Source organism: Puma concolor, chromosome B1 (genome assembly GCF_028749965.1).
Source record: "Puma concolor isolate L17-30 chromosome B1, mPumCon1.1.hap2, whole genome shotgun sequence".
NCBI lineage: Eukaryota > Metazoa > Chordata > Mammalia > Carnivora > Felidae > Puma > Puma concolor.
In genome coordinates this window covers 44,361,938-44,650,295 of record NC_141670.1, presented here as the reverse complement: position 1 = coordinate 44,650,295, position 288,358 = coordinate 44,361,938, and the positions used below count along the sequence as shown (strand labels likewise).

Genomic DNA, 288,358 nt, shown 5'->3' with positions numbered 1-288,358 from the left:
GGGCTTCTAATTCACAGCAATAGTTGTCTTGTGCTTTGAGCCCAGCTTTGTGTGTTGGGTTATTTTCAAAAATGTTTTATTCATTATGGCTTTGTGGCTAGAGGAGAGAATTCAACGCTCCATTTTTTAAAAATGGAGATATAATTGACATACATTACATTAGTTTCAGGTATACAACATAATGATTCAATATTTGTATATGTTGTGAAATGGTCATGATGATAAGCTTAGTTAATTAACATTTATCACCACACAGTTACAAATATTTTCTTCTTGTGATAAGAACTTTTAAGATTTACTCCCTCAGCAACTTTCAAATAGACAATACAATATTATTTTTTACATAATTTTTTATAAGTTTATTTTATTAAAAAATTTTTTAAATTTATTTTTCTAACGTTTATTTTTGAGAGACAGAGAGAGAGGGGGGAAGGGGCAGAGAGAGAGGGAGACACAGAATTTGAAGCAGGCACCAGGCTCTGAGCTGTCAGCACAGAGCCTGACGCGGGGCTTGAACTCACAGACCGTGAGATCATGACCTGAGCCGAAGTCGGATGCCTAACTGACTGAGCCACCCAGGCACCCCATCTAAGTTTACTTATTTTTGAGAGAGACAGAGACAGCATGAGCAGGGGAGGAACAGAGAGAGAGAGGGAGAGAGAAAATCCCAAATAGGCCCCACACTGTCAGCACAGAGCCTGATTTGGGACTTGAACTCACAAAACCATGAGATCATGACCTGAGCTGAAACCAAGAGCCAGACACTTAACTGACTGAGCCACCCAGAGGCCCCGACAATACAGTATTATTAACTATAGTCACCATGCTGTACATTCCACTCCCAGTACTTGTCTTGTAACTGGAATTTTGTACCTTCTGACCTCCTTCCCCTATTTATCCTACCCCTCCCTCTGGCAGCCACCAATCTGTTGTCTGTATCTATGAGTCTGGTTTTTTTCAGAATCCACATGTAGGTGAAATCATACAGTATTTGTCTTTCTCCATGTAATTTACTGCAGTTAATAGACTGCCCTCAGGGTCCACCCATGTTGTCACAAACGGCAGGATTTCCTTCTTTTTTATAGCTGAATATATTCCATTGAATATACACCATAACTTCTTTATCCATTCACTCATGGATGGACGCTTAGTTGTTTCCATATCTTGGCTGTTGTAAATAATGCCGCGACGAATATGGGGGTGCAGATATTTTTTCAATTTAGTGTTTTCCTTTCCTTCAGATAAGTACACAGAGGTGGAGCTGATGGATTGTAGGGTAGTTCTCTTTTGAGGAACCTCTATCCTGTTTTCCAAGTGGCTGCACTAACTGCACTATTCCATTTTGACTGGAAACCCAGCAGGACCTGTTTAGGGAACTCTCACTACTGGCTGGAGACCAGAGAAATGGTAGTAGACCAGCTGGGTTGAGTGGATGGGGGGCTTTGCATGCTTACTCACGAACCCAGACTTTGTCCTCTAAGTAGCTGATGATGGAAAACCTCATGCAGGCAAGTGAAATGATGTAGTTTAAAATGTTTATTTATTTATTTATTTTGAGAGAGAGAGAGGCGGGGGGTGGGCAGAGAGAGAAGGAGACAGAAAAGCCCAAGCAGGCTCTGTTCTGTCAGTGCGGAGCCCCATGTGGGGCTCGAACCCATGAACCGGGAGATCGTGAACTGAACTGAAATCAAGAGTCGAACGCTTAACCGACTGAACCGCCCAGATGCCCCCAACACACATGCAGTTTAGAAATACTTCTCTGGCTACACTAGAGAGGATGGGATGAGGAAGAGCCACACAAAGCCAGGGTTACCAGATAAGAGGGAATTCTGATAATGTGGATGAGACATGTCCAAGGCCCTGTGAAAGCCATAGTAGTGAAGGTGGGGAGACTGTAAAGATATGGTTGGGGTATAAATAGGAGATGGTGAATTGGATGGATGTCAAAGGTGATTTTTAGTTTCTGGAAAACAGGTGGAAGGTGGTGCAATTTGTTGAGCTTATGGAATGCAAGGGAAGGGGCAGGTTTATAGGAATTCACTTTATTTCACAATTTTGTTAGTGGCTGGCTCTGCGTGTCTTCTCCCAAGGTTTTGGTCCTATGGATCACCCGACAGACGAGTGTTTTTGAGTCCCTGCTGATGAGTGCTGGAACCTGAGGAGATAGGGATGGCTAGGGTTGAGTTAGTGGATGGGGCTACCTTCAGGCTGGGGCTCTTTAGAAGAGGCATTCTTCTGGGTTCCAGGCAATGTCAGTCCATAGGTTGGCATCTCCTGCTCAGAGGGGGTACCGGTGCCCAGATTCTCCCAAAGCTTGGGCCCCTTTGAGGAAACTAGGGGGTGGGAAGCAGAGAGAGCCAAGTGTATGGGAAATAAATAGAGACACATAGAGAAAGACAGACCCGGGCAGGAAATTCCTGTCTTTCCTTTCTTCTAGTTAGTCAGAATTCAGTTCTGTACTGCCTGACTAGAAACTTTGGCTCTTAAACGTTCTTTATTACCTGGAATCCAGCCTCCTACTGTCGATCTCCCCCACAGAGAGATCCACAGGAGGGGTGGATAATTGGATAAGTCAGTGGCTGGATACAAATGAGTCTGGGAGTTAGGAGGGTAAATGCTGCCTTCTCCACGACCCTGCAGAAGATGTTTGGGAGGTCTACAATGTCTTCCCGCTCCTGCCCCTTCTCTGTCTCTCTCCCTCCTTACCCTCAACGTCTCCCTGAACTTCTAGTCCCCATTAGCTTTCCCGTTAGCCAGCCTGGCTGTGGCAGTCCTTCCCCTGCCCAGACTGTTATCTGACTTTCTGGCAGTCTGAGAAGGTTCCAGAAGCATGTCACTGGAGTCTGGAATTTCCGGAAGAGTCAGCTGAGACCCTGGAAGTTTACTCTGTGGAGGGCCAAGGCACAGAAGGCTGAGTGGGGAATAAGCTGGGACATATCCTTTATCTCTCTAGGCCCCATGCTAAGCTCTTACAGAGACAGATGTCATAGTCTTGTTCATACTCTTATTCTCATTATTTGTTTTAGACAGCCACAGAATAGTAGGATGTTAGGAACTGTGAAATCATAATCCAACTCTTGCATTCCATACATGAGGCTCGCGGAGGTTCAATCACTTGCTCAAGGTCAAACCAGGAACATTTCACTTTGCTCTCCCCCTCCCCACCCTTGGGTCTCAAAGGGCTCAGGGTCAACATAGTGAGCTCTGTAGCAGCTCACCTTTTGCCGGTGGAGATGTTGACAACCTTTGGGGAGGGCTGAGAGCTCTTTGGTCCCACGAGGACAGCGGTATAAGATCTGAGTTTGAGGGTCTCACCAAAGTCTGGGGCCCTCACATTTCTCTGCAGCCATGAGCACAGGATGGGCTGCTTACATTCAGCGGGTCTCACTCCTGCAGGCCCCTGCACCTGGGATTGGAAGAATGAATAGGGACCTTGTTTGGTAGGAATTTCTTCCCTCTGCTGTTTGCTTTGGGTTTTTTCCCTCTCCATTCCTGGCTGCTAACCCAATATTTGGCTTTCTGTGAGCACTAAATATAATTCTTCATTTAACCCCCAGAATCATGGTTTCCTACCTGCTTCCCACGACCGGATCCACAGCCTGGAATGAAAACAGAACCCAAAGGGCATCAGCAACTCAGGGCTGGAGGGGGGTGGGCAGAGGTTCCGGGGAGGGGGAGGAGGAGCAGAGGCAGAGAGAGAGAGGGAGGGAGCCCTCACCCACGCTAGACATCTCTCAGACATCCTGAGAAAGAGAGGGACAGGGGGAGGGAGGCCACTCATTGGGCTCTGTCCTGCTCCCTGCAACCAGGGCCCTGATTCTCTTCTCCCTCCCTAGAGGGAGGCCTGGTCCCCACCCTCAGCACCTCAGGGGACCCCAGCATTCTGGGGATCGGGAATAGTGAGGTGGAGTTTCCCACGCCTCTGGGCCAGAGAAGGCCTGCGGGATGGAGGCCCTCTGCGCACGCTCCCTACCTTCCTGCTCCCCTCACTGTGAACAGTCAAGGCCGCCACACAGCAGGCAAGAGCTAAATCAAACTGGGCAGTGGAAAATTCCCCTCTGGAGCCTCCCGGGAAGAGCTGAAGCAGCTGCTATTGACCTGGGCCTATTAGGCACCTGGCTTTCAGGTCCCCCACCGGCTAAGCCCCCCAGCTGGGGAGGAGGCTGCTGGGCCGGGAGGGAGAGTCAGGAGCCCCGCTCTGGCTCCCCGGCACTGGCCCATGTTAATGACGGTTAAAACTCTCCTCTTAAATCAGAGGCGGTTTTCCAGATTTGGGAGCCCGTGGCGGTACATTCCGTCTCCCTCTGGGTAAGCAGGAAAACAGGAGACAGAGCTTCCTAGCACCTGATTTACAGCCTTGGCGGATTTTTGACACACAAATCACTCTGGAGAGTGAGGCTCAATTATGGCTGTGCAGATGCGGCTGCTGCAGGAGTGCTTCCTGCCTGGAAGGGGAGGGCCAGCGATCCGGTGAGGCCAGGCCGGACCTCGGGGAGTGGGAGCCTCCGCCCTGCCTGAAACACTGTCCACTGACCACTCCCAAGTGTGTCTGGCACCCCAGTGGGCCATGTTGGGGCCTGGAGTTGGCAGAGGATAGGTCAGACAGGGGGCACTTGGTTAAGCAGGCCATTCTGACCTTCCTCTGTCCTCTTGACCTCTTCCTCGCTTGAACTGGATTTCATTTCTTTGTCAGGTGCTGGGCACTGTGGTAGCTGCTGAGAAGGACACAGGACAATAATAATGATAATGATAATAATGCCCTGCTCTTAATGCCATAAGGAAGATGAGACAGGAATGCAAGTGCTGGCAACAAAAGGCAGAATGCAGTTAGTGCCACAAAACGGGTTACGGATAAGGGCCCTGGGGATTCAAAGATCTCTCCCCAGCTGGGTGGGGGGAGAAGGCTTCCCTGGGAGGTGACAGCAATGTTTGTGCCTGGGACAGGAGATTCCCTCCCTACTGAGCTGATGTGGGTTTGTGGGGGGATTTCCTGAGGAACACCCGATCTAGAACTTTCCTCCCTGTTTTCTCTCCACACCCCACCCCCAGCTAAAACTTGCCCAGAGAACCTGTTCCTTTTCACTCTTAGTGAAAGCCAGCTGTCAGGGTCTGCCCTTCTGTCCAGAGCCACGGGGTTTCTTCAAGGCAGACACCAGGCGGGGGTCACCCCTCCACCTGCCCCACTCCCAACACACATGGGCTCAGCTCTCCCTGTAAAGTGAGGAGTGCTTTGGGCATCACTTCAGCTCTTACCTCTCGTGAGAGGGTCTTCCTGCAAGACTTCAGTGGATTTGGCTGACCTAACTGACTAGCTTTGGTTGTGGGGGAGGGAGTCTCCTTATCCACTCCTGCTCCCGGAACTGTGTTCGGGTTCTTTGGCCAGGGTGGTCTGCCACCTGGTGCTGGCTTCCCTGCCACTCCGCCCAACCCCACAAAGGGAAGACTCCCCTCTTGCTCTTCATGGGATGTCGTATGGGTGCAGGTTACATCCCTGGCTGATCTGGGTGCTGGGGACACAAAGATAAAGTAGAAGATCTCCCCGCCTTTGAGGAAGTCACAGCCCATTAACATTTGGATGTTGCTTTCCAGATTACAAAGCACTAGGACTCCTGGGCTGCATCTGGCTTCCTTCACAGGGCTGGGAGGTGGCTTGGGAAGATGCCATTACTACTCTCCGTGTAGAGGCAGGTGATACAAAGCTGAGGTTCTGGGTGGTTGGCCTACATCTTGCCATTAACTGGGCGGGGTGGGGGGTGGGGGATGGGGCTTGCTTTCAAGTGCTACTCTTACTGCTGTGGTCTTGGGTTGTTTTCTCTCCCATAAAAGACCCACCTCACTGGGTTGTTGTAAAGATCAGATATGTGACATAGCATTTTCTGGTACACAGAAGACATACACCATAAGGTTAGTTTCCCTTTCCTGGGCATAGGAGCACATCGTATGATTGTGTGAATCTCCCTGAACATTGATTCAGATGGAAGTTCTTGCTTCCACCTCTCTCCCCTTCCCTTGCTTTGATTCTTTATGAGGCTGAGGGGAGGGAGGAGGGTGCTGCCCACAGGGCAGGAGAGAATTTGGGGCTTTATTAACACGGGAACTGCATCCTTGGTGCAGCCCAGTGGGCAGAGGGCTGGGCAAGCTGGTATCCTGCCCCGCCTGCTGGCAGAGGCAGCTCATGGATTTGGTGACAGACTCCTCCGAAGATATGAATGAAGCAATTGTGCGCTTGGTGTAGAAAAGATTCCAGATAGAGGAGATGTTTTCAATGGCAATATCCCCGAGATGGAGTATTTCACCGAGTCAGCACACAGAGTTATCGGCATCGGCTTCCCTTTGATGGCCCTCTGAGCACTTGTAAGCCTCCGAAGCTGTTCTTGGCACGGATGGACCATGTCTGAAAGCTTTTATTCTCTTGTTCATTTTAATCACCCCTCCTACGTCCTGGGGGGTGGATTCCTAACTCACATTCTTGGACAATAAAAGCAACTAACGGAATCCCCGGTAGGTGAGGTTCCAAACCAGAAAACTGGTTTCCACATAGCTCCAGGGATGACTCTCCTGGCTCAGCATTGGTTTAAGACATATCTGATGACCAGATTAAAAGAGGTCTCTGAGGATTTGAGGGGGCTTTGTGGGAAGAAGCACCTCCCCTTCCCAACCTGCTTATCAGAGTTTAAGGGGACAGGTGAGGGCTGGCTGATGGCAGAGATGGATTTGCTTGGTGAATACTGGAGTTTTAAAAATCTTCCTCTGCAAGTTGGCAGTGAGAGTGGGAGGCCAGAGTGGTGGAGGGCCCACAGAGGGTGTGTGCCCCAGGCTTATCAAATGTGAAGGGCAGCACCTTTGATGCTGATGAGAACACAAAGGGGCAACACTAAGCACGAACCAATCCTGGGGGACAGCCACAGAGCAGAGAATGGGGTGAGGGTGGGGGTGGAGGGTGAGATTTGGAAATTGGAGGAAGGGACAATGCTGGTCTGAAGACTTCAGGAGGAAATTACCTTCTCTTCCAAAGACTTAGAACTCTCTTCAATCTGGCCTTAGAATTCTTTTTTTCTTTTTTTTTTGTTAATGTTTATTTATTTTTGAGAGAGCAAAAGCAGGGGGGGAGGGGCGGAGAGAGGGGGACAGAGGATCCAAAGTGGGCTCTGTGCTGGCAGCAGTGAGCCCAGTATGGTGCTTGAACTCACGAACCATGAACAGCGAGATCACGACCTGAGCCAAAGTCGGACGCTCAACCAACTGAGCCACCCAGGCGCCCCTGGCCTCAGAATTCTTAAGAAGGTACCCTTAAACCTAATTTTCTGGTATTGCCAGAGATTGCCTGGGGATTGCTGTGAGAATGAATAAGCTTGGCAGTGGAGATGACCTTCCCGACCACCGCCCCAAGCCCCATGGCTCTCTAGGTGGCACCATGGCCTGTGGTAGTGTAAGTCAGGCCAGTGCCCTTTCATTGACACCACAGCCAGGCAGGGCACCATGGTGGCCCTTGGGGGGTGGGGAGCGAGGTCAGAAACAGAAACTGTAATTAAATCTTTTTTTACCTACCTTCACCCCCAGCAGGAAGTTATTCTTGGTGCTCAGTGAGGGGGAAGAAGGGGCGGAGTGTGAGCAAAAAAGGTCACTTTTGACCTTGTGGCCTTCCTGGTGATTGGGTGGAGGGGTTTTTAGATTGAAGAAGAGATTCCCCAGAGCATTTTCTGAAAATAACGACCAAGACCTTTGGTTTGACTCTTTCCAGGCTCTATTGCCACTTTGAGGCAGAAGGAAGGCCAGAGCACTGAACATTCATTGGCATTCTCTGGCTACCCCCAGCTGCCTGCTCCTCTCCCCTTGGACATCAGGGTTGAATGTGGACAATACCCTGGAGAGACAAATGTTGTCACACTCCTTGTGTGGGTGGGGGCAGGTGTGGCTGTGGCCGGCCAGGGGCTTGTGTTTTCCAGATTGGTGGCCGTGTTTTGGCCACCGTCTTGGAAACACGCTCCATCCACAGCTCCTCGTCCTCCTCCTCTTCCCCTGCAGTCGGACAAGGGTGGGAAAGCCAGGCCAGAGGACGCTGAGCGAGAAAGCAGAGGGGGAGGATAGGTGTTTTGCCAGGGCTCCCCTTCCTGTCTCTCCTTCCAGGGGCTGTTGGGAAGAGCCATCCGTTCCTCCTGTGTGTTCTCCAACCCCCCCCCCCAACCCCCCAGCCCTGTCCTCCCCCTGCTTCAAACTGAAGCCGAGGCCAAGGAAGCATGGTCAAGAGTGCAGCTTGGTCTGGTCTCCTGCGGAAAGATTCTAGCATCTCCTCTTTGACAACAGCCTAAATGGACAAGGAATACAATGTGGGGTTCGAGATCTGGGAGCAGGGACTGCAAACGCTTCGTCTTCAAGAAGAAAAATGACTGGCCACTCAGGGAGCTGCCTTCAAATGAAGACTCAGGATCCTCTTCTGCATCAGCGGCTCTTTGGGGCAAAATTCTCTTCCACTGGCATTTCTCTCTCTGTTTCTCTGTCTCTGTCAAATCTCCCTCTCATTGGAAGCATCTCTCTTTATTTCCTTCCTCTTGGAGCTCACCCTCTCCCTCCTCCCCACCCCACCTGTGGGGCCAGCTGGAGCTCCAAGCATTTCCCCACGCACGTGCATATTCAATTTCCTTTCGGCAAATAAGAGTTAGTCATCCTGACCGTGGCAGCGTGTGCTGACATCACTGGCATGTCCGCAGAGATGAATGGATGGGCTGGACAGGGGAGGAGACTTCTGGCAGGACCCCTATCCTGAATAGCGGCTGGGGCTGTCCAGCCCTGCCCTCACATTCAGGATGCTTCCCCTCCTCACCCTTCACCTCTATCAGCTCCCCGTTCTGCTGCTGTTTTGTCCTCTTTGATGTTGCTCACCTGTCTTCTTCTCTCCACCCCTTGGCCAGGGGGCCCCCCAGACGCCTGCAACAGCCTGGCCCCGGCTCTGGCAGCCTGCTCCCTTGCTCCTTCACTCCATCCCCAGGCTGAGGCCAGTCAGTGTTTTATGCTTCACTGGGGCCATACCACCTTCTGCTTGGAGGCCTACAAGGCCTCCCACCGTCTTCATGATGATGTCCAAGGGGCTCTGTGTGGCCCGTCTGCAGGGATTTGGTGTCGGCTACAACTCATCATCTCTTGCCCCCTCCACCCAGTGGATTCTGCTTTTCCCCATTGGAGTGTGTTCTCAGCGTTGCCTCCAGATCTCTTTCTGCGAGACCCTCCCGCTGCCGGGCAGACCCCTGCCTCCCAGTGTGCGCAGCGTGCGGGTGTGTGCAGGCACCTACACATACACGTACACTCGTGCACACACATACCATCTAATGCTTATGTGTGGTTTGCCTCCCTTCAGGGACTACAATTTCCAGGAAGAATTTCCAGATGATCCCCAGCCTTCAGGTACTACCATTCCACCTCATACAAAACACACCGGTTCAGTTTAGGTGTCCCTTGATCTCTCTCTTTTTTGCTGCTATTGGCCACTTTCTCCCTTTTGAAAACTCTCATCTGTGATGCCTTCCATTGTGATTGCCCGCACCCCCCCCCAACATCTATTCTTTCTATTTTTCATAAAATGATAATTACCCTGTTGTGGTTTTTTTTTTTTTAAAGTTTTTGTTTTGTTTTGTTTTGTTTTAAATTTTAAGTAATCTCTATGCCCAACATGGGGCTTGAACTTACAACTCTGAGATCAAGCTTTACATGCTTTACTGACTGAGCCAGCCAGGCGCCCCCACCCTGTTTTTTATTTAAGGAATCTACTCCTCTATGTGTTCAGTGGAAAATCAGTTCTGTTCTGTGCTCTGAATCTGGGGAAAATGGTTTTGGCATAAGCTGGTCAGAGCCACAGGAGATGGTTCAGGGGTGGGAATGTGACCAAATTGAACTCAATGAGCTTGGGAACATGTTGTTGGTAGTTTCTGGGTAAGAAGTTTCCTTGCTCTTCTGGGAGATCTCTGGGTGTGTTGGTCTCTTTCTCCTGCACTTAGAGGGGGCAGTATGAAACCTGAAACCTAGGAGTCTGGGCACTTGGCACTGGAAGAAAGCTAATCCTGCAGAAAGCAGAGCTGACAGACTGAAAAGCTGGATCCTTGAAGCCTGTCGAGCAGCTGAATCATACTGAACCTGAAGCCAGTTTACACAGACATTTAAATCACTTTTATTATTTGGGCCAGTTTGAATTGGCTTTTTTGGTTACACACAGGAAAGTCCTAATGCATTTACTTTCTTTCTCCCCTGATTTTTCTTCTCACTGGTCACTCCTTTCAACGTTTCCTGGGTCTCTCTCTTCCTTTCCCATGGATGATGTTCCATGGGGGTTTATCCTTGTTGTCATTTACAAACTGGATGATCTCAGTTACTTGTATGACTTCATTTGCCATTGTCTTCCAAACCTGTAACACCTGAGGTCCAGTTAGGACTGTCTAACAGCTTTCCAGAATCTCTTACATGTCCCGCAAATACTTCAAACTCAACAAGTTCAGAACTGAACTATTCATCATATTCCCCACAATCTTGTTCCTTGTCTGTATTTCTTACCCTTGTTAACAGCTCAACTATCTCCCTGCTGACCAAGCCGGAAGCTGGGTGTCGTCTTCCTTCTTGGATAGCCCCACAAGCACTTAGTCACTGCATCCGGTCCATTCTCCCCGCCTTAAATCTATCCAATCTGCCCCTTCTGTCCTGTCCTAACCTCCACTGCTGTAGTTCACTGTCCATCAGCTCTCACCAGATACAGGTAGGGTTCTCCTACTCTGGCCACTGTCTAAAATGTAAATCTGGGGCACCTGGGTGGCTAAGTGGGTTAAGTGTCAGACTCTTGGTTTCAGCTCAGGTCATGATCTCACGGTTCGTGAGTTCAAGCCCTCTGTCGGGCTCTGTGCTGACAGAGGAGCTCGGAGCCTGCTTAGGATTGTCCCTCTCTCTCTCTCTGTCCCTCTCCCACTCGCACGCACGTGTGCGCGCACGCTCTCTCTCAAAATAAATGAATAAACATTTAAAAATAAATAAATAAAATTCAAACCTGACCATGCCTGCACTCTGCCCAAGGCAGAGGTGTTCTTTCACTTCTAAGCTCCAGCTCTCAGAACCATTGCTGTTCTAGGCCTTCCCATCTTCTGGAAGGTTCTGGGTCTTCTGGCCCTTTTCCCATGGCTCTTCCCCTATCTTTAGCTCTCACCCTCCTCACTCCCGTTTCACCAAACTCTTCTGTTCTTCAGGCTTAGGTCTCCCCTGGAGTTTGCTGCCCCCAGGCTAGCAGGAGACTTCCAGGCTGACGACCCCTTTCTCAGCCCTGTCATGTGGCCCAGTTTTGAGTCTGTAAGCTCTTTGAGGGCTCAGGCATGAACTCGCAGCCCTTTCTACGGTGCCTCACACACAACAGATGACCTATATCCCAGTGTCTGTCCTTATTCCCCACCTCTGGCCATGAGCAAAGGGAGGGTGAATGTGTCTAAAGGGGACCAAGCACTGGGTCTTTAGTAAGTGCTCAGTAGGTGTCCAGCCGAGCCAGTCAATGAACAAATGAATGAATGAGTGAGCTAGGGGCTTGGGCCTTGGAGCTTAGCCCCAGGAGCCTGCTACCTGCAGCACTGCCCTTGCTGTAGCAAGGGGACAACAGCCCCATGCAGCCCTGAGAGGAGCTTCTTCCACAGCTTCTCCTCCTAAGGGCTTCCTGAGGCTGAATTATCCTCCAAAGCTTGGGTCATCGCAGGAGGCGATTCCAGGTTGGAGCAGGAGGGAGAAGGGTGGGGGACCCTGGAGTTCAGCTGGCTGACGGGTGGCAGCAGCAGGTGTGAAGAGGAACCCAGAGGCAGTAACCTCACCCCCAGGTCTATGAGGGAATTCTAGGGGCAGTTAAGACCTCTCTCTGATCCCAAGAATTCCCAGGAGAATCTTTTTTGCTGCTTTTGGGGCAGATGCAGAGAAACTTCCAGGCTACTAGGAAGCACGAGGCAGGCGAGCAGAGGCATGTGCTTAAGAGTCTCTGTCAGCTTTGGGGGCACGTGAGTGGCTCAGTCGGTCAAGCATCTGACTCTTGATTTCGGCTCAGGTCATGATCTCACGGTTTGTGAGTTTGAGCCCCGCATAGGGCTCTGCACTGAGCATGACGCCCACTTGGGATTCTCTCTCTCTTCCTCTCTCTCTGCCTTTCCCCTGCTTGTGCGTGCTCTCTCTCAAAATAAATAAATGAAAAAAAAAAAAAAAAGAGTCTCTGGCTGCTTTTTGCTGCTCTCTCTCTTCCCCCAACCACACTCAAGTGCCTCTGCCCTCATTCTGCCAGGCCCAGCTCTGGCCACCTCCCTCCTGAGGCCTTCCTGGACTGCCAGCACGTGATCCGGGCTTCTGGGGGAGGGCGGCTCCATTCTGCTTTTAGGCAGGTCCTGAGGCCCAGCACTTGAATCCACAAGCCTACAGATTCAGAGTGGGAAGGCAGGTATGGGGAGCCTGCCGCTGATCAGCTGATGCCAGGGCAGCTGCAGCTGGCAAGAGGGCATAGGTTCTGAACTAGGAGTTCTGAATCCTGATGACAACCACTGATAATAACAACCACATGCTGGGAACTCACTATGATGCCTAATCCTCTTTCCAGCAGGCCTTCTTAATGAGGTCTCCTGTTCTGTGGAGCAGTCTGGGATTTCCAGTGAGAGCCTGAGGGCTCCTCGCTCCAGGCCCTCCTCTCCCCCACCTGCCCCCTTCTGCAGTAGGAGGGATCTGGGAGACAGCACAGCACCCTCCCCCACATCCATGCCCTTACCCACTGTGAAACTTGGTTTGTTCCCTCCTTCAGGGGGGGCTCTGCTTTTCCAGTGCACTGGCAGGAAGGGGGATTCAGGGCCCGGGACGGTGTTTAGGACGAGCAGAGCTCAGCAAGCCACAGTTCAGAAGCTGCTTGGAGCAGGTCTGTCTGCTCTGTAGTCTCAGGACAGAGCCTCGGTGACCACACAGGGCCGCTCCCCTCAGAGGCAGTGGCGGCTGGTGTGTTCCTGCCCGGGGCCTATCCTCGGGAGCACCCTGCCTTCCTCCTCCCCTCTCTCCTCCTGCCTTTACCAGGCTCTAAGCACCACCTTTTATGTTCCTGGAAGAAAGCTCACAGAATGACCATTTCCAGGGATATTTGCATTTTATTGGCGCTTCTCAAGCTCTTTAAGAAATGATATTGATCGAATCTGACCGGTTGTTTTGAAGGAGACGAAAAGACAAGAAGGGCTCTCTCTTTCCTCCCTCCTTCCCTTCCTTCCCACTTCCCTTTCTTCCTTCCTTTGTCTTTCCATCCCTCCCTCCCTCCTTCCTTCCAGGGCTTACTTTGGACTAGGCCCCGAGCTTGCCATGGGGATGCAAAGAGGTCTAAGACCTGGCTCTTGCCTTGAAGCCCTCACTCTCACTCCATGCCAGACCCCTTGCTTTAATAAAGGGCTGGTTTTCCCAGAGGAGGAGCGGGGCTTCTGCTGGAAATGAGGTTGGCAGGGATTTCTCTGTTTTTTTAGTTGGGCTCTGAGCCTTACATGGGCTTCCCCTGGGGTAGACTCATTGCTGGCAAACCAGGTCCTAGTCCCCGTTTGCTGTGGCTGAAGGCACCCAGCTGGCACCAATAGTTTCCTTAGGGTTGGCTTTGTTATGGCTCAGATGGCTGGACAGGATTTGTAACTGGATGCCTAGGCCAGGCCTAGTGGATGGACAGAAACGTGTAAATGTGGGGATGAACTACCATCACACTCACTCTGCACACCCAGAGCTGGGGGTGAGGGTGGGGGGGACACTTTCGGACATCCTCCCAGGGACATAGTGACACTTAGCTCTCAGCTCAGTGCTTTCTGGCTTTGGTGACATGGAAAAGGCCAGCAGGCTCCAGCAGTTTCCCTGAGCTGTTGTGGGCTGTGGCGTCTTGTGTTCCGTAGCCTGAGTGGGGCCAGTGAAGCTAGTCTTTTCTCAGGGCCAGCCCTGCCAGCCCTTACAGCCCCCTGCTATCCCTACCCCATCGAGAGCCTGTCTTGTGCTGTATCTTGTTCCTGAAGAATTTTGCTCGCCATTGAGCCACAGGACCACCTAATTGCAGGGCCCGACACACAACGAAAACACAGGGCCTCTCATTAAAAAATTATTAAGAATCTCAAGATGGCAATAGCAGAGCATTAAGCCAGGTGTGGGGCCCTTCTAAGTGCCAGAAAGCCAGCCTGGGCTGTCCAGTATTTCTTCTCAAAGGGACACTTTTGGGCCATCTCAGAAAACAACTCTAAATGAGAAGTTTCAGGCCCTGGTGACAGGTGACAGGGGAGTTAGTCCTGTCTGATACTCCCTAACTGCACCATGGTGAACAGGGACGACCCACTCCAGCTCCCTCCTGAAAGGTAGTTTCCTTGGCTTTTCCTGTCTCCTGTGCTGTGAGTTTGTATGTCAGGGGGCCTGGGAAGGAGGGGGTGATGTGTATGTGCAGGGGGGCACGCGTGTGGGGGCAATCTAAAGAAGGAATGGCCGTGCATACTTGGGGTTTGGTTTTCTGTTAACCTCTGCCCAACCCCGTTCCTTGGGAGGGGGGACACGGCCCTAGGTGCAGTTCCTGTTGTGCAGGTGACCTGCTGCTCCACGTACAGTCTCCTGCTTCCCTCCCCACCCCCCAGGCTGAGGTAGAGCCTCCTCACACACGCAGCTGCTGGGTAGGGAAGACAAATACTGCAGAGTGCCTGGGCGCTCTTGCTGAGAGCAGAGATGGAGGTTTAATGGGCTTGTTACCAGGCACCTGCTGTGCCGCACGTCCCTCTCCCAAGAAGACAGGACATAGAGATAAATTACCTGGCAGAGCTGCCTTCCTGGTGGGAAAAGAAATACCTCGGAGCAGGAAGATGAATTTACAGAACAGGCAGGTCATAGGGTACAGGCAAAGAGTCAGTGGCCCCGATCTAGGGGGAGAAAAGCATTACTCTCAACCATCCAAGACAGCAGTTAATCCAGAAATATCTGCTGCAGGTCTCCTGGGCTGCCAGTGTGGGGGTGGGCGCGGGGGGGGGGGGGGGCGATACGGAAAAGTGTCCGTTATGTTCCTGCCTCCAATGAGTTCACAGTCTAGTTGAAGACACAACACTGACGCCGCCTCTTTGAGGACCAGGGTTGGGGGCTGGGCATCTGGCAGGTCCTGGCACACGGATGGTGCAGGAGAAAGGCTGGCTGTCTGAATGAATGACATTGAAAAAACGGGGCAAACTGTAGCAAGGACAATAAGACATTCTCCAGAATTCAGATAATAAGAATTCGGAAAGAGGTAAGATGACTTCTACTTGGCTGAAGAGGGGGAGCTGCCAGAAGAGCTGGGATTAGAGCTGCAGCTTTTTGCTTTTTAAGGTTTATTTATTTTGAGAGAGACAGAGACAGCATGAGCGGGGAGGGGTAGAGAGAGAGTGAGAGAGAGATAGAATCCCAGGCAGGCTCCGCGCTGCCAGCACAGAGCCCGATGCAGGGCTCGAACTCACGAAGTCGTGAGATCACGACCTGAGCTGAAACCAAGAGTCGGATGCTTAACTGAGCCACCCAAACACCCCTTGGAGCTGCATCTTGATGATTCAGATTGTTGGGGCTGGAGAGAGTGGGGGTGTCAGGCAGTGTGGGGTAGAGATTGAGAGTGGGAGTGTTGGAATTAGGATGACATGGTTTCCAATGCTGGCTCACCTTGGAACAGCTGTGTGGCTTTGGGAAAATCACTTAACCTTTTGCTGAGTCACCGGAACACATTTTGGACCATCACCAAGTGGAACTGTAGTCTTAACGGGCCCCGACTGAAATGCAATTCTCTTTAGATTTGTCCACGATGCCTGTCCGCTCCACCTCTGCCCAAGGCCACCAAGTCCTCCCTGGAGCTCAGCCTGTCACTTCACTTTTCTGAGCTTCATTCTTCCATATGCAAGATGGGGAGAAATAGGACCTACCTCATAGAATGGCTGTGTAAGGATTGCCTAAAATACCCCCAAAAGCACTTAGCAGGATGCTTGGTGTAAAATAGTTGCTTAAGAAATGGTGGCCTCAGATTAACTACGAAGACACAAAGCAGGAAGACACAACATGTGTGAGTGAGAGGCAACAACTTCTGTGTCACTAGGCAAAAATGGGGTTTATTTAGGGGATATAAGGCTTTACATTTTATGATGGGGCTAGACTACGTAGGGGTTTGAAGGCCGGGTTCAGAAAATGAGCTTTTATTGGAGAAGATGACAAAAATTAAGTGGCCTTTTGGAATCTTGGAGTCACACATTTGAATTTTGTCTAAATATGAAAATAACATGAAGTCTTCGGACTGTATCAGCAAAGAGGTCATTAGAAATTGAAAGGGGAAACCCTTGGAATCTTGAACTTTAAAAAATAGCTATTAGAGGGCACCTGGGTGGCTCAGTCAGTTGAGCACTGGACTTCGGCTCAGGTCGTGATCTCCTGGTTTGTGAGTTCAAGCCCCACACCGGGCTCAGTGCTACTGGTGCAGAGCCCGTTGGGGATTCTCTCTGTCTCTCTCTCTGCCTCTCCCCTGCTATCTCTCTCTCAAAAATAAATAAATAAACTTAAAAAAAAAACCCATAGTTTCGCAGATTTGAAGAAAAAAATCTTTGTTCCCTTTTGGTGGGCTTGAAAGGGGACAAATATTAGTAAATGCCTTGAAATAGCTGATTTGAGGGTAAACAGTGTGACAAAGAACAACTGTAGAAGAGATGTCTCAAGGGCTGGCATAATTTATTTCAATATTAATTATAAAAAAGTTATGTTCACTGTAAGTTACTTTTAAAGATTGTTTCCATCCAGCTGACAAATTATGATGAAAGCATTTAGCTTTAGTTTGCACTTAAAATTTGCACACGTTACAAGGATGATATATGTTCCTCCTCCCTCAATCTGCCTCAGGCTCCCCGGAGCCCCTGTGAAGTAGAGGTTGAATGGGTTCTGGACAGTGGCCCTGTCTGCCAGCAATACATGTCAAGAGGGCAGGATTCCACAGGGAAGTAAGGAGGTTCATGTGAAATGGGGTCACTTCCATCTTTACCAGTCCTTGTCTTGGTCATGTATCAAGTATTTAATTGGGACCTTAGTACATGCCCCCACAGAGCTAACGCGATAAAGCTGAAGGAAAAAAAGGGTCCCTGCTCTCAAGAAGCCAGTGACTGCTTCCTTCTAGGACATCAGCAAGAGCTGGTAGTATTAGAGTGGTGATTCACCTAGCAGGGTGTTGCCCAACCCATACATTAAGGATCAAGGGGAGGGAATGGTGGAGCGAGCAAGGATGTCTGTCCTGGAGGTGATGAAGATAGGGAGGTGCATCTTCCCTGCCTGAGAGGCAGTTGCTGTGATTTCTGAGGTGACGATGTGGTCCCCCAAGAATGAGAATGTCTGAGGTAAGGGGCGCCTGAGTGGCTCAGTCATTTAAGCATCTGACTCTTGATTTCAGCTCAGGTCATGATCTCATAGTTCATGAGATCGAGCCCCAAGTGGGGCTCTGTGCTGACAGGGTGGAGTCTGCTTGGGTTCTTTCTCTTCCTGTCTCTCTGCCCCTCCTACTCTCTCAAAGTAAATAAATAAACTTAAAAAAAAAAAAGAGACAGATTGAATATCTGAAGTAAAGTGTGGGGCAGCACCGTGTGGTGGCTAACCAAAAGCAGGACCAACTTGGGTTTGGATCTTGGCTCTGCTGTTTACTAACTGTGTAGTTTTGGGCAAGATACTCAATCTTTTTTCTTTTTTCTTTTTTTTTTTTTAATTTTAACTAGGCTCCACACCCAATGTGGAGCTGGAACTCAAGACCCTGAGATTAAGAGTCTCATGCTCTACCAACTGAGCCAGCCAGGCACCTTGCAAGTTACTTAATCTTTAAACTCAAGTTTCTTCACTTGTTGAGAAAAAAAAAAAAGTAATGACCATGTGAAATCATATAAGTAAAGCACTATGCACAAAGTGAGATTTCTTTAATGGCTTTTTCTGCTCGGTATGATCATACCCATTTTACAGAAAGGGAAACTGAAGCTTAGGGGAAAAAGTGAGGTCTAACTCCAGAGCTTAAGCTCCTGCTTCCATATCAGCCTCCCTCCCAGCCTCCTCATCACACCTACCCTGACTCATCCAGCCCTCCTGACTGTCCAGTCTACCCTTCTGCCCTCTGTATGTAACCACACGCAGTCTTGCCTCATTCCCCCTCCTTCACGTTTTGTGTGAAAGACAAGACTGAACTCCAATGTCCCTGAACGGGACAAAATTACATGCCTAGAGAGAAGAGTTAGGAGGAGTGGGAAGGGAGAGGTGACTCAGGAATGGCAGCTTCTGAAAAGCAGAGGAACAATGGCGTCTCTGGGATTGAAGGTTTGGGAGAAATGGGGCGGCAGTCTGGAGAACCAGTCTGAAGAGCCTTCTGTTAGAGAAAGGAAATTAGGCGCTTTGTTGAACCCTGGGCTGAGGGATTCGGGCCGAGGGCCGAGGGCACAGAGAGGGGGCCTACTCAACTGACCAATGGACAGTTGGAGGTTCTGAAGTGGGGACAAGGCCACAGTGTCGTGATGTCATGTCCCTATCATTAAGGGACCCCAAACTCTAGAGTTACATGAGATATTTGTGTGTGGAATGAGGTGTCAAGAATTTATTATTTTTACTTTTTAAACTTGTAAGGATGTAATTTCCAACCCTGATTTTTTTTTGTCTTAAATGAGGACCTCTGTAGCAAAACAATATAGAAATGTGCTGCCTTTTCAAGGATCCATATATTATTTTCACTAAAGGAAGAGCGTTCAGGAAGTTTGCAAACACCTGCTCCGAAACTGGCCTGCCTGTACTGGTGCTGACAACTCCCTGCTGGAGCAGTTGTGCGGAAGGGAAAGATCACAGCGTGGGGAAGGAGGCCCTTCCACACCGGCAGCCAAGGGGGTGGGGGTGGGGGAGGCTGCTTGAGCCCTTGGTTTGGCTGCAGGAGGGTTGGCTGTCTCCAGGAAGGCGCAGGCAGGTGTGGGCATGGGGTTGATGGCGGCTTAGTGTGGAGCTTGACTTCATTCCTTTCACCTGTGGCATTGTGAGCCTCAGTTTCCTCTTTATTATTTTATTTAAAAAAATTTTTTTAACGTTTATTTATTATTGAGAGAGAGAGACAGAGTATGAGCAGGGGAGGGGCAGAGAGAGGAGGAGACACGGAATCCGAAGCAGGCTCCAGGCTCTGAGCTGTCAGCATAGAGCCCGATGCGGGGCTCCAACTCACAAACCGGGAGATCACGACCTGAGTTGAAGTCGGACTCTGAACCGACTGAGCCACCCAGGCGCCCCCTCTGTTTCCTCTTTAAATGGAGTTAACAGTAACATGCATGAAGCAACTGACACATGGTCTGAATGAGAGTGGATACTCCATAAGCACTTGCTCTCCTCCCTTTTTGAGGGTTCTCTGAGGCCAGTGTCTTTTTTTTTTAATGTATTTATTTATTTTGAAAGCGAGCGAGCGAGAGGACGAGAGAGTGTATGTGTGCTTGCATGTGCACGAGCAGGAGGGGGACAGAGAAAGGAGAGAGAGAATCCCAAGCAGGCTCCATGCTGTCAGCGCAGAACTGTGAGATCATGGCCTGAGCCGAAATCAAGAATCAGATGCTTGACTGAAGAAGCCCCCAAGGCCCCCGAGGCCAATGTCTTTATATGGCAAAACTCTCCTGCCTCCTGATATGCTTGGAAGCCAGTGGATAGTTATTCAAACTGCAAAGCTGCCAGAGTCCTCCTCTGCCAGCTCCTGCTTTCTGACAAGGCCCACCTGGCTAACTTCTGTCTGGGCAGGTGGCCGACGGGGTGAGTTATTTTTAGCGTTCTGCATAGGATGACGTATGTGACTTTCAAGGCCACGTAACCTGCATGGGCGCTTATCAGACATGTGCACACAAATGAAGGGTGCAGTGAAGAAGAAATTTCAATAGGATAGTGCCAGGAAAGGGGTCACCTTCTGTACCAGGCACAGCACAAGTCACGCCCAGCTGGACATGCTGGCTGAGGTGCCAGCCTGTGGGAGTTCACTCTTGAAGGTGTTGCCTTTGCGCGCAGCTCTGGAGCTTTGCACGAACCCTTGTTCCCTATATGTTTTGTCCTTAGGTCCTGGTGAATCCTTACCAATCTTCCCATAGCTTGTCCACGCGGGCTGCCATAGCGCCTCTGTTACAGCCGTTCACAAGCACTGTTGTTTACACACTATTGTCACACACTGTGACAGTCCTCTGCCTCTTAAACCAACCAAGACCTTGCCGAGGCTGGTGCCCTGCTTGACTCTTGTTTGCAGCTCCCAGACGTAGGACAGCATTTGGCACTTGGTGGGTGTTTGCTGAATGAATGAATTATATGCATTTGTCAGGTTTGTGACATTTTCCCTTTCTCTTGATTCCCACAAAGTATTCTATGTTTTTACATTAATTTTTTAAAATGAAAATGAATTCATATTGCTTTTGAGAGTTTCACAGTCACCCGCTGGAGCCGTTGGGGATCTAGGGAATCCAAACTATAAGGATGAGAACCCTTGAGTTAGAAAATGCTCGTCTCCATGTTACCGGCTATCAGTAGGATGCAGGTAACCCAAGTAACACAGTGAAGGAACACAGAGGCCAGGTGGCTGTGTGCCTGGGGCTGACCTACTCCTGACAGAAGTTCCTGCCCTGGGTCACTGGTGGGCTGGCTGGGCCAGGCTTGCACAAAAGAGCTAGCAGCATAATGGGAAAAGCTGTGGCTCTGGGAAGTCAGGGCCAACTCAGTGTCTCCCCTCAGGGTTTGGGCTTTCATTTGGCATGTCAGGCTTCCTCCACCCCGGGCTTGATGAACACTGATTGATTGGATTTGAATGTACAACCAGGTAGAACTGGTATATGTCTTCCTTTCCCGCAAAAGGCTAAGCCTGGTGTATATGCCTCGACTTTCCCACAGGGCCCTCATGGCGAGGCCCTACCGATATCTGAGGGATCAGGGCAGAATGGAGCAGCCGATGGGGTCCCTGGCACCCACTCTGGACAAGTGTGGCACTTCTGCTCTGTTTGCTGAGCTAGAAGGCCATCCTCTGGACTCATGGATTCACTGACTCCATTTCCATTGCCTCTGAGGGATCAGGATTCACTGGGTTTGAATTTCAAAGATGCTGTAAGGAAGATGCCCAGAGAAACAATGAGCACTTGAAGGGGAGGGTGTGCAGATTCTAAGTTTGCTAAGAAAAAGAATAATTAGGCCCTAACTTGGGCTCTGAAGCATCTTCCTTACAAAATCTTGGAGCTTGGGTTTGGTAATCACTAGGGCACCGACAGCTGCGGGGTGAGAAGTTGCCTTCAGCCCTGTCCCTGGATTTTCCTCATTACATCAACAAAATGAGATACCAGAAGCCCTGAGAACATGTTACTTCAGAGGTTGAAATTACAGACTCGTAGCAGGCAAAACGGCTATTTGCGGTAATAACTATTCTAGCCCAGGTTGGAAGAGCCTAGTAAATGTTGCCCTTGTTTGAAATCTTCCCCTGATCCCCACCGCACCACCTCCCCAGTGCTGAACAGGTTGGGAGGCAGAGTAACTATTTTCTGTTTGTTTGTGTTTCAGAGCCAAGTTGTCTGGAACTCTGTCTGGAAGAGCCTCTTCCCCATCCCAGCAAGTGTACCCAGCAATCAGGAGCCACTGTTGGACCCAGCGCTGCCTGGATAAACATTTATAAGATCCGGAGGGATCATTAGCAGAGGGCAGGGGATGTTTCTGTTTGAACCTCCGACAGTCACCGAGGGCCCAACTCTGAACTCCCGCGTTGCCCTTTAACTCGTAGGAATTCAAATGATGCTTTGGGAAGGAAAGAGAACAATTGAAACCAGAGATTCAAGACCTTGTCTCCACCTTGGGATCACCCAGGAGCTTTGAGTAATCCAGTAGCCCAGGCTGCGCTGCAGGGGGTTAAATCAGAACCTCTGGGGTGAAGAGAAGATGGAGGGCAGGGCTCTTCTGCTCCCGCAGGGGGACTGGTTCCTTGTGTTTCTCACGCGATGAGCAGATCTCCATGCTGAGTGAGATTCTGGTTGTGTGTATGCGTGTGTTCTGGCTGGACACCAAGGCTGTTGTTTATTACGTGGAAAGGGGGCGTGGCGTTAGAGGGCAGGGAGGGCGGTGGGGGGCTCCTCAGTATGTTCATCACTATTGCACCCTCCCCACTTCAGCCCAGGCCACTACCTGTGGCCCCCCCCGGCTGCTTGGTGCTGGAGGGAGCTGCGTGTGCCGGCTTGGGGGAGGTCACCGCGGGACACTCGTGTGGACAGGGGCCGGATATTGGGTTATTGTGTGATGGGGCCAGCAGGAAGTCGCAGGCCAAGTGTTGCACTTAAAAAACAATTCTCATCAGGCTGTTCTGGGGTTTAAAGATCGTGTATAACGAGGCCCTGAAACTTCCTCTAATTCAACCAAAGTAGCTGGACTTTTTGGGTAATCTAAGGGATTTTCAGAGAGAATGTTGACCAAATGCAATTTTACTTACCTCCAGACTTTGAAACCTAAACCCTGCATGGCTCTCCCTGCATTCTCTTTATCAGTAGATAGTTAACCATACACCAGTGGCCTTCCTGGAAATCCAGACATTGTCTTCATCTTCTTACATTCGCTCAGCCAGTACCCTGGTCCTCAGGTCTCATGGATGCAGCTCCCCAGTCTTTCCCTGTGTCCTCTGCCCCTGCTTTGGGCCAGTCCTTCATCTCTCTATTACTATCACCTCCTAACTGGCCTCCCGTCTCCAGTCTCATTCCTGCTGCTCCATCACCATTGCACCTTCAGAGCAAATGATCCAGATACACACTGCCATGTAGTCCGCTGCTTCAAATCCATCAGTAGCTCCTTGTTGCTTTCCTAATAAAGCTTAACTGTCTCGGCATGACCTTCAGTGCTCTGATTGCCCAGCACCTTTCCAGTCTCCTCTCCGAGCACATTCCCTTAAGGACCCTATATTTTAAGTACAGAGAACTTTGCTTTTTCATGAACCTTTGAATAGGCTGTTCCCTTTGTCGGGTATTCCTTTCCCTCTCCTTCAAGACTCTTTACTTGTCTCTTAATCAGCCCGTAGTGACCTACCCTCCCCCTCCCCCAGGCTGCATCAGCACCAGTTCACCAAACCCCTCTGCTGTGTGAAGCGCTGTGTCATGAACACTGAACTCCTTGTGTTTCTCCCAACTAGACTGTGAGCATCTTGAGGGCAGGGGCTGGGTCTTTGCATGCTTGATGCCTACACAGTCTGTGGACTAAAGGAGGCCTTTGAATTCAATGCCTGGACTTGCTCCAGTATATCCCTCCCCTTTCTCCTCCTGCTAATTTGAGACCTGGCTCAGATTCATTTGGCCTGGGCAAAACTCTGGGACAGGGGAAGTGTGGCTTGGGCCACCAGCCATCCTTCTCTTCTGCACTTGTTTCTTCTTCTTCTTCTTCTTTTTTTTTTTTTAAATTAAAAAAATTTTTTTATTCTTTATTTTTTGAGAGAGAGATAGCCAGACAGAGTGCAAGGGGGGGGGGGGGGGGAGGAACAGAGAGAGAGGGAGACACAGAATCCAAAGCAGGATCCAGATTCTGAGCTGTCAGCACAGAGCCCGATGCGGGGCCTGAACCCATGAACCACAAGATCATGACCTGAGCTGAAGTTGGACGCTTAACCACCTGAGCCACCCAGGTGCCCCTTGTTTCTTCTTCTTTGAGGCTTCTCTGAACACTCCCAACTCCCTTATTCTTCCATTGTTTCTCTTCAATTCTTTCTCTTTCCATCAAAGTGTGTTCTCAGAAGAAGTATGTTTGTCCTGAAACACAAAGAACTGCTGTTCCCTTCTCCCTGCTTAGTAGTATTTTAGCAGAAAAAAAAGCCATACAAATTAATCTCTAATTGTGGAAAAATCTAGCCACAGGAGGAGGAGACAGAGGAAAAAATTGAGGCTCAGACAGCTTTCGGTGGTGATTTTTTAAAAAGACTGTCGTGCATTCTCTTGTACCAGGGTATGGATCGGAAAAGGTTGGATTTACTCTGTGGTGGAAAGAAGCACAAAGAGGGGAGATATTTTTCTTGGTTTGTCTCCTGCCTCACCCCACACACCTACCTCCCTGTGGGGACTGTACATAGGGACAATGTGTCCTAGGGCTTGCAAGAAGTGCGGGTCATGACAACTAGATCTTTCCATGGAAGGAGCACGGCAATAGGCAAGAAATAAGAAAGCTGGAAGAATGAAAGTAAAACATGAGAATAGAAAGGCACCAGTTGGGCCCTAGCTGGGTGTTGGGGGTGTAGAAGCGAGACACCTGTCATCAGGGAGCAAGCAGAGTAGGAGAAATGGGCACAAGGGAGGTGGGCTACCCATGACCTAGACTGCCAACACCGGGCAGCCTGGGATATGCCTTTAGATTGGCAGGGTCTTGTAAGACTCACCTGGCTGGGGGAGACCATGGTCTGGGCAGGGTTCAGGAATCATGTTCTATAGATGGGTCATAGGAGACCTCTGCTTCCACAGTCTCGGGCTGAACTGTGACCCAAGGCTCCAGAAGCTGAGACTCCTGTGACATGGTGACCATTACCAATTGGTAGCTTGGTGCCCCAGTGGTCTGAGTACTTCCTTTGATATCAGCCACTGAGCAGTTTTCTGGAAGGCAGGGTTCATATCGTTCCTGTACAGAAGTGCAAAGAACATAAAGGATTCACCTTTAGACTTGTGGCCAGTGCCTAGTTGTCTTTGGGCCAGGTCATCTGGGTGGCACGCAGCCACTGGACAAGGTGTTCGGCTTCGGCCACTTCTTGAAAATGCTCATACCTACTTGATCCCTACTCTCTCCCTCGACTGTGGTAGCTGCAATTTCCTCCACCCCATGCAGAGGCTGGAGGCTTAGTGTGGCAAACAGGCAGAGCAGATAGTGGCCACGCAGTTTCAAGGGGTTCTGCAGAGACCCCCTCACTCTCCTCTTCCCCATATTCTCTTATGCTTTGCTTAAACTCCCCAGTTCCTTATTAGGGGAGAATGCAGATAGCCTGACATCCTCTTCAGCCATTTAGCTTCTGTGTGCACTCACCAGGTCCTAACTGGGGCTGTGTTCATCAAAGTGGGGGCAGAGGGTGGAGCGGGGTGGGCAGCAAGCAGCAGCAAGCAGGTGGAAAGGGAGAGGGGGACATTGTGAAGACCAAACACCCCTCCTTTCCAATCAGCCTCTAGCTACAATGATGGTAGTTTCTGAAACCCAGCCAGGATATTTGGGCTGATAAACACTTATGTGCCAATCCCAAGTGTGAGGAGACACTTTTGAAACTGTAGTCTGGGCACTGAAATGTTATTATTTCCAGACTGTTTCAATGGTTTGTGGGGTCAACACGACATTTTGAACTGGAACTATCCTGGAAAACCCAGGCTGCCCAGTGGCTGTCATGTTGGTAGTGAGTGATGGCAGGCCCCATTAGTGATGGCCACGAGCTGACCTTTGTCTAATCCTTTGTTTAGTAAACCTTTAGAAGGTCAGGGGTAGATGTGCCCACCTGGGGTCCGGTCCTGGTCAGCTGGACCCTCCTGTCTGCACAGGCTCAGACTCAGCCGTAACGTGAGCCACTATGGCCCCAAGAGTTCAGTGAAATGCATGAGAATCCAGGAGCTTCTCTGCTCTCATCTTGAGGTCTAATCATAAGTTTTTCTTTTGCGGGAAGGAAAAGAAGAAAAGAGGGGTTGGAAAAAGTGCTGGGTGGGGCGAGTAACCAGCAAAACACAAACACAATGGGAACATACTAACCAGAATCTCTCTGAACCTCTTGGAGAGACTACCAGTGTCTGGTTTTTAGCAAACCACTTGGAAGCCAGCCTTAAGCTTACATTGCTTTTCATGGGGGAAAGTCGGGAATTCTGTAGTTCTCAGATTGAGAAACAATTGGATGGCATATGGGTGTCCTGACATATTGTGAAATGCTCCGTGTTTTTATCTAAATCCCTCTTACCCTTGGAGACCCAGGAGAAGGTCTATATACTCCTTCACACCGTCGCTGACGGATGCCATCTCTTTGCAGAGTCTTGTGAGTTCGTCTCATGCTTGTTGGAAGACCTGGGTCTTATCCACCCTCTTTCTGCCCAGTGATGACTAATGGTGCTATGCAGATACAGCAGGGGCTGAGGAAACTCAGCCGTAGCCTCATTAGCTTCTCTTTAGCTACAGAGGCTCTGATCTTGAAGCCATGAGGGACCTCCCATAGCATGACCCATGTTCCCTTCAGAGCAGAGAGGCTGCGTGATTGGAATCAGGTGGGAGCGGCGCTCTCAAATCCACCTGTGTTTCCCTGTGACCTTGGCAGAGGTACCTTTTCTCTCTACCATGCCCTTCTTGCCCCCCACAGCTCCCTGTACACACATGGACTCTCTCATCTGGGCACAAAATGCTTCCGGTTCTGGGATGAAACATAGGCTGTCCAGGTGCAAATGATTGCTACTTTAGTACTTCAGACATCCTCCCTTTTTCCTTTTAAGTAGTCTTTGAAATTAAACTAAAAGAGAAATATTTGCACAGAGATTTTCCCAAGGCCATTTTTAATACACCTGGTAATCAGCACTGGCTTTCAAAAATATGGCTATTGTTGCATTAAAATTGTTGCATCACTTGACTTAAATCCTTTTGTGAATGTTTCTGATTTTTTTTTATTGAAAAATATTTTCTAATGAGGCAATTTTCTACCCTTTTCATCTGTGGGACAGAGTTACCTCACTGTCACTGTTTATTTATTTATTTTTCAATATTTATTTCTTAAATAAATAGTAGAGAAAGAGCAAGTGAGTGAGGGAAGGGTTGAGAGAGGGAGACACAGAATTCAAAACAGGCTCCAGGCTCCAGGCCCTGTGCTGTAAGCACAGAGCCCCATGTGGGGATTGAACTCACTAACCAAGATCATGACCTGAGTTTGACCAAGATCATGACCAAGATCCAACCTGAAGTTGGACCCTTAACCGACTAAGCCACCCAGGTGCCCTTTCACTGCTTATTTTAATAACAGAAGACTTTGTTGACTATATCCTGCATTTTCTTCTGAGGGCCTTCTTACGATGATTTCTGTATCCAAGAGAAATTTGAGTTTTGAGTTTTCTAGGATGAAACTGAGGCTCTGAGGATGGAGGGGAAGTTGCCGTAAAGGGCTTGCCTCAAATCGCGCAGTGATCAGTCCCAGAGCGGGGAAAAAGACCTCCATCTTCTGAAATCTCCCTTTGCTTCTTAGGAAAGTGACTTTGGGGAAATTATTATGCAAGAGAGACTTACCTTTATTAATCTCACTTTCCTCATCCTAAAATCTTTCTTCTCACCCACCCCACACCATCCTTGGGATATTTGGTAACTGGTAGACCTTGTTGACTTGTCACTTAGCAGTACTTTTCATTTTATCTTTTTCTTTTTAAAAATTTGAGTAGTGCTGCAATGTCCTTTTGGAAAATTAACTCTCCTCCACCGGATTCATGTGATGGTCAATCAGATGCCTTCCTTCCGCTAACCAAGGCGCAGGCACATGAGCTTTGCTAGGCTGGCTGGGTGCTTGTACTTCTGGGTAATATTTTAGTATTTTCATAGAACTTTTATTTAACTGGACTATTTGATACCTTGTTAGTGTTGCCAAACTTAGTAAATAAAAATAAACACTCAATAAAATTTGAATTTCAGGTAAACAACCAGTGCTTTTATTTGTTTATTTTTTTTTTTAAGTTTATTTATTTTGAGAGAGAGCAGGGGAAGGGCAGAGAGAGAGGGAGAAAGAGAGAGAATCCCAAGTAGGCTCCACACATGATTGTAAGATCATGACCTGAGCTGAAGTCAAGAGTTGGATGCTTAACTGACCGAGCCTGGGTACTGCCAACCAGTACTTTTAAAGTATAAGTATGTCTTCAATATTGCATGGGATAGAGTTACAACTAAAAATGTATTCATTGTTTATGTGAAATTCAAATTTAACTGGGCATCCTGTATTTTAATCTTCTAACCCTATCAGTACGCTGAGATGCACCCACTCCTGCAAAAGTTTAGCTGTTGGTCCAGCAGTCAAACGGAGCCCAAGCAACCAAATGTTGCTACCACAGTTTTGTTGTAAGCAGGTCCTAGGTAAGAATAGGGTCTGCATGGAAGCATAGCCCCTTTTAAAGGCTAGATGCAAATTCAAACAAAATAGTTCCCCTTTTGTTAGTAACAAAGAGGCAGGTCAAGGACCCTGTTTATTTGGTTAAGTTTCACAACCAGAGGTGGAAATAATGTAGAGATTTAGAGATGTGTTCCTAGATATGTGGCAAGGGATCTTTAGGAACAAAAGAACCATTAGATGGCAGTTAAAATATTGGTCATTGAGCCAGAACATCATGACTTTTCAGTTTTAGAGCAGCGGTGAATGGGGCTGGGAGAAGTTCAGTGGGGATTAGAAGGGAGAAGGTCTGGAGAACGTGCTGGAGCAGGTTGCTCTGAGCTGTGGGAAAAACCAGAGGTGAAGCCCTTCTGGGGCCAGAGCCTCGCCCAGCATCTCCAGGGAGCTGGGACCTCCAACAGAGGTTCTGGCCATTTGAGCCAGAACTAGGGCCCCAGCATTGATGGATGTTCTCTGCAGGCAAGATTTCATTCATAAGCACTGAGCCACCAGACAGGCCTGGAAGAAGACTCCTCACACAGCCCTTAGATGGCAGACTGCTAACCCCACCGCTTAGCTGGGGCACACTGAGTTCACAGGAGTTTCAATAAATCCTGTAATTGATCATCTTGTGATTTTCACGATTACATTGAACTGTATATTTGGGGGGGGTTAAATGTGTCTGCTTGCTTAATGTCAACATTTATAGTAAGCTCCTCTTTTGGAGATATCTTCAAAACCTCAAAGTGGCTTGGATCTGCCTTGACATCTAGAAAGGCCTACCATCTGGGAGACAGTCCTTGAAAATCCTGTGCCCCCAGCTTTTCCATCTCAAATAGACTCCATTTAAAGCCAGGTATACGTTCCTGGCTAGCTGGGTATGCCTAGAATGGTCTTAGGCCCTTCCCACTGACTCCTCCAAATCTCTGTGCTTGTGAAGTCTGAAATTATGTTCTTAGGCAAGGGAACAAGTCTCAAGGTGAATGGGGGTGGTGAGTAGGAAGTGGAAGACCTGAAAATTGGCACCCAAGTTAGGGTAAAAGTTTTGGCAAAAAAAGGGGAGTTGAACCCAGAACACTGATTCAGTCATAACAGTCACCCTAGGTCATGCAGTGTCAGAGGGAGTACAGACTCTGGAGCCCTGACCCCAGAGGTTGATCCCTGGCTGTCACATTCTAGCTGTGTGACCTAAAGTAAGTTACCTGACCTTTCTGTGCTCTGGTTTTCTCATCAATGAAACGAGGATAATAATAAGATCTTCCTTATAGGTTTGTTATAAAGAATGAAATAACAAATCTATGCAAAATGCTTATGACGCAGATTACACAAGAGTTATGTTAGAGTTAGCTATTAATATTTGGCCCCTACTGTTTGCCTTCAGCTGTTTGCTCATGTATGCCAGTGTAAGGCCACCAGCTGGATGTCTCCCAATTTAGGAAGATTTGGGGGAATTAGTTTCTTTTTCTTAACATGCTCACTTTCAAGTAAAGAACACCATTTCACGGGATTTATTAATTAATTATCTCTAACAAACCGTGGCAAAACACCTTCTGAGGTATTTGCATTATAACAGATCAAGAAAGCCTGGGTTTCAGGAATGCAGTGTTGGGGAATTTTCAGCATCCCTCAAGTGTAGCATCCAGAGACTGGTACTGGAGGGATGGCTGGGGCTGCAGGAGCTTAGAAGACAGGATTTCATGCAGCTGAGTTAAACTGGGGTTCTTGCAGAGGGGAGAACTGTACCACAGCCTAGAGCAGTGGTTCTCAGAGTGTGGTCCCTGGCCCAGCAGCATCACTGTCCCCTGGGAACTTGACAGAAATGCAAACCCTTGGACCCCACTTAGACCTATTTAATTGGAAATTCTGGCAATGGAGACCAGCAACCCATTTTAGCAAGTCCTCTTGGTGATTCTGATGCTTGCTAAAGTTTGAAGACCTCACTGGTCTTTGGGGGTAAGTAAAGCCAAGGTTCGAATAACTGAGGTGAAGTCAGAGCCAAGAGATTGAAGGAGGGTGAGATGAATCTGAGCCAAATCAGAGAATGGAGGTTCTGGGAAATGACTCTGAACACCCATGGCTATTTTCAGCTGGCCTTTATCTTCTGCAGGTGCAGCCTGTGGATGGGTTGGGCTAACTTAAAGGGCCAGAAGAGAAGTGAGTAGTTAGAGAAGCCTTTGCAGGTGTTTTTGTAGGTTATTCAGTTGGCTTTGGTATGACAAGTTGTGGTCTGTCACCTTTTCTGCATTCAAAAGGATTAGGTCATGTCAGTGCTTTTCTGAGATAATTGGCCTTGCTTGAAAATAGTACTATAGAACCAGAATTTTGCCATCAGAAAGGACTTTACAGGTCAGAGTCTAGTGCCCTTCCCCAGTGCAGGAATCAATTCTGTTGTATTCCAGATAAGAGGTCAGGGATCCCCCCAGCCAGCCAGAATTATTTGTATTTGTTGGAAAGTCCTTCCTTGGGATGGCCTAAAGCAACTCTCACCTTGCTTATAATAAATGCTATTACATATGAACTAAAACACTAATGCCTTATATTGGACAGACAGCTGATCCTTGTGACTCTCTGTTCCAGTTCTAATACTGCTGCCTGGAGCTACACAGGGCATGGGTGTTCACTCTTTCATTTGGAGATGCCCATTTTACTTCCATAGTCTCTTCTCCAGGAGAAAATGTTTCCTTCTCTTCCTTACAAAGTTCCTATCATGAAATGCTTTTCAGAGAGAGACCCAAAAGCCTACAAGCAAAATGACTGTGGAGCAGAGCTATGAAGGGATGGTCCAGGCAACCAAATTGTGCATAAAATGGGTGGGGTTAGGTTAGGGTATAGAAGAGAATTGGCAGAGGTCAAAGTAATTCAGGATGGAGCCCATGGGTGCTGGGAGACCACTGGGGAGTTTTTTTTCTGTGGGCCCCAACATGTCTCGTCAAAGCCAGGAGGATATGGGTAGGAGCTGAGCAGGGCCAGCTGGGGTCAGGTTAAAATTACGGTTACTAAACCCCCCAGGTCTTTTGTCCATGGATTGCTGCCAAGCCAGGACAGAGCAATCCTGTGCTTCACAATTGGTATTTTGGACCTAACTGCAGGGCTTTACCTAATCCTTATTAAATTTAATCTTGTTTATTCTAATCAGCTGAAACCATTTGAACCTCATTTCTGGAATGTGTTATCTGTCTCTTTCAACTTTGTGTCATGCATCAAATTTATAAACTGACTTTGATCTCTATTTCTAAAATGCTGACAAAAATGTTGACCAGCAGCCCATTAGAGACTGCTTTGCAAATTGAACCTGTATTAACCATCACAACTGGCTCTGAGCTCTGCAACTAGCTACTTGTCCATTTATTCATTTGTTCATGGGTAAAATGCTATCCAGTGATGATGGTATCTTGTTCTGGATGGACTGGAAGGAGGTGTGTTAGAAATGTCTGTGGCAGTGCTTGCTATTTCCATGGGCCCTTTTAAGGAAATTATTTGCCTTGGGGCAGCAGCAGGCCACAGTATTTTATACCATGAGACCCCACTCCTCCTTCAGTGGTGTCTGACTGGACCTGGCTCAAGAGCAACCAATTCATAGGCTGCTCATGGTCTGTGTGAGTCTTGAGTGAAGAGCTCTGCCTACACAGGGTGAGCTGGTTCAATCAAGTACCAATTCCTGGGGTTTGAATTAAGAATGGTAGAGAAGCAAGGTATTTAACAGGAGGAGCTGAGGCTGACATATTGCCCAGAGAGGCAATAAAATTATTGAAATGGAGGTTATAAAGTATTCGAATAAGCAAAACAGTGAAGAAGATTAGATTTTAATTTGTCAATATGGTGAACTAATGTGACTTGGGAATAGTTTACTACAAAACACCTAAGAATCTTGGATAGGATATAACAGACACCCTTTTAAACACATAACTGAGTGTATAAAAAAGTGAAAGAAACACACAGAGCCAAAACTGAAGAGCAAACTGGAAACCAGACTGGTAAGTATGTGATCAAGAACCATGGCAGCCCTGAGAGGAGAATAGCCTGTTGCCAGACCTGGAAACGGCTACAGGTTGGGTCTGAACCTCCTAGGAGACAAAGCCTGGGGGCTGCGTCACACAGAGGGCTTGCAACTGGGGCTGTTGTCCAAAGCTGGGATCATTTACAGGCTACATTGTTTAGTATAATAATGGACTAAGAAATGTCCACTCATCATCAGAAGGAGCCAATAAAGACACTTGTCTACTTTGGCTTGGGTCTGGATGGGACAAAGTACCCCTTGAGAATTTGTAGTTACAGCCTGTACCTTGCCTGAATTTGGTTCTAATTTATACTATCTGGGTGGTCCAGGAATCCTCAAGTTAAGACATTAATGCTCAAGTGGCCCAAGGCTGATGATACCTCTGGGGAGACTGGCAAAAGCAAACACAAAATCCCACTGGAAGAACACACCCAGATCCTAAGCTTTACAGGATTTCCACAGATGGAGTTCTGTTGAATATGGACTCAAAATTAGAAACTCACAAGGAAACAATCCATCATGAACGTGTGTCAGAGGACATGACTAAGAATTTTGGAAAATGTAACTATTAGAAATTCTTAAAAATGTGTGCTTAAAATGATTAGAGACAAAGTAATAAAAATGCAAGAAAAGAAAAAGATATGACAAATATATAGTAGTCATACAAAATGGAAAATATAGGCACTGAAATTAAAACCTAAACAACAAATTTATACAAAAGAATAAGTACATTGAAAGCTAGAGCTAAAAAAATTATCCAGAACTCATTGCCAAGTGTGAAAGAGATATAAAATATTAAAAAGATGTTAAGAGACAAGGAGGATAGACTAAAAAGTTTCAGTAGATAGTGAACAGAAGTTCTAGGAAGAGAAATAAATAAAAGAATAGAGGGAGAGTCAATATTTAAGGGGGCAATGACTGATAATTTTCCAGAGTTGATGAGAAACATGAATCATAGATTCTTCAATCACATGAGTTCCAGGCAGAATGAAATTAACTCCACAACTAGACACATTACAGTAAAAATGCAGAACTTTGGATACTAACGAGAAGTATTAAAAGCACCCAGAGAAATCCACAAAGGATTATTAACAGATTCCTCAACAGTAATGACAGAAACCTGCAGATCATGCAGTGAAATTTCAGAATCCTGGTAAAATTTTTTATACCTGGCTAAACTATCATTCAGGAGTTAGAGCAAAATAAAAACATTTTCAGAACCAAGACTGGTGATGCTCACACACTCTCACTGAAAGACTTGGATGTACTTCAGAAAGAATAAAATTGAAAACAGAAGGAAGAATTAAGGTGCAAGAAGAAAAAGTGATGGACAAAGAAATTATTAAATGTATACAAAAATCTAAAAAGCATTGATGACATAAAACAATAATAACGATTCACTTGAAGGGTGTAATAAGGGGTCATTACTGGACACGTACATAAAAGGTGGGCAGAAATGACTGCTGTAGAATGCTAAAATCCTAACATTATTTAGGAAAGGGATAGAGATATTGAGGAAGGCAAATATGCATGCCATGGCAGACATGGAAATGTACAAGCTAATGCTTCCTTCTAGAAAAGACTTGCTGCCCAATGCTAGGATACCTGACAGCCTTCTTCCTAGCTCCCTGAGGATCTACCTCAGCTGTCAAGCCAGAGTAATGCTACTCTCAGAACAGCCTCTGAGCATATTTCTCCCTGCTGCGGGGATTCCAGATCCATATTGGACTGGTAGAGACTTTGTCAAACCTGCTTTATGATCTGAGCCACCCCATCCACTGCTGTTGCCTGGTTCTGCTTCTTGCTTCTTCCTTTTCTCTTTCACAGTGCTACTTCCTCCACATCCTCTTGCACATCTAATTCCATCTCAGCATTTTCTGGAGAACCTGAACTTGTGACACATTAAAAATTTTAGAGAACCACTCAAAAAGTAGAAATAAAAAATATAAATTCTAAAACTGTAGAGAGGAAGAACATTAAATTGGTATGGAGGAAAAAAAAATCAGTGAAATAGAAAGACAGTTAACCTGGTAGAAATAAATCTAAATGTATCAGTAATTCATATTAACTATAATTGGATTAGCTTGCCAGTTATAAAACAGATTGCTTTATGGGAAAAAAAAGCAAAATCGTCTGATATGATCATAATAAACCCAACTAAAATATTAGTCTACAGAAAAGTTGAATGTAAAGGACAATACCAGATAAAAGAGCTGGTGTAGCTATATTGATAACTGACAAAATAGGATTCAAGGTAACAAAAAATTATTAGGGTGAAGATACATAACAATAAGGTACAAATTTTTAGAAAAACAACAATTCTGAACATGTATGCATCTATAATCTAGCTTCAAAATATATAAACAAAAATGGATTGACTTAAGAAAATGGTAATTTTATAATAGCAGTGCTAGATTTTTACATTAGTAACAGTATAGAATATTTGGATAATACAATTTTTTTTTTGAGAGGAAGATTGGGCACAAGTGAGCATGGGGCAGAGACAGAGGGAGAGAGAGAGAGAAGTGGGGCTCACCCGAAGTGAAGCTTGAGCTTACCCGACACAGGGCTCATGCTCGCAAACCGTGAAATCATGACCTGAGCCAAAGTCAGATGCTTAACTGATTGAGTCACCCAGGTACCCCTGGATAACACAATTTTAAAGCCTGACCTAATGGACATATATAGAGCCCTGCACCCAACAAAGAACACTTTCTTTTTGAGCCTATGTAAAATCCTTACAAAAATTGATATGTACTTGTATAGAAGGCAAAGAAATCAGCTAGTATCATCATCAGCAGGATCATGTATACTCAGGGAGAAATAGGAATGTGAAGAGTAACTGAGTTTTGTTATTAACACAAATCCTGAGGGGAGATCCATGAACTTTTGCTGGATTTTTTTTTTTTTTTGAGATCTTACCTCTCTTACGTGACTCCTATATACTTACAATAAACCTTCATTACTTGATATAGTCAGAATCAAGTTTCTGTTCTTTCCAACTTAAAGAGGCCATCTAAATCAGGCTGATCCAAAGGGAGTCAAGAACATCTTTCAGGAGGCCCGAGAAGTCATTGTCTCACCCGTGGAAATCAAGCAAGAGAATGCATGTTGGAACTTGTCAAGGAGAAAATCCAATTTCTGAGATATATTCCTCCAAATTCTATACTGTGTATTCCACTGGCAACTGTCTGGTAGAGAGTCCTGGAATATAGTTTCTCATTGGGGTGATACAATCTCATCACTTGTTTCTTTATTTACTATCACTCCTGTCACTCACTCTGCTTTTATCTTACAATCATGGATTTCCAAAACAGGTATAGACTTTCTGGACACAAATATGGTGAACTACTCCTTGATTTATAAAAAGATCTATTTCTTTTCAACAAGCGTATGTTCCTCATTTGTGATGCTGCAAATTTGGGTCTTATCCCATTGTCTTCTTGACTTAAATTGCAGATTCCCTTCTTATGGCCTGTATTCTATCCATGGACATGTGGACGTCTCAGGCCTCTAATTACTTATTTTCTTTTTTATTTTTTTAAAGTTTATTCATCTATTTTGAGGGGGGGGTCAGAGGGAGAGGGGGAGAGAGAGAATCCCAAGCAGCCTCTGCACTGCCAGCACAGAGCCTGACGCAGGGCTCAATCTCACAGTGAGACCATGACCTGAGCCAAAATCAAGTCAGATGCCCAACCAAATGAGTTGTACAGGCACCCCTTAGCTTACATCTTCTGATGGTGTGATTCAATTTACTTTTCCAGTCTCACCTTCTGCTGCTGTATTTCCTTGCATGCATTATGTTTACTTCCTATTCCTGATAGTGCCTAATTATCTCCTACTTTGTTTTCTTGTGTTCTTTTTCCTGGACCACTCTCCCTACCCCTTCTTCACCTGTCAGTTGAAAGTCAATTAATGGGAAAGACCACTCTAAGCATGATACAAAGTCTAGAAGACAGAAAAGATTGAAAAATGCAATTACATGAGGGCTAACACTTTCTATGTGGCCCAAATACCATTAACTAAGTCAAAATATAAACAACAAACAGAGAAGGATATTTTACATCATAAAAAACAGAAAAGGGCTAGTTTCCTCAACATATATGAAACTTCTAGAAATCAATAGACCACAACATAATGTAAAGGAAATGCACAGAAAATTCACAGCAAAGTCCATTTAAATAGCTTTTAAAATCATATGAGAAGATAGTCAATGGCACTTGTAAAAGAAATGCAAAGTCCATTGACATATTATTTCTCACATGTGAGACTGACAAAGATCCAACAGCTTGACTCTTGGTTTTAGAAAAGGTGTAAGGAAGTAGGCACTCTAATACAATGTTGGTGAGAGTATAAATGGTATGATCTCCATGGAACACAATTGACGATACCTGTCAAAATAGTACGTACCTTTTGATCCAGCAATATTTCCTCTTAGTAACATATCCTACAGAAATACCAGTTCATGCATGCAAAGATATATGTGAGAGAACATTAATTGCAGCATTGTTTGTAATAACAAAACATGAAACAACAAATGTATTAATTACCTATCACTTTGTAGAAAACCATTCTGAACTCAGTGGCTTAAACGTTAATTTTTGCTCTCAGGCCAGCGAGTCACCTGGATAGTTCTTTTGTGTCACCTGTGTTCTTTTGAATGACCGCAGTCGGCTGCAGGTCAGTAACCTCTGCTTCTAGGCATTGGCTCACTCATTGCTGGGATGAGAAGGATGACTGGGCATACATCTCTCACCACCTAACAGGCTGGCCCAGGTTTGTTTACATGGTGAGAGTGGTGTTTCAAAAGAATAAGTTCAAATGCATATGGGCTCTTGAGCCCTAGTCTTAAAACTAGCGCAGTGTCATTTCTGCTGCAGTCAACTGGCCAAAGCAAGCCACAGGTCCAGCCCAGAATCAAGAAGTGGGGTAAAGATGGTACCTCTTGCGGCACCTGGGTGGCTCAGTTGGTTAAGCATCTGATTCTTTTTTTTAAATTTTTAATGTTTTTATTTATTTTTTGAGACAGAGAGAGACAGAGCATGAGCAGAGGAGGGGCAGAGAGAGAGGGAGACACAGAATCCAAAGCAGGCTCCAGGTTCCCAGCTGTTAGCACAGAGCCTGATGCGAGGCTTGAACTCAAGGACTGCGAGATCATGACCTGAGCTGAAGTCGGACGCTTAACCAACTGAGCTACCCAGGCACCCCAAGTGTCTGATTCTTGATTTCAGCTTGGGTTAGCTCATGTTTCATGAGTTCAACCCCACATTGGGCTCTGTGTGGACAGTGTGGAGCCTGCTTGGGCTTCTCTCTCTCTCCCTCTCTCTTTGCCCTTCCCCCACTCCTGAGTTTTCTCTCTCTCTGTCTCTTCCTCAAAATAAATTTTCTAAAAAAGATGATACCTCTTAATTTAAAGAACTCAAATTACCTTGCCAAGGAGCATGGATGTAGGGAGAAGTGAAGAATTGTGGCCATTTTTGTATCTAAAACACACACACACACACACACACACACACACACCCCATAAATATCCATCAAATAGAGTCTAGTTAAAACAAAACAAACAAGGAGACAGCCATACAGTGGAATTCTATGCAATCTTTTAAAAGAATAGGCAACTCTGTACATATTGAGATAAAAAAATTCTTCAAGATTTACTGTTAAATGAAAAAAAGCAGAACTGCCTTTATAGTATTCTACTTTTTGCAGATATTTCAAAATGGACATATACAGTTGTGTTTGTAATAATCATAAATCTGTGAAAGGATACAGAAATAATGGCCTTGGGAGAGGGTAATTTGGCAGTTGAGGTCATGGGTGGGAGGAAGTTATATTTCACCCTGTACTCCTTCATATTAATTTTTTTCCTCTAATTTTTAAAAATTATTATACTATAAAATTTGCTTACAGTAAAACCTTGGTTTGCAAGCATAATTCGTTCAGGAAACATGCTTGTAATCCAAAGCACTTGTATATCAAAGCGAATTTCCCCATAAAAAATAACGGAAACTCAGAAGATTCAGTCCACAACCCCAAAATATTCATATAAAAATAATTACAATACTGTAATATAATATAAAATAATAAAGAAAATACAAAATATAAAGAAAAGCAAAAATTTACCTACAGTTACCTTTGAAAACTTTCGTGGCTGGTGTTAGGGAAACGAGAGAGGAGGGTTATTGGCTCAATGGAATTTTTTTCTTTTTGTGCAACTCTAACAAGGAGCTTATCCAATGACATAGAATGAAGCAAAGCATTCTTAAGCTTACTCTTGTATGTAAAAGCAAAGGACTATCCATAGGTGCCCTAAAGTGACAAAAAATACACCAGTGCCAGTTGTGGGCACCTTCCAACGTTCCGAAAACTCACTGATTTCTGTTGAACACTGTGGTCTGAGACCAAGCATTGAAACATGGGAGAGGATCACCCACACCCACAACCCCACATCGAGAGACAGAGAGAGAGAGAAGAACCAACGGCTCAGTTGTGATCATGTGACATTTGGCATCACGTACTACTCATATTGCAAGACATCCCTCCTTTTTCAAGTTACAATTTATTATAACTGCTCATCTTGCAGAACACTTGCGGAACAAGTTATTCGCAGTCCAAGATTTTACTGTACTTCTTTCCTTTTGGTATACAGTGCTGTACATTTTAACACATATAAAATTTGTGTCACCACCACTGTAATTAAGATATGGAACAGTTCCAGCACCCCTCAAAAACTCCCCTGTGCTATTCTTTTATATTCTCATCCTACTTCTAACCCTAACCCCTGGCAGCCACTGATTTGTTCTTGGTCACCACAGTTTTGTCTTTTTCACTTTGACGTTTGTTCTTTGAAATTTACAGAAGACCATGGGGGAAGGGAAGGAGAAAAAAAATACAAACAGATAGGGAGGGAGGCAAACCATAAGAGACTCTTAAATACAGAGAACAAACTGAGGGTTGATGCGGGATGGGGGAGAGGGGAAAGTGGGTGATGGGCACTCAGGAGGGCACTTGTTGCGATGAGCACTGGGTGTTGTATGTAAGCCAATTTGACAATAAATTATATTTAAAAAAACTTAATTTTTTAGAGGTTTTAAGTTTACAGCAAAATTGAGGGGAAGGTACAGAGATTTTTATATACCTCCTGCCCCCAAACATTCATAGCTTCTCTTTTATCAACATCCCCCAGGAGAAAAGAACATTTGTTACAATTGATGAAACTACATGGATGCATCATGCCTGTGCTTTAAGTTATGGTTCACTCTTGGTGTTGTATGTTCTGTGAGTTTGGACAAATGTAAATGACATGTGACCATCTTTATAGTATCATACAGAGTATTTTCACGGCCCTAAAAATCTTCTATGCTCTGCTTATTTATCCCCCTGGCCCCAATCCCTGGCAACCACTGATTTTTTATTGTTTCCTTGGTTTTACCTTTTTCAGAATGTTGGAATGTATGTAGCCTTTACAGGTTGGCTTCTTTCACTTAGAAATAAGGTTCTACCTTATTTCTTTTTAGAGCAGAATATTAGTCCATTGTCTGGATGTACCACAGTTTATCTACTTACCTACTAAGGGACATCTTGGTTGCTTCCAAGTTTTGGCAATTATGAATAAAGATGCTGTAAACATCTATATGTGAGTTTTTGTGTGGAAATAATTTTTTTTTAAGTTTTTTTATTTTGAGAGAGAGCACACATGCAAATGTGGGAGGAGCAGAGAGAGAGAGGGAAAGAGAGAGAATCCCAAGCAGGCTCTACACTGCGGCAGAGCCCAATGAGGGGCTCAAACACATGGACTGTGAAATAGATCATGACCTGAGCCAAAATCAAGAGTTGGATGTTTAACCAACTGAGCCACCCAGGTGCCCTTTGTATGGACATAAATTTCCAACTCCTTTGGGTAAATACCAAGGAGTGCGATTGCTGGATTGTAGGGTAAGAGTATGTTTAGTTTTGTAAGAAACCGTCAAATAGTCTTCCAAAGTGGCAGTACCATTTTGCATTACCACCAGCGTTGAATGAGAGTTCCTACTGCCCCACATCTTTGTCAGCATTCCAGATTTTGGCCTGTCTAATAGATGTGTAGTGGTATCTCAGCGTTGTTTTGTGTTGTTGTTGTTGTTGATGTTTAATCTCATTGCTTTTTAATTTGCATTTCCCTGATGACATATAATGTGGAGCATCTTTTCAAATGATTATTTGTCATCTGTATATCTTCTTTGGTAAGGTGTCTCTTAAGGTCTTAGGCTCTTTTTTTAATTGCGTTGTTTTTTTTGTTTTTGTTTTTGAGTATTTTTTAATGTTTATTTTTGAAAGAGAGAGACAGACAGAGTGAGAGTGGTAGAGGGGCAGAGAGAGAGGGAGACACAGAATCCAAAGCAGGCTCCAGGCTCTGAGCTGTCAGCAAAGAGCCTGACATGGGGCTCAAACTCACGAACCATGAGATCATGACCTGAGCCTAAGTTGGACGCTTAACCTACTGAGCCATCCAGGTGTCCCACGTTTTTTGAGTTTTTTTTTTTTAAGTTTATTTATTTATTTTGAGAAAGAGAGAGACAGGAGACAGGGAGAGAGAGATGGGGGAAGGGCAGAGAGACAGGGAGATAAAGAGAATCCCAAGCAGGTTCCATGCTTTCAGTGCAGAGCCTGACTTGGGGCTCAATCCCATGAACTGTGAGATAACGACCTGAGTCAAAATCAAGAGTCAGGGGGCGCCTGGGTGGCGCAGTCGGTTAAGTGTCCGACTTCAGCCAGGTCACGATCTCGCGGTCCGTGAGTTCGAGCCCCGCGCCAGGCTCTGGGCTGATGGCTCGGAGCCTGTTTCCGATTCTGTGTCTCCCTCTCTCTCTGCCCCTCCCCTGTTCATGCTCTGTCTCTCTCTGTCCCAAGAATAAATAAAAAACGTTTAAAAAAAAAAAAAATCAAGAGTCAGACTCTTAACCATCTGAACTACCCAGGCACTCCTGTTTGTTTTTTATTGTGGAGTTTTGAGTGTTCTTCAGAAATTTTAGAAAACAGTCCCTTACCAGATGTGTCTTTTGCAAATATTTTCTCCCCATCTGTGTCTTGTCTTCTCATACTCTCAACAGTGTCTTTTGCATAGCAGAAAAATTTAATTTTAATGAGTCCAGTTTATTAACTTTTCTTTTATGGATTGTGTCTTTGGTGTTGCATCAAAAGGCATCTCTATACGCAAGGTCATCTAGATTTTCACCAGTATAATTTTCTAGGAGCTTTATAGTTTTGTGTTTTATGTTTAGGTCTGCAATCTATTTTGAGTTAATTTTGTGAGGGGTAGAAGGTCTGTGTCTAGATTCCTTTTTTTTTTTTTTTTTTTTTGCATGTGGATGTCCAGTTGTTCCAACACCCTTCGTTGAAAAGACTATCTTTGCTCTATTGTATTGCTTTTGCTCCTTTGTCAAAGATCAGTTGACTATATTTATGTAGGTCTATTTTTAGCTCTCTGTTCTATTCCATTGATCTATTTATCTATTCTCCCACTGATACTACACTGTCTTGATACCGTAGTTTTATAGTAAGTCATGAAGTTGGGTAAAGTCAGTCTTCCAATTTCTCCTTTGATATTGTGTTGGTTATTCTGAGTCTTTGCTTCTTCATAACAACCTTTAGAATTAGTTTGTTGATATACATAAAATAACTTGTTGGGATTTTTAAGTAAACTCTATACTCAACATGGAGCTCAAACTCATGACTTCAAGATCAAGAGTCACTTGCTCTACTGACTGAGCCAGCCAGGTGGTCCTAACCTGCTGGGATTGTGGTTGGGATTGCATTGAATCTGTAGGTCAAGTTCAGAAGAACTGATATCTTGACAATATTGAGATATGGAATATTTCTCCATTTATTTAGCTCTTGGGTTTTATTCATCAGAGTTTTGTGGTTTTCCTTATATAGGTCTTGAATGTATTTTATTAGATTTATACCTAAGAATTTACACTTGGGGGGGTGACAATGTAAATAAATGGTATTTTGGTCCAATTTCAAGTTCCATTTGGTCATTTCTGGTATATAGGAAAGTAATTGATTTTTGTACATTAACCTTGCATCCTATAATCTTGTTATAATCATTTATTTGTTTCAGGAGTTGTTTTGTTGATTCTTTCAGATTTTCTTTTCTTTTTTCTTTAAAGTTGTTATTTATTTATTTAAATAATCTCTACACCCAACATAGGGCTCAAACTCACAACAGTGAGATCAAGAGTTACACTCCAAATGAGTCAGCCAGGGGTCTCTCTTTCAGATTTTCTAATAGACAATCATGTTATCTGTGAACAAAGGCAGTTTAATGTCTTCCTTCCCAATGTACATACATTTTGTTTTCTTATCTTATCTTATTGCATTAGCTAGAACTTCTATTACAATGTTGAAAAGGAGAGGTGGCAGGGGACATCCATGCCTTGTACCTGATCTTAAGAGGTAAAGCTTAGGATTTCTCACCATTAAGGATTATTCTTTTGGAATTTAAAAAAATGTGTTCATGTATCATCAATTAAAAAATAAAACTTTGACTTCTTTCAAAAATGAAAAGCCATTAAATGAGGAGCAAGAGGCAACATGATTTATGGGAATATTTGGAACAACCATTGTTTTAAGCATCTCAAAATAGAATGCTCTTTATAGGAGCAAGGATCATGCTTTATTTCTGAATGCTCAGTGCCTAACTCAGCATCTGCTACACAGTCGGCACTCAATAAATGTGTCTTAAGTTAAAAAAAAAGAAAATGTTGTTATCCATTGTCCAAATGCTATCTCCTCCCTTAAGCATTTCCTGATTCTCCCAACTAGATTTCTCCTTCCCTTGAAAATCCCATGCCATTAATTTTTATCTTTTATGACCTATATTACAGTCTGCCTTGTTACTTACAGTTGCTCACAGACTTTTTCTAGGTTTTTTTTCCTGGATTTCAAGCTTGAGAGCAGGGGCCCTGACCTACTCATCTTTGTATTCCCAACTGTACCAAACACTATGCCTTACACCACTGGGTTCTTGAGAAATATTTGATGAATTGATTCTAATTGAATCATTAACCACATATTCATGCAAATTTTATTTTGCTGTTCTGACTGCTAGCAGTAAGCAAGCTCTTCCTACTTCCTCTCCCAACACATTTCCATAGTGTAGCATCTATCAGAATGCTTTTTCACACCTGCTCTGGAGGAGTAACAAGCTCAAGAAGTCATTTGCTCATAACATTTTTCCTCACTGGTCTATGTCATTCTAAAAAGCTTGGCTCTGGGGCACCTGGCTGGTTCAGTCAGTGGAGCATGTGACTCTTGACCTCAGGGTCCTGAGTTCAAGCCCCATATTGGGCATAGTGCCCACTCCAAACCAAAAGAAAAAAACAGCAAAAAGGAAAAAAAAAGCTTGGTTCTTTGAAATACATGGTGGAGCTGGCTTCTTGGCAGCCCAGCAGCCCTTACTTGGCTGTGCCTCCTTGGATAAAGTTCCTCGATTTCTGACACCTGCAATCTGAGAAAAGGAGTATTGAGATCCTCTGAGGATGGATGCTGAAAAAGACCTCTTGTGCTGCTCCAGTGTCACTTGGTGTCTGGCTTTGGAGTGATGAGGGCTGGGACCTGCTCTCATTTGGGCACATCTCTGTTGCAGGAAGACAGCTGTCTGAACTTAGGTCCCAAGCACATGACGAAGGACACAGTCTGTCTGGTGGGGGCAGCAGACTGTATGTGACACTTTTACAAGTCAGAGAAACTCACTGATGAGTAGATGGAGGAATCTCAATTTGTTGAAATGTCATCTTGAAGGGGCATGAATTTTATCCCATCACTGCTCTTCTTTATACAGTGTAGACCTTATGTTATGTCCTACTGGTTAGCACATCCCTTAATGACTCTTTAGGTAGGTGCTGTCTTTCCTGTCACTTTGAGTCACTTGCACAGTCTCATTTCAACACTTAAGACACAATCCTGTTTACTTTTCAAAACTTCAATCCTAAGCACAATGCAATGCTTATCTCCTCCCTGCTGCTGGGCTGGCCAGAGTGTTGGCTCCCAGCTGCTTAAAGAATGTGGGGAGGGTGTAGTCTGTGTCTGAGATCCTTCCTCCTTTTCTTTCTTCTAGAAGGGGTTGGGGGGCAGGAAGGGGTAGAAGAGGCAGAGATTTCCTTACCTCAGCAGCCCCATGTCAATGTGGGGAGGTATTCCAGGTCTGTGGCCTCTATCAGGGTGAGGAACATTTTTCAGGAAGGCAGCAGATCTCCCTTTGGGTGCTCCAGTGGAGCACACCCCACTTCTGGTTTTGATGTCCTATTATTCAGCTCTGTGGCTGCCCTGGAGCCCCTGGTTCCTGTCTGTCCACTAACCACATGCTCCTTCATGCACAACCACAGGAATCCCTGGGTTTCCTTTATTTCCTCCGGAAGCCATATAGCCCTAGAATAGATGAGAGACACTCTAGGCTACAATCTCTTCAAGTACAGCTGACACTGGCCAGCCCAGTGAGCCTTCCACTTTCAGAAATCTCTGGTCCAGAAACAGTACACAACAGTACTAGTTAGGGGTTGAATTGTGCCCCCCCACTTCAAAAAATGCATTCAGTCCTAACCTCCAGTACCTCATAATGCCACCTTATTTGGAAATAGGGTCATTGCAGATGTAATTAGTTAAGATGAAATCATACTGGAGTAGCATGGACCCTAATCTAATCTGACTGATGTCCTTACAAGAATATGACCATGGAGGACACAGGGAGAATGCCATGCAATGACAGAGGCAGAGACTGAGACTGAGGTGCTGCCACTATAAGCCAAGGAAGACCAAGGAGTTCTGGCAAAACACCAGAAGCCAGGGAGAGGCAAGGAACGATTCTCCCCTGTAGGGTTCAGAGAGAGCCTGGCGTTGCCAACACCTTGCTTTTGAGCTTCTGATTGCCAGAACTGTGAGACAATAAATATCTGCTGTTTTAAGCCACTCTGTTTGTGGTTCTTTGTTAGGGCGGCTCTAGGAAACTAATATACTATCTGCTCACAAGTGTTTCCAAATGTAAAGGAATATCAAGCACTCTCTTTCGGTCTCTGAAGGTGGAGGGGAACCAAAATGCCATTGCACCATGCTAGTAGGCTCCCAGAATGTTCTCTGAAGAGTCTCTCATCACCCTCCAATCCAATGAGTTCTGCAGCTCAGCCATTATCTAGTAGAGGGGATGGGATGACAGTCTTTCCTTCTTTCAGACATCTCTAACTTTTATGAGTGGTTCTCGTGGAGTCCCCCTCACTCCTCTTTAAGGCACAGACAGGACCTGCATGATTATTGCAGTATTCCTAAGACCAGTGACCCTGCTTCTTATCCTTGGACCCTTCTTACATGAACTGGGTTGGTGGGAGGCAGGCTGGTTTTGACTCCTCATAGCCTGTCCTATGTGACCTGATTGGTAACCCTGAAAATAGAATGTGAGGTTCTAACTGTAATTTGCCTTTCTTGCCCTCACATTGGGTCCTGGCTGTAATCCTGGAAAACCAGAAGGGCCACATTCAACATCTTGTTCCCTCAATAGTGTAGACCCTTCACCTTGCCAAAGGAGTCCTAATGGGCTAGGACATGAGGCTGACTGCTTCTGGTTCTCTATGGTGAGAGAGCAGATGTCTTTATTTTTTTTATTTTTTTTTTTTAAATTTTTTTTTTCAACGTTTATTTATTTTTGGGACAGAGAGAGACAGAGCATGAACGGGGGAGGGGCAGAGAGAGAGGGAGACACAGCATCGGAAACAGGCTCCAGGCTCTGAGCCATCAGGCCAGAGCCCGACGCGGGGCTCGAACTCACGGACCGCGAGATCATGACCTGGCTGAAGTCGGACGCTTAACCGACTGCGCCACCCAGGCGCCCCCAGATGTCTTTATAAGAAGAGAGCGTGTTAAGACAGAGACAATTTCCCAAGATCCAGGTGGCCTCAGAATGACACTCACCTAAGCTACCTCCAGGGAGGGCTGGGTCTCAGGCCATCTCTGAGGGGAAATGGGAATCTCATTACACTTCTCTCCCTGGATCAAAATTTTTTAGTGGGGTAATCCCACTACCATGAATAGCCAGGGCAGAACTGAAAGTGGAAAGGGTCACAATTCAGTGCGAAGCCTGAGATGGGTGTGGAGATGGGCAAAGCCAGGCTTCAAGCCTTGCCTTTCTCCTGGTGGGCAAGGAAAGGAATGTCCCCAGTAGAATCAGTTTTCCACACATGCCTTCCCCAGGTTCCTCTCTGAGGGGCTGCCTTCTTTTCAGAGTGGGGCTAATGGTTTACCTCTCTTGTCTGGTTAACCCTGAAGACCATGGAGATAGATGGTCTATCTATCAATCTAGCTACGAATGGCCTATGGTCTACCCACATCCTGTGGGTGCCAGAGCAGGCTAAGTTGTCTGTTCTGAGGCAATGGGATGTGAGATGACCTTGTCTACATGTCTGCCCCTCATTTCATATCTGGAGGCCCACCTGAAAAGCAGTCAGTTAAGGTTTGGATTTGCTTGACTCTGTGGTTTGTAAGGAACCAACACCCCCACTCCCACCCTGGAACTACCTGGAGAAGAAGGGGATCCTGCTGCCTCAGAACCGGAACCAGAGAGCTGTAGCTGCCCCAGCAGCTCTAGGAAGTGGCCCGAAGAGCTCCCTTGGGCCTTGTGGTCACCCTCTGGTGCCATGCTCGCTTCTCTCTGTGGGTCTCATTTCTGACTAGCTTCCCAATCTTCCCTTTTTGTCTCCATCACACATGAAGGAAGCTAGTCGAATGGGCTGAATTCTTCATTTCGGGCCATCTCAAGGATTGCCAACCAGCCTGTGGGTGGGATGCCCTGGGGTCAGGTGCCCAACTCTGGTCTGATTACAGCCCAGTCTTGGGCAAAGAGAAGCTTGGCCGCTCCCTGGGCCGAGGCAGGCAGAGTGAGCTAACAGGCCAGGGATGTCTTGGCAGTTTGCAGCTGACACATTTAGCTTACGTGTTTACTTCACAGCGATCTGTCTGTGAAGTAAACATGTAAGAAGTAAACATCTCTCCCTAACCTCTCCTTCTCTTCCTAAATCCGCCATCTGGATAGGCTAAGGCTGGAATTTCTCTCAGTGTGAAGTTCCTTAGGGACAAGAGAGGCGATGGGAGGGCGGGGGGGGGGGGGCAATGGGTGCTGGTGGGACATGGGGATTGCTGAACTGGGAGGGGGCGGGCTACAGAAATGATGGTGAGGCCCCGTGGTGACCAACCTAGCTCTTTTTGTCCTGCCTGGAGGGGTGAGGACACAGGAACTTTCATGGTAACAAAGTCCCAGAAATTCCCCTTCCACCCACGCCCGTGAAGTGAATAATCTGAGGCTGTCTTCCCAAGGTGCTGTGTGGAGGCCAGCATTCCCACTTTCTCTTGCTTGGCTCCGGTGCCCCCAGCCCCTTCTCCCATCCTTCTGAAAAGAGGCAGCAGGTGGAAAAATCCAGCAGTGCCCAGTGTGACACCAAGCCTATGCTTAGACTTGGAGACCCCAGGACATTGCAGTGCAGTCTGGGGAAGGGGGTTAAAGGGAACTTTCTGGAAGAAGTCAGGGAATGGGCAGTTCTCATCTGGGACTCAGAGAGGGATCCGTGTCAGAAATCCCTGGAGATTTAAAAAATTACAAAAGATTTCCAACTCTTCTCCCAAGATTCTGATGGTTCCTGGCAGAAGGATGGACAAATGTATTGTGAAAAGCTTCTCTCCAGGGCACTCTGATTCTCTTTCCCACTTCCCACAGGTCTCCCTGAGAACAATTGCTCTACATCTGTCATCTCTGAACTTTTTGATCAGGCATCGCATGGATACAAAAGTGTAAGTAGTATCCTTGATATTTGGATATTTATTTATTTATTTATTTATTTATTCTAAATTAAAGTTTATTTTATTTATCTTGAGATAGAGAGAGCATGCAAATGTGAATGGGGGAGGGGCAGAGAGAAAGGGAGAGAGAGAATCCCAAGCAGGCTCTATGCTCAGTGTGGAGCCCGATGCAGGGCTCAATCCCATGACTGTAAAATCATGACCTAAGCTGAGATCAAAAGTTGGACACTTAACTGACAGAGCCACCCACGCACCCCAATTTTTTTCATTTTAGAGGGAGACAGAGAGTGTGAGTGGGCGAGAGGGGCAGAGTGAGGGAGAGAGGAAATCCCAAGCAGGCTCCACACTCAGCATAGAGCCCAATGTGGGGCTCAATACCGTGACCTTGGGATCATGACCTGAGCTGAAATCAAGAGTTGGACACTCAACTGAGCCACCCAGGCACCCCTGGATATTTATTTTAAAATCATATGCATATGTTTCTCTTATTGTATAGTCATCATAAAGGAAATACAAAAATAGAAATGAACAGAGGGCAAGCTTAAAAATAAATACAAATAGAACTTGTAATATTTTCTCACTGACCCCTAACTCTCCAGGATATGTGTTCTCTTTTTGGAGAATGAACACATTCTGCTGTCCATTCATATTTGTACCCTCCATGTGTAGCTTGGGGCCTAGCATGCAGGAAGTGTTCAAAAAGCACTTTTGTGAAGAATATGAATAACGAATGAATTAGGGCTAGATCTTGACAAATATGAATATCTTTAAAATATGTACATGGGGAGAGGGAGCAAGCTGAGAGCCTTCCTCATAGATTAACATGATTTATTGACCTTTCTTAATAGAAACATTAAAATCAGGCCTTATGGGAGGACATTATGTTTGCGTAATGATTGATTGTTTAGCTAATTAAATTAAATGTATTTATTTATCCCTCATCTCCTAGCATAGTGGACCCATATTCCCACATTCTAGTTGCTTGACCACCTCCTGGAGGGGCCAACCCATTTTGTGAAACGGGTTCTATCAGCAAGACAACTAAGGAGAACAGGGTAGGACTCTGGGGGAAGGGATCCAGTGAGAAGCCTCCCAGGAAAAAGAAGCCCCAAATCTTGGCTATTAGTTAATTAGGTACTGAGTAAAACAGGCTTGAAGGCTGAGTAAAAAGGATTATTACAGGCTCTTAATGGTTGGGAATTGATTTATTAGCACGGCAGCACATTTGCATGCAAAAGTTGGTAATAACCCAGAGTGGGGTTTTGTAAGCAGACAGATGGAGAGTTCAGGGCTGCTGGAATGGCCTCTCTGAGTATTTCTTTGAACTTTAACCTGCTCACCCATTCCAGAGACTTCGTTGGGGGAGGAAAGAGGTACTCACTTTTCCTAGCAGGAGACCATTCTCAAAGATTGCGTTCAGAATGCCACACACTTTACCAACAGAATGCCAAGATCGCCCTTCCTCCTCCCTCATTTTGTAGATAGTAAATGCAACACTTAGATGTTGCTTACTTACAGTTGCCATGCCAGAATGTTCTCAAAATGGTTTACACATACATTGACTTACTTATCTTTTCACACACTGACGTTGTTAATCCTTGCAACAGCATTGGAGGATTATGCTAAGAGTTTCCTTCTTCTCTTTTCTTCAAAAAAAGAACTTTTTTAAATGTTTATTTTTGAGAGAGAGAGACACAGAGAGAGAGAGAAAGAGAGAGAGAGAACAGAGACAGGGTGTGAGCAGGCAAGGGATAGAGAGGGAGACACAGAATCCGAAGCAGGCTCCAGGCTCCGAGTTATCAGCACACCTGATATGGGGCTTGAACTCACAAACTGAGATCATGACCTGAGCTGAAGTTGGGCACATAACCGACTGAGCCACCCAGGTGCCCCTCTTTTCTTTTCTTTTCTTTTTTAATATTTATTTATTTTTGAAAGAGAGAGAGAGAGCTTGGGAGAGAGGCAGAGAGAGAGAGGGAGACAGAGGATCCGAAGCAGGCTCTGTGCTGACAGCACAGAGCCAGAGGTGGGGCTCGAACCCACAAATCCTGAGATGATGACTTGAGCTGAAGTTGGACACTTTACCAACTGAGCTACCCAGGTGCCCCAAGAGTTTCCTTCTTTTAAAGTTGAGGCAACTGAGGCACACAGTGGTTAAGTAACTTGCCCAAGCTCATTAGTGGCTAGTAAGTTGTAGCTCTAGGATTCTAACACCAACAATCTGTCCTCAATGACTTGCCCTCAAACACTGTGTCATCAATGAGGGAGAAGAACTTCTCCTGACTTAAAATGACTTAGTTTGTTTTGGGCTTAGTTCAGTACTTTCCTCCCCACCAGAACCCTGATACCCTAGGCTCCTGCCTCCTAATTTTCTAAATTAATCTGGTCTCCAATCCCTTGTACACACTAAAGTGTAAATGACTGAGAATCCGTTAAATGATGACCCCTCCCTGGGAAACATTTTAGCAGGATCTGGAATGTAAACTGAAAGGGTGAAGCTTTACAGGTGGAATCTGAAGCAGTTTCTGGAATGTTTGCGGTGGGTGGGTATTTGCTTGCCTCAGGGTCACACTCTGCAGACTGGAGGGCAGGCAAGTGCTTCCTCACTTGGTGGGCACAGCCTCCAAGAGGTTGGAGCTGCACAGAACCTCAGCCTCGCCCTCCTCCTGGCTTCAGGTTTGTGTGCATGGGCTCCGCCCGAGCCCCCTGGGAGCACTGCAGAGCAGCCGTTGGCCACCACCAAGTCCATCGTTAGAAAACCTGGTATGAAGTTTATAGCATATTTCACAGTTTAAAAAGTGTGCGTCTGTGTCAATCTTCTCAAACTACTAACCCTCATGGAGCAGGTTGGCTTGGTCTTCCAGCCAACCCTGAAGCTGTCCTGGACATGTGGGGCTTTGCATGGCAGTCCCTGCAGCTGGGATCAAAGGCAGGGGTTGGGGCAAGCTGGCAACAGGAATCGCTCTTGGAAGGTGTGGGGAGAGAACAGAGATCCCACTGAGTGGACTATGGAGATCCAGGTGTCATTACACATGCGGTCCGCAGAGAAGAGCCTTTTGATGGAGTCCTGGGGAGCCCCGAGTTGCAGGTGGGGATCACAGAGACTTCTTAAGCTCCCCCCAGAAGGGAAGCAGGCCCCGCCCTGACTCCACGACTCGTGTGTGGCCTTTATGGGCCGTGACCAATGGCTCAAGGCCTGGGCTGGCAGCCGTCAGCCTTCATCCTAGGCAGGAATTCTAATTAAACTGGGGCTCCTGGGTCTCACTTACAAAGAGCTCGGCACCAGACTCTGCCTTTCAGGCCCCCTCTCACCGTCCTGCTGGTCACACTCTTGAATGCCACCTGCAGGGATACCCAGCTCAGGGATTCCTGGCTTGCCTTCACCATGGGCTGCAGAGGGCGGGAGTCCAAAGCTGGCCCTTGGGGTGGGCGCTGAGCTTTGATTCTAACAGATCTTTAGAGAAAAACATTTGATGGCCTCTCAGATCATTCTGGTCTTTCTCTCGCTGCCCTTCTTGCTATCCTTGCCACTCATGTATTTGTTACGTCCATCTCTTTTCTTCACAGTGGGTCAGATTGGTTTAGGTATTCAGGGATCCAGGGAAATTCAGGGTGGTAGAATCCTCCCATCCAGGCTTCTCCAAGAGGCCCATGCGTGGGGGCTCATTTAGAAGGATCCAACTGAGCACCAGGTGGACCGTGAATCTGCATCAAGGTCCCCGGCGCATGAGAGATGGATGAGGAGTGGAGGGCTTTCCAGAGCAGCTGGGCCTGGAGCTGAATCCCGAGGGATTGGTAGGATTTGTGGAGGCAGAAAGGAAGCCCAAGGGATAAGGAAATAGCTGCCTTGCACATTTTAAATAAAATGGGAGGTTTATCTGCACATTAGAAATCCTTGATTCGCAAACTTCTTTAGTTCTGCTTGTTCCTAAAGGGAAGGAACAGCTGGAGTAACCGGCTCCTTTGCCGAAGTCAGCACTCAGACTGGCCTGTTGCTGCTCATTTCTGCCTTCCAGTGATGTCCGTTTCAGTCTGACCTCAGCAGGATAAAATGAGAATGTGTGCATATGTGGCCGATGATGGTCATGGTGGGGCGCAGGGAGGCAACATCCCCCCGGAGCTTTGACTGAAGTTTTGTCAGCAAATGTTTTACTGTCATCAGTCTGGGGGCCTTCTGTCATCTTCACAATCCCCCACCACCCTAACTGAGCCCATGCCTGGGTCCCCATTTCCATGACCTCCCCTGAGTCCGGTTCATTGGTGAACAGAAATGCTTGGTGAAAAGAGGGTGGAAGGTACGGGGTGAAAGAGGAGATCCAAGGGATACCTGGTGCTGCCTTTTGGGAACAGAAGCTCCCCAGCTTCAGTGGGTCTGCACAAGGTCTGGGCTCCTGGCCGGCTTTTCTGCTGGTCCAGAAGACACCCACACACCCAAACCGCAGGGAATGTGGCTTGCTGACCTTGGCAGGAAGGAGGGCTGACTCGGCCTTTTGCGTAACATAAATACTCAGCACAGCTGCCTATGACCTGCCCATTTCATGTCAAATCCAAGAAGGAAAGACCTGCTGGCCAAACCCTTTACCCCACTGCACCTCAGACCCCAAGGAATTGGGCTCTGCTCAAATTAATAAGCTGGAGCTCCCTACCCCCCCCCAAACTGGCTGCTGGTGGAGGAAAAATCTGGATAAGAAGGACAGTAAGGAAATCCGAGGAGCTGCCTGTTCCAATAGAAAAACAAAAAGTCTGCCCCGATCAATGTTCTTGGGAAGCCTCCTGTTAGGGGAGCTCTGGGCCTTTCTGCCTTGGCTATTGGGGGCTGGGGGAGAGGGAGGAAAGAACAAAGTAATTTAACTGGCGGGGCGCCTGGGTGGCGCAGTCGGTTAAGCGTCCGACTTCAGCCAGGTCACGGTCTCGCGGTCCGTGAGTTCGAGCCCCGCGTCAGGCTCTGGGCTGATGGCTCAGAGCCTGGAGCCTGTTTCCGATTCTGTGTCTCCCTCTCTCTCTGCCCCTCCCCTGTTCATGCTCTGTCTCTCTCCGTCCCAAAAATAAACGTTGAAAAAAAAAAAGTAATTTAACTGGCAAAAGAGGATCTCCTAGTGCTTCTCTTACCCATTCTCAGCACCAATGCCAGGTCCTCATCACCATCCCAATTCCATCCCTGTGATTGACCCCATTCAGTCCCCTGTTCCCAACGTACTGTCAGTACCCCACCCTTACCACCACTGGCAGTGACTCCTTCCTCCCCTCTGCTGGTCTAGGTTCCATGGATACTTCTAGGCCTGCTGGAGTCCCATGACTTCCATGAAGCCTTCTCTCACTCACTGATTCCTCACTTCTTGGAACTCTTGACATCCTGGAGTTAGTCCCACACACGCTGTTAGCACTTAATTTTTTCTCTTATAGTTTCATAAAAATTAGCTCTGTCTTACCAGCTTGTTGTCATCACTTAGAAAGCACAGCTGGGTTGCATACTGGGATGGGCTCAGTAAGTACAGAATTGATAGGTTCTTGGAAAGATGGCAAGTTCTTCCAGCATATGGCCACTGTGGCCATTTTCCAGGGTAAATTGGAAAGAGGGTCTTTGGTCCCGAAATTTGGAGTTGAGGCTCCAGCAGGAAGAATTGAGGTCCTCGATGTATGTGTGCTTTTTGGGTGGGGCTCACCTCAGTTCCAAGGTGGCATTGGCAGCCCTTATGTGAGGGCTGATCAGGAAGTGAGTGGGCAAGATGTTGCCTCAAAATTTTAGGGCCACAGTTTCCTTATCTGTATAAATGGTTTGAGTAGGTTATCTTTAATAACTTACTGCTGTGAACTGAATCATGTCCATCCAAAATTCATGTTGAAGCCCCAACCACCAATGTGACTATCTTTGGAGATAGGGTTTTGGGGAGGTAATTAAGTTTAAGTGAGGTCATAAAGTAGGGTTCTACTCTGATAGTATTAGTGGCCTTTATAAGGATGGAGGAAGGGAGGGAGGGAGAGAAAGAGATACACACACACACACACACACACACACACACACACACACCAAGTAAAGGGTAAAGGTCATGGCATGAGGAGACAATGAGAAAGTAGCTGTCTGCAGGAGGAGAGCTCTCACCAGAAGCTGAACACTGCTGGCTCTTGATCTTTGACTTTTGAGCTCTTGGAACTGTGAAAAATAAATGTCTGTTGTTTAAGTCACCTGGCCTATGGTATTCATTATGCCTAATCCATATAAATCTATATAAATAAAATCCATATGAATTTTATTCACTTACTGATACAATCAATATTTATTGCGTGCTTACTGTGTGCCAGGAACTATTATCTCTACTGGGGTGGTAGTAATGGACAAATAGATAAAAAGCACTTTTTCATGGAGCTTACATTTTAATGTGAGAAAACAGATTTACCAAAGAATAACTGCAATAAATAGTATGTCAAATGTTGATAAATGCTACAGAGAAAAAACTAAGCATAAAAGGAGATAGGAATGCTACAGAAGTATGTTCAGGCAGACACCTGACCTCCTTGAGTTTGTCCAAAAGACCTCACCAAGGAGATAATATTTAAAGACGTGAAGAGGTGAACAAGTAATCCCCATGAATAGCTGAGACTTAGGTTAAAACATATCCATTTTATAAGTAACTGCAATAAATAGTATGTCAAAGGGCTAGTATCCAAAATCTATAAAGAGCTCACCAAACTCTACACCCGAAAAACAAATAATCCAGTGAAGAAATAGGCAGAGAACATGAATAGACACTTCTCTAAAGAAGACATCCAGATGACCAACAGGCACATGAAAAGATGCTCAATGTCGCTCCTCATCAGGGAAATACAAATCAAAACCACACTCAGATACCACCTCACGCCAGTCAGAGTGGCCAAAATGAACAAATCAGGAGACTATAGATGCTGGCGAGGATGTGGAGAAATGGGAACCCTCTTGCACTGTTGGTGGGAATGCAAACTGGTGCAGCCGCTCTGGAAAACAGTGTGGAGGTTCCTCAGAAAATTAAAAATAGATCTACCCTATGACCCAGGAATAGCACTGCTGGGAATTTACCCAAGGGATACAGGAGTGCTGATGCATAGGGGCACTTGTACCCCAATGTTTATAGCAGCACTTTCAACAATAGCCAAATTATGGAAAGAGCCTAAATGTCCATCAACTGATGAATGGATAAAGAAATTGTGGTTTATATACACAATGGAATACTACGTGGCAATGAGAAAGAATGAAATATGGCCTTTTGTAGCAACGTGGATGGAACTGGAGACAGATACTGTATGTTTTCACTCTTATGTGGATCCTGAGAAACTTAACAGAAGACCATGGGGGAGGGGAAGAAAAAAAAAAGGTTAGAGAGGGAGGGAGCCAAAACATAAGAGAGTCTTTGTTAAAAACTGAGAACAAACTGAGGGTTGATGGGGGGTGGGAGGGAGGGGAGGGTGGGTGATGGGTATTGAGGGCACCTGTTGGGATGAGCACTGGGTGTTGTATGAAAACCAACTTGACAATAAATTTCATATTAAAAAAAATAAATAGTATGTCAAATGTTGATAGATGCTATAGAGAAAAAACTAAGCATACAAGGAGATAGGAATGCTACAGAAGTATGTTCAGGCAGACACCTGACCTCTCAAACTATAGTTTGACCATAGTACATAATTAAGGAATCTAGTTGACTGCAAGTTCACCAAGAGTCTTGAGTGGCCTGTGGCTGCTCAAAAAGTTGATGTTGCATTAACAAGAAGTATAGTGGCCAGATAATGGTGGTGATATTACAACTATGTTATGCTATTGTATCAGTTCTGAACACCACATACTTGAGCACTCTAGAAGACCCAACAAAAGTGTTCAGAGACTTGGGAACTATGTCCTTGGGGAGCAGTTAGGGGACCTGGTAATGTTTAATCTACAGAAGAAAAGATTTCTATGACAATGAGAGGGATCTTTTCAAGTATGTGGAGAGTTGCTGGCTGGAAGAAGAGCTTATTGTATGGTGATACTAAATGCAGACCAAGGACCAATAGGTAATAATCCCCAAACCAAGTCAGTGCCAATAATGGAACAGAAATGAGACAGGTGTATTTAAAAGTAGGCTTTGGAGTGTCTCCTAGGGTTGGTAGAGGACGGTAAATCCAGCACAGTGGTTGCTGGAAAGGTAATAAATATGATCACATATCAAACATGCTGTAGGAGAGATGCCTGTGTTGACAGGACAGTGGGACTGATGGCTTTTTGGTCCAGTCAGCTCTAAGAAGTCAATCAGAATGTACATGAAACACTGTGGCATAATGGGAAATTACTAAACTGGAAAAGGGGAGCCTCCTTTCTGCCATTAACCTCTCTGGGTCTCCATTGTCTCCTGTGAAAAATGTGTATAATAACACCTTCTCTGGACTAACAAGGTAATTGCTTGAGGGTCCTTCCCACTCAAAGATCCACTAGGGAGACTGCAGCTTATCACAGACAAGAACCCTTGTAACCCTAAAGGCCATTTGAGAACCGAAGGGATACTTTGTCAATGATTGTGTTCAACAGGAGTTTGGTGACATCCAGTGGGGTTATAGCAGAGGCTAGATGACTTCCCAGGTCTCTTCCAGCACTAGGGATCATCTTTGAGGTGATGACTTGTGCCTCTTTATGCTCCTTGCCCTTTCTTCAGCCACCAGCAGCCACTTTCTGTAAATGTGATTCCATGTTATACCTGAGTAGAAAACTAGAACACAGCACAGAGCCAAGTCCAACTGTAAGAGTCTCCAGATTCTCAACTTGATAGTTGTTACCATTTGCTTCTTGAGTGAAGAGGTGGTTTGCATCTCAGGACCCGGGACTTCCAGTCACTGAAACTTAGAAAGGGTCAGATATCCTGGCAAAGACACCTAGTGAGATGGTGGCTTTGGGGTATGGATATATGACGGATATGGAGCAAACAGGTCCTGAATCAGAAGATGCTTCCCAACAGCACCAAGGGGCTCACTGCTCCTCTTGGGTTCCTTCAGAACTGCTCACACCTCTCTCATCTTCCTATTAACTGCCCGCCTATCTTCCTCTAGAATCTCATCTATATTCTACTCTAGTGGGCATCTTTATGGACCCACAAAATCCTAGCATGTTCCATCTGGAAGGATCTTTTGAGAGTATATAATTCAGTATTTTACCAAATGTCAGTCTTTCACACACCACTTTCACAGTTTTTGACATATCCATATGCCAACTGTTCTATTATTTACTCACAGCTTTATTTAAATTGAGACTTTAAAAATCTTGCATGTTTTTGTATTACCAACATAAATGGAAAACTGGCCTTACTTGCCATTCATTCAAGATAACCACGATGAATATTAACCATTAAAATTAAAAAATGTTTCCCCTGGAACCCATGTAAGATTATCCCCAGTACCTTACCATGTACACTCATATCATACTTTTGCAAACATGGATCTATAGATATCCTCTGACTGAACATTCACTTGAAAATTCATATGGAAACAAAGGCTCAGAGAGGCTTAGTGACTTGTTCAAGTACAGCAGATGATGAATGGCTTGTATGGCCTGTACCCTTGACTCTCAATCAGAGACTCTTGGTACATTCTATCTCATGCCTCTTTAGATGAAGCTGATGGGGGTTAAAGATATTTGCCACTTGTATTAGTCTCCTAGGGCAGCAGTAACAAAGTATCAAAAACTGGGTGGCTTAAAAATGTAGAAATGTTTTTCTCTTACAGTTCTGGAGGCTAGAAGTCCAAAATCAAGGTGATGAGGAGGCCGTGCTCCCTCTGAACCCTCTATGGGGAGGATTATTTCCTGCCTCTTCCAGCTTCTGGTAGCCCCAGATGTTCTTTGGCTTGTGGAATCATAACTCTAATCTCAGGGCACCAGAGTGGCTTAGTCGGTTAAGCATCTGACACTTGATTTTGGCTCAGGTCGTGATCCCACAGTCATGAGACTGAGCCCTATGAGTTGGACTCTGTGCTGGGCAAGGAGCCTGCTTGAGAGTCTCTCTCTCCCTCATTCTGCCCCTCCCCCCTTTCTGAAAACAAAACAAAACGAACCCCCCCCCCCCCCACCAAACCCTCTAATCTCTACTTTGGCTTTACCTGGTATTCCCCCTGTGTATTTATTTCTGTGTCTTTACATGCCCATCCTCTCATAAGGACACTTTATAAGGGCATACTTTACTCCAATATGATCTTATCTTAACTAATTACATCTTCAATGACCCTATTCCAAATAAGGCCCCATTCTGAGCTACTAGGGGGGTTAGAACTTCAAAATGCCTTTTTGAGGGAATACAATTTAATCCTTAACATCATTCCAAAGGGGCTTGAATTTCATAGGGGACATCAAAAGACCCCCAGATACAACAAATAAAATTAAAATTATGGAATTACATACATTGATAAACTAATAACTTTCATTGTAGATTGTGGTGTGCCAGTATCATCTCATTTGATCCTTAGCTCTCTGAAGTAAACAAGTGTGGTAGATCGTTACAGTAATCGTCCCCAGTGAGTCATTCTTCCTGTATCTATGTCTTTGTGTAGCCCCTGTGACAATGATTCTGGGTTTGGCCTTATGACTTGCTTTGGCCAATGGGATATTAGTAAATGTGATGCAAACGTAAGCTTGAAAATTGCTTATGCATTAGGGTTTTGCCTACTCTTGTTGCTGGGAACTCTTATACTATCATGTGAAGAAGCCAGGACCTGTCTATGGAGGATGAGACTTCATAGCACAGAGACAGGTTGTCCCAGTCGAGGGTCCTCCACCAATCAGCCCCCAGCTAATCTGCCAGCTGATGGCAGGTGCATGAGTGACCCCAGGAAGAACAGTAGAAGAACCACCAACTGAACCCAACCCAATGGCTGACTCACAGAATCATGAGCAAACAAAATGGTTGTTTTAAGCCACTAAAGCTTTTGGGTGGTTTGTACTCAACAATGCATAATCGACACACAAGATATTGCTTCTATTTTATAGATGAAGAAACTGACTCTCCAAGGACTTGATTGACTAGCTCATCATGACAAAGACTGGAAAGAAAGAGAAAGTCCCACCTTCTCTGAAGCAAGAACCCAGTGCTATGGGCATTTCTAATCTTCACTGATCAATAATACATGAGACATTGAGAAATTCTAAAAGAAAGGAATAAAGTATTCTAGGGGCTGAGGTCTGACCAAGTGTAAAGAGGTTACAGAGATGAGGCTCTTTTTATCTGGAAAGTCAAGTGTGTGTGAGGTAGGAGAAATACATTCTGCAAAAACATGGTAGAGAGGTAGACATAGGTGTGGTTATGAAATCTGAAAATCATAAAACTGGGGACCAGGAAGACAGCCTCCAAAGCTTTAAAGAGGCAATTTAAGGAGAAATTAAGCATAGGGCTGCTTCCACAGTAAGCATTCAATTATTAGAACTCATTACTTTAAGTGTGGTAAAGGTTTAAAATATAAATGGTTTTATTTATTTATGAATATATATAATCACATTTATTGAGGACATATTTTATGGTAGGCACTGTGCTAGGAGAAAGGGATTCAGAAATTAATAGTACACAGTCAGCTCACTCATATTCCAGCAAAAGACAGACATGTTGTTACTCAATCCACATATGCTGATTGAAGACTACATGTGCTAGAACCTGTACAAGCACTGCAAATAGATTGGTGAGCAAAACAGAAATCACTCCTGCTCTCCTTGAGCCCACAGTTTCTTAAGGAAGGCAGATGTTAGAGAAATAATTAAATTATAACACATTACTAATTAGTCACTAATGAGCATGGTGTTGTAAGAGAAGTACAGGGAGCTTTAGGAATATATAAAAAGGAGTCATTATGTAGTCTGGGGCGTCATAAAAAGAGCTCCCTGAGGGATTTAGGCGCAAGCTGACAACAGGAGGCTGAACAGCAGTGAAGTTGACAGAGAGGGAGGGGGAAGAACATTCATAGAGGGAACATCATGTGACAAAGGGTGGAAGAGAGTTATTTGAGGAACTGAAAGATGTCTAGTACTGGTGTGTTGGAGGGAACAACACTGGTAAGCATGGGCTAGAGCAGGTCCTTCCCTGCCCTGCTCTGCAGACCCAGAGGCTAAACACTAAAAACGGCATCACTGGGCTACCTGGCTGACTTCCAGTTGGGTCTGGGCAATGGAGGCATGAGTAGGAGATCAGAGAACATAGGGGAAAGGAGGCATGACATTTCTTCTCCTACTCTCTCCCTGCTTGGGTGCTAAGGTTCTGGCAGTAGCTTATAACAATAATTCCTGTTGGGTGGCCCCACTTCCACAGCCCCAATTTTATTGATTTTAGTAACACCCTTTGTTCACTCTGCCCATTAAAACCTAGCAATCACAATGCCTTCCTACTTTTGCTAGTCTTGAGTGCCTCAATCTCCCTTTTTGTTCCTGTAACTTTTGTAAACAGTCTCTTTATTAAACTGTCATTAAAATTCCACTTGGGAATTTTTGCTCTGGAGCCTAACTGAAGGGCACACTAAATACTCCGGATTTTGCTGTAAGAGCAATGATAAGATGTTTATGAGATTTTAGCAAAGGAGTAACATGATATTTGTTCCTTAAAATATCTCGGAGTTTCTGCTTCTAGTAAGACAGAGTAAGATCTTACCAGACTGAGTCTTCTATAAAAATCAACTAAAAATCTGGACAAGTAGCAAAAAGAAAAAAAAAAGGCTGCTATGTGAGGCAATAGAGAGTCAACAGAAGCAGACAGACTCTTCAGGGAAATACATTCTCAGAGGAGGGGAGTTTTTCCAAAGTAATTTCTCATTTTTGTGGCTTTTTCCCTGGGGCCAAGTGCAGTGATGTGATGCTGGAGGTGGTAGGGTACTTGTGGAAATGCTGGAATTTTTCTGGGGTGAGAAACCAGGAAATTGAAACCAGAGAAATTGTGGCTGCTGAAGAGAGTGGAGGAATAATGGAAGGAAAAGAGCCAAAAAGAGAATCCCAAATTCTGACAACCCACACGTCTTAATGGCTCTTCAAACCATACATTTACAGAACAGACTGATAGCGATTCAGTTAGAGAAAAAAAAAATACTTGAACAGACACAGGACCTGCCACCCAAGAAACAGAGTTAGTGGTTATTATCAAAGGAAAAAAAAAAAAAAAAAACAGAATCAAGATTTTCCATAACATTCCATAAGCATTTACAATGACCAGGATACAACCCAAATTTATCTGACATACAAAAAATCATGAATGTGGAACACATTCTTGAGAGGAAAGAAAATCTGAAAATGGCCCCAAGATGAGATGACCCAGATATTGGAAGTAGAACAAAAGGATTTAAAAATGGCAATTATAATTATTCTCAATGAAGTAAAAGAAAATATTCTCATGATGAATGAAAAGATAAGAAATCTCAGCTGAGAAAGAGAAATTCTTTAAAAAAAACTGTAAGTGGAAACTTCAGTACTGAAAAATACAATATTAGAAATTAATGGACTTAATACTCCATAGTGTCTATTAATTTGACTTTAATAGTCAAACTGTTAAAAGTCAAAGATAAAGAGTAAATCTTGAAGGCAGCAAAAGAAAAATGACATATTTGCCATTAAAAACCAAGGAAGTTGGAAGAGTAGAGTATCTTTAAATTTTTTTAAATGTTTAGTTTTGAGAGAGAGACAGAGCTCGAGTGGGTGTGGGGCAGAGAGAGAGAGGGAGACACAGAATCTGAAACAGGCTCCAGGCTCTGAGCTGTCAGACACTGGGCTCAAACTTGGAAACAGCAAGATCATGACCTGAGCCAGTCGGTCGCTTAACTGACTGAGCCACCCTGGCGCTCCCAAGAGTAGAGTATCTTTAAAGTACAGAAAGGAAAAACTGTCAACCCAGAATTCACTCCAGTGAAAATATTCTACAAGAATCAAGGTTAGCTCTCCATGCGACTGCTGCCAAGCAGCCCTCATGGACACAAACTGTGTGCAGTCCATCAAGTTGGCCAGGATCACCAAAGTGCTGGGCAGGACCAGCTCACAGGGACAGTGCATGCAGGTGTGTGTGGAGTTCATTGGATGACATGAACCACTCCACCAACTTCGATGTGAAAGGCCCTGTGTGCAAGGGTGACATGCTCACCCTACTGGAGTCAGAGCAAGAGGCTCAGAGGCTGAGCTAAACTTGTGGCTGTGTCCTGCATGTCTGGGTCAACCACTTGGCCCACAGTGATGATCTGTGTTTGTTAATACAGCATTTATATTGTTTAAAAAAAAGCAAATCGGGGCGCCTGTGTGGCGCAGTCGGTTAAGCGTCCGACTTCAGCCAGGTCACGATCTCACGGTCCGTGAGTTCGAGCCCCGCGTCGGGCTCTGGGCTGATGGCTCAGAGCCTGGAGCCTGTTTCCGATTCTGTGTCTCCCTCTCTCTCTGCCCCTCCCCCGTTCATGCTCTGTCTCTCTCTGTCTCAAAAATAAATGTAAAAAAAAAAAAAAAAAAAAGCAAATCAAGGTTAAGTAAAGGTATTTTCAGATGAAAGAGAATTAACCATAAGCAAACATGTACTGTAAGAAATACCAAAGGAAATCTCTTTCTACATATCAACTACAACACAAAGGCTGAGATATGGTGAAGGAATATGGATCAACACAGTTGTGAGGTTTTTGTAATTTGTGTGAAATGGAGCCATGTTTACTGGAAGCATTTTGTAAAAAAAAATTAAGGATGTGTATTATAATTCCTAGGGGAAGCACTAAAAATAATGCAAAGAAGAAAAGCTAAAAAGCCAATAGGAAAATTAAAATTAAATCTTAAAAAAAGTCGAAACAATAAAAAAATAGGAATGGAGGAACAGTAGAACAAAAGAAAACAAAACAAAAACCAGGGGGAACATATAAAAAACAAATCTAAATGTTAGCTCCAAATTCAACCATACCAATAATTACATTAAATACTAATGGATTAAAACACTCCACTTAAAAGGCAGAGATAATCATATTGAAGAAAACAAGATCCAACTATACGTTGTCTACAAGAGACACACTTAATTTTATGTTATATTAAGACACAGATATGTTGAAAGTAAATATGAGCAGTAAGTATAGGAAAGCTGAAGTGTCTATATTAATATCAGAAAAAGGAGAATTAAAGACAAAGAGTATTACTAGAGTCAAAAAGAAACATTTCTCAATGATTAAGTATGGTCATTTCACCATGACTTTACTTGTAAATGTATATATGCCTAATAACAAAGATTCAAGATATATGAAGCAAAATTGATGAAATTAAAAAGAGAAATAGACAATTCCACAGTTGTTGGTGATTTTATCACCTCTCCCCAGCAATTGATAAAATGAAACTAAAAAATTCAGCACAACACTGAAGATTTAAACAACAGTCTTAACCACTTTGAATTGCTATTTGTAGAATATTACACTGAATTGCTAGTAATAGAATAAAAATTGCTATTTATAGATTATACATTCTTTTTCAAGGGCACATGTTGTATTTACCAGGATACATCATAAGCCGGGCCATAAAGCAAGCCTTAAATTTAAAAGATTGACATCATAGCTTTTTGGCTTTTGGCTGGGAGGAGGCAAAGTTGCAACTGTCTTTGGTCGTCTGGAATCTAGGTTCATCCAACACCAGCTGCCTCCACTATGCAAGCCTAAGTTTGACCCTAATGAGATTAAAGTTGTATAAGTGAGGTGTACCAGTGGGGAAGCGATGCCACATCTACCCTGACCCCCAAGATCGGCTCCCTGGGTCTATCTCCGAGAAAGGTTGGTAATGACATCACCAAGGTTACCAGTGATTGGAACTGACCATTCAGAACAGGACAAATCCAGATTGAAGTGGTACTTTCTGCCTCTGCCCTGATTAGCAAAGCTCTCGAGAAACTGCCAAGAGACAGAAAGAAGCAGAAAAACATCAAGCACAGTAGAAATACCACTTTTGATCAGATTGTCAACATTGCCCAACAGATGTGGCACCAATCTTTAGCTAGAGAACTCTCTGAAACCATTAAAGAGATCCTGAGGACTGCCTAGTCTTCGAGCTGCAATGCTGATGGCCGCCACCCTCATGACATCACAGATGACATCAGTAGTGGTGTAGTGGAATGCCCAGCTAGTTAAGAACTACAAAGGAAAAATATTTTAATAGAGGATCATTTAACAACAACACCCCCCCCCAAAAAAAACCCAAACCAGATTGACATCACATAGACTATGTTCTCTGATTATGGTGGGATTAAATTAGAAATCAATAAGATAATTAGGAAAACTCCATGTATTTAGCAACTGAGTACCATACTTCTAAATAATCCATCAATTAAAGAAGAAGTAATAATGGAAATTAGAAGATATTCTGAATTAAATGACAGTGAAAACATAACACATTAGCATTTGTGGGATGTAGCTAAAGCAGTGCTGATTGTAGGACTGGAACAGGGAATATACAAGATGCACCTGGATCATCTTGTGCCAGAGAGTAAGGGAATGCTCAAAAATCAAAAGGATAGGGGCAAGTTCAAGGGATACAGGAGCAACCTAAAAAAGCTCCCATGACCAAAGCTGGTACAATTTGAGCTACAAAACCAATAATGAAGCATAGTATTATAGTTCAAAATATAAAATAAATATCCATGAATGTATATTGATATAAATAAATGACTGAATATATAAATATGGGAGAACAGACAAGTCTTGGTTACAGAGGAATTCTAAATAGATTATGTGAATGCTACTCCCCAGCCCCTTGAGTACAAGCTGTACTTCATGATTTGCTTCTAAAGAGTAAAATATGGAAAGGGATGGGGGGGAGGGGAATAACTTTACAGTGGAGAAAGCTGACAAACACCACCTCAGACAAATGATCAAGATTAACACTGTCATTGATAAGTCATACTGATACATGCCCTTGATATGATGTGATGAGAATGGCACTTCACTTTCATAGTCTTCCTCCCCCGAACCTGTAACATCAGTCTAACCATGAGAATGACAAACTGAGAGAGATAGTCTATAAAATACCTTACAGGTATTCCTTAAAACAGTCAAGGTCATCAAAAACAAGAATCTGAGAAACTGTCACAGCCCAAGAGGACACTAAAGAGACCTAATGACTACATACAATGGAATATCCTGGATGGGATTCTGGAAAATAAAAAGGACATTAGGGAAAATCTTGTGAAGTCCAAAAAAAGTGTTGATTCAGTTAATAGTAATATACTAATGTTGATACCTTAATTATGACATGTAATTGTATACATGAATGTAAAGTATCAACAATAGGGGAAAAGGGGGAGGGGTATATGGAAACTGTGCCATCTTTGCAACTTTTCTGTAAATCTGATAATATTCTAAAATTTAAAATTTATTTAAAAAATTAAGGGGTAGGGTGGCTGAGTGGCTCAGTCCGTTAATCATCTGACTTCAGTTCAAGCCATGATCTCATGGTTCGTGAGTTCAAGTCCCTCATCAGGCTTTGTGCTGACAGCTCAGAGCCTGGAGCCTGCTTCCGATTCTGTGTCTCCCTCTCTCTCTGCCCTCCCCCGCTTCTCTCTCACTTTCTCTCTGTCAAAAATAAATAAACATTAAAAAAAATTTTTTTTTAATTATGGGATGGACCTAGAACAATACATAGAGGGAAATTTATAGGTTTAATGCTTACATCAGAAAAGAAAAAAAAAATCTTAAAATCAATTACCTGAGTTTATCACCTTAGATGTTAGAAAAGGAGAAACTAAACCCAGTGTCAATAGAAGGGAGAAAATAATAAAGACCAGAACTCAATGAAATATAAAGTGAACAAATAAGAAAAGAAAAATGAAAAAGCTGGTTCATTGAAATGATCAATAAAATTTGTAGGGCTCTCATCAGACTGATCAAGACAAAAAAAGACAAGACACAAATTAATAATATGAGGAATGAAAGAGAAAACATTACTATAGACCCTACAGTCATGAAAAGAATAATAAGGGAATATTGTGGACAACTTTATACCCATAGATGTGATACCTAGATGAAAAGGACACATTCCTTGAAAGATCAAAATTGCCAAAACTGATTTGAAAAGAAGTAGAAAACTTTAATAGGCCTATATAAAATAAAGAAATTGAATTCATAGTTAAAACTTCATCCACAAAGATAGCTTCAGGTCCAGATGGCTTCACTAGTGAATTCTATTAAATGTTTAAGGGAAAAAAATAATACTAGCCTCACAAAAATTCTTTAAGAAAATAGAGGAGGAGGGAACCCTTCCCAATTTATTTTATGAGGCTGGTATAACTCTGATTTCAAAACCTGATAAAGACATTACAAAGAGAGAGAGAGAGAGAGAGAGAGAGAGAGCGAGAATGACAGAGGAGTATCCCTCATGAACAGAGACATAAAAATCCTTATTAAAAAATCCTTAAAATATTAGCAAATAGAAACCAATGACATATAAAAAAGGTAATATATCATGACCAAATGAGATTTATTCCAGGAATGTGAGATTGGCTTAACATTTCAAAATCAATATAACTCAACAAATTAACAAAATAAAGTAGGAAAACAATATGATCATTTCAACAGATGCAGAAAAACTTTTGTCACATTAGATACATCAAAAAAAAAAAAACTCAGCAAATTAGGAATAGAAGGGAACTTTCTCAACCGAATTAAAGGGATCTTCTAAAAACCTACATTTTACTCTAAGGTGAAAGGCCCAGTGATTTCTCCCTTAGATTAGGAACAAGGCAAAAATATGTTCTCTCACCATTTGTATTCAGCATCATATCAGAGGTTATAGCCAGTGTAAAACATGCCAATAAAAAGAAATAAAATGCATAAATATTGGACAAGAAGAAGTAAAACTGCCTTTATCTGCAGATAACATAATTGCACATGAGGAAAATTCCAAAGATTCTACAAAAAAGCTACTGGAACTAATAAATGAATTCAGCAAGATCTCAGGATATAAGGTCAATAAACAGAAATTACTCTTATTTTTATATACTAACAATGAACATTTAGAAAATAATTTTTTAAAATCTCCATTTGCAGTAGCATAAAAAATACTTACGAATAGATTTAACAAAAGATGTGCAAGATCTGCACATTGAAATCTAGAAAACGTTGCAAAGGAAGACTTAATTAAATGGATTCCATGTTAATGGATTGCAACATTCAATATGATTAAGATGGCAATTTTCCCCAAATTGACCTAAAGACTCACTGCAATCTTAATGAAAATCCTAGAAAGCATTTTTGAAGAAATTGACATGCTGATGCTAAAATTTATATGAAAAAGACAAAATACATAGAAGAGCCAAAATAATTTTGAAAAAGAAGGGAAAATTGGATCACTTTCATTATGTGATTTTTAAACTTGTCATAACTTACAGTGATCAAGATGTACGGTATTGAAATAAATATAGATAAATCAATGGAACAGACTAGAGAGTCAGAAGTAGAGCTACACTTAGATAGTGAATTGATTTGTTTTAAAAAAAGACTAAAAAGGCTATTTTTTTCTCTTTTTAAAAAATGGACTTTATTTATTGGAGTGGTTTTGGGTTCATAGCATAAGTGAGCGGATAGTACGAAAAGTTCCCATATACGTCCTACTCTGAGAGACATGCAGCCTAACCTACTATCAACATCCCTCACCAGAGTGGTACATTTCTTATAACTGATGATCCTATATTGATCATCATTGTCATCCAAAACCCATAGCTTACATTAGGTTTTACTCTTGGTTGTATACATTCTATAGGTTTTGACATATGTGTGGAAGATATCCAACATGAAGTATCATAAAGAATAGTTGCACTTTCCTAAGGATCATCAATTGATTTTTGACAAAGGTGCCAAGGCAAGGCACTTGGAAAAAAAATAGTCTTTTCAACACATGGCTCTGGGACCACTGAATATCTGTATTTAAAAAAACTAAATCTTGTTCCTTACCTTAAACTATTCAGAAATATTAACTCAAAATGAATCATAGCGTTAAACATGAAATGACAACTAGAAGAAAGCATAAAAAGAGATCTTCACTACATTAGGTTAAGCAAATATTTCATAAAAATCCAGAAAGTACACATCAGTTGATAAAATTAACTTCACAAAATTAAAAACCTTTTGGGGTACCTGGCTGGCTCAGTCGGTAGAGCATGCCACCCTTGATCTTGGGGTTGTGAGTTTGAGCCCCACGTTGGGTGTAGAGATTACTTAAAAATAAAATCTTTAAAAAATTAAATTAAAATTTTTGCCTTTCAAAAGACACAAGTAAGAAAACAAAAAGCAGGTCACTGACTGAGAAAAAATATTTGCAAAGCACACTTATGATTAGGATTTGTACTCAGGATATAGAGAGCTCTTACAACTCAATAAGAAGACAAGCAACCAGTAAAAAATGGGCAGTTTGAACACATACTTTTCAAAAGAAGATATAAGAATGGCCAGCAAATATATGAAAAGATGCATCACTAGTTATGATGTAGATGCTATGGTAAGCCCCTATGAGATATTCCCGCACACCCACTAAAATAGGTCAAGTTCAAAAGACTGCTAAAACCAAGTGTTGGCAAGGATATGGAACAAGTATAACTCTTCCCCAGTGTTAGACGGAATGCAAAATTGTACAGCCACTTTAGAAAATAGTTTGGTAGTATCTTACATTAAACATATACTTACCCTGTGACCTGTCAATCCCACTCCCAGATATTTACCTAAGAGAAATGAAAACATATGTCCACACAAAGACTTGTACCTGAATGTTCATAGAAGCTTTATTCAAAATAATTAAAAATGGAAAAGAAATCAAATGTCCATCTACTGCTGAGTGGATAAACAGATATGCTACTCGCCAATAAAAAGGAATGAAACATGAATACAAGCAACATGAATGAATCTCAAAAACATCGTGCTTAGTGAAAGAAGTCAAAACAAAAGGCTGATGCTGCCCTGTTCCATTTATATGGAATTCTAGAAAAGGCAAAACTGCAGTGACAGAAAACAGACCGCGAGTGTCAGGGGGAAGGGCATTGACAGCAATGGTTGCATGAGAAAAGTCTTCAGGGTGATGGAAACATCTGTATCCTGAGTGTGGTTGTGTTTACAGGACTATATCCGGTTACTACATTTTCATCAAATTTTACACTTAAAATGGATGAATTTCATTGTATAAAATTAGACCTGATTGCAGTGTGCTGAACAGATTGAAAGGAACAAGAGTGGAGGCCAGGAGGCCTGTTGGGAGGCTGAGGTGTCTCCTTTGCCCCCACCTTTCAAACAGCACCCTTTTCCAATTGCTTTGTAGCTGGAGAGTCTGACAGAGCAGACTTGGGGGACCTGCTTATTTTCTAGCTCGCTATGATATGAAGGATCAAATCACCACCACTGCTCTGGCCACCATCTCCATCTCTGGCTGGTTCCCAAGGATGTTATTATTGGGTTAACTGAGATCTTGTCTACAAAGCAATCCCACTTCCATGGAGACCAATATCCACTAAGCCCAAGGAGGTTAAGCGGTTCATCCACTGCAACTTGATTTCTCTAGGCCTCTGGTTTTTTGTCTGCAAAGGGAAGGGCTTAACTACATGACCTGTAAAGACCCCTTGAGCCCTCCTAACAGCTTGTGATTTAAAGTACAATGCAGACTTGATTTGAGTTTTTATTTACAGTCTTCATATGTATGCTCCTCAGCAGGGATGCCCTCTCTTCCTCAGCACCTGATTGCATCTTCCTCAGCCTTCAAGGGCCAGCTAAAGTTTTCCTCGAACCCCATGAAGCCCCTTCTTACTATTCTAAGCCCACCGATCTGGCTCTCCCACTGCAGTTATGGTCTGTTCTGAATAATTTAGCCCTTTCGTGCAGTGTAACACAAACCCTTTTGGCTGTTATTTTATATAAAATATTGGTCTTTTCTCCTCAACCAATTTGCAAAAGCCTTGAGGGTCTTCTATTTCTCAGGCTCTCCCCTTCCCTAACCCCCCTGCTGAACACACACACACACACACACACACACACACACACACACACACACTCTCACACCGAAGCTCACACACTGCTGTGAACTTTGAGCATTAGGTACATATTCAATACAGTCTTGTCTTGTTAGGTTACTGTTGCTCTCAATCGGCTTCTACAGCCTGCTTTTCTTCACTTCTGCTGAATTGCCTGCCTGCCTTCTGGTCTAACACTGGCTGCGCTTGTGCAGGGACCAAACAGGAGACCTGCAGCTGGTTCTCAGAAATCATCAGGAAGCAGAAATTCTATCTGGCTGCCAAGATGCCACCCACTGTCCTTATTGTTCCTAATTTCACTAGAAGTTGACAGTGTGGATACTCAGAAATCTTCCCACCGACAGATGCCTGGCTGAAGGTGGGGGAAGAAGAGACCTAAACGAGAGAATTTTTTCCCATGTTCTCTCAGAGATGATCATTGGCCCGAAAGCATGATTTCTTTTGGACAGAGACCAATTCCTATCTGGTCCTAAGCACATGGGTCCCAGACATATGTAGATCAAGGCTTATTTCCAGGGTTTTATAGAAATAAAACCAATTTACCTTATGTTGAAATGTACGGTCTTGAAAGTCAGCTAGACTTAGGGTCAAGTCCTGGATTTGCCACCTACTTGCTATGTGACTTTGGAAAAATGATAGAGCCTTTCTGTGCCCCAGTTCCTGTATCTTTAAGGTCTATGAGAGACACAGAGAAGATGACACACGTAGGGTGCTTATTTCTGCTCTTTGTGTCACGCCCAGAACGCAAAACTGTTCCCCTTTTCCGACGGGGAGGCCCAGGCTGGGTGTGCCCCGGGAGGGGAGGCTGGTGGGACACACTCTCCAGGGCCCTGCTGGGAAGTGCTGCCTGCAGCTGTGGAATTCGGGGGCGGGTCCTTGCAGGCTTCAAAGGCTCAGCCCTTCCTTTTGAAAGGGGAGTATTTGCAGCTCATTAGCTCTGTGGCAGGGACCACCAACCAAAGCAAATAAGGGCTCTGGCTTAGCCTCCACAGATCCCCAAAGACCTCTGCAGCTTTTTGGAGAAGAGAAGTTTGCTTCCCCTAGATTGGCACAGGACGAGAGGCTGGGTGTAGAACACAAGGGTATGAGCACATAATAAGCAACAGCCCTTGTGCTGGAGACAAAGCTTTAGATGCTGCAGAATAAGCCAGCTTCATTGGCCTAACACAGTGTCCTGCACATCTGGACCCTTCGGGGGCTGTGGGGGAATGCCATTTGATGATGATGTTGGTGCGATAACATCATTCCCCAAAGAACTCTCAGGCGAGATGCACATCAGAGACCAAGACAAATGTCCTCCTGCTGTGCTAACCACACACCACGCAGGGCTGCCCTCCAGATCAGAGCCCTAGAGTGAAGGGGTGGGGCTTCTTGTTGTTTCCAGCACCAGTAGAAACCCTGGGCTGGACCCACAGAGAACCCCACAATCACAGGGCTCCTAGAAGCTCCAGCCCAGGGTTCTGTGTCTGGGCAGGAACGTGTCTAGGTTAACCAAATTGTAATGAGTACACGGAGTTCTGTTTCTCCAGATCTTTTTTTTGGGGGGGGGGAGGGGGTAGGAGAAGGAGGGGAGCTTTCACAAGTGCCCTCACTCAACACCGATGGCATTTTGTAGCTCTTTCTCTGTCCCAGAAGTGTGGATCACAAGCCTCTTAATTTGGCTTCAGGGGATTGGGCTCTACGCTGGCTTCAGAGGGAAAGCAATACACAGTCTTTATCAGGAACATGGAAAGAGCACTTTGCCCCCTTAAACACCTTTCCCTGGGTGGGTGTTGCCTGCAATCATTTTAAAGCCTTTATTCCTGCAATGAGGGAAAATGAAAAGGCAAGTATCTCTAGGTTGACCTAACACAGGGTTTTAAACTCACACAGAAGTACAAATGGTGGAGTTTAAAGATGTTTTCCAAGGGCATGTTTTACTAGGCAGGCAAGAGATGGTTAAGGTACTAGGTTTTAGAGCCTGGATACTTCTGGATAGTTCTACCGGATAGTTCTGCCCAAAGCTTTTACTTAGGGTCATGGAGTAACCAGAATGGCCCTTCTTTATTGGAAGTCAGTGGGGGGTAGATGTGGATTGACTGGCAGAGTCTGGGTGATGCTACGTGGTAGGTGCTTAATACAAATTCTGGATGTATTCCTGCCCACAACAGGCTGACATTCTACTGGACTCTGAAGGACAGACCTTCAGTCTTCTTTGTTCATTGAAGATGCCTAGATGTCCCTAAGGATGCCAACACTCTACCTCATTTAATCAGGAGACTTATGGGGAAGGAGATTAAGGTGGTACTAAGAAAATGACAGTGTTTGGGGGCCGTGAAGAGTCACATTTATTCAGGTACTTGTAAGTGTCAAAGAAGAGGGGTTAAGATGGGATTTGAGCTGGGCAGGGAATTGAGGAGGGTGAAGAACGAAGGAAGTAGAAAGAGGGAAAAGGCAGAAGGAAAATGTTTTTTATTTATGTCTTTATATTTTATTTATTATTACTTTTTTAATGTTTATTTTTGAGAGAAAGCACAAGTGGGGATGGGGCAGAGAGAAAGAGAGAGAGAGAGAGAGAGAGAGAGGCAGAATCCAAAGCAGTCTCCAGGCTCTGAGGTGTCAGCACAGAGCCCAACTCAGGGCTCGAACTCATGAACCGTGAGATCATGACCTGAGCCAAATTTGGATGCTTAACCACCTGAGCCACCCAGTTGCCCCTATGCTTTTGTATTTTAAATGGAAATAAGTGCATGGGGAGAAAAAGAGAGAGAAAGGGGAAAGAGGCAGGGCAGTGCAATACAGAGACTTTCCAGACACTGGCGAATGGGCCTTTTATTCCCCCTCCTCTCTCTGCAGCCAGGAATCTAGATACTTCTTCAGGAACATGCTCCCTTGTACAGCTGGGCGGGTAGATTCCACATGTCACTCCCATATCCTGGCCCTTTTTCTGAGACTGAGACTATATCCTGAAGCTTCTTCTCTTTCTTCTGAGGCTTTACAGCTAGCCAGCAAATAGTTAAGGTTCTCTCACATTTCCTCTCTTCTATTCCTTTCCTTTCCCTCCCCTCCCTGCCACCCATTCGCACTCCCAGCTCCCTCTCCTTTTCCTCCCCCCTCCCCCCCTGACCTCCCTCTTCTCTCCTGGGCAAGTCTGGCCTCCAGGACTGTGCCAAGCAGCCCACAGCTCTGGCAGAGGTGCTGGAGACGACTCAGCCAAGGGGCCCAAACTAATGAATTCAAGACCTGTACGGCTGGCCCACAGAAATTTCGAGGCTTGGGCCTTGCAGGAAAAAGCAGAAAACTGACCCGTTGTCGGGAAGATTTACACCCCAGGGCCCAGCAGGCCCTATTGCATCAGGCAAACAATTACTTGGAAAACTACATTTTGTTGAAACAAAGGACACTCAAAAAAAAAAAAAAAAAAAAAAAGGTTTAATTCCTTGCTGCTGCCTCCCCCAGCTGCAGCTAGTTTTCCCCGAGTCACTGGTTCCTTCCTTATTGTGTCCCTCTCACCACAGAGAAGGGGGGCGGTGCGGTTCGGGGGTTTGGCTGCTTCAAAATCAAATGAGCAGGTCAAAATGCCGCATCTGGAGGACAAGATGCCCCTCTAGGAAGGGGAGCTTGGCAGGAGCAGAAAACCCAAGCCCGGGCCTTGACATGGCTTTGCACCCTTCACCCCTCCAGAGCAAGCGCTTTGGAATTCCCTCCTGCCGGGGTGGGGCGGTGTGGGCAGCGACTCTGAAAGGGAGTTCCCAGCACCAGGGCCTTGCTACGTGATCAGGAACACCGCCTGGCTCCAAAATCCCAACTCCTTAGGGGCAACCACAAAACATAGTCCCCCCAAAGTGGCCGCAAGTCTCGGAGAGCTCTCTGTGGGATCTGATTGCTATTTTCCAGTACTTAAAAGCTATCATTTGGAAGACAGATAGATTTACTCAGTGTGGAGCCAGAGGAGAAAATTAAGGCCAAGAGTGGGAGTTATAAGAAAACAGAGTTAGGGCTCAAGAAAAAGAACAGTTCTGTTGCCGGTGTCATTGGGAGGAGGTGAGTTCTCCAGATCTGGAGGTGTTCAGGCAGAGGGAATTTTGAGATGGGTGTCTCGGTATTCACTATCTCCCCATGTGCCACTGGAAGATAGGGACTCTATTTTGTTTGTCTATATACAGTGTCTGGCATGTACTTGGCAGGTACTCAACGTTTGTTGAATGAATTGATGATTGGACAGAAAGTTGTATTAAGTCGTACCTAAGGTCTTTTCCAACAATGACTCTCTGGGAGTCTCTGAATGTTTTCTCACTTTTCAGAGGCCAGAAATAGAACGAAGTTTGGAATCAGAGAGAGGTAGGTCCACACTCAGAGGTCACTGGTGGCTGTGGTAGGAACAGGTAGGGCTCCTTTCCTATGGCTTAAAACACCAGGCTGGTTCCCAGCAGGGCCCAGGAACCACACAAGGGGCTGAAGCAGTGAGCTCTTTCCTTCTTAGCTTTGAACAGAACTTCTCACAGCACTGAGAGAGAAGCCTGGGGGTCTGTGAGCCCTCTCAACACCACCAAAAGGGAATAACAGCATGGGCTGGGGACAGGGGAAGGGGTACAGATGGACCAGTGCTGTCCCTACTGCCTACTTCCAGCTGAGCCACCTTGCTTTTCTATGTCTGGTATACTGGAGTCTCCTACAATATTTTTTGAAGAAAGGGCTACACGCTGGGAAAGTTGAAAATTGTAGGCCTGTAGGATCCATTCGTTTACTGAGCACCTACTATGTACCAGACATTGCTCTAGGTACTGGGGGTGTGACAGTGAAACAAATGGACAAAAATCCCTGACCTCAGGAGCCTGTATTCTAATGGAGACAGATGAATAGACAGGAAAATAGAGGGTGTTAGAAGATGCTAAGTGCTGTGGAGAAAAATAAAGCAGGGAGAGGGAATAGGGACTGTGGAGAACTGCAATTTTAAATTAGGCAGTAAGACAAAGCCTCAGGGAGGAGGTGACATTTGAGTGAAGACTTGAGGGAGGTGAGCGAGCCATGTGGGAAGTGCATTCCAGGCCAAGGACCAACTGGGACAAAGGCCTGCCTCCTGTGTGGAAGAACAAGGAGGCCAGTGCAGAGGAAGCAGGGTGTGGCAGGCAGCTTTCACGGTGGCTTCCAGTGATCTCTGCCTCCTGGGATTCATGTTTTGTATAATCCACCACCCTTGAGTGTGGGCTGGACCTAGTGATTTGCTTCCAACAAATATAATACACAAAAAAGATGGGGTGTCATTTCCAGGAACAGGTTACCAAAAGACCGCGTGCTTCCTCTTGTTGTCTCATTTGCTTGTTCTGATGGAAGCCACCTGCCATGTTGCGAACTGCCTTATGGAGAGGCCCACGGGACACAGAAGAGAGGGAGGCCCTCAGCCAACAGCCAGTAAGCGGCTGAGGCTCTCAGTCCCATAGCCCACAAGGAACTGAGTCCTGCCAACGAGGTGAGTGAGCTTGGAAGTGGATTCGCCCCGCACTTGAGCCTTGAGATGACCACAGTTCCAGGCAACACCTTGACTGTAGCCCCGTGAGAGACCTAGAGCCTTCAGACGCACCTATGCCACATCCTGCATCCTGACAGGAAACTGAGAGATAATATGTTTCCTTTTTTAAGCCAGTAAGTTTGGGGGTAATTTGTTATGCAGTCATAGGTACCTAATACCTAAGGGGAGGCTAGTAAGACACTTGCTCACAGAGCTAATGGGAGCTCGTTTTGAATTTGTTGGTCATTAAAGCCCTTTGGCATTTCCCTGAGGGAGGTGGGAAGCCATTGGAGGGCTTGAAGGATAAGGAGGGATGTAATCTGACTTAAAAATCTTTAAAAAGGTCATTTTGGTTGTTGCCTGGAGAATATACTTAGAAGAGGGGCAAGTATGGGAGAAGGGAGACCTGTTAGCAGGGAATTGCAGCAATCCAGGTGAGAGACGATCGCTTGGACCATGAAAGGAGCAGTTGAGGTAATGGGAAGTGGTCAGAATTCGAATTTATTCTGAAGGAGAGCCAATAGGATGTGATATGTGAGGGGTGGCTGGGTGGGTGGGTGGGGACTCAAGAAGATTCCAAGTTTTTTGATGGACTAGATGGAAAGATGGAGTTGCCGTTAAATGAGATGGAGAAGACTGGTAGAAGGTCAGGTTTGGGACGGGGAGAATTACAAGTTCATTTTGGGGAAATAAGTTCTCCATGCCTACTGGATATCCAGATGGGGAGATAAGTACACTGTTGGGTATGTAAGTCAAGAGTTCAGGGGAAAGGTAAATTTGGAAGCTATCAGTAAACATATTTCAAGTCATGAGACTGGATGAGATCACGGTGGTATAGAGAGAAAATGAAGAGGTCCACCATATGATCAGCAAGCCCACTTCTGGGTATATACCCAAAAGAATTGAAAGCAGGTTCTGGAAGAGATACTCGCACACCCATGTTCACAGTAGCATTATTTCCAATAGTCAAGAGGCAGAAACAACTCAAGGGGCCATAAATGAATGAATGGATAAATAACATGTGGAAAACACATACAGTGGAATATTATTCAGCCTAAAAAGGGAAGGAGATCTGTCACATGCTACAACATGGGTGAACCTACAGGACATTATGTGAAGTGAAATCAGCCAGTCATAAAAAGACAAATACTGTACAATTCCACATATATGAAGTACCTAAAGTAGTCCAATCCGTAGAGACAGAAGATGGAATGGTGGGTTGCCAGGGGCAGAGATGGGAATGGGGATGTTGTTTAAGGGGTATAGAGTTTCAGATTTGCAAGATGAAGAGAGTACTGGAGACTGCCTGCATAACAATGTGGGTGTAAATGTACTTAACTCTTCACTTAAAAATGATTAAGATGGCAAGCTTTATGCTATATATATTTTACCATAGTTAAAATATTTTCAATGTTACAATAAACAAACACTAGCTTCAAAAAAAAAAAAAAAAAAGGGAGGCGGTCCAAGTCAGAGCCCTGGGGTATGTCAATAGAGGGAGGTCAGGGAGCTGGGGAGGAAGTCAAAAAGCCTGATGATAAGGGGTATCTCATGAGGTAAGAGGAAAACTAGGAGAGGGTGGTATCTGGAAGCCAAGTAAAGAAAGTACCTCAGGGTAAAGGGGGTGACTATGTCAAATGCTCTAGAGGGTCAAGAAAGATAAGCATTGGATTGGACCATGCGAGGGTCATTGGTGACCTTGGCAAGAATAGTGTCAGTGGGACCGTAGAGATGGAAGCCTGAATGAATGGGCTGAGAGGGGCTGAGAGGAGAAGTGGGGACAGTGAGTGCACCTAGCCTTCTAGGAACTTTGCTCCAAAGAGGAGCAGAGAAGTGGGGTCAAGGAGGTTTATCTGTTTTAAGATAGGTGAAATAATAGTATGTTGATACATTGACAGGAATGACACGGTAAAGGAGAAACATTAATGAACAGGAGAGGAAGTGGAAATTCCTGGAGGGATGTCCTTGAGGAGGCAAGGGGGGTGCAATCTAGTGCACAAATCCCTTCCCTGAATGAGCCACCAACTTGCCTGTTTCTGGACTTTTTACTTATGGTGTTTCCTCCACAGGGAATGTTGTCCCTCAGGGACATGTGCCACAGGGCACATCTAGCTCCCACCCTCAAAAGTTCTGTTAAGTGCCACTTTCCTCTCAAAGGCTTCCCTCAATACCCCAAGGAGAGGGAGTTTCTTCCTCACCCCAGCGTTCTTCCTCATGCCTTCCTGACTTCAGTTTCTACCCTGAATTGCTGTGTTACCTCCCCTTCTAGATGGAACACCACCAGGGAAAGATTCCCACCTGATACTTCACCATCGCCACCCTCGTTGCTGACACGTATGGAGAGCTCACCATGTGAGGCACTATGCTAAGTGCACTATCTCCACGAGACTGAAATTTAATTTTACAAAGGAGGCAGCAGAGGCGTGGAATAGCTGGTCTGAGTCACAGAGACAGAGAGTGATTCATAGGGGGATCTTCCAGACTGCACTGGTGCTCTGTACTGTGGCTCAGCACTGCCCCTGCACTCCTCACTCATTTCTGCTGCCCTGGACAGGCCCACAGCAATGCTCAATGACCCCCTCCACTCCATCTACTGAGGATCCAAAGAAAGAAAGGCTGCCCTAGCATTAATGGCTCCACACCTGTCGCTTATTCCTCCTGTCTGAACCCCTTCTATAAAGCAGGGAAAGAACAGAATGCCATAGCCTCGCCGGCTGTGCAAACTGTGGCTCCCAGGGGCCCTGCTGTGTGCAGGGTGTGGGCTGCCAATGCTTTGAGGGGAAGCAGGGGCGGCTCTGGGAGGGACCCTACCTGGCTCAGCCCTGAGAATTCCCCAGGATGAAAAAGTGCCAGAGAAATGCTCTCTGCGGAAGGGGAGGAGGAGCAGGAGGAAGAGGGATGTGGAGGGGGGGACAGAAAAAGAGAATGAGGAAAGAAAGGAGAGAAGGAAGAGAAGGGGGAGAGGGGAGAAAGCAGCTGAGGCAAATAAGGAAAGGGTGGGGTACGAGCTGGGATGGAAGAGGGGAAGAAGGAGGCAGAGTGGGGGGAGACCATTGGCAATTTCTCGGGCCCTTTGTGTGCTCCGGGTGGGAAGCTCCAGCAGGTGTTCACGCCAGTAGGGGTGAGCCTCTCCCTCCCACTGTCCCATCACCTCATTCTGCAGAGTAGGTTTTCCCGGAAGCGGAAGCAGAAAGGGGCTTGCTCCATCCTGTGAGCATGATCATACTGTGCAAGCTGACAGGAGCCAGGCATGGGGCAGAGCTGGGTGTCGGGCCTGTGGAGAGCAAGCTCCGAAAGAGTTGGGGCTGGCCTGGGACAAACTCTTCTCTGCCTCACACAGCCCTGCTTTGCACGGCTTCTTCCCGCATGCGCTCAGTGTAGTTCTAACAGCCATCATGTCTAGCAGTTACCTTTAAAAATTATGAATTGATGCCATTGTGGAGAATGTACTGTTCTGGAACAATTGTTTCTCCCTGGCATCCCACTCGGAGTGACGTGCCTTTTGATAGAAGTACTTTAGGTTGGCTACATGGGCTTCACAGGCTCTTTCCTGAGAGCAGTTTATGGCCGGGGAAAGACGCATTAGGGCACCAGATGGTGGGGAGTGGGAGCACAGTACAGAGTGTAAATCTAGAAGGAGCTGGAGTTGAGTGAGGAGCACATCCATCCTGAAGGCCTCTGGCCCTGTGGACAGCTTGGGTTGCTCTGCAGGCAGGAGCTCTGAGTGCTCCAGGACTCCGATGGCACTTTGTTGCCTTTGTTCTGGTCCAGGAATACCCTGGGGCCTCCTGAAATGGAGACATCCAAGCCCCTTTCTCAGGACTCTGACCTCTTAGGTGTGGGGAGTTGAGGTGGCCAAAGTTCGTCTGAGTTAGGCTCCAAGGGAAAACATCCTGGCTCCACTCTACCCCTGAGCCCATGGCCTAAGGCAGAGAAAGGGCTGGGTTATGTCCTAGGGCAGGGCCCTGCCTTCTACACAGAGGATTCGATTTCAAGCCTGAGCCATTGAGGGAATGCCATGGCAAAAAAGGAGAGTTTGGCAGGTTTTTAAAGTAAAATAATTGGCCATCCATGCCAACAGCTCATTAGCTCAAGCCGGATGCTTCAGTGCAGACAGACTGCCTCGTACCCTGGGCAAAGGGTGCCCTGATTTCTGCTGCCAGCTGGGAAGGGGTGACTACAGATGGGCTTGCCTTGGCAGCTGGCTCCTTATCCAGCCTAGGAGATGAAGTAGATGACCATTCCTCAGGATGATGGGCACCTCAGCACTGAAATGCCTCCAGTTTTCACACTCTTAGCTTCCAACTATCTAGTGGAAACGCAGAAGAAATAGAAAGGGTAAGAGCCCTGGCTGGAGGTTGAGATCCTGACCCCTAAGAGAAGAACAAGCGCCTTAGAAAATGGCTTTATTCATAGCTGGAGGAGATCTCCGGGCAGGGGGCGGGGGGGTGGTCAGGGAAGCCTTGCCATTTGCAAACATGCCTGCCAGGTTGATCTTCTCATCCTTCTCCCTTCCCACTGTAAAGAACTCTGCATTTAGAGTCAGAAGTCCTGTTCTATTTACCAGAAGTGTGACCTTAGGAAGGCCAGTTGGCCTTTCTGAAAGTTAGTTTCCTCATCTTTATTTTGGGATTGGGATTTTATGAGATCATGTGAATGAAAGTGATTTATAAATAATGAATCAATAAATAAGGAATTCATAAGTGTCTGTAGAGTTCAAAGTTAATGAGTGTCATAATGGGGACCTCATAAAATCTGATTAATCAGGTCTGGCTACCAGGAATATTGCATGAGTCAGGAATGGAGAAGACGTCTCTGAGGCTAGTGGTTAGGTCTGTCCTGGAGAGTAGGGCTGTCTCCTGGTGGGATTGGTAGGACCTAGGACTTCAGATAGCTCATTCAGAGTTAGAAGATGTGTCAACACAGGAAGAAGAGACTGTCCAGGGTTTGTTTTTTAACTCCTTGTATTCCAGGGCCTCCACTTTTCCAGTGTAACACTGATCAGAGCATCTAAGGCCTGCTGTGGATGGGTCAACTCTGAGCTCCAGTCTCCAGAGTCATTGGAAGCAGAAAAGAAGAGAGCTCACATCTGGGGGTTGGAGCAACCTTCACTGACAACCCAGCAAATTCCAAAGACTGTAGAGTTTCAAAACATGTATAAAAGCCTAGGTCAATCTCAAGGCCAGATGCTCCTGAATGCCTTGAGCCCAATGCCCCACTGACTCCTGAGGTAGTCAAACCCTGTTAAAGTGCACAGAAGTGCTCGAGATCTGGGGCTTCCACTTTCCTTTAAAGACAAATCATAAAATTAAATTATCTTGTTTTTTATTTTTTAATTGGTCACATGTAAATTCCACGAGAGGCAACTTCTGTCTAAGAATGAAGTTTGGCACTAGGTAGTTACTTAACAAATATTTGTTTAAGTGAATGAAAGGTATGGCCTTCCATCTTGCTTTTTATTTATTCATTTATTTTTAATTTTTTAAAAGTAATTTCTATACCCAGCGTACTTGGGTGGCTCAGTCAGTTGAGCATCTGACTCTTGATGTCGGCTCAGGTCATGATCTCATGGTTTGTGGGATCCAGCTCCATGCTGGGAGCACAAAGCCTGCTTGGGATTCCCTCTCTCTCCTTTCTCTCTGCCCCTCCCTGTGGTCATGTTCTCTCTCAAAATAAATAAATAGACATCAAGAAAAAAAGAATTAAACAAATAAAATCTACATGGAAATGGAAGGGGCTTTGCATAGCAAAAATACTCTCAAAGGAAAAAAGACAAGGTTGGATGAGTTGTATTATCAGATATAAAGACTTATAGATCTAAAATAATCAAATTATTAAAAGATAGACACAGACCGGGGCACCTGGGTGGCTCAGTCGGTTGAGCGTCCAACTTCGGCTCAGGTCATGATCTCACAGCTCGTGAGTTCGAGCCCCACGTCGGGCTCTGGGCTGATGGCTCGGAGCCTGGAGCCTGCTTCTGATTCTGTGTCTCCCTCTCTCTCTGCCCCTAACCCACTCGCATTCTGTCTCTGTATCTCTCAAAAATAAATAAACATTAAAAAAAATTTTTTTAATTAAAAAAGAAAGATAGACACAGACCAATAGAACAGAAGAGAATTCAGAAGTAGACCCAAATATATGCAGTCACCTGGCTTTGGCTTTTGGTGAAGTTATCACTGAAATGTAGTGAGATAATGATGATCTTTGTAATAAATGGTACTAGATTAATTACATGCCCAGCTAGAAAAAATAAACTTGATTCCTACCACACATTATACATAAAAATCAATTCTGGGTCTATCATAGACAAATATGAAGAGTGAAACAATAAAGCTTCTAGAAGATAATATATATGAACATTTTCATGACCTTAGGATATGGAAAGATTTTATAAACAGATCACAAAAAGCACTTGTCAAAAAGGAGAAGAAACTTGGTTAAAATTAAGAATTTTCATTCATTAAAAAACACCATTTAAATAGTGACAAGTTAATATGTTTTTGTATTACATATATCTGATAAGGGATTCATCTTCAAAATATACAAAGAATTGCTACAATTCAATAAGGAAACAAAAAGATGATCCAATAAAAACAGAATTTGGCAAATGACCAGTATGGCTACTTGACAAGAGAGGATCTTTAAGTAGCCAATAAGCATGGGAAAAGGTGCTTACAGGTGAGGCTAAGGTGAGCAGCCCAGATCCTCTCATTCCCCAGCCTCTGGGAGTATTGCCCTCAGCCATGTCCCTCTCTGGGAACTGCCTTTAGCAAAAGAGAACTTTTTCCCCAAAGTCATACTCTTTCCCAGAGACAGCCCACATCCAGTGATTGGTCAGTACTGGGTATGAAGACTTGGTCCCTTGCCTCAAGGCAGGACTACTTGGAGAAGGGTCATGCCAGCTCCAGAGCTGCCCACAGGACCAGCTGACACTTATGGCAATGGGATGTCCCTCTCCATCAAGGTGTTCTCTAATAAACTTCCTGCATATAAATCTCCATCTGGGTCTTTCTCAAGGAACCTGACCTTAGACAGTCCTCAACTTCATCAGTCATCAGGGAAATGCAAATTCAAACCACCAGGTCGCCAAAATGGCTAAAATCAAACTATTGACAATACAAGGTATTGGGGAGAGCGGGAAGCTGTGGGGGTGTAAATTGATACAAGTACTTTGGCAAACTGGGATTATTTCTAGAGTTAAAAATACAGATACCCTATAGCCCATAAACTCCACTCTTGGGTATATACCCAAATGAAATGTGAGCATATGTTCACCAAAAAGACCTGTAGAAGACTATTCATAGCAGCAATATTTGTAATAGCATTTCCCAAACTGGAAATAACACAAATGGTCACCAACGATAAAATGGACAAATGAACTGTGGTATATTTATGCTATGCAATTAAAAAAGAACAAATTACTATGATATCAGATGAAACTAAATATCAAAGATAAAAAAACAGAACAAAAGAGTATGTGCTGGATGATTCCACTTATATGAACTTCAAAGACTGGCTAATTTAATTTATGATGCTAGAGGTCAGAATAGCTGTAATTTTTAGGGGTTGTGGTAATAACTAGGTGGGGGGGGAGAACAAGGGTGCTGGGCTGCTGGTCATTTTCATAACTGCTTTGGGTACTCACTTTGTAAAAATTCACTGGGTTTTAATGTATATGGGTCATGATCTGATTTAAAAAATTAAAGATTTAGTGATAAAGAGAAATTAGCTATCAAGCCACAGCAAGACATAGAAGAAACTGAAATGCATATTGCTAAGTGAAAAGATCCAACCTGAAAAGGCTATAGATGGCATGATTCCATCCCCATGACATTCTAGAAAAGGCAAAACTAGAGACAGTCAGTAGATCAGTGGTTGCCAGGGGTTGGGGTGGGAGGACGGATAAAGAGGTGGTGCACAGATTTTTAGGGCAGTGGAACAATTCTGGGGGTGCCTAGGTGGCTCAGTTGGTTGAGCGTCCAACTTCGGCTCAGGTCATGATCTCACAGCTCATGAGTTCAAGACCCACGTTGGGCTCTGTGCTGACAGCTCAGAGACTGGAGCCTGCTTTGGATTCTGTGTCTCCCGCTCTCTCTTCCCCTCCCCACTCATGCAGTGTCTCCCTCTCTCTCTTTCCCGCTTTCAAAAATAAATAAACTCTTAAAAACAGAAAAGAAACAATTCCTTGTGGCACTGCAATGGTCGATACATGTCATCATACATTTGTTAAAACCCAAGGATCTATAATACCAAGAGTGAAGATATTAATCATAGAGAAAATTGGGTGTGGTGGATAAAAGTATATTAGGGAACTCTGTACTGTCTGCTCAACTTTTCTGTAAACCCCAAACTGGTCAAAAAATAATCAATCAATTAAAAAAAAAAAAAGAGTGAGAAGCCCAAAGAAATAAAGCAATGCTTCATTTTCCACTCGTAAGAAATGGTGGAATATGGATATGAATCCAATCTGTCTCATTTCCATGCTCTGTGTTCTTGCTACCAGTCACTATTCTGGGTTCTCACCCAGGTCTGCCTTCCCCAGGGAAGATACCTGTATTCTGAACCTTCTCTTTGGATATTATGATTCTGCATTCAATTCCAGCGTGTGGGGGTTCTTTTCCCCACACCAAGAAATTCTCAGACACCAGCTGGCATCCGACAATGTAACTTAATTCTGACGTTAGTATCTCACAGTTTATGGCCCAATCCTACAAGACTGCCCTTCTCCTCCTATGTCACCCTTCCATGCCAGTTCCAAGTCCAGAACGCAGAGAAACATTTTACTTACAAGGTTACCAGTTTAGGGGTGCCTGGGCGGCTCAGTCAGTTGAGCGACTGACTTCGGCTCAGGTCATGATCTTACAGCTCTCGAGTTCCAGCCCCAAGTCGGGCTCTGTTCTGACAGCTCAGAGCCTGGAGTCTGCTTTGGATTCTGTGTCCCTCTCTTGCTGTGCCCCTCCCTCACTCATGCTCTGTCTCTCTTTCTCTCAAGAATAAATAAAACATTTAAAAAAATGTAAAAACAAGGTTACCAGTTTATTATAAAAGGATACAACTTAGGAATAGCCAGATGGAAGAGAGGTATAGAGCAAGGTATGGGGAAATAGTCACACAGCTTCCATGCCTTCTCTGGCTGACTGCTCTCCCACCACGTCCAGCTGTTCACCAACTCAGAAACGCTCTGAACCCTGTTCTTTTGAGTTTTTATAGAGACTTCATCATTAGATACAGTTGATTAAATCATTGGCCATCAATGATTGCCCTCAGCCTCTAGTCCCTCTCCCCTCCCAGTGTATGTGGGCGAGGGGGCGGGGTGGGGGTGGGGGGACTGAAAGTTCCAACCCTCTAATCCCACAATTGGCTCCTTTGGCTACCAGCCCCATTCTTAGGTGACTTAAGGTCTTTTCAAACATTACTTCATTAATATAACAAAAGGCCCATTTCAGCTCTCATCACTTAGGCAATTCCAAGGGTTTAAGAACTCTGTGCCAGGGACAGAGAAGACCAAATATGTAATTCCTATTATAAGGCACAACATCATACATATTTATCCTCAAAATGATGAAAAATTAGAAAGCAATGAGAGTTTTGATGAAAAGAAATAGCAGTTGAAGATTGTTCCTCTTCAGGAGATTTTCATTTGAGCCCAAAGGAATGAGGTGGAAGGAATGGACATACCTTGAGACAGGGAGGGAGCCCCCTGCTTCCCCCAGACCTCCCCCTGTCTTAGGCCATTGCTGCTCACTGACCTACACATGTTCAGATATTTAAATGATCTCTACATGCCAGCCTCCCTCCTTCCCTTGCCATCTTAGCAGAAGTTTCTACCTTTGAAGAGAGGAAAGGAATGGAGGCAGTCAGGGTAAGGGGTAGGAATCTGTTTTTTGGCCCCAGAATCACAAGCTTTTGTGGTAGTAGTTATTTGGGATTGATCCCTGGTCATAGCAAAGAGAATGCACTCATTTCTGGATCTTGAAATACACTCAACTGATCATCAGCCAGCATGTAAACTATCTGACATGGTACCTGGCATACAAAGAAATCTCAATAAGTATCAAATTTCCTTTTCTCACTAGGGCGCGGCACTGTTTGAGGCTCTGATGGGGGAACACAAAGAAATACAAGGCACTGACCCAGCCTTTAAAGAGTTTAGTGACGTAGCAACATTCAGCTATGAATCCAACCCAGAAGAACGAAGAAAAAGGCACCCAGGTCCCTCTCCACTGAGCCGTAGCCCCTTTGGAAGTAGAAGTCAGAGGCATCAGTATCAGCTTGCTAAGCCGTCTGCCCTTTTCTTCCCATTCCCCAAGTTTAATCTGTTTAATTATTTCTTCATGTGTGCTCTAGAGAGCCTGTTATTTTTATGGGTCTGTGTCTATTAATTTTTCTTCCCCAACCTTTCCTCTTTCAGCACGACCAGAGCAGTGCAGACAGAGGGCTGGAGTCAGGCTCCAGTGAACAGAGATTACACAGATATATATAGAGATGAGAGGAAGCAAGCAAGAAAATGCGGTTACCTCTGAGGCTGCAGAGAAGCTGTTAAGTGCTGGAGATTTAAAGCTTCATTCGCCTCTATGCTAACTTCAAGCTGTTCTAAGCCCAGTCTCCCAGACGGCAAAACTCAGACCAGCTGCGAGAGAAAGGATATTACTCCCTCTGGAGCCTGAGGTCTGATTTAGAGGGTGCTTAGAAAAGGCAGGCGGGAAGGAAGCAGTAGAACAATCAGAGTTTTATTTCTGGGGAAACTTTCTCTGCTGAAGAGAAGGCTAAGGACACAAGGAAAGCACTCATCAGCCATTTGTCCCAGACACAATGGATTAGATGAGAATTGGGGCCTCAGAGCGGGCAAACCCAGGTTGAAAGGAAGAACTCCTCGCCTACAAGGAGTGATTAGGATGTAGCAGCAAGGCCATCAGAGGGTAGAATACCTCTTGGTAAGATTCGGACAGTCACCTGTCCAGGAGCAAGAGGTGGCACCCAATGACCTCAAAAAGTTTTGTTGGTCTTAAGAGCAAGGCACATTAGTTTTCCAAATGGGACAGGATTGGTGGGGTGGAGTAAGGGTGCCAGCTGCAGGGTTGGGGGACTTAGCTGCCTAGCTTCCCTACTGGAGCAAGTAGAAATAACTCTGAGGATCCTGTAATAGAAAAAAGCCTGAATCTAAGAAAGGAAAGGAACAACAGAGAAGATGCTTTTTGATTTTTTTTAAAGTTTATTTACTTATTTTGAGAGAGACAGAGACAGCACAAGTGGGGGAGGGGCAGAAAGAGAGGGAGAGAGAAACCCAAGCAGGCTCCATGCTGTCAGCTTAGAACCCGATGTGGGGTCGAATTCACGAAACTCGAGATTGTGACCTGAGCTGAAACCGAGAGTCGGACGCTCAACCGACTGAGCCACCCAGATGCCCTGAGAAGGTGCTTTTTAAAGGAGTAGGTGGGCAGGCGTGTCGAAGCAGAGGAGGAGTAAGGATAAAGAGAATTTCCCATCTGTGGGGAAACCCGGAGAATTTCAGAGATCAAACCGAGTAATCTTTCATGCAAGTACAACTGGGACTGAATGTGGGCTTGACAATGAATCCTAAGAGCAGGCTTTGGGATTCTGAGGGGCAACTGCCAGTCAGCCAGTGCCGGGTCCATCCTTGAGTCAGGCGCAGAAGCTTTATATAATGAGGGGTTCTCTGGGACAGCTCTGTGCTGGTGAGCACTCAGGCTTAAGGATCTACAGGCAGGGGCTCCTGGGTTGCCCAGTCAGCTGAGCATCAGACTCTTAATCTCAGCTCAGGTCTTGATGTCTCAATCTCAGGGTCATGAGTTCAAGTCCAGAGTTGGGCTCCACACTGGGCATGTAGCCTACTTAAAAAAAAAAAAAAAAAAGGATCTATAAGGTAGAGGGTTGCTTTTCTTCTCTTCCAAAGGTGTGTGATTGGATAAAAGAGAAAATACTACATTTTCCTCAAAGAAATGTCGGGTCTACAGATCAACATGGAACATCTCTCCTGGAATGAAACCACCATAAGGAAGCAGCTGGGTGTGCACCCAGTAGCCTGCAGACATGCTTCACATCCTGGAGCTGTGCTGGTGGCCTGCATGCAGCATGGGAGTTTCTCAGAAGGGTCCACTGTTGGCAACAAGTTTGAAAGCTTGTTTTGGGAGTTCTCGCTTGGCAGAAAGCCTTTCTAGCCACCAACTCTGTTCTGCTTTCTTCTAGGACTTCTCTATCAGTATTTTGCCTTCCCACCTAAGGGGTGGTTGAGTCAATGGAAAAAATATTTATTGAATCCATTATGTATCCAGCAAGCTTGTGGCCCCTTATGCCGTGCCTACCAGAAAAACAAAGGCCAAATTTGTTGTTAAAATACCAGAAGCAGAGATTTCTGTGCTGGAAACTAGCAACTCCTTCTGATTCTTTGAGATGAAGTCCATTTAAACGGATCCTAAACTACATCCTTCTTTAGAAGTACCTCGGGTCATATCAAAAGTACATTGAGTACAAGATTAAATCAAGTACATATTAATTTTCATACTCTGGACAATGCTCAGCACATGGATGGGACCAACAAAGAATATGCTCCCTGCACCGTCCCTTCAATACACACGTGTAGGAAGACCAGATGCACAAAGACGAGAGTTGCATCTCAAGGTGGTTTGATTCTATGCGGTCAGAGCTGGAATCAAATGAAAGTTAGTTCGGACATCACTCTTCTACTCATCCTACAAAGGGGGAAGCTGCAGTCCAGAGAGGAAATGTGATCTGCCCAAGGTCACAGAGGAAGTCACTGTATGAAAAGTACCAGAGAAATCATGCAGATGGTTAAGACTTTAGAGAAGGGAGGATTTGCATAAGATAAGAAGATATGGCACCCACAATCCCATTTAAAGGTCTTTCAAGGCTCCAAAGGAATCTAACAGCAGAATTGAGGAGAGTATATTTTTTTGAGAAGGGAAGGTCTTCCTGGAACCCCTCAAATTGCTTGATGATGTCAGGCCACCTGAGTAGTTAGCCTGCAGTGCCGAGCACTTTGTTTCCCATGAGAATGGAGGTTTCTGGGCCATGCCATGAGCACAGCAGGGCAATGTGAGAAGAAGTGTCTGTGGAGAGAAAGTGAATTTGCAGAGAGGCATTTTATACAGAAAGCAAGAGGTCCAGTCGAAACAGAAGAGTTCGGGGAGGGAAGGATGGGGCAAGATGCTTAAATATCCACGGCCGGCAAATGGGAGCAGAGGGATGTGAACTTTCCTCTTGATGCCTCTCTGGGTGTAGAGCGAACTCTTCCTGGAAAGCTTAGTTCCTTTCAGCTAAGACAATGATTGCATAACCTTTCATTTTCAGCCAACTAATGGGCTGCATTAAGAGTCCTTTTTATTAGCTTTTTATGAGAGGATGATATAGTCCTGGATCTTTAGTAGTTAGTCAAATTGTCAAGTTGCCCATAAACCAAGACAAATTGGAGGTGGCCATCCTCTCTCCTGAAGGAGCCAGAGATGCCTGGTAATGATTTTTTTTTTTTTTTTTTGAGTGTTCAGACAGGAAGGAGGGTGGCTGAAGATATAGTGGAGGTGAGAAGATTATCCACTAGAGCTGATGTACTTTTAATTCAATAGCCCCAGGGATGGGAGAATTATTCAATTCTGGACTCGCTAGCAAGAGGCCAAAAGCAGAAGCCAGGAGTTACGATTTAATGAAACTTAATTAAGTATCATTTCCATTTGAGGAAGATTTTCTAGGTCATTAATCTGCAATCTTCCTATTGCAATAGATTCCTCTCTGGGAGAAGAGGAGAAAGTTTTTTCTTCCATTTGAAGGAATGGAGCAAAAGCATTTCAGGGATTCAATGCCCAGAGTTTTCTTCTATGAAGGTGTCTTAGAGCCCCATGAGTTCAGGACAGAGTAGGGCTAGGATTTAGCGGTTAGTCAGAAGTGATATGTTGCTTTGGGCTCCAAGGTGGTTTCTGAATGACTTATACAATGTAAGACCTAACAGACCTTAGAGATCAATTAACCTAAGTGTTTCATTCTACAGATGAGAGTCAGAGAGGAAAATGCACCTGCCCACCAGAGCAGAGCAGCCAAAACCCACTGAAACCCTGGGTCTGCTGATTCCTATTCCCTTCTTATCTTGGAACATGGCCCTCCTTAACACGGAAGTTAAACATACTCCTTGGCTAGGTGGCCCTACCAGGGAAGCACACTTTCTTTCTTCTTTGGTAGTCCCCTCCTTCCATCCATCTCCTTTATTTCTAGATCCTACTTATTCTCCCAAATTCTTATCCATGCCAGATAACAATGCTTGAGCGGAGCACTTTGCATCCTTAGCAATGCACAAAGAAGGACAAAACTCAAGAGACTTCATCTGTGGCTGGGACACCTAGCCTTTCCCAACACTTGCCGCAATGGCTCGTCTTGATTCAGAAAATGCTGGACCCTCACAAGGGGTAAATCTTGCTTCTACTCTTGCTTGCTTCCCTTTGCTTTCCACCATGTCATTTATGCATCCATGTTGTTTTGGTGCTGGGCAGGTGAAACACTGAATGATGGAGACCGCTGCCTCCTAACCCCAGAACAGATCCAAAAGTGGTAGAGAAAAGCTTTTCTGATAGGAAATCTATCTCTTCTCAGGAAAGTGGCTCCTTTCTGTCCATTACTGGGAGAAGGACATTGGCCACAACCCACTCTTTTTACAGAGAGAGATTGGAGGGATAAAGAAGGTAAGTGATTGCCCAAGCTCACTAAGCAAGTCTGGGGCACTCTTGGGAATAGGATTCACATCTCCTGACTTGTAATCTTTGTTCTCTTTTTCTAATGCACTTCAGTTTTAAAAATCAATTATCAAATGCGCAGTAGCAGGCAGAACTCCACATTAATGGAATCTCCACTTGATAGATTTCTTCAGGTATTATTATTTCTTATTTACTAGATTTATGCAGTTATCTTTTCAAGACACATTATATATAGACATTGACTCTTGTCATGAAAAGTAAATAGAAGGCAAGGAAATTAAGTGCAAAGAATAGGTGATAAGAAAATACTAATTCAGGGGCATCTGGTGGCTTAGTTGGTTAAGCCTCCGACTTCTGCTCAGGTCATTATCTCATGGTTCGTGAGTTCAAGCCCCGCATCAGGCTGCACCAAGCCCCAAGCCTGCTTGGAATTCTCTCTCCCTCTCCCTCTATCCCTACCCCACTTGCGTTCTCTCTCACAATAAATAAATAAACTTAAAAAAAAAAAAACAGAAAACACTAATTCATGCTTTTATCCGCAGATGTTTATGGAGGGCTTACTATTCTTCAGCACCCAGTGCTGGCTGCTGAAGGAGATATAAGAAAAATGCAAACCACTGTCTTGTCTCCATAGGTTTGTACTTAATTAAAACACACAGAAGGAAAGATAAACTGGAGCCTTGAGTGGTCAGGAAGGGATTCATTGATGAAAATATACTTGAGGTAGACCTTGAAGGGTTAAGAAGTTTTGGATTGGTGTGAAGAGAACAGGGAAAGAAAGAGGGTTCCAGGAAAAAGGCACGTTGGGGTCAGAATAAGCATAATGTATTTCAGCCCTGACTAGAAGTAGTATTTGCCTTGGGAAAGGAATGAAGATAAAATTGAAAAGGTAGGGTAGGGCTAGAGCATTGAATGCCATAAAAAAGAGGGTTATGAGTGGAAGTGGAGGAAGGACTAAGCAATATTTAATTTAAAAGGTCCAGCAAACTGAGATCAAAAGGAAAAAGAAAGAGCCATCTTAGCCCCGCTTAGCCAGGATGAACACAAGATTCAGGCACGCAGTGACGAACGTGACCCAGAGTGTTACACTAGCGACACCCCGGTGCCTGGGGTGGTGGGTAAAGGACTCTTGGGCTCTCGGTGCCCGCGGGCATCACGGAGGGAGGGAGGGCGCCATAAAGCGGTGGCCATTTTCCTGCATGTGTTTGAAATCTGGACTGACAAGACGAGCTGGATAATTTCGCTCAGTTACGTATTGAATTCTCCTCTCTGTGGTACAGGATCCCCTTGAAGCGTGACAGCTGCAATGACTTCCAGATGTTCGCCTCCTCTCTTCTAGCAGACTAGGGTGGATGTGGTAAACTCCACGATGGAAACCAAAAACCCAGCCAGATGTACCATGTCAATGTCAGCAACACACACATCTGGCTTCAATACCGGCAGCGATAACCAGAACAAATGGCTGTTATTCCCGCTGTATTCAGCTTGTCAGCATTCCCCGTTAAAAGGCGGTGGGGGCGGGGACGGACAGGCTTCGGGGAGCCACGTGGCAAGGCCGGCCCAGGAAGGGGGCGCGCGGGCCCCTGGCCCCACGTCCGCGGCCTTGGGAATCCAGGCTAAATATCTGCTTTGCTGGCCTTGGACGAGGAGCCCCGGGAACGAAGGTGGCAGCCGTGGCGGCGTAGCTTTTCCTTCCTTCGAAGAGGGTCTCTGGGCAGGCGGCCTCCAGAAGGGCGGACCTCCGCAGAGCGCGCCCCTGAAGGAGCTGCCCTGCTTGGGGTCGCCGTCTTGGTGGTGGCCGCGACCAGTCCTCCTGGGCCTCCTCGGCCTCCTCGGCCTCCCTGGCTCCCCGGCCTCCCTGCCTCCCAAGCCTCTGGGGTCTCCTCGGCCTCCCTGACCTCCTCAGCCTCCTCAACCTTCCTGGCCTCCCTGGCTCCCAGGCCTCCCCGGCCTCCCTGCCTCCCGAGCCTCTGGAGCCTTCTCCGCCTCCTCAGCCTCCCTGACCTCCCAAACCTCTGGGGCCTTCCCAGCCTCCTCGGCCTCCCTGACTTCCCCAGTCTCCCTGGCTCCCCGGCCTCCCTGCCTCCCAAGCCTCTGGGGCCTCCTGAGCCTCCCAGGCCGGCTCTTTCCTTGCACAGTTGCTATGGGCCAGGGAGTGAGGCCAGAGCACCGACCTGGAGGGAAGTGTTGGAAAAACTTGGCGCGACTTTGAAGAAACCCAAAGTGAACCCAGCTGGGCCTGAGGCCGCGGCCAGGCCCCACGGCTCCTCTCCAGGCGCCCTCGAAGGAAGCTGGGAGCCTAGGTGTCTCACCCGGCTGGGAGAGCAGGCGCCCCAGGACCATGAGCACGGATGGCAGGGATGGGAGTGGCGCCCAGGGCTGCTGAGGGGTGGCGGTGGGGCGGAGGGGGAGCTGTGACCAGAGATCCAGGCAACGCCGCGGGCCCTCCCGCCACAGCTTTACGCAGCTTCGTCTCTCCTGGCGGGTCTCCCTGTCCTGAATCGCGAACTGGACTCACCACAGTAACGCTGCATCAGCAAATCTTAGCCGTTATTATTTCTGCGATCGCAGTTTCCAAATGAAAAAAGTCGGGCAAATGGATGTTCCGAAAGCAGGGCAGAGTTTGGAATCTGGACTTCCTGGGAAGGACGGTACCGTGTCCCCAAGGAGTCCAGGGAGGAGTGAGCCTGGAGCTGCTTCTCTCTACCCATGCTTTTGGGTTTCTGTCCTGGTTCTGAGGCCAACCAGCCGAGTATATATCTTGGTTTTCCTCTTTATAAATTGGTGTGTGTGTGTGTGTGTGTGTGTGTGTGTGTGTGTGTGTGTGTGTGTGTTTTACACCATACAGTTTCTGTGATTCTTAATTGAGACTGTTTACCAACAAAAGTGAACTATATGTTCCACTATTAACTAGTTGTGTAATTATATGTTACTTGCTTCATTTTCCTGAGCCTCAATTTTATCTCCTAAAAAGCTCGCTTGGGGAAATAGAAAATGAAAACTAGCTCTGAAAGGTATGATGTACCATGCATATGCAGGATTTGTTATATATTATTTTTTTGCAACAGGATAAACCAGGGCTCACAGAAATTAAGTGACTTGCTCCAAGGTCCCATCTTGATAAACAAGTGAAGTTTTATTACTTACTTTTGTTTTGCTTGGGTTGACACATAATTAGATTTTAATCAGTCATCTCAGTATGGCTTTCCAGGCCATCCTTCCCTCTGCCTTCAGTTTTAAGGCCAAAGCTGTTTCTTTCAGCTGAGGAAGGAGTCTCCAGTTAGAGCCCAAATCAAAGCAGCTCTGCATAAAGCCACTGGAGTGCTAATTCAGTAGTTTCCCTGGACACCACCCACAGAATTTCCATGGATAATGTTCAGGAGTGAGGTCCCTACCCTGTCTTATTCAATCTCTTCCCTTCTCATTCTCCCTGTCTCTCTTACTTTTGACTTATTCTTTCTCCAAGAATATCATCCTTTTCTTTCCGTTTCTTGTGGAAATTCCTCTCTCTCTCTCTTTTCTATAATTTTCCTAGTTGCTTCCCTTGCATAATTTCCCATTAGAGTCCTCTTGACCTTCTCTTCTGGGTCTCTCTCCATTTTCTAAGTTTAGCTAGCCAGACACACTCTTTCTGTCATCTCACTTTTTTAAAAAATTATTTTATTTTATTTTATTTTATTTTTTACGTTTATTTATTTTGAAAGAGACAGAGACAGTGTGAGAAGGGGAGGGGCAGAGAGAGAGAGAGAGAGAGAGAGAATCCCATGCAGGCTCTGCAATGCCAGCACAGAGCCCGACTTGGGGCTTAAACCCACAAAACCATGAGATCATGACCCAAGCTGAAACCAAGAGTCAGACATCTAACCGACTGAGCCACCCAAGCACCCCCAAATTTATTTCAATCAAAATATTGTTTAAAAGATTTTAAAAGTCCAGTAGTTCTAGTGGGTCTATAACAACACTAACAAGAAAAACAGTGATTCCTTGGCCATTGCTAGTTACCTCCTGACCAGAGGCAATCACCTTAAATGATTATATGTTTCATCTTGGTACTTATGTCTTTATTTATAAATAACATGCTAATTCTGTATTTCTATGTTTATTGATTTTAAGTATTTTGACTTCCTACCACAGAAAGTGAGATCACGTATTGTAGTAACTGAGAACATGGACTTTGGACCATGTCCAAATTAGTGAGTTTGAGAAATGAGTGAGTTTAAATCTCAAGTCCAGGGGCACCCAGGTGGCTCAGTTGGTTAAGTGTCCAACTTCAGCTCAGGTCATGATCTCGTGGTTTGCGGGTTTGAGCCCCGTGTCGGGCTCTATGCTGACAGCTCAGAGCCAGGAGCCTGCTTCAGATGCTGTGTCTCCCTCTCCCTCTGCCCCTCCCCCATTCTCATTCTGCCTCTTACTCTCTGTCAAAAATAAATAAACATTAAAAATAAATAAATAAATCTCAAGTCCAATACTTACTAATTGTGTGATCTTATGCAAATTGCTTAACTGCTATGTGCCTCAGTTTCCTCACGTGTAAGATGGATGATGATAGAATCTACTCACAGAGTGATTATGAGGGTTAAAATGTGAATATCTAATGAGCTTAGAATAATTTATGACACACAATACAACATACACAGCTATATAAATGTTTACCATCATTAAACTGGTCTGCCCACACTTTCTCTCTGCCCATTCTCCCAATATAGTTAGATCACCATTTTGGTTAAATCAATATTAAATATTTACATTCTGATTATGTAATATTATTCCTAGCTAAGCCACATAGATTCCTATAATTATGTAACCTTTCTCATTCAACCTTTTGTTTTCCCTGTAATTAATTTTTTCTATCTTTTTTTTTGTATTCTGTTCAGTTTTCTATGTACCTACTATTAATTTATCTGCAAAATCTCCTGTCAATACATTCAAATGCTGGTATTCTCTTGGTTTTGTTATTTTCCTTGGCGGCCCTTCTGGAACTTCTGCAGTGCTCCTGTTCCCATCTGGCATGCTCTCTCTGTGGCCTGACTCACAGTTTGAGTCTGTGAGTGGGACATTCTGGGATGTCCTTTCCACATCATCCTGGAATCTATCTTTGCTGCTCTTTGGTATTGGAGTCCCTGTTGCCTAGATTATATTTATGGTAGAAACTGCTGGTTATCTTCTCAAATTCATGCTTTCCTTCTTCCATAGTAATAGGTGGCTGCCCAGCTGAAAACTACATTTCCCAACTCACCTTTGAAGCTAAGGGTTACCAGATGAAGCTAAGGGTTACCATTGCCAAGTGAACGCAAGTGAAAGCAATGTAGACCACTTCCAAGCCTTCCCATAAAAACCTCCATACCTTTGGGGCACCTGGGTGGCTCAGTTGGTTAAGCGTCCCACTTTGGCTCGGGTCATGATCTGATGGCTCATTTCACAGTTCATGAGCTCGAGCCCCACATCAGGCTCTCTGCTGTCAGCACAGAGCCTGCTTTGGATCCTCTGCCTCTGTCTCCCTCTCAAAAATAAATAAAAACATTTTAAAAATTAAAAAAAAAAAACAACCTCCACCTCTTTTCCCTCTGGTGACTTAGAACATGGAAGTACCTGCTGTCAAACTTTGATGATTCAGAAAAGGATAATGTCATAAAATAGTTGTTTTCAAACTTCGTCAGAATTACCCAGAAGACTTGTTAAAACAGATTTCTGGGCTCTACCCCCAGAGTTTCTGATCCATTAGACCTGGTGTTGGGACCTGAGAATTTGCATTCTAACAAGTTCTCAAGTGATGCTGGTTAGGAGATTACTCTTTGAGAACCATTGTTCTAAAGGGTGGTAAAGAACCAAGACAGAAGGAATCTGGTTTCCTGAATGACTAAATGGAGCAGAGTTTCCCTGCAGACCTGGAATTTTACCTTAGACTATTATGTGAGAGGAAAAAAATAAGCTTATATCTTTATAAGCAACTAAACTATTTTTGGATCTTCAGATTATATCAGTAAGCTTTTTCATCCTCATTTCTTCTCTTCTTCTTTTCTCTCCTAGTTTTAGCAAAGCACATCCACCAGTAGCTTCCTGAGGAAGGAGGATACATTTCTGAGACTTCAAATGTCTGAAACTGTGTTTTTTCTTATTTTTATTTTTTATTTGAGAGAAGGAGAGAGAGCACAGGGGAGAGAGAACACACAGGGAGAGAGAGCAGGGGAGAAGGGCAGAGGGAGAGAGAGAAAATCCCAAGCAGTCTCCACACTTGGCATGGAGACCAATGTGGGGCTCAGTTCCCGATCCTAGGATCATGACCTGAGCCAAAATCAAGAGTTGGATGCTCAACCAACTGAGCCACCCAGGTGCCCCTGAAACTGTGTTTTTGTATTAGTACACTTTATTTGTAGTTTGGCTGGGTATAGAATTATGGGTTAAAATCATTCCCCTCAGAATTTCTCCATTGTTTTCATTTGTTCTTCTGATTCTCAGTCTTTTTAAGTGACTTGTTTTTCTTTTTAGATTTCTTTTTAGAAACTTTTTAGAAACTTTTAGAAACCTTTTAGAAACCTGATGATATCAAATTGACAGGTGTTGGGTATGCCTTTTCTCATTCACTGTACTGTGTATAACTCTCCTTTAGGTCAGACACAGTATTAATTTCTGAGTGACTTCCTTTCATCCATTTTCTTGGTTCTCTTTTCTAGAAACTCTGTCTCAAAATTTCCTATCCTTTACATCTTCTATAACTTTATTTTAGTTCTACTTTCTGGGAGATTTCCTCAACTTTGTCTTTCAAAAGAAAAGTTGATTTTTTTCTCATATTTAATGACAGTATTTTCCAGTTTTCGAATTAAAAAAATTTTTTTAAATGTTTATTTATTTTTGAGAGAGAGAGAGAGACGGAGTGTGAACAAGGGAGGAGCAGAGAGAGAGGGAGACATAGAATCTGAAGCAGGCTCCAGGCTCTGAGCTGTCAGCACAGAACCCAGCACGGGGCTCGAACTCACAAACCATGAGATTGTGATCTGAGCTGAAGTCAGAAGCTTAACCAACTGAGCCACCCAGTCGCCCCCTGTTTTCTAAATTTTTTTATAGCTTCCTGTTCTTATTTCATGGATGTAATATTCTCTCTCTCTTTTCCTTTTTAGATATTTCCTTCTGCTTCCTGCCCTGTGTTTTCAGAGTTCCTCTTTTTGTTTTTGGTTTGTTGTTTTTTTAATTTTTTAAACGTTTTTATTTATTTTTGAGAGAGAGATAGAGCGTGAACGGGGGAGGGGTGGGGGGGGGACAGAGAATCTGAAGCAGGCTCCAGGCTCTGAGCTGTCAGCACAGAGCCTGATGTGGGGCTCAAACTCATGAATCATGAGATCATGACCTGAGCTGATGTCAGATGTTCAGCCAACTGAGCCACCCAGGCGCAGCAGAGTTCCTCTTTTTGGATAGTTTGTTTTGTTTTGGTGTGTTTCATGTTAGTGGCTCTTCTCAAATGTCTAGAGATCCTTTTCTGCATGGGTAGGGGGGGAGGTTCTTGTCAGTTGTTGAACTTTACCATAGCTTGTTCAGAGAACTGATCTTTCCTTAGGGTCCCTTCCTAATCTTTTCTCTTCGATCTACAAATTGCTTGTAGAAGAATTCTCCAGTCTCCTGTCTGGAGTTGGGAAGAGGGATAGAGAGTGCGTGAGCCTGGAGAACTGAGGAATGGGGATGAGTCTCACTTTGTAGTTGATGTGTCAACTTTTACTGAAATAGGCTCCTCTCATTAAGGTGCCTCACCCTACCCTCTGTAGTGTCTGTTGTTCCTGATCCAGAACCTATCTGGTTCAGCCTCTCTAGAGGGTAAACCTTCTGTCTTCTTTCAAGGTCAAGGAAGGATCTAGAAAGTCTAGCTGCTTCTTTTAAAGCCAGTCATGGATTTTAAGTCATGACATGAATTTTCCTTTCCTCTGATCTACTAAGTCACTCATCACTCATCTGGTCTGCTTTTCAGTTCTCAAAATTTTTACCACATCTTTTGGCTGTTTTCTGTCATCTCCTCTTCAATTCTCTCTTTCGTTGTGGGTTTATGATTTTCTTTTAGTTCTTTATTGTCATTTTAGTGGGTTTCAGAAGGGAGAAGAAATAATAAACATCTGCCCATCTTTTACTTGAAGCTTCTGTTCTTCTAAGTAAAAATGAAACATCAGAATATATTAATCACCCAAATTATATTAGTAATTGTATTAGTGTGGTAGAATTGTATTTTTTTCTTTGCCCTATTTTCTGTAATGTGTTTATATTCTTTTTAGAATGTTTTAATTGCATTTCTTTTGATTCAGTGGTTCTAGTTGTGGGAATTCATCCTAAGGCAACAACCAAAAATGTGTACAAGAAAGCTCTACAGGGCAGTTCCTTGGTGGGTATTTATAATATTGAATATTGGAAACAACCTAATTGTCCAACAATAGGAGACTGGTGAAATATTTTAGAGTACATCCATGTAATGGCATACATGGAAGCCATTAAAAATGATGTTTTGGGAGGCTCATGATGTGTTAAAATGTCCATAATACATTTTATGTTTAAAAGAGATGAACAAAACAGTATGTAAAGTATGCCCTTTTTAAAAAAAAGCGTGTTGTAGCTGGTGAATCTTGTTTTTCCTAGGTTGGGAAAAATGATTTGCAGAGCCAGAGAACATCAGTAAGCACTTGGATTTGAATGCTGCTAAAATTTATAAATAATTTGATTGTGCATAATATCTTACGGCTGTATCTAAATACAATGAAAAATGGAGGATCTAAGAAATAAATGCTTGAAACTCTACACACACACACACACACACACACACACACACACACAGAATAGATGTGACAGTATGCATCCATAAGTAATATGGTTATGATATATGTATATATAATAATGTTTATATTAAATAACATTATTGAGCACTTACTACTTGGTAATGTTCTGAGCCCCCCCATGTGAATTGCCTTAGTTCATTCTCACAAGTATATAAGGTTAATGCTGTTATTATTTTCATTTCACAGGTGAAGAAACTGAGGCCTAGAGAGTCGATGTAATTGACCAGAAGCACATGGAGCCATGATTCACAGTCAGGCCTGCTGACCCCCAAGTCCATCTGCTTAATCATAATCATTATATGCCAAAATCTTAAAAGGTCAGTTACATTTCAAGTGACTTTTATCTTCATTGTGTGTTTGGGGAATGAGGAAGAGGGTAAAGAGATAAGAAGGGATTTGAAAAGGTTGACTTTTGTTGCAATGCTTTCTTTGCAATTAGTCAGTGGAAGACTGCCCCTTTCTCCATTTGTTAGATTCTATTTTGGAGGTCTGGGATTTAAAAAGTTTGTCTCTAATATCTGTTTAGGGACAGTACTTTTTTGTGCTTGTCACTTATCATTAGATGATAAATCGTTTCAGGACACAAGCCATCCACTTTAAGTCAGATTCCGTTAGAAACCAAACCCTGAAGTGCAAGTCAAAACCACAAAAGAAATATCATCTCACACCTCTTAGAATGGCCATCATCAACAAGACAAGAGATAAGTGATGATAAGGATGTGAGGAAAAGGGAAGCCTGTGCACTGGTGCTGGGAAAGTAAATTGTTTCAGCCAGTGTGGGAAACAATATGGAGGTTCCTCCAAAAATTAAAACTAGAACTACCCTATGATCCAGCAATCCCAGTTCCGGGTATAAATCCAAAGGAAATGAAACGACTGTCTTGAAGAAATTCCAGCACCCCCAGGGTCATTGCAGCACTATTCACAACAGCCAACCTATGTCGGAAGCAACCTTCGCATCCACCACCAGATGAATGGATAAAGGATACGTGATAGTGTGCATATGTGATAATGGAATATTGCTCATCCATAAAGATAGGAGATCCTGCCATTTGTGACAACATGGATGGACCTGGAGGGCATAATGCTGAATGGAATAAATCAGAGAAAGGCACATACTGTATAATCTCTCTTATATGTAGAGTCTGAAAAACCCAAACTCACAGAAGCAGAGAGTAGAATGGTGGTTTCCAGGGGCTGAAGGGTGAAGGAAGTGAGGAGATGTTGGTCAAAGGGTACAACTTTTCAGTTATAAGATGAAGAAGTTCTGGGGATCTAAAGTACAATGGTGCGGTGACTATAGCTCCTAGTACTGTGCTGTATACTTGCTGCTCTGACAGGAGAGCCTTAATGTTCTCACCACAACAACAAAACCAAAATGGTAAATATGTCATGTGAAGGTTGTGCGTTAACTAACCTTATTGTGGTAAACACTTCACGCCACAGACGTGCTTCAAATCATCACACTGTACACCTTCTACTTCCACAATGTGATACGTCCATTGTATCTCCTTAAAACTGGGAAAAGAAAAAGAAGAAACCAAATGTTGTTGCGAGAAATCCAAGCAACAAAAAGACGAGCTAGTGCCACTTATTTTGAGCAACAATTTCTGCTGACTGAAGTTCCAGAATAGTAGAATTTGGTCTCTTTTTTTTTTTTTTTTTGTGCTTGTGTTTTTCCATCATACCTAGTGTGGAGTGGTTTATAGGCTCTCAATGAAGGCTGTTGGTCCGCTGACCAGTTGTCCTGGGCAGTAACCCGAGAACCTGTGCTGCTGTTACCGCTTCCCCTCCCTGAGGTTTGTATCTACAGCCTAGGACTCGAGGAGCCAGGTTTACTGCCTTTGTTGCACTATAGTCAAGGACAGGTGCACTCAGGTGTATCTGTAAGATGCCCGTGCCTGTCATCTGCTCCGCAAACACTGTGGGGCCCAGCTGAAGCTGATTAATGGTTCTTCCTGATGTACGGAGCCCCCACCCCCACCACTCCTGTCCTCACCCTGTGCTGCTTGAACTACATCATTAAGATGCAGCAGGTGTTCAATATTGTTTTGCTATGAAACTAAATGGGCTTAAAATGTTCAGAGATAATGCATTCCCATATCAGAGTATTTGTGAAAGAGTAAAGATATTCTGGTTTGGCCCTAGTCCCAATGTACGCTCTTCTCCAGACTCCACACATTAAAAACTGTGATTTTTTTCTTTCTTTTTCTTTTTTTAAAATGTCCCTTCCGCAGTGTTTGCCTCTGATTAATATCCTTGTGCTCTCTGAGACCCCGAAAGTGGTTTAGTTTTGCTAGGACACTTTAACAATATCGTGATTTACGGAGCAATTCATTGGAGCCAGGGGGCAATGTAATATAGCAAAGCATTTTTCACAGGCTTTCTCCCATAGTTACCACAAATGCAAAACCACTGATAGGAAAAGCTGAGGTGCAGACAACACAAGAACTAAGGTGAATTCGCTGAAAGAACAAAAGGCATGGGTTTCCAAAGGCCATTTTGAATAATGAAACATTTAGTAGGGACCCATTAACCCCAGGTAAACCTAAGGCAACTGAAAAGCAGATGGTGGGGAGTTCTTCTCACTGCGATTCCAATGTGAGGTATTGGTGTTGCCACTTAGATACGTCAACTGCAAAATGCATTTGTTTGGTATTACGCTAGCACTGGGCTGAGTACAGCTTTCTTTCCTAGATCACCAACTGTTGTATGATCTAGTGCTAAGGAGCAGAATAGAAAGGAGCAGAGTGAGATCCATATGACTCACTGGTGTGTGCTGATGACATTGTGCGAGGCCAAGTGGCCCTTCTGCTCTGCAGAACAGACATGCTTCCCATTTCAGAGCCGTGTCACAAATCACGGAGAGATTTAAAAGGAAGTTCTGCTTGTTAGTGACCATTTCCTCTGGAAACGTTAGTGCTTGCCTGGCAAACTGCACGCAACAGGCCCAGGCTGTGCAGAAATGAGGCTTCCAACAGCCTCATGAGTTATTGGACAGCTCAGTGCAAGAGAGGCGTGATCACGAGCCCCAGCTAGATGCAGCCGGCAGCCCCCGAGTCTCGGACTGAGAGCCAGTCTTCCTTTTCCAGCTGGGATGAGCAGCTGCCTATGGAGATCTGCTCTGGACTTGACTGATGACTCATCTGACCAAGTTTTTTCCTTGCTGACTCCTCAACTTCCCAGACTATAAAAAGGAGGATTTGAGAAGGGTTTCTGAATCCATCAGTTCAGTAAATAACTCTTGATTAAACAGCTACAATGTGTCCAGCATTGGGCTTGCTACTACTCCTGTTTACAAATAAAAAGAAGACCTATGTTTCCTTCTCATAAGGAGCCTACAATCTGGTTGAGGAAACCATCTAAGTACGATAAGGAAAATGATGAACTCTGCTGAACTGTAAAAGTGTTAAGTCTAAATGCAATGGAAGTTTAGAGGGCTGCCGTTGTATGTTAAGGGAATGGGATGGAAATGCTGGAGGTCAAAATGCAGGCAGCAAAGTTCACACCCTTTCCTACACTGTAATAAGGTGGCAAAAGACAAATGAAGTATAGTGGGTTGCATTGTCTTTCCTTCTGGCTGTTTAACAGGTGCACTATGGGAACTTTCAGTGTGGTAGCCATCCTCCAAGACTGCCCTAGTGACCCCTGCCTTCTGATACTCACTCTTGTGTGGTTCTCTCCATTGTACTAGGGTTGGTCTGCGTGACCAATAGAAAATGGCAGAAATAATGATATACCACTTCTGAGACTAGAATTTAAAAGACACTGTAGGGGCGCCTGGGTGGCTCAGTCGGTTGGGCATCTGACTTCAGCTCAGGTCATGATCTCACAGCTCGTGAGTTCGAGCCCCATGTCGGGCTGTGTGCTGATAGCTCGGAGCCTGGAGCCTGCTTCTGATTCTGTGTCTCCCTCTCTCTCTGCCCCTCCCCCACTTGTGCTCTGTCTCTCTCTGTCTCTCAAAAATGAATAAATGTAAAAAAAAAATTTAAAAGACACTATGGCTTTCATTTTGTCTCTCTAACTGTCTGTCTGTCTCTCTGTCTCATGTGCACTGGGCAAAGCCAGCTTCCATGTCACGAGCATCCCTATGGAGAGGCCTACAGAGCAAGGAATTGGCACTTTTTACAAAGACCCATATGAATGAGCTTGGAAGTGGATCCTCCAGCCTCATTCGAGTCTTCAGATGACTGTAGCCCCTGCCAATGACTTGGCTGCAACCTCATGAGAGACATAGAGCCAGAACTACCGAGGTAAGCTGTTCCTACATTCCTGACCCACAGGAGCTATGTGATATATATATATATATATATATATATATATATATATATATATATGTATATATAGGTTGTTTTAAGCCACTATCCACTGAGACTATCACCTTCTGGGCCAACCCCAGCTCTGTACTTGTCTTCGGCTCAGGCTGTGCTTTGTCCGGGCTCAGGAGAACCAGGAAATCTGACTGCAATGTTCTTCTTCTTGGGACCAAATCTGTACCAGCTATTTCAATTTCAAGGCTGTAAGAACTCCTCTTAATAATTGAATTGGCCTCTGCTCACTGCTCTTGGTTTCAAGGAGTAGCCAAAGCGTCAGTCCCCTGGCTGTGGATACATCACACAGTGCCACTGAGTAAGTACTGTTCAAGCTTGAGTCTTCAGCCTGCGATCGGACAGGACTTGCAGGCTTCCATGTGGCTTGTGAATGCACAGCTGGGAAAAAATCTGCAAAGGAATAGCATTCCCCCAGTTTCCACAGTAGTGGACATGAGAGCATGAGATGCTCATCCAGAGACATTTCAGTGCTTTTTCAGTTAAGAGAAGTCTGAACCAGGAATCATGAAGCTGCCCACAGACAATATGATGAAATCCTGTTGTAAGCAAAGCACTTAGTGAACCCACTGTTTTCTCTCGGCCAAAACTGAGAGCTGATAATGTCCTCACAGTAGCTGGACTACATCAGGGCTTGTCATACTCTTGGGAGGATAGCAAAAACCAAGTTGGGAAAGCCAAGTAGATTGTAGGGGAGGGAGAAGAGCAATGGTTCAGTATCATAAACACTTTGTCCTATGGCAGTTACTGTTTTCTAGCATTCTCTGCCTTGGCCAGTGGCAAGAGTGTACACTCAGTTTTCTAAAGCCATGAGAGAGAATTGTTGTGGAGCACCAACACATCTCCATCCCCTTGTCCAGTCATCATGTCTTATAGAGGACCTTCTATTTGTCTATTCTCCTATTCTCCATTCGCCCTGCAATTGCCTTAGTTTGGACCTTTGTCATTTCTTACCTGGATTATCATAGTCGCTTTTTATTTTTGGTGGTCAGAGTTATTTCTCCAAGATAATCTTCCCACAGTTATCTATCCAAAGATCTGCCAGTGTAATACCTTTGCTCAAAAACATTCAGTGTCTGTTGCCTACAGGATGTAGACTAAACTCTAGAGCACATGAAGGGGCAAAGTTTTAGTTCCATTACTGAAACAGATCAAAATAGGCTTTCTACGTGTAGTATGAATAGCTTGGTTTGAATTCTATTTCCACCATGCATCAAGTTCTCCAAGGCTAAATTGTCTCTTTTGTAGAATGAGATAATAATGCTTGCCTTCTGCAGAGCCCAGCACGCACTAAGCTTGTCACAAATAATTACTGAATCCTTCGATAATTTCTTTCAAGGAAAATCAAAATTTAAATAAAGACTATTACCTTTTTAAAAACCTCAAATGTAATCACCTCTGTGCACCCTGCCTAACTGCTTCCAGAACAGAGGCTCTCAAATGGGACAGTGGTTCTCAAAATTTAGTGTGAATAAGAATCATCTAAGAAAATCCTCAAAAATACATCTTCCTGGGCCTCCCTCCCTGAGATTCTGATTTGGAGGGTCCTGGGATGAGACCTGGGAATCTGCATTTATCACAGCTAGTTATAAGTCTGCATTTGATTCACATAGTCTGTGCACAGCCAGGATGGTCCCTCCACTGTGCACCGATAGCCCATTGGACATACTACTAGAGCGCTTAACTCTGGTTCTTTACGTAGAAAGGAAACTGACCTCAAGTGCCTGGAGTCCTCAGTACCCAGTGCCTGGCACATAACTTGGTGTATAACACTTCCTGAATGAATCACTGTCTCTTAAGCCATGTTTGCAATTGCCAGGAATCAAAAGAGACTCACAGAGCATATCTCAGGGAAGACTGCTCTAGAAATGAGAGGCACTGACTGATGTGGAGTGTGGGAAAAGCCACAGACTGGGCAGCCCCGCTCCTTGCTTGGGTGGGCTTCGCATGTGCTAGAGACAATTTCAGACCCTGCAGGGTGGGGGTAGGTGGCGATGGTGGGAGATCTGGAGAGAGAAGAAGAAGAAGTTTATCGGTAGAAAGAGCCACAGCCCTGAGATACCAAATGAGAGAAAAAGGGAAGCTAAGATGACCATTTAAGGTCAGGAGGTAGAAAGGTCCCCTGGCTTTTCTGAATGCTTCCAAGGAGCCACTCAAGAGCAACATCCCTGCCAGAGAGGCTGGAAGACAAGCTTAGGCAGTGCCGCTGGACTGGGGGTCTGCCAGCACCCGGGGCGGGCCTCCCAGCCAAGCACAGGGGGGGTTTTTTGTGTGCAAGGGAACAAGAACAGCGAATAATCCTGGCTGGCAGGGCACTCCCTGAGGAAGTCAGGAGGCTTGCCTGTTAGTCGCCCTCACTTCCCAGATGCCGGTGTGTTTGTTGGCATTGTGCTCCCATTAATTAAAGGAAGTGTGTGTGCCTTGGGCACTGGTACCCTGGCCCTAAACATCATTCTTTCCAGGGGTCTCCACCACAGTGCCGCCACCGGGAGAATCAATTAGGCTCCCTCCCAAAAGTCAGGCGGCTTTTCCAAGCCCAGAGGTGAAACAGCATCCCCCCGCCCGCTGCAGCTCGGGGCTCACATGTCAGCCCCACGTTTCTCCCCATTCCCAAGGCCTGGCAGGCAGCTCCAGAGCCTGCCTTGGGGGGAAATCTGCCCAAATGAAGAGAAAAATAACTCTTGGGGATGATCCACCAGTCTGTGGATACAGGGGCTACAGGGAATCTGCTTGTGTAATGGGCTGGAGTCTTATAACCCATCTCTGCCACCCTGCTGTACTGTTTTAACTTTATTTGAGCCTGGCCTTATAAACAATATTTTATGAAGCCAGAATAAAGGTGCCCCAAGCAGAGGTGAGCAGGCTTCCCTAGGAGTCAGTAAAAGTTACACCTGAGGCATAACAGTCTTCATTAAAATGCCACCAGGTAGCTTCCAACTGTCCAGTTGGGTCTCGCCTTCCACTGAGGAGCCAAGATGGGGAGCAGACTGGCACACACTGGTGGAGGGGACCCAGAGATGACAGGCTGCGTCAGAGAGGCTCTGAGTGTGTTGAGTGGAACCCTAAGCGATGACAGACACTCAGACCTTTTGCAATTCTTTTTTTGCTTTTAAGTTTATTCATGTATTTTGAGAGAGGGAGAGAGAGGGAGAGGGATAGAGAGAGAGGGAGAGAGAGCACAAGTGCACACAAGTCGGGGAGGGGCAGAGAGATAGAGGGAGAGAGAGAATCCCAAGCAGGCTTCACACTGTCAGTGTGGAACCCCAACTCACAAACCGTGAGGCTTAATCGACTGAGCCACTCAGGTGCCTCAGACCTTTTTCAGTTCCTAAGTATCATCATGGGGAAGTCTGGTCCAACAGTGAGAAGCCTGGTGGACTCAGAGGCTAGCTGCTGGAGAGTTCATCAGGACTCAGCACTGCATCAGCCTATGGCAAATCCTGGGGCCACATCTTCTCTCCTCCCTCCTCTCTCATGGCCTCCACCCTCAAAATGTGCTGATCTTGGGGCACCTGGGAGGCTCAGTCAGTTGAGCATCTGGCTTCGGCTCAGGTCATGATCTCATGGTTTGTGAGTTCAGGCCCCACAGTGCAGAGCCTGCTTCAGATCCTCTGTCCCACTCTCTCTGCCCCTCCCCTGATTGTACTCTCTCTTCAAAAAAAATCTTTTTTTGGAAAAAAAGTATGCTGACATTCACAGAGTCATTACAGAAGATATTCCTGGACACACACACACACACACACACACACACACACACACACTTAAATCTTAATCACTGTCCTATAATGAGAGAAGGATGGTTATCACCAATTTACAGATGAGGGAATTAAGGCAGAGAACGAGAGTAGAGACAGAATTCAATCTCTATTTTTCGGACTCCAAGCACAGCATTCTTTCACTAAACCACATTGTCTCACTGGGCTTCCTGTTCTAATTAACTCATTTACATCAAGTGTTTTGGATTCGGTGTGCTTTAATTTCCAAGAGTATATGCATTTTACAAGTGTGTTCCAAATTCCTCTCTTTTCTTCCTCCAGCAATCTTAACACAGACGAGATGGCTAATAACCGTTAGGAATGGAATAGCAGATGTCACAGGGATATTACTGAGGGAAGGTCAGCCCTAAAATTAAGCCACATAAACAGTTCCTTTGAATAATTCCAACCTTAAAGAGGTGGGGGGGGGGGGGGGGCGGGTGGATAATGTGGAAAAGCAGCCCTGAGGTTGTTTTCAGCTCTCATGATGCTTTTTAACTGGCAAGATTTGACTCTTTCATCTGATTGGACTTTGCAGCCCCTGCTTGAAGTTAACTAAATTAAATGAGTAAGAATGTGAAAGTATGAGAGAAGATGTGCTTTAAACATCCAGATCATCACCAGTTGTCAAGGAAATGTAGAAACTGTGGGGGACGAAGTCACAGACTGGAAATTCTTTCCAGTGGCATGATTCTGCATCTTGGAACCAGGCTGTGGGTAAATACGTGATGAGGCTCTCCACCCCGGGCCGGGTAAGATTCCTGGAAGTGAGGTATACCACGGAACTGCCGAAGCCACGGAGTCAGCTGGGACCACGCGCTCTTAGCCAGCAGAACTGGAGAACGATGGAGGTTCTGCCCAGCCTGGCTGCATACCTTCCTTCCTCTCCTGGGGCTTGTGGGACTGGGCTCTGGTCAGCAGAAGAGTAGGAGCCACCAACATGCTTCTGTGAGGTTTGCCACTGGAGAACAAGGTTGGGTGGGGTGTCGATTACCACCTAAGGAAACACGGTTTGGAAACTGGAGTCCTGTTTGCCAACTCTGCCTCAAACGCAGCCATTGTGCCTGAGAAGCAAAGTAAGGCCCTGTTCATGCTGGGATCAAGGACAACAGTTCCATTGACAGAGCTAAGCTCCATTCCCCCTTGGCTTGGATAAGTTCTCTTTGACCGCCAAGGAAGAGGAGGAAGAGTAAGTGTAGAGCCCTTATCCAGCAGGTTCCTAGCATCTGACCAAACTCTTGGACTTTGGGTAGAAGGAGATGGAAACGGAATCAGTTAAAACAAACAAACAAACAAACAGAAAGAGCATCTTGTAGTAAGATCTTCCAAATTCTCAAAAAGCTCCCAGCACCAAGTGTCCCTTAGAGGAGTTTGTTGTACATAATTCAGAGCCACATGGATTAAATTTCCCTTAAAATATACATCAGTTTGAAAATTAAAGGGAAAGGTGCCCAAGACAAGACATGTTTGGATTTCTGTCAAACTCAGAGCCTTTGGAAAGCAGCTTGGAAGGCAGGATGTGGCTTTTTAGGATTTTGCCTGTCATCTGCCTCTTGCATTTATGTCTGTGCCACACTCAGGCCTATTCTTTCCCCTTCTTCTGGGAGGGACTTTTCATGTCCAATATTGGCGGCTGCATTGTTTTCAGAGCCAGATTGAGGTCACCCTCAGAGTTCCAGGAGTCTCCATACAATTAGCCCTGCTATTCTCAGGTGCTCTGGCCTCACGTCTCCCCTACTCTATCCAGCACTGTAGAATGTCTGAGCAGAAGGGGCATCAGAGACAAATACCCTCCAACTCTGCACTGCAGACAAGGAAGCTGAGGCCCAGAAAGTGACTCGATTCCTTCAAAACCCCTGGGAGGGCCCTTATGTCCCCTCGCCAAAATTCTAATTAGCTTTCCATTCATGTCTCTCCTCCGTAATCCTGTAATCCTTACCCCATTCTCCTCTGCCATGGTTGCCCACCACAGAAACTCCTGGGCTGCCTTTCCTCTCCCACAGACCCATTTCCTTGACTCCCCCCCAACCCCCCACCATTTCTTTTGAGAGAGAGCAAGTAGGGGAGAGGCAGAGAGGGAGAGAATCACAAGCAAGCCCCAATGCGGGGCGTGATTCCACGAACTGTGATGTCATGACCTGAGCCGAAATCAAGAGTCAGGACGGTTAAGTGACTGAGCCACCCAGGCGCCCCTCACTGCTGCTTCTTGCATACCATGTCTTCCTTCTGGAATTGGTTTCCTTCTCCTCCTCCTCCTCCTCTTCCTCCTCCTCCTTCTTCTTCTTTTTTTACTTTGAAAAATACCTTTATTTCACCTTCGATAGTAAATGGCAATTCATCTGGCTATTGAATTTTAGGTTGACAGTTTTTTTTCCCTCAGCACATGGAAGACATTTTCTTTCTCTTCTGGTCTCTTTTGTTGCTATTGAGAAGGATCCTTGCTGTGAGTCTAATTATTGTCCCTTTGTAGGTCGTATGTCTATCTTTCTGGTTACTGTAAGATTTTAATCTTGGATGTTCTGCAGTTTAGTATAGAGTGTCTAGGTATGGATTTATTTTTATTTATCTTCTATGTGATTCTTTCAACAGTTGTTTGAATCTTTTAGCAACATGGGATAATTCCTGTGAACAACAATAACAGCAACATAGGGGTGCCTGGGTGGCTCAGTGGGTTAAGCATCCGACTTTGGCTCAGGTCATGATCTCATGGTTCATGAGTTCTAGCCCTGAGTCAGGCTCTGCACTAACGGTGCAGAGCCTATGTGGGATTATCTCTCTCTCTCTCTCTCTCTCTCTGCCCCTTGCTCACTCTCTCCCTCATTCTCTCAAAAATAAACAAATAAATAAGTAAATAAAAATTTTAAAATGTTAGAAAAAATAGCCACATACATTATATGTTTCTTATGTGCTGTGCTCTACATATGTTATCTCATTTAATTCTCAAACAGGGTCCTATAACCAACCATGGTACAATCAGGAAAACTGGGTCAAAAGAGGTTAAAATATTTGCCCCACTGTAAGACAGTAATTGGCAAGGCTATTTTTGGGACCCAGATATTAGAGTTTGAGTATTGTTTCTTCTTTCTATTGTCTTCTTCTGGTACTCCTATGAGACATATATTGGCTCTTTTCATTCATCCTGTCTCTCAACCTGTTTTTTTTTTGTTTGTTTGTTTGTTAGTTTTTTATCTAATCTCTTTGTCTGTCTCTGGAGCATTCTGGAATATTTCCTCAGATCCCTCCTCCATGTCACTAATTCTCTCTTTTGTGTGTCTAATCTGCTACTTAATGTACCCCTTGCACTTTTAGTTTCAGTAACCATATTTTTCATTTCTAGGAGTTTCCTCTGGCTAATCTGAAATCTTTCTATTCTTTTTAAAATGGTGTCTTGTACTGTTCTTAGGAATATCCTTCTTTGATTTAAAAACCATTTAAAAATACTAGTTTTGTAGTCTCTATTCAACAGTTTGTCTACTATCTAAAGTATTGAGGAGTTTAACCCCTCCTGTTTATTTTGACTGTTGACTCTTGTACATGGTAGATTATTTCTGTTTTTAGAAATTTTTATTGTAGGCAGGGCTTTATTTTTCCTGTGGAATTCTCTGTGGCCTGGAGTGTTGAAGATTAATTCCAGTGATTTAATATTTGCTTCTGCCAGGTATCCTAGGGGTATCACTGGCTAAAGACCAATTTTATGTTAATTTTTTGGCTTGGAGTTTCCTTCTGATGCAGGTAGTAGATATTGGGGCTCTAAACTTGTGCTAGACACATGACTGGGGTTTTGATTTTTCATAGGGGACTGTTCTTTCCCATTTAAAGTCAGGGCAGAGATGAGCTTCCTTGATATCTTTTTGGGTTGCCAGCTTTCCTGAGAGCATCTGAGCTTTACATAGGGGACTCAGTCTAACCCTCATTTCACCCAGGCTTGGGGTGTCATCTCCTGTCCTGCACGGGTGTTAAAGGCCAAGCCCTTCTCCTTTGTTGGGTCAGATCATCTGCCTGGGGCCCCTGCTGCACAAGTTCCAGAATCTGCTGTTCGAGCTATTCCTTTTTTCACTTCATAACCTGGAGATTTCCTTTTCTACCTGTCAAGCTCATCCATGCTTTATTTATTTTAATTTTACTTGTTTAAAAATTGTGGTAAAATACACATGAAATTTACCATCTTAACCATTTTTTTTTTAATTTTTTTTTCAACGTTTATTTTATTTTTGGGACAGAGAGAGACAGAGCATGAACGGGGGAGGGGCAGAGAGAGAGGGAGACACAGAATCGGAAACAGGCTCCAGGCTCCGAGCCATCAGCCCAGAGCCCGACGCGGGGCTCGAACTCCCGGACCGCGAGATCGTGACCTGGCTGAAGTCGGACGCTCAACCGACTGCGCCACCCAGGCGCCCCCATCTTAACCATTTTTAAGTGTATGTTCAGTGGCATTAAGTACATTCACATCACGCAATGGTCACTACCATCCAACCACAGAACTCTTTTCATCTTGCAAAACTGAAGCTCTGTATCCATTAGACAGTATAGCTCTTTATTCCTCCCCTGCTAATCCCTAGCAACAACCATTTTACCTTCTGTCTCTATGAATTTGCCTACATAAGTAAAATCATCTGATATTTGTCCTTTTGTGACTGGCTTACTTCGTTTAGCATGTCTTCAAGGTTTATCCATCTTGTAGCATATGTCAGAATTTTCTTCATTTTTAGCAGGTTAGTATTCCATTGTATGCATGTAGCATTTTGTTTATTCGTTCATCCATCAGTGGACAGTTGGGTTGCCCCATCTTTCGATTATTGTGAATAATGCTGCTAGGAATGTGGGTGTGCAAATATCTCTTCAAGACTCTGCTTTTAATTCTTTTGGGTATATACACAGAAGTGGAATTGCTGGTCATATGGTAATCCTATTTTTAATTTTCTGAGGAGCTGTCATATGTTTCCCACAGTGGCTGTACCATTTTACATTCCTACTGACAGCCCAAGAGTTCCAATTTCTCCACACCCCTGCTAACACTTGTTATTTTCTGTTGTTTTGTTTTTGTTTTTATAGCAGCCATCCTATATAGACATCTTAACGGGTGTGGTACCTCACTGTGGTTTTGGTTTGCATTTCCCTAACGACTAGCTGAGCATTTTTTCATGGGTTTATTGACTATTTGCATATCTTCTTTGGAGAAATGTCTATTGAAGTCATCTGCCCTTCAGGGGCGCCTGGGTGGCGCAGTCGGTTAAGCGTCCGACTTCAGCCAGGTCACGATCTCGCGGTCCGTGAGTTCGAGCCCCGCGTCAGGCTCTGGGCTGATGGCTCCGAGCCTGGAGCCTGTTTCCGATTCTGTGTCTCCCTCTCTCTCTGCCCCTCCCCCGTTCATGCTCTGTCTCTCTCTGTCCCAAAAATAAATAAACGTTGAAAAAAAAAAAAAAGATGAAGTCATCTGCCCTTTTTTTTTTAATGAGGTTGCTGTGTTGTTGCTGTCATACATTTAAAAAGACTTTTATTTTATAAGTCTTTTATTTTGTTATAATTTTTATTATTTTTATTTTATATAATTTTTATATTTTTATTTATAGTTTATATATTTATGTATGATTATTTATATTTTATATTTATTTTATATTTTATATAATTTTTATATATGAATATATAAATATATATTTTATATATTTTTATTTTATTATATTTATTATTTTTATTATTATATTATTATACTTTTATTTTATTTCTAAGTGTTTATATGAGAGGATTTCTATGCTGTTCTATGGCTACTTTGCTGGATCAGGGAGTCTCTAAGATTCCCTTTCTCATGACTTTCACTGTGTCCTCTGCAATTTCCAGTTCCACAGCCAAGAAGTCTCTCTTTTCTGGAATGTGCCTTCTCTGCTTCCTTGTCCTAATAGGCCTGACTTTGCCCTAATGATACCACTGTCCATGAAAGGACATGTCCATGATGATACCACTGTCCATGAAAGGGGACATGAAAGGGTCCCCTCCCACCCTTTCAAAGCACACAGGCATCTCAGGTTCAGGGTTAGAGTTGAGCATTTATTAAAGACATTTAGTCTTCCTCCTCGCTCCAACTTCTGTGTCTGCTAGGCACCCAGCAACCATGGGAGCCTTGGTCTCACCGTGGTGTGAATATAAACCCAACTTTGGAGATAGATATGAGACTTCAAAATTCCATCTCCAAGATCACCATGGTTTCTAATCACTCTGCAGTACATCTTCTCACCAACAAAAAATAATGGGGTAGGAAGCCTACCTTAAGAGGTGGCTGTAAGAATTAAATGAGATAATGTACCTCAGATGTCTAGCCAGTTCCTAGCACGTGTCAGCACTTACGAAGTTTCTTTCTTTTTTTTAACCATTATGAAGTTTATTTCAAGTTCACTTAGCTTCCACTCTACTCTTAATAACTACGTGGCTACAAGTTGGTTTTTATTCTTGTCCAAAACAACTTTCCTCTTGTGAAACTCTGTGACCCTATCTTCATAACCAGTTGTATCAGTTTCCTGTGGCTGCTATAACAAATTACCACCAACCTGGTGGCTTAAAACAACAGAAATTTATTCTTTCAAAGTTCTAGAGGCCAGGGAGCACCTGGGGTGGCTCAGTCCGGTTGAACGTCTGACTTCAGCTGAGGTTCATGGGTTCTAGCCCCGTGTTGGGCTGGCTGCTGTCAGCATGGAATCTGCTTGGGATCTTCTGTTCTCTCTCGCTCTCGCTCTCACTCTTGCTCTCTGCCCCTGCCCTACTCATGGAGTCTCTCTCTCTCTCTCTTTCTCTCAAAAATAAATAAAACATTAAAAAACAAAAACAAACAGGGGCGCGTTGGTGGCTCCATAGGTTAAGCGTCTGACTTCAGCTCAGGTCATGATCTCATAGTTCGTGAGTTTGAGCCCCGCATCGGGCTGTGTGCTGACAGCTCAGAGCCTGGAGCCTGCTTCAGATTCTGTTTCCCTCTCTCCTGCCCCTCCCCCACTTGTGCTCTGTCTCTCTCTCTTTCTCAATAATAAATAAACATTAAAAAAAATCAAATAAAAAAATAAACATCAAAAAACAAAACAAAACAAAAACAAACAAAAAACCTAGAGGCCAGAAGTCCAAAATCAGTGTCACCGAGTGTTGGCAAGGCCACATTTCCATTCCTCTGCATCCTGTAGGGGAGAAGTCTTGCTTTTTCCAGCTTCTGGGGGTTGCCAGCACTTTTGGCCTGTAGTCACATCACTCCAGTCTCTGCCTCTGTGCTTACAGTACCTTCTCCTGTGTGCCAAATCTCCCTCTACAAGGGTACGTGACTGCATTTAGCCCACCTAGATAACCCAGGATAATCTCCCCACCTCAAGATCCTTAATCACATCTGCAAAGTTCCTTTTTAGCCATGTAAGGTAACAATCACAGGTTCCAGGGATTAGGTTGTGGATATAATTTTGGGGGGAGGGGTCACTGTTTAGCCTACCACTTGCCCACTCCCGTACCCACTCCAGCTGAACCTGCTTTTCAACCACATCACATGGTCTAGTCCTTATTCACTTCCTGTACTTATAATGTATCATTGGTCTTCTAGATTCACTCCCTTTCTCTTCACACCTCCTCCTTCACAACTGTGCCCCATTGTTGGTCATTTCTATCACACTTTCCCCGGAACCTTCAATGACCCCACTGCTTTAGCCTTCCGCCATCTTAGTCCTTCTAATCCACCCAAATCGACAGAAGTTGTCAGGTGGGAGTTCTCTTAACTCCTTTCTCTTTCCTCTAAAGTAATGAATGTATTTAGCCTGCCTCTTTCTCCTTATTTTCCTCCCGCCTTCTCTTTATTATTCTTTCTCTCTACTTTGGGGTGTGGACTGTGTTTGGGGGGATGGGATGAGTGGAAGAGAAATGAGGGGAGTCCCAACTACAGACCTGATTGGTGGTAGACTCTAAAACATCTGGGAATATGTTGGTTTGTCTTGGTTTAGCCAACACAACCTTCAAACTGGACTGAGTCAGAGCCAACCTGGGAGAATATGATGGTCAAGTTCTTGTGGCTGGGCATGGGGGTGGGAAGCCATTACCCACTAAAACTAGGGTGGCTGACTACAAAAAGCAGACGGTGCTGTAGACCAATCTGTTTTCTAACAGGTGGTTGGATTTTTCCGGATGTCTTCTAACCTGATTAAATATTTCAGAGGGTGCACAGGGAGGAATCCTGCATTTCTGATCCACTCAGAACAATTTAAACAGTGAAAAATGTAATAATAATCTAGGTTACACATTGAAGTCCTTTGGCCTGATGAATAGAACCTCCTCATACCCTTGAAAGGAGAGACTAGAGTGTTCACATTTGACTCTTCCTGGACCTGAACCAATCAATATAAGCCTGTTGCTGGACTCTCTTCAGGCACCTGCAGCAGTAGTATAGTCCAGTCGACAAGGGTAACATTTTTTCTGAACTTCTGGGGCAGCAAGATTCTTTTAAAGGCTCAAATCCCTTATTACATCTGCCTCTGTTCCTGGCCCACCCCAACCAAGCATACATACAGTAAGTATGACCATTTCCCTGGCCAAAAAAAAAGACCGGTAAGGATGTAGGCCCAGACGTGTGCTTGAGACCATCCACTTGGGTTCTAAGTAAGAATGATTGCTTGCAGAGCCTAGAGACACATCTCAAGGAGGGCTCAACATCCTGTGATAATGAGGTGCAACCCTGATACAAAGCCAAGTTCAGTTTTTAGGTCTTTGCATGGACTCCGAACCCATGCCCCTTCTCCTTCCAGCTTCCTCATTCCTTTCATCTTGGAGGCTGGAGCCGAAGCTGGTTCTAGCACTTGGTGCAGAGGAAGGGAAAGGACCACAGAAAGATGACCCTTCTTTCTCAGACGGGCTGGGAGTTTCCACTAGGCAAACCTGAGCGTGCTCTCGCCTGCTACATCTGGACCCAGGAGTGAATGGCACTTGAAGCCGGAAGGTGGGCTCCAAGATCCTCAGTCAGAACCAATAATGAAAAAAGGACTTTCACGTGGTCTCTTACAGCCCACATCTTGTACTCTTCCTTTATACATGTATACTCTGCCTTCCATGCTATTTCTCATCCCCTAACTTCCTGACTCCTGGACTTGTTTCTTTTTATGATTTCATATTCACTGCTTAGATCAGACGCTTAATACTATTCCTCTAGTCCTAATACTAATAATCCGTGTTTTTTTGTTTTGTTTTTTTTCTGTACCAAGTAATCCTTTTTTCCTGATCCAGCTAACCCAATCTTGGCCAGTACCCTTGCTGGGAGTCACCTATTGTTGACACATGGGATCAGGACGTTGCCAAACTCCTATGACCACTGCCTCCTGGGTACATCCCCCAGATGTGTTCCAGGCATTGTTCTCTCCCCCCAAAACCTGGCTCCCCATCCAATATTCTTTCTCTTTGTTAATAATGTCATTAGTGACGCAGTTATTCAAATCAGAAATCAAAGAGCCATCCTAGACCTCTCTTTTCATTTATCCTCACTTCCAGTTTCTTCTTAATACTACCTCTCCCAAAAGTCTCTCTAGTTTTTCCCTTCCTTTCTCTCTTCAGTCTCTTGTCTTAGTCCAGACTCATCATTTTAACCTAGACTTCCTCACTGGTCTCTCTGACTTCAGTCCTGTCTCATCCCATCATAATGCACCCTCCACAATGCCACTGAATGGTATGCAAAATACAGATGTGACCCTGTCCACCTTAACTTAAAACACTGTAATGCCTCCCCACTGTTGCAGAACACAATCCGAAATCCTTAGCGTGGTAGACAAGATCCTTCATGTTCCGACAGCTGCTTTGTTCTCCTGCCTTATTTCTTGCCATTTTCCCCTGAACACACACAACTGACTGTAGCTTGTGCCCTGAACCCACCATGTGCTTTTACCTTCCCCCTTTGCACATTTCCTTTGCCTTGAATTCTTTCCAACCTTTGCCACCTTTTGTGTCAGGCAAACCTCCAGTAGCCATTTAAAACATCAATCAAGGGGCACCTGGGTGGCTCAGTCGGTTAAGCATTGAACTTCAGCTCAGGTCATGATCTCATGGTTTGTGGGTTCGAGCCCCGCATCGGACTCTGTGCTGACAGCTGAGAGCCTGGAGCCTGCTTCAGTTTCTGTCTCCCTCTCTGTCTGCCCCTCCCCACTCGTACTCTGTCTCTCTCTATATATATAAAAAATAAACATTAAAAAAAAATTAAAAAAAAACCCATCAATCAAATGTCATTTCCTAATCATCAAACTAGCATCATTCATCTTTTGGTGGGAAGGGAGTTATGATGATTTTTCACTTTGTATGTAACATATTTTGTTTGAGTTTTCTTGAAACAATGTATTACTGTTGTTTTTTTTAAGATTTTCTTTTTCATCTTCTCTTTGAAAACTTCACTGCTTTTCTCCTCCAGATAGAATTCATTATGCCCTCTGGTAGTCTTTCAAGGCATAGATTCGTATATTACTTTCATCAGTGATTATAGAAAACTGCTTTTTGTTGTTGTTATTGTTTATTCTGTCTTGTCAGCCAAATTGCAAGCAATTGAGAGACAGGAACCGTGTCTTATTCAGCTTGGTATCTCCAGCACCCAGCATAATACCTGGTACATAGGAAGGGCCCTCAAAATGTTAGTGAAACAGAAATAAATTGCCCAAGTTCACTTAATTAACTGGTCATAGAGTCTAGATTAAAATCCAGGTTTCTAGATTTCCACCCCACTGTTGTTCCCGTTTTGCTACATCACTGTATGTGGCAAAGTGCAATCGCACAGCCATAGTGTCTTAGCAAGGCAGTGTGTATGGAGGAAAAAGTACTTTCCTCATTTGTTAAATGGAAGAATTATCTGTTTGTTTGCTCAGTCTTTATGAGGCCCGAATGGGGCAATACTTGTGAGCAGTCTTGGTAAAATGAGAAGTTGCATATAGAAGAAAGGAATTATTATAAACATGGAGTTCACTACAGCTTTCATCTTTAACAATCAGGTCATAGATTAGAACAAGTGCTTCTGTATTATTCTAAAGCAATCAAAAGAGAATTTATCCTTTATTCGCTGACCCTCAAAGACAATAAGTAATGGATGAGAGGTTTCTTGCATCGTTAGGAGACATTGCCTTTCTGGGTTTGTGCACTATTTTTGTCCATATATCATGCAGGTATATATACATCCATATATCATATATAACTTGTCCTCTGTCTCTTGAAGGTGGTCCACTGTTCACTTCACCCAGGTGTGTAACAGTGTGAGTCCCAGAGATAGACATCAGTGTAGTCAGCAGAGCCACGAATTGCCCCGCTGATTGTGGATTTCCCAAGTCCTTGATGATATAAGATATTGCACTCTTGAAACAACAGAAGGCTCTATACAAGGGACATTCTGTAAACAGGACAAGACCTTAGAAATTAAAAATGAAAGATTTATTAAAAGAGTTGGAAGTTAGAGATGAAGAAATCACCTAGAAAATAAAACAAAAAGACAAAGGATTGGAAAAGAGAAGAGAAAAAAATAAGAAAATTATAAGACAAATCCTTGGGATTCACTGTCTGAATAAGAGGTCTAAAAAGAGAGAACAGGAAATGCAAATCAAAACCACCGTGAGGGACTCCTGGGTGGCTCAGCCGATTAAGCCTCTGACTTTAGCTCAGGTCGTGATTTCCAGATCAGTGAGTTTGAGCCCCACATCAGGCTCTGTGTGATAACTCAGAACCTGGACCCTGCTTCAGATTCTGTGTCTCCCTCTCTCTCTATGCTCCTCCCCCATTCGCAGTCTGTCTCTCTCTCTCTCTCTCTCTCAAAAATAAATAAACATTAAAAAAATTTTTTTAATAAAAAAATTTTAAAGAATTTAAAAAAACACAGTGAGATATCACCTCACACCTGTCAGAATGGCTAATATCAAAAATACAAGGAATGACAAGTATCGGTGAGGATGTGGAGAACAGGGAACCCGTACGTGCTGTCAGTGGGAATGTAAATTGGTGCAGCCACTATGGAAAATGGTATGGAGAGTCTTCAGAAAATAGAGGGGCGCCTGGGTGGCTCAGTTGGTTGGGCCTCCAACTTCGGCTCAGGTCATGATCTCTCAGTTTGTGGGTTCGAGCCCCGCGTCCAGCTCTGTGCTGACTGACGGCTCAGAGCCTGGAGCCTGCTTTGGATTCCGTGTCTCCCTCTCTCTCTGCCCCTTCCCTGCTAGCACTCTATCTCTCTCAAAAACAAATAAACATTAAAAAATGTTTTAAAAATTAAAAATAGAAATACCATATGATCCAGCAATTCCAATTCTGGGTATTTATCCAAAAGAAATAAAATCAATATCTCAAAAAGATATCTGCACTCCTATGTCCATTGCAACATTATGTGCAATAGCCAAGACATGGGAACAACTAACTGTCCATAGATGGGCAAACAGATAAAGAAGATGTGGCATACACATACAATGGAATATTTTTCAGCCATGGGAAAGAAGGAAATCCTGTCATTTGTGACAACATGGATGGACCCTGAGGGCATTATGATGTGATAAGTCAGACAGGGAAAGACAAATACTGTATGATTTCACTTATGTGTGGAATCTGAAAAGAGATTGCTGGTCCCCAGAGGTGGGGATGGGAGATGGGCAAAATGGCTGGAGGTGGTCCAAAGGTATAGACCTCCAGGTATAAGACAAGTCCAGGGGTGCCTGGGTGGCTCAGTCGGCTGAGTGACTCTTAATTTCAGCTCAGGTCATGATCCCAGGGTCTCAGGCCGCATCCAGCCCTGCATTGAGCCCTGCGTCAGGCTCCACGTTCAGCATGGAACCTGCTGAAGATTCTCTCTTTCTCCCTCTGTCCCCTCCCTCACTCTCTCTCTCTCTCTCTCTCTCTCACTCTCTCTGTCTCTCCAAAAGAAAAGAAAAATAAATAAAATAAAAATTTTAAAAATAGTAATAATATAAACAAGTCCTGGGAATATAATGTATAACAGGGTGACTATAACAAAAATTTTAAAAGACAGAGCGAACAGAGTAGTGGGTGGAGGAAATTGTTAATGAAATTACTGCATTTCTCAGACCCTAGGGCTTGTGTTTCTTGATTCAAAAGGCTCACTGAATACCTGGCACAGTGGATGAAAATAAAGGTACACCAAGTACATCGTCATGAAAGTTCAGAATTTTGGGATCAAGGAGAAGGTCCAACAAGCTTTCACATAGAAAGAAAAAAATTTTTTTTTCATGCAAATTATCCAGTATCAGAATGGCACTGGATTTCTCAATAAGAACTAGAAAGTCAGAAGACAATGGAGCAATGCCTTCCAAATTCTGAGGGAAAATTATTTCCAGCCTAAAATTCTATCTCCAGCCAAACTCCAGGAGAGAATCATGAATTTTCAGACAGTCAAGACCTCAAAAGTTTGCTTCTGCGTACTCTTTCCCCAGAAACTCCTGGTGGATAGACTTCACAAAAATAAGGAAGAAAACCAAAAGAGAAGACAAAGAAGACAAAGGATCCGACACAGGGAAAGGTGGGAATCCCCAGGCTGATGGTGGGGGGGATCACCATGAAGCGGCCTGAAGTGGTGGCAGTCCAGATTGTAGGTCCCAAGGCAGTGAGAGTAATTTCCTCAAAACATTAAACCAACTGGGAAGAGAACAATACAGGGAGAGTGTGGGGGTGAACTATAGAGAAGTACCTAGAAGAATGAAGCAAACAGAGACTATCATCATAATGTGAATATTGATACAACCAAATTATAACAGCATTGGGATGATGTCGAGGGGCTGGGCAGTGTGAGTTTTTGCAGTGTGTCTGGTGATATGAAAGAGCTAAATCCTATTTTCCATGGTGGGAAGTCAAGAAACGATTAAAGCCAGGAGCGCCTGGGTGGCTCGGTCGGTTGAGTGTCTGACTTCTGCTCAGGTCATGATCTCACGGTTTGTGAGTTCAAGCCCCACATTGGGGGCTCTCTGCTGTCAGCACAGGACACCCTTTGGATCCTCTGTCTCTCTGCCCCTCCCATGCGTGTGTGCACACTCTCTCAAAATTAATAAACATGAAAAAAAAGAAATGATTAAAGTGGAAAATGAAGGAGAAGCAATATGATCATGCAATTTAGAAATATAAGGGTAAATGTCATATGAACCAGCTCAGATCGTTGAATTTCTTACTTCTGGGAAGTGGGAAATAAGGGAGGTAACGCTTGGCGGGGGCGGGGGGGTGCTGTTGGTTTCGTGTGGTTTGAAATATGCCTTGTAGGATGACAGATCTCTGTCAATGGCTCACATCCCTGCCGCCTCACCTGGGGCTTCTTCGGAAGCCCATACTTGGCCCATACCTCCGAAAGATTTTTACTTAGCTGGTGTGAAGTCTAGACTTCAAGATTTTAAAAACACTTTTCTCCAGATGAGTCTAAATTTCAGACATGTTTGAGAAGGTGTATGTACAACTTTGATAGAAAGTAAAACTAACTTAAGAGAGACTACTGAACAAATACAGCACCTAGGATAGTTCTGGGCACTCTATCCTTCAATATTAATACTCACCAGAGAACTCGAGGAAAAGTTCCAGAAAAGGGTGGTCTGAAACGCTCAAGATAGGCCTCAGTCAAAACAGCCAGAATTTGATGCTTACCAGTCAGAAAAGCACGGAAACCTGAAATTCTTTAGCAGAGGAGAGCCTTTCATTCAGGGTATGCTAAAACAGAATACCTGGGAGATGCCAGAGGATTAACTTTACATGGAGGTGTGAATGGCATGCATTTGATCCTTCCTCCAAAGGGTCAAAGGGCAGAGGTCATGAGAGTAATGAGAGCCTGAGATGGAGATGAAGGGGAGGAGACTTCAGGTGGGGGAGGGGAGGAAAGTGGGGACCGAGACAAAGCCGGTAAACTTCTGCGACTTTTTATCTAATTCCAGACAAACAGCGTCTCCCTCTGCTCTCTTAACAAGCCATGCAAGAAACCAATTTGAGTCTGCACATTAATGAATGGCCCTGACTGGTGGCTTTCTGAAGGGAGAATCTCTGTCCTCTATTCTCTTTTCTGGTCCCTGGGTCAAGGAGAGCTGTGTTGCTCCCCTGGAGGAGGGTGGCTGCCTGCCGCTTTGGGTCACCTTAGAAGAATGGCCTTATTATCCCTGCAGTCACCACTATCTTCCCCGACACATCTACAGGTGTACCCTTTCTTAGGGTGACTCTTTTTCCCTCTGCTCTTGGCCTCCTATGGATACAGGAGCCTGCCTGTTATTCACCGTGCGGTGTATTGTTACCCCCTTTGATTTGCTGCTGTTTGAACCAGATGCTGTCTGTCTTGTAGCATTTAATCCCTTGAAAGGTTGAAGGATGCAATTTATGTGAATGATGGCTCTTTATAAGAAGGCAAAGTCATATTGTGCTTCATGCTTATCTCGAACAGATTTCCCCGTCTCCACTCCCACCCTAAAGGAGAGATTAATGAATCAAGAAGTACATTTTGGTGGCTTTAAACTGCCAGTCTCCTGGGAAATGCCAGCACATTCTAGTGATCACTAGGAGTCTGGAGGCTTCGGTTCCTGCTCTCTCCCTTCTGCACTGAAACACCTCAACAATATCCTGCATCATAAATCTTAGGGAGTACGAAGCCTCTGTCTAGAGAAATGGCACTCTTCTTTGTGGCATTTTAAATGCCTGGAAAGGAGCAGACATAGTCCAGAGAGGTGGCTTTTAAGATAAATTTCTTTGCATTGAATCATTTGTATATTTTGAATCATTTTCCCCCATGTTGACTTCTATTCGAATTTTCCGGTATATTGGGGATGGGGCTGACATAATAAAATCACCCCTCAAATGTTCCATTAGCATTTTTAAAGCCTACAAGAAAACAATAAGAAAAAAAAAAACCCCACTCGGATGAAAGAATCATAGATGTGCAGCTGATAGCTCGCCTGCCATAGGGGTGGAACCCTCAGACCAACAGGAGACAGTTGCTTTTTATTGACTCCTATAGATGCTACCATTGCATCCTCTGAAACGTGAGACATTATTCTATACAGACAGGAGATCATTTCAAATAATCAACATCCAAGAAAAACAGCTTCTACAAATAAGCTTAATGGGGGGGGGGGGGAGAAACACTTAAAACAGTGCCTGGCATTTAGGAAACACTCAATAAACATTTTTACTGGCATACTATTTTAGCACACAGCCACGACATAAAAATGGCCACAGTCCTTTGTCCAGGAAAATGTTGGGTTATGGCTCTGCTCTCAGTTCCCACTCTGTGAGCCCAGACCCCATGCAGGTTGGGAGGATACATGGCTCCTGGTCCAGTTAAAGCGAGAAGGCATTGCCTTAAAAGGAAGGAACCATCCATTCTTGCGGGGGATGGGGGTGGGGGGGGTGTTGGGAAAGCCTGAGCTGTTTCCTGAAGAAACAACCTTCCTCAGTCTCACTCCTGAAAAGAGAGTGGGTGTTCACCAGATGGGCCCAAGGGACGACTTTTCCAGGCAAAGGGAGAAGAGCTTCCCCAGGCAGGAAGGTGCATAAATAGTTAAGAAACAGTGGCAGGAGGGAAGGGCATTTTTCAGGGAGGCAGGACAGAGATGACCCAGAGGAGAAGCAGTAGATCCTGGAGAGCCTAAGGCACTACTTGGAGGAGTCTGGACTTTACTCAGTGGAGCTGCGGGAGGCTTTCCAGCAGCGGGTGTGTTTGCATGTATATTTGGCGTGTGTGGACTCAGTTAAGTCACCATAAACATTAAGCCTGTCTAGAGATTAAGGCACAATTCAGGGAAGAACTGGAGGTTAGGTGGATAGGCTGAATAAAAGAATCACGATCAAAAGGAACCCAATAATCTAGGGACTCGGCAGATGGCAAAGACCAGGAAGGAAGAAATGAAGCATGGGGGAAATCTCCCAGGAAGGGAGAGACAGGTGTGAGAGGGGTAGGACCCGGATACGGCTGAATGCCGAGGAGGCAGAGGAGATAGCTCTTGGTCCCACAGAGCTATCTTGGTCCAAGATAGCTCTGCTCTTGGTCCCACAGATGCCCTGGGGTGCGTCGGGGAGGGGGAGAGCAAGCCTGGTACAAATGCAGACTTCAGAGGCCTGCCCCAGGCCAGAGAATTGACATGTGCACGCCATTTGCAGACGGTCCGTAGGCATGCTAAAGCTTGAGGACTGGCACTCATTTGCGTTGGGGCTCTGAATAGGAAGGAGAAGACACGAGGGGGGCTCTGAAGAGGAAGGAGAGGACTCACACCACCAGCTTGCCAGGCAGGGATGACGCTCAGGCTAGAGGCTGCCAGGACATTGTCTAACCCGGACAAAGCTGGGCTCCACGCACCTGCTCCTGTGGCCTGTGTATGGTCTGTGTCCTGATGAGTTCTCACTTCCGTGGAGCATAGCTTTGTGCTCTTCTGAAAATGGCCACGTTTGTGTGATGAGCAAAGCCCAGGCAGAGGAAAGTTAGCCGAGAGCAAACCTGCAGGAGCTGGGTTGCAGCCATCACACCATTCCTTATTGGCTCTGTGGCTGGGAGCAAATTGCTCGACTTCTCTGAACTTCCAGCTGATAACTTTTTTTTAATTAAAAAAATGTTTATTTATTTTATTTTTGAGAGAGAGAGAGAGAGAGCATGCAAGCAGGGGAGAGGCAGAGAGAGACAGAGAAATCAAAGCAGGCTCCAGGCTCTGAGCTGTCAACCCAAAGCCTGAGGTGGGGCTCAAACTCACGAACGCTGAGATCATGACCTGAGCTGAAGTCGGACGCTTAACTAACTGAGCCACCCAGGTGCCCCTCTGCTGGTAACTTTCCTTTTCCTTTTCTTTTCCTTTTTAAATTTTTAAAAAAAGTTTATTTTTGAGAGAGAGGGAGAGACAGAACGTGATCAGGGGAGGGACAGAGAAAGAGGGAGACACAGAATCTGAAGCAGGCTCCAGGCTCTGAGCTATCAGCACAGAGTCCAATGTGGGGCTCGAACCCATAAACCCTGAGCTCATGGCCTGAGCTGAAGTTGGACACAACTGACTGAGCCACCCGGGTGCCCCTCTGCTAACTTTTCAAAAGAAGACAATGGAATCCACCCCAGCTCCCTCACCCAGCTGTCTGACTATGGGTTGTCTGGTTGTTGGGAGGGTGTCTGAGGGAAGCAAAGATTGTAGTCTGAGCTGGTGGAGAGCAAGACAGACAATGAGGGCAAGAAACTCCAAGTGAGGTGAGAGTTCATAACATTGTAAGATATTCACAGGAGGATTATAAGCATGCAGGAATCGGATGAGCATGAAGAAGGGTCTTGGGAAAGGCCTATATTCTTGGTTTGGGTGGTAGTTAAATGAGGAGTAGTTCGATAAATATAAATAAATGCTTAGGATTTGCACATTTTACTATATGTAAATGATACTTCAATAAAAAAAAAAAAAAACCAGGATGCCTGGGTGGCTCAGTCTGTTGAGCGTCTGACTTGGGCTCAGGTTATGATCTTGCAGTTTGTGAGGTCGAGCTCCTCATTGGGCTTGCTGCTGTCAGCCTGTCAGCGCAGAGCCCATTTCAGACCCTCTGTCCCCCTCTATCTGCCCCTCCCCTCCTTATGCTCTCCCTCCAAATAAATAAATAGTAAAAAACACAAGACAAAACACAAAACAAAGCACAACACAACAAAACCCAAGAAGATAAAAACATCTGAGCAGAGAGTGGTTGGCTCTGTTTCGATCTGAGCCAAGTTTCTATCTCAGCCAAGCCTGAGGACCACAGAAGGTCCGGGCTAGAGCCCCCTTCTTACATCCTTCAGTAATTTCTAGTTGCTTAGAACCTGCTGGCCTCAATGCATTTTGGGAAAGTTTTTGGCGTTTAGAGACAAACAGGATGACCTGAACTGAAGGGAGGGGGAGAGTCAGAAAGACTCAGAACTACAGCTGAAGTAATAATGAAAAACACAGCCATAAGCTAACTAGTGGAAGAACAAATGCCCTGGAACATTCTGGCAGAGGGGCCTAGAATTCTGGAAAGTCGCTCATGAAACGTGTATCAGTTTGCTGATTTGTGCCTTCCGAAAGGAGACGTTTCTCTAGTGAAGTTTCTGAAGACGGATGTGGAAGGGCTACAAGCCTAGCGCCCGGGGCTGTTTATAGCACATTGTTCCCCTTGGCTCCCCAAACAGTGCTCTGTGCTCAGAGCAGGGGTTCTGTCCGTGTGGTTGCCTGGCCGCATCTCAGTGTCCTTAGCTACCCGTAGAAAAACACATCTTTTCTCTCTAAGCCACATGACCTCCTCTGGTGGAACAGAACAGTTACCTAAGAGTTTACAGGACAAACATTACAAACCGCCTCCCTGAGGGGGTGTTAGAATCGTCACTGGTCCAGGCAGGAAGCTTGGAATCTGAGCAGCCACCCTTCCTGCAGAGAACCCTGGGGACAGAGACTCCAGGCCCACGCTCATCTCCGGAGGCCAGAACCCTGCGGAGGAAGAAAGGCAGGGGGAGGGGAACGGGAGGAATCCAGCTCTCTCCAGAAGACAGGAACACAAGAAAATGATCCCACCGCTGTTTCTCCTGGGAGCCACCATAGGGGTAATTTCAAATTCTCCTTTATGGCTGCAATAATTAAGACAATAACTCAAAAGGTTTAGAAAGGCAGCCAACATGAAAAGTCAAGGACCTTAGCCATCCGAATGTTCGCAGTACCTCCCCATGTGTTCCGAGAAAGGGAACTTTTCAAATAAAGCAACAGGAGAGATACTGGATGTGAATGCACAGCAGCCGGTGGGCTGGGTGACAGAGGTGACCTCGGGAGTGGCGCAAAGCCAGCAGTGGCCCCATCAGGAACCTCATGTGCCACAGTTCCGACCCTTTCTCTCCGAACAATAGCTCTCCTTTATGTTAGCCCAGAAACACTGCCACCCCTCTGTCTTTCCAGGACCTCTCAGAGTCCAGGGGCTTCTTCTGGTTCACAAGGGGCTCCCGCCTTTCTCTGGCTAAAGGGCTTAGGTCCTCCTTTATTACTGGAATGTGAATCCCATAATCACTTTGCTCCCGCTGTTGAGTTGGCTGACCTCTGTGAAATGATGGTTTTCATCAGAGAAATACCGTGAGCTGCAATGGTATTCAGAAGGATGTGCTGCCAAGCCGAGGGGAGAAAATTGTTCAGAGACAGTTTACTGATATAAAACCGTCTGGGCCTTATGGGAACAATGGACAAGTTCCTGGTTCCCCACCCACAGGACGGCCAGTGGTGCAGGCTGCAGGCACGTTCCAGTGCAGTTCAAGTGACTCGCTCTGCTTCCTCCCCTTACAGCCTCAACCGGTTCCCATTCTGGAGCTCAACCAACCCTTTCAGCTGCTTCACACACTTGCACACACAGGCACACTACGCACACACACCAACTCTCATGCTTTCCACCCCAGGAAGCCTTCTGGGGTTGCACTAAACATCATTACGTGGCAGCAAACAGATTTTATGGAGATTAACCCCAAGCTGACAGCGTGATGCCTGGAATTTTTGCCTATATGTTCCTGTAGAAATTTCAATTCACCTGATTGCAATAAAGATAAATGGGCTCTACTGTAGTCTTCTGCTTTCTTTTCTGACGTGGTAATGCAGTCTGAGGGCTGGTTTTAAAGTCTTTGGGATAGGACCGATGCCAAAGTGCCCAGTTTTTCCATTTGTCCATGGAGTTGGCTGCCTGCAAAACATGTCTAAAATTATCCCTAATTCCAAGTCCTCTCTACACAATCAACGTCTCCAATATAATAATTCCAAAACCTTTCTTGATTCCTGCTTTTAATAAAGTACATTTACAAAGGATATGAATTCCAGATTTGATTTCAGACTCTGGGGATGTATATTCCTCTTCTGGAACTTGTATATCCGGTCCTGGGATAAAAGAAAAAAAAAAAAGGAAAGAGAGAAAGAGAAAGAGAGGGGGAGAGAGTCCACAGCATAACAAGCATTCCTTATATTTTTGTCTTTTACCCACTGAGCATGGAGGAGAGAGACAGGCTGATACACAGCATCTGGTTAAAGTCAGGTAAGTAACACTCTGGGGGGAAAAGCCTGAAATCAGTTGCCAACCTCTTTCTCTTTCTAATATGTTTTTGCAGATGGATAAAAACTGCAGCCAACAGAGGTTTCAATTTTAGGTGATACTTGGGAGGACAAACAAGAAAGAAAGAAAAAGAAGCACTCTGTTCAATCAATGTCCTATCAGCTCTGTTCCATTTCAAACATTGGCATAATGAAAGGGACATAGAATCATGCCATCCCCGCGTGTACAGCTTCTGAGCATAAATACCTTTCACCATTGTTCCACTGGCTCATTTACTTGGGCATCTCCTGCAGGGTCATGGGAGAGGCTCATGGCCTTACAAGGAGGAGCGTGGGGCTGGGATCAGGAAGTCTAAGTCCTGCTGTGGTTTTGCTACCCAGTTGCCTTTTGGCCATGGAGGAGACGTTTCATTGCTGGACCTTGGTTTCTACATGTGCAAAATAGATATAGCAACATCCGCCTCCCCTGATCCCATGGTCCATATAAGCCTTTTCCTGCTTATAAAGGAGATACTCATGCCAGGGAGCAGAGTCACTGAAGCACTCACCCTACTCTCAGAGTAGAGTACGGAAGACTGCGAAAATGCTCTCATTTTTTCATCGAGCCCCTATCCCACCGTGATGTGGGAAACCAAGTTATTCCAACCTTCTAATCTCAGCCCAATCCCATGCTCTGGAGCAGTCTTCTTCAGATTGCACAGTTTTTGTTTTGTTTTTGGCAAAATTCCCAGAGTTTCTGGTGTCTCTCTCCTTCCCTTCTCTCACCGAGAAGGTGCCTGGGCATATGAGGGGACTTACTGTATTCTCATGGGTGGAGGGGGGCCGGCATGAATCCACATGGTGTTCTCTGGATCTTCACCATGTCTGCTGCAAGGTGGCTTTCCTGGGCTGCTCCCTGGACCGGTGACCACTGATGTGCAGCTTGTCCTAATTCTTGGCATTTGGCCAGGGTTTGCTGCTGAAGACTATGGGTCAGGTAGCTTCTGGTTCATCTCCTGTCTTAGCTGAGTCAGAGCCCAGCCCCTTCCCCTCCCATCCCTTCCCCATGCTTTGGGCCCCTGGGTCTGGTTGTGAGGTCAGGACCTAGGCAGTCTATTTCATATCCTTTGGCCACATGGCCATCTTGCTCTCACCACAGTCATCCCTCTCTGGTATGTTTACCAGCCAGCTTCCAACCAGCATCTGTGCTTCACACCCCCCAGGGGGCACACAGGAGATTCTGAGTTCCTTCCACACCACACAGGAACCGAGGGTAGCTTGGGAAATTAAGTTCTAGCTCTTCCACTGTCTAACCACACAGTATTGCTGAGTTTACTCTGATGTGGCCGCTCCCAGATTGGTGTGGGGAGCCTGTGTTTCCATTCAGTGTTAAATGGGGGAAAGGCCTTGTGTTGATTTTAACTTATCTAACACATCTTTCCTCTGGGCCGCCCAGAGACAGAAAATCAAGACCAATGTGTCTCTCCAGCATCTGTCTCTCTCTTCCTTCTCGTGGTCCTTTGAGACAGAAACAGGCAAGGTTCCTACCTCTACAATTCATCATTCTCCTCTTACCCTAAACTACCTAGCTTCATGGCCTACATATCACAGTCAGATTCAGTACTTGTATACACGGGAGCATTTCTACGATCTGATTCGCATCTACAGACTTGGTTCTTGCTATGCTAAATGGGACCTAAAGAAATTTAGAAAATCTCATTTCATTCTCAACAAAGCCTGGTTTTCACAATTATTATTTCTACAAAAATCCCATTCTGGATTGGGAGAACCTGAATATTCACGTTTTTGCATTCATGCTGTAGAAATCTAAAAATAGACTTAATGTCTCTGACAAAATAAAAGTATATAAATAGTATTCAAAAAATGTTAGCCCTATTTCATCCAGATAACCTTCAGAGCTCCTTCCGACTCAAAAGGATTTAATTCCTAATGGTGCTGGAGAACATAGTTTGGAAAGTATGGCATACTTTTCAAATGTGTACATATATACTAACTTTATTATTATCATTATTATATTTCCAAAGTACTAGTCTCTCACAAATATGCCTTGGGGCAACTTTAACTTTGATGAATGGCCATTTAACATGCTGATTCTGAACAATGCTTAGCAGTATCCAGGAACTTCTCTTCTGGTAAAAACTGTTTCATGAATTAGTTTAAAACATCTGCCTTGAGCGACTTTCCACTCTCTAATGTATTACTTTGGAGATTATAAATCACCTTCCACCTGCTGTGGTCTTTCATTTGGATAACTCATTTTACCCTCACTCCCACCCCTCCATTATCATACCTCCTTAGAGAACAGCTACTGTGACCTGGGAAAGGAATCAGAAAAGGTGGGTTCCTCAGCTGTTCGAGAAGGTAGACAAAAAGACAACTCTACTACAGAAGGTGAATTGGCCTTTTTGTAATTTTCTGACCTTCAGATGAATTTGATGTTGGCATCAAGTATTGGAGAAGTAACCGTCCTAGAACAAGGCCACTGGGTTGTTCATCAGAACCACGAAATCAACCTGGGTTAGTTTGCTTTCTGGTCTGATGCCAATGATTTCTGGTCTGATGCCAATGACTCCACCAAATAAGTTCTATCTCTGAGTCTGGTACTGTTATGCCTGGCAAGGATCATGAAGTTACTTGACCTTGGAAACTTACCGGAAAAGATGAAATTAGTACCGAGACAATTAGAAAACAATATTAAACACCAAACACTGGGGCACCTTCTGTAGGAACAATAGGAGTCCAAGAAGGAAGAGTACTCTGAAGAGATTTCCTAGAAGACTGGAGGGGCGCCTATGCTGGAATAAGCATGAGAAATAACAGATCAAGGAAAAGAAGAGAAAATAACGGATCAAGGAAAAGAACAACGATGACACAGGGATTATATGGACATGTGTTTGGGACTTTGAGGACACCTACTTGACAAGAAGAGAAAGGAGAGAGAATGGATTCATAGGAAAAGTAGACCAGACTGTGGAGGATTTGAAAAACAGCGCTTATGATAGACAACAGGGTGCCATTGTGGTTTTCATAGCATTCGATGTGACAAGGACAGCTGTGCTTTTAGGATGCTCGGAGACAGGTTGGACTCTACTGTGGAAAGTGTTTGAAACTGGGGAGGCCATTGTCTGGTCATTCAACTGGACTATAGGTGGTAGGACAGAAGAGGGCAAAGCAAGTTCTAGACATATACACATTCAGGAAATAGGAATCCCTGATAATTGACTGGATATGAGAACTGAGGGAGAAGGAACTTTATGGTCCTTCAGGATCAGAAATAAGAGGAAAGGTGGTGCCATTGTGAACAAAAAAGTAGCTGATGGGAAAGGAGGGCTCTCATGGGGTGGGAGAGTGGCAGGTGAGGAACCCCATCTAAAAGTAGAGTGGTCCCTCTCTCTCTGCCCCTCCCCCGTTCATGCTCTGTCTCTCACTGTCCCAAAAATAAATAAAAAAAAAAAAACAAAAAAAAAACAAAAAACGTTGAAGAAAAAAAATAAAAGTAGAGTGATTGGTTTCCATTGGTTATTTGTTTTCTTTCTGTTGGTTATTGGTTATGTCCATTGGTTCCAGCTTGGCCCCTCAGCTGTGACAATCAACAAGGACTCAGACGATGTCAAACAACTTGGCAATGTGGGTAGTTCTGTGGACTAGAAACTAGACCTATGGTTCTTCGATCATCAGTTAAAGAAGTCACAAACCTGCCCACCTCACTGGATGGATGTAGGGATGGGAGGCTGCATAGCACTGCAGTTAAGGCTGTGAGGTCATGCTGACTGTTTTCAAATCCTTATTCCACTACTTAGTAGCTGTGTGGTTTGGACAAATTACAAAACCATCTCTGTGCTCAGTTTCCTCATCTATAGCAATGGGCATGACAAGACTTACCTCTAAATGAGAAAAGATATGTTTAGCACTTGATACTCAATACAATGACTCAACTTAGCAATGTGCCATCAAACATTAAATAAGTACTAAACAATTTATAAATTTCTAAGCTTTCAAAGAAGAGGAAGAATTTTTCTTTTTTGAGAGAGAGTGGGATGGATTGGGGAAAGTATCGGACCTAGAATCTTTGTTCTAATCCTACATCCAACATCAATTACTTGTGTTACTCCAGGAAAGCCTTTTAACCTCTGAATCTCAGTTTCCTTGTTCACTTAAATAATAATGCACATCCTACCTACCATACCATTCTGAAAATAAAGGAGATGATTCATGTGAAGTTATTTTGTAAGCTATAAATGTTTTACAAAGGAAAGCCATTAATTAGCTGTTATCATCATTAGTATATCAAAGAACTATGCTTCATTTACATGTGATAGTCAGAATGAATACTCAATTCATTACAAATGCTTTCATCATGTCTGGAAATAGCATTCCATTAAAATCTTATTTGCACAGGTTCCATGATTTAATTGCCTCAGAGGATGTTCAGGAGTCTCCTGAAGAGGAGTGAAGTCTTGGGTTACTTTATATTGGCCTGGGCTTTGGAAATGGGTGGCAGTAACTGAATAGACTCCCTGTTGAGCGTTACGCATTTATTATTTATTTTGGTTAGGGCAACCAACAGCGAGGGGGTGGGATTTGATGGGCTGGAGGGAGACCAGCCTGGTAACTGGTTAAACAGAATTTTCAGTTCTCATCTATCGTTTTAGGAAAATCCTCAGCCTCCCTCATTTCTGATGAATGTCCATTCTGAAATGCATCTCTTCAAAGGCTCCCCATCCCCACTTTCCCCAGCCCAGCAATGCTGAGTCACTCATATGGACGGTTCATATACAAACAAAGCTTTGAAAGGCAGGATAGAAACAAATTCTGACTCGACCTCAAACTGCTCCGGAAGCCCAGGATTCGTGTTCCCATCCTGCACATCAATCTCAGCTCCTGGGGGCTAGCGAGGTGGGAGCAGAGTTCTCGGGCCTGTCAATCAGGTGTGATGCTTTAGGCAGCAAGGACAGCCATTCATTATGTGAGCTTGTCTAGAGTCTGCCTCTTTAGTGTCTCCGTGTTCCTTCACAGAACTTAGTTCTAACAGTGGCCTTGGACCAGAATGAAGCAGAGATTTGAAGTTGACATCACCTTCCTCTGGCATATGAGAAAGACAACCTCCTCTCTCCTTCCTTTCATTGTTTATTTGTGCAGTTTTAATTTTTTGGAGATTGCATTCATTTACTTCTAAGTTCTTTTTAGGTATTGAAAATCCTAATTGCTGCTTGCAAAAAATGGCACAAGCCTCCCAACTTCTGCCGTGAATGTCCATTTGGCAGAGCCTTTGTGCTCCGCCTCGGTCATGGGGCCAATCTGAAATATAGGTATGTTTTCTACACACAGGGTACAACTCACAGCTCCATAAACAGGGACCTGTCCATGGCCTCGTTCCTCCCAGTGTGTGGCAATGATACTAGACGAATGGGCCCCAGCTCTGGCTTAGGCCTTTAGGCTCTGAGCAAGGGGCTTTGCCTGCCACCCAGCTCCCAGAAATCTTTTTTTTAAAATGTTTATTTATTTCTTTTTGAGAGAGAGAGACTGAGAGAGAGTGCACACACAAGTAGGGGAGAGGCAGAGAGAGAGGGGGAGACACAGAACCGAAGCAGGCTCCAGGCTCCGCGCTGGCAAAACAGAGCCCAACTCAGGGCTTGAACTCATGACCTGTGAGATCGTGACCTGAGCCGAAGTCCAATGCTCAAGCTGCTGGAGCCACTCGGGCGTCCCCCTCCCCTACCCCCAGAAATCTTTACATTAGCAGCCTTTGCGAATAAAGCACTCTCAGAGTCCCTGAAAAATAAGTAACTATGGTATATCTCAGAATGTAGGACTTTTTCTTTCACTTCACAGAGTATTGAGGTGAGATTTGGAAATCAGAATTATACACATTTAGTACTGTTGGTATGGATTTATAAGGTAGGGGACCACTAGATAGGTTCTTGCCAATATTTTTCAACTGACACTATTCACCTTTTCCAAATCCTTTATTTAGGCAGAGGGGGAGGTCAGAAACCTGGCTTCTATTCTAAAAGCACAGACATTGGGGTGCCTGGGTGGTTCAGTTGGTTAAGCGTCCGACTTCGGCTCAGGACATGATCTCACGGTTGGTGAGTTTGAGCCCCGCGTCCGGCTCTGTGCTGACAGCTCAGAGCCTGGAGCCTGCTCCAGATTCTGTCTCCCTTTCTCTCTGCCCCTCCCTGGCTCATACTCTGTCTCTGTCTCTCTCAAAGATAAATAAACATTTAAAAAAATTTTTTTAAAGCACAGACATTTTCTTTTTTTTATTCAAAGTGAATTTTATGTATATTATCTGCATATAATTATAAGCAAACAATCTGTTCATTCTTGCGGTTCACATATAATCATATATAAGTTTCTTATCCAGCTTTTGAAAAATCCCAGGATAGTTAACATGCAGTGTTATATTAGTTTCAGGTGCACAATATAGTGACTCAATAATTCTATACATTACTCATGGCTCATCATGATAAGTGTACTCTTAATCCCCTTCACCTATTTCACCCACCCCCCCACCCACCTCCCCTCTGGTAACCATCAGTTTGTTCTCTATAAGTTAAGAGTCTGTTATTTTGGTTTATCTCTTTTTCTCTGATCATTTGTTTTGTTTCTTAAATTCCACATATGAGTGAAATCATACGATATTTGTCTTTCTCTAACTGATTTATGTCACTCAGCATAATATTCTGTAGTTCCATATTGTCACAAATGGCAAGATTTCATTCTTTTAATGGCTGAGAAATAAAATGTTGTGTATATAGACCACCTCTTCTTATCCATTCATCGATCAATGGACACTTGGGCCACTTCCATAGCTTGTTTATCATAAATAATGCTGTAATAAACATGGGGGTGATTATATCTTCTCAAATTAGTGTTTTCATATTCTTTGGGGGTAAATGGTAGTGGAATTACTGGATTGTATGGGAGGTCTATTTTTAAGTTTTTGAAGAATCCCCATACTGTTTTCCACAGTGGCTGTACCAGTTTGCATTCCCACCAAGAGTGCACAAGGTTTCCTTTTTGTCCACATCCTCGCCAACATTTGTTGTTTTTTGTCTTTTTGATAATAGCTATTCTGACAGGTGTGAGGTGATATCTCATTGTGGTTTTGATTTGCATTTCCCTGATGAGGAGTGATGTTGAGCATCTTTTCCTGTGTCTGTTGGCCATCTGGATGTCTTCTTCAGAGAAGTGTCTGTTCATGTCTTCTGCCCACTTTTTAATTGGATTATTTGGGGTCTTTTGATGTTGAGTTGTAAAAGTTCTATATATATTTTGGATACTAACTCTTAATCAGATATGTCATTTGCAAATATTTTCTCCCGTTCCATAGATTGTCTTTTAGTTTTGTTGATTGTTTCTTTTGCTGTGCAGAAGCTTTTTACTTTCATCTAACCTCAATGTTTTAGTTTTGCTTTTGTTTCCCTTGCCTCAGGAGACGTATCTAGAAAAATGTTGTTATGGCCAATGTCAGAGAAATTACTGCCTGTGCTCTCTTCTAGAATATTTATGGTTTCAAGTCTCACATTTACGTCCTTCATCCATTTTATTTTTGTGTATGGTGTAAGGAAGTGGTCCAGTGTCATTCTTTTGCATGTAGCTATACAGGCAATTTCTTTTTTTAAGTGCATTATATTCAAAGTAAAAATATATTTGCACTTATCCCCATTTAAATTCACCACGTGAACATCTAATGTAATTATTTTACAGCAGTGTACCTGGGAATGAAGCTGTGGTTTTCAGTCTTCCAGCTAGCCTTCCCAGCAGAGTGGATTTAGACAGAGGAAGCAGAGTGACTTAAGTAATTTGTAACAAGATCCCATTTCTCTTGCATCAGGAGGCTTTCAGAAAGGGAAACTGCACCTTTTGGATTTTGAAAATAATTACCTTGTAAAAATTAGAAACCCTGAGAGACTTTAGCATAAAAGTTCTGCTAAGTAGCAAAGTATCCAAAAAAAATTGGGTTCTAGGGAACACTTTCGTCTCAGTTTTGCCAGACTCCTGGCCCTGCATTCCCAATGAATTCAGAGAGGCAGGTTTCTACAAAGATAACTTTATACAGAAGTGTAAACACTTGGCAATTCCAGCCCAGGGAATCGTGAGAAGATTAACCCTACATCTTTCCTTCTTTCTTCCAGTTCTAATAAGAAGGCAATCTGGCACCATGAGAAATTAGCCTATGTGCATCATTCTGTTGAATCAACTGAATGCCCCCTCACTTTAGGCTAGTCAGGCAAAAGATAGATGGCAACTGACTTTCCATCATCAGTGATGACAAGCAAGGAAGATTCTCCTCATTCCCTTTCCAAGTTCTTCTCTGTCCAGTGTACTCAACTGTTTGTGGCTTTAGGTGGAGCAGCTGTAGTTTCAAGTTTAGAAATGCAAAGTGTAGCACTGACTCCCCTCACATTATGGTTGTTAACTTATCATTTATGGTGCATTTCAGTGAGCCTTACATGGTGGCTATGTATGTCTTAACTCCCATCTGGATAATTTTGCATAGAACCCAGAAACACTCAGGGTCTATGTAAAACAACAACAACAACAACAAACACAAACAAAAAGCCCTTAAAAAGCAACAACAACAAAAACCCAATACAGACCAGTTACTGGTTCTTATCCTAGTCTAACATCCTGTGCTTCTGCAGTGACCTATGAAGCATCTTTCACTTTCTAGGTAACTAAACAAACGTTACCAACTGACACAGGCTCCGAACCAATGGGGCCAAGGTATGCAGTCAGCTGGAAATGTTTTATATCCATGGGGGTGGGCTGCCATGCTCTCATAACCTGGGTCTGGAGTCTGGTGTGCCTGGGATGAGCACCTCCAGAGACTGTCACTTGCAAGTTCTGCCCTGCATCCAGGCATCCTACAGTAGACTGCAGTGAGTCCAGTCCCCTTGAACTTGGTCATTTGAATTGCTGCACTCCTTTTGTTCTCTTTCTTTCAGCATGGTCTTCCTTGACCTACTCCCAGTGACCCCCAGGTCCTACAAGTGAACTGCATCCTGTTTTCTGTATTACTAATGTTCACAAGATAATTGCATTACTTAGAATAGGCTACGTTGTGCTGTGATAACTGATTAACCTGCAGACCCCAAAGTTGGACACAAACAAGATTTATTTCTTGTATATGTCCGTTGCAAGTCAAGGGTGGGGGTATGTGCGTTGAGAAAACTGCACTCCAGCAATCACTCAAGGATCCAGGCTGATGGAGATCTACCGTCTGTAGCTGCACCATCTAGCATGCATGACTCCTTTGGTCTCAGCAGGGAGAAAGAGACCGGACCTGTCGCCTGCTCCCAAGCTTTCACACTTCAGCCAAGAGGTGATAGATGTCACTGCAGCTAACATCCTATTGACCTAAACCAGTCACATAGCTCTGCCTAACCACAGACGGCTGGGCAGTCTGGTCTTCTATGTGCCTACAGAGGAGAGCCAGATATTGGTGAGGACACTAAGAATATTTATCATAATGCTTATACTTTTTTCAGGCATGAATTATTTATTTACTTAACGTAATGAATAAACGCCGGGCACCACAGAACAGTGAGACGTTTCATAAATCCCAATAAGTGTGCCTCCAGAGCTTCAAGCAGGAATATGCCAAGTTCAGAGTTTGTTTTTTTGGTTTTTTTCTTCCATTGAAGAGGTCAAAGACCAAAAATATTTTGGAGAGTGCTGTTTTAGATAGCCAGGCTCCATGGCAGCAACTAAGAAACCCTGAATAGTGGGACTGTGCCACATTGAAGAGCCTCCAGCTAATTAATCCCGTGGCAGTTCGTGGTTTCATCAACCCGCAGGCGTGCAGATTCCGCCTCAGTCTGCGCTCAGAATTCATCTTTAGCATGGCAGGCTGTGCCAGTTCTGAGTTGCCAGAGTTTAACTTACTGGAACAGAAACCACATCAAAAAGCCAGTCACATGACAGCACCAAGGAACTCAAACCCCAACATCAGAACGCCTTGGCTAGTGCAGAAGTCCTGAAATGTAATGTGTATTCTTCACTGGGAATTCAGAACATGTGGGTCCAGTCTTAAGTATAGCCTACCCTTAAAGTGTTTTTAATTAGGAATTGAGACACTCGGGCGTTAGTGGCCAAAGTTGACCTGGCTATGAGATGAAGACTACATTTTACGTGTCTTCTAGAGAACTTAAGTGACCTGCAGACAGTAGGTATTCAAAAAGGCTTTTCTTTATGACGATAATATGTTGTGTGACTTACGGTAGAAGGGATAAAACCCAGTTGGATTTACACTCCTGGTTCCTTCAAGGACAGAGACACATAGTCAGGTGCTGCCTTCTTGATAATGAGCAGGAAAGGCTGGTCATTTTCAGGATCTGAGAACCACCAGCAAGCTTTCGTTGTTGACAAAACAACAACAGTTTACACAACTTATTGTATGCTTGCTCAGCTCTAAGCACCACCCGAAGAACTTTACAGACATAACCTCACACATTGTCTCAACTACCCACGAGTAAAGGTACAGTTATTATTCTTTTTAGGCAAACGGAGAAAGTGAAGCTTACAAAAATTAAGGCACTTGTCCAAAATCATAAATTGAGGAAGCAGAGCTGGGCTCTAACATAGATCTGTCCAATCGCAAAGTCCATGTACGTTTCAAAACAATTTCCTTTTTTTTTAAAAAATTTTTTTTTCAACGTTTTTTATTTATTTTTGGGACAGAGAGAGACAGAGCATGAACGGGGGAGGGGCAGAGAGAGAGGGAGACACAGAATCGGAAGCAGGCTCCAGGCTCTGAGCCATCAGCCCAGAGCCCGATGCGGGGCTCGAACTCACGGACCGCGAGATCGTGACCTGGCTGAAGTCGGACGCCCAACCGACTGCGCCACCCAGGCGCCCCAAAACAATTTCATTTTAACAACACAACTAATAGCAAAATGTAAACACACAAAAATGGAGAGAGAATGAAAGAAATATCCTTTTCCTCCGCCACCCAGGGGTATTCACTGTCCCGATTTGGGGTACATATACCTTGGACTTTTCTTATTCAGATGTTACTTACAAGCGACTTGAACTTGCTTAGGCTACCCTTGTTCTTGGCCTGTGTCTACCTTCAACATGTTTATGTCAACATTACTGGAATCATCCCCCAAAGAACACAATCCAATACCAAAAAGAACTGCCAAACAGTGAAGATTTTACCAAAGGGTTTGTGACAACCTAGAGGAGAGTCCCCACGGCCCATATAGCAAAATTATCCCCGATTCACACTTTTTTAAAAAAAGTGTATTTATTTACTTATTTATTTATTTAGAGAGCAAGCACGAGAGAGAGTTAGGGAGGGGCAGAGAGAGAGGGAGACAGAGAGGGAGAGACAGAATCCCAAGCAGGATCCATGCTGTCAGCAAAGAGCCCCATGTGGGGCTCGAGCCCACAAACTGAGATCATGACCTGAGTCAAAATCAAGAGTCACTTAACTGACTGAGCCACCCAGGCACCCCCGAATCACTCTTTTAAACTACTCACCTTCTCCGCTTCTGCCACCTTGAGACAACTCTTCCTTTTCTCTTGAGAAATAATTTTTCATTATCTCACTTTTTCTAATTTGCTCCCTTACCCATTGCCCTGTTCAGGAAAACAACATGTTATTCTCAGGATCCTCTTAACGGTAGAGGTTAGAATCATAAATAGTGAAAAATTTTACTCTCGTCTCTCTTACACATATTTTCTTTAAAAAAATGGGTTTATACAGTTTATAACCCACTTTGCTTTCCTTAAGAGTAGGTATGGGAGAAATCTTAAACCTCTGTTTGTGATTATTTTACTTGATTGATGTGAAAGGAAAAGCAGGTGTCAGCCTGTGCATTGGGAAATTTCTGGTAGAATACCGTTACAATCATATCCTTTGAGTCATAAAAGTCACTCTGACTGTATTTCGTTTAAGTTTCAGTATATTTTGCTTTAGAGAATACTGTTGTAATGGACAATTTTTTTTAACTTTCTGTAGTTTTTTAAAATATTTATTTTTGAGAGAGAGAGAGAGAGAGAGAGAGAACAAGCTGGGGAGAGGCGAAAGAGAGGGAGGCCCAGGATCCCAAGCAGGTTCCATGCTGATAGCAGAAAGCCTGACGTGGGGCTCAAGCTCACAAACTGAGATCATGACCTGAGCTGAAGTCAGACCTCAACCAACTGAGCCACCCAGGTGCCCCATAATAGAGAGATTTTTTAAAAGATCATCAAGGGGTGCCTAGATGACTCAGTCGGTTAAGCATCCAACTTTGGCTCAGGTCGTGATCTCATGGTTTGTGAGTTTGAGCCCCATGTTGGGCTCTGTGCCGACAGCTCAGAGCCTGGAGCCTGCTTCAGAATCTGTGACTCCCTCTTTCTCTGCCCCTCCCCCACTCACGCTCAGTCTCTCTCTGTCTCTCAAAAAATAAATAAGTGTTAAAAAACTTTTAAATAAATAAATAATAAAAGGTCATCAAGACCTGACCAGATAAATGTTTTGTTTCTGATGCTAGACAAACCATTTTATTAAGCAAGATAAAGCGGTAGTGCTGATAAAGAGTTAAACTCTATTTTTCTTCACATTGTCCTGCATAAAGTCTTCTTTCTATGCCTTTGGATTAAAAAACCCACTAAGAGAGGGGCACCTGGGTGGCTCAGTCGGTTAAGCGTCTGACTTCAGCTCAAGTCATGATCTTTCAGTTCGTGAGTTCGAGCCCCATGTCGGGCTCTGTGCAGACAGCTCAGAGCCTGGAGCCTGCTTCGGATTCTGTGTCTCCCTCTCTCTCTGCCCCTCCCCCACTCATGCTTTGTCTCTCTCTGTCTCAAAAAATAAGTAAAAACATTAAAAAAAAAAAAAAACACTAAGAGAAAAACCTGAGCCTCATTTCTGGTGAAACAGCTATGAGGAGATGCACCAGTGGGAGCAGAAAAGCTTCTGACAGCCAAGAATTCCTCATGTGAGAGAGCTGAGCTCCAGTCTGGGGGCGGAGCTGCTGGTCCACATTCTGTTTACCTAAATTAGTGGTCTTCACATATTTTTGATCACATACTAGGTGGTGAACTAAAGATGGCCATACAAATACCTAGGGATAAATTTAACCAAGGAGATGAAAGACTTATACTGAAAACGATAAGACATTACTGGAAGAAATTGAAGATGACACGGATAAATAGATATACTGTGCTTAGATTGGAAAAATTAACATTGTTAAAATGTCCATTCTACTAAAAGTAATCTACAGATCCAATATAATCCCTATCAAAACATCCGTAATATTTTTCACAGAACTAGAACAAATAGTCCTAAAATTTGTACGGAACCACAAAAGACTCCAAATAGCCAAAGCAACCTTGAGAAAGAAGAACAAAGCTGGAGGTATCACAGAACCAGATTTCAAACTGTGCTACAAACCTACACTAATCAAAACAGCATGGTACTGAAACAAAAATAGATACATAGATCAGTGGAACAGAGTAGAGAGCCCAGAAATAATCCACACTTATATAGCGACTTAAGCTATGACAAAGGAAGCAAAACATTCAGTGGAGAAAAGGCTCTTCAATAAATGGTGCTGGGAAAACTGGACAGCTAATGCACAGAATGAAACTGGACCGCTTTCTTATGCCATACACAAAAATAAACTCAAAATGGATTAAAGACCTGAATGTGAGACCTGAAACCATAAAACTCCTAAAAGAAAACATAGGCAGTAGTCTCTTGGACATCAGCCTTAGCAAACATATTTATGCGTCTGTCTCCTCAGGCAAGGGAAACAAAAGCAATAGTAAACTATTGGGACTTCATCAAACTGAAAAGCATTTGCACAGCAACAAAAATCATCAACAAAATAAAAAGGCAACCTACTGAATGGGAGAAAAGATTTGCAAATGACACATATGGTAAGGGCTTAGTATCCAAAATATATAAAGAATTCATACAACTCAATACCACTTATTCCACTTTCTCAGTGGAACTGAATAAGCATTTTTCCAAAGAAGACATGCAGATGGACAATGGGTACATGAAAAAATGCTCAACATCACTCATCATCAGGGAAATGCAAATCAAAACCGCAATGAGATATCACCTCACACCTGTCAGAATGGCTAGTACCAAAAAATATGAGAAATAACAAGAGTTGTTGGGAAGGATGTGGAGAAATGGGAATCTTGTACACTATTGGTGGGAATATAAGTGTGGAAAGCAGTATGGAGGCTCCTTAAAAACCTGAAAATAGAAATACTCCATAATTCCACTTCTGGGTATTTACCTAAAGAAAACAAAAGCATTAATTTGAAAGCTATATGCACCCTTATGTTTAGTACAGCATTGTTTATATAATAGCCAAACTATGGAAGCAACCTAAGTGTCCATCCACAGATGAATGGGTAAAGAAGACATATATATACACACACATATACATACAATGGAATATTAATCAGCTGTAAAAAAGAATGAAATCTTGCCATTTATGACAACATGGATGGCCCTACAAGATGTTATGCTAAGTGAAATAAGTCAGACAGAAAAAGACAAATACCACATGACTTCACTTATATGTGGAACCTAAATAACAAAACAAATGAACAAACAAATAAGAAAAACTGAAATAGACTCATAAATACAGAAAACATGCTGGTGGTTGTCAGAGGGAGGTGAGGTGGAGGATGGGTGAAATAAGAGGTACAAATTTCCAATTATAAAACAAATAAGTCAGGGGATGAAAAGTGCAGCATAGAAAATATAGCCAATAATATAATAATTTTTAAGGTAACAGATGGTAATTATACTTATGATAAGCATTTCACAATGTATATGTATAAAGTGCAGAATCACTAGGTTGTATGCCTGAAACTAGTGTAGTATCGTATGTCAACTATGCTTCAATAAAAAGTTTTAAAAAGTAGGGTAACCTGATACTTCATTTAAAAATGGCATCTAAGGGGCACCTGGGTAATTCAGAAGGCTGAGCGTCAGACTTTGGCTCAGGTCATGATCTCACAGTTTGTGAATTTGAGCCCTGTGTCAGGCTCTGTACTAACAGCTCAGAGCCTGGAGCCTGCTTTGGATTCTCTGTCTCTTTCTCTCTCTCTCTCAAAAATAAATAAACATTTTTTTTTAATTTTTTTTCAACGTTTATTTATTTTTGGGACAGAGAGAGACAGAGCATGAACGGGGGAGGGACAGAGAGAGAGGGAGACACAGAATCGGAAACAGGCTCCAGGCTCTGAGCCATCAGCCCAGAGCCTGACGCGGGGCTCGAACTCCTGGACCGCGAGATCATGACCTGGCTGAAGTCAGACGCTTAACCGACTGCGCCACCCAGGCGCCCCTAAATAAACATTTTTTTAAAAAGGCATCTAATTTTAGAAACTAATATTTTCTTGCCATAAAATTGAACTTGTTACATTTTCCATTCTTGGGTGGCAAAACACTTGTTTATAAAGCCAGTCACGAAAAAAAGAGAAAAAAATTAAGATGGCCACAGCTTCTTTCACAGACCACTTACTGAGAGATAGGTTGGTTCTATGCCTCTTCCCTTGAATCTTGAATGGATTCCTGAATAGCTTTTACCAGTAGAATATGATGGAAATGACACTTTGGTATTTTCTTACTCCAGGCCTTAAGAGACTGGCAGCTTCTACCTCCCATCTCTTGAAATATTCCCTCTCAGAAGCCAGATCCCATTCTGTGAGGAGGCCCAAGCAGCCTAATACAGATGCCACATGGAAAAGAACTGAGATGTCCCTTTCCCCTAGCCAACAACCCTGGCTGCACTCCCAACTGATAGCTAGCACCAGCTTGCCAATCATCTTGGAAGCCATCTTGGAAATGGATCTTCTAGATCCAGTTGAGCTATTCTAACTCATGCTGCTTCTTGCAAAGATAAATGTGCTAGGTGAGTCCTTCACAAATATCCAATCCGCAAGACTGAACAAAATAAAATGGTGTTATAAGCCATTCAGTTTCCAGTTTGTTACACAGCAGTAGATACCCAGAACACAACTTTATATCAAAAACATTTAGCAATCGTTGTATACTTATTTGTTACATATTACCCAGTTGTATTATATATATTATAAAACATATCAGAAATAGAAACTAAAAAAGAGTTATCCATAGATAGAAATTCTACAACTTTCTTCTTACAACCCAGTGGTTTGTTTTGAGCATATACACATTTTGGTGACCAGTGGTCTAGAATAGATGATGCATAAGACTCAACTCACTGCCAATAAATAACCTTGCAATACTAGTGAAGTGTTTGAAAACGGACATGGTCCAAGAGGGGATAATTAACCACACATCTATGGAGAACCAAATTTGGCCTAAATAAGAACATCCAAACTGTAAAAAAAAAAGAGGCAACTTTTTCCACTTCTCTATTTCTCCCATTTTAATTAGCACAACCAATAAGTAGATTCTTTTTGTTTTGTTAAAAAAAACATGGGGTTGGGGCGCCTGGGTGGCGCAGTCAGTTAAGCGTCCGACTTCAGCCGGGTCACGATCTCGTGGTCCGTGAGTTCGAGCCCCGCGTCAGGCTCTGGGCTGATGGCTCAGAGCCTGGAGCCTGTTTCCGATTCTGTGTCTCCCTCTCTCTCTGCCCCTCCCCCGTTCATGCTCTGTCTCTCTCTGTCCCAAAAATAAATAAACGTTGAAAAAAAAATTAAAAACAAAAAACAAAAACAAAAAAAACATGGGGTTAAGAGTGAACAATTTATACATATCTTGTTGGGGCCTAGAGAGAATTTAGGTGTACTAGTCCAAAGCCATTCCACAATATGTGAATATTATTCCAGGTCGGCAAATAAAAGTCCACATCATTATTTGAATAAATACATGGTATTCCAATGGGTGGACATACTATTTTGATCCATCACTTGTCATTTGATATCCTGGCTGTTTTCCAACTTCTGGTGATTATAATAGTCATTCTTATAGCTAAATATTTGCATAATCCTTTTTATTTAATTATTTCCCTATTTAATTATTTGGTGATTATAGTAGTCATTCCTATAGCTAAATATTTGCATAATCCTTATTATTTAATTATTTCCTCTAAATTATTTAATAATTTAATTATTATTATTTCATTTAATTATTTTATTTAATTATTTAGGATGCATTCCTAAAGGTGGAATTGTTGATTATTGGCAAATGCTGGTTATGAATAAGCATTGGCAAATTTCTCTCCAGAAAGTTTGCACCAGTTGATACTTTCCCCAACAGTGTCCATTTTCTAGCATCTTCAACAACACTTGGTACTATAATTTCAACTATACTTGGCTCTAAATTTAATATAAAGAGTGCTCTATATGTATACATATGATATGTATTTTATGCATTAAATTTATGCTTTGATTTTAGCTTTTTGCCTATTTGGCCTTTTTATTGTATTAAGGTGCCTCAGATTTTTTTTTTCCTTGGTGTGGAAAGGAATAAAGCATACTATAAATAAACGGTTTTAAAGAGGTAATTTTGAGGGGCGCCTGGATGGCTCAGTTGGTTAAGTGTCCGACTTCAGCTCAGGTCATGATCTCACAGTTCGTGGGTTTGAGCCCCACGTTGGGCTCTGTGCTGACAGCTCAGAGCCTGGAGCCTGCTTCAAATTCTCTCTCTCTCTCTCTCTCTCTGCCCCTCCCCTGCCCCTGCTCACACTCTGTTTTCTTTCTCTCTCAAAAATAAATAGGACGCCTGGGTGGCTTAGTCGGTTGGATGTCCGACTTCAGCTCAGGTCATGATCTCACGGTTCATGAGGTCGAGCTCCGCGTCAGGCTCTGTGCTGACAGCTCGGAACATGGAGCCTGCTTCGGATTCTGTGTCTCCCTCTCTTTCTGCCCCTGCCCTGCTCATGCTTTGTTTCTCTCTCTCAAAGATAAATAAATGTTAAAAAAAAATTTTTTTTAAATAAATAAACATTAAAGAGGTAATTTTGTAATTCTGGGAGAGACAGAAATGGTGGTTTTATTAGTCAACAACTCCTTTCATTTGCAAGTGTCATAGATACAACTGCAATTGGCTTAGGCAGAATAGGAATGATTGGCTCACTGAAGTTTCAGGCGCAGCTGGACTCAGTGGTTCAAATGATAGCAGCGATCTCACCATCTCTCAGCTCTGGTAGCCTCTGCTTGCCTGCATTCTCAGTCAGACTCTTGCTTCATGTAAGCAAGGACCCAGAGAAAGAGAATGCATCTTTCCCAAGAGCTTTAGTGAAAGGCCCAGAGAAGACTGTGATTGGTCATCTTGGGTCATCTTGGTCATACCTGGGCCAATTATGTGACCAGGATAATAGAATTCTCTGGTTGGCCAGGGTTTATAGTTCCCTATCTTCAAATAGGGATTTGGTGGGTTTTACCAGTCAAACTAGACGGATACTACAGAATTGGGGGCTGGGTGATTCCCAAAGGAAGGGATGCTGGGTAGAAAAAAAAGCACATGTCCAGTTGAGCAGATTTGACGGGGTCTGACCAACCCACAGCTCTCTCTGGGTTGTAATGAATGGTGATGGTGATTTGATAGTTCTATCCCATCACAAGGTGTTTCTATCACAAGGTCAAGGAGCCAGAAAACCTGGGATTAGTCCTATCTTTCACTGCTACTTGTGGGAGCTCTCTGAGCTTCAGATATCTTATTTATCAAAGGGAAAGATTAATCCCCACCTTACCTGCCTCAGATGATCCTGGTAAGTCTCAAATGAAATTATGAATGTAACAGTGTTTGCCAAAAATAAAACATCATGCAAATATACCTTGCATACAAATAAAAAAAAAAATAAAACTAGGAAATGGTGTGTGTTCCCAGTGGTAGTTTTGCATGAGAACCCCCTTGAGTAGTCAAATGGAAAAATCAGCGTGTCGTGGATCTGAGGCCTACACCCTCCTTAACCTTGGCTCCATCTAAGCTGCCTGTTTTAATTGTGCTGGAAGTCATACTGAACTGCTGTCCTCAGGAAGCAGGAAAGGGTGGTGGCCATAATCACCACTAAAAGTTGAAAATGGTATTGACATCACACATGCTAGTGTCCTTCTAGGAAAATTTGTATCCTGTCTTTGCTTTCCATCTAATTAACAAGTCTGTGACCTTCCCCAGCACAGGAATGACCCACAGTCCAATGTGAAGCGGCAAGCAGCACCAAAGTGCATCTGGGCAGCCGTGGGCAGCAATCCTGCTGAATCTCAGTTCAGGGCAGGGCCAGAGAAAGAAGCCAGGCATGGAAGCTCTCTGAGAAGCTGAGGTCTTCTGCTTGAAATTTTTGTTTGGAAATAGCCACATGCATGCAGGGAATTATGCATGAGGCCTGTTTTCCACCTAGTTACCCAGGGGAACCTGCGCTAATTGTTCACCAACAACAACACGGAGTAGTTCACGCTCTGAACTGAACAGGTATGCAAGACTTTCACGGATGTCCCTGCTCACACTTGCCAGGATATGGAAGGAGATGGGAAGCCTGGCTGGAAAGTTGCAGCCAGCCTTAGACCAGGGAATGCTCACATGCAGGCAACTATTTGTAGATGGGTGATTTGAGAAATGTACCAACTCCCAAAAGGCAACCCGCTCCCCTTCAAGACCACCAGGTTGCTGTCTAAAATTCCCACAATCCTGACAATTCTTTTAGAGGTATTTCCCTAATATCTGAAGTGGAGTGTTCCTATGAAAACTTTTGTAAGCTGAAGCAAAAGTTGTAAAGCAAAAAACAATTACCATTAGTAATCTTGAACATTCCCAGACCCCAAAAATGACCTGTCTTAGGCTGTTCTGATACCTTAGGACGCATTTAGCTAATGAATGCACAAAATACATGAAGATAAGCACAGATGCTCATAGTTCAAGCTATGGTGGGTTGGTACTGAGACGCTGAGTGTAGTTCCCAGGGAGGGAGTTTGGCGGGGCTGCTCTTGCCGCTCAGGACCCCGTGCGGTCTCTCTAACGGCTTGCTGCAAAATAAACGCTGAACGCTATTTTTTATTTCACTTTCCATTTTTATTCATAAAAGCTAAAATACTCTTTGAATTTCTTTCAGTTAGCAAAAACAGGTCTTTCATAAAAGCAAAGTGGCTTAAGGCAGATTAAAAAAAAAGTTTATTTTGAGAGAAAGAGAGAGCAGGACATGGGCAAGAAAGAGAGGATAGACAAAGTATCCCAAGCAGGCTCCACACTGTTAGCACAAACCCAACGTGGGCTCGATCCCACAAACCATGAGATCAAGGCCTGAGTGGAAATCAAGAGTCAGATGCTTAAACAACTGAGCCACCCAGGTGCCCCGAAGGCAAACTTTCTAAAACCAGGGGATACCTGTATCTCCAAAAAGCCCTCTTAAATGTAAATATAGGGAGACAGTAAGGCAGGTGAGGAAAAAGACTAACAAATCCATTAAATCATTATCTTCCAAGAACAGTAATCTGTGGGGGCCAGAAGGAGGACACGAGGTATTTGAGGGAGATGAAGTCTTGAAGGTCAATTTTGCCTGTCTCTGAGGCTCAGCTCTGCGTATTAAAAAGTATTTAAAATGTATCACCGCAGACGATCACATCTCCACCCACTTGGTCACGTCTGACCTCATGTCTTGATTTAAATAAAGAGGACAAGACAGCAGGCTTCATCTGTCATTTTGACTGCGGATTTTGCTAAATGATTGTTTATATCTCAGTACCCTGTTGGAGACTTCTGAGATTTGAGTTTCCCTGGCTGGAACTGGTTTTCAGTACAAATCTGTAAAAACAAAATCTGCGTTTTGTTGATTTCCAGATGGTATCTGTTAACGTTAACGCTGCTGCTTCGGGAACACTTTTGAGCTTATTTTTCTCTTCCTAAACAAAATGAAGTTCTGGGCCCAAGGGCAGTTTCCCTCCATTTTGTGCTGCTTGGATTCTTAGTAGCCTGTTCTTTTGCTTTTTCTGAGCAATTCTTTTGCCTCTGATTAGTGACTAGAACTCTATTTGCTGACTGTCCAGTCACTGCTTTCATTGGCTGTGGCGCCCCCATTCAGAGAATCTGCATTACTTCATGACATATGGCACAGTGCACACTTTGAAAGCTAAGAACTGGAAAGTTTCTCTTTTGGCAACGTTTCCCCCAGTCGCCCAAGCAATTTCCACATGCAACACTTTCCATACTCATTGAGCACAGAGTTTAGAGGGTTTGAAATAAAAGACTCTCAGGTTTTCAGGCCCGGCCAAAACCAGCCGTGTCCACCAGATGCCAATGGAACTAACCAGTTCAAACAATTTGGTCCGAAGCATCATTCAGTGCAGAGGAATTGAGGGGTCTCCTGTCTCATTACGTGGGTAGCCTTAATAACATATCCCCCCACCCTGTGCCCAGGCTGACATTTAGCCTAGTTATAAAATCAAGCAATGAGACGGTCAGCTTTTGTAACAGTAGGGCTTCTGCTTCTGAAAAGAAATGCCAGCGGAGATGTTGCTGAGAGAAAAGACAAGAATTATCATTGCGATGGGTGTCTCTGGCCAGGGCAGCAGAGTAAAACCTTGGCACTGGGACCTAATGACAGTCACAGACTGTCCTCTGAGGGGCATGCAGCAATGGGAGAGCCAGGTCAACTCACTTGGGAGTGCTTTGAGCTCTGGTCAAGCAAAGAGAGGGCACATGGAGTATTCAACAGCTCCCTACATCACCAGAGAGGCCAATTGGAGCAAGGAGCAAGCCAGAAGACATAGGAAAGTTCGCTGGACCTCCCAGGATGCTGAGGACACATCTGAAGCCCTCCTTCTAGTAAGTCACACAGGCCTCTTCCTCTGTGACCCAGACACTATCTTAGGGTGAGACGGAGAAACAGGAGTATTTTTATCCATGAAAGACTGACCTCTCTACTCAAAGGGACTGTATACATTATTCAAGCTATAAACTAAGTTGGACAGTTACTTTTTCTGCCTTCTAACCAGTGGGTGAGGAGGACTGAGGAGGAAGGCCAGCAAAGTCACAGACAAAATAAACTAATTGTACCTTCTCCCCACAGCCCTGCTGCAATGTGGATTGAGTCTGTCATCCTATGACAAGAAAAGCAGGACGGGGCCCCTCTCTGCTCCTCAGCCTGCACTGTACCTGCACCTTCACCTGGAAACAGAATCCTCTGGGCTTTTGCTCTGGCCCAGATCCTCCCTGTTGATGACTGGCTGGGATTTCACTCCGACCGCTGCTGCAGACGTGGGCTCCTGGGTTCTTCTATCCCTCGTTTATTTGCTGTGACCACACATTTGGTGTTTGCTGGTTTCCCCTCTGCACATTCTCTTCCCAAATCTCGTCCCTTGGGGAGTTCTTTGTTCTCTTCCACTGTTCCAAAGGGGCAGGGCCAGGCCCGCGACTCAGACTGACCCCAAAGCAATGAACGTGGAGACAGAAAGAAATCCTTGAGAAGAGTCTCAAAGCTACATGCATGTGCAAACTGACAAAAGGCAGGCTCCTTCAGGACATCTCATATAGGAGCAGTGTATCTAGAATTAAGCCAACAATAGATCTAAATTTAAGGCCAAGAAAAGAAAAAGGGCCTATTATGTTTCTAATGGCTCCCTGCTAAGGACGGTACCTCCTCCCTAACCTCGGCTCCACTTTATCCCTCTGTGGCACATCAGTCTTCCTTTCTGTTCACATATTTTGTTCCTAAGGACTCTTGATTAATACAAATAGCTAACGCTCATTGAGCACTTACTATGTGCCGGCTCTGTTTACGTGCTTGTCTTATGAAGCCACATAACATCCTCTGAGGTTGAAAAAATACTTAGGATTGGAAAATAAGCAGAGGAAACCGTGGTAGGGGATGTGGAAAGGCAGACGGAAGTTGCTGGGTTGGAATATGAACAAGACACACACTCACACACAATAATGCTGGACTCCCCTCCTTTCTAGCTAATTTCCAGATTTTCTTATTCCTTTTGCTGCCAAAATCCTCCACATTGTGGCCGACACTCAATGCCTTTACCTCCTATTCCCGTAACCACTGACTTCCGCCCCCACAATTCAATTGAAGCTTCTCTTGTCAAGGTCACGACGACTTTCTTCTGGCTAAACACAATGGTTCTCTTCCTTATCCCTCATCCTTTCTGACCCCACAGCAATATTTAACATTGTTAAACATCTACCTCCTGGACTGGCTTCCCTACCTTCTTCTTTCTTGCTGGGTTCCCCAAGCACACCCTGATTGTGGGGAGTCTGTGAGAGCTCCTTTCATGTAGGCATCCCCTCGCTCCTGGTTCCAACTAGCAGGTCTCTGTGTGCCTCCCAAATTTACCTTCCTAGCCCAGACCCTGCCTCCATGCTTCTAGCTCTATGTTCCTCAAATTGTTTCCTCTCCCAAACATGCCCATTTCCACAGTGTGTCCACAGCAAAGGAAAGCCCAAAGCCTACTCCTGCCCCATTTCTCCTCTGCACACCCAGACCCCCATACTGCTACTGCTTCTAAACGCCTCTTTCTCTGAGCCTCCCTCCCCCTCGCTTCTCTCACCCTAGTTCAGACCCGCCCCCCTCTTGCCCCTTGTTACACTGGCCTTCTAGCTAATCTCAGGGCTTCCACCTCTCCTCACCCCATTATTTCCCCAAAACATTTCATTGCAAAGTGATTTTTGTTGCTGCGCCTGGCTCCATCAGTAGAGCATGCAACCCTTGATCTCCCCACGTTGGGTGTAGAGACTACTTTTTTAAAAAGCAGTTTTTGTTCATCAACACCTTAAAATTATTTTTGGTCTAGAGATTCTACTTATAGAAATCTATTCTAAGGAAGTAATCAGAGATATGTGAGAACAAAGACTCACACACAAGCATGTTAAGTGAGAACAACTTAAATGGACAAGGTGGGGGGGATGGCTGGTAAATTGTAATGAGTCTTCTTCCAGGGAACATGGTGCTGCCGCCTCATGGGGCATGTGGGTGGCTCAGTTGGTTGAGCGTCGGACTTCAGCTCAGGTCATGACCTCACAGTTTGTGAGTTCCAGCCCCACACTGGACTTGCTACTGTCAGTGCAGAGCCCGCTTTGGATCCTCTGTTCCCTTCTTTCTCTGCCCCTCCCCCGCTTGTTCTCTCCCTTCTTCTCTCTCTCTCTCTCTCTCTCAAAAATAAACAACAACAACCAAAAAGAAGCATGGTTCATGGGCACCTGGCTGCTCAGAAGAGCATGCTGCTCTTGACCTCAGGGTCGTGAATTGGAGCCCCACATGGGGTGTAAAGGTTACTTACATAAATAAATAAACTTATTTAAAAAAAAGAATCATGCGGGGCGCCTGGGTGGCGCAGTCGGTTAAGCGTCCGACTTCAGCCAGGTCACGATCTCGCGGTCCGTGAGTTCGAGCCCCGCGTCGGGCTCTGGGCTGATGGCTCAGAGCCTGGAGCCTGTTTCTGATTCTGTGTCTCCCTCTCTCTCTGCCCCTCCCCCGTTCATGCTCTGTCTCTCTCTGTCCCAAAAAAATAAATAAAAAAACGTTAAAAAAAAAAAAAAAGAATCATGCTTCAAAAGGATATTGGATGCTATAGGGAAATGTTCATCCTCTATGGTTAAATGAAAAAAGCAGGCCACCGACTGGAACGTACACCATGACCCCATCTCCACCCACTCCCCTCCTTGCTCATTATGTCCCAGCAACGTTCCTCTTCTTTCAGTTCTACTAAGCTCTTTCCTTCCCCAGGGCATTTGCATATGTCAGGAAAAATCATAAAGGACTTTGAAAGGAGAGATAAAAATTCATGGATGTCGTGACTAGCTTACCCATCCTGGTTATCTCTATCTTTCATTTTCTATGAGCTAGTTTACAACTTGGGAAGTTGTGCAAATGATTATTTCCATGTGCTAATAAATTCTGTCCAGGGGAGGGCTAGATTTTTCCTCTACCCACGTTGGCATCTGTTTATGTTTCATTTCAGGGGTACCTGGGTGCTCGGTCAGCTGAATGTCCAACTCTTGATTTCAGCTGAGGCCATGATCCCAGGGTTGTGGGATCAAGCCCCACATCGGGCTCCATGTTGAGTGTGGAGCCTGCTCAAGATTGTCTCTCCTTCTCTCTCTGGCCCTCTCTCTGACTCCAGCACTCTCTCTATAAAATAAAAATATAATATAATATAATATAATATAATATAATAATCTCATTTCAGCATTCCTGATTGATAAGATGGTCCTTTGAATTCTCCTTTGAAACAGTTATAACCGGGGTGCCTGGGTGACTCAGCCAGTTAAGCGTCTGATTCTTGGTTTTGGCTTAGGTCATGATCTCACAGTTTGTGGGATGGAGCCCCACTTTGGGCTCCATGCGGTGCTTTGGATTCTCTCTCTCCCTCTCTCTCTCTCTCTGCCCTTCCCTCCAACCCACGTGCATGTGCACACACTCTCTCCCTCTCAAAATAAATAAACTAAAAAAAAAAAAAAAAGAAACAGTTATAACATCTTAATGGTTCCCTCAATAATTAATGAGTTAAAAAATCTTTGGCACAGGTTCATTTTATATTTGTATGATTTACCTTTTTAAAAACTGCATTCTCTAACACATACCTGCCTCTTATACTCTCTCTCGTACCTTCATCTGTCCAACCTCTGCCCATCCTTCAGCCTCAGTATAAATGTCACATCCGCAGAGAGGCTCCTCTCTTTGAGATCAGGTCTTCCATTATTATTCTCTTATGCATCTGTTCTTTCCTAGTGTTGGTTACAAGTTCATAATTACAAATTCTGTATGTTTACAAATGTCTGGGAGTCAAACTATCTGTGATTTAAATTTTCTTGTGTTTTTCTTTATTTTACGAATTTTCCATAATGAATATGTACACTTTTATAATTTTTAAAATTTTGTCTTTAATCACTACTTTCAAAAGAAAAAAAAGAACCACAGCATATTTACTGTCAATTCCATCTTCTCTTGCCCACCCAGATTGCTCCCCCCCCTTTTTTTTTTTTACAAATGTTTGTTTATTTTTGAGAGAGAGAGAGAGAGAGAGAGAAAGAGTCCATGAATGAGTGGCCAGGGGCAGAGATGGGGACCGAGGATCTGAAGCGGACTCTCTGGAGCCTAATGCGGGGCTCAAATTCACGAGCGATGAGATCATGACCCGAGCCCAAGTCGGATGCTTTAACCCACTGAGCCTCTCAAGCACCTCCACCCAGATTGCTCCCTTACACAAACCCCTGCTGCAATCATATTCTGTTCTACACAATCATACTGACTGGGGCATTCAGTAATAGCATAATGAGCACCTAACTGTGTACAGCACTATTTTAGAAGCTGTGTGTGTGTGTGTGTGTGCGTGTGCGTGCGCACACTTACGCGTGTATATGTGATGAGACCCTAAGAAGGGTAAGTTGTGACTCCTACTGAGGGGTTTATATGTCACAGGGTGATACAGGACAAATTAAATAACAATGTGAGATATTATTTAACGAAGTAGCCACCTCTACATAAATGTTCAGGCTTGAGCTCACTAAGGGCCAGAATGATCACGTGGCCTTCTATTATGGTCTCAGCCTCACATGTCTGTCAGGCTCGTGTGTTGAACTAGAATGCAGGCTCACAGAAGCCAGGACCATTTTGGCATCTTTAATATGACCCACAGGACAGAACACAGCCCAGGCACACGGCAGAGGCTCTTGTCCATTGATTCATCTGTTGTCCATGATGACTGCTAGGTCCGGTCATGGCACTAAGTTTACCTGGGAAATGGAAGTTTTACTGAGAGGCCCTCCCCACCCCAGCAGGGTGTGTGCCTCCCCACCCCAGAGAGTGCTTACTACATACATGTGCAAGTTGTTGCAAAGTTATGTATTTGTGATGGCTTGATTCCTGTTGGGTCTGCTTAAGGAGAAGATGGACAATCATGCAACTGGTGATACAACTGAGAAGTCTGAGCCCTGGTGGGAGGTTTCATGAGCTCCTCCTTGTGTCCTGTCCTGTTCAGAAGCAGCAGTCCAGAGATGGACAGCAAGAGTGCTTCCAGGAAGCGGGGCCTTTGCTGAACCAGAAGCTCGAGACCAACCACCTCCCACACCTGGTCAGGATCTCTATTCTCTGGTCTAGTCACAAGGGTGTCAACTGTTGGAAAACATCATGCTTATGGCTCTAGTTCAGAAACATTGAGGGCAGAGCTCCGTCATCATGCATAACATGAGTCTTCTCGGGGGCCTCCTTGAAAACGTCCCCACTTGCCACGGTGGAACCTCTGGTAGGGAGACAACCCAGGCCACTTCCATGCTTGCATTTGCAGCCTAGCCTGTGACAGAATAAGTGGACCCGGGGAATAGAGATTGGAGAGAGGGTTACTTTTTAATCATAGTGGTCTATTTGGTGCATACCCTGCTTCCCCCAGGTAGCCTTAGAAATATGTTTCTTGGGCACTTGGGTGGCTCAGTCGGTTAAGTGTCAGCTCAGGTTGTGATCTCACAGTTTGTGAGTTTGAGCCCTGCATCGGGTTCTGTGCTGACAGCATGGAGCCTGCTTGGGATTCTCTCTCTCCTTCTCTCTCAGCCTCTCTCTCTCTCTCAAAATAAAGCAGCATGGAGCCTGCTTGGGATTCTCTCTCTCCTTCTCTCTCACGCCCTCTCTCTCTCTCTCAAAATAAATAACCTTAAAAAAAAAAAAAAGAAATATGTTTCTTAATCTTTGACTTCCAACTAGTTTGTCACCTCCTATATCTTTTTTTCCGCTTAAACTCCCTATCTGCACAATCTGATCCTCCTCGTGAAATAAGACACCAAAACTGTAATAGCTCTCCATCTCTCTTTTTCTCTCTCAGTTATGGGGGGCACTTCCCTTTAAGACTGACGTCAAACATCACTATATCATCCCCCAATTCTCTGTGATGTTGCTCTCACAAAAGAGTCTGAGGGAGGGCAGATCAGTGTCTAACCCAGTGTGGCAGGTTCTGGAGGGGCCCCGCTGGGTCAGGACACCAGGCACGGAAGCCAAAGGTGCTGGGTGGCAGCCGAGAAGGGCAGCCAGGGTCCCAAGGAGCAGAATCCAAGGCACAGTTGGAGCCTCAGTGCCCTCCTGTCTCACGAACACTGTGGGTCGCCTCTCTCTGAATGTGAGAGTCTGGAATACAACAAGAGCGGCCAGATGTGAGACAGAATGCCAGGGCCATTGAATTCTCCACTCACAGAGCAGCCTTTCATCCGAGTCCAGGAAAGGATAAAAAATTGTCATGTAAGTTCTGCAACTTGGCTGTGACGATTTCCACGCATGCATGTGGGCCACATTGTTCTGGCTCTCCTGGCAGATCTTTGGCTCTCAGAGTGGTTTGGCACTCAACAGCCCTCGCTGGCTCCCCCATAGGCCTCCCTGTAGCTCTGCTCCGGGGGCCTGTATACCCAAGCGTGATTAAGGCGGCCCAGCTTTCCCCAAAGATGCCTTGGGGGGATTTCAGTCGTTCCAACAGCCTAATTGACTGATCACTTTTATTCCTCCTTTGCTATTGACTTCCTGTTTCCCGCGCCTTCCAGCTTATACGAAGCCATTTGCAGCCACACGATGTTTTAAGATTCTCTTCATTCAGGGAGAGCCAAGAGGCAAAACTGCAGTCTGCCTGCGAAAACAAAAGAAGCGATGGTTCCAGAGAGCTCCGAATCTGCGGAACGTCTGATTCCCCGGTTGCGGGGGTGGCTGCCGACCGCTTTGCCCCGCGATGTGATGATTGCCAGTTATTAAGCCTGTCTGGTGGAGGGGGAGGAACGACTGCAATAAAAGGGAAAGAAATGACTCCCAGGGACCAAGAACAGTGCAGACAAAACAACAACAAAAACAACATCAATAACCCAAGTCCCCTGCACTCCTTTTAGAGTTCATAGCCATGAGGATAAACACCACTTAATCTGCAAATGATTGCCATTGGGAGGCGATAAAAAAAAAAAAAAAAATTAAATGTCGCCGGAAGAAAAGTTTACACGGAAATCTCGAGATCCTACGCAGAGAACATTTGTGAGTTCCTCCTCAGCACCCTCCCGAAGCACAACTCATAACTAGACTCCATGGCATCTCTTCCCCAGGGCGGTTTGGGTTTTGTGTTTTACAATGAGGCAGGGATTCTCAAACCAAGGTGATAGGGTGATGTCACCCCTCCCTTCCTGGGGACATTTGGTGGGGTCTGCAGACACTGTCATCACAACTGTGGGTATGTGTGGTGGCCAGAAGAGGGTTGTGAGTGCTACTGGCAACTCGTGTGCAGAGGCCTGGGGTGCTGTTCAATCTCACAGTGCCCAGAATGGCCCCTCCACAACAAAACATCCTCCAGTTCAACAGGTCAGGATTTTGGAGATTGAGAAACATTGGCAATAAGGTATCTGAAAAGCAAAAAGGAACAGAGATGTATTGGCTTTAACTTCTAAGTTTTTACTTGGAAAAAGATGGGGTAAAGGCAGGGAATCCATTCTTTCTGGAAACACACACAGAGCTAATATCTATGGGACTGGTACTGCAGACTCGGAATGATCAAAAGAATGTCTTGCGGAGCTTCTAAAATCTGGGTGAAGATGAAGACGTGGGCTCTCACTACTTACTACCTTCTAGTTGACCAAAATGAGTCTGATGTCCCTGTGCGTGCAGCCACTGCCCCCTAGGGGAAGAAATGTGCGGGGCTGCTTACTGTGGGTTTATGTTTTTGTTTTTTGTTTTAAAGTTTATTTTGAGAGAGAGAGAGAGAGAGAGAGAAAACGTAGGGGAAGGGCAGAGAAAGAGGGAGAAAGAGAGAGAGAGAGAGAGAATGAATCCCAAGCAGGGTCTATGCTGTCAGCGTGGAGCCTGACGCAGAGCTCGATCTCACGAACCGAGAGATCATGACCTGAGCCAAAACCAAGAGTCCAATGCTTAACCAACTGAGCCACCCAAGTGCCCCTGGGTTTATGTTTGAAGGCAGTGTGTGATAAGCCCTCAAGATCACACTTCTTTGCTCTAGTGGTATACAGGAGAGAACCTTCATTTTATGGATAGGAGTTATGGTTTCAAGCCCCAGTTCTCACACTGACCTCTCAGTCCCAGTCACGCCCTTCGGACTTCCAGGTTTTGGGCACGGACAAAAGGGTAAGTAAGCGTTAAAGCATCACATAAATAAAAGTACACTGCTATTGTACCTCTAGAATTATAAAGTCGGAGATGTTCAATTAACAAATAGTTATGGTGGGCCTATCATTTGCCACACCGTCCTGTAACTGCTGAATCTATAACAGTAGACATACGATAGACTCCATGATTGGGGGAGAAAGAGAATAAACAATCAGCAAATTAGGTACAATGTAATCTCAGAGACTATTAATTGCTATGAAGGAAAGCATCCAAGACAACTGTAAAGAATGACTGGGGTGGGGAGCTGGGCATCCCTGCAGTGAGTCAGGAAGAAAAGCCAGGGAAGGCTTTTCTATGTCTGAAACACAGAGAGAAGTGACCTAGTCCTCCAAGGACTAGTCTTGGAGCGAGGCAGCAGGGGCCCCTGCTCTGGGTCCCCTGCCTGAGCACTCTTTGCACTGTCATTTTTCAACACTGGACCCCAGGGACACACTCTTCCACCTCTGTTCCCACACGCAAACAAGTAGAGACAGGGCGAGCATGGCAGAAATGCTTAGGCAAGAGAAAGGACAAATTAACTGATTTGTTAAAAACTTATCAGATAGCATCAGTGCAGGAGATCGTTGCATAAAGAATTGTTTCCCTGGGTTCTGAATGTCTGTTGTTTTCTTGTTTGTTTATTTGTTTGCTCATCTTTGTGTTTGGGAGATGCTGAGGGATTGGAGCGGTATTTGCAACATTTGCACGTGGTTTGGGAGGAACATTTTGCAATGTTAAATAATTCGTATTTCTCTTAAATTCATATGTATGTTAGTCTAGATGCAAGATGCTGGAAGCATACCAATTCTTCACCCTGACAACCACATGGACATTGAACAGTAATGATGAGAATCATGTTTTTAATAAGGATATTTCATATAATTTGGCTAAATTTTCCAAAAAAGTTCTTCAACCTTATTTAAATAAGTCTAATTTTCAACTTTCATACCCTCTAATTATATTATGCATTTGTTTACTTTTAAATAATTTTGAATGTTTGAAAAATTTTTTCATTTTTTATGTTTATCTTCAGATGTGTTTTTAATGACAATATACTCAAGTTTTCTATATTTTGAGAATAATAAAATTTAAAAAATATTTTCTATCTTTCATCTCAATAGAACAAAATTATTTGAAAATGATTACATCAGTGATTTCACTTAAGTGAAAACAAAAAGTGAGTTTTTCTGGAATAAATATATAATTATGAATAATGTATTTGTCTATTCTGTTACTCATTTAAATATTGCCAAGCAGCCAACAGAACACTCAATATGAGAATAATAATTAAATTCAATTGTCTTTTATAGTTTGCTAATTTACAGTCATAAAAACCATACATTTACACAATTTTTCAATTTTGTTGTTATGAGAGAACATATCTTATGTAACAGTTCTTAGTGCTATGTGGGCCCCATTTCTACCCTTGCCCTGGGCCCCACTAATGCCAGGGCTGCGCCTGTGTATGAAGATCTGGGGGAAGAGGGAATAACACTGAAACAAACAGCAGAATGTTTGACATGTTGGAGGGACAGAAAAGCCAGTGTGGCCACAGCCTGGAAGATGAGGTTGGAGAGGTGGGCAGGGGCCCTGCGATGTGGTGAGGAGTTTGGATCCTCTCTAGCAGAGTGGGAAGCCATTGAAGGGTTTTGCGCTGGAGAAGATGGTTCTGGCTGTTCTTAAAAAGAATGATGTCCGAGGGCACAAGAATAGAGGCAGGCACCCAATTAGAAAGCTGCAGCTTTAGTTCCAGCAAGATGACAGTGACTTTGACCCGAGTTCTCACAGTGAGAAGCGGGTCAGACCAAGGATATACGTGAAGGAAGAGAAGACATGATTTACAAATGGATCGAGTGTTAGACATGGGGGAGGGAGAGAATGATTTTCAGGTCTTTGGTTTGAGCAACGGATGTATGGTGGTGGGATGCCTAGAGAGGGCAGTGGGAGGTGGAGAATAGAACAGAATTTGGAACATAAGTTCTGCTTTTGTACAAGTGCTTACACTACTGAAAATGGAGAGAGGAGGAACTAATCAACTAGGAGAAATTTACTAGTGTACCTTCTTACACCCTGTCAACAGCTTACAGGTAGGTCCCACTGGGGCTTATGCCATCAGCGCTGTCCCACTCCTGTTGCCCATCAACCGTCCCTGCAAGGTTTTGACAGGATAGCTGAGCTGTTACAACTAAATTCCTTTCTGGCCTCGAAATTCTATGATTTTAAGGTGGCACAAAGTGGGACCCAGAAGTATTTGAATTTTAAAGGAAGACTCTTTAAAGACTGAAGAGGAATCAATCTGTAGTGGTTGAAATGTTTGCATGGCAGTCTTCCAGTTGGCCACCGCCCACCTTGCTGGCATCCTTATCTGTGATCCTTGTCTCTGTACATACTCGGGTGCACATTCACATCTATGTCCTGTTTTTAGAACCAGCATGTAAGAAGTGCTTCATGTATCTTTGTTGTATGAACGAGTGATATGAATGCATCAACCAGGATTATTTGCCTTGTTTTTCCCTGTGGGTCTTCTCTTATTTGCCATCCCCCAAATCTGATTGGGTTGGCTATGAGGGAGAAGAGCCCGGGAGGGCTCTTTGCAATGTCGTGCTTTAGTGCTTTAGATACCTGCTTGCATCCCCAAAGCACCCTTGCGGTCACTACTTCAGGTCTACAAGCTCTTACCCAAAATCCAGGTGTGCTTCAGGATTCCAACTGTTTGCAGATTTTAAGAAGCTAATTCTGCATATTCTACCTTTTATTATATCCAAACCCCCAATGAGCAGGGGAAGCACCTTGTAATTAAACATATAAACCCTTTTGGAGCAAAATGTAAGAATATCCACATTAAGTAAGAAAATACATGACTTCAAGTCAAGTCTTGCTGCCAGGTGAGTTATGATATGCTTTTAGTTTTCTGAGTGTAGTAGTTTGGAAATGTGGACAGGAGACTCTGGACCTGGGAAACCCTCACTTTTTGGATGAGGCATATGAGGTTCAGAGAGATGAAGTAATGTGCCCAAGGTCACTGTCGAGACTAGAATACGGCTGCTCTTTGTACTGCATAATTCTGGGCTACTTGTCCTATCTGCTGCCCAATGGAAAGCAGTAAATGGCAGCCACTCCTGGTACTTAGCTGCTGTGGACACTGAAGACCAAGTTTGGAAAGTTTTCTTTCTGGAACAGCAATGCCTCCATCTACTGGACAGATGAAAGAATGACATCTGACCCACAAGGAGAAACGAAGTTCATGATGCGGGTCATGGATTCTAAAGAAGGGCAGCTGAATTGTCTTTCCCTTCTGTATCAGTGCAGATCATATTTCAGGGGGTTAGAAAGATGCTACTACCTTACCCTTACATAATCCATCCTTTAAAATAAAACAACAACAATAATGAAAGCTCATTCACCCAATTGCCGGGAATTATAGAGTGAAAGTACCAGTGTCCGTTCTCAGGACCTCCAGAACACCTTTTCTAAAACATGGCACTCTCTTGCTTCAAACTTTTCGGTGGCTCCCATCAATTTCAGAAGTGATTCCACAGGACTCCTTCTTATGACACCTGCCACTCCAGCCCATTCCCCACACATATGCTCCTTGCCCCATGGGGCCCTTATTGTACCTGTATTTCCCATTATAGAACCCGAACTGCCTACAACATTCTTACTTGCTTGCTTTCTCTGCCAGACTCTTGGTTTCTGTGCCTTTCAGAGTACCCAGAATTAGTAGGAGTTTGATCATTTTTGAGAGACGAAAAAGTAGAGTGAATTTATCTCAAAAGCTTAAGATAATCAAACAGTTGCTTATTAATTAAATGCACACACAGTAATCATACAGTAATTGGTTCCTAAATCTCAGGGTAATTACAATTTTAAAATACTTGCTTGAATACGAATTTTGGTAGAGGAAGGAATGGGACCAGCTTGGGGATATTGGTTTCCCCAAAGAAAGAAGATTGTCAAAGAATCACAATATGCAGAATAATTTGCTCCTACAAGAAATGACTCTTTCCTTGAATCTCCCACATCATCTTTTCTTAGCGTCTTGAACTTCTCAAAATAAAACCTCAAAATGAATTAGCCAAAGAAACAAGAAACTGGACGTGGAATATGGCACTTGGCAAACTGGGGTAGGTTACAAAACAAACAGATACAGTTATTATTTTTTCAGGTACGTGTATTGTGTCTTATTAATCCACCTTATTAGATGTGCAATTCAGTGGTTTTTAGTATATTCACAAAGCTGTGCAACAGTTGCCATCATCAATTTTAGAACATTTCATCATCCCTCCAAGAAACCCTGTACCTTTAACTGTCAACCCCAAGGACCCCCGCTCCACCACCACTTTAGCAACAACTAATTTACTTTCTGTCTCTACAGAATTGCTCGTTTGGGATATTTCATATAAATAAAGTCATATAGTATGCGATGTTTTGTGTCTGATTTCTTTCACTTAGGGTAGTGTATTCAAGGTTCATCCATGTTGAAGCACGTGTTAGTACTTACTTCTTTTCATGACTGAGTAATATTCTATTGTATGGCTCTATCACTTTTGTTTATCCACTCACCAGTTAATGAACATTTGGGTTGTTCTCATCAGCAGCTATAATGCATAATGTTACTGCAAATATTCGTGTACAGGTTTTTGTGTGGACATACGTTTTCAGTTCTCTTGAGTATATACGTAGGAGTAGAATTGCTGCATCCAGTGATACACATATATTTATTTCCTCCCCCTACTAGATTAAAAACATCCCCAGGGCAGAGTTTGAGGTATTTGTCTCCTGACCCAGTACTATGTACGTTGATGTTCATTACATGTTTATTGCCTGGAATGAATAAGTGGATGATATTCGTAATTCTAACAAGGAAGGTGGTAGGGAGTTGGAGGCTAGACAGGCAGCATGAATAAAATGAATCTTTTCAAAAAACTAAAATCATGGGGCGCCTGGGTGGTTCAGTCAGTTAAGCATCCGACTCTTGATTTCGGCTCAAGCCATGATCCCAGAGTCTTAGGATTGAGCCCCTCATTGGGCTCAGTGCTGAGCATGGAGCTTGCTTAGGATCCTCTCTCTCTCTCTCCCCCTCTTCCTTGCTCTTGCTCTTTCAAAAACAACAAAAACAAAAAACCTCAAATCATGAACAATCTTGACACTGACAAGTAAAATTGCAAAATACACTTCTCAGAACCCCAGCATCCCTTCCGTAAAACGAGATCAACAATACCTTACAGAGGTGTCGCGTTAAAATTGTTCTCCATCTGAGGAGGCCTCCAATAGAGCTGGCACGCACACTAAGCACTCCACCAGTGCTCTGTAGCTGGTTAAATTCAGTGTGGTCCCTCACCCACAAACCAATCCACACTTGGGCATTTTGTGAAATACTGTCTAGCTCTAACCTGGAAAAGACTGGATTTTCATCTCAGCTTCAAGCTCTGTCTTTTGCTGCCTATGAGATTGTTATGCCTCTGCCTATATTCATGATATCAAAGCAGTTAGTTTAGCAAGTGGAAAGAGAGGACTAATCTAGTGACTCATGCTCTCAGGATGAGAGCTAGAAATGCCACCCCACCAATTCTGCCTGGCAACATCTCCCCTGTGGTGAGCTGGGCCCAGCAAGCTACACACTCTTCACATGTGGGGAATTAGACTCTTGCCCTCATTTGGGGGCTTGGTCAATCTTTTCAGAACATAGCTTATCTATTGCTTAGATATCACATAGACTCAATTTGTCAGCCTCTTTTCAGAGTGTGATTCTTGAGAACATTTGCGGACAAAGACCAAGTGAGGGAGTTCTATGTTTATTACATATACTATTATGTTAAAATATGTTAAAAAGTAAAATGGGCATCTAGTTAAATACTTTTAATGATGGGCTAAATTTTGTTGATTAGGATTATTTCCACACTAAACCAAGACTGAAATGATAGAATCTGTAAACTTCAGAATATGAATGCATTTCAATTACTTTCAAGTTTAGGTACAAAACTCAAGCTAGAAACAAAAAAAATATATGTATCATTTATGTCAGTCTTGCTTTCCTGACTAGGTACAAATACGTTATCAATACATCAACTCAAAAATCTAAAGACCGCCAGCCTCAGCCTCTTATGTATGCGGTATCATTTTTGTAAATGAAGGAGACTTCTAAAGCATCTGACATTTTCTAAACTCACGAATTGACAAAAAAAAAAATTGTTCTTATCTTGCTTACACGATTAATTTATTACTCACCTCCTTTTAATAACTAGAACAGAGGGGACGTTCTCATTTCCTGTTTGTGAACAAATCCCCAATTAGCACTGTGAGAACTACTGAGTTTTATTGCAAGGGTCAATAAGTACCGTAAAGGTTCCCAATTTGTGGTGGCATCTGACAATTCACAGACGTGCCACCCTCCAGGCGATTACCAACAGCTAAATCACCCCCACCCACCACCTCCAGGAATCACAACCCGTGATCTTGCCGACCCATCTCTGAGGCAAGTTTGTTACTTGGAACTGGACCCCATTTGGGAAAGGTAGCCAATTCCTACGTTACCGTCATAGAAAGACCTAGAACTAAGAGAGGGTCTTGAAGACCAGCATTACTCCTCCTTACCACATGCCAGGCACCCTGCACTGTGGGTGGAGATGGGAGCAGGGAAAAGGTTGACCTAGACCCACAGTTTAAGGACATTTTTGCTGCAATCTTTTACTAGTTGTTGTTGTTTTTCCAGTAGAAAGGAGTAGGAAACAGTCAAGAGGAATATGGGTGTGCATATTTCTTGAAATCCAGACGTTCAGAGAAAAAAAAAATCCATAAAAAATGTCCCTAATACAAAAATTGGCAAAACAAATAGCCCTCTTTTTTTAAACTGAACTTTGTAATAGGAGAAATTCTCTCACAAGGAGAGAGTGTTCCTGAGCCAAGTTTAGGCAGAGGAAAATTTTTCCAGCATGTCAGGAACGAAGCTGACGTTCCATTAAGAAAAAAAAAAAAATGTGCTAGAGGAAAGAGTAAAGGGGAAAAGGCACCAGAATTCAGACGGAGCTTTAAATTCCAGAGAGGGCACAGTTGAGAGCCCACGGAAAAACCCCCTCCGAAGGGAGACTCAGCCCATTTCTCCCTGGACCTCCCAGCCCCAGTGGACATTTCCTGTTCTGCCTCTGGAAATTCAAGCCAAAAATTACAAAACATCCTTTTCCCTCTGACCAAGTGCTTGGTTCGGAGACCGTCCCCTCCCCACGTCCGTGATCTCAGTGCCTGCCTTCCCCTTCCTTCCGCGGAACCCCTCCCTGAGCAGCAGCGCCGGCTTCCCAAGCAGGGTTGATGGATCCGCGGTAGCAGGTGGTGGAAGAGGGAGACAGAAACGACCGTGGGGACCCCAGCCGAAGAGGTAGGAACGGGGGCACCGGACGTTCTTGCGATCCTTTGACATGTATTGAGCCAAAGAGGCACTTGTCCTTTAAGCCTTGGGCTGACGGCGTTCTTTTGCCGGTGGGGGGGTGGGGGTGGACGCACAGCCATAAGGTCAGAAGTTTCTTTCCCTCTCTTTCCAAGTTGAACTTTAATTCCTGGGTTCCTGGAAGCACACGTTTTGTTTGATTTCTGGTATGGAAAGCTCTGTGGCAGAATTCTGAGAGTTCCCTGATTTCTCTGGCTTTGGGGGTTTGTCTTTTCTTCTTCTTCTTCTTCTTCTTCTTCTTCTTCTTCTTCTTCTTCTTCTTCTTCTTCTCCCTGGAATGTCACATTTGTAAATACCTTCAGCTCTGAATAGATCGAGTGGCATTTTCACAGTGGTGAGCTGGGCGCAACCGGCACCCAGGACCTTGACCACGTGCTCTGCCGGCCGGCCGGCAGTGCTATCTCCTTCCCCTGCCCCACCCCCACCACGGGCACACTCCGGAGTGGCTTCTCCAGGCGTGGAAATGTGGCGCAGGCCCCCAGGGAACCTTGAGCACCAGCGCTGCGCGTTTATGGGTCCGCCCAGGTGGCGTTCGAGACCCAGATGAGCGTGGCAGAGGTTACCCGTCCACCCGGGAGGCTGCGTGGGGCCCTTGGCTCTGTCAGGGACGTGCTCCTGGCCGTGCGTCGCCGAAAGCCAGCCTTGGCACCACATGTGCTGACATGGGACCGACACGGAGAGCGCAGCTTGGCTTCTGCCTAAGGAGTAACTCAAAAATTTATGAAGCAGTCATAAATGAAGCATCTCAAATGCCCTCTCTTTGAACTCGTGTGGCTTTTACTTCTCTGTATCTTGCTGAGCCACACACTTGCACTGCTCTCTTACAGGCTGCAAAAATGAGAGTGTGAATTGAACAGACTAGTCATAACCTATTAGCTGGTGATCCCAAGACAGCAACGGTTGCTGGTGCCAGGCACCATTCTAAGGGTGGTGGGTGTCACTGTCGTCCCCTTTACTTACCCATGAGGACACTGAAGGTGCAGAGACAACCAGCACATGGCAGAGGTGGGATCTGCACTGAGGTAGCCTGGGGCCCCGGTCTTTGCTGCCAAGCTCTGAAACCAGGAAGGTGGGGATTTGAATCTTGGTTCCTGCATTGCCTCGTTGGATGACTTTGGACAAGTTCAATGCCCTCAGCCTCAGGTCCCTCATCTGTAAAATGGCGTAGTGATAATCTCCACCTTAGAGAAGAGCTGCGAGCAGTAAAATAGATTTAAAAGATGATTTTATTGAAGCCAGTGAACAATGCAAGCGAGCCCTTCCCAGTCCCTATAGTGTGTGGTATGAATGTGGACAGATCTCTTGCAAATGAAAAGCCTCAGGGTTCTGTGGGTGACAGCAAGGGTGCCTTGTGAGGATCTGTACCTTCCATGAGGGACATTGGACTTTACTTGCCAGTCAGTACAGGACTGTAGCCGCCAGCTCACTGGACTCCAAGCTCCCTAAGGGCAGGGTTCATATAGTATGTCTTTTTATTTCTCTTAAAAAATGTTTCTCGGGGCGCCTGGGTGGCCCAGTTGGTTAAGCGTCTGACTTCGGCTCAGGTTCCGATCTCACGGTTCGTAAGTTCGAGCCCCGTGTCAGGCTCTGTGCTGACAGCTCAGAGCCTGGAGCCTGCTTCGGATTCTGTGCCTCCCTCTCTCTCTGCCCTTTGTCTGCTCACACTCTGTCTCTGTCCCTCAAAAATAAAAATAAAACATTAAAAAAAATTTTTTTAATGCTTCTCAAACTGTGGTCTGAGGTTATCATTGTCTTTCAGAAGGGACACAGGGTCCCTTTGGGGAGGAGTTCAGCCAGAAGCCTCCTCTTCCTACTTCCAACCAAGCACCTCCACCTTTATGGATTTATATGTTGGGGTGCCCAGCTGAAGGAAAGTTTTGAGAACAATTTTGAGAACCGTTAACCTGGAAGAAGTCATGCGTCTGGGCTGAAAATGACTGCTTGTGAGATGGAGTTGATTTCCGGGAGGATTTCTAGCTTCCCTGTCCAAGCTCTCACTTGGCCCTCCCCACTGCCTCCGACTTAGTGATCATCTCCTGCCCTGGGGCACCCAGTGGAGGTGTGTGCCTACCAGGTCTGGAGGTGAACTCTTCCATCTCAGGCAGCCCATCCTCGTGTGCAGGGACAGGCAAGCTTATATTACAACGTGGCCTCCCTCTGAGTCTTTTCTGAATGTGCCCTTCTCAACTCTGTTCCCAGTTATGGACTGCATGATCAATAATCATAATAGTGTTACTGCTCTCTTTTAATGATAACAGCTTACCTACTGAGCCAGGCACTGTGCTAAGCCCATTACACCAATTAGCTCATGTAGTCCCCACAAAAGCCCCCCAATTAGGCAGTTGGGCAGGTCCCTCACTCTGCTGACGAGGCATCTAAAGGTAGAGACATAAAGTGACTTGCTCAAGGGCACCCAGCTGGTTAGGGTTGATGGTGGATTTGGAACCCCATCCTCTGAGTCTGAGCCACACTGCCTTGAATATTTTTGCAGCCCTGTTTGACAGAGGTAAGAGGGATATTGTTGTGTGTTTCGTTCATATTTTGGGCAAAGGATGCCCCAGAGAATAGGCTGGGAGGAACAGAGTGACCAAGGCCAGGACAGAATGTTCCATGGAAGGAAGGGTGCTTCTGTGAAAAAGTGGAATCAGGATTTTTAAGCTATATCCCTGGTAAGCTTTACTTCTTCCCTCAGAGGTGGTGTGGTTTAGTGGGAAAGAACAGCTCTGTAGCCAGACTTCTCGGGTTCAAATCCTAGTACCGCCGTGTATTAGTTAGGTCATCTTAGACAAATTATCAAAATAACGACATCCCATATAGAGGGATGATAATGACAGTATCAATTTCATAGAGATATTATTATGATTAAGTGGTTTAGTCCACATAAAGCATTTAGAACTGTGTCTGGCACGGAGTATGCACTCAGTAAATATGTTATTATGTGTAAAAGAGGTTGTTGGGTTAACTTTAGGTAGCTGGGTGGCCATCTGGAAATAAGTACCTAGTGTTTGAGACTATAAAATGGACACTAACAATTTCAACTGTGAGCTGGGTGGGAGAGGGTTGTTCCTGGACCCCAGCCAAAAAGGACCAGGGTCCCAGCTTAGGACTTACGAGAAAGAATTAAGATGTTCTGTTAGAGATTAAAAAGGTAGAACTAAAGCAGCTAGTCTTTAGGGTTGGCCTTGCCAAATTGGATCCTTTGATTAAATGAAGTATAATTTATTTATCTTTGAAGTTATGGTAATTAGTCCCACCTCTGACCTATTGTTATTTTGAAAAAAAAATTGCTTGTGCTTTCAGTGAGCAAATGCCAATGGCTGAACCACTTGTATTTTTAGAAGAATGGCTTCAGGGTTTCAAGCTGAGATATAAAATTTAAGAGCTAAATATAGCAGATAAAAAGCCAGTAAAGAGATCATGAATTGCAAAAGAATTTTGTGGCTTTTTCAAAGAACAAATCTGTGCAGAGCCTAAGCCTAGATTAAATTTGCAAGGATTTTGAAAGCTATGTGCATCAGTTTGCCAACCTTTACTGGAAGGAAAACTAGGCAAGATATGAATTAATAATTGATATTTATTGAGCACTTACTATGAACCAGGCACTGTGCCAAGTGCTTCATACGCATTTTCTCATTTGCTTAATCCTCAGAACTGCATATCAAGGTACTACTTGTACTTATCCCCAGTTTACAAATGCAGAATGCAAAGTTTAGAGAAGAAAACAATATGTGTAAACACACGCATAGCTGGTAAGTGCTAGGGTTGGCACTAAGTCAGGACCGTCTGGTTTGCGCATGGTGCTTAAATCTCACAGTTTGGTTCTAGTGGATCTAATCCTCCCTGATTTAGGCCATTTCTGTCTGTTTGAAGAGTGCTGTTGGGAAGAAGATGGAGGGAGCAGGAACACCCACAGCATGAGGTCTAGTGAAGCACTTAGGCATTTTGTAGAACAGGAGTCGGAAGATGCAAAGGCAGGCCGGGGCAGGGTGCTGGACGCACAGTAACTGCATCTAAGCAATCACACTCTCAGGCAGGGCCCGGCAAGCAGGTTGCTATCTGAACTTGTTTCCATTCTCTCCAGAGTCCCTGTGTCTAGGGATTCCTCCCTCCTTTTCCTTATTTTAGTTTATTTTTTATTCTTTTAAGTTAATTTATTTTGAGAGAGAGAGGGCAAGCGAGCAGGGGAGGGGCAGAGAGAGGGAGAGGGAGAATCCCAAGCAGGCTTTGCACTGTGCAGACCCTGAGGCGGGGTTTGAACCCACAAACCCATGAGATCATGACCTGAGCAGAAATCAAGAGTTGGACACTTAACTGACTGAGCCACCCAGGTGCCCCTCCTCCCTCCTTCTATGCAAGGATCTCCATCACTTTCTGCAAGACAGAGAAGGTCCCAGCTGCAGCCTCCTACTGAGCCTTGCTTTGCACCTCATACCCTCAGTGTCCTGTATCTAAAATGAATCCTTTTTGTCGTCCATCAGAACTCCCTTTGACCAGTGCTTGACTTTCTTTTTTTTTTTTTTTAATTTTTTTTAACGTTTATTTATTTTTGAGACAGAGCATGAATAGGGGAGGAGCAGAGAGAGGGGGAGACACAGAATCTGAAACAGGCTCCAGACTCTGAGCTGTCAGCACAGAGCCTGACGCGGGGCTCGAACTCACAAACCGTGAGATCATGACCTGAGCCGAAGTCGGACGCTTAACCGACCGAGCCACCCAGGCGCCCCGACCAGTGCTTGACTTTCAGCCAACCACTGGCAAGTGATTAATAAATGAATTGATACGCAGGTTCGGCTCTAATGGGAGACTTAGATCTCACCCTGGCAGTGAGGAGGGGAAGCATTTTGGAGGAGGGAGACCCCCAGGCACCCCCTAACCACATTCCATGGTGGCTATCTGCTCCAACCCTGGAAAGGCAGCCCCTTTCTGAGGGTCTGAGGTCCACAGCGCAAGCTTCTCAGGTGTTCTTGATAGAGAAGCTGCTTATCTGAATTCTCACAAAACATCTTTAGCACCGGCTCAGCCGGGGCAGCTCTAGACAGCAGTGTGACATAGGTGATGCCGTTCCCCAGTGCCCAGGTCCCCCCTCTGTGTGTCCTTTTGTCTTTCCTGGAGGCCCCACTTCCACTTATATCCCTCACACGCAGACTCTTCTTCCTTCCTCACCTCCAACAAGCTCCTCAGGCCCTTAACTCACTGGACAACATTGAAACACATATTCCTCAAGTGCGGGTGTGTGTGCAACAAGAATCAAATTGTTTTGCTGGAAACAAGATGACAATGGAATTTAGGAATTAGCAGTTTGGGGAGGGTTTTTAAGGATTTGGGGATATAAGAGTGTCTGGGTGGCTCAGTCAGTTACGTGTCTGACTTAGACTCAGGGCATGATCTCACTGTTCGTGGGTTCGAGCCCCATGTCGGGCTCCGTGCTGACAGAGCCTGGAGCCTGCTTCGGATTCTGTGCCTCCCTCTGTGTCCACCCCTCCCCTGCTCATGCTCTCGCTCTCTCTCTCTCTCTCTCTCTCAAAAATAAATAAACATTAAAAAAAAAAGGATTTGGGGTATAGGTCCTTGTTAGGCCCCCCCACCCCCAAATCACACACTATAAACCAGTGCTCCTGTGGGGCCCATCAGGAGTTATGGAAGGTCCTAGTTAATGACTATGGGTGGGGTTAAGAGAAGGGAGGAAATCTGTCGTTTGTCCTGGGCCACCCAAGGTGTATGGGGATGGGGGAGGGTGGGTAGTTTGCACCTCCTACACTTGCAGGCCTGGAGGGCTAATGAAGATGTTCCTTGGCCTCATCCTCCCTTTCCAAAAGGAGTTTTCAAAGAGACTAAAGCAGACAGGAGTAGTTGTAAAAGCAGACCTAATACAGAATAAAACATCTCAAGGCAGCAGGGGAAGGCTTGGTATATGTTCCTTGTTCAACGTGGGGCCGTCCTGGACCCTTGGAAGTTTCTGTAGTTTGACTCTCTGGCTAATTATTACCATGTGTGTGGCTGCTGGCAGCCGCCCTGTACTGGGGCTGCCAGGGATGTTGCCAGGCTGGCCTGAGGGCTGCACCAGCTGCCCGGGCCCCTGGAGCTTTCTGGAGGGACAAGCAGACGTGCCCACTGACCACGTCCTGGCCATCGGGTAAGTGGCTTGCCTGTCTCCCCTGCCTCCTCGCCGCACGCCGTTGGCTGCCCTGTTCTAGCACGCCTGTGACATGTGCACATGGTGAGTGAGCACAGCCTGCTCCTTTCCTCCGAGCGGCTCAGTAACCGGCATGCCCCGCACGTGCTTGCATAAATGCGGAGGTGCGTCATGGAAAAGAGGGGCCTGCTGATATCTGAATAAGCAAACAGCTGTCAGGACTCTAGGCATGTGTCAGCGTTAGCCTGCTAAGGGTTTAGTCTGCTTCTAGAATCCAGAGCATCAGGGCTGAAAGGGATCGTAAAGACCTCCTAGTCTACATCCTTCCTTTTGCGGATGAAGAGAAGGAAGCTTAGGGTAGTAGTGACTTGCCCAAGGCCACAGAGCTAAGACCAGTCTGTTAAGTGGATGGTTTTGGGAAGAGATTAAAGTTATGCGGTTGCCATATATTTCCATGTGCCCTTATAAATCCACTCTCCACTCTTCTCCCCTTTTCTCTGTGTGCAGGAGGCTGATGTGAATGGCTCCCTTCCAGTTAGGTGCAGGCAACAGAGGCCACTGGCAGGAAATCAGAGGAAGGGAAGAGAGTGATATGAGGTGCTTATTCCTCTGCCCGTTTGCTGCGGCATTGCTGGGGGCTGACTGTGTCCCCTGACCGAAGGCCACAGCTCCTGTCAGCCCTCTCTCTCCATCCAGCTCTGTCTCCCTCACCCTTTAGGCCTGGAGTGGTGCTGGAGTCTCCTTCATTGTTCAGCTATGTGAAACTACACTCTCTGGAGATCTCTCACACTCTACTCAGACCTTTGATTACAGTCCTTTTGGTTTTTTTTAAGCTTATTTATTTATTCTGAGAGAGAGAGAGCGTGCGTGTGCACAAGATGGGGAGGGGCAGAGAGAGAGAGAGAGAGAGAGAGAAGGAGAATCCCAAGCAGGCCCAGCACTGTCAGTGCAGAGCCCGACGTGGGGCTTGAACTCACAAGCTGAGATCATGACCTGAACCGAAATCAAGAGTCGGAGACTTAATCGACTGAACCACCCAGGCGCTCCTACAGTCCCTTTATCAAACTCTCAAACTGGGCAGTGTCACCTGCCAGGATCCTGACTGATACATGTGGGTGGCTTTATTACAGAAAGAAAAATCTATATGAAAGGAAGGTGAAATTTAGGAAGAGGCTATGTAAGTTTCCTGTGGCTGCTCTAACAGATGGCCACACACTTGGTGGCTTGAAACAACAGAATTTATTCTTTCACCGTTCTGGAGGCCAGAAGTCCAAAATCAGTATCACTGGGTAGATATTGAGATATCAGAAGGGCCACGCTTCTTCAATAGCTTCTGGTGGCTGCCATTCTCCTTAGCTTGTGGCCACATCACTTCAGTATCTGCCTCCGTGGTCGTATTGCCTGTTCCTCTTCTGTGTGTGAAACCTTCTTCTGCTTCCCTTTTTAGAAGGACTCTTGTAATTGCATTTAGGGCCCACCCAGATAATCCAAGATAGTCTATCCATTTCAAAATCTTTCATTACATTTGCAAATAAAATAACATTTTTCTTTTTTTTTTTTTTTAAATTTTTTTTTTCAACGTTTATTTATTTTTTGGGACAGAGAGAGACAGAGCATGAATGGGGGAGGGGCAGAGAGAGAGGGAGACACAGAATCGGAAGCAGGCTCCAGGCTCCGAGCCATCAGCCCAGAGCCCGACGCGGGGCTCGAACTCACGGACCGCGAGATCATGACCTGGCTGAAGTCGGACGCTTAACCGACTGCGCCACCCAGGCGCCCCTAAAATAACATTTTTCTAAATAAGGTCACATTTACAGGTTCCAGGGAGTGGGACCTGATATCTTTGGGGTCATTATTCAGCTTACTACAGAGAGTGATAGAGGCACAGGTGAATTCCTTCAGAACAATTTTTTAAAGATTTTATTTTAGAGCAATTTAAGGTTACAAAAAACATTGAGGGGAAGGCAGAGAGATTTCCTATATGCCTCCTGCCCCTACACATGCATAGCCTCCCCCATTATCAACAATATTCACCAGAATGGTCCATTTTTACCAAAGATGAACCTACATTGACACATCATAATCATACGAAGTCCATAGTTTACCTTATGGTTCATTCTTGGTGTTGTACATTCTATGGGTTTGGACAAATGTATAATGATCTATACCCATCATTATAAACTCATACTGAGTGTTTTCACTGCCCTAAAATCCTCTGTACTATGCCTATTTGTCTTCTCCACATCCCCCTACACTGGCAACCACTGATCTTTTTACTGTCTCCAGAGTTTTGCCTTTTCCAGAATGTCCCATAGTTGGAATTATACAGTATGTAGCCTTATCATTGGCTCCTTTCACTGAATAATATGCATTTAAGGTTCCTCCATGTCTTTTCATGGTTTCACAGCTCATTTATTTTTAGCCCTGAATAATATTCCATTATCTGGATTACCACAATTTATTTATTCATTCACCTACTGAATGACATCTTGGTTGCTTCCAGGCTTTGCCAATTATGAATAAAGATGCTATAAACATCTGTGTGCATTTTTTATGGACATAAGTTTTCAACTCCATTGCATTAATCCCAAGGAGTGAAATTGCTAGAGTGAATGGTAAAAGTATGTTTAGTTTTATGAGAAATTGCCAAACCGTCTTCCAAAGCAGTTGTCCTATTTTGCATTCCTTCTAGCAATGTATGAGAGTTCCCGTTCCTCCACATCTTCACCAGCATTTGGTGTTGTCAGTGTTCCAGATTTTGACCGTTCTAATTGGTGTGCAGTGGTATCTCACTGTTTCAATTTGCATTTCTCTGATGATGTATGATGTGGAGTATCTTGTTTCTCTATTCTATCTTTTTAATTTAAATCCAAGTTAGTTAACCTATAGTAATGATGATTTCAGGAATAGAATTTAGTGATTCATCACTTACATATAACACCCAGTGCTCCTCCCAACAAGTGCCCTCCTTAATGCCCATCACCCATTTAGTCCATCCCACCATCCAACACCCCTCCAGCAGCCCTCAGTTTGTTCTCTGTATTTAAGAGTCTCTTATGGTTTGTTTTCCTCTCTGTTTTTATCTTATTTTTGCTTCCCTTCCCCTATGTTTGCCTTAAATGAACATGCTCATCATGTTTGTTTCTTAAATTCCACATATGAGTGAAATCATATCATATTTGTCTGTGGAGCATCTTTTCAAATGCTTATTTGCCATCTGTATAGCTTCTTTATTGAAATGCCTGTTATAGTCTTTGGCCCATTTTTTAATCAGCTTGTTTCTTTTTTTTTTTTTTTTTAATGTTTATTATTTAGTTTTGAGACAGAGAGAGACAGAGCATGTGCAGGGGAGGGGCAGAGAGAGAGGGAGACACAGAATCTGAAGCAGGCTCCAGGCTCCGAGCTGTCACCACAGAGCCTGACATGGGGTTCGAACTCACAAACCGTGAGATCATGACCCGAGCCGATGTCAGACACTTAACCGACTGAGCCACCCAGGCGCTCCGCTTGTTTCTTTATTGTTCAGTTTTAAGGGTTTTTCGTAAACTTTAGGTAATGAACTTTATCAGATCTGTCCTTTGCATATATTTTCTCTCAGTCTGTGGCTTATCTTCTCATTCTCTTGACAGTGTTTTTCAAACAGAGCAGAAAATTTTTAATTTTAATGAGTCCAAGTTTTTAATAATTTCTTTCATTCATTGTGTCTTTGGTATTGTATCAAAAAGTCATCTCCACACTCAAAGCCATCCATATTTTCTCCTGTATTATTTTTGAGAAGTTTTATAGTTTTGCATTTTACATTTAGGTCTGTGATCCATTTTGAGTCAGTTTTATGAAGGACATTCCAGTTGTCCCTGCACCATTTGTTGGAAAGACTATCTTTGCTCATTGTCTTGCCTTTGCTCCTTTGACTATATGTGTGTGGGCCTATTTCCATGCTCCCTGTTCTGTTCCATTGATTTATTTGTCTGTTCTTTCACCAATAGTGAAAGACAGTACACTGTCTTGAGTGCTGTAGCTTTATAGTAAGTCTTGAAGTTAAGTAGTGTCACTTCTACAACTTTGTTCCTCTCCCTCAAAATCCTGTTGGCTATTCTGGGTCTTTTGCCTCTCCATATAGATATTAGAATCAGTTTGTCAATATCCAAGTGGCTTCCATGGTGTCTCTGCTTATGCATCTCTGCTCTGGTAAGCAGTGACTTTCTGTACTCACCTGTCTGTCTCTCCAATCTTGGGTGCAGTGGTTTGTCCTGTGTCCTTCCCTTTCTTATGGATCAAAGAAGAGTTGTTGATTTTTCAGTCTGTTCAGCTTTTTACTTGCTGTTAGGACAGAGTGGTAACTTCCAAGCCCTCATGCAGTACCAGAAAACTCCAGAACTATTTTAATGGCCCACATTTATTGACAACTCTGTTTTTTTTTTTTTTTTTTTTTAATTTTTTTTTTTTCAACGTTTATTTATTTTTGGGACAGAGAGAGACAGAGCATGAACGGGGGAGGGGCAGAGAGAGAGGGAGACACAGAATCGGAAACAGGCTCCAGGCTCCGAGCCATCAGCCCAGAGCCTGACGCGGGGCTCGAACTCACGGACCGCGAGATCGTGACCTGGCTGAAGTCGGACGCTTAACCGACTGCGCCACCCAGGCGCCCCCAACTCTGTTTGACAAAAGCATTGCTCAGTCATTGGGAGACACATATTGCAGAAGATGCCTTTCAGCCCCTAGACTCTTAATCCCTTATCTTTGGGCCTGGCTGATGGATATTACTGGGACATTCCCTTTCTGAGGCCAGTTGTTCAGTCACCAGGCAAACATTGTGGGAAACAAAATGGTGGCAGATGTGATGGCGACGCAAAAGTTGTGGAAAAGCATAGCCTAGGGACATTTTGTGTGTGGAAATTATTTGACTCAAGGAGTTAAAATCTAGAGCACAAAAACTGAAAGCAATTACCTGGCTCCATCACCTTCTTTTACAGATGAGGAAAATGAGACCTGGAGAGGGGAATTTCCCTACCAACAGCTGGCGAATGACAGATCCAGGACTAAAATAGACTCAGTCTAAGGACTTCTCTACTATTCCACCCTCTCACATTCTTCTCACCCTTCTCACACCTTCTCACCAACTGCCCTCCTTCTGGACAATCTTTGAGTATTCTTTGTGGGATTTCTACCCTGAGTAGTTCCATTTGCTAGAAGTTGATAGGCAGCAGGAATGCACTAGATATTGAGTCTGTTACAACACAGAACAGGAAAACAATGCTGAGAATTGTGGCTTAGATCAGTGCTACTCAGAGTGCCAGTCCACAACAAGATGAAGGGCTGATATCAGAATATAAATCAACACACAGCTTCCTTCATTGAGAAGGTCTTGCTGTGAAAACAAGCCAGCTAACTAAACAGTGTACTTGAGTGATATGCTTGGTTTACAGTCTGCTACAAGCTCCTTCACTCATCACAGACCAGCATGATGATCACCGGCTAGAGGACAACAATAAAAGCATGGCTTCACTGCTGCTTCAGCAAACCTATCCCCCACATAGGTCATGTTGATAGACAAAGACATTGGAGAGGGTGATAGTTCCTCTGTCCAGAATGCACCTAGTCAGTAGAGTCCAGATCGAGGGCCATTCTTTATTAGGAATAATGACATTCCAGAAATCATCTAACAATGCCTGACTTGTAAAGCATAAATTTTGTGTGGCTAAAAGAGAAGTTGTTTTAAAAGTGCTTACTTACCACAGTGCACAGCATATGATAAAGCACTAAATAAATAAATAAATAAATTTATTACTACGTATCATCATCCAGTGCCAGTACCAGGTGCCTATGTCAAGTGAAAAACAAGTGAAGAATCTAGAGGTTTCCAACTTAAAGAAAACTTGGAGGGATGCAAATCCATATGTTTGAAGAACCATCATGTAGAAGAAAATAGACCAGTTGTATTAGTTGTATTAGTTGTATTTGTTCATTCAACTGATAAATCTTTTTGAGTGCTCACTGTATTCCCAGACTTTTTTCTACGTATTTGCTAAGGTTGCTGTGGGCAAAAATAATGAGGTCTTGGGCCTCATGGGTGAAGGTGGTTATGAGACAATATGTAAAATAAAAATAACTTCAGAAGAAAACCAAGTCAGAGCACCTCGGTGGCTCAGTCAGTTAAGCATCTGACTTCGGCTCGGGTCACAATCTCGTGATTCCTGAGTTCGAGCCCAGCGTTGGGCTCTGTGCTGACAGCTCAAGAGCCTGGAGACTGCCTCAGGCTCTGTGTCTCCTTCTGTCTCTGCCCTTCCCCACTCACACACACACACACACTCTCTCCCTCTCAAAAATAAACGTTAAAAATTAAGAGAAAAGAAGAAAGAAGAAGAAGAAGAAGAAGAAGAAGAAGAAGAAGAAGAAGAAGAAGGGGGAGGATGAGGAGGAGGAAGAGGAGGAGGAGGAGGAGGAGAAAACCAGGAGGATCATCAAGTAGAAGAAGGAGGAGAAGGAGAAGGAGAAGGAGGAGGAGGAGGAGGAGGAGGAGAAGGAGAAGGAGGAGGAGGAGGAGGAGGAGGAGAAGGAGAAGGAGAAGAAAGAAGAAAGAAGAAGAAGAAGGAGGAGGAGGAGAAGAAGAAGAAGAAGGAGAAGGAGAAGGAGAAGGAGAAGGAGAAGAAAGAAGAAGGAGGAGGAGGAGGAGAGGAAGATGGAGAAAACCAGGAGGATCATGTCAGCTAAATATAAGAAAGTTAATTTTAACAATATAAGGGAGTGTTTTTGAAAGTAACCTTTTCATTTTACAACAGTTTTTAGATTTACAAAAACTTGTGAAGATAGTATAGAGTGTTCCAGTATAATTCACATCCAGAATCCCTTGTCATTAACATTTAACATTTGTGTGGAACCCATGTCACAATTAAGGAACCAGTATTGATACATAATTATTAACTAAGGTTCGTGTTTTATTTAGATTTCTTTAGTTCTTGCTCAATGTCCAATTTCTGTTCCAAGATCTCATCCAGGGTGCCACATTGCATTTAGTAGTTATAACTCCTCTGGTTACTTTTGGTTTGACAGTTTCTCAGACTTTCCTTGGTTTTGACAACCCAGAGAGCTTTGAGGACCAATGATCCAGTATTTTGTAGAATATCTCAATCGGAATTTGTCTTATGTTGTTCTCATGATTATACTGTGGTTATGGGTTCTTAGAAGGAAGACCACAGAAGTGAAGTACCATTTCCTTGCATCAAGACAGGGGTACATACTGTCAACATGACTTATCACTGTTGATGTTAACTTTGATCACATGGCTGAAGCAGTGTTTGTCAGATTTCTGCACTGTGCAGTTACTCTTTTTTTCCTCTTTCTGTTTTGTATTCTTCGGGAGGAAGTCACTATGCACAGTCCATGCTTAAGGAGTGGAGAGTTAAGCATTACTTTATTGAGACTGGAGTATCTACATAAGTTATTTGGAATTTTTCTTCATGGAATATTTGTCCTTTTACTTATTTATTTGTTAAATTTATATTGTAAATATAAAATATATTGTAAATATATTGTTATTTATATTGTAGAAACTTATACATAATTATTTCATACTTCAGGTTATAATCCAACACTAATTTATTTTTTTTAATTTTTAAAATGTTTGTTTATTTTTGAGGGGGTGGGAGGGGCAGAGAGAGGAGGAGACATAGAATCCGAAGCAGGCTCCAGGCTCCAAGCTGTCAGCACAGAGCCCGATGCAGGGCTCCAACTCACAAACCAGGAGATCGTGACCTGAGCTGAAGTCGGACACTTAACCAAGTGAGCCACCCAGGCGCCCCTTAACACTAATTTCTTAATTTCATTTCTCAACTTGTTCCAGCTTTGACCGTTGGGAAGTCTTTCAGTTGGCTTCTGTGTCCCTTTGTTATAGCTCTATCAGCGAGGGTTTTCGTGTCATGTTTGTTTGTTTTTTGAGCACTTCTTTACTTTCTGGCACTAAAAGGTGTTCCAGGATCATCTTGTATATTTCTTGCCTCAGTCCTAGAATCAACCATTTCTCCAAGATGTAGCCCTGGTTCCTTTAATTAGAGAATGGAATTGAAAACCAAGATCTGGGTGCTGTGCATGCTTGTTATACAGAGGTGATGTTGCTTTTATGCCCTCTCAGCTCATAGAGCAGGAAGATATATGTGTGTATACTAACCTGTGTATGTAAACATATTTATTAATATTTCTTTTTTTATTAAATTTTTTTTTTAATTTTTTTTCCAACGTTTTTATTTATTTGTGGGACAGAGAGAGACAGAGCATGAACGGGGGAGGGGCAGAGAGAGAGGGAGACACAGAATCGGAAACAGGCTCCAGGTTCTGAGCCATCAGCCCAGAGCCTGACGCGGGGCTCGAACCCACGGACCGCGAGATCGTGACCTGGATGAAGTCGGACGCTTAACCGACTGCGCCACCCAGGCGCCCCTTTTATTAAATTTTTTTAATGTTTGTTTATTTTTGAAGGAGAGAGAGACAGAGTGTGGGGGGGGGGGGGGTGGGTAGAGAGAGAGGGAGACACACACAGAATCTGCAGCAGGCTCCAGGCTCTGCGCCATCAGCACAGAGCCCGATGTGGGGCTCGAACTCACAAACCAAGAGATGATGACCTGAGCCTAAGTCGGACGCTCAACCGACTGAGCCACCCAGGTGCCCCTGTTTATTAATATTCCTATATGTAATCTATATGGAACCAAACATGGATTCATACTGATGTCTCCAGTTCTAATCTATTACCACATGGCTCTTTGTAGACCTCCCTTTGCTTACCTGTAACTTCCTACTTCAACAGAAAAACCTGGCTCCTGCCATCTGCCATCCATTTACTTCATTGTTCAATTGTGATATACATGTAGAGTGGTATTAGAATTGTTAACATGGGCTCCTGTGGGAAACAACTTTATCAGTCAGAATATAGTGCTCATGTATAGTTTATTTGGCTGTTAGTCTTACTCCACTCGTTTCCAAAGTTACTTAGGTCAGCCCCTTTTTCCCCTCAACCTCTTTAAGTAAAGATGTTTCATACATTTGTAATACATTTAGATTGTTCTAAAAATTCCATCTTGGGATCCCCTGACCTCCTGAGTGATTTTTCTTTAATGTATATACATTAGGGTTCACTTTTTGTGGTGTAAAATTCTGTGGGTTTTGACAAATGTGTAGTGTCATGTTTCCACCATTATGGGATCACAGAGAATAGCTTATGCCTGGGACACCTGGCTGGCTCAGTCTGTAGAGCATATGACTTTTTTTTTTTAATGTTTATTTATTTTTGAGAGAGAGAGAGAGGAAGCACAAGTGGGGGAGGGGCAGAGAGAGAGGGGGAGACACAGTCTGAAGCAGGCTCCAGGCTCCGAGCTGTCAGCACAGAGCCCGACGCAGGGCTCGGACTCATGAACCACAAGATCATGACCAGAGCCGAAGTCAGAGACTTAACGGACTGAGCCACCCAGGTGCCCCTAGAGCATATGACTCTTAATCTCAGGGTCATGAGTTCGAGTTCCATGTTGGGGGTAGAGTTAACAAAAAATTAAAAAAATAATAATAACTTATGCCCTAAAAAAAAAAAAAAATCCCCTGTGTTTTATTGAAGAGTAACACTTGGAAAGGAAAAAGAGAGAAAGCAAGATCGGTCAGGAAAGCCTTCAGACTGTCGTACAGTTTTGACTAAGTCTCTGCCAGGCCGCTGAGGGGTTCCAGAGCAAACGTTGTCCGCTAGAGGAGTGCCATGTTGGGCAGAAATGGTCAGGCCTTTATACTACCACCTTGCTCAGGCATTGGCTGGGGACTCCAGGGGAAAACTGATCTCAGCTCCAAAGCTGAGGCAGACCCTGAAGGCACTAACAGCTGGAGGTTATCAGCTAACCACATTCCTTGAAGCTGGGTTGCTAAGTCCTTTCTTGGAAAGGGATCGGAGTGCTACAATTCTGTGCCTACCAGAAATATCTTTGAAAATTCCAAACAGAAGCTGGTTGACCACTGGTCAGGATTCTCAAGTAGAGGATTCCTGAGTCAGGTGGAATTTGGAATCTGATGATCCCGTTGGCACCTTTCATCTGTTGGGCCCTAGGATTATTCTTCAGCATGCTTTGATCCAGGCAAGCCAGGTTTTATGTTTTTCATGTTCATTCCATCTTGCTCACACCTCTGTTTCCCTTCTTGCACTGATCATTTTATGCCCTGCTCTGTCCTAGAGGTACAATCAGTCCCTTCCTCCCAGGAACTCTTCATGGAGGGGCTGAGAAGCCAAATGATGGAGTCTATAGCTTCCACTTGTGCTGCCCAATCCCAGATGCTGAAGAAAATGGTTATAGTATCAACAGCAATGTGGATCACTGAGTTGCATGGAGACAAAAAACTTGTGAGCACAGGCAAGAAAGTTGAAAACTTCAAAGCTAAGACCACCCAAACCAAATCCTGATCTGATTACCACCCATGCTTCCCTGGAACATGGTAAAAAGTAAACAACAGCCCTCCCCACTGATCAGTGCATATACTACATCTGGCTAGGTGCGATCTTTTTATTTTCTTCCATCCCAATTCCCATGGGCACCCCTGGATTTTTTTCACCTGCAGGTTCAGAATCATGCTGGGGCAGTTCTGGTCTTTGTAACAAGGTGGAACACTTTCAGACTTCTTGAGGAAAGAGTGGCCCTGATGTTTTGGTGTACGTGCACTCAATCTTCCTTTCATTTAACCTGCTTATGAGTAAAAGCCTGTTTTATTCTTGTAACTTGGCAGCTCTGTCTGGCTCACAAATATCCAAAGATAAATAATCAAAGTCCTGACATGACCTCTAAGGACAGTCTTAACTTCTAAGCCAAAGAACATTTTATATTTACTTTGTCTCTCTTTAGAGATTTCCTTTGAATGTTTGTTTCTGCTTTGCAGCATTTTTGGGCTCCATACATCCTGTTGGTTTGCTCAGCCAGAAAACAGTCGCATTTTTTTTTAATATTCATGCTGCTATTCTTGTACAACAAACTATCATACTGATTTTTAATTCCAAATTTAATGCTCACAAATTAAAGCACTTCCTTGAACCCAGGCACTCAGTACTCTTGCCAACCTTCTGTTTTTTTCTACCCACTTTTTCATGTCTTGGTACAATGACTAAAGCTGGAACCTGCTGGGTCAGAGAGGAGAAATACAGTATGGTCTCCCTACTCTCCAACCCTCAGGGCCAGACAGTGGGGTTGGAGTCCATCTTTAAATACCCAAAGGTTGGGGCACCTGGTTGGTTCAGTCGGTAGAACATGAGACTGTTGATCTTGGGTTGTGAGTTTGAGCACTGTGTTGGGTGTAGAGATCGCTTAAAAATAAATACCCAGGGGTGCCTGGGTGTCTTAGTTGGTTAAGCATGCAGCTCTTGGTTTCGGCTCAGGTCATGATCTCACAGTTTCGTGGGTTCGAGCCCCGCATTGGGTTCTGTGCTGGCAGTGCGGAGCCTGCTTGGGATTCTCTCTCTCTCCCTCTCTCTCTGCCCCTCCCCTGCTTGTGTTGTCTCTAGCTCTCTCAAAATAAATAAATAAAAGTTAAAAAAAAAAGTAAATAAATATCCACAGTTTGCTCCAGGTCACTACCCCAGAATTAGATAAGATCCAAAAAAGTACTAAGGGTTAATGTTCCAAGAAGACACTTGAGGTTACTGAGTCCAGGACGTTTGAATTATAGGCCAGGCAGGTTCTGTCTCTGAAGACAATGCCAGGGCACAAAAAATATCCTGCTTCCCAAACAAAATCAATAGAAAGCACACTGAACCATTATGTAGGTATATAGTCCCTGAACCATTATGTAGGCATAGAATCGACAAGTAGGTTTTTTTTGTGGGTTTTTTTTTTGTGTGTGTTTTTTTTTTTTAAGTGCTTTCCTTTTGTCCTGGAGAATACAGATTGAAATTGTGAAGTTGGCAGCTGTTTCCACAGGAGGAGGGCAGTATCACAGATCTGAAGCACAAGCTTTCTTCTGGGAACTGCCCACTTATTATAGATGACAGTTGTATCACCTTGAAGCAGGGAAACAAAGACTCTGTGTGTGTGTGTGTGTGTGTGTGTGTGTGTGTGTGTGCCAGAATTCAGCTTTGCTAGCACAAAGTGTAAGAGAACAGTCATACACACAGTGGTGGAATTGTGGAAGAATTTCTGAGAATGAGCCTTAGGCAAAAGGCATTTGGCTGGAAACGAACTGAAAACCTACCTTGTAAGGAAGCATGTGACTTTCACCTGACTTAATTTTCTTCAGTGCTAATGGCTCCAGCCCGGGCAAAGGTCCTGGTCTGGGTTGCTGGCATGTTCACTCTTCAGAGTAAGCTGAGAATAAATTCAAAGACAAATCACCAAAGGTAATTTCTTTCCTTGACACTGAGTATAAGGATGGTTTTTAAGGTAACATTTTTATATTTTCTAATCAAAGTAACAAATATGTAATCTTCATATTTGGATTAAGTATGCATGAAGGAAATGAGAAGGGAGGAAAAAACAAAGGCCTGGATGGGGTGGGGAACTCTGAGTCCTGGCTGCATCTCTGGCACGGTCTCTGTGACCTTGGGCAAATCTCAAGTGGGTCAGGGCCTTGGCTCACATGTATTAATATAAGAAGGAAAAGCTAGATGACGCCCAGAGTCCTTTCCAGCTCTGTTCCAGGAATCAGTCTCTTGGTTTTGACTTTTTTGTTATGTTTAGGCAGTGCCATAACAATGATGTGGGGTGGAATTAGGGTCAATGTGGTCATTGGAGGCTGGTGGCAGGCCTCGGGCAGCTGTCACCTTGTGCAACATTTTTGTGAAGATGAATTCAAATTGAGATAGACATCAAGGTAGGTGTTTGTATGTATTTGGTGAGTGAATGAATGAATGAATGCATGAAGGAGTGAATCACTCAGGGCAAGACTGAGGGAGAAGAGAATGGAAACCTTCAGTTGGAGGAAGTTTATTTGGGATAGGGCATAGATTCACATGGGGGCAATGATGGCTGGGGGTAGGTTTTATGGATACATTCAGCAGGAGCTGAGCTTCAGGCCTGAGAAGTATTAGGGTTAGGGGCTAATTTATACACAGTCTTTTTTTTTTTTTTTTTTTTTTTTTAGAGAGAGAGAGAGTGAGAACAGGGGAGAGGGGCAGAAGGAGAGAGAGAGAAAGAGAGAGAGAGAGAGAGAGAGAGAGAGAGAGAGAATCTTAAGTAGGTTCCATGCTGAGCATGGATCCCACGATTCTGGGATTATGACCTGAGCCGAAATCAAGAGTTGGACACTCAACTGACTGAGCCACCCAGGCACCTCTGTCCACACTCTTTATCTAAAGAATAGGTGAAATAGGGGTGCCTGGGTGGCTTAGTTGGTTGGGTGTCCGACTTTGGCCCAGGTCATGATCTCACAGTCTGTGAGTTTGAGCCCCACATCTGGCTCTGTGCTGACAGCTCAGAGCCTGAAGCCTGCTTCGGATTCTGTGTCTCCCTCTCTCTCTGCCCCTCCCCTGCTCACGCTCTGTCTCTCTGTCTCTAAAAAATAAATAAACATTAAAAAAAGTTAAAGAGTAGGTGGAATAATTGCTGACAGGGCCACTAAGTAATACAGTTCTTCCAGTTTGAGTACAAGATAATAGGACTGTTTTTCTCTTCAATTTAAGGACCAAAATATTAATTAGGATTTCCTTTGGCTGAGGTTTACAGAAATCCAAAATAATAGTAGCTAAGCAATATGTAAGTTTTTTTTCTCACATAAAAAAAAAAAATCTGTACAGCAGGCTTAGAGGCTCCATGATGTGATGAATCCAGGCTCCTTCAACCTCAAGATGAAGTGTGGCCGCATGAATTCAGCTAGCCCCTCAATATCCCAGCCAGCAAGGTAAAGAGTCTATTTGGGCTGCTGTCACAAAATACCACAGACACTGTAGCTTATACATTTATTTCTCATAGTTTTGGAGGCTGGAAGTCCAAGATCAGGACGCTGGCATAGTTGCACTCTGGTGAGGGCTCTCTTCCTGGTTCATAGCTGGTGCTTTCTGGCTATTGTCCTCAAAGTGTGGAAGGGGCAAGGGATCTCTCTGGAGTCAATGTCATTGTAAGGGCACCAATGTCGTTCATGAGGGCTCCACCCTCACGATTTAAGTAGCACCCAAAGCTTCCATCTCCTAATACCGTCACTCTTGGGGACTATTTGACACATGAATTTGAGGGGGAACACAAGCATTCAGACGGTAGTACCTCCACATTCCCCATTAATGATGCTTCACGGAAGCGGAACTTGACACTTCTATTTTTATCCCATTGACCAAAACTTTGTTACATGGCCATATATACATGTAATAGAGACGTGTAATAGGGAAATGTAGCTTTCATTCATAATAGCCAAAAACCAGGTGGTTTTCTCTTTGTTTTATTAAAAGAGAAGAACAGATATTAGGAAATATTAGCCTCTGTCACCTTAAGATATTACAGACGTACTGCAATTATGCAATGATGCTTCCATTGCTCAACTCCTTTGGTCCTATCCCTTAAAATTGTCTTCAGGGCACATAGCAAATTATCTTCAGTATTCTTTTTTTTTTTTAATGTTTTATTTATTTTTGAGAGAGAGAGAGAGAGAGCATGCATGTGCTCGCACAGTGGGGGAGGGGCAGAGAGAGGGGAACAGAGGATCCGAAGCGAACTCTACACTGCCGACAGCAGTGAGCCCGTTGTGGGACTCGAACCCATGAACTGTGAGATCATGACTTGAGCCGAAGTTGGACAGTCAGCTGACTGAGCCACCCAGGCACCCCTATTTTCAGTATTCTAAATGAATCTTCATCCTGTGGAGGTAGATTTGACTTTTGAAACTGGGGTCACTCAGGACAACTGTGATGAGTAAAGTGGGTGATAAAGCTGAGTATTACCATTTCATAAGAACAATATATGGGTTCTTATCTCTGGATATTATGGACTATTCTGGGTATAAAGATCATTCTTGCAGAAAATAACTCTACAACCTGGACATGATATATAAAGTGACTACCTGGAGGTACTGAAGAGAAAACAGAAATAAATAGGTTGTGGTGTTGCATGTCAGCTTGAAGGAGAGGAGATGAGGAGTCACGGGAGAAAGTCCTCTGCCACCATGGCTTTTAGCCTGGGGCTCAGTGTAGTTCACATAGTGGCTTGTGTAATAGAGGGGCATACATGAAAAACTCTACAGTCTTGCTGTTTTAGGGAGTAAGAAAAGTCAAGTCCGAAAATCATGAATGCTGAAAAGGTGGGGGAACCCAGAAAGGAAACCGTCAGAAAGAGGATCCCCAAATTAAATTTCTGATTAACCCCTGAACCAGACATGCACAGAACACACTCAAAGCAGCTCAGCCAGACAAAAAGATCTACACCCGGACTGGAGCTGTTACCTGAGAAACAGTTTGCAGTGTAAGCCCAGCGAGAAAATCATTTGCTGAAACAAAGGAAAAACAACTCTCATCAGAGAAAAAGAATGGAATCTGAAATCCCTGCAACTTAGCATTTATGAGGTCCAAGATGCAGTCCAGAGTTACCTGACAGATGAAGAGCCAGGAACACAAAACACCTCTTAGAAGTCAATCACATCTAACCTGGAGATGAATAAGATGTTGGAATTTCGAAGGCAAGGATGTAAGTGTTTTGTAGTTTTAAAAGACTTTATCGCCATCTTCCATGAAGCAAAGAAAATTAAGGAAAAATGCTTGTTTTCAGTGAATCAAAATCTCAGGAGATAAATGGAAAGTTTCAGCAGAGAAATTGAAGCAATAAAAAAGAACCAAATGGAAATCCCTTTTTATGTGTTGCTCTCTTTCTGCTTTCGAGGTTTATAACATTTTGACCAGGATGTGATTAGAGTAGACTTTTATGTTACTTTTACCTTATGTTTATTTTACTTGGTGTTTTTCCAGCATCTCGTGTCTGCAAATTTCTGACTTTTATTACCGTTGGGAGGAGTTTGGTGATCATTTCTTCAAATATTTCCTCCACTCCATTCTCTTCTCTCCTTCTGGGAATCCATGTATGTTTACTGTTTATATCATCTAACAAGTCCCTAAGATTTTATTCATTTTATTTTTGGTCTTTGCCTGTTACTCATCTTGAGTAATTTTGGTTGGTCCATCTTAAAGTTTACTTATTCTTTCATTTAACGTATCTATTTGGATGTTGAATCCATCTGCTCAATTTTTTTTTCAGAAATTGCACTTTTCATCTCTAGAATGTACATGAAGAAGTAACTGTTAACTTTATTTTTTTAAGAGTTTTTAAATAAGTTTATTTATTTATTTTTGAGAGAGAGACAGACAGAGACAGAGGGCAAGTGGGGAGGTGGGGGGGGGGGAGTGCAGGCAGAGAGAGAGGAAGACACAAAATCCAAAGCAGGCTCCAGGCTCCAGGCTCTAAGCTGTCAGCACAGAACCCGACGAGGAGCTCAAACCCATGAACTGCGAGATCATGACCTGAGCTGAAGTCAGATGCTTAACCAACTGAGCCACCCAGGTGTCCCAGGACATTGTTAATTTTAAATGGGCTATGAAAAGTTAAGGATGGATTTTGTAATTTATAGGTCAGCCACTAAAATAAGAATGCGAACACTAGCTAAAAAGCCATCAATAAAACTAAAATGGAATAATTTATAAAATATTAAAGAAATAAAAAAGGCAGGAAATGGGAAATGGATAAGCAAATGTCAAAAGAGAAAAATAGAAAGCAAAAATATAAAATGATAGGCCTCACCCAGTCATATCCATAATTACATTAAATGTTGATAACCTAAACACTCCACTCAGAAAATTAAAATTGACGATTGTTTTTCAATGAATTAAAAAGCCAAATGCAGCATCTCACTGAAAATGTTGTATCGATGGCGAATACACATATGAAAGATATGCTACGTCGTATGTCATTAGGAGACTACAAATTAAAACAAGGAGGTACCATTGATTGCACACCTTTTAGAATGGCAAAAATTCCCACCACTGGTGACACCAGATGCTGGTGAGGATGTGGAGCCACAGGAACTCTCACTCATCGCTGGTGGGAGGGCAAAGTAGTACAGCCACTTTGGAAGATACCTTGGTGGGTTCTTACAAAACTAAACATACTCTCACCATATAAGCCAGCAATTACATTCCTTGACATTTACCCAAATCAGCTGAAAACTTTCGTACAAAAATCTTCACATGATGTTGATAGCAGCTTTATTCTTAATTGCCAAAAATTCCCAAAATAACCAAAATGTCCTTTAATAGGTGAATGGAGATATCCAGAGAAGGAATATTATTCAGGGCTGAAAGGAAATGAGTTATCAAGCCACAAAAAGACACACAGGAAGCTTAAATGCATTTTACTAAGTGATACAAGCCAGGCTGAAAAGGCTACATACAGTATGATTCCATTATGACATTCTGGAAAAGGCAAAACTATAAAAACAGTAAAAATATCTAGTGGCCAGGGAATGGGGTGGGGGGAAGGATGAATATGCAGAGCATAGCAGGTTTTTAGAGGAGTGAGGCTATTCTGTATGATACTAGAATAGTGGATTTTTGTTATTATATGTTTGTTAAAACTCATAGAATGTACCGAATCCCAATATAAACTGTGGACTTTGGGGGACAATGATGTCAGTGTTGGTTGTAACATGTGTACCACTCTGGTATGGGATGTTGGTATTGGGGGGGGGGTGTGTGTCTGGGGGCAGGAGGTACATGGGAACTCTCTATACTTTCTGCTCAATTTAACTGTGGACCTAAAACTGCTCTAAAAAATAAAGTGTATTAAAAAGAATAGACATACTTTAAATACAAAGACAGATAGATCAAAAATGGATAGAAGATGATATGTCACGTAAACAGTAAGCAGGAGAAGGCTGGAGTGGCTATATTAGTATCAAACAAAATAGATTTCTAAGCAAAATGTATGGCCAGAGATAAAGAGCTCTTCAGAGCAATAAAAGTTTTAGTTAGTCAAGGTGGCATAAAAATCACTCGGGTGCCTGGGTGACTCAGTCGGTTAAGTGTCTGACTCTTAATTTTGCCTCAGGTCATCGTCTCAAGAGTCGTGAGATGGAGCCCATGTCGCGCTCCACGCTTGGGATGGATCCTGCTTAAGATTCTCCCTCTCCCTCTCTCTCTCTGTCTCTCCCCAGTGTGTGTGTGCACTCGGCTCTCTCCCTCTCTCTCTCAAAAAAAAAAAAAAAAAAAAAAAAAGAAAGAAAGAAAGAAAAGAAAAGAAAAGAAAAGAAAAGAAAAATTGCAAATTTGCCTGTGTTCAATAACAGCTTCAAAATATATGAAGCAAAAGTTGACAGAATTAAAAGAAGAAATATGTAATCATAACTGGAGATTATATTGTTTCCCAGAAATTGATAAACAAAGAAAAATCATCAAAGAAGAAACTGTTAACAACACTATCAATCACCTTGACCTAATTGATATTTATAGAACACTTCAGCCAACAACAGCAAAATGCACATTCTTTTCAAGTACATGTGATATGTTTACCAGGATAGATCATATTCTGGGCCATAAACAAGTTTCAGTAAATTTTAAAAGTTTGTTCTCTGACAACAATTAAATTAAATTAGAAACTAAGATAACTAGGAAAATAATAAATATTTGGAAACTAAACAATACTATAAATACTATATACTATAAATATTAATACTATATTATATACTACAATACTATATTATGTACTATATTAATACTATGTTAATATTAATACTATAAATACTCATACTATAAATATTCAATGGGTTGAAGAAGAAATTATAAGAGGTTAGAAAATATTTGGTTCTGAATGATAATGAAAATACAACATATCAAACTTTGTGGGATGTGCTAAGTAGCACCTAGAGGGAAATAAATTATAGCTTTGAATGCCTCTAAGATAAAAGAAGAAAGCTCTTAAATCAATTTCCCACCTTTCCGTCTATGTTTCCACCTTTTTCCAACTAGAAAAAGAAGGGGTGCCTGGGTGGCTCAGTCAGTTAAGCATCTGACTTTGGCTCAGGACATGATATTGCAGTTCATGAGTTGGAGTCTTGCATTGGGCTCTGTGCTGACAGCTCAGAGCCTGGAGCCTGCTTCAGATTCTGTGTCTCCCTCTCTCTGCCTCTCCCCCTCTCACACTCTGTCTCTCTCTCTCCCTCTAAATAAAGAAACATTAAAAAAAAATTTTTAATTAAAAATACTAGAAAAAGAAGCAAATTAAACCTAAAGCAATCAGAAGGAAGGAAATAATAAAGATAAAACAAAAATAAATGAAATAGAGAACAGGAAAAAAAGGGAAAATTAATAAAACCAAAAGCTAGTCACTGGAAAAATTGATAAAATTGGTAAATCTCAATCCTGACTGACCAAGAAAAAAAAAGAAATTGCCTTATCAGTAATGAAAGAGAGGACTCCATTACAGATCCTTCAGACATTAAAAGAAGAACACTCCATTATTATTAGTATGAGTATCTTTATGCCATTAAATGTGACCATTTAGGTGAGATGGACACATTCTGGGAAAGACATAAATTACAAAGCTGAGCCAAGAAGAAACAGAATATTTGAAGAGCCCTATGACAATTAAAGAAAGGAAATTTGGAATTTAAAAACATTCTGACAAACCTTCTGCCTCAGATGGCTCCCCACTGGTGAATTCTATCAAACATTTAAAGAAGAGGGGCACCTTCATGGCTCAGTCGGTTAAGTATCCAACTTCAGCTCAGGTCATGATTTTGTGGTTCATGAGTTCAATCCCCACATCAGGCTCTGTGCTGACAGCTTAGAGCCTGGAGCCTGCTTCAGATTCTGTATCTCCCTCTCTCTCTTCCCCTTCCCCACTCATGCTCTGTCTCTGTTTCTGTCTCTCTCTCTCTCTCAAAAATAAATAAACATTAAAAAAATTTTTTTTTAATCTTAAAAAAAGTAGTAATAATGAATTTAGCTAGATAGCAAGATACAATATACAATAATCAGTTTTATTTCTCCATCTAAAATAGCATAAAACATTTCGGAATAAATTTAGCAAAAGATGTGCAGGACCTATAGACTGAAAACTACAAAACATTCTGGGAAATTCAAGAAGGGCTACATAAATAGAGCTACACCATGTTCATAGATTAGAAGTCTCAATGTTGTTAAACTACCGATCTTCCTTAAATTAGTCAATAGATTCAGTGTAATCCTTGTGGAAATCCAGACAAGGTTGTTTAAAAAGTTTACAAGTTTATTTTAAATTTTATATGGGAAGGGGAGCCTGGGTGCTCAGTTAGTTGAGAGTCTGATTCTTGATTATGGCTCAGGTCATGATCCCAGGGTCAGCATGATCCATGCTGAGTATGGAGTCTGCTTGGGATTCTCTCTCTCTCCATCTCTTTCTCAGCCCCACCCCCTCAAATAAAAAAAAAAAAGAAAAAGAAAAAGAAAAAAAGTTTTATATGGAAAACAAAGAACTTAGAATAGCTAAAACTATTTTGATAAAGGAGAACAGTGATGGAGCACTTACATTACCTGATTTCAAGAACAATATGTGGCTCTTACTAACAAACAATATGTAGTAAACCTAACTTTATCCTTTGGCTTATAAATTAACATTTCAATAACTTCCAAAAATGGAAAGGTAGGGCAGCTCTGAGATAAGCATGTAACTTCCAAAGAGAGCTACTGTGAAGGGTAATACTCATTTGGCATGATTGCTGGGGAGACAAATCCATGTTGAACATAAGCTTTGTGATCAAGACAGAACTGGGTTTAAATACTGGTTATGGTACTTACTTCTCAAAGCCTCAGTTTCTTCATCTTAAAATGGGGTACACAGGGGCACCTGGGTAGCTCAATCCATTGAGTGTCTGACTCTTGATTTTGGCTCAGGTCATGAACTCACTGTTCAGGAGATCAAGACCCACATCAGGCTCTGTGCTGACAGTGCGGATGGAGCCTGCTTGGGATTCTTTCTCTCTCCCTCTCCCCCTCTGCGGCTCTCATGCTCTGTTTCTCTCTCTCAAAATAAATAAATAAACTTTAAAAAATAAAATAAAATAAAATAAAATAAAATAAAATAAAATAGGGTGCACAGCATAAAAATTAAGGAAATACAACATAGAGGCTAAGCTCTATGTTATAACTCTGGAGTTAACCTACCTGGGTTCTATTCCTAGCTCTGCCATTTTGTAGCTGTGTTGCAAGTTAAAGTGTCCATGCATCACTTTACTCATTTGTAAATTGAGGATACTAAAAGTGCCTATAAACGTTGTAATGTAATGAACATTAAATGAATTAGTAAACCTAAAGCACTTAGAACAGTCTAGTACATAAAAAGTACTTAAAAAACTATTACCTACTATTGTTATCATTTCTCTGTGTTACGAGGACTAAATGTGCTTACTTTCATCAACCACCAAGCAACGTCCCAGGTATCCAATAAATGTTAGCTCGCATCCTTCTGAGCATAAGCAGCATTCTGGCGGTAGGGTTTGACACTGAAGAGTGTATTTTGCAATCTAGGTGGCAATCATAAATTTCAGTTTCTTAAATTTTCTTTCTTTACTTGTTTTCCAATGTTTAAAAAATGCCTACTGACAGAATTATAATGCAAAATGGAAACTATAACACTGGATATCAAATATTACCCCTCCAAGACTCCATCACAGGCTGCATATCTCCTTTGATCCCAGCTGGCCATCATGTTCAGCAGTCTGCTGACCGAGGGACTACAAAATGCAGGCTGCCTCCCTCCTCTACTCATCCCTTTCTTCTTCTTTGGTCACTTTAGGCAGAAACTACAGACACCATAAAACAGTCAGAAGGTTCTATTCTTCCTTTATTCCCTATCAAATGCAACAGCAAGTGGTGTCCAGCTGTTATCTTCCTGCCCTCCTCTTGAAGAACAACTCCTCAGCTGTATGAATAGTTGGGAGCCCCAGAACTGGCATTACTTGCTCAGTCAATAGGTCAGATGACAGCAAGGTTGTCCACCACTTATGAGTGGCTTTTGAGCTCACAACTTCAGAACCACACTGAGGGAGAGGAGGTGGTAGCACTTCTTTACTAATTTTCCTCGGAGAAGAACTCTTGGTTGCATGGTAACAATTCTATGTCTTCATTAGGGATGCTGAGCTTTTGATGTTTATTTATATTTGAGAGTGAGAGGAAGACACAGAATCTGAAGCACCCTCCAGGCTCTGAGCTGTCAGCACAGAGCCCCACGCGGGGCTGGAACCCACGGACTGTGAGATTGTGACCTGAGCAGAAGTCAGACGCTTAACTGACTGAGCCACCCAGGCGCTCAGGGATGCTGAGCTTTTAAATTTTGTGTTCTAATTGAAAGATAAAAAGCAAGAAGGATTTTAAACAAAGAGACGTGAAGCAGAGGATCTTTACATATCCTATAGCCTATTCCTTTGTTGGAGATCTGCAGCCAGTCTCTGAGATGAGGAAATAGACCTTGGCTTTGCTTCTGTGAGAAGAGCCAATCATTAAATGTTGCAGGGAAGAGGAATGTTTGGATCTCTCAGGTCTATCCTGGGCATTTCCCCTGAAAAGCCTTCATAAGTTTATTTTCCAAAGATAAGACTTCGTCTTCACTGTCTTCACTCCCCTGGGTCTAGAGCCCCAGCTGCCCATGTCTCTGTATTGGCCATGTCTCTGGGCCCCGCCAGTAGACACAAACTTTCACATTATTTTGCAGACACTGTTTCTCCTCATTGTCTCGGTTTCTCTGCATCACAATAGGGTGTGGATGTCACATATTTCCTTTTCCTTTAAACCATTTTAGTGATGCTACCCTGTGCCTTTCTCCACTGATAATAATAAAACTTTTCCCAACAGCCCATCTTGTCTACCCAGTAGAAAGAAAGCTTTCCCCTCCTTCCCTGCCCAGCCTGTTGCTTCCCCCCCGCCCCCCTCCCATTTTTCCCTTAGAATGATCCACTGGGAATAAAGACCTTTCTTACCAGGAGAGGCTGAGTGTTCCTCTGAAAGGGACCACAGCTCTGACAGGGTTATGTTTGTGTTATCAGTGGCACTTCAATCTCAGTGCCAAGGTATTACAGACAGGATGTGTGAAGAATGTGAGCTTTTTTTTTTAATCATCTGCCAAAAGTCAACTTTTCTACAGCTATTTGAAATCCTCCTCCCCTCCCCGTCACAATTCCTAGTCTCACTACACTTTTACTAATTAATGTTTATTTTCCCACCCCCAAAGACTCTGTTTGTATATGCCTACAGTGTGGCAGCATCCTGAACTCTAGGAACTCTCTGGCTATAGTAGAGTGTAGATAATGTATAAACAGGAAATAAAAATTAGACATAAAAAAGAGAGAGAGATCTATTGTAAATATTAAGTCTCTAGTATGAGTTTTCTAACCCTTTCTAGAAACATTAAAATGTAGGCACATACATCTTCATTGCCTAAAGCTTCGAGTCAAGAATTAAGTTGATATTGAACACCATTCTGTGTGCGTTGCCACTGGCTCGCTCACTCACTCATTCATTCATTCAGCAAATACTTATCGTATATATGCCAGGATAGAGGCACTGTGCCAGGCACTAAGCTTGCATACAGAGATAAGAAAGGTTCTTGTCATTACAGAACTCCTATTCTAGTGGAAAGACAAATAATTATAAAATAAGATTGGTAAGTGGTATGTTAGAGGAATTAACACATGGTGTAGGAACACTGGGGAGGAAAACGATCAAATGAGTATAGGATGAATGCATTTATCGACAATTATTAATGTCTACTATGCACCAGGCGGTGCTGGGGCAACAGTGAAAAAACAAATTCTCTGTCTTCGCAGAGTTTACATTCTAGTGAAAGAGACCGGCAATAACAAAAACCAAAAAACAAAACAACAAAAAAAGATGTACTATCAGGATGCAGGATAGAGTTATAGAAGGAAGGTATGAGTTGGTCTGGCAGGATAAATAGGTGTTAGCACAAAAGGGCATTCCTTGGGGCGCCTGGGTGGCTCAGTCGGTTAAGTGTCCGACTTCAGCTCAGGTCACGATCTCGCGGTCCGTGAGTTTGAGCCCCGCGTCGGGCTCTGGGCTGATGGCTCAGAGCCTGGAGCCTGCTTCCGATTCTGTGTCTCCCTCTCTCTCTGCCCCTCCCCCGTTCATGCTCTGTCTCTCTCTGTCTCAAAAATAAATAAACGTTAAAAAAAATAAATAATAAATAAAAATAAATTCTTAAAAAAAAAAAAAGGGCATTCCAATCTTTGTTTTAAAACAAAACAAAACTCTGGGATGGAGGAGAGATGGCTGGAGAGGAGGGATGTAGGAGGTGGGAATGGATGAGAAAGGGCATGAAATATTATGCAAAGGGAATTACTAGGTGTGTCATTAGGTGGGTCACAGGCGCAGTGGGAGGGATAGGGTGCATTTTTCCCTAAGACAGCATTAGGAAGAGAATTCATTCTAAACTGAATGTCAGAACCAGAAGGGACATTAGAGGTAAAAATGAACATACAACCTCATTTTACAGATGACTCGCATAGGGTGCAGTTATGTGTCCCAGCTAGACGGAGGCACAACCAGGATGAACCCGTTTTTCTGCACAGCTCAGCCCCCGCCTCAGTCTCCGAAGTTGCTGCGGGGGAGCGGTGCCCTGCGGAAAGGCAGCCTGGGTCTCAGGATCCCGACACACACCGCCCCCTATCGGTGCTTCCCCGCAGAACCTCTTCCCTGTTAGCCTCGAGCAGGGGCTAGCCAGGCGCCGCCGAGCGCCCCGGGCCGGGCAGGCAGAAACAGCGACGTCTCCCCGTCCGTGGGGACCCGGGGGCGCGCCCAGGCCCCCACCCACTCCACCTGTTTTCCTCTGCCGCCGAGCGGCTCCCGGCTGGGAGTGCGGAACCCGCGACCCGACCCCTCCGGCAGCTCAGCATCTCCCCGCGGCGTCGCGGGGCGTGCGTCCCGAGCCGCGGCGCAGGCCGAGCCCTGCAATTGGCGGCGAAGTTGGCGGCGTCTCGAGCAACGCCCTTTAGCCGGCTTTCCCGGCGGCCGGGACCCTGAGGCAGGGCTCCACACCACCCGCCCGCCCCTCCGCCCCACCCTTCCTCCCCCGCCCCGCCGCCTCCTCCCCGCCCAGGGTCCGGGTCGAGCCGGCGCGCCGCGGAGCTCGGGCCGGCGCAGCCGGGGCGCAGAGCTCCGAGCCATGGGAGCCTCGCACTCTCAGAGCCCGCGGGGCCGGGAGCCGGCCGGGGAGAGGCCCCCGACAGCCCGAGAGAGCGCGTGAGTCCCTGAGCCCTCCGCGGGGCCGCCGTTCGGGGGTTTGCGTGCCAGCCCCGGATGCGAGCGCACGGCGCCGGTCCCTCAGGGGCCGGGAAGGTGGGGCTCCCGCCCGCGCCCGGGAGCTCCGGGTTGGGCCTGGTGGGACGTTCCGTCCCGAGCCTCGCCCTGCGGGGCCCGGGGGCGCCCGGCCACGACCCCACCGCGACAAAATCGCGCCCAGGCGGGGCTGCTGCCCGGCGCATGTTCACGCTGCGCGGGTGGGAGAAAGGGGCCCCAAGTTTTTCCGAACTCGTCCGGGCAGGGAAACACATGTGTCCTAAAGGGCTCTGAAGTATTCGCGAGACAGCTATTTGCAGGGAAGTGTAGATATTAAAAAGGGGCTCGAGTCTCCGATAATTTGGCTCGTGTTGGCCTTTGGAGTGCAGGAATTTGGATGCAGTGCTTGCTGCTCATGAGAACTCCCTCTCTTGTTTGCTCCGAGGGCTTCATGATGATCTCAGAAAAAGGGCTGTATTGTAGCAGCAGCAATTAGGCTTTTGTTCTGGGACAACAACAATTGGGGACACCAAGTAACTGAAATGCAAGCTGCGAAGGAACACTTTTAGAGAACGTGATTTAGAGCAAATTAGTTGCACGGTTTGCAAGGTGGCCACGCTTCTCGCCAGAGAGGATGCGTTGCTAACTACTTGAGAACCCAAACAATAGTTAACCTTTTCATTTAAAATTAATTTTGGAGCGTGTGTGTAACTTGGAGGTGAGGTAATGTAGAGGAACTCATACTGTATTTTCAGTCAGCCAGTGACAAAGCTATTTCGTTTGAGAAGGATACCCTGGGCCTTGACATACAACAGTCTGTGCCATGGGAGGGCTTTTGATCATCTTTTTTTTCCTTTCTTTTTAATGTTTATTTATTTTTGAGAGAGAGAGTGCGAGCAGGGGAGGGGCAGAGAGAGGGAGACAGAATCCAAGTAGGCTCCAGGCTTGGTGCTGTCAGCACCGAGCCTGAAGCCAGGCTCGAGCCCACAAGCAGTGAGATCATGACCTGAGCAAAGTCAGGCTTAACCCACTGAGCCACCTGGGCGCCCCTTGATCATCTTTTCAAGGCAAAGTAGCTTTCTGAATATCTAAATAATAGGCATGTTGTGCCTCCTGATGTTTATGTATGAACACGAAACTTAGTTCAGGCAGCTTATTAATTGTTAAGGAGCTGAGAATTGTCCAGCGTGTAAAATGTGCAAAAACCCTCTAAATACAAGCATGTACAATGCGCAAAAACATTCTTTTAAGTTATTTAACCCCCAAGAACATTGAGTTCATTTCTATTACTGCCCTTGTTTTACTGATGAGAAAACTGAAGGACAGAGAGATTAAGTGACTTGTTCAAGGTCACACAGCTAGAAAGTGGTGGACTCCCATTGTCTGACTCCAGAGCTCTTGCTGCAGCTGCCTCCCACAGGAGAGTTAGGGCTGTCTTAGGAAGCAAACTTTTGTCTCAGCTGGCAGACTGCATCCCACTTTTTTTTCCTTTAATTCTTCCTGCATAAGGCAGGAATCTGAATTAGCAATGCTCAGTACCTACTAAAAGGAAATTGCCAAAGTTGATTTAACCTTTTTCAAAAACAAACATGAGACGCAGTGTAACATTGAGATGAAGTTAAGAGTTTTGGAAGCACATAATCCTGGGTTTAATTCTAGGCTCTGCTCCTTAACAGCTGGAGATCTTTTATCTGTTCCTTAACCTCTCTGTGTTTGTTTCCTTATTTGTAAAATGGGAATGAAAACCATGTCCACTTGATAGGCTGTTCTGAAGGTGCTATAAAATCATGTATGTACAAAAAACAAGTTATAGTTTTATCTCTGAACAATATATTGTTTTACCTAAGGATAAAAATTGACTAATCTTTGTGAACATGTGGCAGGGTTTACTGTGTAATTTGAAAGTAAATATTGGGATCATTCACTGGTAGCATGCCGGAACTCAGTACTTTCTGTGTAAGGTTCAGTTGTTAGGGTGAGGAATTTGATTCTCAGTTGTTAGATTATCCAGTGGCTTGGCGATAGATAGAGGATCTTTCTCTTCAATGAAGTTCTTCTGTGTACTTTAGATATTTAGCAAAGCTTGCCTAAATATGATCAACATAGAAGCCCATCTTTGATCTTCACCTGGGAATATAGCCCAATTTAATACATCAAGAAGCACACAGGGACCTGGGTGGCTCAGTCAGTTAAGCGTCGACTTTGGCTCAGGTCACGATCTCTTGGTTCATGGTTTGGAGCCCTGTGTTGGGCTCTGTGCTGACAGCTTGGAGCCTAGAGCCTGCTTCGGATTCTGTGTCTCCCTCTCTCTCTGCCCCTTTCCTGCTCATGGTCTGTCTGTCTGTCTGTCTCTCTCTCTCTCTCTCTCAAAAATAAATAAAAACTTTTTAAAAATTAAAAAAAAAGAAGCACAGAAACTCATGTAGCTGGTGATAGGATTATTTGGTCTCATCAGAGTGTGCAGATTCTGTTTAAGAAGTCAGCCTACAAACGACTTGGCATGCACCAGGTCAAAGATTAGAAATATGAGATTCCATCCCTGTCATATGAAAAGCTAAAAGTATGCTTTGTCCAAGCCCTGCCTTATTTAGATGTACAAGCCACAAGTGTCTCCAGGGTCTGAGAAAATGGGGGATTCATTGTTAATGTCACTCGGCTGCAGATTTCCTGCCGGACATATGGCTGTCGTGGATAACACTGACCTTAAGGAAGTTCTCCTACTCAAGCCTTTTCAGTTGCATTTTCAAAATCTATTGTTCCTTTTTTAAATAAGTAAATAAATACTTGAAAATCTCACAAGGAAAGCATTACTGCTGGCATCTGCCTTTTGAGGAAGAAATTATGTTTCAGGATGTTCACAATTTATATTTTGGAATAATTTAACCTAGTGCTAAAATTAGCCAGATAAATCTTTAGTGACAGCTGTACTGTGAAATATAAGGAAGTATGGATGTACATGAAAAGAAATGTCTGATTTTAAGATAATAGTCATTATTTTTAATGTTTATTTATTTTGAGAGAGTGTGTGAGTGGGGGTGGAGCAGAGAGAGAGAGGGAGAGAGAGAATCCCAACCAGGCTCAGTCCTCAGTGTGCAGCCCCACTCAGGGCTTGATCTCACAACTGTGAAATCATGATCTGAGCTGAAATTAAGACTCGGACGCTTAACTGACTGAGCCATGCAGGAGCCCCAAGATAATACTCATTATTATTTTTAATGATTAAGAACATTTGGGGGGGGCACTTGGGTGGCTCAGTCAGTTGAGTGTCTGACTTTGGCTCGCGTCATGATCTCCTGGTTCGGGAGTTCAAGCTCCACATCAGGCTTGCTGCTATCAGCACAGAGCCTGCTTCAGATCCTCTGTCTTTCTCTCTCTGCCCCTCCCCTGCTTGCACTCTCTCAAAAATAAATAAAACATTAAAGAACATTTTGTTTAAAACTTATTTATTTTGAAAGAGACAGACAGTGTGAGTGGGGGAGAAGCAGACTGGGGGAGAGAGAGAATCTCAAGCCTCAACCCATGAAGCCAAGAGATCATGACCTAAGTGGAAACCAAGAGTCAGACGCTAAACTGGCTGAGCTACCTAGCCTCCCCAATACTGATTATTATTGAAAATTGTAGCTGTTTCCCTTCCCCAGACCCAAAGAAAGAAAACTGCTGCTTTGGTAAATGGTAGGGGAAATGTCACTTCATTTATTCAGGGAGGCTGCACATTATGGTGATTAGGAACAGAAGCTGTGGACTGAGGCAGACTCAGGTTAGAATTCCAGCTAGATCGCTTACTTAGTTCAGGAAGCTTTGGAAAACAGTTAATTTCTTCAGCTGAGTAAAATTTTTACATCTTTAAAATGGCAGTAATCATAACTACCTTTTTTTTGAGAGAGAGAGTGAGCGCGGGGGAGGGGCAGAGAGAGAGAGAGGTAAAGAGAATATCAAGAAGGTTGGACACCCAGTGTGGAACCCAGTGCCAGGCTTCATCCTGCGATGTTGAGATCATGACCTGACCTGAAATCAAGAGTCGGACGCTTAACTGATGGAGCCAGCGAGGCGCCCCTCATAACTACTTTTTGAAGTGGTGTCTGTTATTAGTGCAGGGCCTGGTACTTACTGAGGACTCGATACCTAAGTTATTATGAGTACATTTACATATAGCTATAAACCAGATGCTATGCTATTTTCTTTGGGATGTATATTTTTGAAAAAAGCAGCATCTTTTCTGAAGGGAAGATTGACTTGTGTCCTAATTCAACAAGGCAATAACTTTTTCAAGTTAATTTTTCCTCAGTTAATTTCCATTTTCCAGAAAGATGCACTATCAAGAGGATGGACGTGTGTTTGGGAATATGGTACTTTGGAGAAGTATTTGAAATCAGTGATTCCTTAGGTGATTTTTTTTTTAATGTGGCTAGGGTGGGTTTTCTAAGAACAAGTAATTTGTGGAGAGATTTGAACAATGACATAAACAAAGCCTCTTATTCATTAGGGAATATGGTGTGTAACTAATTCATTTACTGCTCGTTGAGCTTGTCTGCCTGGAATGCAAGATATGAACCTGCTGTCAATTTTTATTAAATTTCTAGACCAGCCTTTGTTTGCATTTGGAATATATCGTAATGGAATAGGACATTGGCAAAGTCGGGACGAGTTTGAGGTTTTGAGTGTTTTTCCCATGCACCTTTCTGATCATGTGAATCAGATGCGGTTTCTACAAGGTTCTGGTGACCTGCGAAATCAGCAACAATTAAACTGAAGTGCCCCTTGACGGGCAAGTCACTTTGGGACAGATGCCCCTGACGTGAAAAGGGAAGCACTGGCTTTGAAGTTTTAGACACAGGAAAATATAACTCAAAATAAGTGAACTTTGAGAATTATGTTTCTGAAACCCAGTGCGATTTATATTGTCCTTAAAAACACTTAGGTTCCCGATTGCTATAGAAAATTTTTAAATGCCCATGTTTGAATGGCTCCATCTCCAGTGCAGCCAGCACAAAAGGAAATGGTTTGAGTTGCATGACAAGGGGATTATTTGTATGTGTATGTTGAGCTTAGCTATCACAACTTCTAGACCATGGGGGCAGGTCAAATAGTAAACAGTTAATAAGGGAAGAAAAATCTCTCTCTGAAAGTCATTAAAAGGGAAGATAGTTGGTCTGTTAAGGACTGAAACTCCGAGGGGGTTCAGGTGTAGTTTTGTTCCGCAGTTTCTTCCCTCTTTTCCATTCAGTGTGGCTTCTCCAAGCTGGTACATGTTTCAGTGTTAAAAATCAAGACGAGGGGCACCCTGGGTGGCTCAAGTCAGCTGAGCAGCTGACTTGATTTCAGCTCAGGTCTTGATCTCACTGTCATAAGATTGAGCACTGCGTTGGGCTCACACTGAACATGGAGCCTGCTTGGGATTCTCTCTCTCCCTCTCCCCTGCTTGGTGCATGCTCTCTCTTGCTCTGTAAAAAAATAAAAAATAATAAAAAATAAATTAAAAAAATTAAAAATCAAGAAGAGAAAAGGAAAACAGGGAAGGCTCAGTTGCTGGTGTCCTGAGCTTGCAACAGATTTTCTAAGGTCTGAGTTGGCTCCTAGGCAGAGTGGGCCACAGGGTGCATGAATTTGTTAACCCAAGGTCAAGGAAATGAACTGCTTGCATCCCAAATGGCCATGGAACATGGAGACCCATCTTCTGAGAAAGCTCACTCTGGCTATTGTGGGCTGTGTGTTTTGTTTTTTGGTGGTTTGTTGTTGTTTTGTTTGCATTTTTTAAATTGTGGTAAAATACACATAAAATTCACCATTTGAGTCATTTATAAGCATACAACTCAGTGGCATTAAGTACTTTCCCAATGTTGTATAACCACCACAACTATCCACTTCCAGGACTTTTTCATCATCCCAGACAGAAACTCTGCACCCATTAAACAGTAACTCCTCAACCTCCCCTCCCCTGCTCCTGGTAACCTTTATTCTGCGTTCTGTCTCTGTCTGCCTAGTCTAGGTCCCTTCTGTAACTGGCAACGTACAATATTTGTCCTTTGTCCTTTGGTGTCTGGCTTACTTAACTTAGCATAATGCCCTCAAGGTTCATCCCTGTTGTATCGCGGGGCAGAATTTCATTCCTTTTTATGGCTGAATAATATTCCATGATATGTATACTCCACATACTATTTATGCACTTGTCTGTTGATGGGCACTTGGGTCACTTCCACCTTTTGACTGTTGTGAATAATTCTGCTCTGCAGGTTAGTGTGCAGGTACCTGTTTGAGTCTCTCCTTTCATTTCTCTTGGGTATATGCCAGGAACAGAATTGATCAGCCCCATGGTACCTCTATGTTTAACTTTTTGAGGAACCATCAAATGGTTTTCCCCAGTATGTCACCATTTACATTCCCACCAGCAATGCATGAGGGTTCCAGTTTCTCCACATCCTCCCAACACTTTCTTTTTGCTTCTTTTTTTTTTTTAATTCATATCTAGCCTAATGAGTGTAAAGTGGCATCTCATTTTGTTTTGCTGTGCATTTCCCTAGTGATTAGTGATATTGATCATCTTTTCATGTGCTTATGGACCACTTGTATCTCTTCTTTGGAGAAATGTCTATTCAAGTCCTTTGTCCAGTTTTGGATTAGGTTTGTTTTCCCTTTTTTTTTTTTTTAATGTTTTATTTTTATTTTTGAGAGAGAGAGAGAGAGACAGAGAAACAGAGCATGAGCCGGGGAGGGCCAGAGAAAGAGTGAGACACAGAATCTGAAGCAGGGTCCAGGCTCTGAGCCATCAGCACAGAGCCAGATGTGGGGCTCGAACTCGTGAACTGTGAGATCATGACCTGAGCCAAAGTCAGACGCATAACTGACTGAGCCACCCAAGTGCCCCAGTTGTTTGTTTTCTTGTTCTTGAGTTACAGGCGTTCTTTGGATATATGTCATTTCAAACATTTTCTCCTATTATGTGGGTTGCCTTTTTACTGTGTTGATAGTATCCTTTGATGCACAAAAGTTCTTAATTTTAATGAAGTCCAACTTAACTACTCTTTCTTGTATTGCATGTGCTTTTGGTGTTGCATCCAAGAAATCATTACCAAATCCAGCATCATGAGGATTTTGTTCTATGTCTTATTCTAAGAGTTTTATAGTTTAGCTCTTAAGTTTAGGTCTTGTATCCATTTTGAGAGTAAGTTTTACATCTAGTGTAAGGTAAGGACTCCTTCCTTCTTTTGAGTGAATGTGGGTCTAGTTTTTCTGGCACCATTTGTTGAAAAGAGTATCCTTTCCTGGTTGAATGGTTTTGGTACCCTTGTTGAAAATCAGTTGACCATGTATGTGAGGTTTTATTTCTGGGCTTTCATATGGCTATCCTTACTCTGGTGACACACCATTTAGATGATTGTAACTTTGTAGTAAGTTTGAAACAGGAAGTATGGTCCTTCAACTTTTTTTCCTTTTCAAGATTGTCTTAGCTGCTTGGGGTTTCTTGAGGTAGTGTGCGTGTGTGTACATGTGTGTACGTGTGTGTGTATGTTTTAATATCTCTCTCTTTCTCTGTGGCTTTTTCTTCTTGGCTTGTGGCAGCCAGCCTTGCTTGAGAGAATGCTAGACTGCCTTCCAGTGGCAGTATGCTGTCCCAGAAATTCTCCTTCCCTGCCTTCCCCATCTCCAGCCAGACTTTTCACCCCATGATGTCTTCTGAGAACCTGCTCCAAGCCAGACACTCAGGCACCGTGTAGCCAAAGAGGACCTAGATGTGGACAGGAGCCCCTGAGAGACAGGCAGGAAAGTGGAATCACTGTGAGGGTCAGACGTCCTGAGAGATGAGCATCAGGGAACCCACCTGTTTGCAGAGAAGAAACTGACCCTGGAAGGAGTCTTGAAGGATGAATGAGTTGCTAGGTGAGGGGGTCAGGGAAGGGCAGTCCAGGTGCAAGGAAAGCTTGTGTGCAGCATGGCCTGGTGGTGTGGGGAGCCTGCTGCGTCTGGGGAGTGGTGAGGATTTGGGGGTAAGGTGTATGTGGAATGGGCTGGTGGCGTCGGGAAATGGTGAATCTGGAGAAGTGGATAAAGTCTGGGTGTGGGGTCTTTGTGGCTTATGTGGGAGTTTGGACTTAATTTCAGGAGCCATAGATGGAAGTTTTCAGCTGAGGGGTTGGCCAAACCACCATGGCAGCCCTGGATGAGACTGGGGAGAAGGATTCTTGCAGAGGGGCTCAACCAAATGGTGGGGGGTTCCAGGAAACCACAACTTCCTATGATTCTCCCCAGCACCTCACTGCCCACCCCATCAGCACATCCAGGGGACTAGAGTTTCCTTTTTCAACCCCTTACCCTATCTTCATTTTTGTTTATTAGCTATTCAGTAGCATATATAAATGTTTCCTTTTTCCTGATTTTCGGTTAGAAGCATATATTCTTTTATAATCATAAAGTATAATTTTAAAAATCTGAAAATTTAGAAAACACAGAAAACTGTAAAGAAAATAAATCACTCATAATCTCATCACCCAGAGATGACTGTTAATATCTTGGTATGTTTTATTACTGTCTCTTTTTCTCCAGTAAATATATTTTTCAAAAGTGGGGTTATACTGTGTTTTACATTCTGATTTTTTTGACTTAATGTTATTAACATTTCTCTGTCATTATACTGACATGGTATAGTATCTACATGTATTATAGTTTATTCAATTCTTTCCTAAATGGTTAACATTTAGGTTGGTAACTGTTCTTGCTCATGTAAATAACACAGTTAATAAATATCCTTATAATTCTTTGTACATCTCTGGTTAATAACTTAGGAAACATTCCTAGAAGTTTAATCACAGGATCAAAGAATGTGAACATTCTAAGTGTTTTGTTATATATTACCACATATTGTCAAATTATTCCCCCAAAAGTAGTACCAATTAGGGGCGCCTAGGTGGCTCAGTTGGTTAAGCGTCAGACTATTGATTTCAGCTCAAGTCATGATTTCACAGTTTGTGGGATCAAGCCTTGTGCCAGGTTCTGTGCTGACAGCACAGAGCCTGCTTGGGATTCTGTCTGTCTGTCTCTCTCCATCCCTCCCCTGTTCGTGCCCCCCTCCCTCAAATATAAAGAAATAAACAAACAAACAAAAAAAAACTAGTACTGACTGCACTCCCCCCCCAGCAGTATAGTGTCCTTTCTAGATGCTTATAGCATCCTTTCCAGTTCTGGGCACTGTCAGTTTGAATCTTTGCCAGTTTGGTAAGAAAAAATATATAATTTTGATTTATTTATTTCTTTTGTCCTTATCAATGAGAGTGAACTTTTCCCTTATATGTTACTAACCAGCTGTAATTCTTAAAATTTCTTCCTATTTGTCAATTTTGTAATGAGATATTAATTTTTCATATTTATTTGTGAGGATTCTTTATATGATGAGGCCAGCTAACATCTATTGAGTGCTTGCTATGTGCTAGGAAAATGTTAATGTCTTACATGCGTTTATTTAAATGATTCTCAAAATAACCCTATTAGGCAGGTATAATTTTCAATTCCTATTTTATACAGAGGAAAAGGGTACAGAGAGATTAAACAACATGCCCAAGGTCTCATAGCTAATGAGTGACAAAATTGTGTCACACAAATCTAGCAACCCTTTTCCACCATTTTTGTTTTGTTTTGTTTTGTTTTGTTGGAGAGGTATTTTTTAAATTAACTTTTTATTTTAGAACAGTTTTAGGCTTACAGAAAAATTCATCTGACTTACTGAGAATTCCTGTAGATGCCACACACAATCTCCTCTATCACCATCTCATATTTGTATGGTACATTTGTTATAGTTAATGAAACTGTTGCTGATATATTAACTAAAGTCCATACTTTATTCAGATTTCCTTAGCTTTTATCTGCTATCCTTTTTCTGTTACAGAATTCCATCCAGAATACCACATTACATTTAGTAATCTTTCTTCTTTCCTTCCTTCCTTCCTTCCTTCCTTCCTTCCTTCCTTCCTTCCTTCCTTCTTTAAGTAGCTCCATAGTGCAGAGGCCAGTGTGGGGCTTGAACTCATGACCCTGAGATCAAGACCTGAGCTGAGATCAAGAGTTGGACACTTAACCAGCTGAGCCATTTGAGACATTCAATGCTTTATTATAAAATGGACTTTGCGTTAGAGGATTTTGCCCAACTGTAGGCTAGTGTAAGTGTTCTTTGCACGTTTGAGGTGGACTAGGTTAAGCTATGGTGTTTGGTATGCTAGACATATAAAATGAAATTTTCTTCATTTTTTTAATGTTTATTTTGAAAGAGAGAGAGAGCAGGAGGGGCAGAGATAGAGGGATAGAGAGAATCCCAAGTAGGCTCTGCGCTTGACTTGGGCTTGATCCTACGAACTGTGAGACCATGACTTAAGCTAAAATCAGGAGCTTAACCAACTGAGCCACCCAGGTGCCCCTAAATGCATTTTCAACTTATGATATTTTCAATTTATAATGGCTTTATCAAGATATAACTGCATTGTAAATTGAGGAAGACCTGCATTAATCCTTTCTTTTCCTGCAGATTGTAATAGCATTTTAAAAATTGAGTATTAGGGGTGTCTGGGTGGCTGAGGCAGTTAGGTATCTGACTCTTGACTTCAGCTCATGTGTTGATCTCAGGGTTGTGAGTTCAAGCCCTGCATTGGGCTCCACACTAGCCAAATAAATAAATAAAATATTGAGTATTAGAGTATAACCTCTCTTTCCTTCTATTTAACACTTGATGCTTTTTCTCTTTTCATTTTTTGAATAGATGTTTATTTAAAAATCTGATCTGCCAACTTTGTGTTTTCCACCAACTAAAGGTGCAGAAAGCTTCGTGGGTTTCACAGTCTTTTACTGAGGTGCTGCCTTCGTGGGAGGCTTACTTAGCAGCAGCCATTGCTGCCTTTTTAGGTGCTTGATTAGCCTTTTTTGCTTCCTTGGCAGCCCCTATGGTTTGTTCTCGTTGAGCCTTCCTAATTTCAGGTTTCTGATCCTCCTGGCCATTATATCAGCAAGAGATGCACCAGTGATGGCCTTCTGAAATTTGACTGAGCTGTGAGTTCTTTTCTTTTGAGTGTCTTCCAGGTGTCCCTTTTTGTGCTTGTAGAGGAGAGTCCAGTTTATCTGCTGTGGAAACGAGTGCCGACTCACATTTTGCATGAACAAATTGGAAAACCTTCCCCTCAGTCTTGCTGTGGTGCCTCCCGTGTCTGGGGTATATCTTGCTCCCACTGAAACCCCACACCTTGATGTTCATGGCTGCAGCAGCTGGGAAGAAGGAAAGATGGTGAAAAGGTCTTTCCATTCTTATTTTAAATGTTTAAAATCTGAGTATTTGAGGGCAGGACATTTGCTGAAGAGTCAAACAGGTGGAGATGATTTCGGGAATGGAGGGGAATGTGTGGAGCTTGGGGAAAAAAAGAACATCCAGGGGCGCCTGGGTGGCTCAGTCGGTTGGGCGTCCGACTTCGGCTCAGGTCATGATCTCGCGGTCCGTGAGTTCGAGCCCCGCGCCGGGCTCTGTGATGACAGCTCAGAGCCTGGAGCCTGTTTCAGATTCTGTGTCTCCCTGTCTCTCTGACCCTCTCCCGTTCATGCTCTGTCTCTCTCTGTCTCAAAAATAAATAAATGTTAAAAAGAAAAAGAACATCCATACTAGAGCTTTCCTCACAGATTTTACACTGACATAGGTCAATCTAGGGTCCACTTGAAGGTTTCAGTTTAAACAGTTTATCTTCCTGTATGGAAACAGTGGTGCGTTCAAATACTCTCAGGTCATCTGCATGTTTTGTAACACATACACTTTCTGTGGACCATCTAGACTTTCCTTTTCATGGTGATATGATATAAACCCCTTGTAGATTTCTATAAAGAATTGCAAATGATTAACCACTATTCTCTACTAGTCCTTTATCCACCTGCTCTTCTACCTGTAGAGACTTGGTAACTTTGGAAAGTAAGAGAATTCCTCACGTCGACACTTCTTCATTTTCATATTATCACTGTTAAGGATACTGTGGATATAAATTTCTTTTTTGCCTGTACATAGTACAGTTTTGGCTTGACCAATCTTATGGTATGTCTGCTACAAATGCTATTAATAACAGTTGTAGGCAAAAGAAATTATATTTGGCTTGTTTAAATTTAGGAGTATTACATAGAAACTTTAGAGTCCTAGCTATTTTCTGAAAGCAGGCCAGTTCTGTTTCTAATATAACCCATACACTTGTCTCATACTGCATGCCCCCACAGAAGCCTGACAGCATGATATGTCACTGATAAGGACAGGAGCCCCAGGAATCTTATAAAGATGCTCTGCTTGAGAACAGCAGCTCTTAAAACTCCTTTGGATCACAGATCCCTTGATTATATGATCAAATGTTTGTAGGCTTTTTCCAAATGAAAATACACATATATACAATACATTAAAGTTAGAAGGATCAGAGATCCTGAAGCCACTGAAAATTATCTCATTTAATCCTTTCCTAAACCCCATGAGGTATATTATTATCCGAATTTTACAGATAAATAAACTGAGGCCTGGGAAAAGTTAAGAAACTAAGGCCACAGAGCTAGTAGTAAATGGTAGCACTGGGATTCAAGCCTAATGAACCTGGCTGAAGCAGAAGAAACAAAATTACCAGTCATTTCCAGAGTGGGTCTGCCATGTAGGCAACTCATTAACTAGCAGCGGCTTCTGTTATCTGCTAGAAAATAAGTTTTATGGCTTTTTCCCTAGTGATAACATGGTTTCAGGAAAGTAAATGTTTGAGAAACATTGTCCAGCCCATTCTATAGATAAATACCCATATACTGTATTACATTTACACAGAGCAGATAGAATGCCTCTCCTGGGTTTCTTTGCTGAATTATTTTTGTCTGTGAGTCTTGCTTTCCTAACAACTGCAAAATGTTATGTTTCTATGGCTACATCCAAATTGTTCTTAAATAGGGGTTTGAGAAAACAAAACTAGGAAGGCTTGGGCATGAAATAATGGTGGGAAGATGAATGACATTTTACCTGCCAGACATCACCTTTTAAGCATTTCTTTGAGAACAGTCCCGTCCCCCATTGCTTCCTTTGCCTTGGCGAACCTGTGCCTCCACTGGGTCCCCATGTGTGAAGCCATGGTTCCTAGTATGAGTCCTAGTAATGACATTTGGGAACACAAGTCAAATTCTGAAGAATATGGGCCACCTTAACAGTTGATACCTGAAGTGCTTGTTGGAAGGTTCCCTTGAGGATAAGATTAGAACTAAGAGATGTGCCCAAATTTCAAAAGTAGCTGACAATAGTGGGGAGGAAAGAGATAGCGGTAGGATGGTGTGGAGTGGGGCCTCTTTTACCTGCTTCTTGCCAGGTAGGAGGCGCTGTTCTCCAGTCCTCCCACCAGGGGGCGCCAGCCACCATCTCCTTAGTTCTTGACCAAGGTTGGTCTGAGATGAGACAGTGTCTTCTGTGGACTCCTTTGTTGGGTGGGATAAAAGAGAGAGTCATCAGATACTCAGTACATGTAGGAAAAATGAAAATTGGGAACAACGGGGAATGAAATTGAATTTTTGGATATTTCTGTCTCCCGCTGGCTAGGAAGGAGCTTTTCATGGGTGTGTTGTTTCTCTTCACTTCAAATCACATGATTCAGAGCATACTTTTTGTGGCTTCTGAGAAGTTGGAAGACTTCTCCCTCCTTCGTGTGTTGTTTATTGGTGTGCAAAGGTTGAGTTCCAGAATAAACACCTGTGTTGGATGCAGAAGGGGCTCGTGGTAACTTTTTGTATTTATAGAAACACGAATCTTGAAGAAATTCTCTTTAAAAAATATTTGTTGATGGAATGTGTGACAGAACTTTCTGATGCCCTCTGGTGGCTGCTGTAGCACATGGCTGGCAAATCTGTACAGTAGGTTTAAAAAAATTTTTTTTAACGTTTATTTATTTTTGAGACAGAGAGAGACACAGCATGAACGGGGGAGGGTCAGAGAGACAGGGAGACACAGAATCTGAAACAGGCTCCAGGCTCTGAGCCATCAGCACAGAGCCTGACGCGGGGCTTGAACTCACTAACCGCGAGATCATGACCTGAGCCAAAGTCGGACGCTTAACCGACTGAGCCACCCAGGCGCCCCACAGTAGGTTTTATTCACACAGAGAAAGGGGGACACCGGTGTTTCCCCAACCCAACAGGATGCCAGTTCTTCCTTAATGAGAGTGGGTTAGCCCAGTTTTTGAGGAATGTTCTTCAGAGACCAAAACTCTAACTTGACTGGTTCTTCCAACGTTTCTTTTTCTCAGTCTTTGTTTCCCTAGGCTTACCCGTTTTAATTTCTCCTTGTGTTTCTCATTTGGCAGACCTTTCCCAGTTTTATGGTCTTTTTCTTTTAAGTAGAAGTTGTTTTTATACCCCTGGTAATTGTCTGTCTTGTTTGATCGATTCCATAACTGCTGTACGAACGGTCAGTGGGGCTGGGGCTTGTGTTGGGACTGAAGTGTTTGAGGGGTGTGTATGACTGTGTGTGTGTGTGTGTGTGTGTGTGTGTGTGTGTGTGTGTGTGTCTGTGTGTCTGTGTAGGGCTATGTGTATGTGTGTGACTCATATAGTGCACGCATGTGTGTGAGGTGTGTGTGATTCTGTTGTATATGTGTGTATGGTGTGCATGTGACTGTGTAGAGGTGTGGGGGGGTGTATGTGGGTCTCTGTGACTGTGTGTGCTGTGCACGCCTGTGTGTGAGCTGTGTGTATGGGGGGGGGGTGTGTACGTGTATGAACATGCACTGTGTTGCCAGCCCTGATTTTCCCACACATCCTTTCTCACAGAGCTGTGACAGTTGCATACATAGAAATGTCAGATGACTGTGGTTTCCCCTGCTGAGCTGAAGAGCTGTATTCAGAGCTGTCTGTCTTGAATAGAGTATGAATACTCTAGCTGACAGTATCAAATCCTAGATTTCCCATGTTCTTTACAAAGCAGAGAGATTTTTTTGATGCTACATTATTTATCAGCATGAAAATAGCTCTCCAGGAGGAGAATAATCTTGAGAGGAGCATGCTCACTTTTCTCTTTTGCAGTCGATAACGTCACCGCTCTTGGGTTTCCCTCCCTCCCTCCCTCTTTTCTTCCTCTCCCCCATACTTTTTCCCTTCACGCATTTGAAAACCCTCTATGGAAGCTGAATCATTTTGTTTCCTTTTTTGGTCATACTTGAGCTTTCCTCTACTTTCATCAGGCAGAGGCTGGGGATGTGTGAAACAAATCAGTTCCCTGCATTATGCTGTCTGTAATGTGCCTGTTTTGTGTGTCGATTTCAGAGAGGCCAAGTTCCCTTGGCCTGCCTTGCGGGTACTGAGAGCCACTCAATAGAAGTTTTTGAATGAGTGAATTTAATTGAAGTGTAGGTGCTGGAGATAAAACAATTCTGCATATCTTATTTGAGGGGGAAAAAATAAAAGACCAAAGGGAGAAAATAAAGACTCTAGCACAAGGACACTTCAATAAGTATCTAAGAATTAGGGAATTTCTTTAAATTTGGCCGTTGGTGGTGTTGGCGAGGGAGAGTGAATTCTGGGAACATCTGAGGCCCCTTTTTACCAAACAGATGTATCAGGAGCCCTGGAATGAGACTGAAGAATGTTACCACACAAACTCCACAGATCCATTCCTGGCACCCACCAGCCTGGGAAATGTGTCTACCAGCTGTCATTACTTGAGGCTTACAGAGCTTCTTAAATAAAGGGATTATTGAACCAAGAGGCCAGTGACTAATGAAAATGCCCATCATGTTGGCTAATCCCGGTGTGGAGTCACATTTGTGCATATACTGTCTGCTGATACCAGCCTGTGCCCTGGGATGCCTGCTGAACACACTGTAGTTACCATGGTAGAGGCTATTTGTCCCACAGGTGGCTCCTGTGGGCAGCTTTTAGCATGTCTCCCTCCGTTAGGATGCTGGATTTTCTTTGGAATCCTATCAGAGGGCACAGGTTTGATACAGGAAATAGGAGAGGTAGTGGTGACAGGGTTTGGAGAGGTTGTCAGGAGACATAAGGTGGTTGTGCTTGGGTCATGTGCTCTTTGTAGAACCAGGTGTGGGGGTGGTGGTGTGGGGGGCTGGTTGTGGAATGTGGTATTTAGTCAGGCTTGACTCACTCTCCCACTCCTACATCTGGAGCCAGATACCCAAACCACAGGCCCTGAGGGTGGGAGGGGATGGCTTCTCAAAGAAGATGTGGAGTTTTGCTCAGAGAAGGGGTAGTGATGCCAAGAATAGGAAATACTTCTTACAGCTGTCTTGGGCCATTGTGAGTTAGGTGCTGGTGATACAATGGACTCATGAGTCTTGTTGAGGTAATTAAGAATATTTTGAATATGAGAAAATAGTAAATGAAATTCAGTCCACAAATGCCATTTTGAGGAGGAAATATTGAACTTGTTTTTGATCAAAAAGCTTTATGTCTCGGGATGCCTGGGTGGCTCAGCCAGTTAAGCATCTGATTCGGCTCACGTCATAATCTCATGGTTGGTGAGTTTGAGCCCCACATCAGCCTGCTTCGGATCCTCTGCCCCCCCACCCGCCCCTCCTCTGCTTGCTCGTACTCTCTTTCAAAAATAAATAAACATTAAAAAATATTTAAAAAAAAAAAAAAGCTTTTTGTCCCTAGTTTGGAGGTTAGAGACACATTTCCTGTGTAGAGAAGGAGGGTCTCCTGTGTGGCTGCTTCTCACTGGAGGGCACACAGATGCTAGACCCACCCCCAGAGTTTCTAATTCTGTAAGTTCAGGGTGGGGCTTGAGAATTTCATTTCTTATTCTGAGGTGATGAGACCAGCCTACTGGTTTATTTATTTATTTTTTAATTTTTAATTTTTTAACATTTATTCATTTTTGAGAGACAGAGGCAGAGTGCAAGTAGGGGAGGGCAGAGAGAGAGGGGGGGGGGACACAGAAATCCGAAGCAGCCTCCAGGCTCTGAGCTGTCAGCACAGAGTCTGACGTAGGGCTTGAGCTCATGAGCTGTGAGACCATGACCTGAGCTGAAGCTGGACGCTCAACAGACTGAGCCACCCAGGTGCCCCAGAACTACTGGTTTAAAGCAGAGGACTTAAGCACTCTGTTTACCAGAGAAAGAAGGAAAGGAAGGGAGGGTGGGAAGAAAGGAAGTCGCGAGTGGTTCAATAAATACATTCAAATAAGTAAATACATTCAGACTTCATTTAGCAATCAAATGTGTTCAAATAAAACCAACAATGGCATGTCATTTCCACCTATTTGCCATAGTGTAGATTAACTGAACTCAGTGTTGATTAAGATTTAGAGAAAAGGCTGTCTCATACACTGTCATTTAAAAAGGTAGATTAGGGGTGCCTGGGTGGCTCAGTCAGGTAAGTGTCTGACTTCGGCTCAGATCATGATCTTGAGGTTCACAAGTTCTAGCCCCAGGTCAGGCTCTGTGCTGACAGCTCAGAGCCTGGAGCCTGCTCTGGATTCTCTCTCTCTCCCCACCTCACTGCCCAACCCCCCTCCCCCCCCCCCACTCACGCTCTGTGTCTCTCTCTCTCAAAAATAATAAACGTTAAAATTTTTTTTTTAAAGGTAAATTGGTACAACAAATTTTGCTATGTGCATCAAGATATTAAAATGTGTTGTGATACTACAATCCCATTTCTAGAGTTTTAACTCTAAGAAGTCATTGTATGTGTGTGAAAAGATGCATGCATAGGGTTATTCATCACAGTTTCGTTTATAATGAGGGACAATGAACCCCTAAATATCCCTCCACGGGAAACAAGATAAGTGTCGTAGACACAGAGAGGCTTATCACTGCAGCAAAGAGAGAGCAGAACACTTGGGTTCTGCAGGGTCAGGAATGGCATTGGTTGCACATCCTGGTTCCCACCCCCCATCCCCCCTCCCCCAGGGAGCAGAGATCCTGATGAAACAGGAGAAGCAGGGATGAAGTCCTCACCTCTAGCAGAGGACAGCATGGTATTTAAATCCCATTTGTGTAACAAGTGTCTGTCTGTCTACCTACCTATCTATCCATTCTCCTAAGTACATGCTTGTTTATATTCACCAGGAGTATTTGGAAGTTTTCGTCTGTTCATTTGGTCATCAAATATCAGACAGAACAAAAGGTGCTTCGTGTTCATGGAGCCATGTCTAGTTGGGAAAGACAGATAATAAGTAGAAAAATAGAAATAGTTTGATTGCAGATATAAAAAGTGCTTTGAAGAAGATAAAAATGGTATATTGCTCACCAGCATTTTAACAGTGGCTGTTTATCAAAAGCACAACTGTAGGTGAGTTTTCCTTCCTTCTTTGTTCTTTTTTTGTGTCATCAAAAATGGACCTTTTCAAACACCACGATCCGGCGGGCCCCCTGGACAACCTATGCCCTTCCTACTCTACCCATCTAACCTGGACAATTCCGCCCCTGGCTGGCCTAGCTTTAGCCATACTTGCTCCAAAGCAGAGGCTCCTCTGCCCTCTGCCAGGATGCTGTTACCCCCACACTTAATCACATTCATCCCTCAGGCCTCAGGATGTCACCTCCCTGATTTATCACCACTAATCCCCCCCACCGCCCCTGGCCTTTGTCATAGTCCCTGCACTTTTCTGATACAGCATGCACAACCGTTTGTAAGTTACATATTTATTTTTTTGCTTCCTAAACTCACTAATGTGCAAGCTCCGTGTGGACAGGAACTAGATCTGTTTTGTCATGTGTGAAATCTGTGGAATCATTGAATGAAAGAATGAATGTATGTATTATTCCCCTTAATAAAGGTATTTAAAATGCTTTATAAAATCGTTCAAGTTGCCTTTTAAAATAAGATGAATGTTGGGGGGCAGGGAGTTGTATCTCTGTTACACATATGAAGTGTGCATATGCTTTAGGATTGAGGAAAAAGCCTAGAATTCATACTTCTCACCCAAAAGGTTATGAGTCCTAGTCATACAAACTTTGGTGCCTGACTGCACCTTGGGCAATCCTTAATGTCTCAGGGACTCATCTGATCATCTGAAAACAAGGATATTCAGCTCAGTGATCTTTCTCAAAGAAAGATCCTTTCCATCTAAAAATTCCTGTGGTTCTGTGAGATCTAGGGTGGATGCTTAGGTTTGGAGTCACTGACTTATCATTTGTTCAGAAAACAATTTAAAGCAAATACATTTTACTTAGTGGTTATCTATGCCTTGGTGAAAGGAAATAGAAAATCCATTCACTATTACCGTATCTTACAGGATGAGGTACTAAGAGCAGTTAAGGATAACTTTGCTTATGGTAGTTCTGAAAGATAACTGAGTCCATAAGAAAATAGTTTCTAAAAAAATATTTTATGGGTGAGTACTAGCAATTATTATTAACACCAGTTGGTATTAAAGCCAAAGAACAACAATGATTATTTATAGAATGTGGGTCAATTATTTTTGTAAAAAATTTTTAAGTGTTTATTTGAGAGACAGTGAGAGAGCAAGCAGGGAAGGGGCTGAGAGAGGAGAGAGAGAATCCCAAGCAGGAGCCACGATGCCAGCACAGAGCCTGATGTGGGGTTCGATCCCATGAACTTCGAGATCATGACCTGAGCCGAAATCAAGACTTGGACGCTTTACACTCAACCAGGTCCTGGGTCAATTATGATTTTAGCCTTTGAATTGGCAAAATACTCAGTTATTATATAGTATTTCTGGATTTGTAAAATCATACTATCTTCAAGAAAACCTCCTCAAAGAACATTATATCCTTTGTACAATATCCAAATCCATTCTGCCTGGAAGATCTGGCCTTTGCAGGAAACTAAGCATTGACTTTGTCTTCCCTTCAGCTTTTTTGTCTACACCTGTCATCTTTAAAGATACTGCTGCCAGGGGTGCCTGGGTGGCTCAGTTGGTTAAATGTTCAACTTCTGCTTGGGTCATGATCTCATGGTTCCTAATTTGAGGCCCACATCGGGCTCTGTGCTGACACTCAGAGCCTGGAGCCTGCTTTGGATTCTGTGTGTGTGTGTGTCTCTCTCTCTCTCTCTCCTTCTCTCTATCCACTCCCCCCTCCCCCCCCCCCGCTCACTCGCTCTCTGTCTCTCAAAAAAATAAATAAACGTTAAAAAAAAATAAAAGAAACTGCTGCTTAATTTTCCAGAAAGGAAGTATTACAACTCAAGTCATTACAGTAAGGAGAAAGGTGGGCTCAGTCCTGTTTTCAGAGTAGTTAGACCACCTCATCTACATGGCAGGCTTGAGTCTCACAGTTGGGGAATTTTCTGGCCGTAAGAAAAAGACACCACTGAAGGGGCACTTGGTGGCTCTGTTGGTTAAGCATCTGACTCTTGATGTCAGCTCAGGTCTTGAATCAGGGTTGTGGATTCAAACCCTGTGTTGGGCTCTGTGAAAAAAAAGAAAAGAGAGAGATACAACTGTGATATAAGATGAATTTTTTTTAATTTTTTTTTTTTTTTTTTTTTTTTTACATTTATTTTTAAGAGACAGACTGAGACACAGAGCACAAGCAGGGAGGGGCAGAGAGAGAAGGAGACACAGAATCCGAAGCAGACTCCAAGCTCTGAGCTGTCAGCACAGAAGCTGATGCGGGGCTCAAACCATGAACTGTGAGATCATGACCTGAGCCCAAGTTGGTCACTTAACCAACTGAGCCACCCAGACGCCCCAAGGTGAATTTTTGAAAGAACCAAAATGTAGTCCTTCTCACAATGATCTGGAATGAAATTTAAGGTAGGTTCTTCCATATAGCCAGCTGAGGGAGTTTAAGATGCTAAGATGCCCCAAAAGAGGTTGTATTGTGAAGGGGGAGGAGAGGCTGCTATAGCACCAAGAGACTCAACCATCCGGTAGCACAAAGGTGGGCTTTTGTTTGTCTCTTATGTAACAGTCCTCAGGTGTGTTAGTCTAGGGCAGCAGGCCGCCGTGCTCCAGAGGTCAGCCTGGCGAGGCTCTGTCCGTCTTGTTCCACCGTCTCCTGAGTGTGGTCCTGGTCCACACAGTAGAAGCTGGCTCAGCACCAGACCACAACATTGGGCAAGGGCAAGCACTTTTCTTTTTAAAGACATCGCCCCAAAGTTGTATCTGCCACCTAGTTCACATCCCACAGGCCAGAACGAAGTCACAAGACCACGCCTGGCTACAGAAAAGGCAGGGAAATGTGGCCTCTACTGGGTGGCCATGTGGCCCATGGAAACTCAGGGGATTCTTTTACCAGAAGAAACAAGGAAATAATGGCTGTGGGGGGAAGTTAGACTCTGCTACAGTGGTTGTGGAAGTTCAAAGGGTAAGAGTGCATAACGCACACAATGCTGAAGAAGGATTACATGTTTTCTTTTTTATCTTAATTTTTTTTTAATGTTTATTCATTTTTGAGAGAGAGAGAGAGAGAGCATCAGCAGGTTAGGGGCAGAGAGAGAGAGGGAGACACAGAATCCAAAGCAGGCTTTAGGCTCTGAGCTGTCAGCATAGAGCCTGACGTGGGGCTCGAACCCACAAGCTGTGAGATCATGAGCTGAGCTGCAGTTGGACGCTTAACTGACAGCCACCCAGGTGCCCCTGCTTTTTCGCCTTAATTAAAGTTATATATGTGTGGTGTGTGTGTATTTGTACAGAAGCAATAGAACCATGAGGTATATGTATCACACTTCATATAGGAGAGAACTTTTAACAGTTTTATCAGGCTTCCAACAGTTAAAATTTTTCATTGCCTTTCAGAAGACAGAGGAGGTCAGTGAGACCCCTTCCCTCAGTCTATCAATGTTTTCATTTACCAGGTTGAAGTTTTGCTGGATACTCCAGAGCCACAAGGATCACTTTTGCCCTCTGGGTAGGGTTGAATTTACCACAAAGCTAATGAAGCTTAAACTTCAGGACCCTCCACTTGGGTAGGCCCCCTCCAAGGTCTCCAGAGGGGCCCTATCGTTGTGTTCAGAGCTCCCCATATTCTTAAGCTTCCACGTAACTGGGAAGCTTACGTACTGTTCCACGTAACTGGGCCTTGGGATTCTGCCCCATGCCTCCATACCCCACTGAGCCCCGCCACAGTTCCGAATTTTTCCTAGATGGGAAGAGTCTCCTACCTAGTACAGTAGGCCCGTTTTACTCACGGGGGATACATTGGGTACCTAAACTACAGATAGTACCAAACCCTGTATACACTATGTTTTTTCCTCTACATACCAATGATTTGTTTTATCAGTTAGGTACAGTAAGAGATTAACAACAATAACCATAAAATAGAACTATTATAACATCATACTGTAATAAAGTTAAGTGAATGTGGTCTCTCAAATATTTCATTGTACTACACTCACCGTTCTTTTCTTTTTTTACTGTCTTTTTTTAAATTTACATCCAGTTAGCATATAGTGCAACAATGATTTCAGGAGTAGATTCCTTAATGCCCCTTACACATTTAGCCCATCCCCCCTCCTACAACCCCTCCAGTAACCCTCTGTTCTCCATATTTAAGAGTTTCTTATGTTTTGTCCCCCTCCCTGTTTTTATATTATTTTTGCTTCCCTTCCCTTGTGTTCATCTGTCACCATTCTTTTCGATGTGAGATGATAAAATGCCTATGTGATGAGATAGAGCGAGGTGAATGATGTAGGCATTGAGAGCTAGTATTAGGCTGCTATTGACCTTCTGACCATGTGTAAGAAGGAGACTCATCCCCTTCCAGGCTGTGGTTGATCGCGGGTAACTGAAATTACAAAAAGACACATGGCAGATAAGGGGGGACTCCCAGAGTCCAGTGTACCCCAGCAACATGGTTTCTCAGAAGATACCACTCCAAAGGAAGTATCCTAAAAGGAGAGCACCCCAAAGACAGGGATGTTAAAACTGATTCTTTTGCATCTCCCACATAAAGTGCACCTTTGATATCTGACCCAATTTTTTGTGTCCTTGAGGACACTCATATGTATCAGTAGGAAGTCCCTGGGAAAATCTCCTTTTTGGTGGCGCCTTGGCTCCCCAGGAATGAGGGTGTCCTTTAGATTAGACCCACAGGCTGCCCACTGGTACCCGTGGCTCTACCCTTCTGCGTGTCACCCAAGCTTGCCTCTTGTGTTAATCCCTGGCAGGTCTGGGTTCTATGTGTAAGGGCCCTTTTGGTTTAGAACTTCCCTGTACCTTTTGGAGGAAGAAAAATTTTTGGTTCTACTTTCAGATTCAGAAATGAATCTTTAATCAGCCTAAAGCATTGTTCCTGGAGTGGAGCTTGACTGGATACGGGGACTAGGCAGGGGGAGATGGGTAAATACAAACACACACACGCACACACAGTTTTGCATGTAATTTCAAGGAGATCACAGTCTTCTGAAACCCTTCTTGCTAAGCTCAGATACAGAGTCCCTACTCTAGAAGTTGAAAATGTAGTCAACTTGACCTGGTTTTTAAAAAAAGCCATACTAATACCTTCCTCATAATAATATCCTCCAATACTATGGGGCCAGAGGGCAGGGATTAGAGGAGATAATTCACGTAAAGAATGCTTAGCATAGTGTCTGACACATAGCAAGCAGTTATAATTGCTCGTTTCTCTGTTGAGGTTTGGATGATCTTAATGATTTTCATGAGAGCCTTAGGTAATAACAATACTAGCTTTGGGTTGCTATTATTTTCCCCAGCCTGTCATTTGCTTTTTAATTTGAAGGCAAACATTTAGAAGCTTTACTCTTATGTGGCCAAATCTGCAATCTTTATTTTGTGTGTGATTTTATTAATTACTTGGAAGATTAGACAGTCATCCTTTCGACAGAGCTTTGACAGATTCTGTTGCTTCTGGGTTTTTTTTCTCCCCATGGTTTGATTTTTATTATTTAGACATCTAATCCATCTGGAATTCGTCTTGGTATATGTTCTGGGGTAAGGTTTTAACTTGATCTTTTTCCCCATTGCCAACCACTTACTCTGCAACCACTAATTAAATATCCTTTCCTTCCCCACTGTATTATAATATCTTCTTTATCACATAATACATCCCCATATTTGGTAGTCTCTTTTTCTGGGCTTTCCATTCTGTTTCACAGAACAAGGATATGCCTATTTTGGCATAAATGTATCCTAATACCCTGTAGACCCAATCCCCTGTTTGACTCTGTTTTTTTTGTTTGTTTGTTTATTTTGTTTTTTTAAGAATCTAAAATATGCTCACTTGTTTCTAAGTAAATTTTTGGAAAACATTGACAAATCCCAAGGAAAAAAAAACCCTAAGAATTTTTATTGCAATTGCATTAGACCTATGCATTAATTGGGTAATGTTGCCATTTTTGAATATTTAATTTAACCAACTTGAGACTTTGTAACATCTTTCCATTTATTCAGCTAGTTGGTTAGCTTTTGTTTATTAGTGAAGAAAATGAGTGATGTGTTAACATTTGGAGTTTTCAAAAATTTTAATATACACAAAAAGGACAGGTTTCCCTTCTCCCCACTTTGTGGTATAACAGGACATATAAAAGAACATATTTTCCTTCAATTTTCACACACATACAGTTTCAGAACCCAAATATGGCAGTTACATTTTTGCTTTAAAAAGGTAAAGGTCAGGGACACCTGGGTGGCTCAGTTGGTTAAGCATCTGACTCTTGGTTTCGGCTCAGGTCATGATCTCTCGGTTCATGGGTTTGAGCTCCGCGTCGGGCTCTGTGCTGACAGCATGGATCCTGCTTGGGATTCTCTGTCTCCCTCTCTCTCTGCCCCTCCACACTCACTCACTCACTCTCTCTCTCTCTCTCTCTCTCTCTCAAAATAAATAAACTAAAAAAAAAAAAAACGATGAAGGTTGGTGGTATATCATGTCAAGGAGTTTGCTTCTTCCTTTCCTTAGAAACACAGGAAGATTATCAGTCACAAAGAGTTACTGTCATGAAATCCCCACCCCCCACCCCACATCCCAGAGTGAGGATTTACATGGAGTGGGTACCCCAGTTATTTTGGATATTCCCTTCTTGACCCCCACCCCCATGAATCTCTGCTGTCCTTTCCAGTTGTCCTCCCTCTCTATTACCTTTCAACTTCTTAGTGACAATGTTTCATAAATTGAAAATGGGGACATGTATTTACAAGGAGAGCAGGTAGAATATTTTATATCAGGATGATCTCAGAAAAGCCGGGTCATGTAATCAGTGTTCTTCTAGTGTTCCAGGTGTATTATCTGGGAGATTTATTTTAGAGGTTGGGTAGAGGAGAGGGGAGGGAATAAAATGGCTGCAGGAGTAGGAATATTATTCTCTTTCGACTTCCTAAATTCCTTCAGTCTCTTTAACTCAAGCCTTAGATTCCACCCTCTGCCTAACCTAGGTAAATGAAGTAAAGTAGATCTCTCAAATTTGGGGTAACGTTCATTATTAGAAACTTAAATTCATAAACAACTTAGAAAGGGTTTCAGATGGTTTTCTTGTCTGAGGCTTAACATGTAGCACTGCCTGACTCAGAGGGTCCACTTTTCTTCATGCCTAATCTGCCGGAAAGGAATACAAATTCAACAGAAGAAAACAAAAAGTGCTAAATCAATAACAGTAATTTTACAAGATTGCCTACCTGTTTAACCGACTCTGTAATTGCAATAATGCTGTTTAGCAGGAAAAACCACTTTTATCTCCTAGAATGGAAGGTATTTCTAAATTTAAAGAGAGTTCACTGCTTTAATTGGATCTTTTGTGTTCATTTTTGGCTTCTTTTCAACTTTGGGTTTGTGGTAGTTGGTGGGAAGAATTAGGGATAATATTGGGGTTATTTTCTTCACTTGGAATGAACAGACCTAATTCTGCTTCTGTCTTTCATACTCAACAACTGTTTCTCTAACCCTCTTACATCCCAGGGCGGAGCTAAAGTGAACTTTCTCATAAAGTCAATAAACATACATTCATGCTGTCTGAGAGGGATGAGAGAGAACTTCATAGAACAGGCTCTTAAATGATACTAGTTCAGTGTAAACACCATAAAATATATTTGTTTTTTTCCCCCCACCTCCCACTGAAGGCTGACACACTATTTAACTGCCATGTGGCAATTCTGCCGTCGGTCTGATCCTGACCCAGGTTGAAAAGCATACTTTCTGGGAAAGTCAGACTTTACTTTTGTGATATGGTGGACCTGACAAGAGTTGTTCACCAGCAGAAAGCCTGGACAAAGGTCTCTGAGCAGGCCCTAGGTGGGGAGCTTGGCCAAGTATTTAATGGATACAGTTTAGATCCCTTTTAATCTTTGTAGAACTCTGAAAGCGTATTAACGAAGAGTAGCCAGACATAAATCTGGCTTTTCTTTAAAAAAAAATTAGGAGGTTCTCTTAGGGCACCTGGGTGGCTCAGTCGGTTAAGCATCTGACTTCAGCTCAGGTCATGATCTCATGGTTTGTGAGTTGAAGCCCCACATTGGGCTCTGTGCTGATGGCTCAGAGCCTGGAGCCTGCTTTAGATTCTGTGTCTCCCCCTCTCTCTGCCCCCACCCCACTGGTGCTATGTCTCTCTCTCTCTCTCTCTCTCTCAACAAAAATTAAATAAACATTAAAAAAAAAAAAAAAGAAAGGAGGATGTCTTTATGATATAATGTGCAGTGTAAATATGTAGTATGAATTCTGATTTGGGAGTATTTGGGTAGTGGAGTGAAGATTGTAATTCTACAGGTGATTATAGCCTCTAGGTAAGAACATCTCATCTTGCAGGGTTGAGACTGTAACATTAACGTATTTGAATATGTCAGATGCCCTTATCCGCTTCATGTGATGTTGCCTCGTGCAGACATCAGCATGTTGTTGCCTGGTTAGACCGAGGTGGGTCAGGAAAGCAGGCCTCCTGCTGGCGGTGGCACTTCTCTGTGGCAGAGTGAGGTATTCTTAGTTGTGGCTTTCATGCCGGGTAAGCAGGAAGCAGGGACTGCACCTGCAGTATATCGAGAGGAGTGTCTAGATTACGGAATGGCCAGCTACCTCGTGGCTGCGAAGACATTCTGCTTTCTTCCAGTCTGATACAGCGCCAAGAGTACTGACAGGAGACTGGTGTTCTAGATTCACTTCTGGCACCAATTAGCTGTATGACTTCAGGCAGGTGGTTGCCTTTTCTGCTTCAGTTACGTCATCTGCAAACTGAGAATAAGAAAACCTGCCCCGCTACTGGAGAGAAGGATTACAGGGATCAGATTGATCTAGGGTACTGTTAAACCATTACATCTTAGAGACCTCCTGAGGATGTTTAGCTTGGTGAGTGAGGTGAGAACATTCAGTGATCAGGTTGGTGGGGCAACCACGTGCAGGGGAATTCCCTGCCACGTCTTGGAACCTCATCCAGCAAACAGCTCTCAAAAAGCAGGGCTGGGGAGTGGGAGACAGTCTATGGAGGTTCCACTGAGGCATGTCAGCCTAGCTGCTATTTGCCATTTCAGTTTCACCCAGGCGGGTGCTTTTTCTAAGTGCTTCAGAGCTGCCCAGCCACTTTGGTTACATCATCAATCTGGCATCTAATCTTAGTTGCATGGGATGTGTCTCTCGCTCACCAGATTCCTAAATTGTGAGAAAATACAGATATGTTGACGGGTTTGTCTGCCTGCCTGACCTTTTGGTTTTCTCTCTGCCTACTTCATCCCTAATTCCCTTGTGCCATCCTGGTCCTCCTGCCTTGCCTCCTCCACTCCCTCCACATCATTTCATAACCGATGCTTTTTCATTTCACTGGCTGGCACAAACTCGGTTTCCTTAGCAGTGGTTTTCTGGTCCTTCCACTGTCAAAGTGTTCACATCATGCTTGAGCTGCTTACAACTCTGATGCTTCCTGAACAAGTGCAGTGACAGCTAAGGACGTGAATTTCAGTTCTGCTTCTTTACCCTCTAGGGGAGAGGCTGTCCACTTTCTCTAGGTAGTTTGGGGCAGGGAAATTGGGTCCCAGTCTTCACTACTTCCCTTCCATCCCCCAGGTTGTTACCAGAATGATCTAAATGATCTAAATGGAAATGTTATTTACTTGCTCAAAGCCTGATGACTCCCCTCTGCCCATCCAGGCTCGGGGGCTACCCGGACACACAGATGGCTTTGTTTTTGTCCAGCACCATGTTGGCCTTCACAAGGTTCAAAATGATTTAAATTAGTAAGAACATTAAAGATCGGAAGATGGGTTATAAAACCCATGGTTTGGGTTTTTCTCAAAAGACTGGTAGATGGCAATGCTGGGCACCAGGAACTTGGTAGCACTGCCCCTTAGCCACAGCAGTGTTCTCCAGATGACACAGCTGCCACTCTGGCCTTGTCACTCCCTTATGTTACCTAGGGAGGTTCTGGTGTTTGACACCTCCCCACCCCGTCGCCCGCTACAGGATCAAGTTCAACTTGAGTACTTGAGTTGAGATCAACGCTTTATGAGGTATACAGGATCCATACCAATTCCTTTAGGCCCCAACTACATCTGCCCCCACCTCCTGCCCCATGCCAGGCTTTCCCAGAATAGCTCTGCTGTGAAATGCTATGAAATGATTAGTTGTTTGCCTGTTTGAGTTTGCTCACCCATACATTTTATTATTTTTTTAAACGAAGAGACCCATCTTGCAGATCCCTCTGGAGCATCCATTACAGGCAAGGGATGTGCCTGGCTTGGCCACACCACAATTGTGGAGTGTTTCAAGGAAGTTACATTTTAGATTTTCATGGCCTATTGATCTAAAGCTTCAGTGAAGGGCAAGAAGAGAGGAAGGAACAGATGGGTTTCTTTCTGTGGTTTCGGTTGTTTCCAAGACAAATCCATTGCATTAGGTTACTTGGTCATGTATTTGCAGACATTCTGCTCTCTGAAGCTGAGGATAGCAGCAAAATGGCTTACCTTGGTTGGGATATCTTGTTTTCAAACATTGCCCATTCTTTCCCAGAATTACAGGAAAATTGATATGTCAGTTAGCCTCATTACTTGAACTTCTAGACAATAAAGTAAGTTCAAGTTATTGAGTAATTACTTCCTTTATCGCTGTTCACATCAAGTCTAGGAGCTTGCAGTAGAGTGATGTTCAGAAAACTAGGCATTTGCTTCTCCAATTTCAAGAAATGGCTGTGTAGGTTGGGCTTTATCTTACTGGGGTCATTACTTGCTCCAAGTTCCATTCTGTGCTGGTTCCAAAACTTGATTTCCCCAGGAGGAGTCAGGCTTTTAGAATTTATGTCATCCTACTCAAACTCATAAGATCTATCTATAAACTACAATATCCCTTTTCTGTTTATTTACTGAACACCTATTGAGTGTATGGCCCTGTCCTAATCTCTGGAGAAACAAAAATAAATCACAAATATGATGTGGTCCCTGCCATTTAGAAGCTTATGGTCTAGAAGTGGGACAGATAGGTAAACAAATACATTATATATCATATGCTAAGTGTAGGGTGACCTTACATCCTGGGGACATCCTGGTTTGTGCTTGCTGTCTGGTGTAACTATTAATAGTGTCCCCTTTCGAAACCATCTAAGGGCCACAGTAAAAGTTTCTTTGAGAGGTTGGGGTATAGAGATGGTAGAAACAGGAGAAATCAGCCTGCTTTCTCAGACTAAACACTTGAGTTGGGTATTGAAGGAAGTTTGGGAAGTCAAGGTCTGGGAGCTCGAGGTGTGGGGGTAAGAGGGTGGGAATGTGCAGAACTCTACAGGAAAAAGAGAAATAGTTCCAGCAGCAGCAATTAGTCCAAGCTCATCAGTGTTTCCCAAATTTATCCTGTGAAAAAAAATTCCGCAAGATACTTGGTAAAAATTCAGATTTCCAGGCCCTGGTGGTGATTTGAGTTAGTATTTTTAAAGAAGCACCCCAGATGATTCTGGGACATACTGAAAGTTCAGAACCAATTCTCTACTGATTATGGCTTAGGAATACAAAGGGCTGGGAGTAATGAGGAACAGGAACTGCAAGACTATAGCACAAGTCACCTATCAACCAGGTGGGATGCCCTCAGGTGGGAAAACCCTGAGGTAGAACTAGTTGGAAGACATTTGCAGTGGAGCTGTAAGAAACAGACAGTTTGGGAAGTATGTCAGTGACAGTGGGGATGCAGAAGAATGAAGATTTGAGAACTACCCAGGAGAAAGAATGAACAGGATGTAAGAAGACATAGGTGCCAGTTACTAATTTACAAGGGGGGGGGGGGTTGGTAATATTATTTCCAGGCAACAAAACACGGGTCAAATCCAGGAACCTGGGGGAGTTTATAACCTGAAGGTTTATATGATGAGCCATAAACCTAAAAATACAAAGAACTGGATAATGTTGGGGTATATTTCATGACTTAAAAAAAAAAAAAAAAAAAAAAAGACTCCTGCTTACTCCCCATCCTTGTAGTCTCCAGAACAATCCTGACAGTTGTGTTTCTCTCTGGAAAGGAGCTGGATGAATTCTAAAGCATCCTGACACCCTAATCCTTTTATCTAGACTTCAGGCAAACCTCTGCCTTTCTGTTATGGTAAGACTAAGTTATCTTATGGTAAGATAACTACCCTGCCTTATCTTACAGTATATTTGCTTTTGTTTTTGTTATCAAATGTGTAAGACAGTCATGACTCCTCAGCATGACTCCCCTTTTAGGGGAGACTGTCTCTTGCAGTTTCAGCATGACTTTGTTCCTAAACTCTGAAGCTGCTCTCTCTGTGAGAACCTGCAACCACCTCACAGATTCACGGCGACTCTGGGAAATTACAATAATACAAGAAATGCCTTATACAGGCAAGGAGACCATGAAACCTGGTGTTTGTGGTTTGTGTCTGCCAGCTTCCTTGGTGCATTGGAGATTCTGAGGCGAGCAATCCCTAAACGGAAAATGAAGAAAATCCGAGGAGAGCTCTTCTATTTCCTTCTGCTTTCAAACATAAAGAGGGTTTTTATTTTGAAGGCTGCCTTCACCAGGCCTGTTGGCATACTTCTGAAGCAGTAAACGAAGTCAGAAATCAAAGATTTAGACGAAGTTATGAAGAGAAAGCCTCAAAAAGGAGAATGGGAAGCCGATCAGGCTGTAATTTCACAGGGGTAATTTAGCACCCTTTACCAAAGACCTGGCCCCAGAGCGTCCAGGAGTGCGGTTTGGGGAGGGACAAAGCATCTACAATTCCAGTCCTGGCTCCTCTTGTAGCATTGCTGAGGAATTTCCAAATCCTGGGAGTGGTAGAGTCGGAGGTGAATAGGCCGAAATCTTCCACGCTGTCAATGTCAGGGAGGGGTAAAAAGAACAGGCAACTGCGGCCTCAAAGTTTTTTTGTTTTTTTTTTTTTAATAAGGGGCTTCACTTCTATGCGATCTAATGTCACAACGCCATTAAGTCACAGTAGCAAGATGAAAAAATAAGGGAAAGAGGAAAAGCCCAGCGTGCACGGACCCAGGAAATGGATCTTCCCAGCTCCCGCCGCTCGCTGAGCTGTTGGGGGCGCCTGGGTGTTCTGCCCGCCGGAGTCGCAGCGGGGCAGCCCCCTGCCCGCAGTCCGGGCGCTACCAGCACGGCGCCGCGGCGGGGGGATCGGGCGGGCGCGCCGCGGACTTCAAAGCCCCGGCGCCGCCTTCGCCCCCGCCCGCGCGCGCGAATAGTACGGTCCAAGGGGGCGGCTCCTGGGGCGCGGCTCCCGCGGCAGCTGATGCGCGCCCCGCCGGCCGGGAGGCGGGAGCCCGAGACCCCAAGACCCGAGTCACCCGGCGCCGCGGGCCGGGGCCCTTAGGAGGCCCCAGGAGAGGCATCTTCCCGGCGGGAGTCGCCCGGCGCGGGGGTGGCCGCGACCGCACCGTTGGGGAAGGAGGACGAGGAGGAAGCGGCGCTGACTGCCGGCCGAGAGGAAGCGCTCCACCCGGGCCCCCGACGGCGCTCGTTTAACCACATCCGCGCCTCCGCTGGAAACGCTTACAGGCGCCTGTCACCCGTTCCCTCCATTTTGAAAGGGAAAAAAGGCTCTCCCCCTTCCCCTACTCGTAGGAGCTGGAGCCGGAGGAGCCGCGCTCATGGCGTTCAGCCCTTGGCAGATCCTGTCCCCAGTGCAGTGGGCGAAATGGACCTGGTCCGCGGTGCGCGGCGGGGGCGCCGGAGAGGACGAGGCCGGAGGGCCCGAGGGCGATCCCGAGGAGGAGGACTCGCAAGCCGAGACCAAATCCTTGAGTTTCAGGCAAGTACACGCATCCCTGCCGAGATGCAGACGTGCTGCCATCCATCCATCTGCGGCTCATTCTGTGTGCGTTGTGTGTGGTCGCTCACCCGCGTAACCATTATCATGGCAATGCTGCGTCCCTGCCCGTAACCGGGTCCCCGCTGTGCATTCGAAAGTTCAGGATGTTTTGTCCGGTATTACCTTTCCTCCGTTTCCGTATGAGCTTTCAGAACCTAACCCGGAATCTGCAGTCTTCCCGCATCCCGGTCTGCTTCAGTCACTTTCTCTAAGCTTCGATCCCCCAGCCCCCGCCCCTACACACAAGAGTGTCATTGATCACACCGGTAGAACTTGGGGCCCTCCCTGTGGAGAAGAAGTCGCTCCCAGGCCCTCCTGGTGTCCCCTTGTGGCCCGAAAATGCAGCCTTGGTAAAGAAGGTCGCGTGATGACAGGCCCCTGGCAGCTGGTGAGAAATGGTGGTCTTTGCTGAGCTGCCACCGAGTGATTGAGGAAGGCAGGTGACAGCATTCTCAGCCTCAGGCCGAGTGAGTTCCAAACAGGTAGAGGCCTGCCAAAGAAAAAGGCATCATGGCGAGAGCTGGCTTAATTTTAGGGGGAGAGGGCAGTCTTAATTTTTAAACCTATGAGAAAGGATTCTTGTTAGAAAAGGAGTCTGTTGGAAAGCGCTTTTGGGGGGATGTCAGAAGAAAGGATGACCTCAGAAATAAATGGTGATGAGAAGAGCTCCGGAGGATGGAGGAGATATTCAGGGAGACAGGATGCCAGACAGAAGGTGGAGGAGGGCCCTGCGAGAAAACCCGCAGCAGCTCCCACAGGCCAGTCCTTGCTGAGGACTAGTGGGTTGTAAAGTTAGGCAAAAATGCTGGACTTTAGCCTTTTCGGATATGTAGGTTGTAAAGGGTGTCGGAAATACCGTTGAAAGTGGTAATTCCTCATTTTTCCCCCTTGGCAGCTCGGATTCAGAAGGTAATTTTGAGACCCCTGAAGCTGAAACACCAATCAGATCACCTCTCAAGGAATCCTGTGATTCATCATTAGGATTGGCAGCACCGGGGGCCAAAACCCAAGGTAAAGGAAGTTCATTTTCTGCCTCTTGTTTTAAAGTTTTGAGAATGTAAATGAGGGAAGGAAGAGTGTTAACTTAGGACCATTTAAAAAGCTTTTGATCGACTACTTACTAAGAAAGAGCTGTTTTAAGGCTCCTGGCTTATTTGAAATATTTTTGTTTGTTTCAGGAATATGGTTTTCTTCCCAAGTGGTTTGTACATTTGCAGTTTGAGATTATCATTATCAAACATTCCTGCTGGGCCCTTCACCCTAAGCCCCTAAAAACCAAAAATGTGTGTAGTAATGCAGAGGTGAAGGTATGTTTAGATTTGGCTTCAGATGTTTCTCAGGCTAAGTCACTTTCTTCAGGGGTGTGGCTGGAGACAAAAATTATATGTAAGAGTGGACCTTTTTAGATAAGAAGGAATCTTAAGCTGTTTCAAAATTGTTCACTTCTCCTTCATCTGTATAGGAATGGTGAGCCTCTCAGTCTACCTAAGGAAACCTGGCACAGAGATGGTCTCCTAGCCCCTCAGAGCTCAACCTTGAGCCTGCCCTTCAACTACAAAAGCTTCTGATCCATTTAATTAGTAGAAACCTTTTTTGTCACACAGCCAGTTTTGAGTAAAATTTCACCTGTCCTGGTAGAGTCTGTTTATCTGTTCAATAGAGTGCGCTGTGATTCAGCAGTGAAAAAGTCTTGCTCTCACTGAGCTAACGTTATGGAGGGAAATGGATCTTTTAAAGGTTAAGCAAGATAACACATGTCAGCTTGTCTTAAGTATTATGGAAAAAAATAAAGCAGGGGAAGGAGGTATAGGGTGCATGGGGTAGGGATAAGAGATGCCAAAGGGTAATTAGGCCGAGCCTTGCCAATAAGGGAACTTGAGCAGAGCCCTGAAAGAAGATTGAGGGAACAGCCTTGCAGATTCTTGGGGAGAGAACCTTTCCAGCAAAGGGAATGGCATCTGCAAAGGCCTGAAACAGGACCAGCCTGAGATGGGGTGAGGCCCCATGGTGGGAGGGTTTTGAGGACCAATGAAGAAGCCAGTGTGGATGGAGTGGTGACTAGGAAGGGAACAGTAGGAGCTGAAGTTAGATAAAGGAAAGTCTGGAACACTTTGTAATGATGCTTGGATTTTCTTTCTGAGTAAGATAGGAAGCCATTGGAGGGTGTGTTATCGCCCCAGGGCTGCCTTGACAAAGTAGAAACCCACAAACTGGGTGGGTTAAAACAACAGAAATATATTCTCTCACAGATTTGGAGGCTAGAAGTCCGAAATCGAGGTATCAGCAGAGCCACAGAGCCATGTTCCTTCCTAAGGTTCTAGGGAAAAATCCTTTCTTGTCTCCTCTAGCTTCTGGTGGTGGCTGATACTTCACGGTGTTCCTTGGCTTGTGGCAGGATAACTCCAGTCTCTGTCTCCTTCATTACAAGGCCATCTTCTTCCTGTGTATCTCTGTGCCTTCACATGACATTCCTTTAAGGACACCGGTGATTAGATATAGGGACCCTCCTAATCCAGTATGACCACATCTTAACTTGATTACATCTGCAAAGGTACTATTTCCAAATAAGGTCACATTCACAGGTATGGAGAGTTAGGGCTTCAACATATCTTTTTGAGGGATGCAATTTAACCCATAACAGAGCGCTTTGAGCAGAGAGATCATGTTTTGACATCCTTTTAAAAAGACATGAGGCGCCTAGGTGGCTCAGTTGGTTAATCATCGACTGTTGATTTCAGCTCAGGTCATGATCTCACAGTTTGTGAGATTGAAGCCCGTGATGGCTTCTGCACTGAAAGTTCGGAACTGGGAGCCTGGTTCGGATGCTCTCTGTCTGTCTGCCCTCCCCCACTTGTGCTCTCTATCTCAAAATAAACAAATAAACATTGAAAAAAAAAAAAAGGCTACTTAACTGTTGTCTGGAGAAGGGACTCTAGCATGGATGTTGTTCTTCCATGCTTTCTCTTTTCCAGTGTCTGCCAGTGTCATCCTTCAGTAGAGCTAGGTTATCCTGTTAACTAGTTTTTGACTTGATTATGACTTTTTTCTCCTAACGGTTACTGTATTTTATTGCTTCATAACTTCCTTACAGGTTGCTTGGGAAGTCAGGTTCTTTGTGAAAGACTTCATGATGGAGCTGGAATTATTGGTTCACTGATAATAATAATTATTATTACTTTTGTGGTTTGATTTTGCTTTGACTTGGGAGTTGTCTAATGCGTTTCCCCTGCTGAGAATTCAGCCCTACTCTCAACACACCCTGGGTAGCCTCCCTCCCTGCTTTTTTTTCCACCCTGGGTTGCTTTTCACCATTGTTTTAGGCAGAGACCGCATGGGAACAGGCAGGTTTATACATTGGAGAGCTCACATGTGGCGCTTAGCTTTGCACACGGAAGATGCACTTGTTCTTCAAAGCTTCCTTTTTCTTCTGTCAAGATTGGCAGATCAGAAGAGAGATTTGAAAGCTGGAAAGAACTATTTTGAAGTTTTCCCATCAAATTTAAGTAATGCTCACGAGACCCATAAGTAGCGATTTGAAAGTCTCTTTAAATGTCCCTCAGCTTGGGCAGCTCCCTTCCTCACCATTCTGTCAGCTCCTAGTCTGATTCATCTTGACATATTCTTTGCTAATTGCATAGAGGCTCCTATGGCTCAGACCCCCCAGAGCCATAGAGAACCTATTGTTTGGTCCTTCCTGTGCCACTGACTCTTTTTTTACATGTTTTGGTAACTTCTAGCTCACATTCTTTTTCTCTCTTCTTTTGAAAGATTTCTTTTTAGAGAGTCATGGACCAGGAAAGCTGTGTGGAGTAGATCATGATTGGAGACCATGTATTTGATGGGGTAATGGGGTAGGGTGTACAATCTAGGAGACTACCACCACATATTAAGAAATCTTTCAATTTGGGGGGCGCCTGGGTGGCTCAGTCGGTTAAGTGTCCGACTTCAGCCCAGGTCATGATCTCACGGTCCGTGAGTTCGAGCCCTGCGTCGGGCTCTGGGCTGATGGCTCGGAGCCTGGAGCCTGCTTCCGATTCTGTGTCTTCCTCTCTCTCTGACCCCTCCCCTGTTCATGCTCTGTCTCTGTCTCAAAAAATAAATAAATAAATAAAACGTTAAAAAAAAATATTTCAATTTGGGGTTTTGTTTTATTTTTAATGTTTATTTTAGAGAGAGAGAAAGAGAAAGGGCAAATGGGGGAGGGGCAGAGAGAGAGGGGGACAGAAGATCTAAAGCAGACTCCATGCTGACAGCAGAGAACCTGATGTGGGGCTTGAACACACAAAATGTAAGATCATGACCCGAGCCAAAGTTGGATGCCTAACTGACTGAACCACCCAGGTGCCCCTGGAGCCTTTAAATAATAGGATGATTGTATATCAGCCTGGTAGTATTCTGCCCTTGAGAGCTCCTTCTGCCCAACGTGTAGAGTTAGCTCAGAGTCTTGTTGATGGCCTTGTTACACATACAGAGTAAATATAAAAATACAACCAAACACAGGTCTGACCAGGGAAGATATCAGTGGACCAAAATTCCTGGAGACACGTTTCTCGTTGAAGTCTTAACTTCTGAGCTTGGATGGTCCTCTTTCTCCCAAATTGTTGATTATTTGGCTCCTGATAAAGTTAGTCTTTCATATATCTTTGGTTCCAAGACATAGTGGGATAGCAGGTAGAAATTATATAAGACTGTATCATTTTGGGGGATTATTTATGAGTTAGTCAGGGGTTAGAGTTAACATACATAAAAGATACTGGCTTCCTGGTATATTATGGTCGCCCAATGTATGGGCTGTATCCCACCCCAACTTCCATATGATTCTTTGAACGCAGGGAAACATCTACACCTATTTGAAGTTAATTTTCTTTTCATTGGAAGTTTTTGGGGACTTACAGTATCTGAACTCTGTCTTAACACTCCTTAAGACAGAATTGTATGCCATTCTAGGAATGAAACAATGGATGAGGTTGTGGGGATTTTTTTAAGCCACAGACAGAAGCTGGCTTCGGACTAACTGGTAAAATAAAAGTTTAGCCAAAGAGGTTCCTTGAAAATACCAGAGTGGTGGCTGTAATACTGGGGCTGGTAGTTCTGTGTTTGCTATCTGTCTGCCTCCCCCAACAAAGAGTGTTTAAGCTGCTGCTGTTAACTGTTCTTTCTTTTTGCTGGGGGATGTATCAGTGAGGAGATGGCACGTACAGAGGACTTCTGAAAGAGGTACAATCTCAAGTTCATCCCCTCCCCACTTTTTTGTGTGTGTGTGTGCTTATGGACTATGGTTTTGTCCATTGTCTTAGACTATAAAAGCTGCAGTGAGTGGATGTCCTGTGCTACTAGAAGCTACTAGAAGTCTCCCTGCCACACATATACCTTTATATGTATATACATATACATATATGTATATATGTATATACCTTTCTTTGAGAAAGAAAATCTTAATTCATGCTGAAGCTCTTGTGTGTGCCCTTGGAACAGCTAGTTAAATCTACCCTGTTTGATATGTTAATTAGGTGCCTTTTCAAAGACTCACTGTAGTCCTCCAGAATAGAAGGAAAGAGATAAACAGGATCAGTCCACAGATGTTTACTGCTGGAGGCCTGGTGGGGAATGCAGAGTTGTTTATTGACACAGTTTTGGTAGTCTCGATCAGGAATCGGCAGACTGTGGCTCACAGACCAAATGTGGCCCTGTCTCTTGCTCTGACTGATTATTGTTTTGTCTGGGAGCTAAGAATTGTTTTTACATTTTTAAGTGCTTGAAAAAAATTGTGACGTGTAAAAATTACATGAAATTCAAATTTTAGGGCCCGTAAGTAAAGTTTTGTGGGAATGCAGCCACACTTGTTCGCTTAGGTGCTGTCTGTGGCTGCTTTCACACTAAAACAACAAGGTTGATTACTTGGAACAGAGACTGTGTAGCTGGCAAAAGCCTAAAATGTTTACTGTTTGGCTCTTTACAGAAAAGTTTGCTGACCTAGATCCACACCTAGGACAATTTTCATAAAAATATAAAGCTTAAGTAATTTGGGCTAACTTTCAAGAAAGCAGCAAGGCTATATACATGATTAATTAACATGAACTGTGGCACCTGGTGCCATTAGTGCAGGCCTGTATGCTTTAGGTAAGACTCTAGGGAAAGGCTGGTTTGGGCTGGCTGTTTGTCTCCCTTACAAAACACAAATGTCATTGGTCTGTCAGTGTACTTGCTTTTTAATTGACTGTGAGATCCAAGGAGTTATGAAAAATGGAAATTAGAGAAGAATGAAGAGAACTTGGGAATCATTTAATAATATAAATACAAATATATAACTTTTGACTTTTGCCCATTAAGTGTTTTTTAATAGTTTTAATTTAATTTAATAGTTTTAATTGGGTGTTTTAGAATTTATTTGACAGTTGATATGGTATATTGTTGGTATATGCTATATGGTTGAAATGGTATATTTATTGGATTGTTTTAGACTGTGCATATATAAGACCTAGAATGCAGATCTTGTTAAAATGTAAGACTTAGGTTTTCAATTCTAAGGCTTTGAGTTACATGTACAAGAAAATATGCAGGGGCACCCGGGTGGCTCAGTGGGTTAAGTGTCTAGCTCTTGACTTGGGCTCAGGTCATGATCTCAACAGTTCGTGAGTTTGAGCCCCATATTGTGCTGTGTGTTAGCTGTGCAGAGCCTGCTTGGGATTCTCACTCTGCCCTTCCCCTGCTCATGTGTGCACACTGTCTCTCAAAATAAATAAATTAAAAAAAAAAAAAGAAAATACTATACAGACATTTTTCATTAGGTATTTATTGAAGTGTTCCAGTAAAATTCATGAGTATGGTTCTCCTAAGGATTTAGTTTAACATCCTCTCCCTGCCCCTACCACAAGGATTGCTTTGTTAGAATTTCCTAGAAATGATGGGACTAATAAGGACCCTTAATGTTACCTAGCCCAAAAGTTTAACCCATGTGGCTCCTTTGACAATATCCCAAACCAGTACTTTTACTTTTATTTTTAAATTTTTGATGTAATTAGTTCTTTCATAGTTTAAATTTGTATATTCTATTATTATAAGATCTTTAAGGCTTGGAAACCTCAGCAGCATGATACAATTCTGTGGTGTTTTTTTTTTTTTTTTTTTTTTCCCAGATAACATTTTTAGCTCTCAACTTGGGAGATTCCTACTAGTTAGTAAATGGGATCAGAGCCATGTTTCTTTGTTGGTTAATTTATAGCAGCGTAAATGAGCCACACAGAGAGCTTCTATGTGGTGTTCCACCCAAAAAAGAAAGTCTTCTCGGGGAAAAAGTATAGTTTTTCCAGCAGACTTCTCAGGAAGTGCAGAACCACAATATTTGAATAAAAAACTTAGGAGCAGGGGTAAAGCCTCCCTGCTGAAAGTAAACATTTTAGGGGCATCTGGGTGGCTCAGTCGGTTAAACATCCGACTCTTGATTTTGGCTCAAGTCATGATCTCGCAGTTGATGAGTTCGAGCTCCACATTGGGCTCTGCGCTGATGGTATGAAGCCTGATTGGGATTCTGTCTCTCCCTCTCTCTCTGGCTGCCCCTCCCCTGCTCATTCTTTCTCTCTCAAAATAAATAAACATTAAAAAAAGGAAGTAAACATTTTAATAACTGTAAAGCAGTAAATGTTATAATGGTTAAACTCACTTTAGACTCGTACTTGCCAGTTTGGGGCTTACCTGAGCAGCAAATCAAGTGATATAGCTTACTGTGATAGTTTCTGGTGGTGCATGTGTGTGTGGGAGGGGCAACCCTTCCAAAATTATGTTGCTGCCATTTAATGCTCCACTTAAAAAAATGTATGTGGTCTAAAGCCGTTTAAACATTTAGGTTAAAGAGTGCTCATAGTGTCTTTTTCAAGTGAGCAGTAGCAATGTTCATAGGAAGTCCTGGCAGCATAAGCCATTTTGTCACTATCTCCTAACTCAGGTTAGTGATGTAAAAGCTACTGGTTTATCTATCCAAAACAAAACAGCTTGGTGGGGCTGTGATAAATGAGGGTTGCTGAATTGCCTGAAAACTGTTAGCATTGGGCCTAGAAAGGGATTGCTGTTTCTAAGTTCAAGATCTCACTCTCTCCTTTGCTTGTACATGAACCTGATTTCATGAGTCTCCACAAACATGATTGTATCTCCAGGAGTTAGATTGATAATGGCTGAATGGATATTTCATTATTTCACAAATGAAAAAGTGTAATTTGACAGTTCTGTTTGACAGATACAGATATATTCCTAGCCAGTCCAGGTGCCCTCTTTCCCATGTCCTTGCTGGAAATATAACAACAAATTACTCATCTCCAGCTTTCCCACTAGAAGACTGCCACCTAGCAGACCATTGTCTTTCTGTTTCAGCTGAGTTTGTCTGTTTGTTTATTTATTTATTTTATTTATTTATTAGAGACAGTGAGAGTGGGGGAGGGGCAGAGAGAGGGAGAATCCCAAGCAGGCTATGCTTTGCCAGCACAGAGCCCAACGTGGAACTCGAACCCACGAACCGTGAAATCGTGACCTGATCTGAAACCAAGATTCAGACACAGACTGAACCACTCTGGTGCCCCTCAGCTGAGTTTATTGAATTTGATGGGAGCAAGTAGGCTTTTTTCCCCCCTTCTTTTCAGCATCTTACTTGATTTTAGAACAGTGATGCTGTGAGATGGGACACATATAATCTCCATTCCACAGATTGGGGCCAGAGTCTTTACCGCTAGTGGTAGAGTGGGGTCTTAAATTTAGCTTTTAAGATTGCACATCCAGAGCTTCTTGGAACATATTATACAGCTTCTCTCCCCCGGGGAATCTGTGATTTTCTGTGATTCTCTTCACTGATTGAAAACTTTTCAGAGGAACTGAAGGTTCTTAAAATGTTTCCAGGACAGAGTGTGTGTTGGGGGAAAGCATCCTTTAAGGTATCCTGTTAAGTGACAGTGATTTTAAGAAAAAGTTCAGTAGGGGATATATATTCCATATTTATTAACTTTGCACATATATGAAGTATAAAGTGTAGTTCAGGAATTTTGAATATTAGAAGTTTGCAGCACAATTTAGATATAGAGCCAGAAGCAGGAAAGAAAAAAAGCATTACTGGGTATTCAACTTTATTGAAAACATTTTGCTTCCTTAATGCTTAGCTTCAGCTTATCAGTGAGAAATAAAGAGGGAAGGGACATATTGAGTAGTAACTTTTGCTTTCTCTCTCCACATGTGAGTCGTGTGGGGGAGGAGAGGTAGGTACCTGGAGATGTATGCAGCCTCCTGGGACTCTGTACCTATTTTGGGTTAGAAAGAAGAGTTTCTAAGAGGCCTGTATTAGTTATCTATTGTTGTGTAACAAATTACTCCAAAAGTTATTAGCAGCTTAGAACAATAAACATTATTTCACATAGCTTTCATAGGCCTAGAATTTGGAAGCATTTTAGCGGGGTGATCTGGCTTAGGGTTACTTGTGAGAATGCAGTCACAGTGTTGGTTGGGACTGTAGTCACCTGAAAGCTTGACTGGGGCTGGAGGACATTCTCCTCAAGTAATTCACTACTGCCTGGCAAGTGCTGGCTGTTTGTGGGAGGCCTCAGTTCTTTACTATGTGGATGGACCTCTCTCTCTATTGGGTGGCTTGAGTGTTCTTCCAGCATGGCAGCTGAGTGACCAGAGTGAGTGATCCAAGAACAAGATCGAATTGTAACGTGTTTTGTGACTTAGCTTCAGAAGTCACGTTGTTATTTCCATAATATCTTTTCGGTTAAACGAGTCAGTCCAGGGGCATGAATGCTGGGAGGTGGGATTCATCTCACCTGATAAATGGCTCCCTCATTGGGTGCCATCTTGGAGGCTGACTAGCACAAGACCATTTTCTACTTTTTAAAAAAAACTTATACCAAAGGGTATAATTTCAAAGACTTCAGCCTTTTTTATTACTTTCTTCCTCTGGGGCCTCTTCACTGCTTTATCCACCCCTTCCTTTGGCTCCTTTTCTTAGAGTACAGGAGCAGAAGCGACAGGAGAAATAAGGTCTTCAACCAGGGTCCCTCTCCTATTGTGGAAGTGTCTCATGTGCCTGGTGAATCAGTTGCTGTTGCTTTGGCTGGAGGCTCCTCTCTCTTTTCCTTTATCCTGCATCAGCCCCCAGCTCCTGTGTGGGCAGTTGCTACTTTGTGAGAGAGGCAGTTGGTATTTCGAATTCTCCAGTAATTATTTCTGAAGAGATGCACATTATGGTTGTTTGGCAGCAACGGAGTGAAGTTACACAATTTCACATCTCTGCAGAGGAGTCCCATCTGTTAGCACGTGCCCTTTCTCTCTGCTCCTCCTGCTGCAGTTGTTGGGGATGGAGGAAAAGTCCTACAGGGAGAGCCTTCTACAGTTTCTGTCTATGGTGGAGGATTTCTAATGTATTTGAAATGTATCCTCAAACAAATGCAGATGGTTCCGAAACTCCAGGACATCTCATCAGTGAGAAGACTTACTCGTTGTTGGATGGGTTTCTGTGGACAAGGTTTGGCTGCCTGGTGGGCAGACAGTGTTGATTAGTGGGCCCCTCCATCTAACTGTATTGTGATGTTGGCCTTCAGAGGATAGGGTTTGGGTCTCCTTTTTATTTTTTAAAAATTTTTTTTTTTTCAACGTTTATTTATTTTTGGGACAGAGAGAGACAGAGCATGAACGGGCGAGGGGCAGAGAGAGAGGGAGACACAGAATCGGAAACAGGCTCCAGGCTCTGAGCCATCAGCCCAGAGCCCGACGTGGGGCTCGAACTCACGGACCGTGAGATCGTGACCTGGTTGAAGTCAGACGCTTAACCGACTGCGCCACCCAGGCGCCCCATGGGTCTCCTTTTTAAATAAAATAGCGTAACATGCTGGTTTGGAGATTTGAAATATTTTCTTCACCCTTAGTTCAAGCTTTTAAAGCCTGTCCAGTGGCTTTCCAGATTACTCTTTACCTGTGGAGTCTTATATTTTAGGATGAGCCTCTGTCAGGAGTTAGAAGCTTATCTCTGAAGAACACGGCATCTGGCGTCCTGTCTCTTACAAAAAGCAATTAAACTTGCCCCCGCCCCTACCAGCTCCTGAATAGTGTTTTATTTGGTGTTTTTTTTGTTTTTGTTTTGTTTTGTTTTGTTTTTCTTGTGTAGGGCCCGGAGGCGGAGGTCTGGCCAGTTTGTTTGTTGTTGTCTAGGTTTGGTCAGGGGTGGGTACATGAGGGGTGGTGTTGGATGTTGATGTTTTTCTGCTTTAAGTAGTGATATCTTAAAATTCTGGCTACCTAAGAGGATGTTCTGCATTTTCCTGTCTTGACTCACCCACTTGGAATCCCCTCCTTACTCTCATGCTCTGGATGACCTTGGGGCCCCACTGGTCGTGAGGGAACGTGAGCTCTGCAGCCTATACCCTGAGGTTCTACCCAGCATTCCTGGAAGAGACCTGCGTGTGCTGTTATCCTGCCCCTGGGTACCACATGGTGTCCACTTCTACTGCATTTTAAGGCCTGTGTCCTTGACTAAATGGCCTAGAATGTACATATATAAAGTATATTTCAACTTTGGGGTAATCAGAGGGACTGGGAATTCAGAGACATGAAACTGAAAAAAACAAAACAAAACCCTCGAATTTTGGACACTTGCCTAAATGCTAATCTGTACCTTATTAACAGTCTCCTCGGGTCAGACCACTTTAGCAGGAAGGGGTGGCAGAAGTGCCGGAATCACACTTCCCTCCTGATTCCAGCCCTTGATTCCAGCACAGTAGAGCAGGGGGTGGGAGACAAGACCAAGCCATACATTTAAGAGAGGACAGCTCTTCAAAGGGAACGGGCCGAATGAAGAACAAATGTTAATCCTTTACAGCTGTTGGTGTAGAGCTGAACAGCTTCCCTACTACTTCAGTGTACTTTTTCTGTCTATAAATGATAATCTCTTGAAAAAGAAGTCCTTTATGTGTCAGACGTTTGCCCAGCAGTGGGCACTGGTTGAGGATCACCTCTGGTTTGGGTGCTCGCTCCAGTTTTGGTGATACAAAAGGGACCAGGTGTAAGGCCCCCACAGAACTCAGTCTGGAGGAAGCCTGCTGGCTTCTATTACCAGTGTTCTTACAAGGGAATGTATGAGGGAGGTCTTGGGAGAAGTCAAATGTTAAAAATCAGAATTGAAAAGAAACAGCTCCTTCCTCCCCGCCCCCCCCCCAGAAAAAAAAAAAGCGAAAAGCATTTTGAGCTTAACAATTGTTCTGTCTCTAGAATGGTTCCTATGCTTGGCTATATCTGCTGTAGGAGAGAGGAGTGATGTCATTTTTTCACCTTTTTCTATAAATAGAATTTATCTAGCACACTGTAGGCTTCCTCAAGAGAAATTTAAAATCCCAAATTGATGTGCTAGTGAGACCTACCACCTCGCTGCAGTGTCCCTACAGGTGATACACATAAGAGCTATTTACAGCATTTTCTGAAATGTAAGTCTGTGGTGTACTAGAACATTTTATTAAGAATTGCAGGAAACTCCTCCTGCTCGGCCTTTAAAAAGCTGTGTCCTTTTTTTCTTTGTTAACGATTTTATTGAGGGGCACCTCAGTAGCTCGGTCGGTTAAGTGTTTTGCTTTCTGCTCAGGTCATGGTCTCGCAGTTTGTGAGTTCAAACCCCACATCAGGCTCTGCGCTGACAGCAGGGAGCCTGCTTGGAATTCTCTCTCTCCCTCTTTCTCTGCTGCCCCCCCCCGAAAATAAATAAACATTTAAAAATATTTTTAAAAAGTTTTATTAGATATAATTCACATGCCATACAGTTCACCTATTTTAAGGGCCTGCGATGCAGTGATTTTTAGTATATTAACAGAGTTGTGCAACTATTGCCTGTGTCCAATTTTTAGAACATTTTATCACCCCCAAAAGAATCCGTACCCATTAGGAGTCACCTCCCATTCCTTTCCCATTCCACCCCTGGGCAACTGAGAATCTAAATTGTGTCTCAGTAGATTTGCTTATTGTAAACATTTTATATAAACGGAGCTATACAGTCTATAGTCTTTTGTGATTACCTCTGTTTACATCCATGTTGTAGCATGTATCTGTACTTCAGTCCTGTTTTATTGTTGATTAGCACTACACTACATGGATATGCTGTATTTTGTTCAGTTGATAGACGTATGGGTTATTTCCACTTTGGGGTTATTATGGTTAATGCTGCTATGAACACTTCCTGTGCATAGGTTTTTATGTAGATGCCTAGTAGTAGAATTGCCGGGTCATGAGGTAACTCTATTTCTAACATTTTGAGGAACTGTCAAAGTGTTTTCCAAAGAGGCTACACCATTTTACATTCTTACCAAGCATGTGAGGGTTTCAGTTTCTCCACCTCCTTGCCAGCACTTGCTATCCATCTCTTTGTAGCCATATTAGTAGGTGTGAAGTGGCATCTCCTGGTTCTGATTTGCGTTTCCCTTATATCTAATGATATCGAGCATCTTTTCATGTACTTGTTGGCCGTTGGTATATCTTCGTTAGCAAAATGTTTATTCAGATTCTTTGTCTACTTTTTAACTGGGTTATTTATCTTTTCATATTGAGTTATAAGAGTATGTATTCTACATACGAGTCCCTTACTATATTTTTTATTTTATTTTATTTTATTTTTTTAATTTTTTTTTTTTATATATTTTTTTTTAATTTTTTTTTTCAACGTTTATTTATTTTTGGGACAGAGAGAGACAGAGCATGAACGGGCGAGGGGCAGAGAGAGAGGGAGACACAGAATCGGAAACAGGCTCCAGGCTCTGAGCCATCAGCCCAGAGCCCGACGCGGGGCTCGAACTCACAGGACCGCGAGATCGTGACCTGGCTGAAGTCGGACGCTTAACCGACTGCGCCACCCAGGCGCCCCACGAGTCCCTTACTATAGATGTGATTGTAAATAGTTCTTCCCATTCTGGCGGTTATCTTTTTACTTTTTTGATGGTATCATTTGATGTGTAAAAGTTTTTAATTTTGATGAACTTCAGTTTTCTACTTTTTCTTTTGTCTCTTATGTCGTATCTAAGAAGGCTTTGCCCAACCCACAGTTCCAAAGATTTACTCCTAGGTTTTCTTCTAAGAGTTTTATAGTTTGAGCTCTTACATTTAGGTCTGTGATTCATTTCGAGTTAATTTTTGTATAGTTTGTGAGGAAGTGGTGCAACTTCTGTCTTTTGCATGTAGCTGTGCAGTTGTCTCAGCACCATTTGTTGAAAGATTGCCCTTCTCTCTATTGAATTAATTTTGTACCCTTGTCAAAATCAATTAATCATAGGGGCGCCTGGGTGGCGCAGTCGGTTAAGCGTCCGACTTCAGCCAGGTCACGATCTCGCGGTCCGTGAGTTCGAGCCCCGCGTCGGGCTCTGGGCTGATGGCTCAGAGCCTGGAGCCTGTTTCCGATTCTGTGTCTCCCTCTCTCTCTGCCCCTCCCCCGTTCATGCTCTGTCTCTCTCTGTCCCAAAAATAAATAAACGTTGAAAAAAAAAATTAAAAAAAAAAAAAATCAATTAATCATAGATGTAAGGGTTCATTTCTGAACTTTTAATTTTTTTTTTTAAGTTTATTTATTTTGAGAGAGACAGAAAGCGTGAGTGGGGAGGCACAGAGGGAGAGAGAATCCCAAGCAGGCTCCATCCACACTGTCAGCACAGAGCCTGATGAAGGGTTGAACTCACAAACCATGAGATCATGACCTGAGCCGAAGCTGGACATTTAGCCGACTGAGCCACCCAGGTGTCCCTAAACTTTTAATTTTGTTTTATTGATACATATGCCTTTCCTTATGTTGGTCCTACACTGCCTTGATTATGGTAACTTTGTAGTGAGTTTTGAAATCAGGACATAGGAGTCCTCCAACTTTGTTCTTTTGATTGGTTTAGCTATTCTGGGTTCTTTGCATGTCCTTATGAATTTTAGGATCAGCTTATTAGTTTTTGCAAAGAAGCCTGCTGGGATTTTGATACATGTTGTGTTCAATCTCTAGATAAATTGGGGAGTGTGGTCATGTTAACAATATTAAATCTTCCAATCCATGAATATAGGATGTCTTTCCATTTATTTAGATTTTTAATTTTTTAAACAGTTTTAGAGTATCTTGCCTTTCTTTTGTGAAGTTTATTTTCAAGTATCTTATTCTTTTTGATATAATGGTAAATGAAATTATTTTTTTTAATTTCTTTTTTGGATTTTTCATTGCATGTGTATAGAAATACAATTAATTTTTTGCACATTGATTTTATATTCTAGGACTTTCTATATACAGGATCGTTTCATCTGTAAATAGAGATAGTTTTTACTTTTTCCTTTCCAATTTAGGTATCTTTTATTTTATTTTTCCTAGCCTAATTGACCTGGCTAGGACTTCTAGTACAATTCTGAATAGATGTAGCAAAAGTTGATATTGTTGTTCTTGATTTTAGGGTAACAGCATCAATCTTTTAGCATTAAGTATGACATTAGCATGAAGGTTTTCATAGCTGTCCTTCATCAAGTTGAGGAGGTTCCCTTCTGTGCCTAGTTTGTTAGATGTTTTTTGTCGTGAAAGGATGTTGGATTTTGTCAAATTCTTTTTCTGCATATACTGTGATAATTATGTGGGTTTTGTATTCCATTCTGTTGACATACACTAATTGATTTTCAGGTGTTAAACCAACCTTGCATTCCTCGGATAAATCCCACTGTTCATGATGCATAAATTGGCTTTTTATGTGTTGGTGGATTCGGTTTGATAGTATTTGGTTGAGGATTTTTACTTCTGTTTTCTTTTTTTAACTTTTTTTTAATGTTTATTTATTTTTGAAAGAGACAGAGACAGAATGCAAGTGGGTTAGGGGCAGAGAGAGAGGGAGACACAGAATCTGAAGCAGGCTCCAGGCTCCAAGCTATCAGCATAGAGCCCGACATGGGGCTTGAACCCATGAGCTGTGAGATCATGACCTGAGCTGAAGTTGAACGTTCAACTGACTGAACCACCCAGGGGCCTCTGCTTCTATTTTCAATAGGAGATATTGGTTTGTAGTTTTTTTCTTTCTTGTGGTAACTTTGGATTTGTTATCAGAGTAATATTGGCCTGATAGAATGAGTTGGGAACTATTTTCCTCTTATATTTTTTGTAAGAGTTTGTGAACAATTGATATTAGTTCTTTAAATTTTTTTTTTTTCAACGTTTATTTATTTTTGGGACAGAGAGAGACAGAGCATGAACAGGGGAGGGGCAGAGAGAGGGAGACATAGAATCGGAAACAGGCTCCAGGCTCTGAGCCATCAGCCCAGAGCCTGACGCGGGGCTCGAACTCACGGACCGCGAGATCGTGACATGGCTGAAGCCAGACGCTTAACCGACTGCGCCACCCAGGCGCCCCGATATTAGTTCTTTAAATATTTGGCAGAATTCACCAGGCTGGTCCATGTTTTTGGGGGGCGGGAGGAGTTTTTAATTTACCAATTCAGTTTCTCTCCTTGTTTTAGATCTATTCAGATTTTCTATTTCCTCTTGAGTCAGATTAAGTAGTTTGTGTCTTTCTAGGAATTTTTCTACTTTATCTAAGTTATCTAATTTGTTAACATGCAATATCTCATTTTTAAATGGAATTAATAAGCCCTGCTCTGCCTTTTTCACAGGGTTGATTTGAGGATCAAGTTAGGTAATGCTTTGAGGATCAAATAAGTGAAATGTTTTACTTGTTCTGAATTCTTAGTTGTAGGAAAACATAACCATATTTTACCACTGTCTGCAATTTATGCAGTTTACCATTTCTACTGTGTTCCTCCTTTGTTAATTACATTTCAGGGGAGAGGTTGTTGCTCTTGTTCCCAAAAGAATATGAACTAAGATTGGGTTCAAAGGGGAATTAAAGTCATTTGGGGGCCTATTTCTGCCTGTTTCCTGAAGAGTAGCAGAACTTCTAGATCCTATGCTGGGGATCCTATGTCAGGGTCAGAGGACATCCGTGCCCCATTAAGGAAATCAGTTGTGGGCTCTGATTCATTCTGCTCTCAGCTAGCACTGAGAAAACCTGTTTCCTTTCCTCTCTGAACAAATGCCGAGCTTATCCAGTCACTGATTCCCTAAGCTTTCCTGTAATCCATACCTTAGATGCACTATATTCATTCATCCCACTTCTGCCCAGCTTGCGTCAAAGTCAGTAATAAAGGTTCTCTTAAAATACAGCTTAGCTGGCGCACCTGGGTGGCTCAGTTAGTTAAGTGCCCAACTCTTGATTTCAGCTCAGGTCATGAACTCATGGCTCATGAGATCGGGCCTCACGTTGGGCTCTGTGCTGACAATTCAGCTTGCTTGGGATTCTCTCACCCCTTCTCTGTCTCTGCTCCTCCCTAGCTTATGCTCTCTTTCTCTCAAAATAAATAAACATTAAAAAAAGAATTATTTCATATAATGCTCTAGAAAGTTCTCTTCATTTGCTGAATATGAAGGCAAATTCAAAGAAGGAATCTCTCCTTTAGAAAGGGAAGAGAAGTTGGTGACATAAAAACTGACTCCTTAAGATCAGAAGTCCAGCAAGTGCTGGTGTTTTCTGTAAACATGTTTCTATAAAGACATGTGAGGTGGCACTCATATAAGAAGGTGGTAGTTTTTTCCCCTCACTGTTGTATTTGGTTGTTCTCTGAAGGGATTTTGAGTGTGGCTCTTGTTTCCTTAACTGCATTATAAGCCCCATGCACTTATTTTGTGATCTCTTCATGCCTAGTACAGTATATGCTGCAGGTTATAAGAGCCTGTGCCTGGTTGGTTAGATGATTATTTTAGAAATTATTTTGTGATTTGATTTTAGGACTTCAAGTCCTGATGAAGCTGATGGTTAAATTAATTAGGAAGTGTTGACTATTGAACATCTGATATGGATCCTTATGTAGAATATCTTAGTACTGTGGTTTGTAGTCAATTGCTGTTATACATTTATAAAACTTCACTGTCAGGGCGCCTGGGTGACTTCGGTTGAGCTTCCAACTGGATTTCAGCTCTGGTCATGATCCCAAGATCATAGAATTGAGCCTCATGTCGGGCTCCATGCTTGAGATCTCTCTCTTTCTCTATCTCTCTCTCTCTCTCCCCCCCCCTCCTCCCCTTGCACGTGCATGCTCTCTCTCTCTTGAAAATAAAATAAAATTAAAATTAAATAAAACTTCACTGTGGTTGCTGGGCCTTCCAAGTTTGTGTTATTGTGTCTGCATATCTTTTATGTGGCCCTGAATAACAAAGACCCACATTTTGGGCTTGAGTTCAGAGGTGCAGGCCAGTGTCTTGGTAACTAGGGGTCCTATTCTATAGTTGCATAGATTGAAGTTGCCTGATTATGAGATATATTACAATATGAGGATTGTACAACTGTAGGATTATCTCTCCCAGTGAGGATAGAATAAAGTAGATACGAATAACTCCATCTGTTTGAGATATGTAGCCCAGCATGGTCACATGGGTTCATCATCTTACTTCTGAGCATTCAGAAGTATGGCACTGGAGCTTTGTTCCTAGAGACTGTCCCTCTGCTTCCTGTCTTTCAGATGCTCCCCCCCCAACCCCCTCAGTGGATATGACAGTATAGATCAGTATATTTGTGTCATACCATAGCATTGAACCCGTACTCCAGACCCCTTCTTCCTTGGCTTGTGTTCACACTTGGACTTTCCCATGAATGAAGAGAAATTAGATGAATGAAGATAACTCTGGAGTTAATTGGGGGACGGTCTAGCATGGTTGAGCCATGGCCTGCCTGTGCCCCAACGTAGACTCCCAACTGCCTTCCTCTCTCTCCCTCCTCTTCCCCTTGTGTGTGTGTGTGTGTGTGTGTGTGTGTATGTGCGCGCGCGCGTGCGCGTGTGTGTGTTAATCATTCTGAGCCATGGTTTCTTCATCTGTGAGATGGAGTTAAAAAATACCTCACAGGGTTGTTGTGAGGACTGAATAAGTATCTAGAGTGTCAAGCACTTACAATAATATTATAATGAGGAAAAAATTTTCAGGAGACACTTAAAAAAATCACCTTTGACAATGAATCCCACCCCTCTGTCTTGGGAGGAGGAGAGGGCGAGCTGGGTTGGGGATGGAAATAGGAATCTTGCGGTGAAATGGAGAAAAAGAGAAATCGGTAAAAGGAAAGTAAGTTTAGGTAAGGAGATTTTTGTACTTAATAAGAAGGATTCTGGACCTCAGAATATGTTTTATGTCTTTATATGTTTCAATTGAATAACTTTGCTTTTTCCATGTAACATGTCTTAGGAGATCCTACCCTGTTAGCACATACAGATCTACGTTATGGTTTAACCTCCCTATAGTATTCCATTGTGATGTTGCACATGCAGTGATCTTTCAGTGCCCTGTGATACTTTATAATTGCCACAGATCAGTGTGTAGGAACCAGCACTTCAGTGAACATCCTCATTCTCGTACATATGTGTATGGCCCTCTTTGTGAGCATAATTAAAATAAATTCCTAGCAGTGGCATTGATGAGTGAAAGAATCTATTCTTTTTTTTTTTTTTAAGTTTATTTATTTTGAGAGAGAGTGAGTGCATACACGTGTGAATGAGGGAGGGGCAGAGAGAGAGAGAGGGAGAGAGACTCCCAACCAGGCTTGAACCCACAAAGGGTGAGATCATGACCTGAGACACAATCAAGAGTTGATGCTTAATCGACTGAGCCACCCAGGCAGCCCTGGCCATTAAAAAAAAAAACAACAAAATTCTTGTTTGTTTGTACCGTTTATCATACAGAATTTATTCTTTATTTCATTTGTTCGGTGGAAAGCACCAGGGATGTTTTGTTGTGTTTTGTTGTTTTTTTTTTTAATGGGAGGCGGGGAGGAGGACTTACCATCTGATTGCTCACTAAAATTGCTTGCTGCCTCCAATTCATAGGTTCCTTAAAATGGAGTTTCTGTCTGTGTGTTCTTTTTAATCCTCCTTTTGATTGTATGAGTTTTTGTTTGTAAAATGCTCAGTCACCGTGCCTGACACTGTAGTCAGTGCTACTTCCTCCCTTTTCTTCCCTCTCATTGTTCTCTGACTTTACCCCAGGCCTTGTGGGTGGCTGCTTGTCTCGCCCCGAATGGGGCCAGCCTAAGGCCAAGGTCACCACGCAGGCCAGCAGTTTGCATCCCCCTTCAAATCAATGTTCTTTAAATATCCAGCAGTTATTAGAGAAAAGCTCCATGTAGGGAGCCTGTGAAGAAAGATCTGCAGACTTAGGCCAAAGTTTGGTTGTCCCTTGACCTTCTGCTGCGCTCTGCACAACAAAATCTGAACCACTGTCCAGAGAAGGAAAATATTTACTCCAGTTTGTTCCTGGGGTTTGATTCTCTCCCCAGGGTGGTCTGCCTAATGTCCCGTCCTGCCACACCCGGGTGCTGGCGAGATCGGTTCCCCCACCCACTCCCACTGGGTGTTTAGCGTCCCTTCAGTCCAGTCTTGATGTCAACAGGAATGACGTAAGGGGGCTGAACTGTGTTTGAATGAAACCTGCTTAAATTTATGTTTTAATGAATGCTCCCTCTCAGAGCTTTAATCCACACTTTAAAAAAGTGCTTAAAACTGCACTTGCAACACATTTTGAGCATTCTCAAAGGTGACAAGCTTTATTCTTAGATGTTAAGATTTTTTTCCGCCGTAGCTGAAGAGTTTTTAAACTTCAGTGAGTGTAGTGATCAAAGGGGGATTGAGGTTATAACTATAAAGTAGTGAGAGGAGCCCTTCTGAGGACCCTAAAAAGTGGTCCAGAAATACAGTCTTCAAGAACAGTGATTCCTAAATGCCAGCCAATAAAGAAGGCTGTTGGATTTTCTCTGTTGGGGAAACATTTTCTTTGAGTTTCGGGGGCTTTGTGGACCCTCTCAAAATTTATCTGTGAACACTTCTTAAATTACTTACTATAAAAGTCACTCATTTTCATGTATTGGTTCTCAGATTCTGTTTTAAGGCCTTAGAGTCAGACCTGTGTCTTCAACTTGGATGCGAAAGACTGGATTTGAGGTTAGGAAGAGGCCAGGTGTATGTCTGTATGATACAGGAGGCCTGTTCAAATTTTGGCAGCTTTCTCACTTTATGTGTCAGGTATTCAGGAATTCATAAAAGGGACCTTCTGTAGCTAAAGGACAGGGGCCGATGGACAGATCTAAAAGGAGCTTCTAGAGAGTGTTTTACCAAAAAATTAGAATCTGAGGGGGAACAGACAAGCATGTTTGAGAGTAATGCCAAATCTGAAGTGTTAATACATGTTGTTTTCCAAGTGGTTCTGTCTTGTCTTCTCTTAAATGAGATTGTACATACGAAAGCAGCTAGCCAGCAGGTTCTCCGTGTATGTTAGCAGAGTATGTTTTCTCATCCTCAAAAATACTGTTGTTAATAGCATGTCACTGTCTGAGGCTTTTAAACTTTTTTGTAAGCCTGTCTTCCAACTTAATATACCTTCAACATACTCCAGTTATGTTCAACTCCAGTATGTTGAAGGTATATTACACATACACAATGTCAGGCTGCTACCCCAGTCTTCAAAATGTTGATATTCTGTGCCTTTTCTTTTGAAAATAGGATAAAATGGGGGGAAAACCTTTTTACATGAGAATAGCCTATGTCCTGAGTAAGCATAAAAAGCCTCTATGTTTTTAAGCACCCCTGGGCGATTCACACAACCTTCTGTCTAGATTTAAGAGAGGCTGATAATTGAAAGGAAGAGTTTTGTTAACAGCAACAAATGTGGCAGAAGTGGAAATGTCGCTCTATTTTTGGATTTCCTCTGTGTTTGCTTTGAACTCATCTACTGATCTAATCTCTTCAGTGTCTGTGTTCACGAAGCTGCCAGGCTGTGCAGTGCTTGTCAGAATCATCCAAACTCATCAAACTCCTTTCAGGAAGAGAGCATCTCAGCACACCCTGGAGGAAGATTTTTAAGGAATACAGGAATTTTGTAAAAATAGAAGGATGAATAGAGGTAGGGCAGTTACATAACAGTGTTTGCAGATGAAAAGCCAGCCCTGACTGCTGTGGCTAGAACCCTTAACTGGGAGAAGATTGAGAAGCGGAGCCTGCCGGGAAGGGTGGCGAACTTTTTGCTCTGTGGTAGCTGAGGTGTACATTCTCTTTTAGGGCAGCACTGGGTATGCAGGCTCAGAGGGCCCTGGGAGACTTGGCTGATTCAGAGTGCAAATGTAAATCAGATCTTACCCAAACCTACCTTTTTGAGTTTCCTGGTTTGTTTTCTTGTTTTACATTCTCACAACTCCCAAAACTGGTGAGCAGTCCTCTCCCACCCACTCTATCCCACCCCGCAGTACTTTCTAGTGGTGACTGAAGATACTGGACCAAGGTGGGGTCCTCAGGGACTAGGTGCAGACTGGGCATGTTAATTTGCCTGCACTGGGGTGGTGTCTTCCAGGCGGGGCTCCTTCAGCTGTCTGCTCAGGCTGAAGTCAGTGAAGGGCAATGGTTTTCCTTCCCCATTCCACCGGTGGGTGTCTCACTTCAGAATGCAGCCGATAAAACTCCTTAATCCTTAGAGCTATGGGGCTGGGCTGGGCAGCGTTAGAACTTCTATGTGAATGCTGAGATCCTGCTCCTTTGTTCCTCTTTGGCTGGTTTCAGGCTGCCTGCCCTGTCCCTCATGCTGTGAGGTGCTCTCCCTCTCTCCAGTTCTTAGCTTGGGAAAAGCAGTTGATGGAGATGGGGACAAGAAGGGAGGACCTAAAAGGAGTTTCTGCCCTTTTTTAACAGGGAGAGAGGTCAGTGAAAGGTCTCCCCTTGGCCTTTGGAAGGCGTCAGGTTGATGGTGAAGGCGTCTGCGAAATAGCGAGAAGAGGTTCCAAGAAGTGGGTGGGTGGGAGTCACACTGTACTCTCCTGTCTGTAGCCTCGCCCCCCCCCTCACATTCTCTCAGGTTTGTAGGAAAGGACAGAGGAGTGGGGTGTGGGGCTCAGGGATCCCACGAGGGAGACTGACGGTGAATGTTAGTAAGTCAGTGGCAAGGAGAAGACATCGGAGAAATTACATAACAAATTTTTATTGTGATCAGCTCCCAACATCACACAGGAAAGTAGAACCTCCATATTCCCACTGCTGAGATTAAATAATTATCAAGATTTTCTCAAGACTTGCTTCCAACATTCCCTTTTTCTTCCTTTTCCTTTTGTTTTGTTAAATAAAGCAAATTCCAGGTATCGGGTCATCTGTGTCAATATGCATCCCTAAAATATTTGGACACATAACTATGATGTAATTATTAATAATATCTCATTTACAAAGTTGGTTAAAATTCAAATTTCTTTTACTTGAGGTATAACTGATGTATTAGCTTCAGGGCTTCAGGTGTATACTGTAAAGAGTCAGTATTTGTGTATTTTGCAAAATGATCACCACAGTAAGTCCAGTTAATTAATATCTGTCACCACACATAGTTTCAAGATTTTGTTGTTGTTATTATGGGTATACATATTTCCAGCACTTTGAGAAGGTCATCAACCTGTAAGGTCCCCAAACCCCATAGTTTAGGGGTTTTTACCCATACTTTGGCATCGTTGATTAAATCACTGGCTATTGGTGATTAGACTTCACTTCCTGCTTCCCTCCTCCCCTAAGGTGAGGGGGGGAGGTGGAGCTGAAAGTTCCAACCTTGTCTACTGCTTGACCTTTCTGGTGACCAGCCCCCATCCTGAAGCTAGAGGGGCCACCAGTCACCTCAGGAGCATACAAAAGACACTTACCACTCCTGAGAGTCCAAGAGTTTTAGACCTGTGTTGGGAACCCAGGACAAAGAACAAATGTATATTTTTATTGTACCATACATGTTGAATCTAAAAAGCTCATGGTAAGCACCAAAACTTAAAGTAAGTGATAACTGTCTATATTTCGATATAATCAAGATTCCATTTTCTGTAACTGACTGGATGCTAGGTTATGAGCAGGGGTGCTTAGACCTGGCCTGGCTTCTCCCTGAGCCTACAGCATCTGGATACATGTAAATCTTTGCAGCGCTGGGTTTCTGGTGATGTGTTTTCATTGTCGCTTGTCTACCCTTCCCCATCAGCACAGAATTCATAACAGTTCAGATGTGTGTGTGTGCGCAGATTTTCCTATGTATATATCTATCCACAGACATGTTAAATTTTTGGTACACTTTAAAACATTCTTGTTAAAATTTTGTGTGTAATGCAGTTGAGTTGAAAATATTTTTATTTTGAAACTTTTCGCAATTGTGCAACAGAGAAGGTAGCACAGTGAAAACTCCTGTATACCCATCCCCAGATTCAACAGTTATCAAGATTTTGCCACATTTACTATTTTTAGAAAGAAATTCTTTTGATGTATGTTAAAGCAAATCCCAGATACCATGTGTTGAGAGCTTTCTTAAGATTACGGTATTAATAATAGTTAAATGTGTATTTGAAAACAAAACTTACATTGGACATTGATAGAATACCTGAAGCATCTGTGCAGAATACAGTTTGTAAGCCACTGCCTACCTAATTGTAGTCCTAAAGGAGTTTTGTGAAAATATGTGTGGGTGGTTTAAAAAACTCTTCCTGCGGTGCTCACTTTTTTGTTCCTGGATTAGAAGTAGGGCTAGAAAGTAGGATTAGAGGGTCATCTCTGAGTTTCTTTAATTGTTTGTTTGTTTGTTTGTTTGTTTGTTTGTTTGTTTTGAGAGAGAGAAGAGAGGGCTCAAGCAGGGAAGGGTCAGAGAGAGAGGGAGAGAGAGAATCCCAAGCAAGTTCCACACTGTCAACAGGGAGCCCGCTGTGGGGCTTGAACTCATGAACCCATGAGATCATGAACTGAGCCTAGCTTAGCCAGCTGAGCCACCCAGGTGCCCCTCTGAGTTTCCTTTAAAATCACAAGATACCATGATAATACCAATGTATTCGGTTTTTATTGCTGCTATTCGATCATTATTTCAGGTAACTAGTCAGGAAAGTACTATCTTAGTTTGTGCTTTAAGGAAATACCCTCACTTTCACCTTCCTGATTGCAGCATTCCTTCTAATAAGACCCAGATTAGAAAGGATCCTTATTTTTCACAAGTGTTTTGAGAGAATACCTGGCCCAGTTTGAGACAGAACTTCTAAAAAAAAAACTTTATTATTGTATGATTTATGTCTTAGTAAAATAAGAACTATTGGTAGTGGTGGTGGTGGTTGCTTTTAAGTAACATTGATTCTCTTTTTAAACATTGATTCTCTTTTTAAGTTTTATTAAATCCAGTCGATTTTTCTTTCTTAAGTAAGCTCTATGCCCAACGTAGGGCTTGAACTCATGACCCGAGATGACCTGAGATCAGGAGTCGCATGCCCTACCAGTTGAACCAGCCATCACCCCAAGGCTGTTTGTTTTAAAGCCATTTCCATATCTGCTTTCTTCTTTCTTTCTTTCTAATGTTTTTGGTTTTGTTTTTTGAGAGAGAGATTGAGAGCATGAGCTGGGAGGTACAGAGAGAGGGAGAGAGAGGATCAGAAGCAGGTTCTGAGCTGTCAGCGCAGAGCCCAATGTGGGGCTCAAACTCACAAACCGAGAGATCATGACCTGAGCTGAAGTCAGACACTTAACCAACTGAGCCACCCAGGTGCCCCTGTATCTGCTTTTTCAAATTAGGTTTTTTATTTGGTTTCTTTCAGTTTTTTAAGTCTATAGAGAAGTTACTTTGAGCAGGCCATGGTGGGTTTTTCATTTAATTTTGAAACAGTTCGATTATTTAAACTATAGTCTAGGGAAGAGAGAATACTTGTTTTTAACATCCAGAGATTAAAATCTGTGTACCGTGTAGCATTTGGACCCTGAAGCGGTCAGGCAGGCCCTGGGAACTGTGTCGGTTCCAGATCTGAACCCTCTATCTGAGCTGGCAGTGTCTCAAGCTTTTTCCAGACTGGTTACTTTAACCTGTGGAGTGTTAACATCATATTAATATGCCTTGCAATAGTCTCACAATCTATTTTGTCTTTTCCTCAGTGGCTCTATTTGGTCTAATTATTATGTGTATAGCTTGGATAAAACATGTATACATTTTGGATAGTAAGATTGACTTTAGAGTGTAATACCAACTATTCCTTTCCAGGCTGCTCTGCCAATCTTGCTGAACCTTAGAGATGCTTAATAGAAGCTCTTACAGAGGGAGGAATTTGCTGCTTGTCTGGGTGGATTCAGCTAGTAGAGAGTATTTACCAACGCCAAAAAGATAAGTCTTTAATAGATGGCTTTTGTGTTTTGTTTTTAGAATCACAAGAAGTTGATGAACAGCTGGTAGCAGAAGTGGTTGAAAAATGCTCATCTGAGACTTGTTCTAGACCCTCAGAAAATGAGGTGTCACAGCAGGCTATTGCTTCTTACCCAGTCAAGGATTTCAAAGAAGAACCTGAACATGATAGTAGCAAAATTTCAGTCGTGAGGCCATTTTCGATAGAAACCAAGAATTCCACGGACGCCCCGGCAGCTCTAGGAACAAAGGCAGCTTATGGCTGTCTAACTGTGGTCTCAGGCGAGGCTTTGCCCTCCAGCACACCAGAAGCCATCCCCGACAAGGCAATGACAGAAGGCACCATGGGGGTGACGCTGGAGGCCTCCACAGAAGCTGACCTGAAGGCTGCCAGCTCCTATCCAGAGCCTGTTCCCAGCAGAAGCAAGCTAAGAAAGCCCAAACCCGTCTCTCTGAGGAAGAAGACGATTGGTGAATTTTTAGAGGCTGATGTTGCCCTAGAGGGCTCACCTCTCCCCCAGGCATCCTATCAGTTCTGTGCTGATGAGATGGATGGGAAAGCAAATCCTTTGCTAGGAGGCGCCAGGATCCAGAAATCTCCTCCTGACACTAAGGAGACCTCGAGTGCCCCTGGCAGTGACACCAACGACTCTGGAGTTGAGCTGCTGGAGGAGTCCAGGAACTCACCTCTGAAACTCGAGTTTGATTTCACAGAAGATGTGGAAAATGTAGAGTCCAGGAAAGGCCTTCCGAAGAAACTTGGCAGGAAACTGGGTAGCAAACTGCCTCCCAAGGTACAGAAAGATAGCGTCAGTAAGCCAGTAGGCGCCAAAGGTGGGGACCAGCCTGCAGACCCAGCTGCAGACAGCGCTCCTCCCTCCCAGGCATCTGCTAAGCTGGCTCCCAGCCAGTGGGATAACCCCAACTTCAGTCCCTTTGGGGGCCTCTCCGCTCTGCAGAACACCCCCCCTCTCTCCTCTAAGGGCTCCTACCACCTTGACGAATCCATGGATCCCTTTAAACCAACTACAACTTTAGCAAGCAGTGACTTTTGTTCTCCCGCCGGTAATCATATTAATGAAATCTTAGAATCACCCAAGAAGGCAAAGTCGCGTTTAATAACGTGAGTGGCGACGGGTGTGGGTGTTGTGTTCTGTGTACTTTCTTGAGTTTGGCAGCCAGCTGCTTTTGGTTTCAGTGAACCGAAGTGATCTTTGAGGTGCATCGGGGCAGACATGCAGCTTAGAGCTTTATGCTATAGCCCTCACTGTTTTTGCTTAACTCTGGGGTACAGTTAGAAGTGCCAGAGTTGTCCTTGGTGGGTGTCTGCTTTGTTTCTGAATCCTCAGCTTATTCGGCTGACCTCTCCCACCACCACATCTTGGGTACATTTTTCCTATTAAAAAAAAAAAAGAAGAGGAGTGTACAGCAGGTAGAGATTTGATGGTTTTCAGAAATCCTATCCAGGCTGTCAGGAATTGCTTTATATACAGAATTCAAGTGTCAGTGCTGGCCACCATCTTCAGATTCTCTGGATAAAAGGAAAATTCCATCTCTCCAGATTGATTACCGGTCTAATATCAGTAACGTGCAAAATGGTCCCAAAAGGTCTTATAGAAGTCTTTCACTTAAAACAGAAAGCTGTGACTTTTGTTACAAACAAATCTACCACGAAAAGTTGCTAAGAATTCTTATGTCTCCATGTTTAGCTTATGGCTCCATCAGTACGGAGGTCAATTTGCAGTAAGAAGCAAGAATATTTTAAACATTCTTGTAAATCTGACTAAATTAGTCTTTTGTTGTGCGTTGTCTCCCTCCCCCTCCCCTCTTTTCTGGGAACGCCATAACCACTTTTGCAGGGTCCTTGAAGTTCCCAGAGTGATCAAGGCATATTTATTCCACGTAAAGTTTCAATTTAAATTTGTTACAGGGTTACCTTTTCACAGAACTTGAGTTGATGACCATATATCCTTTTGTGACCCTGTGACATTTTACTAAAAATAAAGTCAGACCAATGACACAGAGAATGAAAAGTAAAAAGGGAGAATGAGAAAAAGTACTGTTATTTCCAGCTGTCACTGTAGATGAGTCAGGGAAATAATGTTCAGCATTATTGTGACCTAAAGGAGTATGCTAGTGTGGTGTGATGAAGTATACTAGAGAGAAAAGTTAAAGAGCAGAAAGCATCAGGACCAAGAAGCTTGAACCATGAGAAATCCTTTCTTCAGCAACCCCAGAATGCCTAAGGTGATTGAAATGTCATTAGTAGCTCTTGATTTGTTCTTTGGTCATATATGAGCAGTTAAATGGTTGCTGAAAAATATTATTGATCTGGGGTCCGCCAGGTGCCCTTCTGTGGCTGAGGTTAGTTACCTGTCTAGACAGTGCTTGGGGTATATGTTGGCCACATCATTGCCTTGGTGCTTCCTGTGCGGTGCTTCTGGCTAGCAAAATTAGTAAGGAGTCCTTGGGAGCCTCCCTTTCAGTTGCATGTTGAAGCTGTATAGCCAGTACATTCATGTTAGATGAGACTAAATCTGGACCAGAGGGAGGGAAGTTTATCGTACACCAAATTTTCAGTAAAAGGAAGTACCCTCTCAGACCTTCCACCCTCACCCGGTAGCATTTTCCTCCTGTTCTGTTCTTGGTGAGTGAACTTCTTGGTTTAATGTACCTTGTAGATTTTTTTTGTATGTCTTATATAATCAAACCTCTTATCTCCTTGTTCCTTCTATAAGAGACGGTGTGTGACCTCTTATGTAACTTGGGCTTTGTTTAGAAAATCCCTTCGTTGGTAAGAAAGACTGGAAGTAACGCATGTGGAAGTAGAAGCGAGTGGGGAGTTAGAGGTTCTGTTAACAGGTCACTTGTATGACTTTTTAAAAGATGTATGTAATTGGCATCTCAGATTCTCCTCCTGTGAAGTAGAGACATCATACTCTCCATGATTGGTATTTTGTGGATCAAATAAGATAAGTTAATGTAAAACCATTTTAAGCTTCTTGGTGATACACACCTGTAGTAGTTATGAGCAGATATGTTGTCCACTATTGTTGTATTCATGCATTGCCTTTAATCTGGGTGACGAGACATTTAAATGTTCTCAGTAGTGAAATAATGTTGGTTTTTTATATTCACAAATATTTGGAAGTTTACTCTTCCTCTATAAATTTGGATATGAGGCATTTCTGAGTGTTTCTACCACTCTTACTGCATTAGAGAGAGGTTCCTGATAATCATTCGCTCACCAATGGTAACATTCATGAATACGACATCTTTATTTGTGTCTCACCTCATAGAAAGAATTTTGCAGCCTTTACATCTACCAGACTACAGATAAATATTCCAGGCTTTACATGATTTTTTTCTCCATCTGTCTGTCTCTTTCCTGTCTCTAATTTTGTTGGTGCATCAGGACTACTGAACAAGTGAAATTTCTCTGTTTTCTGTTGTAAGTACCCCGGCCGTTTCTGTTCGTCCCTGGGACCTTTGGCACGTCCTCTCCCCAGACCATCTCTCCATAGCATGTTGGCTTCTGTATCTGAGTTTGACCTTCTGATGATTTTTTTTTTTTTTTTTTTTGCATTTCATCTGCCACTTCATGAGTCAGCTTAGCCTTGCAATCGTCTGTACCTAACGGAGTGGAGACCAACCTTCCACCTTAGGTGCGAGAGCTTGCGCTCCCCAGCTCGGCACGCCTCACGTGGCGCTTTGATAATGCGTGCTGGCTTGGCCCCCACATCATCCCGACAGTGATTGGAGGGACTGACTGCTCTGCGGTTGTTGGAAATAACGGACTTCTTTGATAGGATAAGGTTGCTGGCTTGGAGCAGGGGATACATTTCAGAAGCAACTCAAATTTGGTGGTTTGGTGGCAGGGGGTGGCGTTTAGTAAGAGTATTAGGAAAGAAAACCAGAAACTAGACAGTAGTCGTGCACATTCTGGGAACTTTAATATGCTCGTCTTGCCCCCCAAACCCAGCCCCATCCCCCCTGCAGAAGAAAAAGTTGTAAATGTATTTATTTTGTCAGAGTGGCGTTTTTACTGGAAATTTTAAGTGCATTAAAACAGAACAGCATCTGAACCAATCCTCGGATCATAAATTATGTGCTAGTTAAAAAATAACAGGTGGTTTGAGTTTTCCACAGTTCCAGTCTTGGCACAAATACTTGACATTTGCTTTCCATCTTACTGCTTCATAGGAATGGTAACAATTTACGCAAATAGTTTTATTTTTGTACTTTCTGTTGACCACAGTTCTTCTCTGTCAGCACACAGGTCTGGAACTGTCCTATCAGACTTATGTGGCTTCTAGTGCAATAAAGAACTTTTTTAAAGAATCTGGTCCAGCGTGGTAATTTTTCTAATGAATGTCAAAGCCAAGTGAGTTGGGATCAGATGAACCGAATGTCTCTAGGTGCTAAGGCTACCTCTGAAAGGCTTGGTGGCATGTAATCAGAACCCGTAGGGGTCAGAGTACTGGTGTGTAACATCCCACAGAGGCATATGAGGAGGTCTTTTCAGAGAGTGAGCTGAGCTACACTTCATTGCTTGCCTTGTCTCTTGGGAGAAGATTCAGAGACATAAAAGGTGTCCCCCTCTCAAATGTGTAGATGTAGAACTTGTGTGGTGCTGTATGCTTTCGCTTCTCTCTGCACACATTGCTGTCTCTGCGCCATCTCATAGCTTGGAAATTGCCAATGTGATTCCAAAATGGCCTGTTTTTGTTTTTTGTTTTTGTTTTTCCTTTCCAGGAGTGGCTGCAAGGTGAAGAAATATGAAACACAGTCTCTTGCTTTGGACGGATGTTCTCAGGTGAGTCCATGCCTATCGTCAGGATGGCTCTTAGATCAGTGGCCCCAAAGTGGTGTTTATATCCTCCTGGGGGAGCGAGGGGTAGATTAACGAAGAGTTTGCGGTGGGTGTCTGAGTATCTAGTTTTGAGGAAACCAATTTCCAGATCCTTAACTTCCCACAGTGACCTGAGAAGGCTCCTGAGAACATAGGAACCCTTCATACTATCCTTTTCCCACTTTTTTTGAGTAAAGTTTTCTTTCATTCTAAATCTTACTAAGGTGCATTTGATGTCTGGGACATCTAACAAAGGGCAGATTTGAAATATTGGTGTATATTTTAAGAAAGTGAAGGACGTTAATAACTTCTTTTAAAAGTCAAATGGTTTTCTAATTCATTGCTTCCAATGAGGTAGGAGAACCTGAGATGTCACCTGATTATTGAAAATTACCTTTGACACAATGTTATATGTCACTTATATCTCAATTTAAAAAATAATTTTTGATTATAGATTTGTTTGGGTATGTCACTTGGAAAGAGTTTCAAAGAATTGAAAGACATTTCTATTACAAAACTTTTTCTGTTTCACTTATTTATATAAATAGGCTTAAATATATAAGACTCTTTACTGATTTATAATTTAAAAAATGAAAAACAGGAATAAAATTCATGCAGACCCTTATTTCCTTCTAGCAATAAATATTTGTCCATGACCATATGAATTGAGAAACACAGAAAATCAAGCACGCAGACCCATCTGATTGGGATATGATCCTTTTTAAACTATTTTAGCATAACCGTGATTGCAGAAACGCATTCACTGGTTAACAGAATGCATTTTAAGTTTAACTTACTTTACACAGTTTGGACCAAAAACTTGGGTACATGGCTTAAGATTAAAAACAAACAAAAAATGATTTGTCCTCTGATTTATTTTTTCATCTATTACAAGTGTGTAATTATCCACTTTCAAATGCTGCTAAAGTGGCAACAAGAACCGTGAGAAATTTACCTTTGATTTGATTCAGAAAAATTGCACGTATCACACTGCAAAAGTTTTAAATAATTGATTCAACAAAATGTAATCGTACAAAAGTAGAAACTTTTGTATTTGATAGTACTTATCAAAAGTTGTGATATTTTTAGGATAAATTGTGCATTAGTTAATTATAATGATTAGCTCTTCAGAAGCAAAAATGTTAATACTTAAAGACATAGAATTTTTTTTTTAATTTTTATCTTTTTTAACTGAGAAAGATGGTAGGGAGAACTTTAAAAGACTTTCAAGCATATAAATGCTTTTTTAAAGGATGATTTCTTGGAGGGAATAGAGTGGAAGTACAAATTCAGAGGGGAAAGGGTATGATGCAAATTCTGACTATTAAAGCTATCGAGGAGCGTGTTCGTGCTTGATTTTAAATAGACGATAGAGTATCATCAAATCACTCTGGTAACTAGATTGAATTAGGCAAGGCCAGTGTTTAAAGTGTACCAGATAATTGTATCCTTTGCAGTTTTTTATATTTATGCTGAGATGTTTTTGGATGTCATCTGAAAATACAGTGGGGTACCTAGGTTTTCCAAAACAATTCAAGGTGTATATGAGTAAAATATTTGAAAACCGTTGCCTTGGACCACTTCAGCTTCTTGCTTGTAAGTCTGGGTGGGCTAAAGGTTAATTTTTCAAACCTCAGATGTGAAGGTAGCTTCTAGGAAACATAGCATTCCATGATTGAGAGACCCCAGTTTCCTCTTTGATTGGTACCAAATCTGTGGTTGAGTCTTGTCAGACATCCGTGTGGAATGGTGGCTGTCCTGCCCTATTCCTGAGACATCGCCATCCCCACTGTTGGTCTTCCTAAACGGTAGCATCTGGTGTGTTGCATTTCCCAGGATGAAGGAGCAGTGATCTCCCAGATTTCAGACATTTCTAATAGGGATGGCCATGCTACTGACGAGGAGAAACTGGCGTCCACTTCATCTGGTCAGAAATCAACTGGGGCCGAGGTGAAAGGTGAGCCAGAGGAAGACCTGGAGTACTTTGAATGTTCCAATGTTCCCGTGTCTGCCATAAATCATGCGTTTTCATCCTCAGAAGCAGGTATGGAAGCATATGTTCATCTTTATAACGTACTTAAGCCTAGAAATGCCTGAAAGCCAATGCAGGAGGCGCTTTAAAGAGATTGGAGAATTGGGTCACTTGGAGGATAGATGTAGGATGCTGGTCTATGCTTTGCTTCTTTACCTGGATGAGGGGCACAGAAGGGAGTCTTATCAAAGAACCAGAGACATAGGGATGAGTGTGGCACAAGGCACAGGAAACACCGACATATGAGACGACTTGAATTTTGTAATAATTTCTTTTAATGTGGTCACATCTCAAAATACAGTGGCCTGTAGCCATGTTGTGATTGTTCAACTTACAGAAATAATAATATTTAACACGTATAATGGCTTACCATGTGCAGGAATAGTTCTACATGCTTTACATGTATTAGCTGATTAGTCCTTGGTAGGTGTTATTTTTTTACCCCATTTTTCAGAGAAGGGAGGTGAGACATAGAAGTTAAGTAGGTCAGCCAAGGTCACTTGAGTAGCAAATGGTAGAGAAGTAGGATTCGAAGACTAAACTTTCAGGGATCATTTCTATAGTTCGTTACGAGAAGTAGGATTCGAACCTCGGCCATCTGGTTTCATGGTCTTTTGGCCACAGTGCTGATGTGGGAAGAGATTGCTTTCATTACTAGAATATTACACATTTTCCTGTTCAGGGATGTAGTAGATTGAAATTGACCAATATCCTAAAAAATCTTTAATGTTCTGATAAGAACTAACTAGACTAACCTATGCTGAAGCTTCTTACTGTTGAACTCATTAGAACATTCTAGAGCTGAGGTCCCTTCCAGGCCCCAAGTTACATCTGTGGCCTTCAACCTGACTTGTGAAATGTTAAGAGCCATGTCCCTGACTACCTTAAACATTATTATTAACATCTCAGATTTTCAGCAATGTAATTTGATGTGGGGACTTTTATACTTAGAACTTTAAAAATCACAGTCAAACCAGGGAAGTAGATGACTTTGGGAGAGTTACTCCCTCAGCCTCTCCCTGCTGCCCAGGTCGCAGCTTCCCATCTGTAAAGTATACATGCCAGGCACTGTTCCAGCTTTCTTCCCAGGCCGCTTTCCCATCTGCACCCCTCTACCCCAGTTATGCAGGATAACCTTGAGTACTCTTGTACCTATGTTTATTTCTTACATTTGAAATACCTTTCTTTGCCATCTCCTATAAACATTCTGCCCATTCTTTCTGGTTTCTCTCCAAACTGTTTCTTGGCTTCCACCACGCTTTACGTTCCCACCACATTTCTTCTTACCGTTTCTATTCCCCATATATTTATTATAAAAGTTGTCTTTGATGAACTTGCTGAGGTTAAGGACTATGAGTGATTCCTCTTTGAACTTCAGTAGAGGAGCATGTAGATATTTGAATTATATTCTTCCTCACTAGAAGGAAATTCCTTCCAACAGAAATTTCTGGAGCAGGGGTTCTGTTAACTATAGTGCTATCCTCAGAGATAGTGAATAGCTCGTGCTACCGTGTATGTAACTGATCAGCCATGTCCTGGGAGCAGGCAGAGACTGTGGTCATGCAGAGGGGTGGTAGATACGTGGAAGTGGGAAAGGAATATGGGCTGTCAGGTGACTCAGGCAGAGTCTGTTTCCTGGGGAGAGTCACCTTTGCGCTAGGTCTTGATACAGACGTACACAGATGTGCGCCAGGGAACAAGAATCTCTCCCAGGGATGGGAAGGAACCTGTCATGTTGGTGAGTGCCCAGTAGTTCTCTGTGACTCTAGGACAAGTGGGAAAACGAGGTTGTACTGGGGAATCTGGACCTGATCCTACAGGTATAGGGGAGCCATTGAAGGTTTGTAAGCAGAATAGTGATGGTCACATTTGTGTGTTCAACAATCCACTATTAATAGACAGTACACTTAGATAGTAATTTGTTGTGGCTACATGGAAGATGGTAGCTTGAAAATTGTGTGCCCTTTCATATTTAACATTTTTTCTTCAATGAGTACACATTCCTTTAATTAGAAAAGGCATAGTATTTTTTATTTCAATGTTGCCTTTGGTGGTGGTAGAGTGGAAGGTAGACTGGAGTTTGAAGGGTGTGGGGAGGAGAATGAATTTATATTTTCAGGCATTGAAATTTAGAGTTTATTGTTTTGTCTGCTACATTAATTAGTCTGAGGATACCCTCCTGGGCTGGAATTTAAATTGACTCAGACTTGGTAAGAAAATAGCATTCTTGTCGCTTCCTCTTTCTGAAATAGTCCCTTGGTTGGTACAACTTACAGAACTTTTCATGGACACAAGGTGGCAGCCTTGCTATTCTTTCCACCTGAAGATGGCGATCCTGTGTATGGCTGGCTAACCCCACACTTCCTTCTGAATATTTTAGACATTTAACACAGACAACACAGCCGTCAACCAAATGCCAGTGCTCCCTTGAAAATCTTGAAATGCTGTTCATGTGTTCATAGACGTCAGTCTGGGCCTGCACTGAGGTTTTCAGAGTCTTTCACTAGGAAAGAAAGGAACGGACTTCTTGGGATAACTATAAAAATGACTCTCTGTGTTTTAGGCATAGAGAAAGAGACGTGCCAGAAGATGGAGAAAGATGGATCTACCATGACTGTAAGTTCCTACATTTGTGGGGGGTAGGGAGTCTAGAGGAGGTGCAGCTAATCTTTTTTTTTTTTTCCCAGTATTTTTATTTATTTATTTATTTATTTATTTATTTATTGAGAGCACAAGTGGGAGGAGGGGCAGAAAGGGAGGCAAACACAGAATCCGAAGCAGGCTCCAGGCTCTGAACTGTCAGCACAGAGCCTGACAAGAGGCTCGGACTCATGAACTGTGAGATCATGACCTGAACTGAAGTCAGACGCTAAACTGAGCTACCCAGGCACTCCTTAGTATTTATTTTAAAGCCCGCATTAATTCATTAAATAAACCATAGTCATTGTTTGGTGCTGGGGATGAAATGTAAATACAAGTTTCTTCACTTGAGCTCATAGCCTATCCTGAGATCTCCTATCCAGTGGCCCCTGAGCGCCTGACCTGTAGCCAGTCTGAATTGAGATGTCTTGTTAAGTATAAAATACAACTAGTCTTTGAAGACTTAGTACAAAAGAAAAGAAAAGAAAAGAAAAGAAAAAAATGTTTCAAACTTTTATATTGATTACATATTGAGATGATCATATCCTAGATATATGATATATATCTAACTATAGTTGGATATCTATATATATAGATAACTATATCTGTATCTATAGATAGATATAGTTAGATATCTAACTATATATAGAGATAGATATAGATATATAGTTAGATATATATCTATAGTTAGATATATATCATATATCTAAGATATGATCATCTCAATATGTTTTAGATATAGAAGTATTGTTAGATATATTTCTAAATATAGCTAACTATAGTATTAAAATTAATTTCACTTATCTTTTTACTTTTTAAATGGCTAGTGAAAATTTTTAAATTATGTATGCCTTGCACTGTGTTTTGTTTTTTTTTTAAACCGTACTGGTAGTAGATACAAAATGGAAACTAATGCTATATGAATGTTGTAATAGAATGTGTTCCAGGGCCTGTGGGAGCCAGAGCTGACTGCCTGTGTAGCAGGTATCTGGGAGGCTGAATTTGAGCTCATTAAAAGAAAATTATTTAAAACTTTATAGACTTACAAAAACAGTACAAAGAATTCCTGTAAATCTTTCTTTCACTCATACTCTTTGAATTTTAATATTTTATTTAAAAAAAATATTTTGAGAGGAGAGAGAGAGAGAGAATATCCCAAGCAGGCTCCGCACTGTAAGCATACATGGGGCTCAGCATGACCTAAGCCAAAATCAAGAGTCAGATGCTTAACCAACTGAGCCACCCAGATGCCCCTGAATGTTAACATTTTATATAATCACAGTACAGTTAACAAAATCAATTAACACTGGCACAGTATTATTTTCTAACCTATAAACCATATTCAAATTTTTTCATTTGTCTCAGTAATGTCCTCTTTCTGGTGCAGAGTCCAACTCAGGATTGCATGTTGCATTTAGTTCTCAGGTTCTTAGTCTCCTATCATCTGTGATAGTTTTTTTTTTTAATAACTTTTCATTTTTATTGGTGTTAACTCCGTTTTCCCCCCACCTCCTCATTGAACCCTCCTTCATTGTTTCATTTGTAAAATCTGTGATAGTTCTTTAGTCTCTCTATCTTTCCTGACCTTGACACTTTTGAAGAATACAGGTCAGTTTTGTAGGATATCTTTCAATTTGGGTTTGTCCAGTGTTTCTTTGTGATTAAATGCAGTTTATGCATTTTGGGTATGAATCCATCAGAAGTGACGTTGTGGATCTCAGTGTGTCCCATTATTGGTGGAGTTAACTTTGATCACATGGTTAAGGTGGTGGTGTCTGAGGTTCCTCCATTTGAAAACTTAGTTGTAAAGAAAGAATAGGGTTTGCAAGACCAATAAGGTAGTGAAGGGCTTTCTGGGCAGCAGAGTTGCCCTGCACAAAGGCAGGAAGTGAGAAGCATGGCCTTTATAAGCAAGTGGAACTGTTAGTAATCTCACGTGATCACAGGGTACTCTACATAGGTAGGTGAGGGCCAGATCATCAGGGGCCATAGACATGGTGCCAGGAGTCTTAGAATTCATGGTAGAAGCAGTTGGGGACTATTGTGGGGTTTTAAGTAAGGAGTATCATGATCAGTAATAGTTCAAAGGATGGGCTGGAGGCTGAGAGATTTATCATGTAGAACCATGACTGCTTGGTGAGACGACTTGGGAGATGTGCATTGCAGCTGGGGTGGAGGTGGTGGCAAGGGAAGGTTGGCAAAAGCCACCCAGGGTTTCTTCCTTTAACATCCTAGTGGTCAGTGTTACTGATAACCCACCCCACAAACCTAAGATAACCTTGGACTCTTCCTTCCCTCTTATTTCCACAAGCAAGATCTGTGGTTTCTATGTCCAGAAACCAAATTCATCTACTTTTCTTCAGCCCATGGCCACCACCAGTCTTTTTAAATATGGTGGTAAGGGGCACCTGGGTGATTCAGTCAATTGAGTGTCTGACTCTTGTTTTTGGCTCAGGTCATGATCCCATGGTTGCGAGATCGAGCACCATGTTGGGTTACATACTGAACATAGAGCCTGCTTAAGATTCTCTCCCCACCCCCCCCCCCCCACCCCCGCCTCTCTCCCCTGCTCACATGCTCTCTTTGTCTAAAATGAAAGTTAAAAAATAATGAAATATAAATGAAGGGAGGGATGGAGGGAAGGAAGGAAGGAGTAATTTCCTAACTAATCCCCCTGTTCCCAGGCTTATTCTCTTATCCTTTTATGTAAGCCAAGGTGATGTTTTAAACACAAAACTGATCTTGTTACTTTCTGCTTAAACCTCCTGGTTGGCTTCCCCTGTCTTTAGAGTAAGTTCAGACGCTTCCTATGGCCAGTGTGGCTTTCTGCAGTGGGACTCTGCCTTTGTCTCCAGCATCTGCTGCCTCCTCTCTCCCTCGCACATCTGACTCTTGCCTTAATTTATGGAATTTCTTTTAGTTCTGTGAAGCTACTCCTTGGAGTCACTTCTTGATTTCCCTTCTTTCCTTCTAACACTTTAAGCTTGGTGCAGGTAGATGACTGTTTGCTGCTACATTAGCACCTACCACAATAAATACTGTGAACACAGGAATCAGTAAATTAAGAATACAGTTGGCATCTGCCTGGCTCAGTTGGTGGAGCACGCGACTTGTGTTCTTGGGGTTGTAAGTTTAAGTCCCATGTTGGGTGTAGAGATTACTTCAAAAATAAGTCTTTAAAAAAAAAAAGAATACAGAAAGAAAAGCAGAATTGTAGGAATTAATTTTTAGATCTGTGGCTCTGAGACATCTGTGGGACCAGTTTCTAAGTCCATTATTTCCAGGAGACAGTTCTAATAAGTACATAGCATGAGTTCAAGAAAAGCCTGGGTTGGATTTAATAGATTTGAAGGCCTTTGGGACACAGGATAATTGAAAAAAAATTTTTTTTTGCATCTTGACTAACATATATATATAGAGATAACACATCACAACATATGCATTTGTATATTTATAAAAAAAAATTGTACAAAGGGCACCTGGATGGCTCAGTTGGTTAAGCATCGGACTTAGGCTCAGATCTTGATCTCATGGTTTGTGAGTTTGAGCCCCACATCAGGCTGTCTGCTGTCAGCACAGAGCCTGCTTTGGATCCTCTGCCTCCCCACCCCACCCCCACTTCTGTCCCTCTCCTGCTCATGTTCGCGTGCTCTCTCTCTCTCTCTCTCTCTCTCTCTCTCTCAAAAATAAGTAAACCTTAAAAAAAAATAAAAAAGGAAATTTAGAAAAAAAAGTTGCACAAAATTGTATCTGTCAGGGGCACCTGGGTGGCTCAGTTGGTTCACATCTGACTCTTGATTTTAGCTCAGGTCATGATCCCAGGGTCGTGGGCTCAAGCCCTGATATTGGGCTCCGTGCTGAGCGTGGAGCCTGCTTGGGATTCTGTCTCCCTCTTCCCCTCCCCACTGCTTGCACGTGCTCTCTCTCAAATTAAAACAAACAGACAAACCAGTATCTACCTTTCTTTGTGTGATTTACTCTGATATTCTATTTCATTTTTTAATGCAGACTATGTGTCCCAGTAAATTGTTTTCAGGACTCACTATTAGGCCATGACCCACGGTGTTCCCAACAGGACACAGTGAGCAGTAGACGTGAAGGGACATGGGTGGAGGAGGAGCCTGTGGAAGTGTGAGCAGAAGGAGGATGTGCACATAGGGTCTCAGGAGCGTTGTCCTCTCACAAGGGCTTCACGCATTAGTGACATATGTTTCTGGGTAAAATCACTGTTTTGGGAGCCGGGCCACCTGATTGCAGCACAGCCACTCTTGGGCTTCGGCCTGTCTTTCCTCATCTCTGAGAGGGAGGGGTGCCTGCCGTCCCCACCCACGAGAGGGCGAAACTACATGCTCCAGCAGAACAGCCTGCGTGTGCACTTGTTTGAAGTTTTCCAAGTACTGCGGGAGCGCTTCCTTGTATTTTCAGTGTGTGGTAATAACAAGGAGATGATTGAAGAAGGTTGTGTCAAGGGGACCAAGCATTGCTCTGCACGGCTGCAGATCTCTGTGGCTTACCCGGTTTTTGAAACAGACTGGTTCAACTACAGACTGGTTCCACTTCTGGATTCCCAACTTCTTCATCCATAGGAGAAGAGCACCTGTCTGACTGGTCCAAGTAGTTGAGAGGATGAGGGAATTGGTAGCGTAAAAGATGGAAGCTGCAAAGAGCTAGACCTCTATGAGATGGGGCAGTGCTGATAAGAAAAGGGTGGGAAGGTGAGCGAGAAAGAAAAATGGGGAATGCTTGCCTTTGGAGCCAGCTGCTGAACATATCCTATGTTGCCATCTTTTAAAAAGTAACCCCAGGGGCGCCTGGGTGGCGCAGTCAGTTAAGCGTCCGACTTCGGCCAGGTCACGATCTCGCGGTCTGTGAGTTCGAGCCCCGCGTCAGGCTCTGGGCTGATGGCTCGGAGCCTGGAGCCTGTTTCCGATTCTGTGTCTCCCTCTCTCTCTGACCCTCCCCCGTTCATGCTCTGTCTCTCTCTGTCCCAAAAATAAATAAACGTTGAAAAAAAAAATTAAAAAATAAAAAGTAACCCCAGTTGAACTTCCTGAAATTGGTGAATTTCTACTTCCTAGAATGTGGGATAGGTTATTGCATGAAGCAATTACTGTATTCAGGACGCTCAGTGAAAGAGTCTGGTTAGCCTAGCATTCACTGTTTTACACCTCTCTGGGCTGCTTGGAAGTGAATTCCTTTGCGGTCTCATTGCCAGTGGTTGGTGGCGGCCAGGGTAAAATACGTAAGGCCAGAGGACAGTCAGTGATGGGTAGCCAGTCTCATCTTGTTTATCAGCTATTGGTCTGCAGCATTTTTCAAGTAGGAGTCAATTTATTTTATTGATTTTTTTATTTTTATTTTTTAGGACATCTTAAACTTCTTAAAAGTTAAGTTCATTTGGTTTTTCAGGCATGTCTCTGTTAGAGCGAAGTACCTGGGGTGGTACTAGTCCAGTGAGTTCAAGGGCAAAAGATGGGATGAACTCAGCATGCTGTGAGAGATTAATGATGCTAATTCTCCCACTGCAAGGAGCTGAGCAAAGAGGTTTCCATTGTGGCATCCTGCTCACTGCAAATCCTGCAACCAGGACTGTGTTGGGCTCCAGTATCTACAGACAAGCGTTTTTTGGCCCTCAACTGTAAATGTTTTTTGGGGACAGGGAAGAGGATTAGGGGACATGAAAAAGGACCCTTTTCGAAGGCCACGATTGATCAATTGGGTTGGCATCTTTGTTAAACGTGTTAGATTGCCCAGGCTAGGAAGAGATCCGGCGCAGTTTTTTGAGATGGTAGATTCTGTAGGCTTTCTGTGCTGTTGGATAAGCAATATAAAGGACTGAACAGTGTGAAAAACTGAATCCTAGGGTTCTTGAAAAGGTGGCTAAAATAGGCCATGGCCATAAATTCCTAAGAGCTGTTGCAGTTTGAGCCGTGAGGCGAGAGGCATGTGGCCTGGCGGAGGGGAGTGGCCAGGGGAGGCAGGGCTGCAGGCTGCAGAGCCCAGTCTCCTGGATATTTCTGCCACCATCTGAGTTCTGTCTCCCGCCTCCAACAGAGTGCTGCCTCTTCCAGACACATTAAGTTGTTGAGCAAGCAGGCAGACAACTCATTCATCCCCTCACAAATGATTGAGATGCTGAACTCGAGAATAGACATTGATATTTTCCTTACTAGGAAAATTCTTTTGGCTTATTTCCCAAATTCTTGCTAACTTGAGGGTCATTGGAAGCACAGGGGAGCTGTTTTTTAGAATTAGCTTGGGGATTCTGGCTTCAAATAATAAAAACACAAAAGACTGATTTTAAAGTGCATTAATTTAGAATCAGAAATCTAACAACAAAGTGAACTAAATGTGTCAACTTGACCCTAGGGTGTTATCTCCCTGTAGGCAAGTTACATGGGAAGCAAGATTATGAGAAAGTTTCTTGAGAAGTATGGCACAGGAAGTCAATGTGATGACTCAGATGTCCAGAGGTTTATTCATTATCCACAAGAAGCACTTCTTATCATTTCTGGCTCTGGAATCATGGGGCGGCTTTGCTGGGTGCCTCTGACCTCTCACAGGCTGCGATCAAGGTATTAACCAGAGCTGTGGTCACCTCTAGGCTCAATCAGGGGTAAATGCATTTCCAAGCTCATTCACATGGCTGTTGGCACGTCTCAGGTCCTTACTAGCTGTTGGCAGAAACATTGATTCCTTGCCATGTGGGCCTCTCCATAGAGAGTTTCTCACAATGCAGAAGCCAGTCTTTTTGGAAACTAATATCAAAAGTGACATCCCATGACTTTTACCATAGTCTCTTTAGAAGTAAGTCACCAGGACCAGCCTGCTCCCGAGGGGAGGAGATTACATGAGAGGATTAGTACCAGCAGGGTGGGGGTCATTGCAGGCCATGTTTGAGACTGCTCACCACAAGTGGCTTCTGGCTCTAGTGATAGATCTACCCCAAGATAGTGTTTCTGGGGGGACCTCAGACTCCTGTCAGCATGGTGGGTACCTTCCCCCAAATGCTGCTTGAAATGGGCACTGCCAGCTTGTGGCTTTTGCATTTCCCTTTTCTGTGGCCTAAACCAGGGCTTTCTATATCAGGGCCCTTCTATGTGAAGCTAAATGCAAAAATTGTGGGGGAGGGGGGATGGGGGGGCATTTTTTAGGGAAAGAGCGAGTTGTAATGACCATGAAAAGTTTAAAAACCACTGATCTCTGACTTGGGACTTTTCTGTTCAGTCTTGGTTCAAACAAGATACCAGAGAACTGATTGATTATGATCACTAACTGATGGATTGGTTATACAGATACTTAAGATTGTTAAGATTATTGCCAGATCACTTGGGCTGGCATTTTGGATGTTATTAGACTGACTTTTTCCCTATTTACGTAAAAAAGTTTACTTGCATACCGTGGGAGGAAATAGCCCCCAAAATGCCTTTTAGGAAGGAGAATAGGATGAAGTCCATGTTCTTGTGAAAAAATACTAACCACCGTGGCTTTCTGGAACCTGAGTTTATGATAAAAGCTTAAGTTCTGTCACATCAGAAGGGAACTGAAAACTTAGCAGCAACAAGGAAGCAAAAAAATGAGAGTACAGGCACAGACCTTGACTTTACACGTGGCCACTTTGTAGAGGGAGGGCCCATTAGTTCTGTAACCTGACACACTGCCAGGGCAGGGACATGCCACAACAGAGCAGCTGAAGTTCCTGATGACCCTGACTCATTCTGGGGCGGGGGGAGGGGAGTCAGCCATGTGTTTGCCATTTCTGCTTCCTCAAGCTTGAAAGTTAGTAGTCCATTTTGGAAACATTTCCACCCAAAGTGGCTAAAGTTGTACACAAAGTATCACTGTGTTAAAAAGTTGACACCTTTTTTGGGAAAAGTTACATGGAACACATTTTCCCTGGAAACCAGAAACCTCCTGAAAAAGAGACATTTTCCACTTTATATAGACAGGTTTCTCTTTGGTGCATGTGATCTTTGGTGACTGGTCACTGTGATAATCAGATTTTATCCTTTTTGGATAAGAAGAAAACTTCACTAGGCTCTCTGTTAAATGGAAGCCAACCTCCCCACCCCATATTCAGTTTTTTCTGTTTTTTTTATTTTTTAAAACATTTATTTATTTTTGAGAGAGAGAGAAACACAGAATCCGAAGCAGGCTCCAGGCTCTGAGCTGTCAGCACAGAGCCTGACGTGGGGCTCGAACCCATGAACTGTGAGATCATGACCTGAGCCGAAGTCGCACACTTAACCAACTGAGCCACCCAAACGCCCCAGTTTTTCCTTTAAATAACTACTTTAACTAGATTTGATTTTTTTTTTTTAAGTTTCCCTGCTGTGTTTTTTTTTTTTTTTCTTCAAACGTGTTTTTAAAGATTGTAATCAATGTAGTAATGAGGATGCTATTGAAGGACGCTATTTGGGGTTAAGAAGCTGAAGCCTGAACATATTAAATGTAACTTCTTCCCCCCCTCAGGGACTGTTGGAGTCATCTGTGGAGAAGGCCCCCGTGTCTGTGGCCTGTGGAGGGGAGAGCCCCTTGGATGGCATCTGCCTCAGCGAATCCGATAAGACAGCTGTGCTCACCCTCATAAGAGAAGAGGTAAAGGCCCTCATGTTCTGTCCACTTATCACTCCCATGTCTTTGTCAAGCCCATGTGCCAGCAGGTAGATTCCATCTCTGTTCGGCTTGAGTTATCCCCTCCTGGAAGTTCCTATTTCCTGCAGCTTGTTGAGCTCATATAAAGGGCTCCCTGTAAACTCTGCATTGGTGCTAGAGTCCCGACATTCTGGTGTCCTGGGGACAAAGCCGACAACACTTCTTTATCTTTCAGCCTTGAAGTTTTTTAAATATCAAATTCTGCCGACTCTATCCACATATATAATTAAATCAGTGCCTTCCTTTGACAGATATGATATGTTCATGCTTAAGAATTTCTTAAATTTGCAATAATATAAGATGTCTCTTACTTTCATCCATTCTTTAAACAGTTCAATTCTTTAACTAAACAACTTCAGTTCTGTGTTGAAAATAGATTACTGCTTGGGGCGCCTGGGTGGCGCAGTCGGTTAAGCGTCCGACTTCAGCCAGGTCACGATCTCGCGGTCCGTGAGTTCGAGCCCCGCGTCAGGCTCTGGGCTGATGGCTCAGAGCCTGGAGCCTGTTTCCGATTCTGTGTCTCCCTCTCTCTCTGACCCTCCCCCGTTCATGCTCTGTCTCTCTCTGTCCTAAAAATAAATAAACGTTGAAAAAAAAAAAAAAAAAGAAAATAGATTACTGCTAGATCTTTCCTGGATGATCTGAAAAAATATGAAAGACGCTGTTGCCCAGTTACCACTCTCCCATTATATTTCTAGGCTGTATTTTGTATGTTTGGTTTGTGCATCTCTTGTTGATTCCACCTTTTTTTTTTTTTTTTTAAGAAGGGAATTCCCTTGCTGTAGCAATTTTATTTTCATAATATAATAGGAATAGTTAAGAGCCTCTGATGTCAAGGCCTTTTAAAGCTTCAAAAAATAGCATTAAGTTGATAATGAGGGATGTCAGCTGACCCTGTTGTCAGAACTCGGGAGCAGTGGTGAGGAGGCCTACCAAAATCTTGTCAATGAGAAAAATGACCCTATCTTCCTCCTGAGAGCGAAACTGTGATGTGATGCCCTAATGGAGCAGAACAGGCATGTGCCTCGTCACCTCAGGCAGATGGGCTGGCTGCTAGCTTCTTGAGACCCTGACTAAAGGCACAAAATAAAGAATGTACCAAATAGAAAGAGAGAAGCATAGAGACGTAGAATAAAAGGAGGGCAGTGATGCCCTTCTAAGCTGTGCCTAGGCCCACAGAGTTTGAGGTAATGAGTTTAGAGTATTTCTTCCCAGTTAGCAGGGGCACCCCAAATAGGAATATGGGTTCTGGTCTGACAAGCAAGATCCTGCCTATGGTGAGATGGGTGCATCTGGCTAAAGGATTTGAACTTCTGAGCCCCTAGTTGTGACTTCATTCTTATCAAGCAGAGATCTCTATAGGAAGAGAATATGCTGGTCATGCTAATGCTCTGATTTTTCTTATCCTAAGTAAAATCAGTATTTTGGTTAAGGCGCATCTCTGCCAGGCAGATAGCTCTTCTTTTGGTGTCCTGTCCCAGTCACAGTTCTGGGCATGCAGAGCTGAGAGCAGACCCTAGACCCTGGACCCTGGCAGAATTCACAGAGATTGTGATTATCACTTGGAATCTTCCCTGGGGGATGTTCTGTTCACCCCTACCTTGGTGGCTACATTTCTGCCATCCTGTGTGGCAGAGAGAACATTTTTCCAGATGCTTGTGAGCATTATACACAGACGTTGAGGCTTTATATTCCTCATGGAGCTCAAATGTCTTGGGATGCACCTGGTTGCGTGTCGTTTTCAGTTTCCAATCTTAAATTCAAACTGTAATAGATTCAGTAAAACCAAGCTCTATCTCTATTATAATTTAGATAATCACTAAGGAAATCGAAGCAAATGAATGGAAGAAAAAATACGAAGAAACCCGACAAGAAGTGTTGGAGATGAGGTTAGACTGGAGGTTTGGGGGAGGGATTGGATACCTTTATGCATTATTAGATTTCATATAAATGAAGTGATGAAAGTATTTGCTTACCACAGAACCTGGTGTTGAGAACTTGAGGGCATTGATATTTGCACTTTAATTTGTGACTGTGACAGCATCTTTTTATGAGGATTGCTGACCAATTATTCACATACGGCAGCTTCTTGTGGGATGTTGAGAACATTACATGTAAGCAGAACCCACATGATTCTTGTCTTTTGAAAAGACATCAATTTGTGCAAAGATATCCATTTGAACTGAAGAATAAGATTTATCGACATACTCGATTCTGGAGGCATTATAATCTATAATGCTTTTCTCAAATTAATTATGCATGATGGCTTCAACTTTCATCACCATCAAATAGATTATAAAAAGCATGTTAACCGGAAACAAAATTGATTGACCTTAAATTGAAATCTTTTTTATTTTTGCTGCTCATTCCCTAGAATGGAGAGTTAGAGGCTGTGAAATAACTGAAGATAGGATCAAAGAAGAAGAAAAAAGCATAATTTCTACATTTGTGTAGTCAGCACTTGAATGATTAAGACATATTTTAAATATGCCCGCTCTAACTTGTAGCTCTTGTATTACTTGTATTTTGAGCATTTCCTGGCTGTGAGGGCCCATGCCAGGTGTGGCGGAGAGGAAGGGACAGCCCCTGCCCTTAGAGAGCTTACAGTAGCCATCATAAAGGACTTGGATGCAGGGTCACAGTGATGGGCACCACCAGTGACAGTAGGGAGGCACACAGGGAAGAGCGCCAGTCCCTGGACAGGGTCGGCAGGGTCAGGGAAACTTTATGGCACTTCACTGAAAAGAAAGGTTAACACGACAGGGTGATCTTTAAAGTCTTTGAATAACTGAAATGCTTTTGGAACTGAGACCGTAAAATAAAACTTGTGACTGAATTAGAGGGGGCAGGCTGCCCAAAAGGGTAGATTTGTTCATTTGAACATCGTTCAAGTACTTATTTGTTGAAATGTTCATTTGTTAATGTGTTTAATTGTTTGGGGCAGCATTTCAGGAACGTCTATTGAAAAATCTCTTCTGATAATTTTTTTTTTTTTTAAGGAAAATTGTGGCTGAATATGAAAAGACCATTGCTCAAATGATTGGTAAGGACTTTTTTTTATGTGTGTGTGTGGTGTGGATGGTTTTCAAATCAGAACACAAGCTCAAACATCACCTAGATCCGGTTGATTCTCACTGTTCGCAGTGGTTGTGTTCTACAGAGTTGCCACAAACACAGCGAATGCTGAATACTGAACCATTGCTTTAGGGAAAGTACAGGGTGAGGTTGCTGCGGGCCTCTGTTCACACCATTTTTGTCAGTACATAACCTTGTCTTATGTATATTTGTTTAAAGACATCTCATTTAATGTTGACTCGTTACCATTGAACTCCTGGCCCACAGTGCTATCATTCATGCCTGAATGAAGATTATCGGATGAAGGTGTTTTCTCCATAAGGCACATTACAACCTTAGGAGCACTAAACAGCACTTTGGCCCTCCACTTGGGGGCCATTTTAAACAGCAAAAATCACCAACAGAAAGCACAGAAATGCAGAAAATATCATGGTGTACTAAGTAGACTGAAAAGGACACTTGTTTACAGTAGGAAACAAGAAGGCAGTGTCACCCTGATCAGCCTTGGCTTGGAATGTGCCTGTCAAGTGACTTAAATGTTTTGCCACTCTGCACATGACCGGGAATGCACCACAAGTATTGATTTTGGGTTTACAAATAAATTTTAGCAAGTGGATGAATTCACGAATACACAGTCCACAAATAATGAAGATAAGCTGTAGTTACGTTCATTTCAGAGGCCAGCAAATGCTTGAATTGTGTGAAAAGCCCTCCACCTGGCCCCTAGAGTGTTGATGGCCTAGCCACATCATTAGTGCGCCGCCCCCCCCCCCCCCCCAGTGGGATCTTCGTTTTGGCTCAGTGTCCTTAACTCTGCCACAAATCATATTTCCCTCATTTAGACCCACTGGTACCTTTTACAAAACAACAGTGGTTGGTTCTCTTATTCCACTGAATTTGGAATAACTGAGTAGCCAATATCAGCAGGACTGACTGCCTAAGTCTTTCTCTACTTAAAGCACTTCTTAAGCACTAAAATCATACTTTTTACAGTCCATATCACCTCATGCCTTCCCAGCATGGGACCTTTGCCATTGCTGTTCCTCTGCTGGAATATTCTCCTGGGTAGCTGCACAGCTCCTGCCCTCCCTCAGCAATTTTGGGTCCCTGTCAAATCTTTCTTCTGAGAGAGGTCACTCTATATGAAAACGGAACCCCCACCCTTCTTGTTCTGCTTTGTTTTTTCCCCCTCACTTGTCAGCAGCTGTCTCCCCCACTAACCTAAGTCCTCGAGAGGAACTTTGCTATGTCTGCTGCCGGGGCCCCCCACCAAAAATACTGCTTAGCTGACAGAGGGCAGCCGCTAACAATCTGTTGAATGAATATGCCATTACTTTTGATTGTGGTTCACAGAAGATGAACAGAGGACAAATATGACCTCTCAGAAGAGCTTCCAGCAACTGACCATGGAGAAGGAGCAGGCCCTGGCTGACCTTAATTCTGTGGAAAGGTCCCTTTCTGATCTCTTCAGGAGATACGAGAACCTAAAAGGCGTTCTGGAAGGGTTCAAGAAGGTAGCATGTCCTTTTCCTTTTGTCTCTGTAGTAGTGTATTTCCTTGGTAATGGATCTTTAAACATGTATGCCAGAGGTGTGGGTAGCCTTCTGAACGGGGGTTCGGGGCCCATGTATCATTGGTCTTGTACCTTCTGTTCCAGTGAAGCTGGAGATTTTCTTTTCCCTTTTTTCTTTCTGTGGTGGTTCAGGCATCTGGCCCACCGGGTGGCATGTTTTGGTCATTTCCTCTCCTGGGTCAGGCCACAGCCAGAGTGTGGCATGGAGTAGAAGAAGTGTGGAACCTTCAGACCTTAGGAGACTTCCAGAAATTGTTTTTGATAATTCCCCAATTTAATATTAGTAGAAGGAAAATTTAGCCCTGAAAAATTCAGGCTACATATTCTAGAAGAAAATAAGTATAATGTTTCAGATTTAGCTTGTAAGTGGGCATATTCAACTTAGTTGCATATCATCAATAAGATACATTTATAGCAGTGAACATTCTTTATTGTTTCCTTAGGAAAATAAAAATGAGACTGCCTAGTTTCCCTACAATGAGACTCAGAATGCCTCCCTAAACTAGGTTTATTGGGTCACTGAATCTTACTGTGTTTTGAAAATTTATACGCAAAGAAAGTATCCAGAATTTCTTCAGTAAGAATTACATGTGCCTGTTTTGAATTATCAGAGTAGAATTTAAAGGCATTTGAAGTAATGAGGTTTTCTCATTTTAAAAACAAAAATGAAAACTCTGATACATGGGATGTCACTAGTTGAAGAAAGATGAAATGACCAGTTTTTTTTATTTTAAATTGTCACTTTGGAACAGAATGAAGAAGCCTTGAAAAAGTGTGCTCAGGATTATTTAGCCAGAGTTAAACAAGAGGAACAGCGGTATCAGGCCCTGAAAATCCACGCGGAGGAAAAACTAGACAAGTGAGAGCTCGCAATGAGATCTGTTTCATGTTTTGTGATGTTGTGGGGAGATTGAGAAAGGCCAAAAAAAACCACCCAATGTTGTTTTGCAACCCTAGGTTGCATTGGTGTGTGTGTGTATGTTTTATTATTTAATTTTTTGAATAGTATCTTCACATTAAACATTAAAAAGAATAGAATAGAGATCTATAGGATCTCTCTCCCACCCTTTCCCTTGTCCCTGGCTCCCCCGCTTTCCTCACCCAGGTGATCAGTTTTTGGTTCCTTCCACCCCCTCAGATAAACTTTTTCCCTTCTTCTCCCCTGTCCTAGCTAACAGCTCCATCACACCACATGATCACCTTTTTTTTTTTTTTTTATGTGATGAGAATCTCCTTTTTTATACAGATAACAGCATACTTTGCATTGTTCATTTAGTGCTATATTTTGGAAACCTTTCCATGTCAATCCATGAAGAGCTTCTGTATTTTTCTTAGCCTCCATATGGTGTTCCAGTGTTGCAATGTGTCATTTATTTAACCAGCCCCCTCCTTCTGGACACTCAGGGTACTTGCCATCCACTGTGAACAGTGCTGCAGTAGGTGACCTGGTATGGTTCTCATTTGGCGTGCATGTGAGTTATCTATATGCTAGAAAAAGGATTGCTGGGCCAAAGAACATACAGGCTTATCATTATGATAAAAAGTGTCAAATTGCCCTCACCTGATTTTCATCCATTTATCCCTAGGCTAGGTGTGCGAGCATCTCTTGTCCTTATGGCTTTGCCCACAGATCAAATTTTTGGTTTTCTGTAAACCCAGTAGATACAAGATAGTATTTCAGTTTAGTTGGGGATTTCTTTTTTTGACAAGCAAATGGAGCATTTATTCAATGTAGTTTTGATTGTTGTTTACCTCATGGAATTGAACCTATTTGAGCAGCTATCTGTATGCATACTTTCTGTACCGTGAATGACTATTCTTTGCCTGGTTTTCTATTGTCAGTTTATATATTATTCATCTGTAAATATATTATTATATTTATGTACTAAGGATGCCGGCCTTTTGTGATATGAGTCTTGAATATTTTTTCTAGTTTGTCTTTTGGCTTCTGGTGTTTTTTGATATGCAGAAATCTGTTTGTTTTTATGTAGTGAAATTTATCAGTCCTTTTATGGCTTCAGGATTTTCTGTCATGGTAACAAAGATCTTCTCTGCTCTGAATATAAAATATTCTCCCATGTTTTCATTCTAGTACTTTTATGGCTTCATTTTTTTAATCCTTAAATCCAACACGTTTGGAATTTATCCTGGGGAACAGTCTGAAGAATGCATCCAACTTTATTTTTTAACTAAAAAGTAATATTTGTACATTTTGCTGTCTATCTTCATATTTGTAAAACGTTTTAAGTTCCCGTCTCTCATTCCCACCCCCAGAGATACTACTATTAAAGGTTTATTAACAGAAGCACCTGGATGGCTCAGTTGGTTGAGCATCTGACTCTTGATTTTGGCTTGGGTCATGATCTCACAGTCATGGAATTGAGCCCCGCATCAGGCTCCATGCTAAGCGTGGAGCCTGCTTAAGATTCTCACTCCCTCGGGGCGTTAGGTGACTCAGTGGTTAGGTGTCTGACTCGGTTTGTGGCTCAGGTCATTATCTCACGGTTCTTGGGTTCAAGACCCATGACAGGCTCTCCGCTGGCAGCATTGAGCCTGCTTAGGATTCCTTGTCTCCCTTTCTCTGCCCCTTTCCCTGTTGGCTGTTTCTGTCTCTCTCAAATAAATTAAAAAAAGATTCTCTCTCCTTCTGTCCCCCTCCCCGGCTGGTGCATGTGGGGATGCTCTCTCAAAAAAAAGAAAAAGCTTTATTGTGTATCCTTCCAGTTTTTTCTTGACACCTTTATAAATACTACCCAACATGGCTTTGGACTTTTTTAAAAATAACATCGGAGTCATAGGATACAAATTTCCTTTTTCACTTAATAGTATATATGGCCCTTCTCCATGTCAGAACATCTAGCTCAGTCTAATTATTTGTGTTAGGTTGTAGGACTATTCCATTCCTTACTGATGGGCATTTAGATAGTTGCACAGTTTTTCAGTCGTAAACACTGCTGCAGTGAACATCCTTATCCACAATCATTGTGCAACATGGAAGTACTGCTGTGGATACTTAAGTATTGCTGTGGATACGTAACGTAAGGGAGTTGCTGGGTCAGAAGGTGTATGCATTTTATTTATTTATTTTTAAAATGTTTATTCATTTTGAGAGAGAGGGAGAGAGAATTGCAAACAGGCTCTACACTATCAGTGCAGACCCCAGTGTGGGATCTCAAACTCACAAACTGTGAGATCATGACTTGAGCCAAAATTAGGAGTTGGATGCTCAACTGACTGAGCCACCCAGGCACCCCAGGTGTGTGCATTTTAAATCCTAATAGTTACAGCCACCTCACTCTCCGCGAAGACGGTGCCAGTTTTCACTTCCCCCGTCAGTTTGTGAGTCTGTTTCTTGCATCTCGACCATAATGGGATAAGATCATCCTAGTTAATATTTGCCAATCTGATAAATTTTTAAAGTTTATCATTTAAATTTGCATGCCTCTACTAATGAGTTTTTAGCATCCTTTCATCAATTAATTGGCCATTTATCAATTGACATTTGTAGTTTTAGAATTTTCTTTTGTATCTCATTAATAAAGTCACTTTTAGTTCTAGTGTCCTAGATGTCAGTGGTTAGCATCCTGACTCTTTGGCTGTGATAATCCCACAGATGACCCTGCCTGCTATTGGGTTAAAAAACAAATCTAAGGGGCGCCTGGGTGGCGCAGTCGGTTAAGCGTCCGACTTCAGCCAGGTCACGATCTCGCGGTCCGTGAGTTCGAGCCCCGCGTCAGGCTCTGGGCTGATGGCTCAGAGCCTGGAGCCTGTTTCCGATTCTGTGTCTCCCTCTCTCTCTGCCCCTCGCCCGTTCATGCTCTGTCTCTCTCTGTCCCAAAAATAAACGTTGAAAAAAAAAATTAAAAAAAAAAAAATCTAAGATTGCTGTACAAAGTGTCACATGATTCCATTTTCTAGTGACATGTGAATTTTGAAGTCACTGTGGCCTATGAGATTAATTCTACCACTGGTTTGCACCTTGGAAATTTCCTTAGCAGTTGTGTATCCACTGAAGTTTTATAAATTTAAATGGAATGATTTGGGTCACCAGTTTTTCTCTTATCATGAAGCCCTGTTATTCTGTGTCTCACAGATGTCAGCAGTCTTGACTCCTTAGCTGTGACCTGTAACTAACCATGAGCTTTTTGTCCCTTTACTCCACAAACAAAACACCACAAACAGAGCCAATGAGGAGATTGCTCAGGTTCGAACAAAAGCGAAGGCTGAGAGCGCGGCTCTCCACGCTGGACTCCGGAAGGAGCAGATGAAGGTGGAGTCCCTGGAAAGAGCCCTTCAGCAGAAGGTACACAGAGGGGTGTGGGGTGACGACCTGTGAGACACGTGGTTTTCCTCTGTGGCCGTGGCTGGCTTGTGGTGGATTTGGATGAAAGAGAAACCTCGTGTTTTTGCCCAGAGTCAAACTTTGATCCAGCTGCTCTGGGAACTGATTCAGGTGGACACGAACAAGGCAGACCATGAACTCCCAAGCCTCTGAGTAGGAGCCATCCCCAGGCAGGATGCAGAGAGGAAGTTGCATTAACTAAAGGGGACAAGACACTTCTTAGGTTCCGAGGTTACCTTTTTTCTTTTTGTTTTTTATGTAATATATGAAGCCATCTTCCCCCTTGATTGCAGCTTTATCCTCCTGGGGACATTGGCAACATCTGGAGGTGGATTTAGTTGTCACGACTAGGAGATGCTACTGGCGTCTCATGGGTAGAGGCCAGAAGTGCTACTAAACATCTAACAGTGCACAGGACAGTCCCTACAACAAAGACTGACCCGGCCCAAAATGCCGGTGGTGCCGCAGTTGAGAAATTCTGCTGTAGGTAAATAAAAATCAGGTCCCTATTTCTCACTTCTCTGTGATTCTTAGACTTCATTTTTTTTGTGTGTGCCTCTAGTGTTTTTCTTCCTGTGTCTCCAGTTATGTGCTCACGTGTATGGCATCCCTTCAGCTAGGGCGAGGGTTTCGATCTTGAGGTCTGCTAACCCCTAGACAGTGTTCCCTGGGATTACTCAGACTCCAGAATACTTGTGTTTTTACCAAGTGTCACAGGTAATTCCCATGATAACAAGAGAATTGGGGAACTGAGACGATTATGGGCAAGCTGCAGAGGGCCGGTGGTCACCCTCATCCCCTACTCAACTGAAGCATGACTTTATGAACACGACACGAACATTTTTCAGGGGACAAGATTCCCTTTCTTTAAAGGGTCTCTGACATAGGAAAGTTACCAACCACTGAGTCAGGATGTCTAGGCAAAGTGTGGCCAGTCTTGGGACTATTTGGGTGTAATTGCCTTGATCTCAGGATGCAAAGTGGCCTACATCACCATGTCATTTGTCTTTCAGAACCAAGAAATAGAAGAACTAACGAAAATCTGCGATGAGCTGATCGCGAAGTTGGGAAAGACTGACTGAGTCTCCCCCTCGTTAGCTCAGCAGGTCTGCATTTGGCTGCTTCTCTCTTAACCACAGTTATCTTGCCTTATCCAGGAAAAATTGCCCCTTTGCAGAGAAAAAAAAAAAAAAAAACTTTAAAAAAAAGCACATGCCTACTGCTGCCTGTCCCGCTTTGCTGCCGACACAACAGCCCTGGAAGGATCCCTGGAGTATCGCACAGGCCCGGAAGGAGGGGCGTCTGACCACGGTCCGCTGACAGGTTCAGTCAGACGGGCTGCTAAGTTTAGGGTCATGATTTCTCGATCATCTTTAGTCCATTTAAAAGTCTTCTTTTCTTTTCCAAGCTCGTTAAATTTGGGATTTTGTGCCTACTACTTGGGCTCATCTCTGTCCACCACCTGTCTAAGTTTTTTGGTGACCTATTTATTTCATCTTTGAAATTTAATGTTCAACATTAGTGGTTTTATTTGGGGAAATAATTTGGCCTATTGTTATTTCTGGTTTATAAGCAAGAAGGGACTCTGAGTACTCGTTTATACACGCACACGCACACACACGTTTACATATGCTGCTCTTTTTTCTCTGAAGCATAGTCAAATAAGAGCTTCTCCACAGAAGACCGTATTTCCATAAATGTATAACCCTATCTTGAAATAGAATTGTGGCCTAGAGTGCCAACCTCAGAATTTAGGGAATGGTAGGTATAAAGACCCCAGACTCAGGTTTTACATCTGGGGGAGACTTTTTGCCAGTGTTTCATTGTCCTGGTGTTGGGACCCTCCTTGGCCTTGACAGGTGCGGCCCCTTTGGGGTCAGTCCTCAGACCACACGGCAAATGGCCCTGGCAGGCAGGAATCCCTCAAAGCTGGGGTTTGGCGAGTTGGTCCCAAAGCAGTTCAGTCTCCTCTGTTTCTGTTTGTTGCTTCAAAATCAACATTTACTCTTTATTTATCATCTTGCTATTTGAAATATACAAAGAAAATCTACTTGTAAAAAAAAAAAAAGGCTTAGGTGATCTTCTTTAGTGAAAAGGTAACTGTAGCTGCGGTAGCAGTTAGAAGGTGAAGAAGCAGTTTTTCACAAGTGTGTTGTGTTGTTCTTCAAAAAAAATTTTAAGGCAAAAAAATCCTTTCAAACTTAGATGGTAGAATTTTTAACAAAACAGGCTATAAAAATCATGTGAACCACTCCAAAAATCACGTTGGGGATATTGTTGAACAAAGAGCATTGAGTCCCAGAGCAGAGGAGTGCGGGAGCAGAGCTGCACTCAAAACCAAACTCCTCAAGCTCTTCCTGCGCTTGGGTCACGGAGTGGGGGCCTTTAAACCCAAGATGGAAATTTTCCCCGTGATGCCGGTGAACTCCCCTCCATGTGGTAGGCAAAACCAAATCCATGCAGTGTTTTAAAGCACTCTTGTTGTCTTAATCTTACACTCTCTTCACGGTGATACGCACGCTATTCCGTACAAGTAAGTTTTCGTACCTTTCTTGTAAAACTCTTGCATGATCCAACTTCTGCAACAAATTGTGCCTCGTGGAGAACCTCTATAGATCTTCGAACATGCATTTTTTCTTTAGCCGTGTACTGTTCACATGGGTGCAATCTTCAGCCCCAGGGAGGTCAGTAGTGTCCTTTAAAGCTAGAAGTCACGTCTTACCGATATGCATTTATCGTAATTGGTGCTTAGGCTGTATTCTAAAGCCTATTGTCTTAATATTTTGTACAAAACAAGAATAGCAGAAATGATCTGTGGTTGGAGAAGTGACTTGACAATCACGTGGGCTTTGAAAGCAGTTCCATGTGGTCTCTGCACACGGTCATAGTGCCCATGGACTGCTCGTGTCTCCAGTTGCTGGAACTGGTTTCTGCTGCCAGTCCTCTGCTCCTAGGGAAATTAACTGTGCATTTTGCAGAAAGGAACGTTGCTAAATCTTTTTACTGCTGTGTTTTGGTGAGACAGCCATGTTTATTTGTTTTGTATTGATCTGTTTTAAGCACGAAAGGCTTACAGTGGTCTCCATTCTAAATCCATGGTCCTCCATTTAGGCTTCATGTGCATATTTAAAAAGTAGCTGTGTGTTAAAACCAAGGTGACGACAATCCTTCCCTAGCATGCTGGTGGAAGAGACCCCGTAAAGAAACCCCGGTGGGTGAAGTTGCTGCACAAGGATTACGAAAGGCCCTGGTCAAGTAACTTTTGCCACTGGCCTCTCGGCCACAGCCAGTACAAGGGAATGTTCTTCCTTCTCATTTAGTAGATGGATATTCTCCAACAAGAATAAAAATGGAGCTGGCAAATCAAGAGAATATCCTGGGCTGAAAGAAGTTATGTTTGTTTCTCTTTAAAAATAAGCAAAAGAAAAAAAAAAAAACCTTTCAAAATTTTGGAGAGTAAGAGTTTAGCCTAGAGCTTTGCTTCAAAGCATGTGAGGGCCATTACTTGTTGGGTAGGAGGTAGTAAATCCTGTCACAAGAGTGGGAAGCAGAGGTGAAGGGAAGCTGCTGTCCCAGGTAGCTTTGGGAGTACTAGGTGATCAACCTTGTTGAGACTCGACCCAGAGCCATTTCTTGTTTTTGACTGCCAAAATGTGGATAGATAGTCTTTATCTAGAAGCATTTTAACGGGAAGATTTAGTGTAAGACAGACCAGTTTGTCACTTGGTTGGCTAGTCAGTTACAGTCAGACCTCCTGAGATTTACTTTATTTGGAGAACCTCCTGGAAGCCAGTGACCTGCCCAAACCTTTTGTTCTGGAAATATTGAGAAGCCCAGTTTTCTCACATGGTTTCTAGTTTCTTCAGACCCAGCCCAAATTAGGAAGTGCAGAAGCACATGATAGTGAAAACCTCTGAGGATCTGGCAGCCTTCCAGAATGATATGGAATCCAAGGGAAGATTCGTGTTTCGTCCTGAAGCCTAGCTCAATTTGAATTTGATTTCCAGCCAGTTACCTTTCTACCTGTCCCACACTTTGTACGATCCTCACACAGATACTTAGCTATTTATGAGACAGCCCCGAATTAGCCCTGTTTATAAATGGGGAGTATAAAGTGCCCCAAATGTTCCTGGGCTGATTGAGCAGCCAGAGTAAAGCGCTCATTTTAAGTAAAGGTAACAGGAGGCCCATTGGTGGCTCTACGAGCTCAGAATGGAGTTTTGAAGAGCAAGCATCAGTAAGTCTTGTGTGCTGTGGTTGGAGGTGATTCAGCACATCCTTTGTTAGTGGAGTAAAAGCTCTAACGCTCCCTTTAATTTCCTTTGGTTCTTCACTACGACTGGCAGCCATGGCCTGAATTACACGTGACTGCTGCCCCTGTAGTCTTCCTGTGACCGTGCGAGCTTGCTCTTGGACTTGGGGTTCTTACTTTAGCCTCTTGTTGGGAAGAGAGAAACTGGGTGTTGAAAGATTAAATGTTTCGGGCAAAGGATTTTAAAGTAAAGATGTATATATTCTGAAGAATTTAAAAGATAGCAGATTATTCTTTGCTTATTAAAGAGTAAATATAGTCTGGGAATCCCAGAATGCCAAGCCAAAGGTCTAAGAAGTCATCTTCTGTAAAGATTTTAATAACGTAGTATTTTGAGGAGACTTCTGTCCAAAAAGGTTTGACTGGCCTCCAGATTCCAGTGGTTTTATGAAGAGCAGTGTATCACTGAAACCTTGGTCTCCCACACAGTAAAGGTAAAAAGAACTGATACACTAGACAACTTCTCTCTGAGGGTCTCCTCTGGAAGGTACTGTAACAGCAGCATTTCCAGTGAAGACCCACTCCCTTGTGCCCAGAGCTAGCATTCTGGAGACTAAAGATTGCACTTTCCGTAGTTCTTCGTCCAAATGCGATCCCATTTCTGTGCCTCTTAGCATGCAGTTAGATTTGGACAAACAAGATTCCTAAGGAATGACTTTATTAACTATAATATGGTTACAGCTATTACATATAGATATATAGGTATATAGATCCTGGTTATAGTTCTAATATGGAGATGGCCCACGTGATGCCAGCCTGTGGCAGTCTGAATAATGCTTTAACCCATCTGGAGGAGGCCAGGCACAGCTGAGGTGTGGCTTGAACCTTCCCTGTATCCACTCTTCACTCTAGGGCCGTGAAGGTGTCACTTTGTCCCCCTCTGCCTTTTAGTGGTATCTGAAATACACAAGGTCTGCCCCAGTCACATTGTTAAACCGATGCTCTGTGAAGAACTTCCACGTGGACATACGAAGATTTGAACTCCTGACCCCACCCCCTGTCCAGATACAGGGCATCCTGCGTTCCCAACCACCCCGCAGCTTCTTCCCAGCCCCTTCTCACGCCCGGGGACAGGATCCAGGCCTTCCTTTATAAACCTCCCAGGTAGCAGTAAGCTTGTCGGTGTCGCCATTAGCAAGCGTGTGTTTGCCAGTAGATGCCCATTTGTACTCATGTGCCAACAAGTACATGTCAGCTGCCCATCTGCTTCCGCTACGCCCCCTCGGGTGCCGGGAAGTGTGTGAGGAACCTCTCGTCGGGAGGCGTGAACGCTGCACTGACTACTGCTGTCAGGATCGTGTCGTGTGGAATAATCATCTACATAAATTTTATATGCACAGTACTTCCCCTTTTATATGTCAGGTAAATATTTGTAAAAGTTATACTCACACAAATGAAATGATTATAATGATTACTAATATATTTTTTCCATGTTTCATTGCCTGAATAAAAACTGTTTACCACTGTTAGAGCTGGGTGTGTGAATGTTTTTCCCCTGGTTATAAGTCATTTTCTCCCCGAGCGTGAACATTTCTGACAGCCTTGCTTTTTTAAGAGCTCCATATTTCAGTCTAAAAATAGACAAGATGACATTTTCACTACACTCATTTCGTGAAATTTTATGCATTTGGTGGGGTGTGTAATTAAAACAAACAAACTTTGGAATTCAGACCTTGCCGTATAAATTTCCATGCCTTCGCATCTGTGCAAACAGAGTTTTTAATTGAGTGCTGCTTGGTTTTGCTTAGAGACTGCCTGCCGGCCCTGGCATTTTTCAAGTCCTATGTACCGAAGTCAACTCAGCTCTCTGACTCCTC

General features: G+C 43.6%; 1 protein-coding gene and 3 pseudogenes across 16 annotated transcripts; 3 read left to right on the top strand and 1 right to left on the bottom strand.

Annotated features, from left to right (window-relative positions):
• The first annotated feature begins 61,813 nt into the window (after positions 1–61,813).
• LOC112858922 (small ribosomal subunit protein eS28 pseudogene) lies at positions 61,814–62,024 on the top strand (annotated as a pseudogene).
• A 103,025-nt stretch (positions 62,025–165,049) lies between these two features.
• Positions 165,050–288,010, top strand: TACC1 (transforming acidic coiled-coil containing protein 1). 16 transcript variants are annotated; one of them, XM_086703665.1, is made up of 15 exons: positions 165,050–165,294; positions 228,617–228,803; positions 229,759–229,874; positions 255,082–256,183; positions 258,476–258,511; positions 259,816–259,876; positions 261,749–261,956; positions 264,508–264,560; positions 273,057–273,182; positions 275,052–275,128; positions 276,239–276,282; positions 277,668–277,828; positions 278,640–278,746; positions 282,070–282,190; positions 283,243–288,010. In XM_086703665.1, exons 2-15 carry the CDS (start codon positions 228,643–228,645, stop codon positions 283,309–283,311), a joined length of 2,442 nt encoding a protein of 813 aa, XP_086559791.1. In that variant the 5' UTR covers positions 165,050–165,294; positions 228,617–228,642; the 3' UTR covers positions 283,312–288,010. The 16 variants fall into 16 exon arrangements, with proteins under 16 accessions (XP_086559791.1, XP_086559797.1, XP_086559796.1 ...); XM_086703666.1 differs by lacking the exon at positions 165,050–165,294 and adding an exon at positions 196,555–196,700; XM_086703664.1 differs by lacking the exon at positions 165,050–165,294 and adding an exon at positions 196,582–196,700 and having other exon boundaries at positions 227,934–228,803.
• On the bottom strand, positions 207,452–207,963 carry LOC112858923 (large ribosomal subunit protein eL24 pseudogene; annotated as a pseudogene).
• LOC147581604 (small nucleolar RNA U3) lies at positions 262,477–262,547 on the top strand (annotated as a pseudogene).
• Positions 288,011–288,358: the final 348 nt, after the last annotated feature.

Coding starts and splice junctions, on each gene's coding strand:
- TACC1 (XM_086703665.1), top strand. CDS start 228,643: ATGGCGTTCAGCCCTTGGCAGATCCTGTCCCCAGTGCAGTGGGCGAAA. Junction 228,804..229,758: donor ACCAAATCCTTGAGTTTCAG/GCAAGTACACGC, acceptor CCCCCTTGGCAG/CTCGGATTCAGAAGGTAATT. Junction 264,561..273,056: donor AAGATGGATCTACCATGACT/GTAAGTTCCTAC, acceptor TCCCCCCCTCAG/GGACTGTTGGAGTCATCTGT.